A 285,990-nucleotide genomic window follows, 5' to 3' on the forward strand; every position below is an offset into this window, starting at 1 on the left:
AAAAGTCATTACTATTATTATTATTATTAGTATTATTTCTGGTGTCACAGTAGAGTGAGTCAACCAGACTGTGGATGAAGTTCTGAAGTCCTGAGAGGAGGTTAAAAATGAAATGGTAACACTGTGCGGAGCCTTTGTGTCTCTGAACATCTTAAACTATTTTGGCACAGTGTTTGAAAGGTGTCAATTCTGTGGTAATATTTGTAGCATTCTGTTGTTGTTGTTGCTGCTGTTGTTGGATTGCATCATATCGTAAGACAAAACATTAGCTAAAGGTGTCGTGTTTTGCCCTGACGGATGTTTAAGGTTTGGACTTTTTAAATTAGTCTTGATTATCTTTTATCCCCGTTTTATTAGGAAGTTACTTCCTTGTGTGCCTCTTCCTGTCTTTGTCCTGTTTCCCTCCAGTTAGTTATGTTACACTTTCACAGTGTTTTATTTGAAGTGTTGATATCAAGAATAAGATATATTTGCAGTTTTAAGACCCTCTGTTGTAAGACCCTCCACTCTCAGGCTTCTCGCTGGAGCTCTAGTGTCAACAGGTCATTGAGCCAATCAGAAGAGAGTCTCTGAGCCTCTCTTCTGATTGGCTGACTGTTTACCTAAGTGATTGAATAAAATATAGCAAATTTCAGGTAAACAGTTAGGGAAACTAAATCCTACGAGGTTGGATTATGGGTCCAGGTGGGCAGGGCTTGGTGCATGGCTGAAGGCGGTGTGTTGTAGTGACATCACAAAGTTACAGAAGTCCTGATGGCTGGTTTTAAGGCTCAGTTTCTGAATACAGGCTGTGTGCATTTCTCTGTTGACTGAGGCTTTGATACTTTCTCAGTATGAATATTGAATCTAGATCTGCTTTATAATCAAAAACACATGGACATCTACCTTTATAAAATATGAGACCTTTAACATTTAAATAAAATGGAGTCCAATACAACATATACAGCACAAAAAAACACACACACACACACATTACTAATAGCTGCTTTTCTATAGACTTCTTTATTTGTCCGTGTTTAAAACAAAACACAGCAGGCATCAACAATCACACAAAAACTCCTTTCACTCACTTAACATATTCATAGAGTTTCTAGCAATTATGTCTAGACCAAAAATGAGCCAAGCTGTGAAGTGTTGTATGATGTCCACCAACGGGACTTTTCCTTTTCTTAAATGTGAGGCCAATCTTTGTGTTTCTCCCTGTTGTTACTCCTTCTATTGTTCCTGAAATGCTTTGGAGCTGAGAACAAAGTCGCCACCACTTTAGCAGACCCATGCTGCGATCAAAATGTGAAGGGTTTTTACTGAGGTATTTCATGAGGAGAGAAGAGTGAGAAATGGCTCATTTGTTTTGAGATTTAAAGTCTCTGTTTTCTGGAGAACAGACTCCTGTCGGTAGATAGACGAGGATGACCTGCAGCTATGATGAGCACAATACCATTTTTTGTTAAGAAGCAACCAAATCAAAGATTCAGAGTTTCTGCAGCTTCCACCTTGGTCTTTTTTTCCCTCCATTGACAGTATCATTTTGAACAGTTTTTGCCGTCACTCTGGCCCAAATACACTCACATGATGACACATAAAACTCCAACTGTGACAAAACTCCACTTTGCAAACAGTTTCACTCACTCCAATATTTCTTGATGCATAAATTCTACGCTGCCAAAAACAGTGACTAGTGAAGAAAAATCAATTCTGCTGTGTCCAGAAATTTGATAAAGTGCAGTCACACGGTAGCCACACCCTGTTTTATCATATATTTTCCTCTAGATGGGACAATAATTTATAAAATGAACATCATGTTGTGTTGAAGAAGACTGGGAAAACTAGTGACTGAGACCATAAACTCATCAGGAAAACGTTTACTGGGGTAATAAATCAAGTGAGAAGTGAGAACATTTTCACATAGACTTCAATACAATGGCATTTCTTTTTGCAACAGGTGGAGTCGCCCCCTGATGGTCATTAGATAGGACGCAGGTTGAAGGCTCTTCAGCATTTGCTTCACTTTTCAGACCAGGAGTCTACGTCCATTTTTATTTACAGTTTATGTTCTACACAAGTAATTTATAACGTAGCCCAGAGCTCTCTGTGCTGTCAGTCTGGACTTTATTTTGAAAACCATCAGGTTTCTCTTAGCTTAGCTTTTTAGCTTAATGCTGATGATCACTTATAGCTGTCATTCTTTTGTTCATGTTCATTCCCACATTAAACATCCATTAGCTATAACACTTATCCTTATAGGCTCGCGGGTGGGTTGGGTTGGAGCCAATCCCAGCTGACATTGGGCGACGCGGGGCCAACATGTAGAGACAAACAACCATTCACTCTCACATTCACACCCATGGGCAATTTTTTATAATCTCCAGTTAACCAAACGTGCATGTCTTTGGACTGGGGGAGGAAGCTCGAGTACCGGGAGACACAGGGGGAGACCATGCAAACCACACACAGAAAGACCCTAGGCTCCATATTTGAATCCAGAACCTTCTAGCTGTGAGGCGACATTGGTAACAACTGCTCCACTGTGCTGCCCTCCCACACCGAACAAGAAGACTATTTATCTGTGAGTGCATTCTGTTGGGTCTGTTCAGATAGCAACGACCCTGCACCCAATACAATACCTCAGTACTTTGGAGTTGTGTTGACTATATCTTCTTTTAGCTTTCTATTGGTGTCAACACCATCTTCAGAGCAGTAAAAGAAATTGTTATACAGATGAGTTAAGTCCTCAGTCACATACACGTTGCAAAACTAATTCCTTTTCCAGTTAATTCCTAACCGGAAAAGAGCGATAACTTTCTGCACAGATTTCAGTCTAATTCCAATCAGAGCCTGATCTGACGTAACAGATTTCCATATTACAGTGTCATCTAGAGATTAGAGCCAGCATGTTGATGTGTCAACAGTCTAATAAATCTTACAATGTGAAGGCAGGAGACCAGGAAGCCTGAAGATGAATTTAGATCGATTTCACTCCATCCCTCACTGTCTCACATGGGAACTTGTTGAATATGATTCATGATGTTTCCATTCCCAACGCATCGTAGCCAAGGAAACAAGGGACAAACAGCATGAGTGAAAGGGGCAGATGAATAGAGTGTGTGAGGGTGAAAAAGATCCACGGATGTGTGCAGATATGATACAACAGCGGCTGAGTGCTTTATTTTAACCTCACACTTGTCAGATCAAGAAGTCACATACTGAGAAATGTTCTTGCTCCTCTTGTATATTATACTGGTATCTATTATATTTTCCAATTACCCTTTTAATTTTCCTTTGAGCACTTCCAGTAATGCATGGCTGTCATATGATACAATCAAGTTTTCTCTATTTCAGCAGACACAGTTCACTTAAATTCAATGTGATTTTTTTTTTCCCCCTTTAGAGAAATGAAAAACAAAATGTGTGCCTGTCGTACGTGTAGAGTGTGACAGCTCATGTTGAAAGAGATTTCCTCATTGACTGAATATGGAGTCGTGCCACCACTAAATTTCATTTTTAATTGCCAAGTCAAGGTCAAGTCAGGAGGTTGATTCAGATTATCAGCTACTCGTGTGTTGTCGTGTCAGGGCTGCCAGCAGGAATCTAACAGCCAGTGATCATTGATTTTAACCATCATACATGCTTGTTGCAGACTCTCCCTAGTCCGTGTCTAAGTCTATTTTCTATTTACTCAGCAGTGTTGTACGATGGGAACAAGCTGCCTGTGTTGTGAGCTACTGCCAGCTCGAGCTTTCTACATGGAGTTTGCCTTGGAAAATGGCCATCAGCAGACTGCTCAAATGTTGGATTTCTTTTCATTATAAATAAATTTCTGATTTATTTTTGAATTTCTGAAAACATTAACAATGTTATTTTGCCATGCATTCTGTAGTTTTTTGTATCTTCAACGTGGATCATGCATAAAATTAGGCTATGCTGATGTATAATTCATGCATGATGGTGATTAATGATAAGGGACTCGATCCCTTGCAGGCAGCCTGGCGTGCTTTGTTTCTGATGTAATGCTCATACATTTGTGCGTCGGCTATTTTGCTATTTCTGTGCCAATAAAATACATACATATATATATTTCTCAGATGTGCTGGCATAAAGCACATAGGCCTAAATGCTTGCAGCTGTAAAGGTACTTTTGCAAGAGTTATAGTAAGTCCTCTCTTTGAGGCACATGCAAGACAACTGGACGACTGTACCAGCATCATCACACTCTGGTTCCCAATTAAAATTCACAAGAAATGGTGTTATTTTTACTCTTCTATCTTCAGTGTGAATATTCCATATCTTAGGGCTGTGTCTGACCTTTGTTTTAATGAAGTTGAATATTTCAGATGTGAAATAATAAACATGAGAGCAGAGTAACAGCCTGTCTTAAAATAAAGTCCACTCTCCAGTCTCGGGGCACTTTCCTTCTCCACCTTCCCTCAACAAGCACTGGTCTATCTGTGATTTAGCCACAGCCAAGGAATCAGCACACAGTCTCTGTATCTGTAACACATATTGCGCGCAGTGTGTGACAGCGTCGATGAAGCTGCGTGTCTGTCTCGCTGGCAAACAAAAGTTATCAATCTTGTTTTCCTCTCGCAGCGCCTGCGGCTCGGAGAATTAACTCACTCACACAGAGATATGTAAACAGAGAATGAGATGGATTTCAGCCGGGGAGGAGATTTGCACACCGGCCAAAATCAATACAGAATACGGCTGCAAAAGATGTTATGGAAGCTGGAAAAACAGCCTGTTCACGAGGCCACATTGACAACATCATCATAATTTCAAATGACCAATTATGCAGTGAAACACAAAGATGAGGTTCTGGAGCATCTATAGCTAGTTATTGATGCAGCTTTTATTTTTTATGTTCATTTTCCTGTCTATAAATATAAATGTACAGAGCGCGTATATGTGTATATGTGTTTGTGTTTGTGTGTATCATATTCAGACAAACATAATGCAACACTCGACAGCATCATTGAGGTTGTATGTCTCTCTCACTCACAAATAAAACTGAATGCACACTCAATCTTTCCCGTTTACAGCAGGCAGCATCCAGGGGAATTAACACACACACTCAACCCAACACTCGAGTCGGCCTCACTAACATGGTAACCAAACGGCTCCTTTTCACCACTCGGGAGATGGGATATCACTCCGAGCCTGAATACAAGATTTCATGGTTTAATTCATTGCTGCTGCTTCAGATGTTTGTTTTTTTTTCCCTCTTTAGAGCATCAGCGTCACAGCGGCTCGCTCGCCACACGCTCAGCTCACATGATACACATGTACAGCCTTGTTTTAAGCAGCAATCTTTCAGAGGCAATTGGCCCTATCCAGCGAGCCACCACATCGTATGCCACCCGGTAACAGCTTTCCCAGGCTTCTGATAGGCTCAGATGCCAGATGGTTAACGATGATGGATAGTTTATTTACTGAGCAGAAACGAGGTTGTGGATAGATGTGGAGGAAAAAAAACTATTCTCCAGGCAAGGCTGGTGCTGTCTTTAGTTTTTGTTGTTTTTTGTGTCCTTGTTTAATTCATTTGCTCAGTAATTTCTTTGTTCTTTTCTCTTGGTTGCTTTTCTGAAGGCTGTTCAGCTTGTTTGACACCTTTGCTGGCATGCATGCTTGCACCTGTATGTCTTTTCTTTCTAGTGACTAGTTTGACCTTTGACTCCTAAAATATCCACAGTCCTCCTGTTGATATTTTCTATCTAATGATAGAACTTAGATTATTTGGGATGACAGTGAGGCAGAGCAATTGGGGATGGTCATTTATTTTTATTATTGTTGTTCCTCGAAGGCTATATGGAAGTACACGCATCATTTGGCATTCAGTTTATTTTGTTTTTGATGGTGTTATTGTTCGTATCCTTAATTCAAATCTAGAGACGAACCTCAACATTAGACTGAGATGTGTTTTTATATGTTAGAGTGTAAAAGAGAGTGAACAAACAAGATCAATTAAAGTCCCACTTAAAATGAAACTGAACAGAAGTAGCTTATACATCTGAAGAAGCTGGTCTCCACAGTGATTTGCTTGACTGTTTTTAAAATTCAGACACATTTTAGAAAAACTCTCACTATAGAATTCTGACATCCGTAATAACTACACTTAAAATAAGTTCCAAAATAAGACGTAAATGAGTACTCTAATAATTACTAGTAATTGTAACAGATGATGTAAGACGATGTAAGCACTCCCAACCATCTTTTAAAGGACCTCTTGGTAAGTTTTGCTGTCACTACATTGCCAGCATTAGCATTAGCAGCTGTTTTACTAACCTATCTGAAGAAACATTATGAGTTCAGCATCAAACTTTACTCTTTTACTCACCAGGAGCTGTCTCCGGGGATTGAAAGCAACACCAATGTTTTTTCTATAACTTCTTTTCTTCCAATGAAGTTAGCAGGCTAAACAGCTAGCCCTGGTCTGGCCGACCCATCTCGTCACTTTCCGATACCGAGTCACTGTGGTGTCCAGTCTGCCCTGGAGCAGCAGCGCATCTCAGAGGACGCATTATAACCTTTCGTATTGTAAACAGTGGCTGAAGCTCTTGTTAAGAATGGTAAGTAAACAGCTGTTTATGCTAATACTGGCTATGTAGCAATGGCATCACTTACAAATAGCTCCTTTAATGCTGTAGGTTGTTGAGTTAGGGCTAATTTAACTCTACATCGTATTTGAATGCACATACTGTATGTGTTGGAGCTGTCCAGCCTTTCTTCATATCACTCTGGTCTGCCATCTTGGAAATGTTTTCTAATATCTGTCTATCTATATCTATCTATATTCAATTCAGTTTCAATTCAAAATACTATAATTGAAGGGAAGTTAGTCTGCAAGCTAAAGTACACATAGACAATTTATTTACTCATATAAACACAAACACAAATAGCAGCCTGAATATACAAATTAAATATAAACCTTACAGTCAAAGATACAGATAAGTTTGCTCTCGCTGGCCACAGGATGCTGCACAATCAGCACCATTTCAACTGCACTGAATTGTGCGCCTGCATTCACACCTGCACTAACACCTGTTTGTGCTCATCCAGATAAGACATCCAGAGGCAGCTCACATATTAATAAATGGAATAATTGGCATCTCGCTAAAACTGCTGTTTTGGCTGTGATGGGGAGGAGACATAAATAAGGAGGGATGAGAAAGCACAACATAAAAAAGCAAACAGGTGATGAAGAAGAAGAGAGGGAGAGACTGCTGCTGTCCTGCTGCTGCCAAGGTAGGGGGTAAAAAAACACAGTGAACACTGATTACCACTCACACACACACACACACACACACACACACACACGAACACTAAGGGCCTCAGATGGTGACAAGACACCACTACAAATCTGCTTACATTCTGCTGGGAGCAATATGAAAGCTCTATCATGTCAACCTAGCTCTCTCTCTCCCTATCTCTCTCTCTCTTGCACACACACACACACACACACACACACCCACACACACACAAGCTTGCCCGCTCATCCACTCACAGACACCAGTCTGTGGGATTTAATTGGGTCCTTTCAGTTTACCACTGAGTTGACGGCTCAAAGCAATTACAGACACAGACAGTTCCCGGCACACCACTGAGGAGCGCTTGATTTTCAGACAGCCATACCTGAGGGGCACTTGTCATCTATAACCTCAGCAGCAGAGGGGTGCTTGTTTTGTTGACAAGCACCACTGTTGAGCGCTTGTTTCACAAAACACTCTGTGAAGGGTGCTTGTTTTCTTACGTACCAGGTACACGTGAAAACCATTTGTTCTCTGTTGCTGCACCGCCACCGCAGGACAGTTCGACCAGAGCGTCAGCGTGAGGAGGCGTTTAATGACCAGCTGACAGGGGTGGGAAAAAAAAATTTTTGATTCTTCACTGCATTGAAATTTTTTTCAATTGACTCATCTTGTCACACAAATGGATTGAGTAAAATTAAAAAGTCTTAATTTAGCATCATTGACCCTTTCCAAACTTTTATATTTATATAATATTTTTATTATTTCTGACTCATTAACAATAGCCAGTTACAGTCAGGTACAGTGGAACTAATTTTAATTTTTTTCTACAGTTGGGTATGTTTTTTTTTGTTTGTTTTACGATTATTTAATCAGACATAATAATTATAATACATTTTATCTATAAGTGGCTTTCAAAGCACACATGGACACTCCACACTTTACTTTTGAATAAAACATTCACGCACATAGACACATAGATGAGGGAACATAATGATTGAGTAGATTTATAGGGGTTTATAGATTTATAGAGACAAGGAGAGGTATTTTAAAATGAATACAACATAATACATAATACAAACAAATATATTTAATATTTAATAATGATTTTCTGTCAATACTTGACAAACATTAAATAAAGTATTTTCTCCTGACTTTTTAAAATGTTGTTAAAAACACATAAAAATGCTACGATTGTGTGGTTCAGCCTTTATCAAATCAAGGGCTGTTTTTAGAGGCTGAAGGCACCAAGATCCTCTGCAAACAAACAAGCTGGTGGCTGCGGAGTAAAAAGTGTGTGCAATGTACTGAAATATTTTGAAGTAGAAGTAAAGCTGAAATTTCTCTAGAAGTAAAAGTACCTTTTCCATCGCTGCTGGTTGATCAACAGATTTAGCAGGAGACGAATCCTGAATGTCAGCGCTGACGGTGGATCCCAGGAGTAAGAGCTGGAGGCATTTTGTGTCTGAATTACTGCTGAGGTGTGAGCACAGTAGCAACAACAACAAAACAAGAGGAAAGAAAGAAACTGCGCATATTAAAGTGAAATATCACCGTGATCGTTGGACAGGTGGGACAGCAGGGAGCGCTTGATGTATAGAATCAGGAGGAAGAAAAGGCCACTTGTGCAGACAGAGCCGACAGACAGGCACTTGTTCTGTAACATCACAACCACTGAGAGGCATTTAATTTTTATACAAGGACAGCTGAGGGGTGATTTTTGGGCACAATCATCGGTGAGGGACATTTGATTTATATACCCACACCACTGAGGGACACTTATTTTGTATCTGCGGTGCGTAGGCCTGCTCCTGTGATAAACAGACTCATCCGAACAGGGCTTGATTTTTCATCACCCACCTCTGAGAGCCACTTGTCACCCATAACCTCCGTGCAGCGTGGTGCTTGCTTTGTTGACAGGAACCACTCACGAGCATTTGTTTTATGGAGGACATGTGAGAGGCTCCTGGTTCGGGGCTTGGTGCTGCTGAGGTGCGCTTTTTTACAGCCATGAATGACAAGAGGAAGAAGACTGGCCTCATGAGAATTTCTTAAGAGAATTTGCAAGAAATACACAAAATCTTAATTTTGCATTAAATTGCAGTTTTTTTGTGATTATTACAGCAGAGCGATGGCCTCCATCCAAAAGCACAAATTACTTTAGCTGTGCCATTCACGGTGGTTACGGCTCAGGAAGCCTCGCCATGAGGTCGCCTCCTCCACCACTTTCTGTAACGACTGTGTGAGCAATTTCCCTGGAAGAAAACACACAAACTTTGAACCACAGGGTAATCACACGGGTCTTATCTTCTGCTTTGACACATGGCAGCAGCCAAGAAGCCATCTGGCATCATAGACGTTTTTTTCTTTCATGAAAAAGTAAAAGAAATGAAAAATCATACGCGCTTTGATCGCAAGCTCCTAGACAGTAGTTGCTGTTGTGTTGACTCTTACAAATCAAAACCAAAGTCTCAGCCCCACACGCGCCCGACCTCCTTGCTTCGTTTTGGATTAGCCGAGAGATGCCAAGAGGGCGAATTCACGTCTGCTCTTCAGAAACCTATGGGTGATGTCACAGAGGCTACATCCATCTTTATATAGTCTGTTCAATCCTTTTGTAAATTGTGTGGATCCCAGCTGTGTTGAGAATCAGCCAACATGTTGGTACAGAAAATATCACCCTCATTTCCTTTCTGCTCAGTGACCTTGAAGACCTCAGTTTTGAATGGGTCATAGCTGTGTTCTCTTCAGAAAAACACCTAGTTAGCAGTTTTCCTGGCACCAAGTTGGCACTTGCTGAGTGAAACAACAATGAACACGACTGAGACTTTTTTTTTCCTAACCTGCTAATTGGAACGGGAGCTAAGACGTGAGATCCTGTGGAGGTGTTTACGTGTCTCCTGGTTTTCTTACGCAGCACTGAGAACAGCTCCTCCCCCCTAAATATGAAATCAAATGAAAACACATATGGAGATTTTGTCCAGATCATATCTACTCACAACCAGACACAATGCAAGTCGTGTAGGTTTCCATGGCGATGTTGATAAGACAGGCAGACAAACCAACACAGAACATCTTCACAGGAGAGAAGCTGCTTCAGCAGCCTCTGAAATGACACTTTACTGCCACCACAATATGACTGAGATGAAAGTGTGTGTGTGTGTGTGTGTGTGTGTGTGTGTGTGTGTGTGTGTGTGTGAGGGAGAAAGCGAGATACAGAGCTGTGAGAGGATTTCAAGACACAGATCATTTCACAGTCCTAACACGCCATTAGGTATGTGCAATCAGAACAGACACACACTCACACACACACACACACACCAAAATCGGAGAAACAAATGGAAACAGAGGGGGAGATACAGAGAGACAGGGCGTGATCACTTTACACAGATTAGTGTCTGATTCTGTGTGTGTGAGTCTCTTTACATGACCTACTACTTTTAATACAATATTAATATTAATTATTAATTAATACATCTGAAATCGTGTGGTACAAATGTTATAAAAAATACCAATGTGCCATTAAATACTTTGCATCTGGGACTGTTTGTGTGTCTGGAACAAATCAGCATTTATTTGCAAAAATCAACGCACGAATCTCCAATGACAGAAAACTCTGCCGATGCAGCCCTGCTCATTCATTCTCTCATGGCCTGTGTCAAGACTTCAACAGCTGGTTGTCACTTCCTCTTTACTTGCCGCCCTTCCTTCCTTCACCAGTTCTTTTCTCCTCTCTGCTGTACTTGAAGAGGACTGGCAGTAAATCTTGTCTCACTGTATCCCAACACCTGCAGCACAAATCAAACCAACAAAGAAGAGTACTGCAGCTGAGATGTGTCAATCAGGGGGATGAATTTGTTGAAAGTGGTTTCACACACACACACACAGTCATAGATTCAGATTAGATGTGCAACAGGACAGACAGTAGATGCATTCATCAAGGATTTTAAATACTGTGAAACAGAATTTTAAATGTTTTTAATCAATATTTATCCCTGAAGAAATAACTCATGATGTTCACACACACTGTCGTTGTTTTTGAGAAAATAACCTGAGCCTCAGGATGTTGATGTAATTAACATCACAATCAACATTTTGCTTTTTTGTTCATTCCCGTTACAGGTATGAAAGTACAGGGAAAGGTTTCAGAGCCTGCTTTATGTATTTATTCCCACAACTGCAGCGCTTTTCAGCCATACAGTACATTCAGACAGCAGACTGTCATTTTCACTGGCTTCTCACTGGCTCACGAAGCCTTTGTCCCAGAGATAATGGCTGTTACACGCAGCACCAAGGGCGCCACTGCGGCACAAAGACTTATTGACAAAGCTGAGTGTGGGCTCGGCCCCTGAAATGAAAAGCCTAATGTAAAAGGATTACCATCTAATATTATTAATACAGCGGACAGTAGCCATGCATCAATGAAAGGGCTCTTGTATCCAAACTGTGCACCTCTGACCTACAGTGCAATGCTGGGAATAATTTGATGCTCTAAACAGGTTTATGACTGTTGGTGGAAACAATGATGGCAGTGGAAAACAAACCAGTGACCTCACAGCAACAACCATTATCTTACCACAGTCTGTTTAATTCCCAGGGGAGATTTTGTATCCTGATGTCTTAAGATATGCTGCACAAACACACACACACACACACACCATGAGCACCATGAGCTCTTCCCTACATGTCAGTGCTCTTTGTGGGTTGAGGATCTCTGTGTGGCACACACCATGTACTCTGACTTCCTCTGTGCAGATGGTGGTCACAGAGTGGTCTCTCTAGCCCCTTTTTCCACTGGTCAAAACACCCACTAAGAACCACTAACATTGGGCCTTTGTTGGCGGTGGAAAGGGGAACAATCAGCATTCAGACTCAGGTCAAATGATTCTGCATTAGTATTTATCGTCTACGATGGGCATTGATTTAAACAGAACACACTAATTTTTGCCCCTTTTCAGAGCTGTGACATCTTTCAGAGCACAGGCACTGTAAACAGGCCTGTCACCTGTCCAGCATGATGCCATTACAACAGAAACACAGTGGATACACTGCGCTCGGAGATGGAAGAGCAAGCTGCAGCCCCAAAATAAGTTTCAAAAACACACAATCACCATTTGAAACATCTCACACGGAGGCTCCGACACTGACAGGAGCCCCGACCTCAGGGATGAGACGCTACAGATCTGTTTTACCAGTCTCCGCAGCAGCTAGCAGCTCAGTTCCCCTGTGTGGTCTGTACCTGCATGTGAGGACTTTGCTTACTGCAGTTGTGCGTGTCCTCTTACACACGTTAAAAAACAAAACGCTTATACCTGCTAATTTGGTGTGAAAAGGGTTTCTTTCTCTCTCTGGGACCAAACTTAACAGATATTTACATACAAACACACAGACACTGGACATGTAGGAGAAAGGGGAGGAATGCAGACAGAAAAATTGATTAAAAAGGGAAAAGCAATGACACAAAGGACAAAGAAAGAATTTTGCTGTGTAAGTATTTTAACCTTTAAACAACAAAAACCAATTCAGGAAAAAACTCAGCTTATAAAACAGCTATTAACTGTTTAACTACTGTCCTCCTGAAAAACACTGAGTCCATAAAAACATACCACTAATAACTTTTTGTGATTTTGTCTGAACAGCTAATACATATTTGAACATTATTTGTGTTAAACCACACGGTAAAGTCCCTCTGTGTCAGTTTTAACAGCCAGCTGCCTCTAACTGCACAACTTGAGGAAAGTTGATACACACTGCAATCACTCTGTTTCCACCTCACACTCACAACAGGCTTCACCTAACAGCTGGGAACTCTGTCCTCAGCAGGGAGGTCTATTTGTCTCACTCTTATTCTCTCACTCCTTCTCTCCCCATGATATTTTTTTACTCTTTTTCCCCCCTTTGTCTTCAGGGGTCCGTTTTTTTTCATCTTGACCTCTCAGCCAGTTACTCTCAGGTCATTAGACAGCCATTTGTCAATGCCTGCACATCAAGCAGTGGAAGGTCTGCACTCATCCGCTGGCCTTGCTCTCTCCACTTCAGATTCCTCTCTCCCTTCTCTCCTGTGTCGCCTCTCCACCACTCTGTCGGCAGGCCTCAAGGCCCTGCGCTCGCTTCCTCTCATCTTCCCCCTCTCTGGTTTTCCCTAAAGTGCTGATGGACAGAAAACTACAAGCTAGGCCTGAGGGAAGGCTGTGAGGCAGGAGAGAGCGAGGCAGTCAGGGAGATACAGAGAAAACGAGAGACCAGGCATTGGTGGAAAGACTAAAAAAGATAGAAGAAGGGACAGTGCAAGAGCAGCTGGGAGAGGGAAACAGTGGAGAAGAGAGATGGAAAGATGGTGTGAACAAAGGAGAAAGGGAAATATTGTAGATGAGCATGAGAAAAAACATCATCATACACGTGTTGAAAGCGTTGTGTACTTTTCAAGCTAAATAAATTGAGTCACAATTAATTCCACATTAAATTAGCTATTTGTGAGTTTTGCTGTTGCTACATAGCTAACATTAGCATTAACAGCTGTTTACTTACAAGTCTTTGACAAGAGCTTCCGCCATCATTGCGTTTACAATACAAGAGGCTCTAATACGTCCTCTGAGCAGCGCTACTTCTTCAGGGCAGACTGGACACATCAGTGACTCGGTATCGGAAAGTGACAAGTTGGGCCAACCAGGCCGGAGCTAGCTGGTTAGCATGCTAACTTCATTAGAAGAAAAGGAGTGATAGAAACAGAAGGAAAAGTTAACACGAGTTAACATCGCGGTTGTTGGAGACTCTTCTCTTCTAAAGGAATGAAGTTTAACACTGAGCTTGCAGCATTTTCTCTAAACTGGTAAATAAACAGCTGTTAATGCTAAAGTTAGGAATGTGGCAACAGCAAAACTCACAAGTAGGTGCTTTCAAAGATAAAGCTAAACATACAGCTCGTCTATCTCTTTGCAACTTTATGCGGAACTCAGCCCCAGGCCAATTTATTCACATTAAATGTGAAATGGCTTAAAAGTTCTTCTGAAAGCACCTTGTGAAGCACATTGTGCAGAAGTGCGGATACTACCTCATCCCTGTGGCCATTTTACAGCAGCCATTACTGTCTGACTGTGTAATCAATGGATTTAATTTCATCTGCAATGTGGAATGTAGAAAATTTCAGTTTAGGTGATATTCGCTCACAATATTATATCTATCTATCTATCTATCTATCTGATCAAAAAGTTATGTCCAAACAACTCCATTCTTCCTCTGTCTCGATAGATAAAAGCTTTCCCCACAAGATCTACAAACACATGAAGGTGATTTCTTTTCAGGTTGCCACTGCTGCTTTAACCGTAGAGTGCTGAGTCAGTGTGTATACTAAGGAGAAATGCTGAGCCATTGAGTATGCTGCACTTTGTTTCAGATGGGTCTGGGTTTCTGGTAGGAACTAAACGTTGCACAAAAGCAAAAAAGTTGATGTCACTAAGTTAAACGATGGTTCTCGCACTTGTTAAGGAAGAGTGTGATCCAGTTATTGCAGGAGGATGAGGTCTTACTCGACATAATTGTAATAATTCTGGTCTTTTGTACTTTAACCGTTTTCACCCCAGGTAAAATTGTCTCTTTTTTCTCTTCCTCTTTTCTCTTAATTAGCTATTAATTCTTCCCTTTACTGCATTTTCATCCCGCCAACCCTCCTTCCTTCTCTCCATCACTTCTTTCATCAATCTGTCCCACCAACATTCACCCCACTTCCTGATTCTCCCTGCTCCAATTGTTCCGTCTCTTTGTCTTTCTCTTAGGATGGAGTAGTGTGTGTTTGAGGGAGTTAAATGTCCACCCAAGTAATAAATTCTGGAGCAGCCAACTAATAAATTATTCAATTGGAGGAGCAAAGGAGAAACAGAGGGAATGAAAGGAGAGTTGAATATTTACATATTTATGTTTGCACGATTATCATTTACATATTGTTAAATATTTGCATCTGCATCTTTTAAAACAGTTGTAGTAACCTCCTGAATCCTCCTACTTACCTTAGTCTAAGTCCTTCTAGCCTCTGATTGGTCAGTTTAGTGACATGTGGTGGCCCTGAGAGCTCAACTCACTGCACCTTCAGAAAACACAATAGAAAACATCTTCATCAATTTGACAGCATGTGTGCTGCAAGTAGACACAACACAACCAAATACAACTATGGTGGCCCAGACAGGTCAACACAAGCAGAAGCCACAACACAAATGCAAAAACTAAACAACTTAGAGACAGGAAGTGTTGCTGTGAAGTGGACTTTAATGAAGACAAGTAAAGGTGCTGCTTGAGGTTGATGTCTTCATGATCGTGATCCAAACCAGCACATATTAAACCCTCACGCTACAGTCTCAATGTGCCTGAGCCAGATATACACTGCTACATGCAATACACGTTTCCAGATTCCCTCTAAAAACAAACACAATCTCTGTTCTGTACTGTGGCTGAGATTAAAACCCATGATTACACGCTGAGACACAAAATGGCAGCAGGGAAAATTGCCACAGGGATGAAGACGGGTTACACACACGGCCACACCAGGTGCTTCGAAATGACTTATGAGCTTCAGAAAAACCTTTAAGTCATCTCACACCTTCAGATGTGTTTCTTCCCTGTCAAGCTGCTGTCAGCTCCTCATCCCCACCTCCTCGCTGCCCTCATTCCACCTCGACTATCACAAACAAACACACAAATATTAGACACACACGTCCCACAACACCACAACCTGTGCTCTTACACACACTCGCACACTCACAAATGGAGGATATTGCGATGATGGACACCAAAGCTAGAGGGTGAAAATTGAGGCCCAACGTCACGTCAAACCAAGGACTCATAACAGCTCGATACATCAGCCTGTGTATGTGTGTGTGTGTGTGTGTGTGTGTGTGTGTATGTTCCACACACAGCTGCTCTCCCCATCATAGTCTCCTACCCATCCGCACACACAAACACGTGAACACACGATCAACCACACACTCCATCACAGGTTGTAACTGACAGATGAGTCGCTCCAGACATCCCACTGAATCCTGGAGAGACAGTGTGATAGCTGTCGCACTCATTTACTGATACGTCTCCACCCATCTCAGAGCCCGTGTCCATCTTCACAGAGATGAAGGGAGAGAGGGAGGTGTGACCTCTCGCTGATTTTCCGGACCCGCCCCTCTGTGCAATCTCTCAGTCATACTACCTCTGTTTTTTGTCCTTCTGCACTCTCTCTTCGACTTCTTCCTCTTCTACTTTTCCTTTTTTTTCTTCCTCCTACATCTCTGTCGCTTTTTTCCCCCCATCTCCCTTCTGATGCCACACTTCTAAGAGGAGCGACAGCCTTTCTGTACTTGGCTTCGCTGTGCAGGGAAACGCAGGGCCTCTAACGACCTGAGCGTGATACACAATGCAGAGGCTCCTGCGTCACTTTGAGCTATAGTGAACAAATAACCTGGAGAACCCATCGCAGCTGGAGAGATCTTAAGCAGCGCAGTGTGATCTCATGGTAATTTCTAGAAATTTATACAAAAAGCTGCACAGGCCTGTTTTGTTAGCACTGCATGAAAAATTGAAAAGGAGCTGCAGGAGCGGCTGCAGAATGTCATCGCGTGAGGCGCCTGTGGGGCTGGTTGGAAGGTTAATAAACAAAGCACAAGGCACTGCAAAGGGTACTAAAAATTGCTCTTGCAATACTATACTTGTCGTGGTTCCACTGGGATATACCACAACGCAGCTTAAATGTGGTTTGAAGATCATCTAAGCTTAGTCTTGGCTGTATATGGTACAAACGGAGGTACAGTCACTGGGATTTAACCACATTTCACAGGGTTCTTTACAGGACAGTGGTAAGGACATTGGGGTCATGGTCTTTGTACTGCGACATTCAGAGCATTCTCAGCAGACTATTTTGTGCCTAACTAACCAAAACAAATGTGTTTTTCCAATAATGATGGTTTTGGACAAACAATGCGCTTATCCATCTCACCAGATGTAGTACTTAGGTATAAACCTGCTATTCGGCGCCTATTTCAGGCGGCAGCCACCTCTGAGCTGAAAATGACAGGTTTTGATGAATGTGGATCATGCGATCACATGATCATTGTAAGTCTTTGCTGTTTTAGAGGCTTTTTCTTTGTGTTGAATTTGCCATCTTAATGAGAGTGGCTCCCAAGCGGAAACCAAAACAAGTCCTACGCCTGACACTATTTTGCAGTGGCACCATCATCACTGCATCCTGGGCTCAGATCTCAAATCTCTTTGAGCATAAATAAGATTGGAAGTTTTGGGGAATTTACTGCAACAACTAATGCTGTTCTTTAGTTTAGTTTGTTTTTTATTTTATTTTTTTGAAGGGAGGTCAGTCTCAGAACCTCTCCAGTATCACTACCAACCAAGTACTCACCTGTGACCAACACCAACACTCTTTTGTGTAACCGCTTTTGCAAAATGGCAGCCACGACGCAGCAGATGCAGAGAAGCTGACTGTGCTCCACGCTGCTCGGTGCCTCGCTCTGCTCTTCAGCTTGGCCTCCTGCTCGACTGTGGCAGCCTTGTGCACAGACATGAAAGCATACGCCTGCACACCTGCCACATTTCCATTGTAAGAAGGTGTTAAATCAATGCAAACAGACAGAACTTGTTGAATTTACATAGTGGGGCCGAGCACAGGATGCGGTTTGACTCGCAGAGAATCTGGATGTGTGTGTGTGTGTGTACACATGAGATTTAGAGAGAGAGATCTGACTGGGGAATATTTGCAGTTTGTGTTGAGCTCATATCTTTCAGTCACTTTTCTTATGAAGCAAACCTGACGCAAGAGTATACCACCTACAAATCCAGCTATTGTTGCACATGATCAAAAAGCCCGGCCCGCTCTCTTTCCTTTTAACTATCTCTTTCTTTTTTCCCCTCCTTCTCCTCTCCCTCTGTCTCTCTCCATTCAATTCCTCTTCTTCTATTTCGCTCTCATTGATTCAGTTTATCCCTTTTTACTCTTCTCTCTCCTGCCCTGTCTTCCCTAAACCCTCCCACTGCCACCACCTCCCTCAGTGATGGTAATCTCCATGTAATATAGCATTGTCAGACTTTGATCAAAAGCCAGCCGCCCTCATTCGCTCTGCTTCTCTCAGACCTCTCCGCACTTTCACGAATACTCAGTAGACTTAATGAGTACTACGGGCCTCGTGTAATAGACGGCCACGCACACATCTCTCAGACATACTGCCCTCTCACACATTCATAAGCAACATGATCGCACTTGGAGGAAGTGATGCAAGATAAAATGCTGACTTTACTTTCAAAGGGAATGAGGCAACAATTAGAGTTCACTTGCAGCGTAGATGAAAGATGATGTAGCCGAGCATCATTGTCCTCTGCTGTCCTCCAGGAGCCTCATCCCGCTGGTAAGACAGTCCCATCACATCCAAGTTAATAGCTGCACTTGATTTAGAAGGAAAGTCTAACTTGTGTACATATATATATTCTGCCATTAGAACAGTGGAAATCTTATTACGACGGGAGAAACTGCACTGTTTGTCGTGTCTCAGCTTATTCCGCAGGTGTCTGGGGTCTTTCAAGTAATTGCAAAGTGTAATTTAATTCTCCATGAGGGTTCTCGTGCATTGGTGGTAGCTCATGAATTCTCATCCAAACTGGCACGTCGGTATGGATCAGGAAACCTGCCACATCGCACACAAATGTGAAATGACTGGAGACCAGGCTCACTGACATGCTCAGGCACAGACTCGCTAACAGAACATGTATTTTTTTTTAACGTTTAATAAATATCCTCGAGGAACTGAGATTGAGATATATGAATCTTCTCTGATTGGCTTTGAACAATGATTTATCAGAGTAGATTTCTTGTCAAGTACAAGATGTAAACTGATATTTGCAAACTTCAAAAGGGAACAAATTAGTTTAATGCCCTTCGAGGGGCTGCTTGTGTCTTGTATTTCTCAGAGATGCCCTCACCGTGTCCGTCACCTGACCCTGCTGACACACCTGTCCCTCATCCCCCTCATTAAGACCAGTATGCTTACCTGCCACTTGTCTCCCCCTCTGGTTGTCTCTGCTGTCCTGTGGTTGCCTGTGGTTAGTAAGATTTCAGAGACTCTGAACTGTTACCCTCATCGGTTTAGGATCCCATTATGAGGACCAAGAGATACAAGTTTTACTTTGTACCTGCTGCTGCACAGTTGCTAAATAACAGATAGCATTTTACTGTCAGGAGATCACTTATTTGTCCAGCTGCCTGCTTGACTTTTGCACCTTGATGAATGCATATCACTCTGGCCATTAGTCTACTCTACTCTACCTAAAGTCTTACTCTGGATATGTCTCATCATCCAAGTGATGGTTAACTATAGCTAAGCTTTATTTTTTTCAGGATTAAAAACAGCAAATCCATTTGTGTTTCTAATTATACTCTCTCCAGGATACAATATACTGTATCTGGAAATGAGCTGGTCAGTAGTTTAGCGGTTTGATCAGGTGGTCATCAGTTAGTGGCAAATACGTCACATGAACTGAACCAAATATAAACCATGTTGGACATGTTAATATCATGTTGCCTGGAGTCATTTACAGGCATCATGATTAAAAAGAAATGGAAATTACACTCGTATTTATTTATAATTAACCCTTTTCATTGTGCACCATCTTTGAGTCTGCTACTGACAACTGAATGCACCATTAGTCTTTGTTTTTTTGAGGACTGTGGTGCATTCACACACCTTAAACAGTTAACACAGTTAAATCAGATATAAACCACTGTGGAGGCACTTGATTCTTTTTGAATGGCTGATTCACTTCTATATGGTTAGTAATAGATTACATTACAGCACCAGTATTGTTCATATATAACATGAAACTCAGCTGTTTATGTTTCCAGGATGTTGCTGGGATTTGGGAAAACATAAATGAAAACTGTGTTCTTTCATTCTTCATATGGTTCATGTACACGTGTGTATGTTTAAGTCTCAAATTAATGAATGATGTGTGTTTGTGTGTGACTCCATATTACTGTGTCTGTGTGTTTTAGAAATACTGTGTGTTGAAGTAAATCATCATATTTCAATTACCCCTGCCCGCAGGATTCACTCTCTACCTTATCAGTATCGCTCAGACCCCAAACTATTACTTTTCATCAATCTATCCCTCAGTGTGTAAGTGTGTATTGATTTGCCAGAGGTGTCTGACCCATTGATTGCTGGTCAGACACACACACGCTCTATATTCAATTTCCAGCTGTGATTTGTGCAGGATTTTGAGACCACCAGCCGTCTTTCAGGATTCTTCAAGAAATTGAGTTTCTTTCTTTCTTTGTTTCCTGCTTCTTTTACCCCAGTCCTGTGCCGGTGTGTGTCTCTTTTCAGTGAGAGAAGTCAATTACAGTTGACACGGAGCAGACAAGACAAACAAAACCCTGAACCGGTGTTTGTTTTCTTTATCTTTCTCCGAGAGTCTTTTACCAGCCAGTTTCTTGCTCTGAGACGGTGATGCTCCTCTCTATGCCAACTGGAAAATGATTCACATTATGAACTAGCTGTGTGTGTGGAGGGGTGGGTGTACGGGGGTGTTACAGGGCATACAGTGTGCCTGCCACTGAAATGACACACCGAAGCCTGGTAAATTACATTAGCAATTCTCTATCTTTTGTCTTCTATTTTTTCACTTTCAGGAAAAAGATCTGAAAACACAGAAGTTTGGTGAATAAAACATTAGTTTGCCAGTGAAGATGCTCGTGCTGTCACCATCTAGAGCCAAATTAGGAGGCCTCTTCTTGACATCCTGTGTGAGCGTTTTAATTTAAGCTATATTTCACGTCATGCATGTGATTTGTGTTGTATTTGTGTCACCTCGACGCCGAGCCTCCAGAAGCTGCCAGGCAGCCTGTTTCTTCAACAATGCCACAAAATCAAGTCAATAAAATGAAGGAAATCTCAGGCAGAATGAGGCAGGATGTGTTTGTCTCAGGGATGAGACGGAGACAGTGAGCAGAGTGTGAGAGAAAACTTCCTGTGTGGAAATGTGAGTCTTTTTACACTCTTTTGACACCTCAGGAAACTGGCTTAGTCACAAATTCACAAACTCACAAACTATTTACAGTGATGCAGATTCTTGACAAGTTTTCTTTGCATTCACCTTCAGTGAGGGTAATTTCACCAACAACCCAGTTAGCTCGTTTAGAATGACAGACCTCGTATTATCACTATGACGGGAACTAAAAAGTGAAATCCCCAACATCCTTAAATGAATATTTTAAGATTTCAGGACATACACTTTAAGCACAGAGCTGACGATGGGACATGGTGAGATTAGATTACCACAAAAACAAGAATCAAGGGGGAACAGCTACCCTGCCTCTGTCGAAAGTGATTAAAATGACTCATTCAAATATGTTATTTATTCAGATTAGTTTTTTATTGCTTTTAATGTTGTATTTTTTATTTATTTACATGCCTCTGTAAACCACTTTGAATTGCCTTGTGTCTGAATGGTTCCATGTAAATGAACTTGCCTTGCCTTTTTAAAAATGCCTTCCAACACCTGCAAAGCTCACTAATTAACACAGTAGCTCTTGTTTGTTTAATCCAAACACAAACAGAAATGTAAAAATGGGCGTTAAGCTGTTTGGTGAGCAAAGGTTTAGGTATCAGAGCCTGTGTCAGCACCACAGTATCAAACCTGAAGCTGTGAACAGAAACTGTGCCCGGCTCTTCTTCACCAGGGAATAGTTAGAGCCTGCTTAAAGGTCCCATATTATATAAAGTGAAAGTCTTTTTTTATTATAAAGCAGGTCTAGGTTCTATATTAATACTGTGAAAGTATCAAAGCCTCAGTCCACAGAGAAATGCACACAGCCTGTATTCAGACACTGAGCCTTAAAACAAGCCGTCAGGACTTCTGGAACTTTGTGATGTCACAACTATACAGTCACTGCTCTCAGCCATGCTCCAAGCCCCGCCCACCTGGATCCACCAACCTTGCAGGATTTGGTTTCTCTGAGTGTTTACCTGAAATCTGCTATATTTTTATTGGGTCACTCAGAAAACAGTCAGCCAATCAGAAGAGACCTGGCTGACTTGTTGTTACTAGAGCTCCAGAGAAAACTGGAGCCAGGAGATGTAAAACTACACTGAGATGGTTTTTGGTTCTTAAAACCACAAATATATCTTCTGATGGATAAAAACACTTCAAATAAAACACGGGAAAGCGTAAAATATGGGACCTTTAGATGTTGAACTATTCCTTTAGTACCAACATCACTGGTTAAATGGGTTTTTTTTAAAAAGAAATAGACGTTGCCGTGTGCCTGTATTTACATATAACATTGACTTTAACTTGATAGGAGAGAGGACTGTTTGCACCGTCACACACACAATTGTGCAGCTTGTTAGGACATTGCTTTGACTTCCATTCATTGTGGTCAGCCAAACCCCACAACCCTAACCCTGACCTCAACCCACCCTGAATTCACACCTCAGCTCTAACCTCGCAGGACCTCGGAAATGACATTTTGCCTCATTAGGACCAGGCTTTGGTCCATGAGGACTACGGGTCCTGACAAGGTCAGTGTTTATTCCCAAGGACCCAAAGAGGTAACAAAATATGTGCACACGCAGACACACACACACACACACACACACATACACACACGAACAGAGCAGGCCTTCAGCTGCTGGCTGTCAAATGAGTTAGAGAGGAAAAGTTAAAGACTGTTGGCATTAAGCACAGCGTGTCCTTTGGTACTTACACACACAAACTCACGTGCGCACATGGAAACACACACAGAGTTGGCATCTGGTTGGAGGCTGTCATGTGACATAAGGATGAAGAGTTAAAGCTATAGCTCTCCTGGTCGTCTAACACACAAAGAAGCTAACAATACACACTGATGACTGCGCGCATACACACACACACACACACACACACACAAAGCAGTCTTTGATTCATTAGAGATCTGCTGACAGGTCTCATGCAAAATAAGAAAGACGACTGCAGGCAGTGGCATCCTAAACAGCCACACACACACACACACACACACACACACACACACACACGCTTTGTATACCCTACTTAGGCTGACTCATGCACACAATAAAGTCTGTTAGATTGCTGTCAAAAATAGAGGCGATGCATACACACACACACACACACACAGACGCTGACAGAGATTGATTGGAGAAGAGGAGGAAGGCTGTAAGTGTGTGTGACACTAGAGATCACCTAGGAGATGGTGTGACCGCACACACACACACACACACACACACACACACACACACACACACACAGATCGACAAGAACCAGAGCAGAGCCATGCCAAAGCAAATGAACCCATCTGAAATGCAATCCCCATGGTCGTATAAACACACACATACACAAACAGGCCAGCTGAGTAGTCCCTGCTTTCTCATTACTGCAGATGGATAGATAGATAGATGGAGGAAGGGGGGAGGGGAGGAGGAGTGAAAGTGATGGGGTAGGAACTAAAGACAAAGAGGGAAAAGATGAAAGGAAAGAAGAGACAGAGGAGAAGAAATGGATGAGGAAGGAGGAAAGGGAGGTGGTAAGGTAGTGAGACGAGAGCGAAGGGGGGGGGGCCGGATGGGATCTGATGATAGATGATAGAGAGAGGGAGGGATGAAAAGATGATGTGAGATTGTGTTGAGAGCTATATTAGACAGAGCAGGGTGGCTGGCTATATGGCAGAGAAAATTGGTGTGCGTGCGTGTGTGTGTGTGCGTGTGTGTGTGTGTGTGTGTGTGTCGCTCTGATGGTGGAAATTGGTGTCGGCAGGACCCCAAATGGCTGTTTTCCTGCCTGACAGAAGATAAGAGACAGAAAAAAAATATAAACAAGGTAGCACGATCACATGAGAGAGAGAGAGAGAGGTAAATAGCAGAAGATGAAGAAAAGGAGAGCAAGGGAGGAAGTGGAGGTGAAAAAGATGAGGTTATCAAAGGAGAGATGAGCAGAGAGAAGAGACGTGAAGAGGAAAGGAGGAGAGAGAGACAAGAGGAGATAAGAGAAGACGAGTAAAAGAAGAGGAGCAGAGAGGAGGAGGGAGGCGGTGAAGTGGAAGAGAAGAGGAGAATTTCCCCTTCCTGGGGATACAGCACAGGGGCAGAGATATGTGCTAAATTCTGCAAACAAGAACACTCCTGTATTAACATTAACACACTATCCCACCAATAAGAATCAACCAGGTGTACAGAGCTCCACTGGATCCACTGCCTGGTAATACAGTGCTGCAGGGATGAGGTATTTATACAGGCTAACCCAGGTGTTAGCATCACCCTGGTTCCCTCAACAAAAAGCCTAAATACAGTCACCAGAAATAAAAAGCTAATGTTCGACTGAAGTTTAAAGAAGTTATGACTGGAGGATTTACTGATGTATTTCATCTTGTAGAAAAAAGGGAAAATGTCTTTATTTCAGCCATCTAACCAAAAAACCCAGAGGCTTCAGGACGGGAGAACCGGAAGTGCTAAAATGCCAACAAATTTCCAGGTTTAAGGACTAAATCCTGCAGCACTTTATGGGCATGTTCCACCCTGAGGTGAGCTGCCACCAGGCCTGAAAACCCCCTCTAAAGCATGTCTGCTTGAAAGCCTTCCTCCACACAGATTTCACCTTGTCTAAGCTGATTGATCAACCACTCATCATCCCACTGGTCAGACTGAGTACTCCTCTCTTCCACAGCTCTCAGGGGCCCAGCCAGGGATGCACAGACCCACTCCACAGTGTTGTTAAGTGGCTTGCTGAACCTGATGTTGGCCATTTCCTAAAGGTCAGCTGGTGATGACTTGTCCTAGACCATACAAAGGGGATGGAGTCCAAAAGCTCTCAAAAACCTGCAAACAGCTGAGCCACAGAGTGGTGTCAGCCCCATCATGTCCACCTGCTGAAAATGTAGCTGGAAGATTTTGTTCAACATGTTTGGTGTATAACGCAGCCATCAAACCTTCCATAGCATCTTTCTCCTGTCAGCCTTTGCCACAGGAGACTAAGTTATATGCAAAGAAAACCGGAACCCTATACAACAGCGGGGGTAACAGCCATTTCCATTTAGACAACATTGCACACACTGTCTCAACTGCACACCCCCAAGTTTTGTTTCTGGTATTCATGAGTCATAGTCATCCCCATGTATATATACTTCCCTCCTCACATGATTGTCTTTGCTCCCTCGTGTGTTCACTGCTTCCAAGCATTCCTGATGTTTGCCTCTGTGGTTTTTTGACTTTGCTTGTTTCCCAGGTTTATGGATTTTTTCCAACTCCCTGCCTGCTTTGTTTGCCTTTTTTGGACTGCCTACCTGTGTATGACCTTTTGGGCCGTCAGTAAAGACTTTGCCTCTCTGAACTCAACCGTTTCTCTGCATCTGAGTGTTTGTTCCTACCAGAGCTGTTACAAGGAGAGGCGGAAAGAGGGGTGGAAAGGAGGAAACAGGAGACTCCACGGTATCAGAAATTAAATTTACATGTTGCTAATGACTCAACCAGATGTGCCTGTACCTCACAATTTTAGTTTGTCACAATAGCCAACCAACTCTATTAGTCTGACTGCACAGAGCATGGCTTAGTTTTCCTCCAGTCTGTGTCACTTGTAAGTGTTGCAATTGAGATTGCCTGAAAGCAAGTCAGAAAAAAGCCGACGTAAAGCTTACGAGTGATAGGTAAACAGCCGAATCGCCCAATAACTGCTTCTCTAAATTATAGTAGAGCAAATGCAAAATTGACTGGCTGCTGAAAAAGCAGAAAAGCGAGGTAAAAGGCCATCAAACAATCCATGAAGTCAGCAATAGTGACAGCCTGAGCTTTTAAACGTATCGAATACTGACACAAAAACCACCTGCACCTTAAACGCTAAGATGTGTATGTGTGTAGCCCACATGTGAGCACCCAGGCCGCACTGCCTCTCTGCTTCAGTGTACCGTTGAGACGTACAAAATCTTCCCCCGTCACAGTCGTCAGGGGTCAGATCCAATCCCAAGATGCTTTGTGGCACAAGCCACAAGGAAAGGTGCACTGTGTTTCTCTCTGTCAGCCTCTCACCAGATTCAGTCTCACCTTACAAGTTGACCCCTGTCTGAGTGCGGTGAAGACACACAGTCACAGACACACAAATGGAGTGGACGTCCAGTGAAAAGTGTGTTAAGGTGCAGCTTCTCACACAATAAGATGTGCTGTCATATCTACTTCTCTTTATTGTGTATTTAAGTGTAAACGCTTTTGTCACATAATGTTTCACTGTGGAGTTTATTTCACTTTGGTCACACACATATTTAACACCGACACAGCTGAGAGGTTGGCAAACAGTCGGTAAATCAGAGAGACTGAAGGGCCGACTCTGCTGCACCTGAAATACACTAGAGTGCAACTTTTTCAACACATTTATTTCCAAAGTGTCACAAAGTAAAAAGCACTAAATTTTAATTTTGTAGTTCTTTAAATCTCTTGGCTTTTTTTGGTCTTTTGTTTATTGAGTATTCACTTCACCCTCATGGAGAAAACAACCTGACCAGTGTTGCCCATAGAAAAGTATTGTTTCAGACCTCTGATGTATAATTGTATAAATCAATTGCCAATGTAAAATCAATAACACAACAAGTCATCTAAATTAAACCAAGCACATCATGCCCTTGTCCATGCTCTGTATAACAACACAGAAAGGTGTTTTCTGATCTGGAGACTCGAACACTGTCACTTTACCTCCCATTATAATTGCTACTGGAAATACAGATCAATGTAAGCATATGTTGTTGTTGGACCACAGCCTCCCTGACGTCATCCACAGGTTTCTAATGAGCAGTTCTGAAGCTCAGAGTGAGCTGCTCCGTCATCACCATCATCTTGGAAGTGCCTGACTTCGCCTAATTCCAAAAATTGGCAAAGAAGTTGGAGGCTTTGGTGCATCAAATTTAAATTAGTGAGATATAAAAAAAGTTCACCCCCATACAGTTGTCATGAAGGAGGAAAGTAAACATATTGCTGCTGTAAAGTTGGACAGTCTAACATGGGGGTCTATGCGGATTGACCAACCCACCATGACGTCACCCACTGGGTTGTGAGCTGCTGTTCTAAGGCCTGGAGTTTGTAATTTGGCCGTCACCATCTTGGTTTTTTGAAACCCGATGAAACCATATATTTGCAACCAGTGGAGTCGCCCCCTGATGGTCGTTAGACAGAATGCAGCTTTAAGGTTCTTCAGCACTGATTTCACTTTTCAGACCTGGAGGCTGCAGCTTGTTTGGACACTCGATGCTGCTGATTTTTCAGTCTCCAATAATACAATGACAAACAGATATACAATTACCCAGCTCAGTCTGTGTTCATACCCATGTGACCTTGAATAACTTGTTAAAGGAAATTAACCAATAAATATTTTAAAAGCACCATGCAGGCGTCTGCCTTCTGCAAAGCACTGAGGAGCAGAGAACGAGAGGTAAACATAACACCTGAGACAATCCAGCTGGTTAATTCAGCAGCAGCTACACTCCCAGCAGTATTTTTCTTGTCACTTTTGTTCCTTTTAACGCTTAAGCCATGTTATCCAAATCGATTTTGTCCCAGCTACCTTTCTCTCTGCCTCTGCTGAAGGCAACACAGCCCACCTTTAAAAACAGACTTCCATATGGTGTGGCTGTAAGGCAGAATCGGAGAGGAGGAAAAATTGGTGCTTTCCCTCTCTTTCCGCGGTGGGTAGATTGCCCTTCACAGTCTAATGAGTTCTGAAGGAGTTGAGCATAAAATGGAGGGAGAGACATTCACAGGCCAGCAGGCTGACTCATAAATAACACACCTGAGAGCAGAGGAGGGGAGGACGAGAGATGGAGGAAGGGAGGGGGGTGTTGGCCAGAGATAGGGAACCTTTAAAAGTATTGAAATATATACATCAATGCACACAAAAGTGACATCCTGCTGCAGAGTGCAAAATAAGAGGTTGAGGAAAAACACTCTTAGCAAATGGAGAGAAAGAAAGAGAAGCAGCTTTAAAAAATGTGAGTCACTTCTATACAAATACACACAAATGTCAGGTACCAAGGGGCCCTCATTCATGTCATACAGCCCTTTTGTGCTGATGCAGGGAGAGGAAAAGAAAAATGGACCAAGAAGAGGTTGTGGCTCAGGAGGCAGAGCGGGTCGTCCACCAATCAGAAGGGTGGTGGCTCGATTTGGCTCCTACAGTCCACATGTCGAAGTGACCCTGGGTAAGACACTGAACCCCAAATTGCCCCTGATCTAACATCTGTGTGAGTGTGTATGGTAGGAAACTCTGTAGGAAGTGGGAAGTGGAGTCAGGCACCGCCAAGGAGAGCCCTCTCCATCTTTATTCACAGTCTATGGTGTCCGTGGGTGTAGTGTAAAACACTTTGAATGGACTATAAGACTAGTGCATATAAGTGCAGCCCATTTACCACGTAACAGTTTGTGTGAAAGATTTACAGAGTGAGATTAGTTTAAAAATATTTTCACGTCACTGTAGAGATGAGTATAAATGTGTTTTTGTTGTCTCATCAGTAAACCACATGATGATGGGAACCCATTTTTGGCCACTAGAGGAGGCAGAGGAACTGAGCGAAAAGCTGACAGATCCACAACTGTGACATGTTTTCATCTTATATGGTTGTTACTGCTGTAATTAGCATTAATTTATCTCCACCTAATGAATGTAATTTCAATATTCACTCTTCTTTTATTTCTGTCTGTGTTTCCACCGACTCCTCAGAGAAAATAGGCGCCAATGAATTAGCTGGTTGCTAACTTTGTCTGTCATTTGTTGCTGAGCAGATAGAGCTCAATGATTTTTCTTTTTCGGACAGAAGGTTTTTCATGAGAAAACAGAGAACTGAACAGTAAATGTTTTGTAAAGACAAAATAATTATCTGAATTATTCGGTGCTTAAATCTGCATAAAACTGCTTTTAAAAAGCTGACAGCTTAATCTGAATCTGCCTCACAAGGGCACAGGGGTTAAAACTAAAATAAAGGTAGTTTTACATATATCCTGACATACAGAGCTCTTACTATGGACAGTATTGATATTCAGGTAGGTGTAATAATGTGGAGTGGAGGAAGACAGAAAGGTGGAAGCATGTACAGTGTGTGAAAGCACACATGATGCATTCAGTGCATTCAGAAGGAAAAACTTGTGTGAGAACAAGACACAGGGAGCAGTGGTGTCTCCATAAGTAGTACATCAACACGGATGCACACAAATGCATGTTCATCTGCATGAACACAGACAGCCAGGCAGGGCTGGAGCGTGGAAACGGCCCGGCATATGCTGGGTAGTTTACATATAGCCAGGAGGAGTGAGAGTCACTGAGGCAGACAGCACAGCAGACAGCAGGACAGACTGGGGAGGAGCATGATGCTGCATACAAACACTCAGCAAGAAAGGAGGGCACAGGCTGGTTTCATTTTAAAGGTGGGCAGATTTAGCTTTAAGTCACATGATATACACATTATACACATTTATATATGAATACAGTGAACAGTTCAAAGCCCACAGCATTGAGGCGGTGCAGCATCAATCAGCGTGCTGCTGTTTGACTTTCAGTTCAGGGGATTGAAACTGAAGCACAGCTTGTGTTTCAAATGCCTGTCACTTTGTTTTCTCCTTAAACACTGTCACAGTCGCTCCGGCTTTGTTAGCATACAAATCAACTGAGTCCAATCAATTTTTCATCGGGTGTATTGTTTTGATCTTCTTGACAGTTTACATTCACTAAACAGGTTTGAAGGCATGTTGAAGCTTCAGGAGAGCGTGTATATATATACAGTACTGTTTGTAAACAGATTTAATTCAGTGTTAAATGAGACTGTGATTAGTTTTATTTTTTAATAAAAACAAGAGCTCAGCCGTGTGTCTGCGCTGTATTTCTGCTCACGCTAACTGCCCAGGTCTTTTTCTCCGCTGCCAGAAGAGTAGAACGGATCACTTCCTGCGCACTGGGTGTTTTGCTTTAACTTGTGACAGACCAACCAATGCATAAAATATTAAAGTAGCTGAAATAACTTTGTTGTTGTGCCAACATTGAAAGATAGAGCCTTGGAGAAAATGCAAAAAGTCATTTTAATTTCATTTCATGGCATTCAAGAATCAACACAAAATGTTTCTATCTTAAAATCATTTTCCCACACACAAATGCAATATTTGTATGTATATATATTGAATTTCCATATATGAAATATATGTAATGTACATATAAAATAAAATATATTGAAAAATTGTATATGAAACCTATTGGAAATGAGAAAAAAATCATATATTGACATACGTCTAGCCCATACAAATATGTATGTATGCTTATATAAATGTATTTCCATCCCAAAGCCTATTAAAATATATGGCAAAAGTCAGTCCTGATATGGGGACATATATGTTGTATATAATATTTCCAACTTCTATCTATCTGTAAACTTTTTAATCTGACAAACAGACAGAGGCTGGGGAGATGTACTCACACGTACATGGCAGACAGATGACTGATAGGAAGTATGTGCTGTTGCATGCACATGGGGTTGATGGCGTCAGAGCGATGTGGCAGCTGGGGGAGAAGACAGCAGCGGAAATACATCAAAAATACTTTTTCTCATGCTGATTTTTAGGAAAGAAAATACGCCTGTAGTGAGAAGCTTGAAAATGTCAGTTTAAGTTAAACCTTGAACTTTTTTTCACTTCTTCAGTTCTTCATTTTTAACCCATCTTCTAATGGTAGTTACAATATTATATCAGCACCTGGTCTTACAAACATAAGAGTTTTTCAAAATGTTTGTATTTGTGTCAGTACACCTAAATGACTGAAGTAAAAAAAAAAAAATCATCATCATCCTCTCCCCCTTTCCATTCCTCTTGAGTGAAAGAAAGCAGCTAATGACCTCTCCGGCTCCCCTCCATCTTTTTCTTTTTCTTTTTCTTTTTCTCTGCCTTCACGGTCACACAAAAGGCCAGATGAAAGGAGAGAATCAGCACTCAAATACGTTTCTATTTTTCCTCTCCCTACACCAGCACAAATGGGCTGCATGACATGAATGAAGGCCTGAATTGAGTGGGAAAGGTTGAAATGGCTCGAGAGAAAGGGAGAAACTCGAAGCGAATAACAGACCGGCGGTGAAAAAGGCATCGCTGGCTCTCAGCAGCTGGCTAGTGGCTAGGTGCTTTTGCCAGGTCCTTTTTTCAGGTTTGCTCATGAAAAGGCTGCAATAGGTGCACAGCAATATTTGGAACTTGTGTAGACATACCTCAGTGCTATTTTTTTGTAGAATTGTGTGAATTCATAGAACAGGATAAGCAAAGTAAGACTTTTTTTTACACTTGTATCTGATGTTTTATATGTAACTTTTCCACATTAAAATGTCTAAAAATGTTTGAGTTGTGTTCTTACATTATCCCAAATGTTTCCATCAATCCTCAAACCTGGAGAAATACGTGATTTCAATCATGGCCTGTCAATGGCGTCATACTCCCTATGGGCAATCATCAGGGTTCTAGTTGCCTTCCAGAAGCTCAAACTTGACTTTTTATTCAGTATGAAGCCACATTTGTGTTTTACAAAATGTATTTTAACCAGATGATCATCGGACATCTGGAAATTAAGTTGTCAGAGAGAAAAGCCAAGCAAACATTAGGTAGCTCAGAGACGTCCTGTGTCCGCCAAAGAGTGTCAGTGAATCACTGATTTTTAATGTGAAGCTCCTTTATTCGTTGTTTCGACATAAAACCGACAGTAAAAACCTCATAGAAACAATCGAAACAAAAGTTAGCAGCAGTCTCAGCTCCCAAGCCATATGTCAGTAAAACACAAACTTTTAATGTGAAACTACTTTATTCAGTGCTTTTACTGGTTGTAATCACAGGGTCTGTTAGTTTTGGAGAGGAGAAGACCTCTGGGGATAATTCAGCTCCAGGTAAAAACCTCCTGAAGGACTGAAGCTGACGGCAACGGTGGTGAAAACAACAACTCCCAGTTCACGAAATCACCAGACACCATCTTTTGTTCTTGTTTGAATTGAGAGACCTTTAGTAGCAGAGGTTACGTACTGTATGTTTAAGAGACTGTCATCATTAGACAAATGACAGCTTTGGTTGTTTACATTGATCTATGTTAACATTTTTGTGACAGGTGACCTCTTGTGCTTGAGAAAGTAGTTGTGAACTTCAGTACTAAGCACCTTGCCAGTCCTGTCCACCAGAACTGTCCCAGTCCCCTCATCTCCACACCCACCTGCACACCACGCCAACTCTGTCCGTCCCTCATCTGACCTACACCTGGTCACAACATGCTACTGCCAGCTCATCTAATTCATCGGCACAGCTGAAGTGTCCAACCTTGGTTTTTGTTTGGCGTTCTGCTGATCTGTGATTCCTGCCCGGTTTTGGTTTTTGTCGTGCTGACATTCAGCTCAGCAACAGTCTGAACAACAGTGGACATGGTCAGCTTTTTTATTAGTTATGTACCTGTACAGAAATACAGGTATATAACGGGGGGAGCATCATACATTTGGGATAAATGCCACTGTGGCATGTAGGGAAGCACCAATCCATGCAAAGTGTGCAGCATCATGTACTAACAAACCATTGGTGGTGTCAGGGTGGGGCTACACAGGGGTATCTCTATGTTGGGGGCAGAGAATCGGCCGATTGATTCAGCTGCTGTTTCTCATAGTTAGAGTCCCCAGTTGCTATAATAACCATCTACGCAGTTCACAATGCTCTTGTCATGCAAGATGTATTCACTTCAGTGAACTGTTCAGGTCCGTTTGCTTTAGTATGCTAACAGTGTGATAAAATGCACCATTTCATCTTCAAATGACCTTCACAAGAGGAACCGGGAAATAATGAAGTGCTTTCTCCTGGCAGTGCTGTTAGCAATATTAGCCAGCCGGCAGCCAGAAGAAGGTCTCTGGCACCCCTGCAAAAATTTCAAAAGCAGCAAAGGAGCCTCATTCAGAGCCGCTGTGAGCCAGAATAATTTACCACTGAAGATGCACCTCTTTGTTGGAACGTGTTGCAGTTGTTGGTGCACTCATCTATTTCTACATCTGCCTGTCGTCTGACTGCTGCTCTATATTATTAAAGTTTCTGTCTTTCAACTGTTGCACATCTAAGCCTAACATTTGGTATTCCTCCCCCTACAAATAAATAATTAAGCCCCTGACTTGCCCCAGTAAGTGTTGCCAACCAAGTAGTAACTAAACTCACCAGCTGGTAGAGTCAACTGTCAAACTTAACCAGTGGCTTATAAGAGAAAAAGGTTAAGACACAGTGGTGGAAGTAGGTCAGGCAGACTGACAGGTGTGTGTGTGTGTGTGTGTGTGTGTGTGTGTGTGTGTGTGTGTGTGTGTGTGTGTGTGTGACAGTACATGCTGGCTGACTAGCTGACTGAAGAAGAGGGAGGAGAGAGAGAGGAATGATTGAAGATGGCGAGATGAGGAAGGTTTGCAGGACTGAGTGTAAGTGGGTCATGTAAGGAGGTGGATTGACAGGAGAAAGTGGACGTGGGGAGGGGGCAGAAAAAAGAGAGCGGGGAGGGAAGGTGAAGTGACAGGCAGGGGGTTTTCATGGCTTTAAGAGAGGGGTTATAAGAAGGAGAGGGAGGGGGTGATAGAAAAGGACTCGAGGGGTGACAGCAGTAAGGGAGGAGAGGAGACGGAAAGGTGACAGGAATACTTGGGGTGACAAGAGTGGATGAGGGTGAGGGAGGGAGGAAATGACAGAAAGGGGCTGCAGGGGGTGTAGCTGCGAGAGAGAGAGACAGAGGAGGGAGCTGAAGGGAAGGAGGCGGAGAGGGAAGGAGTAGCAGGTGGGAGGATTACAGGAGGTCAGGCGAAAAGGTCACAGGAAAAGGTCGGGATGGAGGGAAAGAGGGAGAGAGGGGAACAACGTAATGACACCAAGAGTGATGGAGAGAGAAAAAAAAGACGGAGAGGAAGAAGGATGTTCCAGCTCCAGCTGTGACGCCACTCACCTCCTGTGATCTCTGTTGCTCCCTCAGCTACCAGGTAGGTTTGTGTGCACGTGTGTGTTGCGCTTTTGGGTTGTGTTCAGGAGCAGCGAGGGAGCAAGAGAGAGGAGGGAAGGTCTCCCGGGACTCTTGCCCTATTGTAGCGCTGGTGGTTTTCAGGCGGTGCGGAGCTCGGAGGCCTCTCCCAGGGTGATGGGCCTCCAAAGCAACCTTTCCACCGGGCCGCCTGTCAGTCAGCGGTATCTCCACCAACAGTGAGCTCATTTCAGGATGCAAGTGTGATAGCTGTGAAGAATGTTTTCTGTTTCTGATCTCTGCAGCTCCACAGAGTATTTCAAGTAGTAGTAGTAGTAGTAGTATCCTATTTGTTTCTGTTTTCTCAGAGTGATTTAGATACATTATGGAATTAGCTTAATATGAAAGTGAGTCATAATAATTTTCTTTTTTGTTCATTTTTCTCTCATCTTTAAATTAAAAAAATAATAAATAAAAACTTTAATTTTAAGTTACCTACTTTATCATTATCATAAAGTGTCAGGGACAATGTAATGTCTCATTTTTTTCTTTTAGTTACGTGTGTTTTGCAGAAAATTGTAATAATGAATAAAATCTCTTATTTTGCTGGGATGTCTGTGTATTTATTGACTACTTTAACTGATGCACAGTTGTTACTGTTGCTTATCAAATGACTTTTTGTATACAAAGAGGAAGAATTCATGTGTTTCTTTTGAGACTTTGCACAGATCTTTGCAGGGTTGAAATTGTTCTGTTGTAGCTGTGAAAGTATTGAATCACTGCTGGGGAAGAACTACACACTAAATATACACATGAATTCAGTGGTCGGGTCTGCTGCGTTTTTCATCATCAGATAGTTCCCTTTTTTTCTGTTTTACCATCATTAACATGTAACACAGGGTTCTGATAAAGAAAAGGGCAACACAGTCTCAGTGTGTCTTTCCTCAGCTTGGCTCACTCCAGATAAACATCATTCCTCTCACCCTGCTTGTCTCCCTTTATATCTTTTCTTTATTTCTGCTGCTTCCCTTCTTCCCCTGTGACCTCTCTCATCCATCTCTCCTCAACTTCACTCCTCCCTCGTGCTTCATCCTTTTCTTTTCTTCCACTTTGTCTTTCAGTATGGTATGTATGTGTGGGTGGGTGTATGTCTAGATAACATGCGTGAGGTCTCATGTATGCACATGCTTGATACAGGGATCTCTCTTTGCAGCTGTATGTTAAGTATTATGCATTAAGTGTTATGCAGATGTGGGAGCTTATGTGGGTGTGTACAGGTGTATAAAATGTGTGCAAATACATGTTTGCACCTGTGATCTCTGCATTTGCATATTCATATGTGCTGCAGGTGCAAGTGTGTGTGTGTGTGTGTGTGTGTGTGTGTGTGTGTGTGAGGGGTTTTGTGTGTGACCTATTATATCCACAGCTGTCTCTGTGAGCAGAGAGCTGACTGCTGCATACAAATGATGTCAAAGGGCACAGAACATGCCAAGCAATGTTGATTAAAGCTGACGTGACGAAGATAAACTTGATTAATTCCGCCACCTACTACAGGTTGACAGCCGAACAAATACTGCTGGTTCATTATGAAACGCTGCCAAGAGGGAGAACTCTCCACCACCGACCCATGTTTGATTAATTCTGCTCAGAAAAATGGATTCCTAATTTTGTTCCATGTTTGCTTTGCCGGGGTACATTCCTGATAAAAAAAAAAAAAAGAACCACTTCATAAAGCATCACATTTATCATTTGAACTTTGGACATGGCCACTACATGAGAAATACTTCACTGTTTACTTTCTTAATAAGTAACTAATAAAAAACTTGCAGAGCTCCTTAGGTAACGTGTTAATGAAATAAATCTATTTAATCATTTGAGATGTGAAAATTTACCTTAAAGGAAAATGCTGGTATTATGCAGCTTGTAGTTCTGGCCATCATTCCTGCAGGTTATAACATTATAGCTGCTGAGATGTGGGAATGCTGCAACATCAAAAGAAATTTCCTCCAAAACAAAGAAAAACACAAGCAGTCAGGTGATTCAACAAACCCCAAGGTTGCCCAAAATTATTTTAAGTGAAAATACGATAAAAATTATAATTTAATCTGTCAGTTGTAAATATCCTTCTGAATTTACAGACTGACTTCCTGGTCATTTTAGATGCACCCACATTCAGTTTTACCTCCATATGAAGTGGTTTAAATATTCCAAATGTTTAAGTGGTGTTAAGTTCTTGTACTGCACAGACTTGTGTTGTCACGAAGATGGACAAAGCTCTGAACTTTCACATCCTGCTTGTCGCATGTGTTTCGATTAAGCAAGTCTGTCTCATAACAGCTCACACAGCTGTCTGTCTAAATCAATTTGAGTGGGGGGGTATTATAAGATATTGTGCGAATACTTCATTTTCAAAGTTAACTTTGGTTTAAAAAAAAAATCACTTAAAAAAGCTGTTAAATTTTTTTATGCTTTTGTTTTGTTTTGTTAAATCACATGACATATTTCAATAAACTGTTTATAACAAACAGTATCTCAAGGAATTCATTTTTATATAACTCAAGGATTATAGATTTTGGCATAACTGAGAGCATGTCACTTTGAGTGACAGGTGGGTGAGCATACGCCTGCCACAAACTTGCATTCACTGAAGTCTGGGCTCCACACATGCCCCACCTCTTTGCCTATTTTTGGATTATGTTGGAGTTAGGCGACGGACTACGTCACGGAGGCCACATCCATCTATATACAAGCCATGGTTGCAAGATGATGACTTTATGAACTATTCATAAAGTCAGTCTGACATTTGATTGTGTGGTCAGTTTTATTGATTAATGTATGTAGGAACAGCGGTTACATAACCATAGAAAAGTAGATACTTCAGAGTCACAGCTGACCTCCTGTGCTCACACACGCCTCAATAGCAAATCTTTATGAGACAGGATGTTTGTTACCCTGTGATGTCAGTGATGTCACATTCCCAGTTACTGACTGTCAAAACCAATAGGCATAATGACAAAAACACTGAAAGGAAAGACTCAAGTTGTAATAAAATGGAATTTTCTTTTAATAACTTGGAACAGAACTCATAAAAAAGGCTTGAAGTGCCACTGCAGCAGAGGCCCTCGGGTAAACCAGTAATGAAATCCCTCTCCTCTCACAACTTGTTTTTTTCTTTTTTCTCTGAAACGGACTCAAACTCTCAACCTGAACACAGAGCGCACCGTAACCTGAAGTGAACTCTTCTCCAGCATGGTGTAGATTTCAAATAAACCAGTGTTATAGCACCACAGATACCAGAAGCCCATGGGCACACACCAACTCAGAGGACTCAAACCCACAGCGCCTAGTGCACCCTTACCTGCTGAGCCCCTGTGTTCATCACCGTCAATTCTAGGATTATAAATAAAGCATGCTCATAGAGCTGCAGATATCACTGGTGCAAAGGTGCACAGCCACTCCGAGGACTCAAACCCATGGCCAGATGCACAGGGTGAACCTTAACCCGCTGAGCCACTGGGCTCCTCTGCAGCTGAATGTGGGCCTTGTATTTCTTTTTTTTTTTTTTTTTAATAAAGCAGCCTTATAGCACCACAGGTACCACAGGCCCTCAGGTAAACAGCTAATGAAATCCCTCTCTCCCTCTCGGACTAAATCATCCAAATAGCAAGCGGCACCTCAGGCACAGAGGCAGACGGATGGCAAAGAACCAGGGAGAGACAGAGGGAGAGAGGCGGAGAGAGATGTGGAATGAAAGGAGAGAGGAGTGGAGGGGTGAGAGTGATGGAGGGAGATAATAGGAGGAGGTGGGGAGGTGGGATACAGAAAGAGAGGGAGAGAAATTGAAAGATATGGTTGAGAAACTTGTGTTTGTGTTTGTGCAGTGTTATAAGGTATTGTAGGGCACCATGGAACAGTTACATAATATTGTATACCTTAAACATCTGAAGCACCATAAATCACCGCGTTAACAAACCTGAGTCAGGAGAAAGCAGCAGGTGTGTGACTGCTGATATGAATAGAGCCTTTAAGGTGCATTAGATTTTCTTCCACTATATTGTAACTAGAGTCTGAGCCACTTACTGCAGCTTCTACTTTGTGTTTGTATTTCTAAGTCAGTATCTTAAGTTCTTGTTGTTTATATATAATATATAAATATAGTTATACAGTTAAAATTTATATATATATAAATTTAGCCTTTATACATTTGCCGAAACATCTCAACACTGCAGAGTATCATAATTGTGATTGGCCCTGGTGCAGATATTTTCCTTGTGATCTGATCCAGCTCCATAAAGTGAGAAACCTGTACTCAGCCATCAGAAGTTCATCCATCGGGCCTTGCACTCAGCAAAGTCATTAACAACACTGCTCAAGTCTAAATTCCTTTTCTCTTGAGAGTACAGCCAATCCAGCTAACGTTAGCCTCCAGCTGCACGTCAACAATGATAGCATTCGATGAATTTGAAGCATGCTGAGTGAAAACGGATCTAATTTCATCAGGTTAGCAGTAAACTCATCCTGTTCTTTTTTATCCTTCCTCTTCTGAGCGCCACTTCTTTGTTTGTGCTTGTTAAACATCGGTTCAATGTTGAGAAAAAAAACTGACATCCACTGACGAGAGTTTTCACAAATAGGTGCAGCAGAAATATAAAAAACTATGACTCAAAACTATAAGTGTGATGGGACCGTTACAGCTACTTGGCCCCAGCACGGTGCAACTTCTGCACCTTTGATGGTTAAGCCATTTTCTCTTCATCCACTGCATGGATTACCACAATATTTCATATAATCACAGCCACAGCACCAGCAGGTCGACATTTTTGGGTTTTCCTGAAATATGTTGACAGCTATAACATGAAATGTTGGTACAGCCACATCATGGTGGATCCAGAGGATGAACACTGAATTTGGTGATCCTTGATTCTTCCTCCAGCACCACCATGAGGTTTGCATGTGTCAGCCATTGGATGGATTACCATGAGCTTTGGTTCAGACATTCATGCCCCCCTCAGGATGAACCGTAATCTCTTCTGCAATCCTCTGACTTTCCATCTGGCACCATTATCAGGTCAAAATTTCAATTTGCCCAGTGCTCAGCTCTATCCCCAGATACCAACAAAAGTAATGTCATTCCCGTCAGCCATTTAACAAAAGGCAAGCGTTTTATTTCCATCTGTGGTGCTGAATCCAAAACTGTCCCACACATCACTTCAGATCTTGTGTCACGAATAGTTACTCCAGCATGAAAGGAATTGTTTGACATTTTGAAATATACGCTTTTTCGCTTGCAAAGTTTGATTTCCACTCTCATATTTTTCTTGCCGGGTAATGGTTATTGTCAAACATAGACCTGTCCACCACGCCAAAATGACAAGCAACTGTCATCCCAGACAAAAACCTCTAAATGCATCAAGTCCTCCAACTGGAACCAACCATATAGGTCTTATTTTTCAACCCTCTGACCCATAGCATTGTCTCCTGAAATAGCACCCCTACGGTAGCAGGCGTACCGTACCTTGGTTGTCATGGTTTCATACAACATAACAATGGGTCATAATAACCTGCTGCACAAACATATGGGCTTGTTGTTTACAGGAGGACAGTCTCAAACAGTATGAATGAGGAGCTGTGGCCAAACAGCAACAACACGCAGCAAACTGGCTGCACACCAGAAACTTGTGTTTCCAAAGTAGATGCCAGACTCACTGCTCACTGCAGCTTAGTGCCGTCTACCTCTTGTACTGCAGGTTGGGGGTAATTTTGGTTTTAATTCCACATAACTTTCTACTTTGCTCCCAGTTGATTCAATCGCAGAATGCTCCAATTACCGCCTCTGATTTCTGACCTTTTGATTTGGAGTTGCTTTTGTTTTGAATTAGATATAATGTCTTTTCATTTGGCTTCAGCAGGAGCAGCAGTTTTCTTGCTGTGGTTTCCCATCACCGATGAATGAACGCAGTTAAAACCCATCAGAGCTGCATAGTTCAACAGTTAAAGGTTCAATGAAGTAGAACAAAATCCTGGCAGGAGTTGGAGTTCAGGGAGCTGAGAGCTGGAAAGGAACCAGAGACCAGCAGTTAATTTGATGAGGCTTTATTCAATCTCTTACCTCTAGGTACTGTTTTCCCGCCCAGCAAATCCTTTTCCAAGATATGACCTGACCTTTTTGTGTGAATAGTTTCATCATGTTTGTTCAAGTTTGTGTTGTACTCTAGTTGTTTAACTGGATTGATCACAGCATACACAGTCTGCTAGGTGGGAGAAACTAGGCAAACACAGCATATTGTTTCATTTTGTTTGTTATTTCAAAAACTTGTCAACAGACTTCATTTAATGGTGGTGGAAACTTAGAATAAATGATTAGTTATTGATGTGGATCCAGGATTTCTAAACATTAAGAAAGAACATTTTTGAACATGAACTATAGCTTTCTACATAAAAACACTGAACATCATTATGTGAACCCATACAGAAATGTAACATTTATGCCCCTATAGTGTTACCTATAAGGGGATATTTTATAACATATATACATTGTCTTTGGCATATGATGATATAAGTTTATAACCTATATAAAATACCCATAGTAAAATATTTATATGATGAATTTGCATATGTTAGCAACTTTTTTTATAAATGATATATATTTAACTTATATGTGCAAGTTTATTTAAATTACAATGTGTATATGTGTATTTGTACAATGTTTTTCTTATCAAATTTTTATCAATTTCAAATATACATGTCTATCTTTTATGTTTACATATAGGCTATAATATCAACACATACTGACAGGCTTTGGGATGGAGTTATATATGTCTTCATTATAAGCACACATACATAAACATACATTGTATGAGCAACACATATATGTCAATATATGAAATTGTTCCAATTTGTAACAGGTTGCACATGTCATTTTTACATATGTACATATATGTTTTTACTTCTGTATACATGTATTTCATATATAGGAATTCAGTATGTGTATATATATTGCATTTGCTTATGGTATTTTGATACAGATTTTAAGAAAATAAAACTTATGTCATACATAAAATTAAAGAAATGTAGAATATTGTCCAGCATCTCTCTTCTTCTCTTCTAATTAACCTAATTTGATTTGTCTTAAGCTCATACATATACAACATGATAACAATCACATCAAAAATTACTGCAGTGTTTATCCACATTAGTCCAGGATCAGGTCTTTCCTCTCGTTCTCTGTCCCGGAAAAGACAGAAAACATCATCACATTAGTGTCAGTCTCCCTGCAAATTCATCCATCAATTATAACAAGACCTTAAATGCTCAACAATATATCACAGTTCGACTTTACAACATAAATCTGCTCAGGCCTGAACTTACTTGCTGTGGGATTAGTTTTCATTCAACACGTCAGGTGAAACAGCGGGAGGCAGCAGGGCCCCTCCCTCCTGAATGAGCTTCCTGCCGGTACCTGTCTGGGTCAAGACCGAGGACCAGTTTTTAGATAGAGTTGGTCCCACTTTACTGCTCATTTCTTCTTCCCCTGCTGTTCCACTGAATTAGACTCTGACTCACTGCTGCTGCAGACGCACAAAAATCATGTCTTTGTCACTCCAGAGAATATTGCATTAACTAATTCATTCCTTGTGTATTTACCCAATAACATTAAGCATAACTAACCCCAACACTTAGCAAATAAATACTGCAAAAATGTGACAGTTTACCAGCTTTTTGTCCCTGAATAGAAGCTCAATGTCATTTTTTCCTTATAACATGATTAAAATAATACAAATACATAAAAATAAATAATTTTTGTATACATTTTAAAGGAATATTTTTGCTTTTTTACTACTTGGCTTTCTTGTTTGTAGCTGCAGCCTTCAGTTCTATCAGTTATTGTACTAACAAAAGTAATTATAATGATCCAGGAAAGCAGTGAACTCATACAAATTAAGTCTAATGGGGCAACAAACATGAAAGGTCAGGTAACTAACCAGGTTATTTAGAGGTGAAATTATTATTCAAACTGTCCAATACTTTCATTTTGTTTGTGGACCTGTTTTCATAGTGAGGGTTCAGAGATCTGAGCAGTTACTTTACAGCAACAAATATAAAACCCAAATAATGAAAAACACACACTTCAGATTTAGCAGAAGTGAGCAGTTAAAACTGACTCGATGTTGCTGACTCACAAGGTCTCACTGAGTTTCTGTTCTTGAGCTTTCATCATCATGTCACATAGTCTTCTTCACTTAATGTGACTTCACATTGGCTGCAAGTTGAATTAAAGGCCCCCACATTGTTTAAAGTGAGATTCCCATGTGTTTTTTGATTATAAAGCAGGTCTAGGTTCTATATTAATACTGTGAAAGTACCAAAGCCTCAGTTCACAGAGAAATGCACACAGCCTGTATTCAGAAACTGAGCCTTAAAACCAGCTGTCAGGACTTCTGGGACTTTGTGATGTCACAACAAAGTAGTCATCGCTCTCAGCCATGTCCCAAACCCCGCCCACCTGGACCCACCACCCAACCTGAGGAGTGTTTACCTAACATCTGAGTGTTTTGAGTGATCGAATAAAAACATAGCAGAGGCTCAGAGCCTCTCTTGTGATTGGCTGACCGATCTGTTGTTGCTACAGCTCCCGAGAGAAGCCGGAGAGCGGAGATGTAAAACTACAATGAAATGGTTTTTGGTTCTTAAAACAACAAATATATCTTCTTATAGAGATCAACACTTCAAATAAAACACTGAAAACATGTAAGATATGGGACCTTTAAGACCTGTGATTTGGATTTTACACAACTTGTGATTCTATATTGTGGTGAGGGAGCAACTTGATTTCTCAAATAAAAAGGTAAAAAGTTTTCCAAACCTTTTCTGTTTAGCATCAGTACTTTCAAAACTCAGCAGCTAAATGAGAAGTGCAACATTTTTTTCTCTGACACACACAGCAATTTGTGGAAAAAAATAGTCCCACTCCTGCTATGTAGGGACCATTTATTAGCCCACAACCCATTTTGTTTACTGACCCATAGTATAAGGACCCTTTTAGCAGAGAGCAGAGAAAACAGACAGGACCTTGGACTGTGTGGGAGCACAATGTTGGCTGCAAACCAGGAGTGAAGGCTTCACTTTATGTCACTTTTTATTGCTTACTTTGTCTACTTTGTTCATCAGAAGAGCCACAGCTCTTCAAAGGCTCTCAGCTTTCAACCAGGCCTGCACAAACTTTATCCATTTGACTTTTATTTGAGTGCAAACAGATAACATCTGCAAGCATAAATCCACCAGTAAAGAGGTGGAAAAAAACTCAAGCGGCCTTGTGGGGAGGATGCAGACTCAGACAGAAAATTGTCTTCACAGAGAAGTGCATTAAACAAACGGTAATGGCTTTCTCTGAATGCCGACATTTCATTATTAATGGGTATATAAAAGTGTCTAAAAGTTGGGGACACTTCTTCTCTTTTTAATGAATCGCTCATAAGAAATGACGTTTGGTTGACTTTGTCCTTGACCAAATAACCAATCAGAGTTCATTGTTCTTTTTGATCACTATTCAATCTATATTTATTTACTTTGCAATATATGCACAATGTATGCATATGTACTTTAAACTGATGCAGGGTGATTATGAGCTAGATTTGGCTAAAAATCTATTCTGTTGAAAAAAATAAGATTCTTAAATATAAGGAAAACTTCAACCTTGGGAAAAATATGTTTAACAAAATAATCTGATCTCAAATGTCCATTTACTGGTTTCACTGCTGCCTTTAATGACGCGCATCTCACTCTCTTCTTCAGCAAATGAAACTGGTTCAGGATCAGGTTATTATGGTGGTTGAAGGATGGTCTGTGGCGTCAGCTGTGAATGGCACCTTGATTTTTCCCTGGCCATTAACTGACCTCTGTTTGATGACAGTCGACGTGGTGACTCACATAAACACACGTTAACACCTGACTTCACTCCATTTTACTCATCAGCTAAGGCCAACAACATTGATCATCAATTCATCGTATCTGTGTTAAAATGTCATCACCCATCCTGCTCATATTATACTGGTCCTGTCACCATTTTTATGTCTCACCCTGAAACTTATGTACATTTTTACTTGGTAGAACTTTTATAATGAAAACAGACACAACACTGTGACGACACTGTTCATTCATTGCACATTTCCAAACTCACTGCACTCTACTGTAATTGTACGACAAAGTAGTTTGTGTCAAGTTCCAGTTAAGTCTCAAGTTTTAATAAATATAATAAGTGTTGTAATGAGTCATGCAGCTGCATTGAGGCAAGTACAGTATTAACTTTGCTTAAAACCTTGCAGATAAAGGTGAACTAAAGATATAAAGATATGATGCTCCATGCTTTTTTTTTTATGTTTTTGAATTTTTGCCTGACTTGAGACCATGTTTCAAGTCTACAGCTGTTTGTCAGCTCAGTATCATAACATGGAGAATGTATCCTCAGACTGTAAATGTGACTTTTTGTGTGTATCAGCCCAATGTGCAATATGCATGGATGTAATAATGGTGTATTGAATAAAAGAAAATACAGAGTTCAGCAGATGCTAATAGTTGAAATAATGTCCTGGTTTATAGATGAGGTTGTGTAGATGCTCAGCATGAGATAACCTTGCAGCAGGTTTCATCAGAAAAATCAGACACAGAGCAGCCACCTTGTTTTCACAGTTTGAACGAGGATCCAGGGGCGCTGGAGGAAGGGGTTTGTTTTTCAAGGCCTTGTTTGCCATCACACTGGAGATGTAAACCAGTGTCCATTGTGAACGCTGCGTGGGTGTGACACAGGAAAGATGCAACCCAGATAGCAAGTTGTGGCCTTTATTTGGGCCAAATACATGTGTTTCTTCTGGCCCGGTATACGCCCCAGTTCCACGGCCCATGTCTGGACCATATACAGTATGATTGACAGATGTTACTTCCACATCTGGACTTAGTCAGTCAACACCAGAAGGTAGCAGCTGAATTCTACCCAGATGTGGAAGTATATTGGCCAGACTCAGGCCTTGGAACCGGGATGTATACTGAGCCAGAAGTTTCATTTTGCCAGTAACTGAAGAAAAACTACAGTAAACTGATATAATAAGTATCGTCTTGTCATGATGTTGTTAGGCAACCTAGCAGCCTTAATAATTATGGTGCTGACAAAGAAGGAAGTCAGGTGTTGTGTCTTGGAGGCATCATTTATCATCCTGCAACCTTCACTGTGTTTTATTATTGTTACCATGACAACTAGGGTGTGGTATGCCTGCCGCCAGTATGCTCCTATGGGTCGTATCCATGGGCAGGGACAAGTTACCTATATGGCCGTTTCAGTCGGAGAACTTGTTGTGATTAACACACGTCAGAGGACGGGAAATTAAATATAAATGAGTATAATAAAACACAGCAAACCGAAAAGGAAGCAGCAGGCTCCACTTTGAGTTTTGACAGGAAATCAGAAACTGCTATAGCTTATTCCAATTTCTGGTGCCTGCTGCCTTGTTTTGTTTACACACCATGTCCAATCACATAAAGCAGGCACATTCTGACCTCGCTCGCAGTGTGTGGTTTTGTTCCTACCTTCACTTTAACTTGCTCTCTAGTTTATGTAAACAGACAGAAAACAAATGCCTAAACCTGTGGAAGAAAAAAAAAAACCCTGAGTGGCCTCGGAGAGGAAGTAACACAAACACTCTGCTGTACTTCATGCAGAGACAGATGACTGCTGTGTTCATGACAGGGACAGAATTAACACGACTGCCTGTCAGCCCTGACTAGTCTTTATTGAAGAGACATGTGTTTTTTTTTAGGATTTTTTTTACCTACATTACAGAAAACTTTACTGTCTTTTTGCCACTTATTTACTACTCTTTGTTTTGATGTTACAGCACATTTACTGTAATCATTCAGTCTCCTCATTTCCATCTGCAGCAGGCAGCTGCTTTCTGCAGCAAGCTCTGATAAACCCACTGTTCACCACCATGCCCAGAAACACACACACAGACAATGACAGTTGCTAGCTGGTGAAGAAAGTGGAACATTTAGCAGGTAAAAAGCCACAGTTTTCCTCAGAAACACAGCTAAGAGAGTGAATACTGGGTTTCCTTTCTGTTGACTCCAAATGAATGATAATGTTACTCTGTGAATGGTGGGTGTATAATTAAGTGCTCACACATTAACAAGAACTAGTGTTGGCCAAAAATGAACCAGTTTTCTGTATTTTTGATATTTTAATCTGAATCAAGTTTACACTGGTATGAACTGTCTCCAGGAAACAGCTGCACTCTGGCAAAAGCTTTCACCTTCGGCCACGTACTCCTTTATATGTTACCAAACTAACTGCTGGCCATGTAAATAAAAGCAAAAGTAGTGTTAGAAGCTCATTTGACTACTGTGTGAGAAAGTTTAGCTTGCAGACGACTGACACATTTTCCCCGCGGGGCTTAATGTGAAAACCTGTATGAAAACCTGGACTCAAGTTGACGCAGCTGTTGCTTGTACCAGCTCTGGTCCATACTCTCTGCCCCTGACACTTCCTGTGCATGCCAACAGCCTGTACTCCAAAGAGTTCATGGAGGAAAATCAGACTTAGTCTTAGTGCCTGCTAGCCTGTGGATATTACTCCTGATTCCTGTGGATTTTAATGTAACCCCCTGCCGCAGTTTAGTGAAGTTACACAACTTTATATTCCTGTTAATGTTAATATTTGTTTTGCATTTTGATTTAAGTACTTCTATCCGCTGCTGTCAAGATGCAACATAAATACGAGTTGGTAGAGTTTTGTCTATTTACCGGAAAAAGTACACATGTAGCATCAACACAGTTATCACACTCAGATAACTAAACACACATTATATATCCTGCAGCCTAATGTTTTGAGAGAATAATGAAGCATGAAAGCTTCTTGCCTGTACCACTGCATTACAATATGATGGAATACAAAAAAGTCACACAATAATAATAATAATCTGATAAACAGTCTGACATCCCTGAAATGTTTCTCGCAACACCTCAAGGGGTTTCTTCGCACTTGAAAACAAACAGTGACAAGCACAGAACTTGATTTAAACATTCAGAAACTAAATCTACACATATTTACCAAAGCTTGGTAAATAAGGTAGACCTATATAAGAGCAGCATTTCATTAAAACCCAAGACACCGACGATTTTCATTGCAGCCAAACTAAAGTAGGTGATTTCACGCTTTGCTTGCTCCTCTGGTTTGAGGTGTACTAATCAGAGAAATCAGCTGCTGCAGTTGTTGCTTGGAATGAAGGCCGGTGCGTTCTTGGGCCCAGATGACACATGGTTGAGAACGAGTAATACAGAGGATATAACAGCCTCGGAAAGCACATAACAGCAAACAAGCCTACAAAACCTCCTTTGTGTAGAGAGGAGGCTGTTTTGGCTGAGCAGGAGCAAGCAACACACTGTTAATAACAGAAACAGATCAGAGCAGCTACATTTCAGCCCACTCCTGCTTTCTGCTCTGTGTAGCACCACATGATTTCACTAATGAATGTGAGGACAGAGCCGAACGAAAAAGACCAGAGCAGAAGAGAACGACGGAACCTGGCATCCAGGAAAAAGCCCATTCCTGGAAACTTTGCCTGGAGTATGGAAATGCAGAAGCCTGCGAAAGCTGCCCTGCAGCACTGCTTTCCAAATGCCAGCTAGTAATGTGCCACCTGTTTAAAGCTGCAAATTCGACATCCACAAAGCAGAGCGCTATGCTTCCCTGCTCCAGCCAAAGCCTTTATCCACAGGAAACCACTAGCTTAGCGGAAAGGACTGACCGCCGAGGACAAGCACCCAGGCCTCACATGCAACAGACACAGATTGTACTCCTCTTCTTCTTCTTCTTCTTCTTGTGTCTCCTAACTGGAAGCTTCTTTCTGTTTTTTTACTTCGCTCTTCAATGACGTGCCAACCAGCTGTGCACAAAGAAGTGCACAGCTGGTTGGTCGAGGCTTAAGGAATTACTCATGTCACCTTGCCAGGTGGAGTCCAGCCCACTGAAGGGAGAGAGGCATTACATCTTTGTTTAGCTCTCTAAATCTCACTGTCGTTCCAACTTATGTCCTCCGTCTCTATTATCTCAGAGAGTAACGCTCTGTTTTTGTGCTTTGCTCCATCACACACGTAAAATGAGAATTAAAAGCTGAATTCCCTTCAAACTGGTGTAGTTTCCTCCATCCTGCTTTCTTTCTCTCTTCTCTGCCAAATTGAAATAAGCATTACTGCACTACATAATTCCAGCATAGTAAAATATTGAATAAAAATACTGTCTCCATCTTCTCTATTCTCTCCTCACTCTGATCTCTTTCCTTCATACTCCCTGCCTTCCCTCATCTCTACTTTCATCTCCTCTTTTCTCCTCCTCCTTTGCCTCCCTCCCTTCCACCTTTTCTCTCAGCAGGAAGCCCATTGGCAAATCGAGCGAGGCAGGATTAATTGTAATTCAATGTCTATTACTGCCAGTGCTGTTTAGTTCAAGCCAGTGCTGTAGGTGAGGAGGAGAGAGATAGAGGGAGGGAGGGGGGAGAAAAGGGAAGGAAGGAAGTAGAGGTGCAGGTGATTGAGTGAGGATGGGAATTCGAATTGGATGATAGAGGGGAGGGAAAGAAACAAGGAGAGGAGAGGATAAAGAGAGAGCGAGAGAGAGAGATACTTTGACAAGCAGCAAAAACAGACTGCACCCTGCTGTCAGCCAGGATGTCCAGACTGTCTGTGCCCCTGACATTTCCCCCTTGTGTCAGCACAATCTCAGGCCTCCTGCTGAACAACAGCCCCACCTCCCCATCACACACACAAACACACACACAAATAAACACATTCCCACAACAGCACGAGGAGGACTTACACACCAAGGGTGAAACATCTAAATATAAGAGCCTCTAGAGGCAGATCGAGACAAGCCATCAACTGCTTAAAACGCCCACCTGAAGTGTTTGTGTGGACAGCTACAGCTACAGCTTTGGAGCACATCACACACCCTTCATCCACAGTTTGCTCAGTTGCACATAGAACTAAATGAACTGTCAAACTCAATTTTTAAGGCAACTTGGGGGGAGAGGTCCTAAAAGTGCTCAGAATATAATTGAAAGTTTGAACGTCTACTGTTACAAGACAACTGAGCCAACTGTGTGTGTTTCGACAGTGCGAGGGAGTGGACTTTTAGCATCGACAATGACATCTGAAAAATGTGTATTTCCATGTGAAATATTTCTCCATGTGATAAATTCTTCTGTGTAATAAAAAGCCAGACAAATAAGTGAATATTCACACTGTACAATGTTAAAGAAAATCAAATAAAAACAACATAAATAACACCTAAACATTCAGGCTCTTGATGACAATGACAGGTAATAGTAAAAATATTTAATTCTTTAATCCACCTTCAGTAATCTTCCTGCACAGCACTGAAGTTTGGAGCCCTGACAGCTAGAAATCATGTGATAACAGCTGCACCTTCAGCTGCGTTACCTCCTCCCAGCATCCTCAGACAATGCTGACAGATTCTCCTCTTGCTGCAGTCGAGGAAAGAGCTCGCAGGTTGCGGCGTCACCTGGCGCCGTCAGGAGCAAAACGCTCACACCACAGAGCACTGCTGAGTAATGACTGCTACCCAGAGAGTGACCCCCCACCATTGGATTCCCTTAAAGATTAATGTGGGCGTAAACTGCATGCAAAGCAATAAAAAATAGGGAAAACAGTTGGAAACAGAAAACTAAACTGACCATTTGTGTGGAAGAGGACTGCAGCTCCGACTGATCAGAGGCTTCAAAATATGACCCAAATAATGAAGTAAAGGTGAAGAAAAGATTCTTCTTTACGTGTCACTCTTTGCATTTGATTTTGTTGGTGTGTCTCATTAATGTAACTGACAAGGCAACAACTGCTGACCAGCTTGACTAGGAAACTCTCTGGCTGGCTGCAAAACCTTCGTTGGTTGTGGGTGAGAAAAATGGATCAGAAAACAACTGAGAGCACAGCCTGAAGCTGAGGGAAATGTTGGCACCACACAGCCAGCAGAGGCTGAGCTCAAACAAACCACTGTGTCAACAAAAAATACATCAACAAATACTGTTTAAAATTTTAAAAAAGCTCAGTCAAGTGGTGGAAGAAGGACTGGCGACGCAGGGGAAAACAGCTCCTTCCTTTAAGGGCCACTGTGGAGCAGAGAGAGCAGGAGTGACTAAGCAGAAAGAGAGAGCGAATGAATGAACATGTGGGGAAGTGACTTTATGAATTGTTGAGATGCTTTGCAGCTTTAAAAAATTAAAATTCCATCAGAAATTATGGAAAATGTTGCTGCAGTACAACCACATTAGTGTTTTACTGAGCTGCACAAAGTAAAATATGGTCACAATTCAAGAATAAAACTCACAAAATGTCAAATTATACCATTAACAGGCTTCTTTGCTATTTAGTAGGCAGCTGGTATCCTGAAATAGTTATAAGAAGATGATTCATCTCAAGAGGTGTGAATTTTGTTGACTAGTTATTCTGAATATATAGTCTGTATTTCTACAGCTGTCATACAGTAATACAGTAGTAATACAGAGGTACTATAGGAATATACTCATATACTGCATTTCATTTCTCACGGAAATATCTTATTTTGTTCATTTTTTTAAAGATGAAGCCAATCAGAAGTTACTTACTTAATTAGCCCTTCTGCCCTCTACAGTACAACACATTTCTCCGTCCGTAATAAGTAGAAATACTAAAGAACTTTTTTATTATTTCTGTCTTTTATTTTTGTGAAGCACGTTGGTGTTCAAGAAACTATTCCGTCAAAGAGTTAACGTGGGGAACTGTAAAATCTGAATCCCAATATTCCTGCATCTATATGTAACTTGCCTGCATGTTCAGCCTGTGTATTGATGTCAGTAACTGTATTATCATGAACTTAATGAGATGCATGCATTGCTATTGGTAATGTTTGTTCTGAATACATTATGCATCTGCAGCCACTTCATGATGCGCAGCATTACATACAGGAATATTAGAAAACATGGGTTTCTTTGTTCTCAGGGCCACAGATTAAAATTGACTGAATTGACAGAGAGAGAGTGACACAGAGAAAAACAGGAGAAGGGGGGTGAAAAATGGTGTAGAGCGAGCAGAGAGGGAGATAGAGAAAGAAAAGAGTACAAAACACAAAAAGAGAAATCAAGAATTAGAGAAGAGGTGGTGGGGAGAAGAGAGGTGGGAAAAGAAGGGGAGACAGAAAGAGAAAGAGAGAGTTGAGGGGTAGAGAGAGATCGGAAAATAAAGGCGTAGTGGAGGCATTGCAGGCACGGCTGCCCGGGTCTGCGGTTTGTTAAATAGCTTTTTGATGGAATTGGTAAAGCAGTGAAGCCTGTGACACTGTTGGCTGGCACACCACAGAGAGGAAGAGAGAGGGAGAGAAATGGAGAGGTCAACAGCAAGAAAGAGAGAAAGAAAAAGAAGAACAGATGCAGGTTGAAGGTAGGGAATGAAAAGAAGGAATCAGGTGGAATGAAAGTGAAGGAGAAAAAGACCAAAATGTTGATTATTTTCATTCTAACATGGAGTCATTCTGCCCCCAAGAGGTGATGAGTGTAACTGCAGCTCTGCAACAGCAGAACCACAGTGTGTGTTACTGGGCTGACTGCCCCTGGTTGTTCAAGTCACTGAGAACTGGTTTGGGATGTGGGATAGGCTGTCCAGGTCCAGGTCCAGGTCCAGGTCCAGGTCCAGGTCCAGGTCCAGGTCCAGGTCCAGGTCCAGGTTTATTGTCAATTCTACACATATGTATGGCATACTGTACATACAAGGAAACAACATGGTGTTTCTTGTGGACCACAGTGCAACAAGTGCAAAAAACTATGGACTAAAACCAACATCTGTAAAGTGAAACTGAACACATACAAAGACCTCTAGGTGATTAACCACCTAAAGGACCCCTAAAATCCTCTTAAGACCCACTAGAAACCTCCCGAAGGATGAAGAGGACCTGTTAAAGGACCAATAAAACCTCCAAACTCTAGACACTCCTAGGACCTGTAGAATATCCTCAATGGCCTTTAGTCATTGACCACTAAAACTTCCAAAACTATACATAGAACCTTCAGTGACCAACAGAACCTCCAAAACCTACTCAAAAAACTCCTATAGGACCCTTCCTCACAGACCAGTACAAACTCTTAAAGAACTTCTTTAACCATTTGAAGGACCACTAGCAACCTTCCTAATGACTAAAACCTCCTAAACCATGGAACTCTTAAACCCTCCAATCAACCCCCAGAACAACCTGAAACACCTCTAGAACCTGTCATTGACCACTAAAACTTCCAAAACTACATGTAGAACCTTCTCAATGACCAATAGAACTTCCAACAGACCCCTAGAAACTCCTCACTGACCACTAGAACCTCTTAATGACTTCAAAAAGCCTTAACCTTAGATTCTTGAAATAATGTACTGACATGGTGAATGAAATGAAAGTAAAAGCCAACATAAAGTTTGTTAGTGAGCCCCAAGCCAAATTTTTCGTTGGTCATCTGTCTGCAGATGCAAATCGTATCATTATTTAAGACATTTTGATGTGAATAAACATCAGCTGATTAATATAAAACACTGTCTGAAACCACTTTTTGCTAAAACATATCATCTGCTGTATTGTAATAAACACACAGCAAAATTATATGTTTTACTTTTCTGGAACAAGCAGGTTTGGAATAAACGGAGAGAGAAGTGATAACCATTGCAGCTTAACAGAGAAAGAAGAGAGCGCCATCTTCATACACTCAAACTTCATTTACAGAAAACAAAATACAGATAAATATCACAGTTATAGACACAAAAATGACATGTGATGTCTTAGAAGAGTTATGAAAAAATACCACAGGTACCACAGATGTACAGAACATAATGTGAGCATAATTACTGTCACACTTTACCTTTACCTCATCTACATTTATCTCCATGGAACCGAGTGGATATGAAACCTAATGTGCAGAGACATTTGTTAGAGACAACCTTATTTGTTAGGTTGTCAAACATAAATTAATTGCTTCCAAGAAAATACTTGGCATGAATTTGCTGGGTCCAAGCAGTTTACTTTATAAAAAAAAAAAAAAAGTACTGTGCTGTCATTCATACAGAGCACTGAAAGAAGCCTTAAAATAATTAGTGTGTGAAAATTGTGTGAAAAACAGTCATGAAATAAAATAGAAGTCCATGTTAACACAGAAAATTGGGGTGAACTTTGCAAAATGTCTTTTCAGCCTGTTTCTGCTGCTTAACAGTTGAATGGATAAAATATTTGACAGAAATATTAGCTTTTTTCTGAATTGATTTTAAAGGTCCCACATTTGACACTTTTCCTGTGTTTTATTTGAAGTGTTGATCTCTCTTGTGATTTTAAGAACCAAAAACCATCTCAGTGTAGTTTTACATCTCCACCCTCAGGCTTCTCTCTGGAGCTCTAGTAACAACAGGTCAGTCAGCCAATCAGAAGAGACGCTCTGAGCTTCCCTTCTGATTGGCTGACTGTTTTCTGTGTGATCCAATAAAAAAATAGCAGATTTCAGGTAAACACCCAAAGAAACCAAATCCTCAGGTTGGACAGTGGGTCCAGGTGGGCCGGGCTCAGGGCATGACGGAGGGCAGTGACTGCTTTGTTGTGACATCACAAAGCCACAGAAGTCCTGACGGCTCGTTTCTCTGTGGACTGAGCACTTTGATGTTTTCACAGTATTACTATAGAACCTAGACCTGCTTTATAATCAAAAAACAGATGGACATATACTTTTTTACAATATGGGACCTTTAAGCTTTGTAAAAGGGACCCTGAATGCAGCACTGCTCTTGTAACTAATACCTCCCATGCTGCTGCTTACCCACCATGATACGAACACACCAACCCAACATGACTCACGAACACACACCTTTAAAAATTCATATAACATAAGCTTCTGCTCCTTTCTGCTCCAAAGGGTAACCTTTGATTTCACTGTACGAATTGCACCTGACAAAATAACACATCACAGCATCAAAACACTATAAAGAAAGTCTATTTTTGTGATTTTTCCCATTCTCCCTACTTCTCTGTTCCAGATCGATTGGTTTCTTTGAAGACGGATTGTGAGAAGAAAACAGAACGGCTCAATCCATCATTCTGTCTGCCTGAGGCTCCCGTGCCATAAACAATACATTACTGGTGGTATCTGAAAGCGCCTGTAGGAGCCCGGCACAGTTCAAAGCTCTACCCACAAACAAACAGAATGGAACCACACACGTTATTTCAGATAATTCATACTGTTATCCGCCTGTGTGCGCACTTCCTTTGCGTCACACCACTTAGGATCACACAGGAGAAGCGTTTAACGCATGCATTTATCTGACACTCTTAATGCGGAGCAAGAAGAGACTTAGTCAGCATTCATGATTCACTGTGCCGCCGAAACAAGCAGCCGCACCTCTGCTTCATCACAGGAGGAATGAGGGAAGCCTGCAGAACAAAAGGGTGGAAGATTACAGCTTTGCAGATTTTAACACTGATGTAAAAGACAGGGAAACCGGAGGAATCTAAGGAGTGAGATGTCTGATATTTTTGAGACTTAAAAATGTTTCATGCTATTATCTGCTTCTTTGTGATATTAAGTTGAAGAATCATCTTTGTGCTCTTTTGCTTCAAAAATCCTTCTGCAGCGTCTCTCTTAATCTGCACTTTTAGTTGTTCCTGCTGTGATAGTTTTAGTTCATGGTAAACCACTGAGGTATACAACATAATGACCTTTATCCTTTAAATGATATGAAAATAATCGATATTTTCATTTTTCTTTTAAAAACAAGATTAAACTGTGCATTTGTTTGGGACTATTTTAAGCAGCGGATTAATCCACATTTGGTGCACGAGTGAGTATTTCTTGCAGCGGGATGGTGTGTGTGTCTAACTGAGTCAAAACAAACAATGTGTGTGTTCATGGTAATGATGCAACATGTCACCCAGTGCAATAGTGGGGCTCATTCATGTGTTTCTTAATAGTTTTTGGAAACAACGGAGCTCTATGGCACTGTGGAATAAGACAGATAAAGCTCAATAACTGTTACAACGATCAGTTCATTGGTTGTAGCTTAAGACTTATCATTTAATACTGTGTAGTTCAGCGTGGTTCAAAGCCTTAAGTTTACAAAGTTCAATATATTAAGGAAAGGGAGACAGTAAAGAGGTCATGACCTCATTACCACCCACTATACACATATTCCTCCCTTATTACACTTGGTTGGTGCTTTACTTATTTTCATAATACATATCATTATATTTTGAATCTTTCCCATTTTTATTTAAAGTCATTATTATATCATTATTATAAGCCTGCATGCATTTGCAAATTATGTGTTCAAGTGGGTTTTAAATTAACTCTGACAAACTTACCCAGATTTTTTTTTTTCCTTCAAGAAACACCCACTGGAGCACATGAAATGAGACACTCGATAGACCCAGATGCCACTTCAAGTTCACTCCTGATCTTTTGAAATTCAACTGTGAACTGAAGTGGCAGGTTTCAAAACCTCAGCAGTGAGCTGGGAGAAATTATGGGATTTATAAGCTCTGCTGGGTACAACACAATATAAAAGTCCCGACAGAGCTCTACCTTTAAGTGCATCTTTTAATGGGTTTGTGGATTAAATGCTACTTTTAACACTCAAGGGAGTAACCATGAAATTCCCGGCTGACAAAGTGTGGCATGTAAAAAGCAAAAATTGACTGTGTTCTTACCTGATAACTGATGATTTTACAGCTCTTATATTTCAGGTGTGATTGTGGCTTCAATAGCTGTACAAATAATGTATTTTTGCATATTTCACATTAATTCCTACACTGTTTAAGCAGCTAAAGTGCACACAACAGACAAAGTGCCAAAGTTAATAAAACAAGACAGGCGCCTAGTCACCTAACTTATACAGGCTGCATTTCAATACTTATTCATATTTTAAGACCACAGAGGTAAAGTTTTTGAGGGCGAACAAGTTCAAAAAATTATAAAATTTCAAAACAAAGAAACTTTACACAGAGGGAAAAAGTCCTCAAGGACAAATGGAGCGTAAACAGAAAACAATTCCAACTCTTTCTGATGCACAACATATTTAAAAAAAACAATGCATTTTAGAAATATTTCTCCATTTGTCCTTCAGCAGTGTTTTCTCAAACACAAAGGCCGTGTCCTGAAACAAATATTTCTATGACTCACTGGAAAAACACAATGAAACCTGTGAGTATAAAGGCTGTTTTCATGGCACAGCTGTCTGCTTCAAGTCATAATTCTGATATCATCATCAGATAAAAAGCTTCTGCTAATGATACATGTTTATGACGTTAATACCAGGACGTACCCCTGCTGTAGAGATATGAGATATCTTTTTTAGAACAAAATACATGATGTAAACATTTAGCAGAAATGCTAATTTACATCCATTGTCCCTAGGCAGGTAACATTAAACAAAAAACAAGTCACAATGCACTACTTCAAATAACAAGTACAGAAGTAAAAATAGACACATTTGCTGCATAGTGAGTTAAAATGATCACAGATTTGGTTGATTGAAGCCAATGTCTGAGATGTGTCTGAAGGGTGGGATATGTGGGATGTGACACCCCCTTATTGTAAGTGGTAGGCCTTTCCAATATTCACTTCCCATTGCTGATATAATCTCCAGCATTATTAGTCATAAAAAACATTATTTGCCAATTGAAAGTTGAGGAAACTTCATCATTGCGGCCTCACACATTAAATAAGTCAGATTAACATTAAATACTCATCTAAAATAAAACTGCACAATAAATGTGGCAATTTATGGTATCTCCATAGCATGTTCCCAAACTAATAGCTTCTGCTTTAAGTGAAATCTGTGCCACGATGTCAGTTTCCTCAACAGTTAGCATTGATGAAAACAAAGGGTTCTCTGGGTAAAGGCCGGTGATCTACGCCTGTCCAAGGGCTCATTAACCAGCATCTATCCTGCCCTATTAGCTGTAATGGAAAAGGTCCCTGAAGGTGGCAGTGCTGTTACTCTCTAGTCCCAGGGACAAAAAGGCAACCATTTTCACACTTGCACACACACTGATCCCCTGTGGGCTTCCTGGCCAGGTTAGCTGGCACAGATGGGGGCTATTAGTGGCTAGTGTTTTTAATGGAAACAGGGGTAGTTGATTCAGTGACACTCACTGATTGTGACAGTGCTGGTGCCTGCCACTTCCCCAGACAAAATAGATGTCTGCTTCTCTGTTGCCAAGACGAAAAAAGGCCCAGCGCAGAGAAATCAGCTATTTGTTCCTTGTGCAAAACACCCACAATGTGTTTACCTTCAACTACCAGGCAGCACGGGTTCCAGACATAGAAATAGTTCACAGTTGGTGTTTGTTTTAGCAAAGACTTTCATCGCCAAAGTGCAGGCGCTGACAAGTTTAGACCGTCAAGAGGGAGACAAGAGAGAGCTTCTAGAACTCACGACGCAAATACACACACACAGACACTCACACACACACACACTCTCACACACACACACACACACACACACTCACAGAGTATATTTTTTCACTCCTGTAGACACAGAAGCAGCCCCTTCTCAGTTTTCTCTGTAATAAACCAGATCATGATCTTTCCATAAGCTTACTGAGAGTCTAAACATCATCCAGCCTAGGAGCGGTCGAGCAGGCTGAAGAGATCACGCGCTGAGTGAGGAGATGTGACTGAACTGGTCATGTGGTAAAGGTTGTGAGGTCTCACTGATGGACTGTGGCTGCAGTATGAGACTGGATGAACATTTCACTCCTCCTGTGTGGACGACTTCTGTATCAAACCGTCATCTCACTGCCTACATTTTCTCCACGTTTTCAAACAGACATTGTGGTTTGTTGTGTGTTATTTTGGTCCTGGTGACATACTTTCAGTCTCAGTTCATTGGCCTTTTGTTCCATGTTGAAACATGACTTGGAACAGCATCTACTAACACTCTACACACACACACTCACTGCTGTCTTGTGACAGCAATATATATACTTAGTCATTCATCTATTCCCAGGAGGCTTTTCCTAATCTAACCTCTACTCATAAACTTTTGCCTTAACCATTTACAACTTGTTTTTGGGGTTAATTAAAGGTCCCATATTGTATAAAGTAAGATTTCTACGTCTTTTTTGATCATAAAGCAGGTCTAGGTTCTATAATAATACTGTGAAAGTATCAAAGCCTCAGTCCACAGAGAAATGCACACAGCCTGTATTCAGAAACTGAGTCTTAAAGCATGATGTCAGCACTTCTGTAACTTTGTGATGTCACAACAAAGCAGTCACTGCTCTCAGCCATGCCCCAAGTCCCGCCCACCTGTCCCCACCATCCATCCTTGCTAGATTTGGTCTGAGCTCCAGAGAGAAGCCTGAGAGAGGAGATGTAAAACTATATCAAGATTGGTTTTTGGTTCTTAAAACCACAAATATATCTTCTAATGGATATCGACACTTTAAATAAAACACTGGAGAAGTGTAAAATATTGGACCTTGAACCCAAATGACAACCTGGCTGTCACAGTCTTCGTGTAGGATCACGTTCGCCTGAAGAAACAGTCCTTATAAAATAAATGTTGTCAGGAGAAACTGTCAAATGTCATTTTTTCATTGCCTTGATTAACACAAACATAATTTTATTCATTTAACATAAACAATCCAATTACATTTAGCTTTTTGCCTCTCATCATTCATGTTATAATTATAGGTTAATTCTGACTAAACTGGTGTTTTAATTAGTGAAATAGCAGCTTAGCACTAATTAGAAAATGCAATTAACATTATTTGATGACAATTTATGTAATGATTTTTTTACCGTGCAGCCCTTTGAGAAGATTTGGGCTGTGACCTGAGAGGAAAACACTTTTTTTGTTTTATTACATTTTATTTACTCTTTTTCAACATTTGGCTTGATGTGTGATGTCAGATTTGTTGCCTCTTTCTTCCTGCTGTTGTCTGTGCATGTAGAGAAATCAAGATTAATTTCTTCATTTCATCTAGCCTCAGATGAAAGTCATTTATTCTAGTAAACGTGTGAAAAACATCCTCCACAGATTGAAAACTGCCTCGATAATCCATCACACCAAACATGAAGTGCTAATTTATTTTTTGTCATAGTTTCTGTTGCATTATTATTTCATTATGTCCATGTTGAACATTTTCATATCCGTGTGTGGATTAAGTAACACTCTGCTTTGCGTCAATCACCTGACACCCACAGGGGGGAAATGAAAGGAAATAATCCCTCAAAACCGTACAAACTTTGTCACATCCATGCTCACAATGAGCTCAGAGAAAGACAGAGAGAGCAAGAGATTTATCTTCAAAACGAGGGTCCTCTTGTTAAAACTCTCGCTGTCATTTCTTCACTTCACATGCTTTTATTTAACCCTTTACATCCAGTAAACCTTTTAAGGTGCTTTAAGACAATAAAAGGTTGCCCCTGACTCCCTTAAACATACTCTCCACAGCGCAGTAGGGTAAAAATGATGGCTATCGGCAGCTGTCGTCACAGTGTAACCACAGCAACCAGCCAAGCAACACAAAGGTAAATATTACATTACCTAATTTCTTTTTGTCTCTGGGTTTGCTGAATTATACACCTCTTCATCAGCATCAGACAGTCATGTAGCAACATCACCTTCAAACTTTGACCCTTTGGTCCAGGCAGGTTATTATGACCCATAGTTGTGTTTTGTTGCTAGGCGACATCTAGTGGTCGTAGTAATGATGACAGGAGCAAAGGGAAAAGTGCGGTGACGTAGTTTATAGAGCGACAAAGTCCACGTCAGGAGGAGGTTGGGGTGGATGGATGGGTCAACAAAACACAGGAATATGACACAGGAGAGCGGTGTTCGATTCCCAAGTGAAAGTGACAGTTTATGTTGTGTCTTTTATCCATCACAGTTCGACAACGTTGTTGGAACATTATGTTGTTATTATTGTAACCATGACAACAAATGCCCTCTAATGTTTAGGAATTACTTATTTTAACCCAAATCACCATCTTTTCCTAAATCTAACTGAGTTATTATACCAACCAATGGTCAGGTACGTCTGTCGCTATTTCAGGAGACACTCCCATGGGTCATGTCGGAGGGTTGAAAAAAAAAGACCTGTATGGTTGTTCAGGTTGGAGGAAAACCTGTGTTTATCTCTTCTGTCTGGCAACCATGACATAAATTGTAATTTTTTCATTTCTGATTGTGAACAGATCAAAGTGTTAATTTCTGAACTTTCCAAACTTTGGAGAGAACAGAAGCAGCTGTTGTTTGTTTTCCCCATGTTCCAGTCCTCATAGGCTCACAAAGACATGAGAGCAGTACTGATATTCTAATCTAACTCTGAAGGTAGTAAGTAATCTTATTTGCTTTCTTTCCCAGTTTACCTCTTGCATGCTCATCATCACATAACAAAAGAGGGAATGCGTTTAGCTTCTCCTCAGCTAACATTCTCAAGTGAAGCTGCTTTTCCAGACAAAGCTTTCATCAAAGTGGAATCATTAAAGAATATCTAACTAATTATCTGGTGACGATGTTTACTTTTTCCTCCAAAATCTGTACAGTGTAGTCCTAGTTGAACATCTCACTCTAGCTGCAGTTGTAGTCTGGGTCTTGTGTGGTGGCACTTGTTGTGAGCTAATTGTCGCCTCTCGGGAAACATAAAAATCTGATTGAATGAGTTTTGCAAGAACATTCCGTTTATTCACTTAAAACTAATCTATCCTCACCGCTTGAAACTGAAGATTTGAAAGAAACTCTTTTGCTAAGTTGACATACACATACACACACACACACACACAGACACACTATAACTACTGTGACTTAATATGTGTGTGTGTGTTTGCATGTGTGTGATTCATAATAGTCCATTAGTGTGCAGTAAAAACACAAATTAGTTGAGATGAAGAAACAGACCTACTGGGGTTCAGAGCTAATAGCCTACACAGTCATAAAACACACCCCAACACACACACACACACACACACACACTCGTACAGTGTGTCAATAAAGACATTTAACTGAACTATCACAGAGAATTCACACAGCGATGTTAAACATTAAATTTTCTTTCAAAAGCTCTTTTGTGTATGTGTGTGTGTGTGTGTGTGTGTGTGTGTTATTTTGGTAGAGGTACTGTACATTTTACATGTGTTCAAGTGTGTGAATTTGTAAAGTTTGCTTTGTGTGTGTAACTGTGTGGCACAGTATGGTGAAAGGAAAATTTAAAATAAGAGCTGTCAGATATTTTTCAGGGTTTTGCATCAGTGAGAGACAGAAAGAGAGACAGCAGGAGGCGAGAGGTCACAGAGGTCATCCATGGGTCTGTTCTGGAGAAATTATGGTGCAGCTCTTCTTTAAACACAGCCATTAAGAGAGAAGCAGAGAGTCTGATGAGTAACTTTGTGTTCAAATTGCACAGGGCTGAAGGGAAAGAACAAAAAAAACACTAGTTTGTACAATCCTTGACATTCCCACCAGAGTGAAGCTAAGAAAAGAACCCGCAGCTCGGAGAGGCCTTGAGAGGCTGGTCTCAGTTTCTGTGCTTCGAAGTCACTGCTGGTGTCTTCATGCATATGTTACTCTCAGATAACAGCTGAAACGCCTCCATCTGTAATTGTAGTCTGGTGGCCTGCAGAGAAGACAGAAATGTCAGCAGGGCTCGACGGCAAATTGCCAGAGCAGCTTTTTCCAGAGTGTGTGTGGGTTGGCTTGGTATTTTTACTCTTGTGTGTGCTTGCAGAGTGTGTGTGTCTGTGTGTGTATTTGTGCTGCATAGCTGTGTAGCATGGACTCACTTTTTCTGTTGATTCGGGACAGCTGTCTAACTGGGGACAAAATTGTTATCCTAATTTTTTTTTCAATGGACTGCAGTTGCCTTCATCATCACCATTTGATTGGGATGGTATAGAGCGCCGCAGGGATGACATATTTTTTGGGCTAACCCTGATGTTAGCATCTACCTGGTCCTTTGACAAGAGGCCAATGGGATTTTTACATGGGTTTTTGGATTACTGCAGAAAATAAAGACTGTGATAAACAAAAGTTTAGCAGGATTATCTTCACTAATGAAAACCACTTTATGATTTTGAAGCATAAATACAATCACCAGAAATAAAAAGCTAATATTAGGCTACAAACAAGCTACACCGTGGTCACATGACTTCAAAGTCACCACCACTAAACTTCCAACTTGTAGTTTGATTCAGCTCTGAGCTCTTCTAAAAAAGCCTTTCCTCTGACAGTTTGTAGTAGTAGAGCTCAATTGTGTCTAGGAGAAATGAACTTGACAAAGAAGAGGTCTTACTTTTGAATTTTCCTTATAAACACAACAAGGCTGTGAAGGTGGACTAGTGAGTAGATATGTTTTCATTGTCGGTGTGATGACATTTAATGTCCCTGTCAACCTCTGTAGTTTAATTTAGCTGCTTATTAACAACTGGCCCTTTTTTAACAGACATAAAAGCAACTGGGGACATAAAATACTGATGTATTTTATGTCACAGAACAAATCTCAAAAAAGTCTTGAGCTTGTGTTAACCACAAATCTTATTTCAGCCATCTAACCAAAATCCATAGACTTCTGAGCAAGGAAATCGGAAGTGCTAAAATGCAAACTAATTTCCAAGTTTTCGGACTCATTCCTGCAGCGCTCTATTAATAAAACAATCTGATAGATTGGGGAACGCACTTCTTTGATGTTTTTGAGGGTGATATACGTCCAATGCAGAGGTTCGTCCAGCGCCTAGACTGCAACAAGACAAATCTGCTGGCTTAGTTCTATCAAAAGAAATGTGGTGTCTTGCTTCTTTACGTCATCCTACCACAGAGTCAATACTTGTAGGTTTCCTCTCGGTATGTTTCCATATATGGTGCTTGCCACAGAGAATGATGTTGGAAACAATGAAGAAAAAGGTCTGAGGGCTCAATTTCTCTTTGCAGCAAACACGGTGACGGCCACCTGCCTGCACCTATCGACCTATGCTGGTATCATGGAGCCACGATTGATCACTGTTAAATGCAAGACTTGCGGGGAGCCATCTCGTTCCTATTGCAAGGACATTACTGGATATTACTGTATTCTCCACATATAATACCCCACAGGTGACCAGTTATGAGCTAACACCAATACAGAAACAACTGAAGGTCTGTTCAAGAAAAAATAGCAACAGAAACTGAGAGTTAATCAGTCAAAAGAACAAGACAATACAGTACACAACATTATTAAGTATTGTACACGATCACATGATACTTAAGTATAGATTTAGTATTTAATATTTACATGATTCATTTCTACTTTCTTTGCCAATTTTCACACCTTTTTCCATTAGTTTTTTCTGCTGCGATCATGGTCTATATAAAAGACATATAAAACCTCTGTTGCATTAAGTTGTGAGAGGCATAAGAACTGAGGCGACACTTCAACACTGATCTGCTGCTGATGCCTGCAGACATAACGAGACTGAATATCTGATATAGATTATTACCCTATAAATCAATGGGGGTATCATATGAGGAAACTAGAATCACCACCTCGTGGTTGTATTCCTCCTCCAACCAGCCAAGTTCCAGGAAATATGGTCACAATTTCCCCTTCCTGAGTTACAGCACTGAATAACAGCCAGAAGTGTTTTTGCAGAACATTATGATGTCATAGTGAAGTTGACATTCAACCATTTGGATATGAAATGTCATCACTTAATTTTATCCTTATGGGCATTTGAGTTAAATTGAGTCATAAATAGCGTATGAATTCATGAGTTATGGCCAAAAATGTGTTCTGTGAGGTCACAGTGACCTTGACCTTTGACCTTTGACCACCAAATTCTAATCAGTTCCTCCCTGAGCCCGAGTGAATGTTTGAACCTAATTTGAAGAAGAAGAACATCTCAGGAAGAAGGTCTTCCTGAGATGTTCACGAGAATGGGACAGACATATGGATGGGCAGAAATAATGCGGAGGAATAAGAAAACTAATTTATGGTCACTCTGTGGAACAGCACTGTGACAAACTCCAGGGCAGAAACTGATCTCCAGTCAGTTCAGGAAAGTAGCTGAGCAGAAGATCACTGATGTTAAACTACCTCTGTTTGACTTGATACCAACTTAACCCCTTCTTAACACAAACACAAGTACTAATCAAGTCTCTCACCCTGACACCAGGACTCCTTTAAAACATACTCTCATCGTGTCACAACTGAGCGGCGGTGACTCACCACCTATATTTAACTTTGGGGTCTCGAAATCTGGCGGAAAAACAAACCGTGTCGAGAAATGAAAAAATTCAATTTTGTGAGACATTTGCTGTTAATTAATCAATCACCTTGCTCCCGATCATCTTTACATCCATCTCTCTGCGGAGATGGTTAGATAGCACTTCAGTTTCTACATCTCTCTCCACTCAGCACAGCAGGTGTGTGAATAGATGACTCAGGACACACACACACACACACACACACACACACACACAATAAGTGATATTATTTCATCTCTCAGTGTTATAACGATAATGATAAGGTTGAATTAGGAGCCAGTATTTCTCACTCTATCTTTATTACTTTGTCTTCTTGCCATAGAAGAGCTGTTTTTGACCTTAGCAACAACCTGTTTCACTATCTGTCTTCCTTTTCTTGTGTGTATGTGTGTGTGTATGTGTGTGTCCGTGTGTATGCACATCCATCCCTCTCAGCCCTCTGCGATTACCACTAACTACTCCAGGCCACAGTAGTTCAGGTATTGATTTTCCTCCTTGTTTGTTCTGTCTTTCTGTCCCCTCCAAGCCACTCCCTCGAGAGCGTGTGTGAGCGTGTTTGCTCTCAAGCATTTATCTTTGTGGTCCAATTTCAGTTCAGAAAATGTTTGTACCTTCTGGTTAGATGCTAAACTGCATCTTGTTTTACGGGCCACCTATTGTACTTGGTGCAATGATAATAAAATTAATCTCGAATCTATTTATGTGAATGATGGTCCTTGTTCTCCCTGCAACCCTGGACAGTGTGAGGTTGTGTGTTTTTGTGCGCACTGGCTCACAAACACAGATAAATGACTCCCCACCATTCATAAACAAGAGCGAAAGCTGCAGATTCAAGAGCAGTCTTTTTGGTTATTTTGTCTTTTTGTGGTTGTTTTGTGTGTTTTTTTAGTCATCTTGTGTCTCTTTGTGCTTTGTCAGGGGTCATGGTGCCCCTGTGTCCAATAAACCCTTTCAGTAATCCATTCATGCTCACATGCATGTGTGTATTTATGTGCATGTGTGAATACATGTGAAGTCTTGTAGTCACTAATCTTAATCTTACTTTTGTTAAGTGTTTGTGTCAATACAGAATTCAACTCCATAATATATATTTTAAAGCTTCTATTGTAATGACACAAAATGTCCAGAAGAGAGCGACAGAGGGCTGTTTTCTGTAAGGGTCATTATATGGCAAAATCACAGCAAATCTGCTTTAAATAATCCTTTAAATTGGGTTATATCTGTCATAGCTGCTTTCAAAGACTCCCGTCCTCTTACTCAAAGTTCTTCTACTCAACATCATAATAGTCTGTTCCGATATAGTGATGAGTCAAATGATGCAAAGGTAATTTTAATGATTTTGATTATCCGATGTGGATGATATTTAACAGTGGGTGATATCTGGTCTTTAGTTGTAAATATAATACAAAATATATCATACAAATACAAATAGTACAACTAAAGCTGTTAATCTGACTTCATATGTGAATCTATGACATTTTGAATAAATAAATAAAAATGCCCACAAAAACCTACAGAAAAACACAGGAGATTATGAACTTAATTCAGAGTATTGGCCCCATTGCCAGCCGGTGTTTGTATCTGCAGTACCTGTGGTGGCCTCCGGGGGCAGTACAACGCCTGAGAGCGCAATCTGCTGCAATTAAAAGCAGAAGAAGAAGTTTCAGCGCCAATGGAGGGAACTTTGACGTTAGTGTAAACATCAGCGTGTCAGTTCTCAGAACCGGTTTAATTTCAGTCAATTTAGCAAACTTGTGAGTTTCTGTCATCGTCAAACTATTTCACTTGAGGCAAAGCGAAAGGTTCGTATCACACTTTTACAGCGTTTTACCGGAACAAGTCATAAAATCTAATCGGTGACAGATAACAGTTTAGCTAGGATGATGTTGACGCTAAAATAAACGTTGTTAACGTTAAAGTAGGTTTTAATTCGAAAAATTATTTAACACATTTTACAGCGTGTTTGCGGTGGTAAAATTTGACATTAACTTAGTACACCACGTTGATTTTTTTCAAGTGTTTGTTCCCATTTAATGGGAAGTTGTGAAAGCTATGATCGAGCCTTACTAGCTAGTACACGTCTAAATAAATATGATTATATTTTACCGCAATAGACGATTACAGAAACTTAATAGCTGGTTTGTACCCAGGTAGTTTGGCTTTGTTAAACGTGTTCTCTAAAGAGTGTCATTTGGTCTGCACGAAGTGGACATGTTTTGCTGTTAAGAAAGGTGACACTAAATTACTAGTTTTTTTAATGGAGTTCTGTGAGAACAGAGAACACAGCAGTTTATTTTGGGCAGTAAGTAAATTAGAGTGAACAGGGAAACGTGAGAGTTTTTAAAACACTCTTAAATGTTAGAAGCATATATTAAACATTAAAATAAGCTATTATAGTACCGCACATGTTACACTTACCTAAGACAGTTTTCTTTTAATTTACACAGGTGAGATTTTCTCATTCTTATTTTGGCATTCATTCATTGAACATGCATGCTGGTGGCACCTGTCCCTGGATGTGGAAATAAATATATGTCACCAACCAAATTATGTAGCAGATAACTTCTAGGATGATGGTGTGGTTGGAGCCTGATCACTGCCTGTGGTTGTGATGTAGCTGAATGATTGACTTGCTTTTTTCCTCACTGTCGCTCTCACTGCTTCTTGCTCTGTTTCTCCTTCCTGCTTTATCTTAGGAAAACAATGACTGGGGAGGAATCCAGGAGAGGCTCATGGAGGGGTGGGAGTGGAGGATGGAGAGGAAGAGGAGGAGGAGGAGGAGGAGGAGGAGGAGGAGGGGGAGGTCGTGGTGGTGGTGGTGGTGGATGGAGAGGAGGTGGGGGAGGATGGAGAGGTGGAGGTAGCGGGTGGAGAGGAGGTGGGGGAGGATGGAGAGGTGGAGGATGGAGGAGTAGACCATGGAGAGGCGGATCAGGAGGAGGAAGGGGTTCAGGAGGAGGAGGGTGGAGAGGTGGAGGTGGTCTTGGGTCAGGAGGATCGGGTAATACCTTCAGCACTCAGAGAGGTGAGCTCCATTTTCTTGCACATTACATAAATCCAGTAAATCTGCATGTGCTTTGTTTGGCACAGAAAGGGGAGTGTGGGAGGGGGGGGGATTATTTTACATGAGCTGAAAGAAATTTACAACATTTACACTGCTGACTGACTGCTCTCTGTCTCCAGCTGTTTGTCAGACTACCCTAGATGCATTGTGTCCGTACAAAGGATGGGCACACTATTTCACAGAAGGTACATGTGCAGCTCTGTTTTCACATGATGATGCGGGTTGCATAATGGTCATGATCATGTGACTTTCTTTGCGTCTTTGATCTGTGTGTGTCTTAATGTGTCATTTTATGTGCAGGCTTCATAAAGAGCGCCCCTAGTGTGGAGAAGATCAAAGTGTTTGAGAAATATTTCACTTCTAAGATTCACTTGTATGACAAGGTCAGTCTGTCTGACTGTTGGACACTATTTATCTAGGTATTAATGACAGGGGAAGGGTCATTTTCCATACCAGTCAGAAGGAGTATTCTCTTGTGTACAGGATGAGATTGAGCGTCAGGGCAGTGTTCTGGTGGATTATGCAGACTTGACCGGAGACAAGCATGTGCGTAAAGCACTTCCTGACCTAACCACAGAGCTGAAGGAACAGCCAGAGTTGATACTCAGCTGTTTGGGAGTGGCCATTCACCAGGTACATGCATGAAGTTGCTGTTACACACATGTTGTGATCTGCAAGTTAGAACCTTTCAGAACAAATACACACCATGAATGTCTCTAGTTTATAAAATACTCACGAGCCTTTTGGTAAATGAATATTTAATGTGACAATTAACACTAAAAATTCATTCTTTACATTTCTTCATTATTAGCAATTGTCTCTCTCCCTCTCTCTCTCTGAAACTGAAACTTTTATCTGTTAGGTGTGTTAAGAGCTGTGCTGAGAGATCAAGTCCCAGTCTGATTGTGTGTGTGTGTGTGTGTGTGCGTGTGCGTGTGCGTTTCAGGTGTTGACTATAGATTTGGAGAAACAAGCTGCTGAGTTGCAAGGGGAAGAGCTTCCTGTTACCACACCAATCATCAACATCCCTCACATTAGCGCGAGGTGATGCACACAGTGATACGCAATCAGTTTCTAGCCTGACACCTGTGCCACTGCAGACCATGAATGAAGATGACTTTGTTTGTGTAAATTATCCACAGGCTGTATAACTATGAACCGCTGACTCCTCTGCGGACATTGCGTGCCAGTGTGTTTGGGCGGCTGGTTTGTGTGAAGGGAACTGTGGTCAGAGTTAGCAACATCAGACCTTTCTGTACCCGGATGGCCTTCAGATGCCTGGGCTGCTCACACACACAGTCTCTGCCACTGCAGCATGGGAAATACGCAACACCTACTAAGGTATGCATACCCACACACACACACACAAAATCTTTTCTGTATTCTAATGTAGCCATGATTTATTATACACAAGTAATATGAAGTAATACAGTGTCCTTTGTCACTTTGACAGCACTTTATTATTAAGATTTACATTTGTGTGTTTGTACCTGTGTCTTTTATCACCTAGTGTATCCAGCCTGACTGTCGCAGTCGTTCCTTCACCCCCAGCCGCAGTTCTCCTCTTACACACACTGTAGACTGGCAGATTATCAAGTAAGTATATCATGTGCATGTGTACGCAATTGAACAAACAACAGTGAAAAACTATGGTGAGATGTGGCCAACTAAAAGTTAGTTGAGGGCTTTATTGGTTCCAGCAGTGGTCTGTGACAGACGGTTTAAAGTTGTTCTTTCTGATCATAAGAAAGAGGAGACACCATTTAAAGTTGGGCACTAGAAAAGCTGCTGTCATGAAAACAACAACAATATGAATCAGAACAGAGGGAATGTGTTCAAGTCCTGTTTCTCTGATCGAAAAGAGTGAGTAGGGACTGGGAGGGCATTGGGGGAATTACAGGAGACGCAGGATTTTGAGAGATATCCTGTGTATCAGAGTGGCAGCTACTGCAGCTGCTCATCGTGCCAAGTGCACTTTGCACAACATGCTTTATCAGAGGATGCACGAAATGTTGCCACAAGTTACCTCTAATAAAAAGTGAATAATGTGAACAAGTCCCAGCTTTTCTCAGAGCATATTCAGATTTTATTTTTGTGCTACTTCAGGGTGCAGGAGCTGATGGGTGGAGAACAGAGGGAGACTGGCCGAATCCCGCGCACTGTGGAGTGTCACCTGACCTCTGACCTCTGTGACAGCTGCGTCCCTGGAGACACTGTTACTGTGACAGGGATAGTTAGAGTTACCAACGATGGTAAAAAAAAAACGCACTCACAACACAAATAGGGTAGGAGGTTAAATATATACTGTATATATGTGAGGAGTCCACTGTAAATATATATAAACTATCAAACTATATTAAGTATGAAATTAATATGTATTGGTCTCTTGCTTTTACAACCACTGTCACAGGTAGTTACCGAGGGAATAAGGATCAGTGTATGTTCCTCCTCTACCTTGAAGCCACGTCAGTGAGTAATACTAAAGGTACTGCAGCTTGTGTGTTGTAATTTATTTTTGAGTTGGTCTTCAATTGTGTGTGTGTGTGTGTGTGTGTGTGTGTGTGTATATATATATATATATATATATATATATATATATATATATGTATAAACAGTGCAGAAAGGTGTTATTTCTTCTTAATGTGTAGGACAGCAATCCAAGTCAGGTCAGGGGTCAGGAGGGTCACTTGAAGATCACTCTGGAGGGGAGGAGTTCAGTCTGAAGGAGCTGTATGCCGTCCAGGAGATCCAGTCTCAGCCTGACTTACTGAGACTCATAGTACAGTAAGATAGTTCTACCTACAGTGTTACATGTAGCTTTAATATGACCTGAACCACAGAGTTTGAATAATGGGTCATTTCAATCCTTTTTAGTGCTATTTTAACACTGTGCTGTTAACTTAAATTAAGACCAAACACTCTTTCTCTGTGTCCCTCTTTCAGCTCCTTGTGTCCTGTCATCTACGGCCATCTCGTGAGTTGTGCAATGCACTGCACTTTTAACAAAATTAAGATCACCAACAGCATTTTCATCACAAAGGGACAGTTATGATTTTGTTGAACACAGTAAGACCATGGACTCCTGATAAACAGGGATTTCGGATCTGTTTTCTTGTGTGTCCCTAGCTGGTGAAGGCTGCTCTGGCATTGGCGCTGTTTGGAGGGAGACAGAAACACACAGACAAGAACAGTGTTCCAGTCAGAGGAGACCCACACATCCTGATGGTGGGAGACCCAGGACTGGGAAAGAGTCAGATGTTACAGGTAACACAGTGTGTAACAAAACACTCTGAACATCTGGCAGAGATTTCAACAATGCCACTTTGTTACTCCATAACATGTGTGTGTGTTTGTGTTTTTCTCTGTGTAGGCAGTGTGTAATGTTGCTCCCAGAGGAATTTATGTGTGTGGCAACAGTACCAGCACCACAGGTAAATTATCAGTACTAGTCCCCCGATATTATGTTATATTGGGCTAACTCTGAACAGCTATTCAGATCTGTTACAACATAACCAAACAGGGAATGTAATATTAATTTATTTTAATTAATTTTTTTTATTTATTTATTTATTTTAGGACTAACAGTGAGTTTATCCCGAGACACAGGAACAGGGGATTATGCTTTGGAGGCTGGAGCCTTGGTGCTGGCTGACCAAGGTGGGAAAGAGAGTGTGTGTGTGTGTCTGTCTGTCTGTCTGTCTGTCTGTCTGTCTGTCTGGCGGCCCACTATTGCAATGTTCTTGCTGCCTCTGCAATGACATGAAGACGCAATTACACAGCTCTATGTAGGGCTTTTAATTTGAAACGAAGGATACAAGAAGTGGAAGTAACTAGTTATCATTACAACAAAACCCTTCATAGTCAGACTGGCCATCAGGTGCACCGGGACGAATGCTGGTGGATCGTCATGTTCCAGGTGTGTGCGTGTACCCTGACTGGGCTCACTTCACCGACCCAAGCAACCTTTTATTCCTTCTCTGCCTGTTCTCTTTAGGTCTGTGCTGCATTGACGAGTTTGATAAGTTAGGCAACCAGCAGCAGGCTCTGCTGGAGGCCATGGAGCAGCAGTCTGTGAGCCTGGCTAAAGCTGGAATAGTTTCCTCTCTGCCTGCCAGGACGTCAGTCGTAGCTGCTGCGAACCCAGTTGGAGGACATTACAACAGAGGCAAGACTGTCTCTGAGAATCTGAAGTACGTTAACTCAGCAGTCGTTCAGTAAATGAAATGCATTTTTTTGCTACTGCTGGAGGATATAACTGTCTGTAAATTGACTTGAAGTTGTGTATTCATGTTTTTAGAATGGGCTCAGCTCTCCTCTCTCGCTTTGACGTTGTCTTCCTCCTCCTGGACATCCCAGATGAGTCACATGACCGCCGACTGTCAGAGCACGTCATGGCAAATAGGGCAGGAGGAGGCAGAACCAGCAGTGCTGTAGTCACCAGAGCCCACAGAGAAATGGACACCTCCATCCTGCTGGAACACTCAGACATGCCGCTGTCTGAACGTTTGCAGGTAAACACAGACCAGCGCTGTGCACACAAAAAGGAAATTCATATCTGTCAAAAAATCTTTGTATTTATGTATCACATGTGTTCGTTTGAAGATCCCTGCAGGTGAAACTCTAGACCCCATTCCAGCCTGCTTGTTAAGGAAGTACATCAGCTATGCTCGTCAGTACGTCCATCCCTCGCTCTCTCCTGAAGCAGCACAAACACTTCAGGACTTCTACCTGTCACTAAGATCTCAGGCGCACTCTGCTGACTCCACACCCATCACCACACGACAACTGGAGTCCTTAATTAGACTGACTGAGGTAGGTTTCTGTCTCTGTGGCTGTCAGTGTATTTACCCATCACACCTTGCAGCATGCGATGAATAAAGACATCTGCTTTTTATGCTAGAGCTTGAGGCTAATACAAGGAATCATTTTCCCATTAATGTACCACTAAGTGACTGTATGTGGTTGTGTGTTTTTGTGCAGGCAAGAGCCAGGTTGGACCTCAGAGAGACGGCTACCAAGAGTGATGCTGAGGATGTGGTGGAGATCATGAAGCACAGGTGACACTACAGGAGTTTTTGTGTGTACTAGGGCTGCAACTGACAATTATGGTCTCTATTGAATAATCTGCTGACTCTTTTTCTTAATTAACCTATTAATCCTTTGGTCTTCAATCAACTAATCCATTAATTAACCAGCTGTTTTATTATCAGTGTGTATGTGTCACCTCAGATAGTTAATTGAAGAGATTTAGGGAGAGGAAGCTTAGATTTGCAGAGGTAACAGTTGTCCGCATGTTGCTCTTGCATGTAGCATCTCAATTTGTCTGATCAGTTCCATTTAGTCCTCTGAAAGATAAAAAAGTCTTAATTCATTACAGCATAAAATGTAGAATTTAAAATAAAATATCTCACATAGTAATACACTCATACAAAACCATTACAGAACTGGTAAGTGTGAAGGCATCTAGAAAGAACATTAAGGTTTTGTCTTACAGTACATATACAGCCCAGGATTTAAAAATTGTATTTGTGTTGTGTTCGTGTGTTGTGTTGTGTTTGGCAGTCTGGCTGATACATATTCAGATGGTCTGGGCAATCTGGACTTTGAACGCTCTCAGCTGGGGTCAGGCATGAGTCAGCGCAGTGCTGCAAAACGGCTGATCAACGCGCTGCACTCTCACGCACAGAGGACCAATCAGAAGCAGTTTGACCTACAGATGCTTCGAAGTATCGCCGACCGAATGAACATCAAGGTGAAAGCACGCTGACATTTTCACTCACCCTCTGTGAGAAATTAGCTTCTTATCCAACTGGTGGCTGGTTCTGTCATCAAGGCAAAGTTGTCACCTTTTGTCTACAGAGATTTCTGTAGCGTTTCACCACAAACTTGCTTATTAATTCAGGTCTTGATTTGGTCTCCATGCTGGTGCTACACTAAAAACACTATTATCACACTGTATTCTTGCTTATTTATTTTTTTACTCAAACATCTATACCTCGCAGGTGATGGACTTTGAAGGTCTGGTGAGTTCTCTGAATGATCAGGGTTTCCTGCTGAAGAAAGGAGCCAAGCTGTACCAGCTGCAGACAGTCTGATCACTGGCAGCTGTAACAGACTCAGAATATGTGCCTGCTCCTGCCTGCAAACCTCACTACAAGGTCAGTGTCTGGGATTAATGAAAAGGGTATCTCTCTATAGAAAAGAAAAAAAAAAAACTACTTGATATCCAGACCGCTTTCACCAACCAGCAGACTACAGTATGACCTTTCTTAACAACCACAACTGACAAAGACAGGAGAGATCATCTCACTGCTGAGAAAGCATTGCTCTGCAGCACCTCACAAAAACCAGTTTCCTGAATGAGTACAAACTTCCTGCTAAAAAAAAAAAGGAACTAAGCTGGTCTGACTCCTGTGCACACTCTCTGCTGAAATGGTCTGCATTTCTTTACACATGAAAACTTCAAACTGAACAAATGTATGACTTGATTTGGATTTAATTGCATTAGACACCACAGACATTACTCAAGATCCACCATCAATGATGTGATGTGTCACAGATACTATTATCTAAATAATAATAATAATAATGTTATATGAATAACTTTTTATATTATTATTATTATTATTATTATTATTATTATTTAAAAAAATAAAATCATATCTGGGTTTAGACTGGTTTATGTTAACAGTCATGTGCTTTTGTGTTGTTTTAACAGTAGATGGTGACTGTTTCAAACAACAGCTGTCACTGAACCTTGTTTTTCCAATATTTTCAAAGTAAGGTCTCTGATGATGCACTGAGCATCTGGAGGAAATGATGTACTTATATGTGATAAATATTTAAGAGGTCATTATACACTTTATATGATTTGTTTTCCACACAGATAACTTGGTACTAGAAACACTTTTGAAAATGTACTATATTTATTCACTGTTATATTTATGTACATAAAATGACATATGTATTTATGCGTAAATGTTTGGTGTTAAGTAGCTTGGTAAAAACCAATTTAATTGAAACAGTTGCTTCCAGTGATGCAGCTTGTCCTCGGTCTGTAGAGCAGTTTCTGCTGTGCTCAGTACGACCAGTAGCTGCTTGATACCAGTTGACACAGTGAACATTCATCCACTGTGGTTGTTTTTCATTCAGCTCAAACACTGAACCATCACAGAATTTTTTTTTTTTTTCACTTGTCTTGATTTAAGTATCCAAAACTGTGGTATCTGCTTTTTATGGTTACTCTGTGTATGGTATGCAATTTGTAAGCTAACACAAAACATTCAGTTAATAAATAATTTTATTTTTCTGGAAATAAGAGCATTTTTTGTTTCGTTTTCACATTCACACATTACAAAATGGGTTTGACAAAGTGCTTTTGGAATACAATTACCACAAAACATTAAATATTTAGATAACCTATTGCTTTATTTCACCAGTCTGTATTTTCCTAATAATGTTCCAATAACTCACTTGGTCACTTACCTGGTTACAAAAAAAAAACATGATACAAATTATAGGGGAAATAGGAATTTTCTTGAAAGAACTGTTCCATTTAAATAATATATATAAAAATGAATGAATGTTTGGATGTTTGGATGTAAGCAAATTTAACATTTTTGTGTTATTAGCTGACCTGCTGCACACTGACTAAAAGACTCTAGTAATTCAAATTAATTAATTGAACACTGCATCTGTCTTCCCTTTTCTTTGTACAACCAGAAAATAATAATGGCAAGTATTGGAGAATTATTAGGAAAACAAAGATGCATAAAATAAAGCTTTGCCCATTTTTTTTTTTTGTTGTTTGTTTGTGGAGCAGTTCTTGAAGCTCAGCAATGACCTTTAAACTCATATCAAATAACTACACTTAAATTATTGTCTGAGATCTTTGCCTCTTTTTCCTCTATAACTGTGCCAAATTTCATAGTTCCTCCAAGGACTTCTCTAATAAATGATTAAACAAATTGTTACTAATATTTACTATTTTTATGAACAGCAAACCTCTAAAACTCGTGGTTGAATTTTTACAATATTCATTTCAGAGGTATTTTAAAAACTTTCCTTTCTCTTACTCGTAGTTCTAATTCTAAATTTCAAAATAAAAGCCTCGTCGAGGAAAGTCTCACTGGCGATTTTACGACGGTCGTGTGCCGTATCGGTTTACGGCAACATGGCAGCCTGCTGGCCTCAGCTGTGACTCTTCGCTCCGACCGTCAGACTCCTGAGCTCCACCATGCAGCCGGACACCGACAGTACGTGACCAGCGGGTCGGTAACGGAGGGGTCGGGAAGGTGGTGGTGATGATGATGATGAAGATGATTTGTCTTCGGAGGATCGCACATGTTCGCTGTCTGCTGTCCGCGCGGTGTACGAGTGTGTGCTGGCTCGAGCCCGCGTCATGGCGCCACGCACCTGTCGCCGAGCTCGCGGGGCGGAGGCGGGCTCAGGTGAGCGGGTCGCGGCCCCTCGGGCTCGGAGGGACCCGGGGCGGGATCCTCCAGCAGGTGAGACCGGCGGCCTGGTTAGAGCAAAGCACCGTGCTCCGGTACCGGGGAGGTCACGAGAGGTCGGCGGCCAGCTTCCGGTCTCTGCTGTCACCCACAGCTCGAGCGCTCTGCAGTGGGAAGACGGAGGAAACGAAGCACGGCCCCGCGGACCGGGCCGAGGCCGGGGCGGTACCGGGACACGGACTGTTCAAGTTCAAAGAGCTGGTGAGTCCAGAGCTGTCAGTCTGTTGCCTGTAGCAACGTGAAGTAAGTGTGTGTGTGTGTGTGTGTGTGTGTGTGTGTGTGTGTGTGTGTGTGTGTGTGTGTGTGTGTGCGCGCGCGCGTGCGCAGCAGGTAGGGGTAATGCAACCGGGAAGACACCTGTTTAAAGTGTGCACAGGTGTAAACACAGCGTCAGTGAAGGAGGGAGTTTTCAGACCTTTAGCAGAACAACAAATTAAAAGTGCTCCGGTACCAGTTCAAGCCTTAAATTGTGAATTTTACTGTAAGTTATCAGCCTAACGTGCTAAAGTAGAAATGCTCGTCCTGCAGCAGAAAGTCCTGTTAATGGTGTAATGTTATATTGTCAGATTATTGCTGCTGCCAGGCTGCATGTTGCTGGTAGAGGCTCAGCTAGAAACATTTGCACTTTTCTCATACAGTCTTGAATTTAATTTACAAAGTTCTAATATTTTTGAGCATGTTGTTGGCAGTAGTAAAACTTATTTGAGGAGCTTTAAATACGTGAGTTTTTTTTCCGCCCATCCTCTGCTGCATGTCCAGGTCTTGTTTAATGATTAATTAATGATAATTATAATATATTACTTTGGGAGAGTACTAACAAAAATGTGAAAATGTTGATAAATTAATGTATTTAATAATTTATTTTCATTTCTATTTATCCTACTTTGTTAAGTGAGTATTAGATTATGTTCTGTGTCTCTAATCTGGTGAACACTGCAGAAACCCTGAACAATGCATTTGTATATAAACTCAGATATAAGTTGCTGCCAAAGAAACTAGAGCAGAAAGTTCCCTGCACCAAAGAAATTAGGAAATGTTGCTGGAATATTTTTAGGCTGATTTACTTGCTGTGCTGTTACATGTCACTGACTTGTTGACCTATGGAGTAACGCATATATCTAATCTGTTTTTCTGCAGTATGAGAACCCATGGACAATCCCCAACCTGTTGTGTGTTTGTCGGATTTTGCTCGCTCCATTCCTGGGTCACCTGATCATCCAGCAGCACTTTCACCTCAGTCTGGCTTTGTTTACACTGGCTGGAGCTACTGACCTGGTAAAATAGATACACATGCTAAAACAGTTCTTGAGCAGTTGGTCAAGCTTAGAGTTACATGTCTGTACACAGTTACAGATGCTGTAGTGCTGTTCAGTCTATTTTCACCTGTTCAGGATTGTACATTTGTTGAGGATTCATATAGTTTATGCCTTGAGATATTTACACATGGAAACTAAAGTCTATAAACCTATAATAGGAGAATTATTGTTTTGAAAAAGGATGGACTTATTTTGTCCTGATCTATTTAGACTCTCTTCTGTCTGATTTGTAGATTTGACTTGAACTCAGCCGCTCTGTGACAATGCCTTCATCTCTGTCTCTTTCTCTCTGACTCAGTTGGATGGCTACATTGCCAGAACATGGCCCACTCAGAAGTCTGCACTGGGCAGTGCTCTTGACCCACTGGCTGACAAAATTCTCGTCAGTATTTTATACATCAGTCTCACCTATGCTGATCTCATACCAGGTACTGGACTCTGTGTATATGTTGTTTTTCGCTCCCTACTTGTGTGCTATTAATTTCATGAGGCAAAGAGGTAAAAGTAATGATCAATAACAATGGAAGACCAATTAAAGAGCTGTGTGTTTTTCCATCTTTTTGCATTTTGTTGAAAGTTGTATTGATGATAACACAAGATTATTTATTGTTTTCCTCTGTTTTAGCACCACTGACGGCTCTGGTGATTTTCAGAGACATCGGTTTGATAGCTGCTGTGTTCTGGGTCAGATACAAGACCGTACCTCCACCGGTGAGACACGTTAAATCCCACTCTCCGTTTTTGTGTCTGTTCAATATAATTTGAACACTGAAGGTATTTTGTAGAAGACCTGCCTAAAGTAATAAGAGATGTCAGTGTGGTCCGGGTTACAATGACATTACACCTCAAAGAGGAAATTCATTTACATTTCAACCTCTCTTTTTTTCAGGTGACACTCAGTAAATTTTTTAACCCCTGCTACACCACAGCGCAGCTCAAACCCACACTTTTCAGCAAGGTGAGACACACATGCACGCACAGAACCACCCACTCTCTCAGTGCTGTGGACTTCAAACATTTTGTACGTTGCAGCACTAAAGTGGAGATTTGGCAACACTAGAGCCTCACAGAATATGATAGGAGAGTGTAATTATTTTATTATTAGATTTTCCTCATTAGTTACTCCTTATAATTTGTGCATGACAGTTACCGATAGAGAGGCTGATAATCTGACACAGTTTATTACAGAATTTTTACTCAGCAATGGGTTTGTTGTCATTTTGATGAGGAGTTGATGGATATGCAGGTAGAACACTGATTATTATTAAAGTTTGTGCATCCCATTATTGCAGAGTTTTCAAAGGATGCAAATGTCATAATCTTATTAAATTTACAATTTGAACTTATTCAAACCAGCCCTGTGCTGCAGGACTGAGCGGTTCAGGAAATCCTTTGTCCCCACTGCCATCAGGCTGTATAACACCTCATGACTCATGACCTGGACTATAAATCTAAACTGCATATATGTACGAGCTGCTGGACAATTGAATTTCCCCAAGGGGGTAAATAAAGTATCATCTATCTACCTACCTATCTATCTATCTACTCAGTAAACCAAGTATTGTTGCAAATAAAGATATATGAAAATATACTGGCTTGTAAGCTTCAGTCAGGAAAGAGACCAAACTAATAGATCTGACAGGACTGGTGGAAATTAGCATCCCATTGGCGTAAAATAATTTATTAAGATGTTGAATCTGCAAGTATATAACAGTATATCCTTTATACTGAATTATTAGCACCATGGATGCTAATCTAGCATGAATAAATTGCTTATTAAAATTCACTGTGAAAATGTTCCTTTAAGGTTCCACCACAATTTCTGAATAATTCATTTTGATACATTTGACTGTGTAGAATACAGTTCTTTCCTTTTAGTTTTAGCTGCACAAAAATAATTAACCAAACTTTATTATTTTATTAGAGAAATAGTTAGTCTGTAAATGTGAAAGGGTCTTGTGCTGTCATATTGTTTTTATTCTGACTTACGGGGTCTTTGTGTGTTTTATGTTTGTGTTAGGTGAACACAGCCATCCAGCTCTTCCTGGTTGCAGCTTCTCTGGCTGCTCCAGTCTTCCATTATACAGACAGTGTCCTGCTGCAGTGCATATGGTAAACCGCAGTCTATTACATACACATACACACACCGGTGCCATTCATCTGACCTCAATATCCACGATGTCCTTTACTTTTCGTCATGGTGGTTACAACAAAGAAAAAATGTTATTGTGCAGAGGGTTTTTGAATGCAAATGGTTTCATCCCAGTCAAGTACATAAATGCTGTTTGTTCCAGCAGAGTGTTCAGGTTAAGTGGCCTGACTCATTTCAATCTACAACTCAGAGTGAGATGGAGTAGAAATCAGACTCAGGACAAACACTTTACCGTGTCATGGTAACCTACATTTACATGAGAATCTACTACGGACTCATGGACTGACTGACATAACAACTGACGTTATTTTAATTTGTTAAAATTTACACATAGAATTTAATTGACCCATTTTAATTCAAGTTTCAAGTTTAATAATTCACTATATTGTTTTTCAATGTAACAGTTAATTAACCAACTATAACCAGCCACTGGAGGATGATTAATAATTCTTCAAATAACACAGTATTAACTTACTACAATGGAGAATGATGCTGTTAGAAGTATTTAAAAAAAATAAAAATCTGACCAATCAGATAGCTTCATTAAAAGTGTTTTTTAAAGTGCCGTATATGTCATGAGTTGTATTCTACTGCAGGTATGTAACAGCGGTGACAACAGCAGCGTCAGGCTATAGCTACTGGCACTACGGCCGCAAGACTGTCCAGGTGCTGAACACCAGATCACCATGACAACCACACCAGGAAACACCCAGAGGGCAGAACAAAAGCAGGGAACAGCCGCTGCACAGCCTCTGATCGGCCGTGGCAAAAGTCGGACAGACAGATGGACGATCGCCAGGAGCATTGAAACCAAGTAGCTGTGACAACCATTTGTGAGTCACCATGGCAATGACACATGGAAACCAACCAAGGCCGCAGACGGTTCGCTGAAAAAACACTACAGAGACGCCTAACAGCAGCTCTGCTGACTGGCTGTGAACAACATACACAGGCAAACACAAATATAGACCACACACACACACACACACACACAGACTGTATTATACACACCTGTACTCACATGTCAAGTATATGTCAAGTGATCTGGCAAGAGCTTCTATTTTTTTTCTTAGTTTTTCAATCAAGAGGTTGTGATGTCGACCTAATCAGTGTCACATGAGTGTCAGTTTTGTAAACCAATGATTTATGATTAAAAAAAAAAAAAAGGAAAATCTGCTTTGGTTTGTCTCTGTGTTTGTATGCTAATGTGCAAGTGACTGTTCCTGGATGCAGGGCTCGTTTTTCTTAGAGAAAAAAGACAAATGTTTAATCTTATGAGACATAAATTTGACAGTTGATCCATCTGAAATCAAGAGTCAGAGGACTAAAAAAGCAGTACCAAAAAAAGCTGACATGCAACCATGGCTGCAAGGGACAAGCACATCCTCTTGGTCCTGATCTGTTAGGTGGTCCTGAGTCCACAACAAATGTAATCTTAATGCTAGATCTTTAAACTAATACCCTCATTCAGTAGAGTGGGGACAGTTACTTTATTATTGATAAGTTACAGTAATTTCCCAAGCAAAAGCATATTTGTTCCAGCTCCTTCGGTGTGAGGATTTGCTGCTTTTCAGTTTTATATCACTGTAAAAATTGAACATCTTTGTATTTTGGACATTTGAAGACCTCACCGTGGGGTCTGGGAAACTGAGGATCATTCTTCATTATTTTCTTACACTTCATGGACAAAATCAGTTTAATCAATTATAAACAGAATTGTTAGTTGTAGCATTATATTGATGAATCTGTTGTTAAATACATTAATCAAAAATGCCCACCACGTGGCTGCAGATAAAAATGATCCTTTTGACTAAATCTAGCACATTTACATGACACAATAATGTTAAACAGCATGTGCTCTTCTTCAGTTCTTATGTGAAATCACTTTTATTTTTTTATTTTTTTTGCACCAACAGTCCAAAACCTAAAGATGTTCCATTTGAAATGATATGAAATTAAAAAAAAACAACAAAGCATCACACTTGAGAGGCTGAAACTGCAAATGTTCGATAATTGAAAAAACAATGAATGAACTGTCAGTTAATTTTCTATCAATTGATTAATCAGCTGACTGTTTCAGCAATGCTTCATTTTTCTTACTCAGGTAAGATTTAAGAGAATCCTCTGCTTATTTCCCTGCTTATGACTATAAAAGAACCAAAGACACTGCAATGCTCCTTTCAAGTTCCTCCAGTCTCAGGATCAATAAGCTCAGTAAGCTGGAGGTTGTTTGGAGACTCTGAGAGAACATGAACTACTACCGGACCTTTTTTTTTTGTTGTTGTTTTTTTGCTGAGTGATTCTGGCAGTTTTATCTAACTCCACTGCTTATTTTACCCTCAAGAAGACTTGTAATGAAGCTGTGCAACCTTTTCAACTCCTCCACTCATTTCCCAGCAATTTTCTGCACCACTTGGGTGATGCTGTTTTCATTACCAACTGTGCACCGATGACTGCCGGGCTAGTGCGAGTTGTTTTCGTGGCCCTGTGTGGGATGTCTGCTCATTATCTCTTCGCTGAATAATTTAAAGAGTCTCATTTTTAAAGTGAGATATCCATCACTGGGAACAAATTGATACCTACTCATTAAACAACTGTTTTAAGAAGTTCCGGTGTTTTTTTGTCAGAGTATAGTAACTTAAGTTCATATTTGAAAAATAAATCAGAAGTGTATGATTTGGAAGTGCTGGATGATGCCTCACAGGCTTCTCATGTCGCTCCTTAATTAGTAGTGCCTCTGAGATGAACCCTGATGATGAAAAAGCTAACCTCTGTCTTCTTTTCAAACTCTCAGAGGTGAACTTTTACTCTACTGGGGTTCATCTGGTCATGATTGACAGATATTGACAGCGTTTATTGTATAGTTTTGCCTCAGTGACTCAGTTTAAACCACAAAGAACTGATATATAAATTGAAGCCGAAAACTATCTCTCAGTTGTTTTGCAGACTCATTCATGGCTGTACCAGTTTTAGTAAGATTCAGTCATTATTATTACAAAATTTTGATACAAAAAAATTAAACTATTTGCCGGTACAAAGTGACCGTAAACCGTAAACCATAAACCAAACTGGATGCAGTTTTAATCTGTAACTAGTTTTTTGGTTCTTATGGCCACTTTAGAAAAAGTCATCATACTAAGAAATTTATATATATATACTAAAGTCATATTGGGCTGGAGTAGTAAAAAAACCATTAACACCATGTTAATGTTCTTCTGTGGTCAGAGTCTATGCTCTCATGTAGTAGTTACAGGTCACTAGAAGGCCACAAAGACTGTTGCATATATAGGACATAGCAAGGGCTCCTCAGTATAGAAAAGAGAAGAAATGATGTACAATGAAGTAAAATACAGCTTAACAGTGATTTGATTAATTATGCAACATGGACAATAGCAAACCTGTAGTTTCTTTAGAACCACTGAAAAGTAAAGTAAAATAGTTTCAGATGACTAAATGACAATAAAACGAACAACAATCAGTTATTCGTAGTGGCCGTGTGTTTAGTGCAGCTGAAGCATCAGAACTCTAAACTCTAGAACTTGTTCCATCTCATTTCCCATTCACTCTCCTGAGAACATTTAAGTCACTGTAAATCCTTTCTCAACCACTAGATGGAAGAACCAGAAAGAAACTCAGCTGATGGTTTTACAGCAGTTGTAGTTGAGGCTTTGTTCACCCTCATCGTTGTTTTCAGTGCGGAGGAAGGATGCAGAGACAGTCCGAGCATCTCAAATGGTTTATCCTGTTATAATAAATATGAATAATCATGGCATGAAATCACTTGTAATGTCATATTGATGCATATTAGAGAGATATTTGCTGTTGGATTAACTCATGTATTCTATTACCAGTATTAAGGTTTGTTGCTGTTCAGGAGGATTAAAGAAACCCTTATTGTTTTGCGGTTCTGAAAACTCTCGTACTCAAAGGCATTGATTAAATTATCAGCTCCTCTCAGCGGCGCAGTAACAGATGTGGTGTCGCTCTATAGTGCACAATGTTTTATTATCCTGAAACGCCTCAAATCAGACGCAGTATCTCATTAACGCCTTCAGGGAATTTCTTCAAATTTGGCGCAAATGTTCACTTGGACTCAAGGATGTACTGATTAGAGTTTGGTGTTTAAAGGTCAAAGGTCAAAGTCCCAGTGACCTCACTAAACACAGTTTTGGGCTCGTGAATTTGTTTAGATTTGGCACAAACATTGACTTGGACATTCAGATGAACTGGTTAGATTTTGTTGGTCAAACTTCAAGGTCACTGTGACCTCACATTCTTGTGAATGGAATGTATCAGAAATGCTGAGAGGGAATTTCATTAGATCTGGCACAAACATTCACTTGGACTCAAAGATGAAATAATAAGAATTTGGTGGTTAAAGGTCACTACAACACAAGACAGTGGAGTTTATCAGTAAGACAAAAATTGAGACAGAGACAAAATATGAACTAAGAAAAACAAAGGGGGGGGTGGGTGGGGGGCAGAGAGAGACACAGGGGTTGGGATATGCACAACTTGACAACCAATTGCTGTGATTTCAGTTAGGTTAGTGTTAGAGGGGGAGTTATGGTATATTATATATTGATTGGATTGTTTCAATCCTTTATCTTCATCTCTCAGTGAGCGTTGTTTCTGTGTTGGTATCGCGTAACATAACCGAGCTTCCACTTTCAACAAGATGCACTTGGAAAAAAAAAACATTAAGATCTCAAGAGACCCTCCTGGTTTTCAGAACTTGTGCAGAGTTTTTAAAGCTGCAGCAACAAACCGGTGAAAGAATCTGTCTAACACTGATACAGATGATTTAGTGATAGAGGCGAGAGCAGCCAAATGTGCCTTCACACTTCACAGCCCAGCTCTCCAGAACCCACAGACAGGCTGAATCACACTAACAAGGACAAACTTTGGATCTGTATGCTTATGTCAGCACAGCCCTCCGGCTACCGTTCACTGTTTCAGTCAGTCCTGCATTAACTGAGAGATCCTTTCTCCTCCAGAGCAAAGCAAAGCTTATCTCTGCCTTGCAATATGTTGGGGGAGACTCTTTGCTATCCTTTTTATTTTACTGAGCAGGAAATAAGATTAATTTGATGTTGTCTGTATTTTTTTTGTTGTTTTTTTTGCCCTTTCTTGTGTGATTTGAAGGCTATGACTTGCTATGTGATCCCTTTGATGTTGTAGCTGTTTACATTCCTGATCCTCTACTTCCAGAACATGTAATGCAGCAAGGTCACTGGGATATATCCTCTGTAGGACATGACTATTTGGCAATCCATCCAATATTTGATGAGTTATTACAGTCTGGACCAAAGTGGTGGACAAACTCACTCCTGTTGCATGCATGGCTAAAAAGAGATATTTTCTCTCTGAGATTTCTGCCTTACCCTCAGAGTTGAGAATCCCAGAGTGTTCACAGCTGTTACGACCCCAAGCTGGTCTAGTAGGAAAGGGGGAGTACCATAAGACTCGATGAGGAACTCAAGGAGTCTTACTGCTCAGAATCTCAAAGATTTATTGCCAACACATGAAGCACAGTTTAACTTCAGGGAGAGCCGAGGCCAAAATAACAAACATAACAACCCTAACCCTACTGAAGAAGTTCAAAACGCAGCCGCTATGTGTCTTTTCAGACTTTGTGTCCCCCTTTTAGTCTATATGATCCACATTACATGCTGTTGGCAGGTGTTGGCAGGCAGACACTATCTCTTCAGTAGGAAGAAGTGAGCCAGCCCTTTAAAATGTTTGCCTGAGATCACAGGAAATGTGTGAGGCTTTTTTTGGGAGAAGACTGCAATTAAAAGAAGGCTTTTGGAAAGGCTCTCATCAGAGCGGGTAGGGGAAGGGTGCTGCTGCCACAACATCCGGGTGCATTTGACACGTCTGTAGTTACAAGTAAACATGTAGGCTTTTTCCAGTTGCTACACAGCTCTGAGGGACGGCTGCCTTTTAAAGTGTGTGTGTGTGTGTGTGTGTGTGTGTGTGTGTGCGTGTGTGCATGCAGGCAGCTCAGGGGTGTGACTGAACGCATCGTAGGCACAGAGACTCTCTGAACTACCAGAGGTTCTGAGCCAAACTTCACTTCAAACTTGACTGGTTACGAAACCCACTGAATCAGAGTCCTTATAGTCCTTACAGCAGGCCTACACACCCGGCAGCACCAATACAAATCCATATGGGTAGTGTAGCCATGCACACACACACACGCACAGTTACGTCTTTTCTGGTCCTGAAATAGCTCTCAGCCTCCCACTCTCCCTTATATAAGCTCCCAGCACGGAGATCTGCTGGTGAAGACTGGGGTGTGTGCAAATGTGTGTGTGAGTGTGTTCATGTGTGTTAGTGCATGTGCCTCTTTATGTGTGTGCACGTGTGCGCCTCTGTCTGTGTGAGTGCCAGTGTGTGGGCAGTAGGAGTGTCTTGAGTTGTATGTGTGGAAACATTTGTATGTGTTTGTGTCAGTGGGCTCCAGCTGGTAATTCAGGGTGTGGCAAATTAAAAAGAAATGCTTCTTGAAGGAAAAATGTGGTTTTTATTTAAGTCTTATTTCTGTAGGGTTTTTTTTTGTTTTGGTTTTTTTTTTTTTGGGGGGGGGGGGGGGGGGGGGGGGGGGTTTGTAGCTGTTGTCTGTTTGGATCCTGCTGAGATCTGGTGACATCATTAGTGTGGAGCTTAGCAGGGAGCAACACAGTCAGTCAGACGATGAGTTTGTAAACAAACCCAAAGAATAAGACGGTTATCTAACAGAATTTTACCCAGAATCGAAGGAAGATTAACACCCCCAAATTATACAACTATATTTATCATAGTATTTATTATTATAATTGTCACTTGCAATGAAAAATTATATCAAAACACAATATACAGGAGGTGCCACTGGTCAACAAACCTCTGTACGAATAAATCTAAAACCTAATTTTGACATTTTGTATAAAGATTTTTACATTTACTTCATTATTTTTTGGCTTTTATTTCAGAAAAGATCTGACAATTTAAATGCATTTTTAACTGATAAAAATGTATTTAAAAAAACAAGTGGAAATTGCATACAAATAAAACTCTACATCATAAATCCAGATACATATTTGTTAAAAAAAAATACTATTTGTAATGCAACCACTTTGTATTTTTCTTGTTTATTTTGCTTCCATAGAGGGAATGCAATTAGCAGCTTCTTTGCATTTTCTCCTCATTTGTCACTTTATATTACCAGAAGCATATTCTGAGCTGTGTGTGTTGCAAAATGCAAACAAAAATCAGTTTTAATGGATCTGCTGACAAATGCTTACAAATGTTTTCAGTTAAAAAAGACAAAAAGTGAAAGCACTGAGTCTTAGTTATATGATTAAGATGAGTATTTGGTTTTTCTTCATTTGTGCAACCTGTCTGATGGTCTGAATCCTCATGTTAATCTTTGTAATAATCCCAAAATTATTAACATGAGGCACTTGAAGACCCAAGTCGTAATCATGATGTTCAGTCTTAAATTATTCATATAGAACAGAAATCCATAGGAGGAATCTCTGCCTCAGAACTGCCATAAACAGACAGCAATTAAATGCTGATGGTACTGTGTGTTTACCCCGTCCACTGGACTCTCTCATGCAAATTCAGAGGAAGATCCTGAACTGAATCCATCTGAGACCAAACCTCCCACCCCTGCTGTGGGAGCTCCTCAATGCCTCCGACTCATCTCGCTGAGCTGCAGCACAGAGCACCTTAACTGCTCTTTTGTGCTGACAGCCATGGAGCCGTTCAGTGCTTCCCCAGTGTTTGCTGAGGCAAAGCACCTGCTGTGTTTATGTGAACTATCCCAAAGTCATATCTAAATTAAACAGCATTTGCTGTAAAACTCAAAATCCCTTTTCATATTTGTCCGTTATTATGATCTGATGATGACTGAAAACTACCCTCATGTACCCCCGTTATTTATAACCATCCAGCTTTTGGTTTAGCGCCACATTTGAATTAAACATTAGGTTAATTTTGGACATTTGGCAGTATTTGTATATTTGATAAATTTGGCTCTGGCACTGACTAACAGTATCAGGTACGAACTCACAGTATCATGGCAACATGAGTCTGCACGTGTCTTTTCATGCACTAAAGTGTGAGTGCGTAGGAGGCTGCAGGCTGGTAAAGTGGGCCTCAAAAGAGTGTGTATCAAGTAAGTGATGTGTTATATCTGTGTGTAGGGCAGTGTGAAGGTCACAGGGTCATGCTGTGGCATTGGCAGAATGCTGTATGCTCTTGTGTCTTAAAAAGTCTATGTGTTGAAATCAATATCTCCCTGCACGCAAGTGCAAAGGCACATGTGCTAAGGCAAAGAGTTGTGTTGTTGGTAATGAGGGTTGTGTGGTTTTGTGTCTTATTGCAAAAGCCCTGAAAGAAAAAGAAGAGTAGATTTCATCATAGGTGTTTGTGCTTTTTGAACTGTAGAATGAGATAGTAGTGAAACGACATAAGCAGCTGACAGGAAATTCACTTTTGAGAAAAGATTAAGTTAATATTATGACATAGATAAAAGTATGTGGTTGTAAGTCTAAATTTGGACTTGCAAAGTCGGATTCGTGAGATATTAAAAAAAAGATTTGGGCTTACTATCTCAAAATTTTAGTTGTTTTACATGACTTTACAACTGGTTTTCATTTTTATTATTCCTACCTCTGGATTTTTACTTTTTCTGGCAGAAATGGCCTTTAAGAAGGGACATTGTCTGTGCTCTGGATAATCCACAGACCTCACTGTGAACACTTTTTATTTCTATAAAAACTAGAATTACCCCCCTGTGGGTTTATTCCTCCACCAACCAGCCAAGTTGCAGAAAATAATGTCACAATCTCCCCTTCCTGAGTTACAACATTGAATAATATTATTTTAGTAGAAAGCGTTTTTTTGCAGAACATTATGATGTCACAGTGAAGTTGACCTTTGACCATTTGGATATAAAATGTCATCACTTCGTTTTATCCTTATAGACATTTGAATTAAATTGTGTCATAATTAGCGTGTGTTTTGACAACCAAATTGTAATCAGATCATCGCTGAGTCCAAGTGAATGTTTGTGCCTGAAGTAATGAAATTCCCTCTGGGTGTTCTTGATATATTGCATTCACGAGAACATGAGGTCACCGTGACCTTGACCTTTGACCACCAAAATCTAATCAACTCATTCTTGATGAATGTTTGTGCCAAATTTGAAGAAGTTCTGTCGAGACGTAACTGAGATATCATGTTCACACAAACGGAGCAGACGGACGGACAACCTGAAAACATAGTGCCTCTGGCTCTTTGTTGTCTGCTGCTCTGCAGACACTTCACAAGTTTCACACACATTGTTTAACAGAAAACACAACTGGGTTTGAATCCACTGATTATTTGTTAAACACAACACACAGGGGCAGATATTACAGACAACCACAGGGTCATGTCCTTAAATGTCCTTATCCGCATCTCGCTCCTCTGAATCATGACACACAGACTCACGCTCTTAATCATGTTCTCTTATTGACTGGACTCTTCACACACCATAGAGAGAGACACTGTTCACTGTTTGTCCTTCACCGTATTTGTTTTACAATATCGTTCCAATATTCAATTATTCAATCTCCAATGTCTCGCCCACTCTCTTCCTTCCGCTGTTATAATCAGTTGTTTGTCAACATAAAAACCTAATGCCAGCCTGTGTATTTTAATTACATCATCTACGGCCAAAAGTATGTGGACACTCCTGTACATATTTATGGTTTTGGCTGAGAGTCTATGCTTCTACTTCAGGGGAAATCTTCATGCTGCAGCAAACAATGACATTATACACAATAGTGCTTTTCTTACTTTGTAGCAACAGCTTGGAGGAGGCTCTCTTCAACGTGACAATTCCCGCGTGCACAAAGCCAGGCCCCTGAAGGTAGAGGGTTGGTGATACAACTAAATTTGGTTCCAATGCAACACCTATGAAAACCAGGGCCAGAATCCAAGTTATCAACACCACATCCAATATGTTTTATTGTGTCTAATATTTGATTATGCAGAGGAGAGCAGCTTGTCGTTAATTATGTGGGCTAAACATATATGTCAATATGTAATTTTTACATATTTGTTTTTATTTTATATGTACTTATATTTCATACATGGGAATTAAATATATGTACATATATTTGCATATGGGTAGACTGTAAATCACTCAGATGTGTGTTAAAACGCAACTTGTTTATTAGTAAATTTTCTGAATGCGCACATGCCACAGCAACAAGTGCATGCACTATGAAGAATGTTCACGTGACCAGAATGCGATTTAACATGTGATGGATCATATTGATGCTAATATTAATGTGATAAATCAATCAAAACAAGACTTAGTATCATCCCCTGTGTGGAAGAACTTGACTGGCCTGCACAGAACCCTGACCTCAACCCCATCCAACACTAACACTGACTGCAGGCCAGGCCTCATTGTCGAATCACTGCTCATCTTGTCTGACCAGGAGCGAATCCCAGCAAACAGGTTCTAAAATCTGATGGAGAGTCTGAAACTTGCTCTGTACCAGAGGAGTAGAGGCTGTTACAGCAGCACATTAATGCAGATTAGGAATGAAGAGTCGCATATTCATGTAATGTTTGGCGTCCACATACTTTTGTCAACGTAGTGTAAATTCTAAAGTGGCCTTATTTGACCGTAATCCTGATTCCTCTTCACTAAATCACCCACTCCCTTTCCCTTTTCTCCCACTTGCTCTTACTCTCTCTCTCTGTCTCTCTCTCTCTCTCTCTCCCTCTCCCTCCTTCCTCTTCTTCACTTCTCATTTCTCTCCATCTCTCCCACTCTCTTTTTCGTTCTCTCTGTCTCTCCCTGTCGCTCCTGCTCTCCCTCTCTTATCCCTCCCCCATCTGTGGGAAGCTGCCATTGTGCGCATGTCGCCGATGAGTCAATTTGTGGAGGCAGTGCACGCGCACAGACACAAATGCACACGCTAACACGCGCACACACTAACACACACACATATCCTGTCTCCCACGAAGGCATCTGTTTTAGTCTGTCTCTCTGTGAGATGCAGCACCAACAGAGGAGAGAGGGGGAGATGAGCAGAGGGAGGGAGGGATAAGAAAAGAGAGGAGAAAGGAAGGAGACGTAGCAGAGAGAAAGAGGAGGGAGAAGGAGAAGGACTGAGATTAGAAAGAGTGAACAGAGAGGAAGACAACACAAGTGCAGCCAAAAGAGGAGGAGGGGATGGTGCTGCAGCTGAGCATCTCCGCCTGACTTCTGTGGAGTTTGGACTCGGACATGGCAGAGATGCAGCATCCAAGTGTCTGAGCCTGAGCATCCCCAGTTTGTGTGTGAGAGAGAGCGTGTGTTAATGTGTGTGAAGCCATGGCGAGCGCTCAGCCGGGGGTCCATGCACTGAAACTCCAGACTCCCTCCGTCTCTCACACACTGAGGAACGGAAGCAACTTCATTAAATGGGACGAGGTAAGGACACAGATTTTCCTTAAGTATTTAATTAAAAAAAAAAAAACATTTTTATTATTTTTCACTTTTTAATTTCATTTATTATTTTTGTTTGACTTATTTTTGCAATATTTATATATGTTTTGGTGATCTAAGAAAATTATCATCATCATGCTTAATTGAATCGAATCCAGTTGGAGTGAGAGATGAAGAGGAGGAGGAGGAGGAGGAAATGTGCCATGTTGTCAGATGTGTTTACTATTCATTTGTTGATTGAGCTTTGGCAGTAAGTACCTGTGGATTAGACGCCAGCAAGGCAGAGAGGAGAGTGACTGTGTGTGTGTGTGTGTGTGTGTGTGTGTGTGTGTGTGTGTGTGTGTGTGTGTGTGTGTGTGTGTGTGTGTGTGTGTGTGTGTGTGTGTGTGAGAGAGTGTGAGAGAGTGTGTGAGTGAGTGAGTGTGTGCATGTGAGACGCAATTGTGGTCAGTTTCTCTGTTGCCACCTGTTGGAATCTGTTAGTATGCATTTACTGTGCTCTGTGTGTGTGTGTGTGTGTGTGTGTGTGTGTGTGTGCGTGTGCGCACGCTTTTAAATGTGTATAAAAGACACATGAACAACTCCTCCTGTGCCTTTATGTGTCACAATGAAATGCATAATTGTAGGTATTTGCAGAGCTTTGTGTGTGTGTGTGTGTAAGTAAGTGTGTGTTAGAGAGAGAGAGAGAGTGTTTGAGTGTGTGTGTCTGTGCATGTGTGTGTTGGTATGCTAACAAGTACAGAGCAATGAGACAATGAGAAAACGTGCTGTCCGGTTGCCATGGTAACTGGCATGGTTACCACCACCTAAACAGATCTGATGTGTGTGAGAAAGAATGGATGTTTGTTTGGCTGTGTGTGTGTGTGTGTGTGTGTGTGTGTGTGTGTGTGTGTGTGTGTGTGTGTGTGTGTGTGTGTGTGTGTGTGTGTGTGTGTGTGTGTGTGTGTGTGTGTGTGAATCAATGCATTGAGCCATATAATATCATGAATCATACTTATAGAAGAACTAATCCAATATACTGTTGAATCCATTCACTGTGTGTGTGTGTGTGTGTGTGTGCGTGCGTTTTGATATTTGAATAACATGTAGAGCTGAGCTGTATGAAAAATAGAATCGGTTGCCATGCCAACGGGTGACAACCAGAGATCTAGTTAACCATCTTCTGAGCTCTTCCTTCTAGTTTTTATTCTTCTGAATGTAAGTTGTGAGTCAAGCATCTCAGACAGCAGAATCCATGACCTTTTCAAATCTATGCAGAGAAATGTACAGATCTTTATAAGTGCTGACATTTTTATAAATATTAGAACAAACTGTTTTCCCACAGGAGATGATGTGCCACTACGAAAAAACAGCTGGGTTCTTAAAGCAGGTCACCAAATGTGCTTTTTACAGTCTGTGACCTTTCATAGAAACTGCAGATCTGTTTCTAAATGACCCCAAACTCAATGGAAAAACTCAAGGCTGGATAAACTGAGCATTGCAGCCAACTGCCCCCCAGGGGCCACGAAGGCTCAAGCTCAAAGGCTACATATTATTTGGGTCTACATAATCTAAATAATTAGAAATTTAACTGAAAGTTGCACCACTGAAGTATAATATCTACACAGTTGAGTCCTCCACTCTCTATCTTGTGGCCTGGTCTTGTTGAGGGACCCAATGATTCAAGACTTAAACTCTTTTAGTTTTCATTGAGCTCATTTATTGTAAAGTTGTGTTTTATGAAAATCTTCCGTTTCTCTGTCCACAGAAAACCTATGGCGAGGTAGCTGCAACCAACAATTACCTTCATTATCAATTGTTCTGACAATTTTCTTTGATAATGAATTAATTGTTCAGTGTATAAAATGTCATAAAATAGTCAAAAACAACACATTAACATTTACCATCATAGATAACGGGGAAAACAAGCAAATCTTCACATTTCAGAAGCTGGCACATGTTAACTTTTTACATTTTTGCTTGAAAAAATGACTTAAACAATTCATCAATTATCATCATTTATTCAGTTAGTCAAGAAACATTTCAGCTTTAGAGTACTGGTTCATTTCTGGGTACCTAAGGGAATAATGAAACTGTCATGTACAGTGGTGGTCTGTAGGGGCCCAGCAACATTTTCAATTCTCTGCTGTATATGACTCAAGCAGTTTTGCTGTAATCTAGAAAACATCATATACTACAACCCCCCTGGCTGCTGTAATCAAGACCGTGTCATTTTATTTTAGGAATCTGATGTTTTAATCACAGTTTATTTGAGATAAACTAATTTGTCTACTGTGTGTGCTTAATAGCCAATAGTATTGCATGTTAAAACAAAGAGTAAATATATACACATATATAGTTTATACTGGCTTTTGTTTTGTTTAGTTTTTTAGCAGCAGTCGACAGCTGCTCGCACATGAACTCGTCCTCTGAAACACACATTTCATATAAAGTGCAAAGACTTTTCAAACAGACAACAAAACATGAAGACAGCTGCACTGCTTGATTCCACCTGGAGCCAATTAGAAACTGTCATGGTGGGTTACTATGGCAACAGGGACAATAGGAAAGATGTCGTGACAACTTAATAGAACTTTATTCTGAAACATGGAGGAGTTATTTTGTGTCCAGGGTGTTAGTGAGCACATTCAAAAGTGTCTACTCTAGTGAATGGTAAAATGAGATTGTGGACACTTACAACAGCTGAAACATGTAGCATTGAGTAAAAGTAGTTTTTATATAAAGCTACTAAAATTGATATTTTAATCATAACCAAAAGACGATGTGAAAACTGTGTCACTCGTAGTCATGAACCCACAGAGAATCATCACCTGAATCCACAGCTCCCCTCGGCTTTACAGAGCTTTACAGTGAGTTTCAGCTCATTATTTAGCCGTCTGGCTCTCGACTTTACTGCTCTGGTTCACTCTCACCACTCTCACTCGTTGTGTTCAGTCCTTTCAGCTAAAAACTCACTGCAGACAGTACTAGCTGGTGAACATACGGGAGCATTTAGCAGCTGAAGAGCCACATACATTTCCCTCAGCAGTTAGTAGGGACCAAAAAGAGAGTGAACACTGGACTTACATTGATCAGTTCACTTACATTGAACATTTGAGAGTTTCTGGATCCCTGGGGTCTCTCGTCTTTACCTCTCCCCTTTTTGCTGTTGTACTCCACGGTAGAAGGGCTACCTTACATGATCGCAACGACTGCAGGATTTTGCTATTGACCTCTTCTGTCAGAATAAACGGAGATGGCCTCCTACAAATATCCTGGTCTTGGCCTCTTCATCCAAACACAACGCACACAATGCTAGACGCTATCCGGTTACACAGGTTATGTTGATAAGTTCTGTCCGCTGCCCCCAAGTGGACCAAAAGGGATTTTTACTTTCCATGAAGGACACTGCGTTTTTGTTTATATGGAGTAGAAAACGTTTGTTTTTGTTTTCACTGGTTCCACTTGTCTTCCTCCTCAGGATCTGTCTACTGTGACTCCACTGACTCTGTATGTGGATCCACATGGATTTTACCTCTACTGGACTGAACAAAACAAGGTTGACATATACACCACACATACACTCACTGTCTTGAATTGCCTACATTGTTGAGTGGCCAGAGGATGAACAAAATTAGCTGCATGCTAATTTAAAAAGGTCAAGTGAATTTATAAAGTCCCAATTTGAGTCATGAGTGTGCAGATTTAAGTATCAAGTCTTCATTATTTCATGCACTTCTTGCCTGAATAACTGACACCTGAGAAGTGCAGGATATTATTTCAGTGGAATATTCACTGGGGGTAAATACTCTCTGAATATGTTTCAATTTTCATATATCAGCCATTAACATATTAGTTGAAATACACCAGAGCCATGGTCAGCTCCCATTAAATAAACAAGCACGAAAACAAGTGTCATCGTGACTTATTTCATACATTTCATTACATGAAGTTCACCAACGCTGTCTTTTAAGGCCAGTTTTTAAATCCCTAGTTTTAATCTAAAAACTGTTTTCTACTGAGCTGACTGCAACCCCTCAACTCACTCATGGACTCACCAAGGTGTTTAGCCCGTAAACGTCTAGGGTTTGTGGGATATGTGGTTTGTTATAGACCACTTGAAAACATATATAACATTAGATTATTTGAAAAAAGAAAATACCCTTCAAATCTAAACCTGACACATGAAGCAATCCATATGATTTACTTTTGAGAGAGGCAGTTCCAAGGTTGGATTTTTAGTTATTAGTGTAATTACAAATGTCAGTGGGATGTTGAATGACAAAGTCCTAGGTTTCACTTAGGCTGTGTGTGTCGGTCACCTTGTTGTCTATTATTTCTGAGTAAACTGTAAAAATGCATTACATATTAAATATGTTATTTTTGTTTATTATTTCATTTATTATTTTTATTCTTTTCACATGATAGCGTCATAATGATTATAATGTTTTATTTTTTTATTTACGTTTGAATACAGCCAAACAAGCATACAGTATATGGATAAGACATGTAATAGATGTGAGCTCTGTAAATGTAAAAGGCTGCAGGAACAACTTTGAATTGCGCAGAGAGGCATATAGACAGCATGTAATCATTGATTGTCACAAACCCACATGCTCACTCTCTCTTTCTGTCCGGGTGGGCTTAAATCCCCAGCAGGAAACAGGATGAAGCACTTACCTGCCAGATAACAACTGACTGTGTGTGTGTGTGTGTGTGTGTGTGTGTGTGTGTGTGTGTGTGTGTGTGTGTGTGTGTGTGTGTGTGTTGTTTGTGTGGGTGTGTTTCCATTAGGACACAGAGTTGTTGGACCTGACCCTTGTAAAAGATGTCAGAACGGGTAGAAGCACCAAGACGCCCAAGGTACCGTCACCTCTCTGCATCCGTTCACCTCTGCTTCACCTTTATGTATCAGGTCTACACTCTCTCCTTCCTGAATTACCGCTCGCTCTCCTTAGAGACGCCTGCTGCATCTCACTGACCTCTCATTGACCTGTCACTGAACACTTGCTCCTCCTATCATTCACTTCTCAGTATTGTTTTACTTTGTGCTCATATTTTCTCTTGTAGCTTTTTTTATTCTGAGTTTGGCTTTTTTCAACTCATCCCTTTCTTATCTATCTCTGCCTCATTTTTTAACATGGGATTTCTATTGTATTTAATGCTTTGAGGCTGCTCTTGTCCTGTCATTGAGGGGGGTTGTGTATCTGACTTTGTCTATGTTGCTGGAAAATCACTCTATGAATAACCAAGAGTGTGATATATATTAACGCTGCTGTCCACCTGACTGGGGTTCTCCAGTGATTTTAAATCATGATCATCAAGGCTGCTTCACAACTGTCCAATAATCTTCTTCTTACCCGTGCATTTATTTTGTCAACCAGAAATTGATGTTCATATCATTGTGTGAGGAGGAAATTAAAAGTATTGTGATCACAAATTCTTAAAAAAAAAAATAAAATACATTAAAAAACTTGACAGAGCGTAAAACATGAGACAGCAATAGATGATCAAACTGAATGTCCACTGAGAGGGATCTGTTTTAACTCCAATAAGGGAAGACTCACAGTAAGATTCATTTATGACTGAGTTAACACAACATTGGCTTTAATCCATTGCTATTTCAAACATTGCCAGCAATTTCTAGCACTTATTGCTGTGCTAACACTTCTTATCGCACTTAACCTTAATTGTTCCCCTTTCTGTAAGTCGCTTTGGATAAAAGCGTCTGCTAAATGACTAAATGTAAATGTAAATGTAAATTTCCATATGAAATGGCATGCACCACTTGTGTCAGTTTACACCGACGGCCTCTTCAGTCCAGAAAGAAAACGCCACATGTACCATTAACATGATGAACCATGTGGTTACCATATATAGTTCCCATGGCTTATCATGGCTGTGTTTCAAGACAAAAAACTACTGTAGTTTCTTGACTAACACTTCCAAGCTGTTAAAGTTTGGTCTAGGTGATGGTTCTGTAGATTTCTAATGGTTGAGAACAACCCATTCTCAATAAAAAATGTTTTACTGAGTTTTGACCACATTACTTGACTCTTTTTGATCAGCTCATCAGCTGATATTTTCTCCTGTTCCATCTGCACTAAGCAGGTTTTCCCACCTTTTCCACTGCACAATAACATGCAGCACAGTGACATGGCATGTAACAAATACAACATTTCACACTGGATAGACATATTATCTTCCCTAACACCATGAGAGCACCATTTTATTTTTGGTAGGTGACAAATAAACTCCATCCCCGTCTGCCCTCACCTCATCTGTCTCCTCTCTGCAAGCCTGCAGCGTGGCTTTGTCTCAGCCGACAGATTTCATTCTGTGTCCTCCAATAGGAGGCCAAACTGCGGGAGCTGCTGGATGTGGGAAACCTGGTTGGTCGTCTGGAGAACCGCGTGGTTACTGTGGTTACAGCTTCAGACCTTGTAAACGTCAACCAGCTCAACTTCATCGCTACACAGGAGGACGAGGCCAAGGTACTGAACTCAGCAGAGTGACGATGGCAGTGATGATGATTAAGATAATAAAATTTATTTATATAACACTTTTCTTAACAAAGTCACAGACTACTTTACACAAGAAGTAAAACCAGACAAGACAGATGATGATGATGATGATGATGATGATGATGATGATGATGATGATGATGATGATGATGATAACAATGATAATCTGATTTCACTAGGTGTGGTGTGAGGAACTGTTTTCTTTGTCTTCTAACCTGCTGAGCCACAATCTCAACAGAGACCGCAGTCTGCTGAAAGCGTGAGTACACACACACACACACACACACACACACACACACACACAAATCCCCAAAAAAAGACCAAAAATGAGGATCATGGTTTAGGATTAAGAGACTATAAATCCACTGTGAGTTTGCATCAGATTACAGGTTAAGTGTCACAGAACACTGCTGCTGTGGCGTCTACTTTCTGTCAACTAGCTGTGTGTGAAATGAGAAGGAAGTCATATGTGGCTCTTCAATGCTGGTGGTTTCAAGGTTAAAAAATTGTTGAAAAGAAGCATGAAATTATATAAAGCTCCCATTCGCTTATGCAAAGAGTACTAATGGTGGTGAAATCCAGGATTCAGCATGTGTGGCACTGATCATGCTGTTCCCATCTGCTTTATAGCTCTTTTCCAGATCTGCGACCAGAATAATTCAGGTCTGTTTGTGACCTCCATCAAAAGATAACACAACACTGAAAGGATCATTTTCTACCAAATTTCTGCCTTGAAATATTATTTCAAAGGTCAGAAATGTTTTTGCAGCTAGGATACCCAAAGGATGGCTTTTCCCACACACCTTCATTTTTTGCTCAAAAGAACAAATGTGCTGTCTGTCTCAGCTGTAAACTGAAGTCTATGACCCAATAACTACTCTCATATTCACTGATAGGTAATATAATAGACTCTTTCTCGTTTTGCTGGTTAGGCCCTTCAGATCTCACGTTGTGATATACATCTCTCAGATTTTTGTATCTCTGTGTTTCAGGTATGTCAGGTTGACTCTCCAGCCAAACGCAGAGGGGAGAATCCCTGTCAAGAAGTGAGTTACCAATCATTAGCATTACTTTCCTAATCTTTAATCAATGGCTCTGTCTGAAAGTTAACTTTGAGGCACATGTTAGAGTCGATGGCTGAGGATGTGCGAAAATAGCCTGATGAAATCTGCAGAGACGCGCAGAAACTTAAACTTTGCTCTTTCCTGTCCCTCGCTTCCAAAAATAAACTCAATTCCATGTGCACTTGGGAAAGCAAAAACAGGGACAGGATTCATGAAGGTGCTTAATTCAGCTCTGACCTGGTAATCAACCACTGCCAGAGCATGAGACGGATAATACAGTTATGATGGAAAGCTGTATCTTAGAGGCAAACCAGGAGCAGAATTAAGGTCAGTTGATATATCTTGGAAGTCAAAGGAAAGGGTTTGTGGTTGGTGTTGAGAAACACACTGGGGATATTCATATTGTTGGAGTGAAATTACTTAAAGGTCCCATATTGTATAAAGATAGATGTTAATGTGTTTTTATTTTAAAGCAGGTCTAGGTTCTATATTAATACTGTGAAAGTATCAAAGCCTCAGTCCACAGAGAAATGCACACAGCCTGTATTCAGAAACTGAGCCTTAAAACCAGCCGTCAGGACTTCTGTAACTTTGTGATGTCACAACAAAGCAGTTACTGCCCTCAGCCAGTCCCCAAGCCCAGCCCATCTGGACCCACCATCCAACCTTGCAGGATTTGGTTTCTTTAAGTGTTGACCTGAAATCTGCTACATTTTTATTTGATCACTCAGAAAACTGTCAGCCAATCAGAAGAGAGGTTCAGATCCTCTCCTCTGATTGGCTGACTGACCTGTTGTTACTACAGCTCCAGAGAGAAGCCTGAGAGAGGAGATGTAAAACTACACTGAGATGATTTTTGGTTCTTAAAACCACACATATATTTTCTTATTGATATCAACACTTCAAATAAAACAGTAAAATATACATTTTTTATGTTTTATTTGAAGTGTTGATATCCATAAGATCCATATGGGACCTTTAAGATCTGGTTTCGGGATTGTGAAAAGGGAAGTATTGTGGAGTCAGAGGACAGACACATTTGGGGGAGTTATAAGGGTAAATTTGGGGTGTTTAATTAGGGGGGAGATATTTTAAGAAGTAAAAATGTAGGTTTGGGGTTGGTGACATGTTGTGGTTAAGGATGAGCTGTTAATGGTGTGATTTCATTGTCTGTTGCAGCATCGTCCGACTGTTTTCATCAGACAGAAAGAAAGTAGAGAATGCCTTGGAGAACTGCAGACTTCCCTATGGACGGGTAAACACAGTTTGTTTTATCATTAGTAGCAGTAAACAGTAGATGCACATAAATATGCCAATGATGCGTACTTTGAAAATTGTAGATTTTCCTGTGGATAAACAAATATAAGACACACAGTCTTTTTCAATTTTATCCTTCTTTTTTCTTCCTCTTATCTGTCTTATTTGGCATTGAGGCTTTTATCTGGTGCTATTTGTCCAGAATGATTCATAGTGCACGGAGGGGTGAAATTAGCTCAAATATCTGGGTCATCAATTTTATTTGAAGCAACCAGTAAAAAGCAACAAGACTCAGATTCACTTTTTTACAGAAAAGCTTTAAGGTTTTTCAAACTTTTTTTACAGCAAGTAGGAAGAGTATAAAACAGGAGATGCTGAAGGCTGGAGGCTAACAGACCACCTTTGTCCCTGGCTCTTTCAGTTCAGGTCTCTATCAGTTAATGTCTATGTCCTGGATATTCGACAGGGTGACAGCATCAAACTGGAGGACTTCACACTTGAAGTTTACAGAAGCTTTTTGGAAAGCCTGTGTCCTCGACCTGAGCTCAGCAACATCTTTAAACTGCAGTAAGTGAAAATCCTTCACCTGATTTACAGTCGCTGAGCTCCGATAAGCTCAAAGACTTATTAATGTTGAAGCAGCTGCTCTACAAAATGAGATTTTTAACTGTGTTGTTATTTGCTTCAGGCCAAATTCTTTGATATGGGAAGAATGATGAATAATGATTCATCTTGTGTCCCACTTGTGCACAGAGGAAGATTAAAGAGAGGGGATGTTAGTGTGTTAACCAAAGTCTTAAATCTATTATGTTCAGCAAATTCAAAGTCGGGGTGTGAGTAATGATTGTTTTCATTATTGATCAGTCAGTCAATCAATCAACAACAAATAAAAATCACCTCACATTAAAGAACCTCCAACTGTTTCACTTAAAATGATTCATTCATTGTCATCTAAATGATCAGTCATTTCAGCTCCGATTTTAAAAGAACAGATTTTTGCACTATAATAATTCATTAAATCAATGTATTTGTCAAAAAAAAAAAAAGTTTTTTTTTTTTACTTTGGACAACAGCAGGTCTGTCTTACTTAACTTGTACGACAGGTCAGGACCATTGTTAGCATTGTTACTATGCCTCCATGCCGGCGACAGCCAGCGGCGAGGGCGTTGAGTTTTTAGGTTGTCCATCCGTCCATATATACGTTCATCTGCCCCATTTTCGTGAACAGAATATCTCAGTAACACCCTGAGATAACTTTTTCAAATTTGGTATAAATGTTCATTTGGTCTCGAGGATAAACTGATTAGAATTTGGAGGTCAAAGGTCAAAGGTCACTTACCTCACAAAACATAGTTTTGGGATCTTAAATGTGGTATCTCAAGACCACCTTGAGGGAACTTGTTTAGATTTGGCACAAACATGGACTTGGATTCAAGGATAAACTGATTAGATTTTGGTGGTCAAAGGTCAAGGCCACTGTGACCTCACAAAACACATTGCACTAATTATGACACAATTTAACTCAAATGTCTATAAGGATAAAATGAAGTGATGCAATTTTATATTCATATGATCAAAGGTTAGCTTCAGTGTGACACCATCATGTGCTGTAACTCAGGAACAGGAGATTGTGACCATATTTCCTGCAGCTTGGCTGGTTGGTGGATGGATACAACCAGGAGGTGCTGATTCTAGTTTTATCTGAGAGAACTCACGTTTGGACAAAACCGTCAGGCTCATGCAGCAAGTTGAATCACTGATGTGAGGCATTGTAGGTACATTTGTTCCCGCAGTTGTGTCACCAGCCTGTTTCTGAATTGGCAGACACAAAGAAAGCAGTGGAAATCAGGGGAAAAATTATTTATGACATTTAACTTTTCTATACTTAAAGGCCTTAAATGTGGATCCTTTATAAGGATCTGTGCAGATCCTGCAGTTCCCTCCCTCTAACCTGAGCCCTGACCCTACTCTGCTCTGCAGAGGAGGGAAGGACGGGTCGATGTCTGTGGATCAGATGACAGAGTTCATCAACAACAAACAGAGAGACCCGAGGCTGAACGAAATCCTCTACCCGCCTCTTCGTCCTGCACAGACACACACTCTGATGGAGAGGTACCAACATGACCAGGCACAGCTGAAGCAAGGTGCGCACATTTTTACTATTTTCCCAACATATTACTACACAAGTAGAAATGCCATGCTACATTTGTTACTAACATGTGCGTTTGTATGTGCACATGGGCTGATATCAAAATACTCTTCTAACCCTCCCACATACCCACAGAGAGTAAACTGCTAAAATAAGCACTTTAGGTCCTCACATTTGTGTTGGATCCTGCCAGAAAAAAACTTGGCAGTTACTTTAAATCCAATACCAACTCTTGCAGGAACCTTTTTTTTTCCATCTGTGATACAATCATGCAAACCAGTAACCTAAATAAGACCAAGACTTCTGTCTTTTTGCTTCTGGTTTCTCTTTGAAACTTAACTGGCTCATATCTACATGAATAACCATTTGGTCATTGTATTAATAAATTACTGTTACTTGTTGGCAGGATGGAGAAAACATTAAATATTATAATATTCAAAAGACCTTTTTAGGATGTCAGTATGTTTTTACTATAATATATAGGAAGTCAAACTAAAACTGTTCAGGTTGACATTTTCAGACCCTTTTTCTTTTTCACTAACTCTCTTTCGTCGTGTGAATTTAGACAATTTAATTTGTGTGTTAACATTCACTGTATTCAAAAACAAATTGTCACAATATCATTACAGTTTTAAACAAACCCTTACCTCATTATGTTTACAAGAGTGATTAGGAGATTATCCTCTCAGAATTACACCACTTTTTGTTTGTTTAATTCTTTAAAAATGACCTATATTTATATTCAGGAGCAAAGCAGGAAGTAATGTGACAATGTAATTCTTAACCTAAGTCAAGTGGTTAACTTGGTGTAGTTTATTTGACTAGTTACTTGAACTAATCTGTCATGTGTCAAGTCAAGTGAATATTTGTATTTTGTGTTTTTAATAGTTGTAAATTATTAAGATATTAAGTAGGAGTCCAAAGGGCATTTTAGGATTCATACATTATTTAAACATAGAAGAGACATTTCAGTCTGCAGATTTAGACTTTATTAAAGACAAATGTTCTCACCTTGTGCCTTTAACTCATTTTATTGTAATGTGTTTCTTTCTTGTATCTCTGTATAATGTGTGTGTGTTTGTGTTATGGATGTTGTGTAGGCATGATTTCTGTCCAGGCGTTCTCCAGTTATCTGTCCAGTGATGAGAACGGAGTCATTCCACCAGAAAAACTGGACCAGTCCGAAGACATGAGCTTCCCGCTGTCTCACTACTTCGTCAACTCATCACATAACACATACCTGACAGGTACGCACATACAGGACGTGCACACAACTCTGATTCTCAATTTAACTACCAACACTGGATGCATTACTTTGCATCAGCTGATTGATGGTGTCAGGTAGGGTTATAGGTGGCAGTTTGTGATGAAAGACTTTTAAGCACGGCTTCCTGCAGGAAACGGCAACAGCCCCGAGGATTTTTAAGCTGTGAGGGGGTGGTTGTTGAGTTATTTCGACTTGTGTAAGAAAATGAACCACAGTCTGGACTGATGCTGGTGCTGAGCTGTTTGTTCATTCACTTCATAGCCGGTATGAACAGCAGAGAAATTACAATGAGATGACAGTTTAATTCTGTGAACAAAGCAGAACGTCAGGGGAACACAAAGCTCCGCTCTGTGAGCCATTACAGCTTCAGAGTGACACACACTCAGCATCTCAGAAAATCACCTCCACCAAAACATCAGACATGTGCTTTTCACTGGTGTCAAAATTAGTAGCTGAACTAAAAATACCCAGAACTGTGTTACCAGAACCAACCATTAAAAATTCCCTCACGCAAATGTAATATATGTACATATATTGAATTTCCATATATGGCATTTATTAAATTATTACATTTATATCTGCAATAACATTACATATATAAATTAACTATACAAATTGTTGACATATATGCTTGCGACATGTTATACCATATAAAAATTCATCATATAGATATTTTTAATATATGTACATATACAAATCTATCTTCATATATGTAGAGGATGTATGTATGTAATAATGGCAGCATCAATCTTGATATAGGGCCATATATGTCATATATGACATGTCTGCATGGGTAAAAACACACTGATCCAAGAGCTGCTGAACCTGAGCCTGAGACACAAAAAGACTCAACATTTTTGGGTTCAGTCAAAATAATGAACTGACCCAAGAAGTGAACCTGAGTCTAAAACGAGATGGCCTAGAAAGCGAGGTTTGGGTCGTGTTCTGGGTGGGCTCACCCTAAAATACAGCTGCAATATTGTGGTGATCTATTTTCTTTACGACCTTTCATTAAGCACAAAGTCATTATAATCATCGTCAGTATAGACAGGTTGTTGCTTTGTGTTTTAATCAGTCATAATGTCTCGTGTGCGTCTCAGCGGGCCAGCTGGCAGGGAGCTCCTCAGTGGAGATGTACAGGCAGGTTCTCCTGGCAGGATGCCGCTGCGTGGAACTGGATGTGTGGAAAGGACGGACCGCTGAGGAGGAACCTGTCATCACACACGGGTTCACCATGACATCAGAGATCTCTTTTAAGGTGATTCACATACCTGAGCATCACAAGTCTCTTATACTTGTAGTAAATGTGTAGTTATTGTGCGAGCTCTCAGATTTATCCTCATTGTCTTCTGGACAGTTTTGCACTTGTTTACAAAATTTTACTTCTTGCCTGTAAAGCCCTACATGACCTTGCTCCTCTGTTCGTCTCTGACCTGCTTATAAAATATGAACCTTTTCTCAAAAGCACAAGCCATCTGGTTGCCTCAAGAGCTAAAATCAAAATTTGGTGAAACTGTTTTTATGTTTTTATGATTCCAGCTGCTGCAGTACTTTACCAGGTTGCATTAGTTGTCATCTACTGAAAACTCTCCTTATTCACTCCATTCTTTGTTCATTTTTTTACTTGAGACTTACTTATAGAGCCTGTAGATAAAAAGCTTGTAGAATATGCTACAGACCCAATGAAAATGGCCACAAGTCAGCTGACCAACCATCACATAAAAATGGTAATTAAAACAATCACTAAACTACTGTTGCACTACTACTACAATCTGTCTGTTTAGAAGATTATCTGGAGTTAAACATGTTACCCTAACATTGAAGTTGGGCAGCAATTTTTTGTGATGAAGTTTGGTCACAGCAAACTTTTAAAACAAAAAAAGTTTTAGTTTATTTCTAAAAGATTCAAACATGGCCTAAAGATGAAGAGATCTGGTGGAGAATCCTCATCTTTATCTAACGCAGCATCATTTGGACACTGACAGATTCATAAACGCAGCATCACAACACGACCGACCGTGGAGGAGTTGCCTGCGATTTTTTCTCCTGTGACGGACACAGCATATAGTGTGTCACATTTTCAAAAAAAAGAAAGTTTATTCCACTGACTAAAAGCTCTGTTTCCCAAAAAAAACTACAGATACTCAAAAAATATACTTAAGTACAGTACTCAAGTAAATATACTTTGTTACTGTCCACCCCTGTATATCATTGACAGTCTGATCTGCTTTTACTGACTTTCTAGTGTTCTCAGTATTGTTGTCATGTTGTGTCTTATTTTCCAGGAAGTGATTGAAGCCATCGCAGAGTGCGCCTTCAAGACGTCACCTTTTCCTGTCATACTCTCCTTTGAAAACCATGTGGACTCGTGAGAATCTCTGTCATTATTTACATGTTTATTGAGCTTTATGAATGATATGATGTTTATCTAACTCCTTTTTTATTTTCCTGACCGTCCAATTTTCTCTTTGTCCACCTGTCAGTTTGAAGCAGCAGGCTAAAATGGCCGAATATTGTCGATCCATTTTTGGAGATGCGTTGTTGATTGACCCTCTGGACAAATACCCTGTAAGAATGCACACACACACACATTGGACAAATCTTAAATAAACACTGTACTATTGCAAACTGTGTGTTGTCCGCTGACTACATCAAATGTACCAGTTATATTGTCATGTCCTTTGTGTGTTTGTGTGTTTGTGTGTGTGTGTGTGTGTGTGTGTTTGTGTGTGTGTGTGTGTGTTTGTGTAGCTGGAGTCAGGCGTCCCCCTGCCCAGTCCTCAGGAGCTGATGGGCAAAATTCTCATCAAGAACAAGAAATCACACAAACCCTCCAACATCACAGACACCAAGAGACTGACGGACCAACCTGCCAATCAGAGCAATGAGCTGGTGTCTCCTAGCAACAACACAGGAGGTAAGACACAAAGACAAAAGCACTTTTTTTTTTCAGAAATCCATGTGAAATGTTTTCATCTGTGACACACCGACGGTCTTTGTATCAAAACACAAGACAGGACAATAAATCGTTCTGTCACCTTTCAGGCTTGGAGAGCTTCACGTGGCTGGAAAATATTAATGCTACACACTATTCAGCCTCTAATCACAGTGGGTTTTTGTATGAGTCTTTCAAACTGTTTTCACATAAAGCAGACTGGGAGAAAGAGGGCAAAATGTGAAAAATATCATAGCCTGAGTCTCATTTATTTTTTTATTTTACTTAAAAATCACAAGTGTGGTATCTAGAGGGTTTATCTTACTTTAGCTCAACATTGGTAGGAACCCAACAGCCACCACTCCATCAACACAAAGAGGGTTTTTTTATGCTGTCAACCAAATGTTTTATTAACATATAATATGATATTTGCACTGAAATAAAACCTATTCATTGTAACAGATCAAAGACTAAAAGAAATTACTTGTTAATGGAAAAGAGAAAAAAAACAAACAATATTTTAGCGTTTTTGCATCCAACTTTAACAGCATTATATTCAGAGGTTCTACCAGTGTTGTTTTCCTTTTTCCCTTCATTTCACATTTAGATCCAGCTCCACCTTGACCTGCTTCAGTATCAACAATCTAATAATGTAAGGCTGGTGACGTTAGGTACTATAGCAGGTATTCATTTTAAATCACCGGGGCTGCTGGCTGTTGGTATACTCCCTGTTACTGATGCTCTGGATGGTGAAAAAGTTCTATCCCCCCAAAATATTGCTAGGGACATGTCCCTACTGTCCATATGCAAACCTACGCCCATGGTTTAATCATATCCTGTACGCAGGTCTCATCAGAAGATACCTCACATTACTCAGTGATAGTTTCCATCATGACTCTGGCCACAGTAACAGATCTGCTCAGGCTGGTGTCTCTGACTTTCCGCTGCAATCCTCATCAGGGATGTCTCAGTAATGAGCAGGACATCCCAGAAGAGGCCGGCAGCTCAGAGCAGCAATTAAACAGCAGTGCAGGGGGACATGAGGGATCCCCACTGACACACCTGATGTGCAGAACCTGAAAACAGGTCTGGGACTGAGAGCCCGGCCGTGCAGTGCAGACAAGTAGCTGCACTGAAGCACACACTCACACACACTCGGACATGCTGACTGTAACCGTGTGGTCAGTGGATGCTTGAGTGGACTGAATAATCACCAGCACAGAGGTTAACGCAGTGGGTTGTTTACAAAACCACAGGCTTCTGTTTGGTTATTATTCTGATCTTTTGTGTGTTTTGTACAGTCGCTGCACAGATCTGAGTTCGTCATGTGTTACTACTGTGAATGAATGTGTACTGTTGGTTCATTTGTGTTGATAAACCAGAGATCTCTCAGTTTGATAAATGTCTACAGATTTGATCAGCTGTTTTACCTGCAGCTACATTTACTGAGGTGTTTATGTGCAAACCCACAGTAACTGATAAAAAGCCTGCCTTGGTATTGACTGGTTAGACTTGTTATCTTGTTATACACAGTCACAAGTTTTATTCTGATCTTTGATATTTGGGGGAAAAAAAGAAGAAGGGATGAAGAGCTGATGAGGATGAAGACTTGTTTAACTTTAATTTTAACAGAGATGGAGGCTGAGAGTGAGGAAGATGATGATGATGACGATGATGATGGTAAAAAGGTCAGTGGTGACGTGGGTCAGTCACTCTCACCGCTGTCACCATTTGTTAATGTTTATTTATGAAGTCATTGTGTTGTCATTTATTCTTTTGTGCCATTGTGTTGTTGTTGATGTTGTTATTGACTCTAAATGTTACTGATGGTTTTTGTTGTTGTCAACACTCGTTGCTTTTCGTTGTCATGTGAGCTTTTATTTTCTCGGTTTTCTCTGCTGTTTGGTTTCATGACTGCTGTTGTTTATTCTGAATGTGCACAGTTGTTGCTGTCCTGTTTAGTGGAGTGTTCGCCGTCGACCACAGATTCAGGCGTACAAGCTGCGTTTGAGTGTTTCACAGAGTTTTTTACGAAGTTTATCTTCACACACAGATGAGATGAATCTTGGGAAAATGTGGAGGAGGGGTGGCTCCAGGCCCAGCTCTAGGCTCTCTCTCTCTCTCTCTCTCTCTCTCTCTCTCTCTCTCTTTCTCTCTTTCTCTCTCTCTCTCTCTCTCTCTCTCTCTCTTTCTCTCTCTCTCTCTCTCTCTCTCTCTCTGTCACTGTCACATGCACCAATTTCTGGTTGTTAAACCTCATGACGCCACTGATATGCAGTCTCATGGTACTACTCCTCAGTTTAACCCGACCCTTGATCCTTGACCCTTGACCCCCGATCCCCAACCCAGCTGCACTAGCAGTGCATCCCCAGTTTTAAAATTCAGAAACTGACATTCCCAATTACATTGCAGTTTCCCTTTTAAACAGAAAATACACTAGTAGACTAGAAAAACTACTGGATTAAGGCAGATACTTATTTTTAATATACAAGTCACTGACTGTAAGAATAGATAATTAGATATAATGAAGTTGTCCGTCTATGAGGGGGAGTGGAGGTGGGTTTAAAATTAAATACTTTATGGGTTTATGTATTATTAGATTCTATGGTTTTAGTTTTAGATAACATAAAACAGTGTATGTTATAGCTTATAGTCCTAAAGAAAACTCATAGAGTACCCCAGTAACAAGTCCCAAAGTCTGGCAGCTAATGACCAGTCAATCTCTTAATGCCCCCCCATACCCCCCTCCCAATCAAAGCAGTCTAGCTCAGGGCGTGGGTCGCACAATCTGGTAAAACAAAAAACACCCAAACTGCTGATGAAATTGTCTCTATTAACATCAAGAAGAGAAAAACTGATCAGGACGAAAAAAAACAAATTCATCATAGAAAAGAGAAGAACAGGACACAAACAAACACAAACGATATCAACTAAAGCAAAATAGTCCTGGTGTGAGTCTAAGTTTGCACAAGTGTGCGTGTATTTGTGCTATAAAAGTGTTTGTGGATGTCTTGCTCTAGATGCTGTTTAGTCTTGTCATTACTTTGTTATTTCTGTTTACTGTTTGTCAGATGGTGTTTCTGCTGTTGTTGGAAATGATGCATCCATGACACCATTAAACCCAGCACTGATCTGAGTGGGGACGTGTTGACACTCAGACTTTGTTCCTGTTGTCGTCTATTTCAGGGCTCAGCAGAGCGGGAGGCGGTGGCTACTGAGGAAATGTCAACTCTGGTAAACTACGTCCAACCGACCAAGTTCAACTCCTTCGAGGCATCCAAGAGTAAGAAGAGCAGATCAGGACCTGACAGTCTGACACACTGACACACACTCTGACACACCGACACACACTCTGACACACCGACACACACTCTGACACGCCGATACACACTCTGACACAACAATACACACTCTGACACAACAATACACACTCTGACATGCCGATACACACTCTGACACACCGACACACACTCTGACACGCCGATACACACTCTGACACAACAATACACACTCTGACATGCCGATACACACTCTGACACGCCGATACACACTCTGACACAACAATACACACCATCACTGTTTGAACACTTTGTTACCATCTATATTTTCAAACAAGAAATTTATTGAAAGTTCTTTTGTGTGTGTGTGTGTGTGTGTGTGTGTGTGTGTGTGTGTGTGTGTGTGTGTGTGTGTGTGTGTGTGTGTGTGTGTGTGTGTGTGTGTGTGTGTGTGCAGAAGCAGCCCGCTGTTACCACATGTCGTCTTTTGTGGAGACCAAAGCTTTGGAGCATCTCACAAAGTCACCAGTGGAGTTTGTAGAGTATCCTTGGCAACGGTTACCACAGCTACTCCGTACCATGGCAACAGTTTCTAGTTCTTCTTTCTCTTTTGATTTCTTTTTTCTTTTTTTCTTTATTTTTGTACAAACCTTAAAAAAAATCTCAGTCACTAAGCAACTTTTAATGTTCATTTTAATTCATATAGCAGCAGTGTTGTCTCTCAGAGTCTCCACACCAGCCTGTGGCAAGTTTATTTATATATCACCATTCAGACACAAGGCACACTAGAACATTAAAAACAATAAAAACAAATTTGATTATATAAAATAAAAATATCTGAATAAGTCATGTGTTGCAGTGATAAAAGGCATCAAAAACAGCGAATAATGTGATTTATTGGGGAGCTGCAGCAAACATCTTACCTGAAGATATATGATGATGTAATAGGTGGAGAAATAAGCATTCATAGACATCTCTATACATAAACATATGTCACCTGAAATTAAATACAATTCTGGTTTTGTGCATGTGAGACTGGACGATGTCTTGCTGTATTTTTGATCTTTGAAATACAGCAGTGGGATGGGAGAGTGTTTGTCACGACATCAGCGTAAAAAAGAAGTAACTCTGTCCTTAACCTCACTTCAACCAGATACAATAAATCCCAGCTGAGTCGTATCTACCCAAAAGGAACCAGAGTCGACTCGTCAAACTTTATGCCTCAACTCTTCTGGAACGCTGGATGTCAACTGGTGGCTCTCAACTACCAAACCATTGGTAAAATGGAGTGTATTTATTGTATTCAAATATCTTCACTTACTTGGATAATTTAGTGATACTGACAGTTTATGTTGAGATCAGTGGTTCTAAATATTAAACTTTGAGAAACCATGTTATTTTTTATTAGTCTAGTTCGACAAATACCTTTAAATGCTACAGTATGTAGTACAGACCTAAAATTGATTCAAAATGCAAAAATTGATTTAAGCTCCTTATTGTATTTAAAGCTCAGTATTTTTCATCCAGCTCCTCTTCAGGCCATCATTAGTGTTAATGTGGCAAACTAATTTTAATCCCTGTGAGTGGATGTTTCTTAATGCATATCTTGTTCTTTCAGCTTCCTATTCAAGCCTTGGACATGCTCCAATTTCAAGTCACTTAACACTTTCTAGAGCAAAATGAATAGAAATCTACATGCCCTAAATAACCACTTCCACTTTGCTACTCTATAGAAACTGTTACAAGTAGAGTGCAGTAGCTTTAACTCCAGACTGTAGCTTTGAGCCTTTATATTCACAAGTGTCACAACATCACCTCTCTGTTCCAGATTTGTCCATGCAGCTGAACCTCTTCATGTTTGAGTACAACGGTCGCAGCGGCTACAGACTGAAGCCGGAGTTCATGAGGCGGCCAGACAAACATTTTGACCCCTTTGCAGAAAACACAGTGGACGGCATCGTAGCTAACACGCTCTCTGTGAAGGTACAGCTGCAGTGGTTTCCTTTTGTTAAAGCCTCACATGTTGAAGCATCCTACAGTGAACGATGGTGTAAAAACAAGCCAATCCTGGTTTAAACTGATGTGTTGTCATTATTAGAAGTCGTAAATGTAAAAAAAACCTACATATAGAGGCTTTAAGGCTTTGAACATATCCGTGCATATCCGTCCCAGGTGATTTCAGGCCAGTTCCTGACTGAACGGCGGGTGGGTGTGTACGTGGAGGTGGAGATGTTTGGACTTCCTGCAGACACCAGGAGGAAGGCGCTGAAGACCAAAACCTCTCAGAACAACAACGCCATCAACCCAGTGTGGGACGAAGAGCCGATCGTCTTCAAGAAGGTGAGATGTGACAGAGACGCTGCAGGGGAGAGCTGGGCAGAATCACATCTCACATTAATACAGTTTACTCTGTCTGTTGACTCTCTAACAGGTGATTCTTCCCACTCTGGCCTCTCTGAGAATCGCGGCTTTTGAGGAAGGAGGAAAGTTTATCGGTCATCGCATTATTCCAGTGTCTGCAATTAGACCAGGTACTGAGTCAGCCATATTTATTTTATCAGCATTTTAACTTTCTCTCTGGCTCTTAGTTAATTTTAAAGTGGTTATCTACTGTATCTAGTTTTTTTTCCACTGCTCTATGTTTCAGTTTTTCTTCTGTTTATCTATGTTTTCCTTGTGTAAATTCAGCACAATGGCAGAAAACATTTACACTGTGAAAACTTTCCTGAATTGGGATCAGGATGAATTAAGTAGAATAAAGTAGCAAAATGGACGTTTCTTAAATGTTACACATTTTTACTTTAATCCCTAAATTGAAAGATTGATGTGTACACATTTCTTTTCCTGCTGCAGGCTGTGAATCCGCTGATGTGTTTGTCACATTATTGTAGAAATTAAAGGTCTTTTCCTCTTACCTGAGACACATCCTGTCTCCCGCTGTTTTCACAAACCCATTTCAAACCTCTTGCAGAGACGTGCTGCTGCTTCGGAAAATGTCATTCACCACTTCGAATAAAATAACTGTAATTTTTTTTGTCCTCACGTCATGTTTGTGGCTGATGTTTGGTGTGAACACAACTGCATCTCACTCACCTGGAATAATCCCAGCGCGTTACATCAGCCTGTTTGTGGTTTCCTGTAGGTTATCGTTACATCGGCCTGAGGAATGAGAAGAATCAGTCTCTGATTCTACCGGCTGTGTTCGTCTACATCGAGGTCAAAGACTACGTCCCGGACACCTTTGCAGGTACAAACCTCTGTAACTTTGGTCCGTGACAGAGAAACAAGTGGCCGCTGTTCGGCTGGTGAAGTAGCAACAAGTTTCCTGAGTTCGTTCATGATTTCAACAGAACTTACCTTTTTGATGGCCCTGTGGCCTTTTCTTTATCCAAGTTGTTTAAGCAAAACACAACATGAATACTTGAGTATTATGGGGTCAAATGAACACTGCAGCATCTGGGGAGGCTGTAGACTTTATGCTTCCACTCTTGTTCCAGTTCCAGACTGTTTGCAACTGTTTTTAAAATGTGCTGAGGTGGTGTCTTAAACAAGTGGAGTTTTATTTATTTCATTAATATACTGTGCAGGTCTGGAAAACTCTTTAAAAAAAAACGCTGAGTTTAGTTTCCTAAAGGAAAAAAGACCTCAACAGATATTAAAGATTTAATTTACAAAAGTCTTGAAACTTGTCTTACTCCTGCTGTAGACAGAAATGTTGGCGACAAAATGTTTTGTGTGGGGTTAAAGGCTGTTGGGAGACACTGACTACTGAACAAAAATATAAATGCAACACTTTTGTTTTTACTCACATCTTTCATGAGTTGAAATAAAAGAAGTCGCCTTTTGTGTGCTCAGATAAAGTCTTAGATGAAGGTGTTTTGACAGCGGATTGTGCTGCAGGAGGCTGCTCAGTCTATGTTTGTGGACCTCAGTCCTGTGGTGAACTCAGTCAGTCCTGTTCGCCACAGGAGAAAGATGGACAAACACCTACATGGACTTTGTCGTTTTAAGTTCCTCTGTTAATTTTAATGCTGCTTTTTAATTTATTTAATTAGTGATATTATTAGAAATTATTGGTATATAATGCTGGGTAGTACTGACAAATATGTGATATAATAAGAAATAATTTGGACCAATTGCTTTCTATGCCTCTGCCTCGGTGACGGCCAGATCCGTCCGTCCGTACATACATCTGTATCTCAGTAACACCTGGACAGAACTTCTTCAAATCTGGCACAAATGTTCACTTGAACTCAAGGTTTACTGTGTTTGTCCATGATATTATCTACGGTGGGACTTTACTTTAAAGCACAACTCCTCACCCTGTATTTATGAGGTTCTTCATATTCCTTCTCCAGATGTGATCGAGGCTCTGTCCAACCCCATTCGATATGTCAACCTGCTGGAACAGAGGTCCAAACAGCTGGCGGCTCTGACTCTGGAGGACGGCGAGGAGGACACACAGACTGAGGTCGGTCCTGTTTCCACTGTTTCTGGTCTCGGTCCTGAAAGCAGAACACGTGGCTCATGTTGCCGTTGTTACTCAGGATGAAGTCGACAGCTGTGCAGAGCGGAAGAACGACCTGAAATCAGCTCCACTAGAAAACGGACTCAGCCCCGCCCCTGGTCCCACAGGACACACCCCCATCGCCACCACGCCCAAAGCTTCAGCAGCCAATCACCAAGCAGCTACGACAGGTAGCATCCACCTGCAAACAAGGACACCCACATTCACCTGCATTCAAAGATGTTTTGACATAACGAAATTGATGCAGTTATAATAATGATAGTATCAATAATTAAATAAATAAATAAAGGTTTTCATTAATGTTAAGGAATACTGATGTTGATTCTCTCCTCTCTGTGTTGTAGAAGCGCCCAAACCAGCAGCAAAGACTGAAGACCTGGTTTTAAGTGTTTTGATAGGTCAGTAATCACCATAATGCCTTTAAATAATTTCCTAATATGAAGTCAATCAGTCTGTTCCAGTTACAAAATAATGTCACTTCACTTGTGTTTTCCTCTTCTGTGTCTAAGATGAAAACTGAAACTAAAGAGCAGCTAAATTCAAATAAGATGTAACTTAATCGTGATCTTGGTAAAGTTTAAATCACTTTTTTAAGGATTTAAAGTACAGTACAGTAAAAAAAAATAGTTACAAGAGTACGGTGTATAGCCAATTAATCTAGAGTATATTAACGTGAGTGTGTGACTGTGCATATGGTTGTGTTTGTGTGAAGTGCTGGGGTTAATTGATGCTGCTGTTTTAATCCATTCATATAATTAAAGATCCAAGTTCTGTTTTTCTCTTTGTTGACTTCATAAAACTTAAACAGCTGAATTTTCAGTGGTGATTGACTAAAATTAACATTAATAATGTAAAATAAATAACAGTATGAAACCTTTCACCAAAACACAAAACACCAAAGAGTCAGAGTTTAAATTAATCCTTATCGAGGTCTATTAATACCCTGCATGCTGTGTGATCAGATGTCCCAGTGTGCACCATCGAGAGTCTGCAGCAGTCCAAGGTTTACCAGAAGGAGCAGAGACGTCAGTTCAAAGAGCTGAAGGAGTTGGTACGAAGACACCAGAAGAAAACGTCAGAGCTGCTGCGAGAGTTCAACAACAAGTACAAGAAAACAGCCAGACAGTGCAGCAAGAGCCGGTACACACACCTAACTATCGGCTTTTCTCCCTCTTTTACTTTGAAATCAAGTCCACAGGAAACATATCATCTCATTGTGACTTATTCTAAAATAAAAGTCAGGAGAAAATGTCATTTTGTGTTTCAGTTTGTGTGTCATGTGTATTTATCTGTGTGTGTGTGTGTGTGTTCATCAGGGGTTCGTGTTCGGACAGTGAGAAAGAGGAGCGCCTCCAGCAGCTGAAAGACGAGCAGCAGCAGCAGCTTCTGGCTCTGAGGCAGGAGCAGTACTACAGTCAGAAATATCTACAGAGAGAACATATAAAAACGGTAAAGTCGCACCGAACCACCAGCAGCACCTCTGACCCGGACCTGAGCCTTAGAACCAGTTCAAAATAATGTCCCCCAAACAGACTAAATGCTAAATAAGTGTCATTGGATGATTGACCTAACAATATAATGACATTAAATTGTTAGCAGAGCCTAGAAATAGTTCACCCAAAATAAAAAATATTACTGTTCTTCAACCTTCTTGATTACAGTCATAACTCTTCGTCATAACCTTTGAAAGATAATTCTGCAACAACAGAGAATGAGTAAACGAGAAAAGAGACACAAACATGGTAAAAATGTAAGTTTTTCTGGCTCATCATTTTTTGGGGTTTTTTTGGCATAAAAAGGGAGTGTAAGGCCTGTAGTGGGACCTTTTGTGTGTAAAACACTTTGGATCCAACTCTGTGTCAACAGCTGCTGCAGCGACATGTGGATCCTAAAATGCTGTGGAGACTGAGAGCTTTCAAACTGTGTTTATTTGTCGAGGTGTGAAGGCTGAGCGTTGATTGAGGTGTGACAGTGTGTTTTTAGAAGGTTAACAAAAACAAGAATTCAATAAAAAATTCTGTGCTGTTTTATTAAAATATGTTTAATATTTATGATTTAAAGTAAAGTCCCACACCAATGGTCCTGGTTCTACACTAATTCATCTTAAACTGTGTTAAAATGTGAGTGTGAAGCAGAGTTTCTGTTTCCTCCAGCTCACAGAGCGGCTCAGCAGTCTGGCTGAGGAGAGTCACAACATCCAGATGAAGAAACTCAAAGACATCTGTGACAAGTAAGATAACAATGTGTCACCTGAGTGCCCAGGTTTCTGCTTTAGCTTCTGTAATACTGTGGGATCGCACACTGAGCTGCACTGTGAAGAGCAGCGGCATCTTGTGATCAGAGATGCAAAGTAACTAAGTGCGTTTACTCAAGTGTTGTATTTAAGGACAGTTTTGGGGTATTTGTACTTTACTTGAATATTTCCAATTTAAGCTACTTTATACTTCTGATGCAGTTCAGAGGGAAATAAAATAAAACACTGTACTTTTTACTCAGCTACATTCATTTGAAAGCTGTCGTTAGTTTTCAGATTAAGATTTTACATCAAGAATGATATGATAAATGTGTAAAATACAACACATATTTAAAAGTTACAACGGTGGTTTCCAGCCTGTTTGACTTGCTGTCTCTCATCAGATCTCAGTGTTACCTCTTCAGTTCCACCAAACAGTGATTACCACAGATTTCTGGATCAAAACCCTCAGATTTATCTTGTGACTCTTTGGAGGAGCCACTAGATTAAACTAGTATCAGTACTTCTGTACTTTTACTTTTCACAAAGGACTTTTAATTGTAATGGAGTATTTTTACATTGCTGTATCGGTACTTTTACTTAAGTAAAGGAATGTATGGTATGTCCAAGTAGAAATTCAGATACCATGAAAGTTACACTTCCGATTTACTGAGCAGTTACCACCACTACCAACTCAACCAACTAATGTTTTTCCTGTTGCAGGGAGAAAAAAGAGCTGAAGAGGCAGATGGATCGAAGGAGAACAGAGAAGATCAACCAAGCGAAGACCAAAGAGAAGCATCTGGCCGAGGAGTACGATCCATAAACACACACACACACACACACACACACACACTGGTATTTATCTACCGCACCCCCCCCCACCCCAGATATCTGCTGTAGCTCCTTTATCTCCTTCATGCACAGATTCATCCGGCAAGTTTTGTCAGATTTAGCCCAAACTCAACCGAGCTCAACCCATCTGTCTGTGTGTTCCCAGGGAGAAGATTGAGATCAATAAGTCCTACGTCAATGAAGTCGTCCAGAACATAAAACGGGTGAGCGCAGGATGATGAATCTGGGTTAGAGGAGTTTTTCACAGGCTTTTCTATAGACTGAATCCTACAGAGACAATGATGAAAATTTTATGGCTGCAGCGCTGTCTCTCTGTCTGGCTGTAGCTGCAGTCATAAAACGCTCCGTAAGTCTCTTTGACTGTCTGTCTGTCTTTTCTGTCTCCAGCTCGAGGAGACTCAGACGAAGCGCCACGAACAGCTGGTGGAGCAACACAACGGGCTCCTGCAGGAGATACAAGACCAGAAACCAAAGGTAAAACACAAGTGGAAACCCTGTCCCTAGCTTCACAGTCATTGGCCGATTATGAATTTATTTATTTCTTCTCTGGCCTTGGTGAAACGCACCACCTACCGCTTTGTATATTTCACGCTCCAATGTGCTACACAGCAAGAAATATCTTATACACGGGCGTCCAAGCTCCTGCTGCTGCTGCTGCTGTCTGCGGCTCCACACCCCCACAGTTCAGGATCAGTGCTGACGTCAGCACAGGCCGTTTGAGTGATGTAATGCACCCTCTGGCAGCCATATTGGAGCCGTTCAAATGTTGGCAGTAATGGCCAAGAACAGCTGGTTGAATATCTGAATGTACAGTCCCTCTGTCTCAACAGTAGGAAAAACAACAAGCAAATTTCTGTGTTGTTTTTGACTGGGAACTGAGTCACTAACGAATAACATTTAGTGTAACAAAGTTGTTTTTTTGTGTACTTTTCTGTGTATTTCTTAACTCAAGTATTTTACTTCACTCATTTAAAGTCCAAATCGTTACAGAGTAAAAACAAAACTCACATGAGAGAACGCGACAAATGAAAAGAGTGGAATCAGCAGCTGCAGCACAGAAGAAGCTGCATCAGAACGTAGCATTTCATCGGCGAGTTTATGTTGTTTATACATCTCTGCGTCTGCTGCTTTGTTCTGCTGTTAATTCAACAAGAAGCAGCAGCTGCTGGGTCCTGGTGTTTCTTCTCTTTTGTCCCGTTTACAGCAGGCAGGCTACATAACAGAAACACCTCTCTGTATAATTTAATACAGCTCAACAGCGCCACACACTACATCCTCCAAAATGATCTCTACAGCAATTAATGTTATTAAAACTGCAGAACTGTCGTATGCCACTGTTTTCATTTTAGCTAGGTGTTCCTAATAAACTGCCAACTGAGTGTATGTGTAATAATTAGTTTTGTGCACAGCCTGACTGTAATCTATTGGTTGCTTTTTATTTCTCACATGGGAATTGTATATATATGCAATGAAATACCAATTTATATCAGCCTAATGTTCTTTAATGTAATAGTTTTATCATATATCATTGTTATCACCATATTTTTAACCTCCTCTTCCCCCTTTAAAAATGTAACGCAGTCATGTTAATATTTTAACTGACACACTTTGTGCTTGTATCCGAGTAATTTTTGTACCCGAAAAATTATTTTTAAGGTGCAATGCTATATAATGTCATGTCTTGTTTGCTTCTAAATGTAATTAACACTCATTCACTGTTTTCTTGTCCTGCTCCAGCTGCAGGGGGCCGTGGAGGCAGAGTTTCAGGAGAAGTTCCAGTGTTTGCCTGGAGAGATTCAAGACTTCCTGCAGGACAGGAAGACAGAGGTCAGAGGTCACAGCAAGTCCCGATCATCAACCCCTCACGAAACCCTGTCAGAGGAGGACTGAGGAGACCAAAAAATGTGTGGAGGAGAGAGAGAGCGTGAGGAGGAGAAGCAGAGTGGAATAAATCAAGAAAGAACAAAGGATCAAAAGACAAAGGACATAAGAAAGGTAGTGAGGGAGTAAAGAAAAGAAGATGATAAAGACTGTTCTTTTTAATGGACGAATGCTTTAACAGTTTTTTAAATTCCATTCTAGCATGCACTTTGCTGTACTTCAGCGTTTAATCAGAACCCATTTAGTCTTGCATTTAGTCTTAATTTCTGTTATTCTGACGGACAACTGAAATCCAATGGTTTGTACTGCATGACAACCCTATCTATCTATCTATCTATCTATCTATCTATCTATCTATCTATCTATCTATCTATCTATCTATCTATCTATCTGTCAATCAATCAATCTATCTATCTGTCAATCAATCTATCTATCTATCTGACAGTTTGTGCAATTTATTTCTCTTCATACATCAGACTCGAGGCCTGTCTCAATTTTATACACACATGGACATTAAACAGTCGCTACGAATCCAAACCACAGGTTTTTTATCTTCTTATTAGTCAGTAAGTCAACATGGTCGCCACAGCAACCTGGTCTACAGAGGTCAGAATCAAAAACCACAATGCTAATACGCTTAGAGAGGAAACAGTATCACAGTTGTATTTTATTATTCATTATTAGCAGCGCTCTCTTTTTCACACTCACACAGCTGCACACATTCCCATTCAGAAGCTGCCCCAGTACACCCACAGCCTGATCTGTTGGCCTCTGAGCACTTTTACTGGAGCAGCTGGAGGTTAATGGCTTTGCTCAAGGGCACCTCAGCTTTGATGACGAGGGAGGGGCGCAAGCTGCTCCCCACCCACATTTATCCCCCACATCCTGCTGCTTTGACTAAAACTGAGAACGTCAGGTACAATTACAAACTATAACAATGTAACACATATACCATGGTGTATAAATACTTATACTTTAATATGAATTGTGTATATTTTTAAGTACATGGGAAAGCGCACACACACGTTTCTATACTTGTGGGGACCTCCACTGACATAATGAGTTCCATAAACTAACCGTAACCTAAGCCTAACTCTAACTTTTACCTTTAAACCAAGTCTTTTGTTTTTGTTTTTTTTTTTTGTGATATTTATTCATTCATTTATTTATTTATTTTATTTTCATGGTTTCACATTGTACATCAGTGCAGCTAATGCCATGTTATATTTCAAGACTGTATTATCGAACCCTGTGTATTATTTTTTTTTTTTTAACCATACCTCAGGGTGGTCGTTCATTTCGAAGCTTATCAGTCAATCGTGTAAGACCTTAACAGAGATGACTCAGTAAAGGACTTTCTGTACTTTGTATTTGACAGGATTTATGCCAGACCACCCCTGGATCATTTATAGATTCCTCACCAGTTTCATTATGCATTTATTTATTTATTTATTTATTTATTTATTTATGGAATTTGGGGAAAATGGCTCAAGGTCAGATGCTGCTAAGATATTGAAATTAATACAGTAAATCACAGCATGACAGTTAACACTTTTATGGATTTATGGATCGTCGGACTTTCATTTCCGTAATGTTTAAAGGAAAGGGAGAGATTACAGGACTAAGTACATTTTTTTTGCAAATTAACCCATTTTTGATTTGTTTTCCAAATTCTATGTTTTCTGATCAGTAGCAGCGACAAACCAAGAGCTGCAACAACTCGGCTGCTACACGGTCGGTCGGACAGTTAGACGTGGAGGAGCCACAGACTCTGCTGTCACTGCATGATTTATCTGTCTTAGATGTGAAGGTTGTTTTAACACAGTTATCACCCTGATGAATATTTATTCATTGTTATTTTGATGATAATTAAGTAAGAAGAGCATCATTTATAAAACAGTCAACTTTTTTTGTAAAATTGTAAAATGAATGGGGCTTGTGACTCTTTGTACAGTGACCTTCCAGAAAATGATTTGTTGGAACATTTTCCATGTTTTGTTTTTCCTCTGGACTTCTACAACTGAGGCTTAAGCTGCGTTCAACGACCTTTTCTCAGAGAATCTTTTCTTTAAATTTAAGCCGCCGTTGATCGAGTTGACCTGTACCTGACCTCGTAATGACAGCCTGCACTGCATTTTGCTCAGATTCAGCTGCTAACACTTCATGCTAACATTAGTACATCACTAAATTATCTGTTCAAACATGTTCATGTCTGCAGAGCGACTGAGGTTCTCCAGCAAAATGATTTGTTGAACGCACCTTAGCTTTAGTGATTAAACTGAGCATGCTTTATTGTCTTGGATTTCTCCACCAGTTAAATTGTTTCCTGGTTTTACTGAATGCAATTTTAAGACCAACTGAACGACTATTAAACAATTTGATCTAAAACCGAAGTGTAATCAGTTTATATTTCTGTTAAAGTCCGAGATCAGAGCTGCGTTAACTTTCCAGAGCTCACTGTGTTGTGTGGAGATGCTGTATATGAGCTGTGTGAAAGGAGGAAGAGTACAATAGGTAATTACTGCTGTCAACCAACGTCATGACAAACCCACCATGTTCGTGTTTGTTCACAAAACTTTGCCGTTGCTGTGACTTTGTGTACGAGCAGGATAATGTGGGTTTTCACAGAGAGGCGGTGCACTGTTGTCATGGAGGAGGAAGACGGAGGAGGCTTTTCAAGCTGGGAGGCGGTCTGGCATGTTTTCTTATTGCTGTGCATTTGTTGGATGAACTTCATCTGCCTGTAGATATCACTAACAGCTCCGACATTCAGTAACTAAATGTACAGGCCACTAAACATCACATACATATTGTCTGAATGTTACTGTTGACTTTGTGAGCGGCCCTTTAATTCATTCACCTGTCAGAAGAATTTCAGCTCATTTCCACAATGTGTTTCTAGTGTTGTAGTGTTTGTTGTGTTATTACTTGAATTGTTTTTGCATCATCCATTTGTGCCTTGTCAAGATCCCACAGTTTCCAAACTCCTCTTTTATTTATTTATTTTTTCAATCAAATGCATCAGTGATTTTTGAGATTACATCTGCGTGAATCAATATTTATATAATACTGATGGTTTAACTCACTACATGTAAAGTGAAAGAGGTGGTTTTTAGTGATGAATCCAGCCTTTTAGCTTCTTTTAGCTCATTGTTTTGGTTCTTTTTGGCACATTTACTGTTTGGTTTGGTCTCAAAACTCTCATCAGCTTTGTTTCCAGCAACAGGCAGGAAAAAAAACCTACCTACTGTTTCGAGTAGCAAACAGCAGGTAAAGATGGCGGCTGTCTGGTGAGGTGATCGTGAAGCTTGCAGCAGTCTCATGATAGAAAAAGGGACAAAAGAAATAAAAGAAACTGCAGATATGAACTCAAACTGTTCATGAGAAACAAAATGCAAATTTTCAAACAGATGGCTTGGTCCTGCACAGCCAGTGTAAACATTCTGCCTGAGAACTCTCACATTTACAACTTCTAGACAGAAGAAATAGTCCCTGTGCAGCATGTTGACACCGAGGTTTGTGGATTATCAGAGAAAAAGGAAGATTTTGACTTTTTTGGAAAGTGATGCTAAAAAAAATCTGTCAATACCTCAAATAAAATCCAATTCATCACATCTGTATTGTCGGTGGCAGAAGTCTGGGCACAAAAAATGAAAAGTGATCTGGGTGGCTTTACGTGAGAGGATCATTTGCAGTGGTCAGTAGTCTTTCCTATTCTTTCCAGCAGATGGTGGCGATGAGCCGCAAATGATCTTCCTCTCTCGCCGTAGAAGAAGAGCCGCAGCCTCAGCATCAGCACCAGCAGAGACAGCCCCCTCCTCTCCTCCGCTCTCCTCTGCTCCTCTCCGTCCACTGCGGAACATCGGCCTGCTTCCTCCCATCCCTCCGCCAGCGGCAGACCCCGCTCGCCATGGACAACTCCGGCAAAGAGAAGGAGGCCATGCAGCTGATGGCTGAAGCCGACAAGAAGGTCAAAGCGTCCGGCTCCTTCCTGGGAGGGATGTTCGGGTAAAGGATGCTTTCATTCTCCTCTCTGTCTCTGTTTACCTCTCTCTCTCTCTCTCTCTCTCTCTGGTGTGGGGGAGGGATCCATGCACACAGGGCCCATCACTGTTTCTGCTTTTCTTCGCTATAAAATCCTTAAAATATTCCTAAAACATCCACGGAGCGTGTCTCTTATACCCAGTCATGATCTCTACAGGCCTGATCAGATCTTACAGCAGATCTTGATCAATTTTGTTATTGATCGTCATAATGATCATATGATCTATACATCCCTGTAACTTTCACTGTGACATTGTGTCCCTCTGAGAGATCCATCCCAGGGTCACAGCGCCTTACAGCGTCGGCCCAGCGCCAGAAACAAATCTGAGTTGTCATCGCAGATAATGTGGCCTGCGTGTCGTGGCCTGTCACGCAAGAGGAATGTAAATGTGGTACATGGTCTCCTCCTCCTCCTCCTCCTCCTCCTCCTCCTCCTCCTCCTCCTGCTGCTGCTGCTGCTGCGGGATGGGAGCGGGCTCGGATGGAGCATGAGGCCGAGCCAGGGATGCAGGGAGGCGGGGAGAGCAGCGCAGTCAGGACGGTGTGATGTGGTGATGCGGGGGCTGTGTGTGTGTGTGTGTGTGTGTGTGTGTGTGTGTGTGTGTGTGTGTGTGTGTGTGAACGGATGGGAGTGGGCTGGTGGCCGTCATGTGTTTAAGGAGGGGTGGATGTTTACAAGTAAAATGGAAACAGTGGAATATGAATTTGATATGATGTAACCTGGATCGGTAGATAACTGGCCTCTTATTGTGATTCATTATTGAACTGTATGATTTTATTACTCAGGAGAAATAACCAACAGATTAATCCATAACGGAAACAAAATCATTAGTTGCAATGTTAATGCAATGTTCCTAATATTTACCAGTTCTAATCACAAAGATATATGTTATATATATGATATATGATGATATATATGTTAGAAATAACCTGCAGGGAAACTTAAAATATGATCTATTTCACAAAAGAATCAACAATGCAGTGACAATAAAGTTCAATCTGATCTGTGGTCGCCATGTTTAAAGACCAGAAGTAAAGTTGTCATCTGTTACTTTTCAGCTTGACTGATGCCTGAGTCACTGTTTCATCTGAGGGATATAGGAGCAGGAAGTGCAGACACACTCTGAAGTGTCAGACCTTTATCAGGAAGGTCACGAAAAATTATCTTTATTTCTAGTTGCTGCATAATGTTCCTCTTTTCTTTCCTCTGCCACCACGCACCATGCTGTCTGTCACCTTTAAAAAGTCTTTGTCCACATTTTACACCTTAATCATATGAAATTCACTGCTATAGATAAATAACATGAACGTGCATTCTTTAATCAGACAGTGTCCTCGGACCTGAGAACTGAAATGGGTCACGTCGGTTTTCCTCACATGGGCACCAGCACGTTTTTGTGTTGTTTTTTTTTTGCTTTTTTTTAATGAGCCTCAGCCCCAAGTTAAGAGATGAACTAAATTCATTTGGGGTCATTTAGTGGCAGGGTAGGTTGTAGATGCCACAGTCCAGTGTATCTCAGTAGCCACGTGCAGATGCATGAAATCAAAGCTACGTTTCATTTCATGTGTAGAAATGCACCTTTCCTCCTGTCAGTGTGACTCCTGGTGCAGATTCAGACGTTGTCACTGGACATTACACTGTTTCCACACACCTGCAGTCTCTGCAGCAGATAATGATAATGATAGCAAATAATAAACAACTAAATGGAGGAAATCAGTTCACAGTATCTCAGAATGTATCTCTGTGTGTTTCCTCTCCATCAAACCGACACAGAGCTGCAGAGCCGGTGTTCTGTCACATGGAGAGCGATGCAAACGCTGCGTGAACTAGTTCATGCTGCAGTCACATGGGTTCAGATCTGACATCTAGCTGGATGGGAATCAGATGCACAAATTAACATGAGTCAATTATGACACAGAAATTGCATTTGAGTTTTACAGTGTATTTGTTCACGCAGTAAAAAAAAACACAAAAAAAAAAGCCTCATATGAGCAGATTTTAGAGAGTCTAGCTGCAGGGCGTCTGTACCCTCATGGTGACGTCCTTCAGCTGGACACTGCTGCTCGCTAATTTAAAACCCCCTTTAGTTTCAGACTGAGCTCATGACAGTTTAAACATGAAAGCGTCTGCTCTGGAAAATGAGGCATTTCGTCTGTTTTAAAAATGCGTCACAAATTCATGAAATCAACAAGCTGGAAATGATTCGTTTTGTTTGTCTCTGCCTCTGTTTGTGTGTGTGTGTGTGTGTCATAGGGGGAACCATAAGGTGGAGGATGCCTGTGAAATGTACGCCAGAGCAGCCAACATGTTTAAGATGGCGAAGAACTGGAGTGGTAGGTGACACACACACACACACACACACACGCACACGCACACGCACACACACACACACACAGTATATATCACATTCATACTGCATACTCAACAGAAAAAAACGCACATAAACTGTGCACAGATAAACATACAAACACACACACACACACATTAAATGCTTTCTTCCATCCACATTTTAACAGGATACAGATGCAGCCTGCAGAGACTATTATATCACCAGCTTTACACACACACACACACACACACACGCATATATACAGTGGATTTATTTGTGAACCTGAAGATCAGTATGGAGCTGCAGAAACCAGCGTGTGCTCTAGTGAGGGCAGATGTGCCGATAATAGCTCACGCTGAGCAGAATTTAGCTGTTTAGGTGTGTGTTTTGATGATTCGGCTGTCTGATGTTTGTGTGTGTGTGTGTGTGTGTGTGTGTGTGTGTGTGTGTGTGTGTGTGAGTATAGCTGCGGGGAACGCATTCTGTCAGGCCGCTCGGCTCCACATGCAGCTTCAGAACAAACTGGACTCTGCCACAAGCTTTGTCGATGCCGGCAACGCCTACAAGAAGGCCGACCCACAGGGTGAGTGAGCACTGCTGTCCTCCACACACACACACACACACATACACACACACACACACACACACACACTTATTGATCCAGTAACTAATCGACTGCAGCTCAATTTCCCTCTACAAAGATCATTAAATGTGAGCCACATTTTCCAAAACGATGTAAACACTGGTAATAGACACATTCATCAGACAGACCTCAGCTACACGAGGAAAGACTTCTGACACTGATGTTTGCTAAAAGCTCACAAACAACACACAGACACACAGACACACAGACACACAAACACACAAACACACAGACACACAAACACACAGACACACAAACACACAGACACACAGACACACTGAAGCATTTTGACGTCACAGCTCATCAGACCAGGATGGACTGAGTGAGAACCAGTCTGCTGTCGACCTGCTGTCAGGAGATACACATCATCCTTTTATCTCAGCCCCAGATAAAAACATGTGTGTGTGTGTGTGTGTGTGTGCGTGTGTGTGTGTGCGTCACTGTCTCCATCTTCTCCACTGTTTCACTGAGATTGTTTATTGATTCATGTCCGTATCTGTGTTGTGCAGGCACAGCTGTGATGTTGCTCCACGTGTGTTGCTCTGTTCTTCTTCTGTATTTCCTGAACTGTCAGGTTGATTAGACTAAGAAAGATCTGTGCAGAAATCAGTCTCTGTGTGCGCTCTGTACATTTAAACTGTCTTCAGGTGTGTTCCTGATATTAATGCACAGTACATTACCACCCTGCTTTAAATTGTCCTTCTCATTTTCCTCAGTTGTCTATTCCATCCCTCCATCCCATCCTGTTCTCATGGTTGAAGGAATATGAGAGGTTTGACGTTTGCAGTCTCGGCTTGTTGTGAGTGAGCTGGTCCTTTATGCCGGGTTGTGTTAGAGATGCTGGAGGTGGTCGCTGCTGCTTTTATATCCTTCACTTCATCTAAGACTGCAAACAAGTGCACTGAGACGGGTAGAGAGAGGCTGAAGTTATAATGTGGGACCTCAGAGGTCAAAGGTGAGCTGCTGTTTGTTTACAGCACTCAGACAGGTGTCATCGCAGACAGTTAATGTTTGTGATTAAGCTTCATCCAAATCCACAGGATGTGCGACTCCGGCTGATTTAAAGCCGCAGCTTCTCTCTGGAAAAACAAAGTCAATCATTTTGAAACAATTTCACTTCTTCTAAATAGGACTGGAAAATATGGATAACGTCTCGTAATGCTGGACATGTTTTTTTTTTTCACAACATTATCACAGCATCGATCATAAGTCTGAGCTGAAGGACAAAGGAAAGAAACAAACAACCTTAAAAAAATAAAATAAAAATATCTAAAAATATAAAAAGAGACATTGTTCTTTGACACTGCAAAAAGTTTAGGGCACATTTAACGCACATGTAGACTCACTATCCTACAGTTACTGTTGTGTATAAGCAAATCCACTAATGAGAGGAGCCCTGCTGCTGTCATTTCCAGTTATTTTGGGACTAAGACTTTCTTTTGAAAAAACTCTGGAAGTGTAAAATAGCAGAAAATAGAAATACTCTCATTCGTACTTAAGTACAGGACTTGATTAAATGTAAATAGTTTTGTTTCTGTTTTTAAGGCTTTACACCAGCTCCTCCTGGATGTCCCTCGTCGAGGCTAAGGGGCTGCGCCAAAACTAATTAAGCGCGGACATTTTTCAGGCTAAATTTAAAACCCATGTTTTCTCTGGTTTTTCTGTTTCCCTAATGTTTTATTTTTCACTTTTATCGTCTGTGTTTTTATTTCTCGTCTGTCTCTGACTGTGGGATGGTTAAGTCATCAGAAACATTATCTCCTTGCTTCTGTTTCCTTTTAGCTGTTCCCATGTTTTGTCTTTGTATTTTATTGTACAGCTCTTTGGTTTTAAATGTGCTTTATAAATAAACTTGATTTGATTTGATTTGATAAATGTACTTAGTTACTTTTCACCACCAAACACAGAATAAAAAGAGCTGGTAAATTTAGATCGATACACAGTTGGTTTGGTCATATTGACCCTCTGATATATGTGCAGTATTGTTTAGCTCATCAACTTCAGTCTCTGCCTGTTGCCGTGGTGATTGCTGCTTCATCCTTCCTCCTCAGCTGTTGGTTCATCCATTAGATTATTGATTTTTTGGACCGAGTTTCCTCCAAGACGTTACCAATCAGTGTCAACCCTGATCAATGCCCTGATGAACGTACAGTCAGATGCTACGTCCTTGTTTTGCAGCTGTGGAAACAGTACAAGTCTGTATAGTACGACACAGCCAGGGCTCACATGGTGTAAGGGGGAAGCCTCTGTATCTCTTCCCTCGACAGTCAGAGTCAGGACCCAGAGGTGGCTTTGTTGGAAGATTAAAATGGGCCGTTTGGTTGCTCTAGGAAAACTGATATCTGGGTTATGTTGCAACAGCTCCCCTTCCTCGCTGCGACGAGCTTAATAAAATACTGTGGGTTAGCAGGTTATTACTCACAGGGGGAGGAAACTGAAAGTGAAGACTTTTAATTTGACATAGTAGACCCAGAAGGCTTCAGCAGATGCTTTTCATCTTCAGTTTCCCTCATAATTGTAACGTCTTTCCTTTACCTTCTGATCTGTTTCCAGAGGCCATCAATTGTCTAAATCAGGCCATCGACATCTACACCGACATGGTAAGCTCTGCCTCAGACGTCCAACCGCTGCCTCTCACAGTCACACTTGTCTTTGAGTAAAACCCAGCGTGTGTTTGTGTGTCGACTACAGGGCCGTTTTACCATCGCAGCCAAACATCACATCACTATAGCAGAGATTTATGAAGCTGAGCTGGTTGATATTGAGAAGGTAAAGTGAGATTTACGTCATGTCTTTTTTTTTTCTCAGTATGAATTGCACATAAATTTGATTTGGAATGCAGTTCATTACACTCTAGTGTGTGTGTGTGTGTGTGTGTGTGTGTGTGTGTGTGTGTGTGTGTGTGTGTGTGTGTGTGTGTGTGTGTGTGTGTGTGTGTGTGTGTGTGTTTTCAGGCCATTGCCCACTATGAGCAGGCAGCAGATTACTACAAGGGAGAAGAATCTAACAGGTAAATGTGCTGTTTCAGTTTTAATTCAAAATACACACATTCATAAACAGAGCTGGAAAACAGTCAATTAATTAAGCAGCAACTGTTCGCTTTGAAAAATGTCAAACATTTGATGGTTTCAGTTCCTTAAATGTGAGGATTTTTCCCTGCTTTTCCTTTTCTTTCATTTTTATGTGTGTAACCTTTACTTAACCAGGAAGTCTCTTTGAGTAAATGACTTCTATGGCAAATATGGCAGTGGAATTACATCAGAACACACATCATCAAATTAAAACAACTGCATAAAACATACAACAAAATTGGACCTGAGAGGCACTAGAGATAAAACTCAGCTTGGCATGAAGGCAGTGTTTCCAGATGAACTTTATCTTGTAGATTATTCAAACCTGTGTAGTATGAAAATGCAGTTTTCACCAGCAGATCTGGTCTGATAGTTAAAAACAGGAGACGGCATATTAAAGAAGCAAACAGGAAGTTTACTCAGAATGGCTTGAAAGATAAAGATGTCCAGTGTGTAAACCTCTCTCTGTATTTTTAGTGAAGTCCATCCAATTAAGACATAGGCCCATAAATCTTCAGTGATAGGTTCTTGTTTCAACCTTCAAATGATAAAATGCACAGATGAATGATAGACAATCTGATGCCTGCAAACTGTGGGAATGTGGAGCGAATGGAAAGCAGAAATAAGGGGTTTCAGTTTCTTTACAAGATTGTGAATTTATGAAAAGATAATTTGTCCTTCATCTATATTCCAAGATGTTTGTGTGTAGAGACTTTTTCTAATTCAGCCCCTTCTGAAGTTTAAATTTGATTTTATATACCTTTTGTACAGAATGTGCATGATTTATAGATAAAGTTATACATGTTGTTGTTTTTTTTTTTAACTTTTAACAGGTTAATTTAAATGGATAAAATGATAACTTGATTGTGTTTAATGCAGTGTGTAATTGTGTTGGGCTTCACTAGAACAAAAATGTATTGATTTATTAAGAAAATAACTCAATACTGATTGATAATGAAAATGATCATTCGTCCTATACATGACAAATACATACACATACATTCATAAATCTATACTTTTACTATGGAGCTAACAAGTATTGTTGACAGTGGTGCAGTGGGTCACACTCACAGGTTCAACCCTGTAACAATATGATAGTACATCATACAGTCATCTACTCTTCTACTTTCAGGTGTTGAGGGTTGTGACGGAAACAACAGTACTACACCCGTCAGCCCTTCACTCTCCGGTTTCTTTGTTTGTGTGTGTTTCAGCTCGGCCAACAAATGTCTTCTGAAGGTCGGACACTACAGCGCTCAGCTGGAGCAGTACCAGAAAGCTATTGAAATCTACGAACAGGTAACAGCTCGGCACATGCAACCAGCACAGTGTCCCCTCAGTGTTAAATAAATATAACATCAGTTACTGTCGCTGCTGCTGTGTCACAGAGAAGTTGATGCAGCTTTATGGTGATTTTTTTTAGATTGTAGTTTGTGATGTTGATGTTTTTATAGAGCAACTAATGTAAAGGCACAGTTAGTACATGTAAAACAACAACACAAAATTAACACAACAATAAAAGGTGCACACACAGTAGTGTTATAAAAAAAGATCCAGCTCAAACGTGTGACTTGGAGAAGAAATACCGGTGCATCAGGTTTAATCCATTCAGAGAAATGAATGGATTCACAGGAGGAATCCAGAGAACCTCTACTGATTTAATCAGTCTGTGTGTTTCTGCCTTTCCCTTTGTGTGTGTGTGTGTGTGTGTGTGTGTGTGTGTGTGTGTGTGTGTGTGTGTGTGTGTTCCAGGTTGCTATGAGCACCATGGACAACCCTTTGTTGAAGTACAACGCCAAAGAGTATTTCTTCAAGGCCTCACTGTGTCACTTCATAGTGGACGAACTGAACGCAAAGGTAACTAAACGGCATGTACACACACACACACACACACACACACACACACACACACACACACACACTAAGATGGTGAAATACATATTGAAAAGTTGCCTTGTGATACCTGTAAAGTATTGATCGATCTTGTATCCTGACCTCAGTTGTTAATGTTGGGCTTAGCTGTGATTCAGTCGTGATACTTGCACCCCTGTGTGTTTCAGTTGGCCATTGAGAAGTATGAAGAGATGTTTCCCGCCTTCTCAGACTCAAGAGAGCTCAAACTGTTAAAGGTACATTTCTTTTTAGCCATGCTGCTAACGTGGCTCCAGGGATGGCAATGCCAGAAATACCTCAACAATATTAGATGGATTGCCATGACATTTAGCTTTTAGCTCTCAGCACTGTGGAGCTTAGGGACAGCTTCACACAGCTGTTAGCATGGCTGCGTACTTCCTGTGGTGAAGGTAAACACGTTCAGGTTTGCACCTCAGTAAATTCAGAGGTGATACGGCAGATTATGTTTGCTACAGTATTATAAATAATAATAATGTTTGTTTGTATAAAACTGGACATTACAAAGTGCTTTACAAAAAAGAAATCAAAAAGAAAAAAAAAGAAAAACACACATCATATATGTTAAATATGTATTTTATACACACACTAGAAAATATAGTAAACCAGACTTCAGAGGAAAAATTTAAAATTCAAAGTCAATGATCTGCATCTGTTCCAAAATTGATTGGATTCCTCCCTGGTCAACGCCTGATTCCGCCACCAAGGTTGGTGCAGATCGGCTCAGTACAAACAAACAAACCAACAAATAAACAGACACATGTGAAAACATACAGTAACCTGCTGGGTGGAGTAAATAATCCAACCTGCATACACACAGAAACACACACACGCAGAGAAATAAACTCAAACTGAATGATGTTATAAAAGCAGATTACAATAAATATTTCCAGAGGCAAATTAAAAGAGGTTAGAAAAAGAAGTTCATGATCATAAATAAAATCAGGTTTCAGTTATAATAGCAATAATATAAAAATAATGGTCTCACAAAAAGCAAATAATGTCTTTTAACGTATTTTCAACCCTTTTGAAAATGTTTTTCAGTCACACATCAGCGACCTTATCTAGGTCGTGTGCCTCTTCTAAGAACTTTAATATGTTCAGATTTTTATTCACTCTTCCTCTGTGGCAGTAAAGTCATCTTGACATTTTGTTGCAACAGAAACTCCTAGAAGCTCACGAGGAGCAGAACAGCGAGGCGTTCACGGAGGCCGTCAAGGAGTTCGACTCGGTGTCTCGCCTGGACCAGTGGTTGACCACGATGCTGCTCCGCATCAAAAAGACCATCCAGGGAGACGCCGGGGACCTGAAATAGACACATTTGGAAAGAGGGGAGAAAGGGGGGGAGACAGGAGGATGGTGGGAAAGACAGATGAAAGATCAGGGTGCAGATGGGAGGGGTGGTAATTAAATCCAGGGAAAGGGGGGTGATGGGTATGGAAACATGTTTTAGTGGGAAAGGAGATAGAAAAAGAGGCAGAAAAATATAAAGGGGGGGGGGGGGGACAGAGGCAGTTTACAGTTGTAGATATCAGACTGCATGTGACCCCCAACAAGCTAAGCATCACCTTTAAACCACCTGTAGATGACCCCGTGTCCCCCGTCCTACAGTATTGCTCTCGTAACACTGGACAGAAATGTTGTTAAAGAGAAAGAGCGGAGAGAAAAATGTGTGTGTGTGTGTGTGTGTGTGTGTGTGTGTGTGTGTGTGTGTGTGTGTGTGTGTGTGTGTGTGTGTGTGTGTGTGTGAGTGTGAGAGAGTGTGTGTGTGTGTGTGAGTGTGAGAGAGTGTGTGTGTGTGTGTGTGTGTGAGCACTGCAGTAAGGTGAATTATACTATTTGATGGGAAAGTGTGCAACTTATATGAGATTTAAAGATATATGTTATTGAAAAGGGATAATAATGTTATTTATGAGATTCTTGGTATTTATTGTCAATACTGAAAATATTATTTATTGTTTATTATGGTGCTCAGTGTTACAGTTTGTCTTAATATTTTAGGTATTAGCCCCTCTACTCTCCTCTTTTTCCCCCCTTTACTTCCTCTCCTCGTCTGTTCCTCCTCCTCCTCCTCTTCCTCTGTCTCCCCTTGTCCTCTCTTCACCCCCCACACCCCGTCAAGTCAGTGAAATCACCCATGGTTGGTTCTTTGTGTTCAGGCCAATGGTTGGTCGGTGCAGTCTGCGACCAGAGCTAACTCCCCTGTCACTGCCTTGTTTGTGCATGTCTGTTGTCATGTTGATGTAAGTGTTCTCCGTGTCGTGCTAACGTGTAAAGAACATACATGTAGCCTGGTATCATTTGTGTGAAATCAGTAAATATGTACCTCAGATACCGAGTTGAAATAAAAACACCATCGCTCCAGAAATCTGACTGATCTTTGGTGTTTTCAGGCACAGAACATGGAAATACACACATTAAAAGTATTTACTTACTGAACATAATTTACAGTTTTCAAACTTGTCATGTCTTACTCTGTTAAACAAACTATGTAATGGAGATACTATTTCTAACTATAGTCTCCATCATTACTGTGCCGCAGTGTCTTTAGATTTAGCAGCCAACATCAATTGGGAAAATAATCAACATCTTAATTTAGCAATACTGACTTACAGAGGATCATGTTTATTTAATCATTTGCAGCTTAAAAAAAGGCTCAAACATCTCTTTAAAGTATATATTTTAATTATCCCATAATGTATTCATCAATATAAATCAAAGGTCTCTTCATGTCATGCTTTAATTTTATTTACTTTAAAAGCTAAGGGGACAAGCTACTTAAATATGCCCTAAATTCAAGGCTGATGTGTGTAAACAACATTTAAAGCTCATCTTTTTCCTCAAAGGATCCCACTCAGTTGTTTTATCCTTTAAAATGAATTAATCATGCACATTTAATATGCTGTCTCAGGGTCTTTGGGTAATGGAAGTCGGGCTGAAGGAGTCCTCTCGTGCCTGGTGGTGAGCTTTTGACCTTGCCAGAGACACAGCAGGTAAAGAGGCTGAAAGCAACAGCAAACTAGAATCACGGTAAAATAAAAACTGTGATTGCTTAAGTATGTTTTGCTCCTGAGCTCCTGACAGCAGGTGGAGTCAGCTGGAATAAAATCCTGAAGTCTCAGCTCTTCAAGTCAAATAGCCCGTCCCTGCTCTTAATGTCCTGTCCTGTACCCCTGAGATTTATTGGATTGCGCAATTGCATTAACAATGAGTTTGAATAACAACAATAGAGGCGCCCTGATGAGTGAATATTACATAATACTGCAACTACATAAGCAACATGAAAAATGACCTGTTTGACCTGTGTGATCTGTGTTCTGTATGTTATTCCTAATATATCAACAACCACAATGAAAAGCTAATGTAGTGAAGTAACTATAATACATGAAGTATGACAGCTGGTTGTGAAGGCTTGTCTTTCGATCACTAGCATATTACAGTGTTAAATGATAACCTATTCATGTTGTGTTATTTCTTTTGATTTTATCATCATGTGTGCATTCATTTCATTTTATTTCATTTACCTTGTCAAAATTGAGTGAACACCAAACGGCAGGAACATTTAGATTCTTCTTTGTTGGCAAATGTACTGTATACTGTATCTGTATTTAAAAAAAGACTGAAAACAAAGCATTCATTGAGGATTTAATGTGTACAGGTGTTACGTAGAAAGTCGTTATATATAGTGTCCCATGAACCGCTGCCCTCTGCGGCTGGATTCACGGTTTAGAGTAGTTTATGTTTCGGCATCGGAGCTAACTAGTTGGATTAAGTTTAAAAACGACTAGTTGGACATCAGGATAAAATTAGGCTACTGATGGAGTACCGAGGAAACACTAATCGACGGGGGGGACATATTTCGTCATAACGCCCGTCGCACAATACCCACAATGCACTTCGGCAGACCCGTTGAATTCTGCGACGCAAGTTTCCGGCGGAGCGCACGTTCGTTGGTCCGTCGCAGTCGTCGTTGTTGAAGTTTTTGTTTGTTTCAGTGAAAGTGTGTAACGGCCCCTGTGTCCAGCTCAGGCCGAGAGTCCGCTGTAGCACTTCTGCCGAAGGGAGAGAGCGCAACCCGCCGCCAAGATGCCGCGTATCATGATAAAAGGAGGCGTCTGGCGCAACACTGAGGTACGTGTTTACATGGCTAGCAGCGTTAGCTCGATGCTAACAAGCTATAGTAAACCTACTGGTGTTTGTTAGCATGAAGCTAGCTGCTAACTTAGCTCGCTTAGCAAGTTCGGTTCATTGGTGTTCCTGCAGACTGTGTCAGAACAGTGTAGTTCATGTTGCTGTGAAGTTGTGTCCGCCGTAGTTAAGACAGTCACAGAAGTATCTGTGATTAATTATCTGTGTTCATGATGTTTGAGTCAGAGCTTGATTGCCAACCTGGCGAAGCGGGTAAATGTTCAGGCCCCCAGAAACCACACGATTGCTGCATTGGCTCTATAGAATTTGATTGATTGCAAATGTATCGGACATCTGAGCATGCAGCCTTAGATGGATTCATTCTCAAAAATTAACTTTAAGTTATTAACTGTTTTAATTTATATCAAGTTCATTTGTTGTAAATTCAAAGACTTTAATGTCATGTGCAGAAATAAACCAGTTGTCGATGCAATGAAATTTTTAGTTAATTCTTAGTAGCTGTCTCCCTATCCCGAGGCCATAAATTATTATTGTAAATATACATAAATCCAATCATATATACATGCATACTGGGGTAGACATTGTACAAGAATAGGAATTATGCCAAGCACAATGAAAAAGTTTGTGCAGTATGACAAAAAAAAAAAATTTGGTGTGCACACTGAGCAGGGAAAGTTGAGGTTTATCAGATTTCTTTCATTTTCTCCATGTTTTCATGTGTTATTAACACAGAAAACTCGAGGCAAGGTAGACTTGTTTAATCATTGGAGAACTGTATGACTGCAAGCAATACTTATTTTCATTATCAACTGTTTTCACAGTTTTCTTTAGTAGTCAGTTGATGTTCAGTGGGTAAAATGTTAGAAAATGGTGAAGAATTCCCATCATTATTCCCTGAAGCCCCAGTTAACATATTGTAATTGCTTTTATTGGCTGACCAGCTGTCAAAAATATAAAAATGTAAAGTCTACCATCACAGAAAACTAGACAACTGGAAAATATTCACAGTTTAAAAGCTGGTAACAGTAAATTTATGACATTATTCTTAAAAAAAATCCATTAAAAAATGTTTGAGCAACTGTTAATTTCAGATCAGCCACAGCACTGGTGGATTTTTGGGTACGTGGAGAAATGTTGAAAGTAACATGTATAGTGGGGGCCAATAGGGGCTCAGCAACAAATTATTGTGGTTGGATCAAAGGCTTGGAAATATTAACACTCCTAATTATTTTGTCTCCCTTTCCTTATCTGTCCATTTATTCAGGATGAGATCCTCAAGGCAGCGGTGATGAAATATGGGAAAAACCAGTGGTCTCGTATCGCCTCCCTGCTGCACCGCAAGTCTGCCAAACAGTGTAAAGCCAGATGGTGAGTCTGATACAGAGACATGAAATGGCTTACAACCAACTGTGAAACTCATTTGGATGAATTTAATTTTTTTTTTTTTAGAAATGTCTCTGATTGTTCCTGAAGTTGTTGATCTTCTCACTGTACATATTTGTTCTGCTGTGCAGGAGTGTCTCTTGAAAAAGAGATCAATCAGTTTACCTGATTAATTAAAGGTGATATGCCTTGGATTTGTGTCTGTCTGCAGGTACGAGTGGTTGGACCCCAGCATCAAGAAGACAGAATGGTCCAGAGAAGAGGAGGAGAAGCTGCTTCATCTGGCCAAGCTGATGCCCACACAGTGGAGGACCATCGCTCCGATCATAGGACGCACTGCTGCCCAGTGTCTGGAGCACTACGAATACCTGCTGTACGGTCCAATGACATAACACTATGCTAAATGAACCAGATTTTTTGATATATTACACCCACACAATCCACCTGTAGTTGAGAAGGAGAATTTGCTGTGCAATGTCTGAAGCACTTTGAATTTTCTGTTAAAACCATTAAGTAGTTTCAGATATTTGGAAATGTTGTTGCTTCATAATTTATATGTATTATCATGTCTGTGTGCGCGTTTAGAGACAAGGCAGCACAAAGAGACAATGAGGAGGAAGTGGGAGATGACCCCAGGAAGTTAAAACCAGGAGAGATCGACCCTAATCCTGAAACTAAACCTGCCAGACCCGACCCTGTGGATATGGACGAAGGTACAATACTCAATACTGTCACAGACAATCATAGAGAGGTTAACTTTTCCAGACATTTTTGTTTTAATGTTATCTGATTCAAGAGACAGAATTTTCCTCCTGGTCCATAGAATATTTACTTATCTGTTCTTATTGCATTTTTTAATTTCTAGTAGTGATCGTTAGTTTTCATTTGCTCTTGAGAAGAACATAGTGTGCAGCAATCATCTGGAAGGTCTTATTGGTTCTTCAATGTTTGTGGCTGTTGCAGACAGCTTTTTAAACCTAACACCCATTTGTGTCTCAACAAACTAAATTAATTGTTTATTAATTGTATCTGTGTGTGTGTCTTTGTCTGTCTGTCTCACTGTCTGTAGATGAGCTGGAGATGCTGTCAGAGGCCAGGGCTCGACTGGCCAACACCCAGGGCAAGAAAGCCAAGAGGAAGGCCAGAGAGAAACAGCTGGAGGAAGCCAGGTCAGACCGAGTTCATACACACGCAAACACACACAGACTTTGACAGGACTTTTTTGTTTGTTGTAAGATATTTTGTCAGGTTTCTAGCTTATTAGCTGCTAACATACTGTAAAAGTAGTTATACTGGACTTAATGTAACTTGCATCTTGCTGCAGACGGCTGGCTGCTCTGCAGAAGCGCAGGGAGCTGAGAGCAGCAGGAATCGATGTTCAGAAGAAGAGGAAGAAGAAGAGAGGAGTGGACTACAACGCTGAGATCCCCTTTGAAAAGAAACCTGCACAGGTAACTAGAGCTGGGCAATAGTACAATATTATCAAGTATTACTAATTGTTTAAATGAACAGAATCCACAACATCAACTAAAGCTCCACGTTACTGTTGTAAACTACAGTATTAATTGTTGACTTTTAACTTGCAGGGTTTCTATGACACTAGCATGGAGCAATACAACGCTCTGGAGCCAAACTTCAAACGACTCAGACAGCAGCACTTGGATGGAGAACTACGCAAGTCAGTAACTTAATTTACTATGTTTTATACTTGCACACAGTTTGGGTAACATGGGAGCACATGCAAAAGGGTTTGATACAAAAGAACACAACAGTCACTACTACACGACTTCATATACACAAATACAACGTTAAACGAGAAACACAAATACCTAATGAGCATGAGACTGGACGCTGTAATGCTATAATGTTATGGTTTTCATTCATAATCTGTGTGTGTGTGTGTGTGTGTGTGTGTGTGCGCGCGTAGTGAGCGTGAGGAGAGGGAGAGAAAGAAAGATAAACAGAAGATAAAGAAGAAGAAAGAGAGCGATCTGCCGTCTGCCATCCTCCAAACCAGCGGGGTGGCCGAGTTCACCAAAAAACGTTCCAAGCTGGTTTTACCTGCGCCACAGGTTACCAATCTTTATGCTTTAATTTTAATGTTTGATCAACCATATTTTTAATTGGTCCTTTTTATTTTTACCAGACTCTGTATTTATTTCCATTTTCTCACAGATCAGTGACGCTGAGCTGGAGGAAGTCGTCAAATTAGGTGTCGCCAGTGAGGTCGCCCGTCAAGCAGCTGAGGAGAGCGAAAGCGGCAACTCAGCCTCGTCCACCCTCCTGTCAGAGTACAGCGTGACCAACACCATGACAACAGGACTGCGCACCCCTCGCACCCCTGCTGTCCAGGACAGGATACTACAGGTACAAAGATACACACAACACCTGGACGCTGTAAACACACGCTCTGGATGTGTTAGCACAGGCTAATCTTTAGTTTTTTTGTTTGGCTTCTCTATCACATACTCACTGTTTGTGTGTGTCTGTGTTTTCAGGAAGCCCAGAACCTGATGGCTCTGACAAACATCGACACCCCTCTGAAGGGAGGCCTGAACACTCCGCTGCACGAGAGCGACTTCAGTGGAGTGACGCCTCAGCGCCAGCAGATACAGACACCCAACACTGTTCTCAGCACACCCTTCAGGTTAATGACGCTTTCAGCTCTGCTCTGATAGAACACCATACACTGACTTAACAAACCAGCTGATTCTGTACATGCTAACATTCATGGTCACGTCATCTCTAACAGAACTCCTGGACCAGGTCAGGGGTCAGAGAGCATGACTCCTCAAGCTGGAGGAGGGATGACACCACGTGGGGCTGTGACCCCAGGTTTGACCCCTGGCCGTACACCCCTGAGAGACAAACTGAATATTAACAGTGAGGAGCAGCTGGCTGACCCTGCATACGCTAAACACATGGTAAACACACTCATCATACACATGTAGGACTGTAGAGACACAGTATTAAAGAAGAGGCCACTGTCAAATTACAGGTTTTGTATTTTATACCTATAATGATGATAAATTAGTCAATGAATCAACTGCAAATTTACCGTTGTCTCTCTCCTCCACAAACAGCAAAGAGAGAGCCTGCAGCAGCTGAGGCAGGGCCTGCTGTCACTTCCTGTTCCCAAGAACGACTTTGAGATCGTTCTTCCAGAAAACGCAGAGAAAGAGCTGGAAGAAACAGAAATGGACACCGGGTTTGTTGAGGACTCAGCTGATATAGAAGCACGCAAGCAGGTATGCACACAAATTCTCTCACACAAATGCACAAACAGCATCATAGCACTTCAGATCTCTGTGACATAAAGCCAAATTTATGCTCATTTGTGCCTCTGTTGTTAAAATAATGCTTGCGTGTGTGTGTGTGTGTGTCAGGCTGTACGGGAGGCTGAAAGAGAGAAGGAGCTGAAGCTGCGACACACTGCTGTTCAGAGGAATCTCCCCAGACCTACTGAGGTAACACACACACACTCCCTTCCTATAGTTAACACCAGACATTTTGACAAAATATAACAGGACAGTGTGTGTTTCTCTGAAGGTTTTTGTGCCCAGTCACAGTATAATAAAACAATCTTTCACTTCACACAAAATTTTAAATTCTTTACCATAAAATTTAGGACACCCTATCTTTCAGCACAGTCACATTACATTTCCATTCAGTGAGATTTGTCTGTGTTCTGCCCTGGAACTACATGTTGTGATAAAACCTAAAATTTTTCTTTATTTATTCTTGAGGTTGTTATATAAGTTTCCTTTTGTACTTTTTATTTAATTATATTAGATATTACAAATAATGAATGTTCATATTAATAATCATGATTTGTCTTGGTATAGTGTTGAGTCTTTTCCTCCAGGTGGATGATAAATGTTTGTGTCAGCACGATGATTCAGTTCGTCAACATCTGTCTCTGCAGGTAAACGAGTCCGTCCTCCGTCCCGCCTCCATAGAGCCGCTCCCTGACCTCCAGTTGGCCGAGGAGCTCATCAAACAGGAAATGATCACCATGCTGCACCACGACTGCTTGCACCATCCATCGGCCAACGCAGCCAATCAACTGCAGCGTGGCAAAAACAGAGGCCCCACCTCCACATCTAACAACGCATCACATATAGCTTACCTGGAAACACACTCCTACAAGCCAGTCAGCACAGAGGAGATGGAGCAGGTAACACACACACAAACATCATTGTTACTCACATGGAAAATTATTCAAACAATTCATTGATTAGCAGAATTGTTGTGGAGTATTTGGTTAATCAACTGATTGCTTTAATCATAAAAACATGGTTTGCATGTGTGTGAATGAGAAACTGAGCAGTGTAACCAGTTGTGTACCTGTGTGGCATGTTAATGAACAGGCTAAAGCAATACTGGCAGCAGAAATGGAGGTGGTGAAGACAGGGATGGGCCACGGTGATCTCAGCATGGAGGCCTACAGCCAGGTGTGGGAGGAATGCTACGGACAGGTAAGCATCCCTTTGTCCCACAAAACAAAGTCGGAGGCTGAATCCAAATGTTAAGACTTAACTGTACTTGCAGACTTTTCCAGGGAAGTCCTTGAAGGCATCACACACACTTTCACAGTCAGAGTTTGAAGGCATTTGCTCTTTGTTTTATAGGTTTATTGATGTAGAAAGATTTCATATTTACAGAATATGAACAGGCTGATTAAATTGGATTTGTAATAACCTGTAAATTGATATAATATTGTGTTTGGCAGCTCATGCAAAAGGAATATATACTGCACATTCCAGATCAGTTAAGGTTACTATGTAAATTTCAATGCCGTGCATTTTAGAACCATCCAGAAAAATACTTTGAAATGATTGACAGGGTCAGGGTACATATGACAAAAGTCAGCAAGGGCTCAGTCTGCAAGTCCAGAAGGTGGACACTTGGATTCAGCCAAAGAGGACCATTTGGCCCTAGGGGTAGGCTGCCTTCAACTACCCTCCTCCTCACATTAAACCAGCCTTTGTTCTGTACCTGTTTATTCATCTGTCTCTCTCTTTCTGCAGGTGTTATATCTACCTGGTCAGAACAGATACACCAGAGCTAACCTGGCATCAAAGAAGGACCGTATTGAAAGCTTTGAGAAAAAACTAGATGTGAGAAACTACAGAAATGCATAAAAAGTTAATTGCCTTTTTTGAAAAGGCTACACCTGTAAAAACCCATCCTGTAATCACTCAAGAGCTCTGTGTATCCATCTCCCTGCAGGTGAACCGTGGTCACATGACAGCAGAGGCCAGGAGAGCAGCTAAGCTGGAGAAGAAACTCAAAATCCTGCTGGGAGGGTTTCAGTCCAGAGCGCTGGGGCTCCTGAAGCAGCACAACGAACTCTGGGAACAGGTACTGAACACTGCAGAGATTCACTTCAACAACAAGGACGTTTCCTTATTTAATCTTCACTCTGAGCATAAATTTAGTTTGCATCCGTACGTTTTCTGAATTTTGTTAAATCCTTCTCAGTTTCTTACTCCTGAAGATTTTGCTGAAAGATGCAGAGAAACTGACTGAAAATTGAGTTGATGAATAATCAGTATTTGACTAGATGGTAGAAGGTTTCCCCGCAGGCTGTAAATTAATGTGGTGAACGTCATCCTGTAATGAAAACTGCTGTTATGCTTGTGTGCACTAGGTGGAGCAGGCAGCCACAGAGCTCCAGACCTTCACTCAGCTGAAGAAACAAGAAGACACCGCCATTCCCAGGAGACAAGCGGTAAAACACACACGCACACGCGCACCCACACACCCACACCCCAACACGCACACACGCACGCACACACACACACACCAACACGCACGCACCAACACTAACCAACCAACCACTGAACAGGTGTATAATCAGTTGGTCTCATTTCCAACAACTTCTACTCTCATCACACCGATATATTGACCAAAAGGTTTATTCACTTCTAAAGTCAGTTAATCAATTAGTTGATATATTAAATGATCGATCATTACAGCTGTTGGCTCTAACTTATTGAACAATTTCATTTTTTTCTTTTGTTCACCTTGGGCTCTGAACTTGTGATGATCAGTTTCCAAAATTTTCTGACCTGATGATCATATGCTCAGTTCTCATTTTATTAGGTACTAACTAGCTGACAGCATTGTCACTGTACTGCATTATATTTAGAGCAGGTCTTAAAAAGCCTTCAGTGTAATTTAAAAAGGTCTTATGTATTTCTTCCACCCCACCACAATGTTTTTCTATATATTTTCTTTTTTTTTTTTTAACTGTTCTGAAAAATTCACAGGTAGCTTGGTGGGGTTACATGTGTACACTGATACACAATCTAATTATCACCATCTCTGGATGATGCTGTCAGATTATCTTTTTGCGTGACCACAGACTGTCTGAGACACAATGTGTGTGTGTGTGTTTTAGGCTCTGCGGGAGGACGTGGAGAGACAGATGGAGAGAGAGAGAGAACTCCAGCAGAGATATGGAGAGCTGCTGATGGAGAGGGAGTCACTGCTCAACAGTGCTCAGAAATACTGAGCAACACACGCTAATCACACATTCATACACACACGCTGCACAAATACTCATCATGGAGACGCTGGTGTCAAGTGAACAGCCGCTCCGAGTCGTCGTACTAAACCTTTGTCATTTTTCAATTGTTGCGGCAATTCCAGAGATTAGCCCCGCCTCCATGTGCTCATGTTGCTATGATGTCACAAGCTGAGTTTTGAGCATGCTCAGTAGTTCCTTGTGTTTCTGTATTAGTGACCAATAAAGTTTCTTTTCAACAATGACGATCTTGCAGTAAGCGTTTCCTGGAGTAGATATTACACAAGTGTAACCTGATATTTTAACAAAGCTGAGTCCAACCTGCAAAATTTATAAACTGAAAACCTTTTATTACAACAATGGAGCAAAAAAAATACATATTCAGATGTGTGCAAGAATGTGTCTGATACTGTAATAGTCCTCAGCAGGCGAGGAAGGCCATCCCACTCCTCCAATAAGCACTCTGAGAGAAAGAGAGCAGGGATTCACACTGAATTACTGCAATAACAGTAGAGAGAACTGTATCTTGAAACTATTAAAGCCTATACTTAAAGAAGAGGATATAGTGTGATATCTATTGTTTAGTGTGCCTGTGCAAAAATGTGTCAAGTAGCTTTTGAATGTAGCCTGATCAGTGTAATGCTTAAGGCTGTGTGTACTTACTGTGTGTCTGTAGTTGTATCTTCTAATGGCCTCTCTGATGTGACAGGGCTGGATGGCTCCACTGGGAGGTTCCACTGTAGCCGGACAGCTCTGAAACACAAAATACTGTGTTAATGCAGGACAGGACACCAACATCCTGTCGCTTCCTCTGTGAACAAACAGTAGACATCCACCTAAAGTTTAACACAAACTACACATGATGGGGATTTGTTATCTTTCCAGCAGACAGATATTATTGGTGGTGTGAGGAAGGCTTTGCAGCAACATTTCTATCATCGTGTAGAGACATAAAATATACCTGAATAAGAGCTTGTGAATATATTTAAAACTAGAATTGCTGCCTCACAGTTGTCTGCCCCCACCACTCAGATTCAGATAACATCCCTGTTTATCCAGAGTCATATAAAATATTATCCATTTGTGTGAAACCTTGTCATAATTGCTGTGTGAAGTTTTGAGTTATGGCTAAAAAGTGTTTCGTGAGGTCACCCTGACTTTGACCTTTAACCTTTAGCCATCCACACCTAATCAGTCCATCTTAGAGTTCAGTTTTTTCAATTTTTTACGAAATTTGAAGAACTTTTGTCAACACATTACTGAGACATCGTGTTCACGACAATGGGACAGACTGACAACCTGAAAACAATCAGCCTCTGGCTCTGACTGTTGCCGGCATGGAGAGACAAAACCCTGAACACTGACGAACCCCTGTTTCCATCCCTGAACAAGACTGAAAACTACACTGTTACATTTGGTGTTGTGTCATGATCTCTCTGTGATTATCTTCTGTGCTGATTAAAGACAATCGAACCTAAAAACAACCAGTTTGAGGACTGCAGCCAGCACACACACCTTTTTGCGTTTCCTCTGTCTCGCTCGGCCGTCCAAACTGCCGTTACCCTGTGGGAGGGGCTTGGATGGGTGGGAGGAGCCTGGGGTGGAGGGGGGAGTGGCCTCAGGTGAGTCTGGATCCTTCTTTACCTGATGGAGAGAAAAACGGGGGTATAAGGTATATAACCCTGGTATAAGTGAAAAGGACATGCTATACAGGAGAGTGTGTGTGTGTACCTCAGTGTGTGTGTTGTAGTGAATGTAACTGGCAGAGATCACATGACTGATGGGATTGGTCTTGGCTGTCATTTCCTGCTTTACCAACAGAGACAAGTCCACGATCTGAGGGAGAGCGACAAAGAAACAGGAGACGCTGAAGAGTTTTTAACACAGACAGAGACATGACACCATAACAGGACACCATGAGTGAACACGTTACCTGGGCGACCGTCTCATAGGCCAGGTATGACAGGATCTCCATGGTGATGCTGTTGGGTTTCAGCTCCAAACTGCTGCAGTCCAGCCAGTCCCGAAACTTTGACGCTTTCTTAGCTGGAATCACAGACACACACAGCAAATACACAACAGTCTGCATTTATACGGCACTTTTCTAGTCTGAACAACCGCTTATCACAACATTCACCCATTCACACACACATTCATAATTAGCTCTGTGTAGTTTTGGTACTATTTTTAAAATGCCCCCCCACGGGCTGGGTCATGGGACTTCATGGCTCCTTCAGGGTCTTCATGTGAAATAAAGAATCATAAATGTACAGCAAACGTGACATTTCACACTACATGAAGTTCATGTAGTGGGTTTAGTGCTGAAACCGTTATCAATTACAATGAATCAATTAGTCAAATAGTGAGCGTGAGCTGCTTTCTCTGATTTATTTATCACTGGAACCTGAATATCTTTGGGGGTTTTGGTTGGATAAAAGTGACTCAAAGATGATTTGGATTCTGGGAAACTGTGACGGGTATTTAACACAATTTTCTGACATTTTCTAAACTGAACAATCAATCAATTCATCAATAAATAATTAGACTACAGAAGAAAATTAAATAAATAAATACAAATAAATAAGATTATAAAACAGATTACAGTGATAATAAAAATGCTGCTCTAAAGAGCTCTAGCATTTAGAATTTTCCACTGAAAACAGAAATCCTTTGGTTTCTTACCGAAGCTGAGCTGTCGACTCTCACAGAACTCCGAGTACTGAGCCTGGTCCATAGTCCGAGTCTGACGCTCTAAACGCTGAAGATACAAAGACGAAGAACACATACACAGTAAACAATCATCATCATCATCATCATCATCAGGTGTGAATTTACCGTTGTCTCCAGAACAACGTGATCACCACACTCTGACCTCCATCCTCTCCTGTTTGACGGGGTCGACTTCTTGTCGCTCGGCTAATGACAGGAGTTCTCCGGTCTGATCCATCCACACCAGGAAATCCTGGGCCAATCGCTGCCTCCGCTGGTTACCACCGGCAACGCCACCCGCGGCAGCTGAAGCACCTGAAGCACCCCACCTGTCTGCAAACACACGGGACAAATAAAACCACTGCAACTGTTTTTAAATTGTCTTTTTAGTAAAACTGATCCCAGGTTCGTACACCATGTGTCAGAGTGTCTGTACCTGTTTCCTGTGGCGCCTCTTCGTCCTCAAGAGATTTGAGTAGCTTTGATTTATAATCTCTGAACTGGAGATATTTTAATAACCTCGCCACCTTCCTCTGGAGGCAGACACACAGAGAGAGAAAGAGATTCTTTCTGTCAAAGCTACGACTCAAATATTTTGAATATTTTAATCGATACGTGACGTTTTGTGTATTTAGTGAGTTTTTTTCTGCGTGTTCTGCTCACCTTGTCCCTCCTCATCAGGAACAGGATGTCCTCAGCAGAAATGACCCTCGAACCACGGAGAGCGGCCCCCTCGCAGGCCTGATGCAGCTGATGAATAAACCAATCACATCAGACGAATTAGCATCCCTCAGTTGCATTAATGTTTGTGTCAGTCAAAGGTTCAGAGAGAAGAGGATAATGTGGCTGTTATCAGACGTTTACTGCTTTCATGCTTCTAAAGTTTATCACAATGACAACAAAATGAATATTTTGTCTTATATATTTTGTTCTAATTTTGTATTTTTTGGCATAAAGTAAATCACAAAAATCTGTCAAAGTACAGAACCTTTTAAAAAGCAGGAATGTTTTATGATCTACAAAATAAAATGTATAATGTGTTTGTGGGTAATTCACAAATGCATTGTCCAATCCACAAATAAATACAAAACAGTTGGAACAAATGTGACACAATGTTCAGTATTTTAAACATATATAGACAACTTTACCTTCAGAAATTTGATCAAATTTGTTTTTGAGAGCCAAAGCTTCCTGTGCAGATAAATATTTAAAATTATCATGATATTCTATCATATGTGCACAGATTGATGTATTTAATCCATTAAGATTAAACAGATTGTTATGATTAAACAATAATTACCATATTTCGTTTTACATGGAATATTCCAGGGTCATGTGGCTTTGACTCTGGATTGGACGATGCCTTTGTCACAAATTACAGACACATTTGTAAATCTTGTTTTTATTTGTAGATCATGAAATATAGATTCATCACAGTTATTAAGTCTAATTTCTCTCCATGGAGACAGCTCATTATCCCCATTACGACTGTGTACAAGCGTGTGTTACCATAGTGATGAGCTGCGTGTGTACAATGTCCTCCACCAGAGCTGCTGTCTCGTGCAGAGGCCTGCGAGCGTCTCCCAGAGCGAACCTGGAAAACACACAGACACAAAACGTTCACGTGTTAAGAATAAAGCAGAGAGAAGCAGATTTTCATCCTCTGAAACAGTGAAGTCTGCAGGTGATAATCAGTCACAGCTTTTTAACGCCTCTAAGTGTTTATATTAAAAGGTTTTTGCCTTTGTTTTGTCAGCGTCAGTGGTGCTCACTGCTCACTTTATACTTTATATTCTCGCTCTATTCTTTTCTTCTATTTAACAGTAAAAGCAGGGCTCACAAACATCTCTCTCTCTCTGTCTCCATCTGCCTCACGCACACACACACACACACTCGAACACACTGAAGTCGACAGGCCACATACTTTGACCAAGGTCTGGTCAAACCTCAATTTGCATCCAGACAAGCCACTTCCACGATGGCAGTCGAAGCTAAAGCCACATCCTGAAGCTCTTTCCTTTTCTCATTTCTTCTCATCCCCTCCGTCTCTCCACCTGTTCTCTGCCTGTCACATACAAACACCTGACGCCCCCCCCACCCCCTTGTCACTGCTGTGTGCCCACCCTTATTGGGAGCAGCTGATTGGCTGTCTGCAGCTGTCAGTCACACAGGTGAGCGGGGCTTTGGTTTGGGGATGTGGGCAGGTTGGCCTCAGGCTGAGCGTTGGTTTTAGGTTTTAGGGTTTGGGGTTTAGTTGGGTTTCAGCCTCTCTGACCACCAACAACACATCTCTGCAGCCCGCACACAACCCAAGGTGAGTACCACAAAACACACACACTCACACTGAGGGGAGGTCGCAGCATTTAGGCACCGTCTTTTGAAAAATTATGGAATTTGTGGCAGAAAAGCAATTACATGCATTTCTTTCTTGTGCAGATAGAAAAAGTCAAATCTTAGCAACAGTGTAAATTAAGTGCAAAATTTATGTAATGTTATTGTTTCATTTACAGTTACTGAAACCGTACAACTACCTTTTTCTTCAATGTCTATTCATGGCTCCAGAAGATTATTTCCTAATCGATTTCTTCTTTTGATAAACATGTTTGAACCTAAAGCCTCAAAAATCAGTTAATTTATTCATTCATTAAATTATACAATAGTTTTTGTGTTTCTCCTGCTGCAAATGACCATCAGTCCAAAACCCAAAGATATTCATTTCACTGTCACATCAGACAAAGAAAAGCAGAAAATCCTCCTAACTGAGAATCCGGGACGAGGTCAAATTAGCTCAACTTTACCTCAAAAGGTCGTAAATGATGCAGATTAATTTTCTGTCTTACAACTGATCGATTAATGGATAAATTGTTTCAGCTCTACTGTCAAGACAGATAAAAATGTGGCCATTAATTTCAGATTGACTTTGTGTTTATTACCTTTAATGCGACAGAGAGCGACTGCCTGCTGCTTAAGTATGTTTGGAACATTATTGAGGATTTTTAATCAACTGGTCGTCAGTTTTGGAGCCAAAAATGTTTAGTGAACTGAAAATCTAGTGACATTACCTGAAATGGGGGATGATGCTACTGTAATATTTCTTTCATGCACTTCTGTTTCTGCTCTTTCTACGGCACTAAGCATTTTAGATTTCTTGTTATGTTATTATGTTTTACATTACACCAAAAACAACATTCTTACTTAAACTTATATTTTGTCAGATAAACGGCTTTTTACTATTATTCTGAGTATGATTTTAGTGAATTACTGTAGAGAAATAAAGGGTTGTGGGTTGTTTTATCACACCTGTGTTTCAGTTTTATGGTTTGGTTTTGGAAAAGTGTCATTAGCCAAAACACCTCTCAGTCTGGTTATTGTGGCTCTGTCATTTGTTAAACAGGTTTCTATGGCTTCAAACAGTCTGTTCAGCAGCACCAGCCCGATGCTGTACTGGGGTGAGTTTGGTGTGTGTCTGTGTGTTTGTGTGTCTCACATCATGCTCTGTAGTTCTGGGATGAAACTGGTCCTGGAAGCCGGACGGTCTTTAGAGCTGGAGGCGGTGGAGCCAGCCATGGGACTGCTCATAACCACATCCAACCTGATGACATGAGCAAAACAAAGACACAGAGCTGCATTAAACCAGGAATCAAAACTAACTGAAGAATTATTTTACCTCACCATCGCACCACATGTATATAATCTGCATTTCCAGACATTATGTGTTGTATATCAGTAAATGAATCATGCTCAATATCAATATTTGATCTCTAGAGACACCTTTCTTGCAGCAACATGCCTAATATATATATATATATATATATATATATATATATATATATATTCTCACTTGTAACAATCATTATTTGGTGCTTTATTAATGCACCAAAATAGTATCATCATTATTAGCATCATCATTTATTAATATGCCAATTATTTTTTGACTAAATCAATTCATCATTTGGTTTAGAAAATGACAGACAGTGGTGAAAAATGTTTCCAACCATCAGTGCAAAACCCAGAGATATTCATTTTACTGTCACATAAGACAAAGAAAAATCAGCAAATCCTCATAACTGAGAAGCTAGAACAAAAGTAAAATAACATGCAAAATAAAACTTGTGTGAAATCCAAACAAAAAGTGTTCCTGTGCATACTGATGGTGAATGGTCAGTGTCAACAAAAGGTATTCTTGGATGATTTATCTAAAACAATACAACAACAAAAAAATCAGTCAGCCTAAAATAACAAGATAGCAGAACAGACCTGAGGCAAATCAACACACACACACACACACACACACACACACACACACACACACACACACACACACACACACACACACACACACACAGGTGGTGTGACCGCAGTAACTTCCGTTCCGGCAGTAAAATGTGAATGATAACACAGAGCAGTTCCCTCCTATTCAAACACTGTGGTGAATAAAACACAATGCAGAAAACAGAGAGGAGACAGGAGGAGGAGGAGGTGGAGGAAAAGGCGGTGGAGGTGGAGGTGGAGGAGGAGGAGGAGGGGGAGGAGGAGGAGGAGAGCCGAAGACACGGAGAAAGCGTTAAAATGAGTCTAAACTCTCACCAAAGTCGTTCAGAAAAGACGCTGCCACCGCTGATACTTTTGTTTGTTAGATTTACGGCGCGGTCTGATGACGTATGTGAATATCGGACGCGCGGGTTTGTGGTACTTTGAGTTTTCTATCATTTCTGGTCAAAAACAGCCTCTCGCCCATTGTTAAAATATTTCACGTTTTATTCCGGTGAAAAATATCGAGTAAAAGAGGGATGAAGGTAAACAGCATCCTCTGTACAAGTAACCAGTAAGTAATCACTTTAACACTTTTCTAACACTTTTTATTTACTCGTTAATAATTGTTTAGCTGCCAGTTCAGTGCAATTTAATTAATTTAAATACGTCATGTTTCAGTTTCACACGTTTAAAACGTCAAACTTTAAGGCAAAATTCAGGACATCTTTCAGAAATGATCATTTTACAATCCAGTATTTTAAGGTTTGCGAGTCTTGAGAGTTTAATCACACCAGAGTGAACAGTTCTTTCTTTGTACAGTTCTGTTCCAGTTCCTGCAGGAAATCATAATGTGCATGTTTTAGGCACTAAAAGCAAAGTGAGGCTGCTTTAAAAATAATGAGTAGTTTTAAGAGATTATTTTTGACAGATAACTTCATATGAAGTTCAGTGACCAAAAAAAAATAAATAAATAAAAACCCCAAAACAATTAAATCAGTATTTGCTGTGAGTCCTCTTTGCCTTCAAAACAACTCCAGTCATCCTCACTTGCTAACATATGTTTAAAGTGTAAATGTGGATGTGCTCTTTAATCATTTTCAGTGAAATCCAATGTGTAAAGAGTTAGAATACTAAGGAATTAAATAAAGACTGATGTGGTCGACATTTCAGAGGAAATAAATATAGAGAAAGTGAGAAAGGTTTAAAAAAAAAAGTCGTTCCCCTTATTTTTCCCCCATCAGATCCTGTGGTGAAGCGTCGACCAGCACCATCGCCCACTGACCTCCAGCTGGACAACCAGGAGGTCCGACCCCTCCACCAGCGCAGCACAGATCCCCCCAGAGGCCTGGTACAGACTGACAGCCCAAACTTCCTCTGCAGCAGCCTGCCGCAGCACTGGAGGTGTAACAAGACCCTGCCGAGAGCCTTCACTGTAATCAGTCAATTTATCTATCTATCTATGGGACGTTTTGCTCTGACTTTATCCTTCCAGGCTCTGCACAGATCTCTTTTGCTAGGAACTGACACTAAAGTTTCTCCATCCTCCAGGTGGTTGCCCTGGGCAATGACGTGCCAGACGGCGTGGTCGTCACAGTGATGGCTGGCAACGACGACAACGCCAGCGCTGAGCTGCGCAACGCCACAGCGACCATGAAGCAAGGTTATGCCCAGTTCAACGACCTCCGCTTCATAGGCCGCAGCGGGAGAGGTGGGTGGACAGATACAGTCCTGATAACAGTCTTCATACACATAAATGTGTGGAACGTTTTAAAGTGGTTCATCAGCAGTTCAGCATGTGAAGACAGGACGGCGCCATATCATCCTCATTTTTTCTCCTCTATTGGTTTTCATACTTTCAATACCGTTCAAAGCCATTCTCTTCATTTTGTCTCGTCAGCTGCCCTCCAGTATGGGGGGCTTTGCCTTGTAACTTACTTGTCAATAAGCTATCATGGACTTTTTGTTTATTTATAAAACACAAAAAACCACAGTTCTTGAGGGAATGATGAGTAAAGGTAACATAGCGATGCTGTACAGATTTAAAATAGTATCTGACTGTAAACAACCTGTTAAAGCCACTAAACCATGTCATCCTGTATAACTAAGATTTGTTGTTTACCTTTAATAGCTTTTATTAAACCTACTATAATTTTGCTCTGAATGTGTGTGTGTGTGTGTGTGTCTGTGTTTTTTTAGGTAAGAGTTTCACTCTCTCTATCAATGTGCTGACCTCGCCCCCTCAGATCGCCACCCTTCACAGAGCCATCAAGATTACTGTGGATGGGCCGCGACTGCCACGACGTAAGTGCACACCGGCGGTGGCGATGTGATGGTTTTTTCCAAGCTTTCAGTCAGACTCATTTTCTTCTTCTCTCTCTCAGGACAGAGGCAGAAGGAGGTGAAGTCAGGGGTGTTCAGGGCTTCCAGCAGCAGCACTCCATCATCAGGTATGAAAGCAGGGATGAAATTCAAATACCTGTTCTTTTTTAAATCAGGTCAAACTTGAACTGGTGTATTTTACGCTGATTATTAATGATCTAGTTACTTCTTACAGTACTTTACACAAGTGTATAGTTTTAGTAATAATAATGCATCATATTTATGGGTAAAATCTAAATGTACAAATTAAAACAAAGGAATAGGCAAAATCCATCTCCCGAGGAAGAACATGGTGACATACGGTCGAAAGTTCTGGCAGGAACCTGAGGCAGACATGATTTCTTTCTCTCTCCAGACTGTCGATCCTTCTCCTCCTCTCTGTGGACCAGTGAGCCGTCATTCTTCGGCCACGTGACCTCTCTGACTTCCTCTTTCACTCCAAATCCCAGAATGCACCACCTACCTGCCCTCCCCTACTCCACCCAGCCTCCTCCTTACAGCTCCTACCTGTCTTCTCCCCCTCCCCCTCCACTGAGCCACAGTGGTGCGTTCCAGCCTGGCAGCTTTTATTACGGACCCAACCAACCGCTCCAAACCACAGGGGAGGACAGAAACGTCGTCACAGCACTGACCAATTATATTGAGGGGGCGTGTCTTTCTGTACGAGGGGATGAGCCTGTCTGGAGACCTTACTGATCATTTAATCTGTTGTTTTATTCTTCATGTTAAAATTATTTAATTGATTTGGCAAGTTTTACTGTGTTTTTTTATCCTCTCACCCACCTGTTACAATAAAATCTGTAATCTCGTGGTCTTCGGACTGTGGTTTGTCAACAAAGGCAACATCTGTGTGCTGAAGTGATTATGCTGTTTTTACTTATTTAATTGTTATGCAAATATGCATTTACTGTTTATAATTATTATCTTATATTTCAGTGTATAATTTGTTAAACAATGAAAAAATAATATGATGAAATTCATATTAAAGTTTCCCCTTTTGCAATAAATCTGTTGACCTCAGGTGAAGGAGCAGGTTCGCTTCCTCCAGACAGAGGTGAGGCTGGACTTTTGCAAACTTGATTCCCTTTTAATTAGTTTGTGAACTGTGAGTTTCATAATCTATAAGCTCAGATAACATCTTATAAACGTGTTTGAAAAATCCCAGTTACCTCCCAAACTCCACGGCAAGTTATTCCACAAATGTAACACTAATATATGAAATGGTTCTGCCTCGGCTGTTGAAGCCTGTCTCCGCTGAGCTGAACAGTGGCTTCTGGGAAAATGAATCACTGCACAATCAACAAAAATCAAACTGGCAACATAACTTTAATACATTACTAACATTATTATCACCATCAGAATAAACATACAAGTGTAGACGCATTAGATTGTTATGTTTATTGTTGGATAATATATATATCTCCTATTTTTTATATTTTATACACATTTTTTTTAACCTCCTAATAAATAATTATCACCACTATGACGACATCTCATTGATTTTTTTATTGGTGAAATATCCTCAGAATGACATTTAGGTTTTATTTATCTCACCAGCACAATCCTTTATTATATTTTATGTTTTCTTACCTTCAATTCAGTTCAATTCAATTTTATTTTTATAGCGCCAAATAAAAACATTATCTCAGGGAACTTTGCAGGATAAACTTACAATGTTATAGAGAGAAACCCACACCTCCCACAGTTCCCGGGGGGGTGAGGCAAATAAAATAAAGAAATTAATTTTAACAAACTGAAAGAATCTGATGCTTTGCATATGTTTTGGTTTCTTTTCCCATAAGTCAAGAAGAATTCAGTTCAGTGATCAGTAAAGATTCAGAATTTAATAAGAACCACAAACAGGATCAATTATCTAAACAATACAAAACTTCATCTACATGATACGTTAACTCGCCTTTGTGAGAAGCCTCCATTTCTGTTTAAAGGCTCGGTTTTGATGAAAAGTTCACGTGTTTGAAAGCGTAAACCATAAAAGCAGTTATCTCTCTGCTTTACAGTGATTCATTCCCCTTGTTTAACCCACTTGTTTCGCTCAGTTCACACAAACAACGTTCAGTAACAAAATAAAGATTTTCTTATAATTGGCAGAAACTAAAGAGCCTCTGTTTATGTCGTGCTGTTCACCATCATGTTTTTAAGCATCACATGTTGTGACCACTGTCACAGATAAATCAGGGGGGGGGCTCCTGCTTCCTCATAACAGCACACATTTATAATGGCCTGAAGGAAATCAGTGTGCACTTGACACTATCACAAGGTCTCCAGAAAAAAAGACACAGCCTCTAAAAAACTGAACAAAAGAAGGCTCGAGTATATTCTGTCAAAAAGACATCCTGCAGCCACAAACTGCTGAGGAAAATTACTCTAACACTGTTTCATTACTTTTACAAAAGAAATGTCACTTAATTGATCTTAAATTTCAAATGAACTGAATTGAATTGATCCTGATTAAAGTTTGAATAATTTGAATTGAGCTCACTGGCTTCCCACTCACCTCCCACCCTCCCACCCATTTATGATGAGGAAGCTTTTGAATTGAACTTATCTCTGATAAACAGTCTAGCAAACAAGAATGAAAGCTGTAATTTACTCATGAAAAGTTACTGTTGCTCTTTAATTCTGCAGTTTTTACATTAAACACTGGTTAGAAAAAAAACAACAAATTTATAATTTTGTCCTAAGACTCGTGGAAATTTGTTCAAAATTGAAGCAGAATTCGGATGGAGATGAGCAGCTATTCTCTGGCACACAGTGGGTTCAAGCCGCTCAGTGTTCATTGCATGATGTAAACAGCTGTTTGTGGGTTTATATTTTTAAGTTTGTTCTCAGTCACAGGAGTTAAGTGGCTGAATAGAGAGCGAGAGAGACAAAGAGAGACGTGTAGACAAGAATGGAGCGACATGAAGGAATGCAGGACTGGGACCTGCAGCCATTGTGTCCTAATACAATATCTGACTTCCTTCAGATGCCAGACACCACAAACACACACACATGCACATACATAGGAGTTGAATAGCAGGCAGCAAGGCACCAGGCCCATTTCCTCTGGAGATGTAGATGATGGGGACAAAGAGGGAGAGAGGGAGAGAGGGAGAGAGGGGGAGAGAGAGAGAGAGAGAGAGAGAGAGAGCGAGAGAGAGAGAAGGAGGCTCATACAAACCACAGCCTCTCAGACATTTCTCTTCAGGCTGTCTCTCTATCAGTTCAACTGAATGAAGCCACCCTTCTCATCTGTCTGTGTCTCTCTGGCTGTCTGACTCCGTCTCGAGCTCATTTACACATTCAGCATCATAAGTTGCAGCAGCATCTCACAAACCGGCAGCTTGGGGAACACAGCACAGCCTAAACAACTGGAAGACATCTGGGCCTTTGAAACCAGCTCACTCACTAACATCTGCTGCTGCTGACCATCAGTGGAGGGGGAAGAACTTCCTTGCTCAGCAGCACTTCAGCAACAGCTGCTGAAGAACACGAGAGCGGCCACTTTATCAGCTTTGTCAAGATTTTCTCAGGCCCCAACATCTGAACTTCCCTGCTTCTGTATCCTCACAAAGGTAAAGTGTGTGCATGCGTCCATCAGGGGGAGTCTACTCACATCTTCAGACTTTGATGCTTTCATTTGAAGCTAAAGTCACTGAATATTTATTTGCATGTCCATTGATTTTTTCCCTGGGCAGTTTTAGACCTCTGTGGGACTCTCAACTCTGTTCGTGAAATTTCTCCAGTGCATCTTTCAGTGCTAAACGATAAAGTGTTAGGTGAACAAATTTAAGTTTTTACCCCCCGAAATTCTTGCAGAATAGAAAACCACTCCAGGTTTAAAAGTCCAAGTGCGCCTCCAATATCTGAAAACCAGATTCTTTTCCTTCGGGACAGTGATGGACAAGTAGACTGATGGATTTTCACAAGATCTAAAATGTTTACTAAAGGCTCAGCTCTGGCAAATGATGTTTAAAGGTCACATGTTGAGGTTTTTTCCTAAACAGCATCATGCCTTTCAGTTTCCACAGCCTCCCCATCTCTCTATCAAATGGTCAAAAAAAAAGAAGCTTAGTTTTTGAAAAAAAACAAAACAAAATTAATTGGAAATTTTGCCTACAAACTGTTTTAGTCTTGTTTTATTTCTTGGTTTTATTTCTAAATGAACCCCCCTGCTTTTTAATCCACATCTCACATTTCTGTCATGTTGACCGATTAATCCTCTGAATTGTAAAATATTAATAGTAAGTTATAAATAAAGTTTATTATTGGGTTAAAAACATCCTCATGCCCGAGCGATGTCAACGGTTCATCATCAATTATTTTAAATGAACAGAGGAAAGAGAGAAGAGGTCGCGTGTGTGTGTGTGTGTACATGCATACGCGTGCATGTGTGTGCCCATTCACCAGCACTCAGTATTGTTCTCCATCCTGTCTTGATAAGAGACACACACACACACACACACAGTCTCACATGCACGCACACACGCACGCAGAGGTCAAGTGAAAGTCTATACAAGGAAGTAATATTGTTATTAATGATGCTGGGAGCACTTGTGAAAGACATAAATACACATACACATATACTCTCACACAAACACACACAAATACACACAAAACACACACGGTTTGTTCAAAGTCTTTGTGTTCCACAAAAACAGGATGGGAGGGGCATCTAAGGGGCATTTAAATGAAAATGGACGAAAGAAAAAAAGTGGCATCTGATATTAAACTTTTAATCTCTCTGAAAACGTGGTTTAATGGATTTTTTCATTTTATCTTTGTGTATTATCTTCAGGCTTTCACCACATCACAACAAAAGAGTGTCTTTGTCTGTCTGATGTGGATTTTTAGGTTTAGTTCCAACTTGTTTTTCTTAATTTAGTAGCCCTTGACATCATATGTACAGGTTCATACATTTGACTTATTATCAAGGAACCAGATCTCTTCTAATGATTCAACCAGGAGAGTTTCCAGCTGATCAAAGCCATAGAAGTTCTCCAGTTGGGAGTCACCTAACACTGTTTATGGTAAAAACTGATGGGACTTCTGCTTCAGGAACCACTGGCTCCTAAAATATCCCCTCCACTGCAGTCTAAACGAAGCCCTCACATTATAAACACTCACTGTTATTGGAAAAAAGACAGAGGCCAACATTGCATTTTGCATGTTGAAGTTTCCCTAAAGAAACAAACTGCTGAAAGTACTTGCTGCAAGTGCAACTTGGAGCAGTTAGTAAAAGAAACTTAAAGCTCAGAGAAGTGCGATAACTCTCTAATAAAGGCTGCAGGTTTATCTACACGTCATGTTGAAGAACAAGAAACAAGTTGATAAAAGTAAATTCAATTCTGTGGAGCAGATTTTTATAAACGTAACAAATCTATAAAAAGGTTGATAAAATTTCCCCTTACAAAGTTGTAAATACCAAATCAGTGTGTCATTCAATTCCAGGACTTTACTGAGCACAAACATGTTCCCAAAAGAGATGAACTATTTTAATCTTAATAATTCTTGACTTTACTTTTTTAACTGTGATCTAAGAGGACAAAAATTGTCACTATGTTTTTTTTCTGACCAAAGATTCACATAGTTGAGAGTAAACACACTAACCCAGCTGCAGACCTCTGTGTGTGTGTGTGTGTGTGTGTCTGTGTGTGTGTGTGTGTGTGTGTGTGTGTGTGTGTGTGTGTGTGTGTGTGTGTGTGGTAGGTGGTGGCAGTGTTTACAGTAAATGTCTAGTTTTTCCTTCCCCAGAGACAGACAGAGGGGGAGTGTGGGAACTGAGACTGATGCTAAACAAAGACATGGGCACAGACAGTTTTATTAATGGGGTCAAGGCCGGGGTGGAGAGAGGGTTACTGATAATAGACAAAATACACACACACACACACACACACACACACACTTACTGACCAGTATCACACAGGGAGCTGTCAGGTTACAGTAACAACCAGCACAAACCGTGTTCATCATTTCTCATGTTTCCATCCACTACTGTTATCCAGATCTGAGGAGTTGGGTGCAGAAAAAGATGCAGAAAACAAAATGAAAACAGAACCAGTCGGAGCTCAAACTCATGAAAACGATAAGGAAAACTTGATGGAAACATGGCATTTAAATGTTTTTCATGTAATAATTTAAGGAACGTTACAGTCTGTTCATCGGCTCCAGCAGTTAAGACTGTTTTCTATGAGCATTTCTACTCACGTTCGTCAAAGCAGCACTTGAGAGTGAGCACACGTCAGTAAAACCTTATTAACACTGGCTGTCTGGTGCTGAAAATAATGCTGAATACACATTAAATTAAAGTTGCGTAAGTTGCAAATGATGAACTGATTCCTATGAGCATCTTCAGTTGTGATGCTTTTGGGAAACAACTCATAAATTTATTTCTAAGACAGATTTTAAGATCATCTTAGCCTTAAGACGCTTTGGGGAAACAAGGCCCTGATGGTTTTGTCTTTGCCATGAGTGAAAAGTTAAGATATTGCAATTTTTTTCTCTAATTTTCCTGCATTTCCACAGAGTTTTTTTTTAAATATACAAACTAGAAATGCACATAAAAACCAGCCTGAAACCTGTGTGCTCTCTGTTCCTCAGGTGAACCTTGTCGCTGCAGAGTGACTGCTGAGAGATCGTCAGCTGGGCGAGCTGAAAAATCTGTGCTGAGCTGTAATTGGACATGGCAGACTGGAGCCTGCTGGGAAACTTCCTGGAGGAAGTACAGGAGCACTCTACCTCTGTTGGCAAGGTAACACACACACACACACACACACACACACACACGTTGGAAGAAGCAGACATACACACACGGTCACTATAAATAAAACATTCATATATTTCCAAATCATCTTGTTTATTTTGGGGAAACCAGCTCCTGCTTTCTGAGTCTGCTTATAATAAACACATTAAAGTTTATATTAGTGCTGAGCATTTTTGTTAAAAAATCTTAAAAATAAACTCTGTAAGTCTTAATAAAATCATCTCGGTAAACATGAGAATATAAAACAAAGAAGAGGTAGAGACATGATGTCCTCTCTTAAAGACAGGCAGTTACTGTGCTGTCACCTACAGATTTTTCAGAGTCTTATTCAAAACATCCTGCATCAAGCTGATAATTAATCCTGCATTCTTTGATCCGAGGGTTTGATATAGGTTCCCGTGGTTTCTGCTCCACAGGTGTGGCTGACCATCCTGTTTATCTTTCGGATCCTGGTACTCGGGACGGCAGCTGAGTCATCCTGGGGAGACGAGCAGGAAGATTTTAACTGCGACACTGAACAGCCCGGCTGTGAGAACGTCTGTTATGACCGGGCATTCCCTATAGCACATATACGATACTGGGTAAAACACTATCTGATGTGACGTGATGTGATGAAGACAGTAATGAAACCTGATGATAGCTACCTGCAGGGATACTGTGACTGAGACACTGGATTAAAATGATCCGACTTTATCAAAATGAAAAGAGTACACCATTCTTTATTCACCAAACTTTTTTTTAAATATCCGGCCTTCAACGGGGTGGAAAGTGTGGTGCAACATGTTTAATTTTGATTTTGATTTAAAACACCACAAGTTTTAAGATTAATTTGCTGTCTTCCTTGCAGCCATTGATTTCCATTCGTTTCAGGTCAGGGTGAGCTTGCAGAGACTTGAAATTGTAGTCCTCAGTATTAAACACACTTACATTACATACTAATTCAGGACTGTTCAAACTCCAAAACCCAAAATCTGAGAGCAGAAACCTTCTTAATCCACTAAGAACCCAACCAAGTTCAGGTTTCATTTCATTCAAAGAACAATTGTCGTAACAATTCCTGCAAACACCTTCACTGTGATGAGTTAGCATCATGAAGCGAATCTCTTAAAGCACTGGTCTCTATTGCACTGGTTTTAGCTAAACCTCATTGGTGCCTGGAAAAATTAATAATGTGAACTATATGAGGACTGTGGTTAATATCCTACATCATGCAAAATAGTTGGGTTATTCCTTTTAGTGTCACTGACCTTTAATCAAGCAGCTTTTAATCATAAATCTGGCTGGTCTCCTCCCAGGTGCTCCAGATCGTGTTTGTGTCCACCCCCAGCCTGATCTACATGGGCCACGCCATGCACACTGTTCGCATGGAGGAGAAAAGGAGGAACAGAGAGGAAGAGCAGGGTGAGGGAGGTGGGAGAGAGGAGGATCCAGGAGGAGGTGAAGGGGGAGGAGAGAAACGGGGGGGCCAGGGAGAGAAGGACGGAGACAAAAGCGAGGGTCCGTCAGCAGGTCGAGTTCGTCTGAGGGGAGCGCTGCTGCAGACATACGTCCTGAGCATTCTGATACGAAGCATCATGGAGGTAAATGCTACTTCTACTATCATCTCTGAGGAGCTGTTCACCTCTTTTAGGTTATTGTTTTGGTTTTACACTATTCCCATATGAGTCTCACAGTTCAGTTCCTTGGACAGCCACTTGAGGCTGGCTCCAAAAGTGAGTCAATCCCCATAGACTCTAATGTTAAAATGTCCAATCTGTATTGAACTCCATACAGGTGGTGTTCCTGTGTCTCCAGTACTTCCTGTATGGAATCTTCCTCCATCCTCTGTATGTCTGCAAGGTAAAAACACAAACTTAAATTAGTCTGAGTTATTTCGATAAAACACATTCAAGCCTAGAGTCATTCTCTCTCTCTCTCTCAGGCCTGGCCATGTCCACATCCCGTCAACTGTTACGTCTCCAGACCAACGGAGAAGAATGTCTTCATAGTGTTCATGTTGGCTGTGTCGGCCGTCTCTCTGGTCCTCAGTGTGCTTGAGCTGCATCACCTGGCCTGGAGACACTGCTGCAGGTAGGACCTCTGGGTATTCTTGGACACATTTGTGGGACAAGCTTGAGTTTAAAAGACCGTAATGGACTGAATAGCAGTTACTTATTTGTATGAGTTTTGCATCTCTTGTGTCATTGTGGTCATTTTGAGTCTCGTCGTGCTCGTCTCATTTTACGTATAAAATTTTATTTGCTCATCATGAGGAGCGCTATTAAAACTGTGTGGCTCTGGCAGAGCTTTGTAAAGTCTTGGCTTGGAGACTTTAAATTTATAACAGAAAGCCTGTGTTACAAGGCAAGAGCACAGAGGTGGACAGACATGGACATTTACTATACTGTTGGATGCATTATGGGGAATGTAGGATGCTGCTTAAACCATTGACCATTCTTTAAGGGTCCCCTACCTGTACACAAGTACAAAACTAAATTGTTGGCATATCCCTTTAATAAGATAGAGAGAGGGCATTTTAATCAAGAGGAAATTCTGACCTGTTACTTGCTTCCTCACCAGTTTGACGTCGGGCATAAGTTTATTTTGAGGTGTTGTGTGTGTGAGTTATTGGTCAAAGGTGAAACGGTATTCATGTGGATTGAAAAACAGGGATTTGTGTGACTCTGGGTAGAAAGTCTCTTGATGATCTTTTAAAATTGGATGCACACAAAGATCTAAAGTACCTTTCCCACACTGCAGGCGGTTCCTCTTCCAAAAGAAGGCCGTCGCTTCTGCTAAAACCTCTCTGGCACGGCAGCTCTCTCACTCTCCTCCACCGCCACCATCCCCGCTTCCAGACTTCGCCCAGTGTATGATCAGCTCATCACACTTCCTGCCCCTGCCCTTCCCAGCCCACCGCCTGGCTAACCAACAAAACTCAGAGAACATGGTCACTGAAAAGAACAAAATAGCCGCCGCAGTAGAGGAGGAAAACATCCTGCAGATGAGCTGCTACTCGCACGGGTGGCAGAGGGCCAGTAAAAATCAGATCCAAGATGGTGGATATCTGAGGACCGACCCTAACTGCTACAGCCCTGGGAGCAGGGACATTAGCTGCCCTCAGCCTGAAAATTATGGACCAGACGGGCTGCTGCTCTGCCAGAATGGAGGGCTCTGTCAGAAGGACAAACGGAGATTCAGCAAAACCAGCGGAACAAGCAGCCGAACGAGAGCAGACGATCTCTCTGTTTAGACAGAAAACAGACAGATTCAACTTCTCACACGCCAGATATATTTCACCCTGTCACACCTGCGCACATTCACATACATATACTGTACAAACAATACACCCTATCCCTACCCTAACCCTAACCCTGCCAGTAAAGCTTGGGACAAACCTTAAAACTGACTCGAACCTACAAAGACTTAACAAACCACACATTAAGATTGTTACCACCAACTTGCACCAGGTTTGTAGTCTTTGACGGTCAGGATGGAGCAGGAACTTAATGACTGAGTGACTGCACTGTAACACACTGAACCACTGGACTTCTAGCGGTTGATGAGCCTGCAGATCTTGCAAGAACGCCAACTGTCGCGTGTTCTTGTACCAAAGCATGGACGGCACAAAGCAGCTCGCACTGTTTATTATGCTGTGACGTTTGCACTGAAAAGGTTCAGCAACTACAAAAATCCCCCGTCTAGCTGCAGCTGCAAGATGAAATTCTTCAAAGCCGTGAGATTCGAGACGAAGATTGTTCTCTAATCCCAATGGTGCAGCAGTTGCCAGATATTTCACTTAAGCTGATGGCAAGCCTCCACAAAGTTCACACTTACACAATATGTCATTTACACAGCTGCAGAAGCCCATTTTTGCAGAAAATCTGATGTTTATTTATATTTTACTCAGGGCTGGTGTTAGTCTACAACTTGTACCTTCTGTCAATGTAAAGCAAGCTCTTCTAACATTTAAAAGACAGACAGGATTTATATTTAAGATATCTGCAATGCATTTATGACTTTCATTCAAGACACAGTGTCTTTAATTACATTTTGACCAATAAGAATTAACCATTGAGTTGTATGGATAGTCTAATTAGAGATATCTACAATTAGAAATTTGTGGTCAAAAGTCAAATTCAAGGTTTCTTAAATGCAGATTTGACTCATCATAATTTCAATTAAAGAAGATATAGATATCTTAATGTTCTTTTTGGATATTTCAAACTAAATATCGCTGGTCAAAATGCGATTCAATGTCTGAAACTGGAGTTAAGACTTTTAAAAACTACAGTGGAGATATCATTATTACTAATCACAATACAGCCTGTATTAAATGTTAAAAGGGTTTTTATTGCTGTTCCATATTTCACAAGCTGGTGGTGTTAAGCAAACTGTTATTTAGAGGCTACTCTGTTAGATCTGATTCATTTACAGCCCTTGGATCCACTCAGGAAATTAATGACTGAGCCTTACATCTGTGGAAGTCACGACACTGAGGGTGTTGGGAACTTTTTGACCCCTCAAGCAAGCAAAGATTTACCTGAGGACTGAGCCTAACGCACTGATTTACTGGCTGAAATTGGGCTGTCATCGGACAGCATTAACCTTGTGAACATTTCCCAGTGAAATAACAGGAACCAAGTGATTGTTGTTAAGCTGTGATTGTTATTAGTGTGAGTTTTCATCATTTTCACTACGGAGGTGCCTTTGGATCAGTGGACATGGATATGAAGAATATCAAGCAAATGCTGATTGCATCGTCACTCCAGCACTTTTTTTTTTTTTTTTAACCATTTCTTAACTCTTTAGTTGTTCAAATTTCTTTAGTGTGTGTTAAATTGTCATGTTTGGATCACTAATAGTGAGTTTCTACTGCACTGTATTATGGTCATTTCTTATTATGGCAATGAACACATCTGGACTTAAGCACAATGGACTCTTATATGTATGTTATGTGTTTTGTTTTCATTAGACCAGTGTAATGGTTAAACAACAGCACAACAAATTACACTTTTCCAAATATGATGAGGTGATTATTGCTATAAATGTCAAATTAAATTGTTGGATATTTCCTATATTGTATTTTTATATTTATTATTCCGCTTGATTTAATGTAAATGGTGTATATGGTTATAAAGCTTTGCAGATAAAACCATGCAAAACCTTTTAAAGTCTATTCTGTCTCTGAAATTTGATAACATAACATTTTTTTCTATGTCTGCATTTGTTTACATTTAGGAAAAATTAAATGTGCCGAATTTGCTATTAGCAGTTCCTGTTTACAGTGCACTACTGGAGGTACAGACAACTATCACTGGATCACTGTGACAATGAAGAAAACTTAAAAATCTGATGATTCACAGGCACGTTCTGGAGGTATAATGGATTTTCTTTCCTATGATTTCTAAGCAGCTTTACAGATATTTAATTCACTGTGGACATCTGAGATAATAACATGTACATCACGTCAAATCTAGTGTAGATTTGACTGAGATATGACTGAATTGAATTGAAGAAATCTAACTTAAAATAGCTTAAAGAAGTACCTATACTTGAGTAAATGTACAGCCTGTTACTTCAGTTATTGCTCCTACAGTGATTGGACACTAATTTGAGGCAACAGCTAAGTGGTTTATGAAGTTTGTGCATACATATAATTTGTGCAAACACATTATTAAAACATTTGGCCGACCTGTAATATTCCTGCAGTTTAGACATGCCCAGCCACTGTTACTGAGAACCACCATTGTGGCCACTAAACACTGCATTGCATCACCTCATAATTTCTAACCGACTGTTTCTGTCAGGAAAGAACAGACAGACTTCAAGACAGTTGAGCTGAGAAATGCTGAATAGTTTACCAAAGGGGCACTCTGGGATAAAAAAGAAAAATCTTGCCTGGTTCCCATGGCAAATGGCCAGTTTGGAAGAGGGGCTGATGGGAGAATTCCCTGTGAGGTCATCTGAATATATCAGGAATGTTTGGGAACTGCAACACTGCAGATATTGTTTTCTTTCCCTCTTTTCCATCCTCAGCCATGTTTACACCACCTTCCTGTTGTACGCCTCAACCAGCTGCAGAATACATCAAAAATTAATCAACTCACTCCATTTTCAAATGTCAAAAAGACATTGAAATAGCAGATTGATATTTCACTGAAATGTCAAAATGTAACATGGAATATGGTGAATCTGAAATTTTAAATTGGCCGTAGAAATGGAAAATGAAAACACAACTTAAGCTTTGAAAAGCTTAAAGATTCCCTCCAGTGGCCAAATATATAACTGCAGCACACAACAAAACACCGTTAGGCATGATGTGTTTGATAATAACACATCATGCAGAACTCAAGCTGCTGTCTTTGACGTGAGGAGCAACTTTATTCATTTTATTCATAGAATTATTGATGAAAAAAGGATTGAAGGGGACTGGATAAAGTTTTCAAGAACAGCCCATACTGTCATTTAAGTTCCCACGTTAGTGTTTAAAACTCTATTCTTTCCGTCTCAGTGTTACCTCACCACTGATACATTTGTTCAGATTTTAATCACTTTTTTTTAGAAATATAAATCTCCTCTACACAAGCAAAATTCCTTCTCATACACAAATTAGAATTACTCGTGCAGATTTATTTTACAGGTTTACAAATGTTGATTTACAACTACATTTGGAATTATTTGTGAATATCACTTTACAAGTTCACCATCCTTTTGACTCTAACTTGAGCCCACATATGTATGAGGGGTGGTCATGACTTACTATTTCATGCTGGTTGTGCTCCATCATTTTAAAAAGAGGGGTCACGCACCGCTCCAACTGCAGATACTGGTGACAGAAATCCTGGACTGATATATAATGTTAAGTTTAAGTGAAAAGATGATTTTCAAATGTTCTGACGACTTAAAGTGAAATTATTCTGTCCACGAAAAGAACATAAAAGATTGATCATCCATTTAAAACTTAAGTCTGTTAAGAACTGTTAAACTAACATTCACACCACATTGCTTGGTGGTGGTTTATACTGGTGCCAATGAAAATGAGAGCCAGCTTCACCATATGGCCAATTCTAGCTGGCACTGTTTAGTAGCAAATACGACCCCATTGCAATAGTTAATTTAACAGTAGTTTCAAGCTGTTTAATCCAGCCCCAGAATCCAACATGTCCCCCACCAAACTGTGTAAAGTGATTCTTACAAATATCACTGGACGGTCTGTTTGTCTTCACTGTTCAACAGCCAGCCAGCTACCTGCAGGAAATGGACCAGAGAAATTATTTTAAAAAACATTGTTTTGAAAATCCAGACCGGAAAGAGATGTAACCAGTTTTATTTTGAAAGGGTTGACCGGATGTGTCGCTGTTATTGATGTGGCTAACTCGGGCTAGCTTACCGTTGGGTCCTCTGATGAATGAATGACATCATGCGGGCTCCTGTCCGTGTCCATCTGCGACATGACGCCTTCAGACACTGACACATGTCCACATCGAGACGCGTATTCACCGCCTGCCGTGGAACCACTCTCGGTAAGAGCTGCACGGTGCATCCACTTCATGCTCGGTAATGATTCAGCGGTTGTTTCTCCGAAGCTAACCGTCGTTAGCCTGTGCTGCCCGTGGGGAGCGGAGCTAACGGAGGAGTTGGCTAATGATGCTAAAGACTGTGGGAGGAATTGACCTGTTACGCGGATATTTAGACAAAAATGAAATGAAAAAGAAAAATGTCCTGTTAGTTTTGTTTGTGTCTGGGGAGCAGAGCCGCGGTTCACCTGCTCAGGTCACCTGCCGTCTTCCAGTCTGTCTCCCTGGCTTTAATCCAGGCTGAAAATCACTCACTGTGGTGTCATGCTGCAACAAATAGGAATTACACAACTCATTTACACATGGAAATATATGGGTGGGACTATGAAGAATGATTGCAATGAGCAATATAAAATCATGATTTAATCATACAAGTTATTGTCTCTGTTGATGGTAAATTATTTGACTTGAAAGATCAGACCCAGGTACAGATTTAGAAACTTTTCTGTAGGGCTCTGGTAGAGCAGTAAACTGTATTTACTAATAGTTAAATTGGTTATTCGGTGTAATAAATTAATGCTAAATGAGCAAGTTAAAGCAATCCTTTTTATGAAGTTTGTAATTTCAAATATCCCACAGGCATGGACAGATTAGGAGACACAGACGTGTAAGAGGCCTCACCCCTCCCACATAACTTAGTCAGGCTACTGTTTATCATGTGTATAATAATTACATCTTCATTACATCGTCCCGTCTTCTGTCTAGTGCAGCACAGAGCGTGCATCTGCATATATAAGTTAATATCATTTTTGCCTTCAGTTATTAACAATAAAATATTCCTTCTGCAGCTTTTGTGCATAAATCAACTCAAAGAAATAAACAAAATACTACTGTGCTTGGTTCTGTTTACTGTGTAGTTCAACAGCTTTTTCCATTATGCATCAATTTTCGTATTATTTTTCCACTTTCATAAATTAATCATTTAGATTGTAAAATGTCAGAATATGTGAAAAATGTTGTTAGAAATATGAGAAAATTTAACTTTAGAGAGAACTTTAAAGATTTTTGGTTGATGGTGACGTAAAGGTCCCATATTTTACACTTTTCTTGTGTTTTATTTGAAGTGTTGATTTCCATAAGAAGATATATTTGTGGTTTTAAGAACCAAAAACCATCTCAATGTAGTTTTCCATCTGCTCTCTCAGGCTTCTCTCTGGAGCTGTAATAACAACAGCTCAGTCAGCCAATCAGAAGAGAGGATCTGAGCCTCTCTGAGGCTGATTGGTTTCTGAGTGATCCAATAAAAATATAGCAGATTTCAGGTAAACACTTAGAGAAACCAAATCCTGCAAGGTTGGATGGTGGGTCCCGGTGGGCGGGGCTTGGAGCATGGCTGAGGGTGGTGACTGCTTTGTTGTGACATCACAAAGTTCCAGAAGTCCTGACGGCTGGTTTTAAGGCTCAGTGTCTGAATACAGGCTGTGTGCATTTCTCTGTGGACTGAGGCTTTGATACTTTCACAGTATTAATATAGAACCTAGACCTGCTTTATAATCTAAACAGACATGGAAATCTCACTTTATACAATATGGGACCTTTAAATGATTGATCGATTATCTAGACAGTTGCCAAGTATCTCTTTTAATCTACAAACTGATTAATCTGCCATGTTTCAACTCTAGATGTGTTTAATATTTTTCTTTCACGATTAATCAGTTAATCATTTAGTCTAAAAATTGCAGAAAAATGTCATTTTCCAGAGTTCAAGACGACATCTTTATGTGCCCAAGATATTCAGTTTATAGAACAAAACAGAAATAAGCAGCAAATGAGATGATCTAATTAATTAACAGTTTTAACACTAATTACTTAAGGCTTCTTTCACTGTATTCCAGGTGTAGAGTGATGCAGCAGAAGTTGTGCTCCAGAGGTTCTGGCTCTTTCCTCTTAGAGAGGAATGGCCAGGCCTGTGGTGCCGTCACTGACTCTGTCACCTCCTGCGACCTCCCCTTCCGCTGCCCCCGCTGTGGAGAGCAGGAGCGTTTCCACAGCCTGGCCTCACTGCGTGCCCACCTGGAGTACCGCCACTCGTACCGCTCGCCGGATGTGGTCACCGGTGGCTTCAGCATCACCGGCAAACTCCCAGACCCTCTGACGGCGGCGATCCCCTGGCAGGACATGAGCCTCCCGACCCGCAGGGGGCAGCAGAGCGCAACGCGGCCTCCTCACGCACGCTCCCTCAGCGACAGCAGGGACAGCGGATACCTCCATTCCTATAGTTCTGTGAGGAGGCGCACGCAGAGCGTTGGGGTGGGGACGCAGGCCGAGGAAGAGGAGGAGGAGGAAGAGGAAGAGGAAGGGTGCACTGAAGATGAAGATGTAGGAGAAGAGGATGAGGAGGAAGACAATGGTGAAGAGAGAGATGGAGGTAGAACTGAGGAGGATGTCAAAATGTCCATTAAGAAGTCAGAAGCAGGCCACCATCACCTCAACCACTATCACTTCCCGTTCCCGCCTCTGGCTTCTCTTGGCCCCCCGCCAGACCCGGACCCAGACCTGGATCTGGACCTGGACCTGGTCGGTGCGTTCAGATTTACATACTTGCTCATGCTTATTCATAGATGTAGGTTTTCAGGAAGTTCCAGACATATACAAGACTGTTTCAGAGTCACTGTAGCGAAGTGAGGAAACCTCAGATGTTCAGGATGGTTCACTGATCAATAATCTTGATTACAATATCAAACAGCACAGTCATGGTTACATCTGCAGTGACTCTCATTTCCCTTGCTGTAACCACCAGAGCAGAACTCCTACTCTGGCCTGGAGACAGCAGCGGCCTCAGCTGCCGTGCGCCGGCGACTGGCCAGCATCCTGCGGGCGGCCGACAGCACCATGCAGCGCCGGCTGGCCAAGGTGAGCACGGAGCTGGCCCAGACCGACACGGAGCTCCTGTGTGAGCGCGCTCACTCGCAGCACCTGGCCCAGGAGAGGCAGGAGGTCGCAGAGCGGGAGAGGTCGCTGAGCCGGCAGGTGGACGTGGCTGTCATGGTGATCGCCGCGCTGAGGGAGCAGCTCAACGCCTCGGAGAATGAACTGGAACGACGAGAGAGGTAAACGGGCGTCACACGCTATGGTTTGTGCCGTTGGATCCACAGCAGCTGGTAAATTGACTTTTCCCTTTTAACCTTTAATCTGTGCTTGCACTCGCAGGGGCCCACTGGAATGATGGGTCCTTTGGCGTGCACCCAGGACGCCCTGACAGTAGATCTGGTCATGCATGGACCACCTTTGTATTCAAATGTCAAAATTCAGTCTTCAAACATCTTAACATGACCTGGACTTCTGACAGACCCAGGAAAAGTTGCTCACAGCTGTGCTCATAATGAAACTCCGTTAGCAACGACAAGGCCGACTTAATGCCGACTTAATGCCGACTTAATGCCGACTTAATGCCAGGGTAGATTTAGTTATTGGTCCTTTCCCTTGTTGAGGTGTTGAGGGGTATTATTGTTATTGTTATTATTGGCAGATTATCAGTATTGAGTGGGTTAGTGGTTCTTTTTTTGCAGTGACCTTGTTTTTCTTCTCTGACATGAAGTGCTCAAGGTGTTCAGGTGTTGTACTTGAAAATCATCTTTGTTTTCCAGAGAGGTGATCACCATACAGAAGTTTCTGGAAGCCGCGGCTCGACAAGAGACCTCCGGCAAAGTTCGGATCCAGCGCTTCATCGAGAACCTGCTGAGGCGCATCGCTCTGGCCGAGAGACTGGTAGAGTATTACCAGGTGAACAGCAGTCCGCCTCAGTGCAGCCACTACAAGGTACAGCAACACACACACACACACACACACACACACACTGTGTTAATCAGAGTTTAACGACTGTTTTCTGCTCTGATTTTGAGTGCTGGAGTGAAAACTTGAACTCTGACCTTTTCTGTCTCCTCAGCAGCACCAGCAGCCAACTAATAATGGACCTCACAGAATTACTAAAAGCAGGTGAGTCACACCAGGATTCATGACAACTGATATTCAGACTAGAATCATTTCAGTAGAATCACCACAGTCAGTGGAGTCTTTCAGGAGGCAAATTATGACGGGCAAAAAACCTGAGCAAAGAGTCCAGCTTCTCAGAGCATTTGCACCCACATGGCATTCACCCTAACCATCGGATCGCTCTGAGGATGGACTTTTAATAAATGGTTTGTTATGACCTCATGTATCCTTCAAAGGTGGCATTTAAAAGTTGGTAGTTTTTCAGTTTGAATCCATGTCATAAAAAACAGTGTCTATTTAGGATTTAAAATCTATTTGAGTTCTCTAGGGAGTTTCTTTCAGATTCATGTGTCACCATTAGTTTCTTCACATGAGACTTTTCTCCTCAGGATGTTTGTTGGCAATCACTTCGGTTTTAGAGGTGACCGGCTGACAGACGTCACCTCATGAACTAATCAGATTCAGCTGTAAAAGGCTTATTGCTCAACAGGAGTCGGCCTCTAGCAGGTGTAACAAGTAAACTGCTGCTGCTGGTCTGAGTCAAAGCCAGAAGGTAACAGGTGTGTGTGTGTGTGTGTGTGTGTGTGTGTGTGTGTGTGTGCGTGCGTGTGTGTGTGTGTGCGTGCGTGCGTGCGTGCGTGCGTGCGTGCGTGTGCGCGTGCGTGTGCGCGCGTGTGTGTGTGTGTGTGTGTAGTCTGATTATTCACCTGTGCATCATGATCGCCGAGCGATTTTGGCTGGAGTTCTGTATATTACATGGTATTGGTGCACCTTCTTCTTCTGCAGTGATTTTATGGCACAGACTGGAGAATTAGTGCCTCCAACTAAAATAAACACAAAAATAACAAAATAAGAAGACGTGCATTAAGCTCCTTTGATTAAAAAGCTGTTGCTGTGTTCATGTTTTTGTGTCGTTACCAGGTCAGCTGGAGGTCAGCTGTCCTCGTCTGGTCTCCATGACAGTAGGACCCACTCTTCCTCGCAGTTCAGCAGCCGTCCTTCGTTCTCCAAACCAGGCGGGGAGCGAGACCGGGAGCGGGAGCACCGGGAGCGGCTGGCCCAGTCGTCCAGGCTGTTCTGCCGACCCGAACACAGAGACGACATCTGGAACCACCAGCGCCGCCGGTCCGCCGGGTATGAGGCCTAGAACTGTAGGGACACACCAGGGAGAGGGGACGTCAGCGGGTAAAACCTCATTACACAGTGACTTTATTCCAGTGTGATAACCTGTGGAAAAGTAAGGCAAGGTCACAGTCACATCAAGCTTCTATGGAGTAGTTAATATTAACCAATTCCTCTTAAGTATAATAACCCATTTAAAACAATTCACTCTGCTAAATGAATAGAGTCCTTTATGACAAACTCACAGAGCTGGAATCAGATTTATTTTGACCACATTTCCTGCAAATTAATATTCTTGAAGCAGGTAAAGATCAAAAAGTCAAGTTTATAACGTCTGTCTTTAACATGGAAACATTTGCAAATCTGCAAATTTAGTCAAAATGTCAGTGACACGTTGTACAAGATCTTAAAAACTGAACTTTTAAATATCACAACTCATTTGAAATTAAAAAGAGACCACTCCCAAAAAAATATTCACATAAGAATTCTGTTAAATCATTTTTACAAATGTTACATTAAACGTTTGTACAGTTCCCTGGCAGTTTATGTTCAGTTATTTATATAAATCAAACCAGAGCTGCAACGATAGGATTAATCGACTGACAGAAAATTAATCTGCAACCATTTTGATCATCAGCTTAGCCAAATGTGAAGGTTTGATGCTTTTCTTTGTCACTTATGATTTTAATCTGAATATCTTTAGGTTTTGCTCTGTCGGTTCATTAAAACACGACAGGAGATCTGTGGGGAAATACAGTGAGGGTTTTGTCATTTTACAAAGAAAACAATTAATTAAGCCCCAAATGAATAATGAAGAAAACTATAGACGGTTAAGCTCAATAAAAATATAAATTATAATAAGTGACTGCTGACTAGTGTGGGGCCAACTGATCCCTGATGAGAGAATAAACACAAAAACAGAACAAAACTATCTTAACACATCACAGTATCTAATAAAGCGGAACAGGGTTTAGGAACATTATGCAATAATAAATATTACTGCGTGATCATTTTTTTATTGCCAATTCTGTGTTATTGTGTATTTTGTACTTTTCCACTGATTATTTCGCTGAAATAAACCACCGCTGCACTGGCTGCTTCTCAGCAGGATGTTGATAAAGTTTTACTATTCAAACACAGAAATGAACGACAGCTTCGTCTTTTGTCTGATTTGACGGCACAAATCTTAATATTTAGTGCAGTATAATAAATAAACTCAGTCTTCAGTGATACTTCTGTTCTGGATTCTTTCCTTTGTGTTTTAGAGAAACTTCAGGTAAAATGTGTTTTTTTTTTTTTTTTTTTTTTTTTATTCATTCACTGATTTAAGATTTAATGACAGTTGAGTTCTGATCGTGGAAACCAGTTGTTTTCTTCCTGATCAGATGGACTGAGTGTAAATAGTTCCCAGTGATGCTGAAGACATGTCCTCTCCTCTGGTCCAACCTTCACCTCTCGGCCTGGTTCCCCAAAAAATCCCGATCAGTCCAGTTGTCTTCTCTCTGTCTGTGCTTTTAAGGCCAAATGGCAGCGATTACTGATTGATCAACTTGATAGTTGACAAAGTTCATTATTTGACCTTCAGCTTGGCATCCAGAACTATGTGCAGCAGGTCGGTCAAGCTTTGGGTTTCTGCCCATGTTGAAGTTGTGTGCGTGGAGCTGTAGTAAGAGAGATGCTTGCTATGCATTTAAAGAGTTTGAATGGTGGTGGTGTTTTTTTTTTGTTTGTTTTTTTTAATACCTTCTCTTACACCAAAAACACAGGTTTCAAAAGTGTAAGGAATAGATTGAACTGTGTGTTTGTCAACTCTAAAGCCGGGCAGACGCTGCATGGTGAACTGGGCCAAAATTCTACCAGATCAGTTGTTGTTTGAAGACACGACACAAGATTTATCACCTGAACAATTATCCATCAGGCCCCTGGACGTTCTGCTAGGTCAGGAAGTTTGCTCGGCTGTGCAGTTTGGTCAGTTCCACAGTCAGAATTTCTCACCTGACTGCTGACCAAAGATCTGTCATGAACTGTAATAAGCTTGATTTTATTTACTGCAGTAATAGTTTACATGTTCTGGGTAAAACTGCAGAACGGACAAATCATATTGTCTTCATCTTCCAGACGTCTGCAGCTCCATATTTTTCTTTCTTTCCTCTTACCTTTTGTTTATTATCGAATTGCACAAAAGTAACGTGGCCTTTCTGTCTTTCTGTCAACACTGAGGACGCAGCCGTCTTGTCTGAATGAAGTTTACTGGGATTGTCACTGGACTAAACCGACCCTGGCCGATCAGTTTATGTGTCCAGTGTGAGCATGAATGTTGCAGGTTGTGTTCTTGCAGAAAGGCCATTTAAAATGGAAAAATGCTGCGTGAGTTAATGCAACATGCAAGATTAATAAAAACATCCAGTATCTGCCTGGCTTAATGTGAGCTGCAAACATTAGCATGTCTGGCTAACTACCTTTTAACCTACATTAGTATCCCAGCATTACTTCCAAGGCCAAGGGGCATTTCATGCTATATTAGTGTTTGAAAACATAAACATGTATGTAAGCTAAGCATCTGGACACAGGGTTGTTAACCAGCTCATGAAGCTAATATTAGCATTATTAGCTTGCGAGCTACAGAAGATAAAAATCTGCCGGCTAGAAATTAGGAGTCTGCTTTCGTCTACCTCTGACTGAAATCTCAGATCCATTGTTTGACAGACAAAGTGAACAGTCTGCACCAGTTGTGTGCTGTTTCCATCAAACCTGCACCATCTGCACAACCAGCATCAGAACTCCCTCCAGAATCAGAGTAATAACGGTCGAACTGGGGGTTTAGATTGTTGAAAGATTACTGGTTCATCCACTGGAGGGATTGTGCCAAAAATATAATCTACATTTTATCAGCAGCACTGAAATATTGTTTAAATTGGAGCTTCCTCCTAAAAACGGCCTTTTCTTAGAGGGTCAGACAGATAATTCAGGAGCCACTGGAGCTTACCAGTGGCTGAAATGGATTCAAATGTGGTGTCGGGGGGGGGGCCTGTGGACGTCTTCTGTCACCATCAGAAATGAATTATCTGGTTGATGAGGCAGTTTAAAAAAAACTATTATTTATTTAGTTTTGAGTGTGTGTTTGTCTTTTTCAGAAAATGTTTAAAGTTATAAAGTTTTATTGTCACATCTTTGGTGGATTTTAGAAACTTGGCCCTCATTGTTAGCTGTATACATATATAATGATAATAAATAATCTAAACTATAGAGAAACATGTATTTGTAACGGAGATGTTGTTATGCCCTGGCAGAGCTGATTTGGTTTGTAAAGCACAGACAGGACTTTGATGACACCAGACCTGGGTCAGATCAGTTTTGCATATAATTCTTGGCTTCTCTTTTTTTCTGGCTTCAGGTGCCAGATGGGTGGGGTTCACTACTTTAGGACCAATCCTGACACTGCCTGGTATCTGTATATAGAGAGAAATGTTAGCTATGTTGACTTATGTATGTTGAAAATACTTTATTGTGGTTTTTGTTTTTCCGATGGGAGCGGTCCTACTGTCCCCCACCGGTCTGCTGCCAAACCAGAGGAGTAGTGGAGGGTGAACCCAGACATACACAAGTTTACCCACCTCTTGTTTTGTACAATATTCCACCTTTCTTTAAGGGAGCAATACAACATTTTCGGGAGCGTTTGTTTTCCATTTTAGCCAGAGTTCGATGAGAAGATAAATCAGTTTGAGATTGAGGATGTGTTAGCCTAGCTTAGCACAAACACAGGATGCAGGGGAAATCTGCAAGCTTAGGTAAAAAGATACACCTTCAAACTGCTGCAAAGCTCTCTGATAGAGCCACCATGTAACTGCAGGGTCAGTTTTGTTGCAAACACACGCACACATTTCCACATATTAAAGGATAAATCTGGTGATGTTCTGTATTTTTATTCTCAACAAATCCCCAGATGAATGTATCCTACTAACAAGTTACCGTGTGTGTCTGCTAAATCCTTTGGAAAACTGCAGGAATATAATGTTTTTACCCTCCACTACACTGCCAGAAGAAACGAGCCACATACGTGCAGGAGCAGCTTGGCCCAGCTCTGGAGGACACCACACATGTATAACGAATGTACTCTGAGTTAACATATAGCTCATACTGAAGAGGTGCCGCGTTTTAACACCTGACTTTTGTCGGGTCTTAAACTGGCGCTCATTCACACAGAAACGGGTGGAGATTCTCCGATCACAAACACGAATGAAGTCGTATCAGTGCTCTCATCCAAAGTGACTTACAGTGCTGTGAACGCTTACAGTACATTTGCAGTATACTAAACAAACTCATGACGGCTTGTTTAATAGAATCATTCCTCTCTCTGTATCGTTCAGTACGATCTGTTTACACATCATTTTTGCACTCATCAAGTCATAAGAATGTACATGTAAAGAAGGTATTTGGTGTAAAATGTATCCTTGCTGTCATTGGTTTAGATTTTCTTGACAATGTTAATAGATATTTTGTATACAAAGCTATTATGTGTCGTCAAGTGGAAGTAGTAGTCCGACAGTACAAACACAAATCATGTCTTCTTTTCTTTTTTTTTTTTTTCTACAGGGTGTCTGCAGGTCCTGGAAAAGTCTTAAAATTCCTTAAATTATGTTGACTAAATTCAAGGCTCTCAAGTATTTGTCTTGAATACAGTTACATAATATAGAAATCGGTTTCAAAAAGCATACATCTTGGTGTATTATTCCTCTGCTGAGAGGTTGTGCCATGTAGACCCTCTTCTGATGCTTCCAGTGGCGATCCTAGACTCTGGGGGTGCCTAAGGCAAAGAAGCCCATCAAAGAGTCCCCCCCCACCCATATGCAAACTATTGATAGATGCTACAATTTACAGCATGTACCCTAAATGTCTCACATGCAGACATTTGCGTAGACACTAGCTGCAGCACTCATCATCAGGGGCCCCACTTAGGGGGGTTATGGGGCAGAGCACTGTATTGTGTCTTTATGGGAGGTTTAAGAAGGATTATACTTGTCATTGCAAAATGTGCCAACATGAGGGGCCATCGGGGCCCTTTTTTCCCCTTGAGGGCCTCGACATTTGGTTTGCCTCTGCTGATGGTGCACCTCTGGATGCTTCACCATGATGTTTTTTAATTTATGTTCAAGTTGTTTCAACTTACTTGATCTTATTTAAATCTCTAATTGATCTTATTTACATTTCTAATTGGCACTAATCATAGAGAGTGTTAAATGTAAGTGAATGGAGTTTGCAGGCACCCTATCCAAGACTGACCAGCCGTGGTGTCAGCCATGATTTGTTCCAGATTTATTGGAAGTTGCCAATATTTTTAAACCAGATGGTGTGTTGTGTTTTTTTTTAATCAGTTGAACAAACCAAGTCAGATTGAAATATTAGATTTTCAGTAATATCTGATACTACATGTTTAATGGGATATATATTGAATATGAAGCTAAAAAAAAAAGCATTAGGCATCAGTTTTTAATGGCTTCATGGGCCAAGAGTAAACTCTGCTTCTCACCACATGGAAACCTGATCCATATCAATTTGGACAAATTTCCCACTGAGTTTCCCAGAGAGCTGTGTGATGAGACGAATGAATGCACTTTGTGAATTTAGACACTAAAACCGAGTGTTACTGCTGCTGTCGACTAAAAACTCCCTTTCTCTTTGCTCCTCAACAACCGAAAGAACCGAGAGCTGGTGCACAAATATTTATCACCTGTGTGAAGGCAGGTTTTGGTTTTTCAGGTTGAATGAGCTAAATGGGTCACAAAGCTTGGTCAATGATACAAATCGAGTTTCAGGTCCTGTGTTTTTTAGTTACTTTGCTGTCTGCAGTCTTTTGTCCTGCACGTGCACATGGAAAAAGATTAGAACCAAGCTGCGCTGCCAAGATGGCGACAGCAGAGCAGCCCACTCTGAGGCTACGTCCATCTTTATTTAGAGTCTATCATTAGAACATGGAGAAAACTGCCGTGGTTTCCCCCAGGATTCTCTCTCCCACCTCGTTTACGGAAACCAGGCGTCTCATTTGCATAACTGAAGGAAGCCGACTGTAACCTGGTCGCTTCAGTGCATGAATTTGCTTGTTTTTAGTGGTTCTGTCGGGTCTCTGTCGCTTCACCTCTCTAAACAGCAAACATGTTAAAATGACCTGATCGCAGTCTTGGTGTTTGCTCTGGTAAAAGTCGCTTAAAGGCAAATTGTTGGGGTTTTTATAAACAGCAGCGTAACTCTGGGAAGGTGTGTGTGAGGAGGAGTGTGTGCAGTGCTTCAGGTTTGCATCTGGTGAAACTGCTTCCTGTCATGAGTTCCTGGTGCTCAGATACTGGATGGTGGTAGAAGATGCATGATGCAGACCTACTACTACTACTACTACTACATATGTAGCTGTTGTGTTACTGTGAAAGCATGCTTCATATGTAGCCAAAAAAGCAAAGTACTTATGAAATACTGTTATCTTGTACTACTATGTGTACCTTTGTAGCAGAGCGAGGTCTATTTTAATGGTATCTGAAGGAGAGTTGCACTAAACCAACTGAGAGCACTTAGCTTGGAGCTGTTGGATTTCATATGGAGGGAGTGTTGTGTACCGGACAATCAGCAGGGTTCATGCACAGGTTTGGAAAAGTCTGTAAAATCAATTTTATTACTTCTGTGTTTTGAAACGTTTTGGGGGAAATGTGCAAGAGCTCTGAAACAGAGAGAGAGAGAGAGAGAGAGAGAGAGAGAGAAGAAGGTTGAGGAGTGGGTGAAAACATCACCAAACACGTATCCTAACCGGAGTTAATGTTAGTTTGATTATTATGACACTACTATCTTTCTTGCCGTGACCGGGTAGAGATGAAGTTAGTTTTATGTTGTGTGAAACTGTTTCCGCGGCCAGGTTTAATACCCCTGAGTTCGTCATGTTCGTCTGTAGGGATTTCGTTTGCAGAAGTAATCTCTAGTTTTGTGCCTTCACTCCAAAACTCTGTAGTCTGTATAACACTGTGCAAAATGCAATACTGTGAAGACCTGGAATACTTTTTATGTTGAAACTTGTTGGTCTGTGATAACCATTGAAGATTAAAGAACAAACATGACACGGAGATGAGCACCATGTTTTGTTGTTATTCAGAGCTTGTGGATTTCATCACTGGTCTCCAGATGAAACTGTAACATGACACTGCTGGGACTGTTTTATCCACAGGAGCACCACCTTGGCAGATTCAGACCCACCACATTTATCCTCAAACTTTAGTCATTAGTTAGTTTGCAGATTTATTTTACCAACTCCAAATATAATTGGACTGCACAGCAAGACGGTTCCCCTGGCTTCCTCCCACAGTCCATGGACGTGCAGGTTAACTGGCGACTCTAAATTGCCCGTAGGTGTGAATGGTTGTTTGTTGCTAGATGTCGGCAACCTGTCCGGGGTGTACCCCTCTATCACCCTACATCACCTGAGATTGGCTCCAGCATCCCTGTGGATGAATGAAAAGCTAATGGCTAATGAATGAATGGATGAATGAAAATTATAATCAACAAATAAAGTTTGATGAATCATCAAATTAAATTATCAGCAGCACATAAGGCAGCCCAAAACAACCCCAGCTTTACCAGCTGGGACACGAAAGTGATGCTTTATTCATTGTAATCCAATAATAAACTACATATTATTCTGAAATGGGCCATTCTACATTATGAATGATTTTGCTTTTGCTATGCTTAAGTATATTTTGATGCTCATATTTTACTTGTACTTTTACTTAACAGCTTTTCTTATTTATGTAACTCAGGTTTAACATTGTTATTAGTTAGGCTGGGGGAGGAGATGGGCTATAATATTTTAAGTTTCAGGTGTTTTTCATACTGTTATTTTATTATTGTATTATATGTTTCAGCTATAAGAACAGTAAACAGCAGTTCAAATGATCACTGAGTGTTTGCCACATGCTAAGGTTCACTGCACAGTAAGCAAAGCAGTGAATGGGAGTCAACACGGCAGCAGGGCAGAAAAAACAAACAAAAAATGTTTTCATTGTTATAAAAAATATCACATATGGCAGGAAATATCGTGATATTTAATGTTATCAGATCTCGGCCCGAGCCCATTATTTGTTGATTCTGTAAAGTGCTTGAATTGGTTTTGTAGTAGACTGTGCTGAGCGCAGTGTTGAACTTGACCTTTCAGGTGTTCGCACTTCACCTCCACATAAGAGAGTTTAGATCCCACCTGTCTGACATTAACCTGTTGTTGTTACTGACAGAAATGACGGACAGAATTACATCAAAAAAGGCCCAAGGTAAAAGTAAACAGGGATAAAAAATTTGAAAAAATATATACATACAGCTGATTAAGCCACCATTGACTTGTGTGTGTTTTTTTAATGAACACAGTAAATTTTACATAATTGAATATTAATAAACTTATGTGTTAAAATTGAGTGTAATTCTATATTTTTATTTTTCTATTTACAGCTTAAATCTGTGATGATTTTAACTGTGATTTTGAGAGTAAAATGACTTTTAAAAGCATCGTTTTGATCTTGAAAAATGAAAAACTCGCTGTATTTTGTTGCAGGGCTCACAAACGACCACCTGGTGTCCCTGTTCTCCCATGAATACTTGCGTGTCCTGTTCATGGAGAGGCTGCATGGGCTCTTATGATGAACATAGTTCAACTTCTTGTTCTTTAGTAACTAATTTCCAACATTTCCCAGAATTCCTCCTGTGAACGTGCATTACTTTCTGCCACAGTGTCTTTAGCTGTTACCACCTGCAGTCACCAACATCAGTAAATTAAAGTTATAATATGTCACTTTTCCACATTAAAATGTCTAAAAATGACTAAACTTAATCTAGAGAAATGCATCATTTTTATCTTGGTTGGTGTCACTTATGTCACATATCCTCTCTGCTCATGCGTTGGTCACAGTTTCAGTTGAAATTGTCATTTTTACATTTTATTTTAATAAAGATGATGATGATGTGATTTTTGTTGAGGCTTGTACCAAAGAAGCATGTCCCCTTATATCTGGAGAATGATTTGTTGGCCCGGGCATCACTTATGGCGCCAACAATGCACAACAATGTTGTGACACATTTTACCTTTATCAAAATTGCAGCTCCTGCGATTTTATTTTTTGATTTGGATATTGCACTTGGCCATTTCGTGATTTCGATTATATTTCCATTAATTGTGCAGACCTAGTAATAACACTGTTTATTATTAATATTACTGCGTGGCATATTCTCAACTAAATTTGTAGTTAATCAAAATATCCCATAATTAACAAACAGCAAACCTGGGGGCACGATTCATGTCAGTCTTAGAGAGCTGGTTGGTTTCTGAGGCTGCTACAAGCAAAATCAGCAAAAGCTGCTGCGTGTGCGCTTTGCATGATGGGTACTTGAAGGCGACTGGATACATGTACGATGTACAGAGGAAGGTGGAAGGAAGAGAGCCTCAGAGTTAATCTGACCGTATGTGTGTGTGTGTGTGTGAGAGAGAGAGAGAGAGAGAGAGAGAACAAGGAAGTGATTACCATGACAACACGGTTTTTTCCTTTCTGTCTTTCTTCCCAGACGTTGGTGATCATTTCTCATGCACAAATTCTCCTAAAGCCTAAAAGCCCGAGGGAAAATACAAACCTACGTTATTGTGGTAAAACTCTACATCCTCAGTTTTTCTTTTCCTCTCGTTTACAGTTTTCTGAAAAAGCTTCTTTTTCTCCGGGTTGGGGTCGTCTGTCCACCACAGGCCAGTGTTTTATACCTCTTTAAAAAATCTTATCCCATATTTTACACTTTTGCTGTGTTTTATGTCAAAGTGTTCATGTCCTTAAGAAGACGAAAACCATCTCACTGTAGTTTTACATCTCTTCTGGAGCTCTAGTAACAACAGGGTGTTGCTGAGTGATCCAATAGAAATATAGCAGAGTTCAGGTAAACACTCGGAGAAACCAAATCCTGCGAGGCTGGATGGTGGGTCCAGGTGGGCGGGGCTTGGAGCAGCGACTGCTTTGTTGTGACATCACAAAGTTCCAGAAGTCCTGACGGCTGGTTTTAAGGCTCAGTGTCTGAATACAGGCTGTGTGCATTTCTCTGTGGACTGAGGCTTTGATACTTTCACAGTATTAATATAGAACCTAGACCTGCTTTATAATCAGAAAAACAGACATGGAAGTCTCACTTTATACAATATAGGACCTTTAGAAAAACTGTGAATAATTAGTAATACAGAGGTGATGACCCTTACTGAACAATCAGCTCCAGCTGGAAGTTTAAAATTGAATTCTTGATTTGATGAGTTTCGCCCACAGTTTTGCCATCTTGTCTATTTCAAAATAAAATGATCTGTGGCAAACATGTTGTTTTTTTTCTTGTTTCTTTTTTTGACCCTAATTCAATAAACCATCTGTTCATTGGGAGAAATATCTGGGAGCTGAACTGTGAAGCCCCAGCACAATATTAAATGGTTTGTTATGTTATGGTCCCTAACTGCATCCCAGCGTGTCAATAAACACTGCAGGCTAGGTGTTGATCTTTCATAGAGAGAGTAAACACTGCAACATGACCCTTTGACGTCACGGCGGAGGCTCACACGACGCTGACGGTCCACACGCCCGGCCGTGAAGTCGCCGCTTTGACGTTGGACGATCTGTGGGGGGGGGGGGAGTGTTTTCTGAAACCGTCAAGCAGCCTTATCAGTGTGAGCATCTGCAGACTGTCAGCCTGCAGTCTGAGGCCGGGTGGGCAACAGAGAGACACAGAGCTGAGCTGTTGCTTCACAGATTACAGAACTATTTTACCCAAAAAGGCGCTGGGAGAGCAGGGGAGAAGATTGTAGATGCATCTGACAACTAAAACATAAGTTATTGTTCTGTTCACAGGATTTATTGCAGGATTTCTACTCGTTTGTGCACAGATCACACAGTAAAGCCACTGATGCTGATGCACGTCTGCGCCTTGTTCCGCAGTAAAACTCAGGGTTACATGTGGTGTCAGTGGCTGCATGTGAAGGTTCCCTGTGAGAGTCTTTAGCCTCCAAGATCCAGTTTCCTGTCTATACCCTGTGGACCAAAGCCTCTGTCACAAAACACATTTGGATCCACTCAAGTTGAAGTGTCTGAGGGACAACGGCACGCAAACCTCATATTAGTCTGGTTTAGCTTTTGTGATCCTGGCACAGCGCCACGGTTATCAGGAGAAACACAGCAGATGACCCGAATGAGACACAAAGCAAAGGCTGAGCCTCTCAAACCGACCACAAAGAGACAGAATGACTACGAGAACACACAAAACAGGTACAAAGAGACAAAACTACACAGACACACAAAACAACTACAGAAGACAACACAACCACTGGGAGACTCAAACTGACCAAAGAGTCACCACAATTGAATTAAGAGCCACAAAAATGACCACAAAGAAACTCAAAAAGAGGCAAAATAACACCAGTTAGACTCAAATGACCACAAAGAGACACAAAAACTACAAAGAGACAAATTAAACTCAGACCCACCACAAAATGAAAGCTGCGTGTTCGAGGCTCGTTTGTTTTTGCTTTCGGTTTGAGACACAGTTTTATATTTTTGGCTTTTTAATCAAAGAGCCAGATATTCTGTAACAGGGTTGTTCATCTCTCCACCAAGAGTTTCAGCTCCTCCAGCTTCACGACTCAGTGACAGGGACACGACTTACATGACGACAAACACACAACAACATACAGTGTTTCTGCTGTTTACTGTTGTGTTATAAATATACAAGGCTCTGTGTTTGTGTGTGTGTGTGTAGTTTTTCTGGACAGCGACAGCCTGTTGCAGAATAATAATTCATCCTGTTTATTTGATTTGGAGGACGACCTACACAGGGCTTCCACAGTTTGGCTCAGCATCAGGGCTAAAAGCGTTCGAGCTCTGAATCACGCCGGCTATTTTCAGCCTGCCCTCACTTCCTACTAATAAAAACAACGTGTTGCTTCAGGAGAAGTGCGACGTCACGCTACTGCAAACACGCTGGGGAGTGTTTCTGGTCTGCAAACCAGGCCTCCGTGTCACATTTTGAGTAGGTGGGTGTCAAACCAATTCCACAAGATGGTGGAACTGAAGGGAAGCGAGGAGGTGACACCTCCGTGGTCAGGGCTGTTTGTGTCCTCGCCATCACCACGAGTGGGTATTAAAAGTCTCAGTGGACGGGAGGAAGTATCACTCAGGCTACACTACAACATGTAAAAAAATCAAACTTAATAAACAAAACTTTAAATATAAGTTGTGATTATAGACAATGCAAGTACGTTGAGTAATGTGCACGAGTAAAATATATCAATCGCCACCATCAACAGTGTGTGAAGGAGCCTCAGTGATGATGTCATACCTACTGAAATTAGCATGCTAACCAGCTAGCTCGGTCCCACCCCGTCTTGTAATACCACTTTGTGACACTATGCTATGTGAGTCAGTGAAGCGTCTCGTCTGTCCTCAGCCCCTCAGCCCCCGACTGTCCCCAGCGGCAGCGTTTGACGAGTAAGGAGATCCTGGAGGTGCAGTGTTTGCAGTTCTTATCGTGAAGTGGGTGATTCTCACCAACAGTGTCAGCATGCAACAAACTCCCTTGTTAGGCCTCATGCTAACGGCTAGCAACTCAATGTCCCTACTGCAGATACTTTAATTATAAGATGTCCTATAGTAAAGTTTTTCCTGTTTCAAAGGTTCCTTCAAATGCAGCCATCTTTTTCTGGGCAACGAAGGATCCAACAGGTGGATCCTCTGTGGCCCAACCCGGCTGAATCAGTCGAGAAGAGGGACGTAAAATCTGATCAGAAGTGGTCACTTAGATGTGGAAACAAAACACGAGGTCCAAACCGTCCGCCCCCTCCCACTGCTTCCTGTTTCTCTCTGCTTCGACCTCAGCAATAAACACCAATAAATCTGTTAATAGTCCGACAAACAAACGTCTCCATCAGGGTGGATTTCCATAAAGTAGGCTGTCATCTCTCTTTTTGTGAGAGCGTGTGTGTGTGGGTGGGTGTTCCCCAGCAGAAAGACAGTCCAAATTAACTGCCTACATCTTGATAATGAAATGCCAAACACAGATGCCACAACAAGTGAGTCACACACATGAGTCACTGTTGATATTGTGCAGGCTTCGGTGTGTTTCTCCCTCACAATGAAGCAAAAAATCACGGTTTTGTGTTTTATGAGTGTTTTATTTTAGTGACCCTGCAGCTGGATCAGTGTGATGGAAAAGCCGTCACATGACCTTCTGACAGCAGAACAGATAAGATAAGATAAGATCGCCTTTATTAGTCCCACAGTGGCGAAATTCACAGTGTTACAGCAGCAAAGCGGCAAAGAAACTGCAACAACGGATAAACAGCTGAGTTTCATTTCAAGATGTGATGGATAAAGATATCAGCCGCCTCTGGGTGGGATTGTTTTAGGGGTCTGGTGCGCTGCAGAGATGATCCTGGAGGCTTTTCAAAGGCATGAAGCCATGTGTCCATGCTGACATTAGGAGAAGTGTCCCAGAGCTGTAAGAGCCGTCCAGTAAGAGGCCTTCAGGATCTGCTGTTAGTGATTTGTTAACAGATTTGTTGGATAAATTCAGCTTGAATCGCTTTACTTGTGGCGGCTAGCAGCTTCAGTGACAATGTGTTGTCTTGAGCTGCTGTGGTTCATGGGTACTGTAGTTTTTAGAGCTGTTTGTGTATCAAATTAAGGAAAAACAAGACTGAGGCTTAGGCTATGTCTGAAATATCACATTTTTGCTATATATTAGAGGTGGAAATTACAAGTGTGAAAGATTTGCAGTTGCTGACAATGTAGTTCATGCATTTATTTTTTCAAAGTCATCATTGTTTATTACATCACGACACGTGATTGTAACTTCATGACACATACTCTTTATATTATGAATTTGCATTTCCTGTAGGTTTTGTGTTTATAAAACTTTTTCAGCCTTTTTTTAAGACTTAAATCCAGGTATGTTTTTCAAATATTGAATGGATTTGAATTTAAAATAGAACATCGAATGTACATTACACAGAGTACATGTGTTTCTGGTCTGTTTTCATTATTATTATCATTTTATCGCTGTTTGAGTAATAACTGGGGTCAAACATCATTCAAAGTTAAATATTCTGTGGCATGCTGGGAATTGTAGTGCGACTTCTTGGCGGTTAGTTTAAGTTGAAATGAATGCGTCGTTTCAGAATAAGAGCATAGTGATTCTATGAAGCAACGTGACAACAATAACAACGATATTTTGTAAGAGTTTGAATTCGGCTTTGTTTTGTGCGACTGAACGCATCAGTGATGGCCGCGCTGACTACATATCCCACAATGCAGGAGGTGTAAACTGCAAAGCGCCGTGCGGTGCGGACGTGTTTGACAGTTAATCAGAAATGGGGTAGTGAGGTGGAGAAGCCTGACCGCGGCGGATCCTGACAGGAAATCAGCTCCTCAGATCCGCGCCGTTGTTTATTTGTTTTGTTATTATTTACACACAAATCCCCACGTGCTCGTTATCAAAAAACAAACAAACAAACAAACAAACAAACAAACACGAATGACCGAGCACGTGAAGGAGCCGAAAACAAACGGCCAATGAACGCGGTGTTAGGCTGACCGAAGAGAGGCAGAAAGAGAAGAAGTCCCACTCTGTCCTCATCTAGGGCGACCGCGATGTCAGGAAAACGCTAGATAACTTCACCTCAAATTTGTCACATAGGCGCTTTTTTATTTATTTATTTATTTCTATTTAAATATTTTTCATTATTCATTCCCATCATTCATGGATGGATTATGAGACCACAGGCCACTATATACACCTGACAATAAAAAGCAAGATTTACATCTCATCTTGTGTACCAAGAATAACACAGACCAGGATATATTTACCCAAAACAACCCCGCATTGTTTAAAATCTGATTTAAATCATCAGTGGGCCGACGTTTGTGTTTATTTTCGTACATATTTCTTGTGAAATCAGCCTCAAAGAGTTCATGCTACAACCATCCTAAAACCCGATGGGGAAGAATGTGCGCAGAGTGAGTCATCACGCTAACAGACGACCTTCGGCGCTAGCGCACTAGCCACCGCCGCGGAGCGACGCGCGGAGCCCGGCAGCGCCGTCCCGCCTCGGTATGAAGCCAGGTGACGGCAACATGACCTCCATCGTTCAGAGGATAGCTCGGCAGGCTGTGGTCACCTTCAGGAGCCCGCCTCGGGTCGGCGAGGACGCTGGTAAATCTTTCCTGGAGAATCACAGCAAACTAAAGAGCCTGATGACGGAAGTGCGGGCGGCGGACTTGAAGCTCGTCCCGCGGAGAGCCGAGGACAGCTCGCCCGGCGTGCCGCCTCCTGTCCCGTACCACCACGGCGCGCCCCCGGTCACCTACATGCACATCTGCGAGACCGAGCAGTTCAGCATGGGGGTGTTTCTGCTGAAAAGCGGCGCCTCCATCCCTCTGCACGACCACCCGGGGATGCACGGCGTGCTCAAAGTCATGTACGGCAAGGTCAGGATCAGCTGCTTCGACAGGCTGGAGCGGCCGGCGGGCGGCACGCAGGCGGCGCCTCCGCTCCCGGCGGCCCAGATGGGCGCTCTGCGGCGCTCCGTGCTCCGCTCCACCGGGGAGTACACGGAGGAGAGCGGCCCCTGCGTCCTCTCGCCTGACCGGGACAACCTCCACCAGATCGACGCCGTGGACGGCCCGACGGCGTTCATGGACATCCTGGCCCCGCCGTACGACCCGGACGACGGCAGAGACTGTCACTATTACAGGGTCCTGACAGACGCGGAGGTTCAGGAGGAGCAGGAGGAGCAGGAGGAGAAGGAGGCCTGGCTCATGGAGATCTCACAGCCTCCGGATTTCTGGTGCGGAGGGGAGCCGTACCCGGGCCCGGAGGTCTCCCTCTGATCCCCCTGACTGACCTGCAGCCGCTAAATGTCTTCTTCTCCCGGCTGGTCTGAGGTTTATGGAGCCCGTGGAGCCACAGGGCCGGGGCTTGGACATGGTTGGGTCACTACATCTTTAATCCGTTCATCAGGGGTGTGTGAAGCCAGGGTCAACTCTGGGCTTTATTCATGACCAAGATTGTACCTTTGCAGAACAGGTGTTCCTGTGCAGAGGCGGAACCATTGGGTGACGTCACTGCCAGGCGCCGTTAATGGTGCCGCAAAGGTGAAACAACAACTCAAGTTTCCATTTCACTAGAGCGAAAAAAATGGTGCCCCAGGCAGCATTTAACATCCTGTTTGTGATCCCTCTCAGTTTCTACAGGCAGGGAAACAGATCATTGACTAATTCTCCCACATCATGCTGCTCTCACTGGTGCTCTTAGTCTCTCTTGTTTGTGTAAAGGAATTTAATCACATTTCCATGAATTCATACTTGTTCCTTAATTCTACATTTTCTCATGTTGCTGGTGAGGGCAGCGATTTCTAAAATGTCTCAGACCATGTGGGAGAATCTTTTCATCAATCAGCTCAAAGGGTTAAAAAATTAAAATCACCAAAATTGGAGTTAGGAGTGATGTGAGCAGGAGGCTAAAATAAGACCCGGAAAGGTATTTTGTGCAGGAGTAGTGCCAAGAAATGACAAATTGATGATGTGCAGGGGGCTAATGCTGCATTCGCGAAAAGTCGGGAAGTCTGAATTTGTTGCTTTGCCTCTTCGTCTAAGTCGTTGCTTCAAGTTTAGATATCAAAAACAGAAATTTGGGCAAGATTTCTAAACCTCAACAGCAAAACTTTAATGGCCTTTAAACAAGATACACTAAACACTAAATATCAGCTTTTAACATTGCATTACCTTCAGTCTAAAGAAGGGACTTGTCAGTGGTAAACAGCTCATGATATTTATTTAAAATTAGCATATTTATTTGACTGATCAGCTGCACGAAGGCTGCACTGCATGAAAACACTGAAACATAAAGTCTGGAGTTCTAATCTGCTTGCTGCAGACCCCCGACTGCATCTTGAATGCAACATTAGAAGCAAATCTGTCAAAGCCGAGTTGACCCGAGCTGAGCTGCCTCTGTGGAAGTCGCCCGGGACCACGGAGGGACCGTGTCCATGTCTTTTAAATCGTCTTCCTGCTTCAGGCTTTGTGGTATTTGCTTGTCAGATGGAGAAACTGTGCGACTCTTCAGGTCTCTTTTGAAGACTGAGAAATATCTACAAACTGCAGGTTTTCTGGCATCGTGACGAGGACTCTACAAACCGTACGCAGCCTTCTTCTTGTCTGAGAAAAGTCTGATCCTCAGGACTGTGTTTGTGATTTAAATTGCTGACTGAATGTTTGAAAGGTGCACTACATTCAGCCTCTTAGCACAGAGTTGTTCTTTTCACCAATCAATCAGGGTACAGTGTCCAAAACGTCAGTGTGATTACATTATAAGAATCATGAGGATGTTTCTGTGACAGTTGTAGGTTTGATTTAATCAGAAATGAAAGGTGAATGTGATGTTTAGGTTTATAATAAAGTTTATACAAACGAAACAAACTGCTGAACAAATACTTAAAATCAGCACCTGACTGTAAAGTAACACTGCGCTTCATGATGTAGGGTTCATTCAAACATTTATTTATGCACTACTGACAAATGATGCTTTCTCTGAAACTAGTGGTGGCATGAACATTAAGCTACTTAGTGTGACAGAATCAGATGCATTTCAGATAACTTTTATATCACAAATTAGGAAAAAAATAACTTGTCCAGAGTCGCTCCAAAATTTCCATCTCTGAGCAGTGATGATCACACATCACTGTGGGGATGTAGACGGTACAGGTCTGGGTCTGGAATCAGATTCTCCCAATCCGTGTTAGATGAACATCCAAAGGGCAACTATGTCCATGTGTCCACGTGTTTTGCCTGTAATGAAGATTTTGTTCATATAAAACATGCTGTTTATTTTTGCCTAAACTCGTCTGTTTCTTTTGCTTCAAACTGTGATGAGCTGTCTGTGAAATTACAAAAAAAAAAAAAAAAAAAGTTCAGGAAAGCAGCTTAATCCCTTTGATGTGATACGACCCATGGGACTGTCTCCTTAAATAGCGCCCCTATGATACAGCAGGTGCACCAGACCTTTGTTGTCAATGTTACAAAAATAAACACACGGACTGTACTGAGAGCAGCATCTACCTCAGTCGCCATGGTTACTATAATAACATTATTGTTATTATATCAATTACTTTGCACCACTGCTCATACAATTACTGAGCTTTGAGCGCACATAGATTTTACTGCATATGACTGAGCACAAGTGTTTATGACATTTTGTATTGGTAATGAAACGACAAGCTAACACTGGAGATGAAAGGGCGTGCTATCAGCCAGCTAACGTTAGTTAGCTAAACTGTAACTTAAGGCTAAAGTTAGAAACTAGCTAACATTAGTTAGCTAAACTGTAACTTAAGGCTAAAGTTAGAAAGTAGCTAACATTAGTCAGCTTAACTGTAACTTAAGGCTAAAGTTAGAAACTAGCTAACATTAGTTAGCTTAACTGTAACTTAAGGCTAAAGTTAGAAACTAGCTAACGTTAGTCAGCTAAACTGTAACTTAAGGCTAAAGTTAGAAACTAGCTAACACTAGTTAGCTTAACTGTAACTTAAGGCTAAAGTTAGAAACTAGCTAACACTAGTCAGCTTAACTGTAACTTAAGGCTAAAGTTAGAAACTAGCTAACATTAGTTAGCTTAACTGTAACTTAAGGCTAAAGTTAGAAACTAGCTAACGTTAGTCAGCTAAACTGTAACTTAAGGCTAAAGTTAGAAACTAGCTAACACTAGTTAGCTTAACTGTAACTTAAGGCTAAAGTTAGAAACTAGCTAACATTAGTTAGCTTAACTGTAACTTAAGGCTAAAGTTAGAAACTAGCTAACGTTAGTCAGCTAAACTGTAACTTAAGGCTAAAGTTAGAAACTAGCTAACACTAGTTAGCTTAACTGTAACTTAAGGCTAAAGTTAGAAACTAGCTAACACTAGTTAGCTTAACTGTAACTTAAGGCTAAAGTTAGAAACTAGCTAACACTAGTTAGCTTAACTGTAACTTAAGGCTAAAGTAGCTAACATTCATCTGTAGATACTTGCCACAGTCTAATTCAGAAACTGTGAAGCAAAGAAAGTAAATTGTATTAAACAAGCTAGATAGTTAGCGACTGCTACTTGCTTTGACCTACTTTACGACATAAGGACTGAGCTAGCAATGGGAGCGAGGCAGGCATCATGGTTCAGAAATGGCATGGTCCACTTTAGGGGTTTCTGAAATCACAGTGCAAAAGCCACGTATGAATATGGGGAAATATATTGTAATATCTACAATTAAAGTTCAGAAGGATATAGCTATTGTTTTGACCTCTTTTCGGGAGGTACAAGTCAAGCCCCCATAGTTTCAACCCTGAATGCAGATGTTCAAGCTTCAAAGTTCATTTTTTTTAAAAAGCTCAACCTCATGGTCCATTTAGTAGCTTTTCTTGTGCTTTTGATGATATCACATGATCTGCATCAGCAGATTTCATGGACAAGAAGAGCTCCTTCTTGTCCTTAAAGAGCTCATAAAAAGAGGGAATAATGAGATTAGATGGAAATTTGAACATTTAAAATTCCAGGACAACTGTGCAAACTCCATCTGCTGTTGAAGATCATTTGATGTGATCAAAAGAATATAATAAAAATGTATTTGCAATGGTTTTGTCAACAACTTAACGTGTCCTAAACTGACCTGAAATAAAGAGCAGCAACAGCAGACAGCCAACTGTTCAAAACATTTATTTGCATCAACAAGAAGCATCAGTCCAGCAGAATAAAAGCTTCAGTGCTCGACTTGTTTGCATAAAAATTATAAAACACAAAACCAGAACTTTTGTTTGTCCAGTGACTCTCTCTCTCTCTCTTCATCGCACATTCATCAGGTAGAAATGCTGGTCAGATCTTTACAAGTATCATCAGGTCTGTGCGAACACCTGCAAACATCCAAAAATAAAAAAATCTATCCACACGTTAACAGATTATCAGGCTACAGTCTCATAAAACCCCAAACAAGTACCGTCAGGTGTGGAAATACAATCCTAATATGATACAAAACCAGGTTTAAAAAAGGCTTCATTTTGCTGCATCTAAAGCCAATGAAGTTTTCACTGAGTTTCCCCACCTTAGCTCCGCCCAAATTTGTGATGTCACAGCATGGCTTGGGGCCACTGTGACATCATTTTGGCATCAAACAGACAACCCTCCCTCCTGTCCTTAAAGGTATTATTTAAATATTGTGTCGCAGGCAGAGACGCGTGTGTTTATGTTCATATCAACCTTTTACGCCTGCAGTGTGAAAATAAACTTCATTAGTGAGATTCAGTCCTCGCAGCCGCACAAAATACTGAACCTGCAAAAGGTCTTTTAACTTTAATGAGTTCATACTTAGAAAATCAGCTGGCAATGATGAATAAATTAGACTTTACAGTATATTGATGGTCAAAGATGCTAAATCACATTTTCCTCACTGCAAAACCAAAAGAGATAAATTATTGTGTCTGCATTTGAAATTGTTTTGAAATGATGCGTTTGGAGGAAAAAAAGAAACTGAGAGCACAGTGAGGGTCCGAAAATCCCCCCAGATACCAGTGTAACTTAGTGTGTGTGTTTTTCTTTTAACTGCAGCTGAAACCAACCCGCCCACAGCTGGAGGCAGAGCAGCAGCAGCAGCAGCAGCAGCAGCAGCAGTGAGCCCTCCTGCATCATTCTGCAGAAGTTTGGTCTCATCTTTGCAGCCTGTATAGTGATTGAATCCCTGAGAGCATGAAGCACAGACTGCAGACACACAATGCCTTGCCACAGAGCACTAAAGTAAGCTGCAGCAGTTGGGCATATTCTGTTTTAAAGAGCACTGGCACACTGACACCATCTGCGTCATATTCAGTCATTCAAAAAAAAAAAAAAAATCCCTTTACATTTCGCTGAATTTAACACCTAAACTTCCAGTTTTGATTGTGTGGGAGACACTTCTCTAAAACTGTGGACCACTGACGCATGAGTGAGGAATTATGTTAATTAATGTGATAAATAATGAAGGTCTGACCAAAAACAATACGGGGTTCTGCTCCTCCCTGATTTTGAAGATATGGCTTCCAAACACATTTCTTCCACTTTTCTGAGAACAGTGATCTATGGGATAAAGTCTGGGCCCTGTTGGTTGGCAGGGGCCCATACAGCTCATGTTCAGACTGAGAAAGTTTACATTCAGTGGCATCGGGTCGTGCGCGGTGCAGGATTAGGACGCGGAGGACTTTTTCTCCTTCTGCCGCAGGTGGATCTTCATGTGCCGCCTCCTCTCGTCGCTCCGGGCGAACTTCCTCCCGCACTGGTCGCAGGAGAAGGGTTTCTCCCCGGTGTGCGTACGGATGTGGGTGGTGAGATGGTCACTGCGGCTGAAGTTCCTCATGCAGATGCGGCACTGGAAGGGTTTGTGGCCTGTGTGGATGCGCAGGTGCCGGCTCAGCTCGTCAGACCGGGAGAACCTCCGGTCGCAGCTCTCTGCCGGGCACGGGTACGGCCTCTGGTGGACGGGCGTCTTGCTCGGCCGGTTCGGGTACTTCCTGGGTCTCAAGATGGGCCTGAGAGGCAGGTTCTGGTGGCTGGGGAAGGCGGCGGCCATCGGACCTTCAGAGGCCGGCGAGGGCGCACCAAGCGTAAAGTTCCTGATGGTGTTGAGAGGTGTGAGAGGCGGGGGCACCCTGAGGGAGTCCAGCGGATACGGGAGGGATTTCCTCTCCGGGAAAGCCGTCGGGATCTCTCTCTGGCAGCTCTGCTGGTAGAAGCCTCCGTAGTCAGGCATGATGGAGAGCAGCGCGGCGCCGTCAGGAGTCGGTTTGGGCGCAGTGCTGTAGGACGGAGGCGGGTGGTAGGACACGGCGCAGGTAGACGTGGCCAGGTAGCCCCCTGCCGACTGGTCTTGGTACATGTCCCCGCTGCAGGAGTAGGAAGGAGCCGGGTGTGGGTGGGGGTGAGGGTGCGGGGGCGCGTACATGTGGCTGATGTCCGGCTGGCCGTGCGCCATGGTGCCGTCCCCCGCGTCCGCCGCGTCTCCTCCTGCGTAGATACCTGGAGATGCTGGACGCGATCTAGACACGGTGGCCGGGTCCGGGGTGGCGATGTCAGCGCTGACCACGTTGATGACGTCCCCCGGTGTCCACGGCCCCCCTGCACCTCTGGAGTCCACCGAGAACTTGCCGGTAAACGCCACGGGGTGCGTGCGTAAAGTTGCCACGTACTGCGCCAAGTCGCCGTGGAGAGGCAGCTCAGGTGCGCTCTTCTCGTCAAACAGAAGATTACCTGAAACACGTAGACAGGTGCAGTCGGTTAAATATACTGACCTTTACCTTCTGAGCTTACACAGAAAAATCAAACCTTTATCATCGTGGTGCAATCGCATTTTTCACTTTCACCCAAACCGCTTCAGATTCTTACCGACTTCATTGTCATCAGGTTTCCCTTCAGGCTCTTCCTCCCCTACAGCCTCTTCTTTAAAAACAACCGACGTGTGTGCACACAGCCCCCCCCCCGCCGCGTACACATCTTTAGGAACATTATCTCCAGCCCCGCCGAGAGACGCAGAAACCTCATCAACTATTTTCGCGGTCATTCTGTCTTTTGAGATGCAGGCGATTTAAACTAATTACACATCTACGTCTAATCTGCTGCCTGCCTCTGACTGAGTCTCACACATGATGAATATTTCCCCTCATTTTCTGTTCCGCCTCTCATCTCTTGTAAATAGCTCCTGGATGGTGCAGAATGGTTATAAAGGGAATCTCTGGGTGTCCCGTTACGTCATTTACCAAATATGGAGTTGGGTTTTAAGAAAAAAGAAAAAAGAGGGAACTCCAGAAATAGGTCTGATGGAGCTGGTCGTGACGACATGTGGAAATGATGAACAGTAAAAGTTAAATTGAATATAAAACTCTCAGCTGGTCGATTAATCTGTTTGTGGTGATTTCACTTTAATGTCCATCACAAACACCAGCGCTTGCTGCTTCCCGCCTCATGTAAAGAAAGAAAAGACAAAACTCCATCATTCGGAATTCCGGTCACACCGGAAAGCTTTCTTCTCCATAAATGGGTCCTCCGGTGAGGATCTGTCTGCTTATATGGCTGGTATCCGGGCAAATTGTGTTACATTGTGTTGTCTTTGTGCCAGATGAGCCCACACACTGACTCCGCAGACCCATTTGTTTTCTCTCTTGCCTTGTCAGGCGCAGATTATGGCTCCTTGCTATTGTTGGCCCGTTGAGATAGATGAGGCTGATTAAGTGAGAGAATAATCATTTCATTCATTTCATGCTGGGATCAGAGAAATTTAAAATGCATTTATGCGTTTAGGCTCTGATGAAGATGTAAGACTTACATGCAGAGAGAAACATGCAGCTGCTGATGCTTCAGGATTTCATACATGTGCATCCTGACACAAACATGTAACTTCTTTGAAAAGATACAGATCTAGATTTAAAAACTTTTTTTTTCAGTTTGTATCCATCACAGTTATTATTCTGTTGTCTTGCGTCCCCCTGATTTTATTACAGCAGCAACTGAGCTCTTTAACATCATCAATAATCGGATTTAAAACAAAGTGGAAAACCTCCACATTTTAACAGAGTTTAGTAGAGTGGTGTGATCTGATGTTTGAGGTCTAAATTTCTCATTAATTCTATTTTCTATGGATCTAAAAAAAAATAAACAAATAAATATTTTTTGCATTTTCTTTTATGATGAATAAAGATCTTTACAACCAACCAGGTAACAGCTAAAGTTCCTCAGAGCCATCACACCACAGGGATCAGTCTTAGAGGTTAGTTATTAAAAGTTTTCTTCTGTCTTCAGATGTGTGGATGTGGTTTGTTTTGATGTTGACAACGAGAGCTAACAACTCAAAAACTGTGAAGACACTTGGATCCATATGTTGAAGAACACACGTGGGTTCATGGTCCTCGCTCTCAGTAGCTGATGGGGAGAAGCGCAAAAAGCCAAACTGTGCTGTGAGAACTGGCCTCACTACACTGAACCAACTGTGGCAGGATTTTCTTCCTAAACCACAGAAAATACAAACGTGTGTCACAACAGTAGAGGGGCTCATCTGCTTTTCTTCGTGATTTAACAGGAAAGACTGAATGCTTCCAGATATGTGGAGTGTAAACAGAGCATATTCAAACAGTGATACTGCGTCTGTTTGAGTCATTAATGTGCTGATTAGAAAGTTGATGAAGCTGAAGCCTTCTGCTGGATCACAGCGCAGCGAGCAGGAGGACTGCAGCTCTCCGAGTCTTTTGAACGCCCACAGCTACAAAAATGTTGGTGTGTATTGTCGTTGTGTGGCGAACCGCCCACCCTGTGGCAGATGGGGGTTTGGTTGGTCCATGCACACACACACACACACACACACACACACACACGCTTGCAGTGAACAGACTCAGAAAACACACACACACTAAGGAAACACACACTCATTCTGGCGCTTTAACACACAAACACTCCCACACACACATGCATGCACACACACAAGTACGCAATTTTACTTTCTCTCAGTGTAACTCTCTCTCTCTCTCTCTCTCACACACACACACACACACACAGACTAACACTCTTAGTGAGTCTATGTAACAAACATACACACGAGCACAGACACTTTCTCTGTCAGAATCTGTCGAACAAACATACACAAACCCACACAAACCCACGCACACAATCTTTCTTTTTACTCACACACACACACACACACACACACACACACACACACACACACACACACACTGCCCCATGGGGACGTTGCCCTGCTTCCACCCTTCGCCCACGCTCCTCCGGGCTGCTGAGGCTCTGGGGGTTTTTTGGTTTTGTGTTTGGTGGCTCGAAGTGTCAGCCGGGGGTCCGGTGGCTCAGCAGACCCCACCACGCCGATTAATCATCTGTCATCTGCGGTTTTTGTTAATATGGATCTTTGTCTTCGTCCTCAAACGATGCTCGGGTCGGGCCGCCGGCCCGCTTACCGCCTGCCGCCCTCGTTTCCATTTTTGCAACCAAACGTCACCGAAAAACAACAAAAACAACCAAACTGCCTCTTTCTGTGTTTCTGTGTTTCTTTCTCCGAGTCAAAGGTTTTATGAGGTCATCATCTGCTGTTCGAGTAAATGTTGTCACCTTTGAACCCTCGTATTGATACCTCACTTTTGTATCACCAGAATTACAGCAGCAGTATCTAAACAATAGGAAGCATTTCTTTGGTAACGATAAAGAAATTTGAGCATTTACACCTCAATTTTCTTTAACACTGCATTTTTTATTTTACATTTATCTAATGCTAACTGCTGCTAGCTGCTTCATACAGTAAACCTCTCTTTGCAAACACTTCCCTGGAAATTAATAAAAGCAGTTTAGTCATATAAAATCAGCACAGCTGTCTCTTCAGTCCTCAACAAACACGGTTGACATTTACCTCAATTTTGCTGTTATTTTATTTTCCATTTGTAGATTTTTTACTTTCCATTTGTACATATTTTACTTTCCATTTGTATGTTTTTAACTTTACATTTGTGCATTTTCTACTCAAACCTAATTTCATCCAGATTTCTTTCATCATGTCTTCTTTGCTGCTGTATCATCCCAGTTCCTCTGCATGTATCAGTATATTTTTATGTTTATTTCAATTTTTATGAATTTTTATGTGTTTTATTGAATGACAATTGCAAAGAGTTTCATCTGTAAGTTTGGGTGTTCTCTGAAGATTCACTGACTCTATCTCTGAAAAAGAAATCCCTGTCCCCTGAAAGATACAACCCCAGACTCTAAATAAACACCATAAATCATCTGAATTTTCTGCCTCTATTCATGTCAGAGTGGTAGGTGTTTTTTAAATGCCTGATGACTCATTTAGGATGGAAAAGCATCTCCTGGTTCATCCTGCAGCACACGACGGAAATCTGGGTTAAATTTCAAGAGTTAGATGATGTAATAGCACAAATAAATGCTTGATTACTTCTTCACCAGGGCCATAAAGTACCTAATACTCTTGTGTGAAAGTACCTTGAGATTGGATTCATGTTAAACCAGTAGGCGTTCATTTGGTGAAGGGAAATTCCAGGCCTGGTTTAGACAAACAAAGCGCCATAACCAATTCTGATATGATCGTCTGCTTCATATTCAAGCAGCAGGTTTCTCTTCTCATTTTGAAATAAAATTCTCGATCAGCCTGCAGATGAGTCAGAGTTTGGGAGGTTTGGGCGATGAACCCACTAACCGAAGCCGTCAATAGAGGGGATTGCATATTCATGGGAAATGTATTGACTGCTGAGTGTCAGATAATAGACAGGCACGTCAATGACCGTGGAGCTGCAGTGAATGGCTTCAACATTATCTCTCGGACCCAGAATGTGTCGTCCGCTACTCTCAGAGCCCGTCGGCTGATATCAAATGAGGATAATTAGCTCTATGGGGGATCAGGTTTATAATATTTATGAAGACAAAGAACCACAGGTGGAGTACGCCGTGTTGTCCTGAGGTATATCAATTGTAGCTGACATTCTTGTTCATACAAACTATGAACAACTAGGTTGCGATTGCAAAAATACTGCAGATCAGCATCCAGATGTTACAGTCACCGTGTTTTTAAAGCCTTTTCTATATTGCACCATAGTTTCAACACATTTCTAATCAAAGTTGCTTTTACCAACTGAATCCTCAGCTTTGTTCCTCTTTGCAGAAATAAACTGCAACCACAGCATTTCACTGCAAATGCACTGAATTTAAACAATTTATACACATTCATGAAATTTCCAAATAAAAATCCCATTATGGCTGCAACGAACAACTATTTTTATCAGATTCATCTGCTGATTATTTCTCCATTAATCAGTTACATTTTTTCTCCATATTCTACCAGAAAGTATCTTAAAATGTCTTGTTTTAACCTACAAACAGTCCAAAACCAAAGATATTTAGTTTTACTAAGAAAAGACAAAGAAAAGCAGAAAATCTTCACAAGTAAAAAGCTGCAACCAGGGAATGTTCTGCAGCTTTGCTGAAAAATTGACTGAAATAATGAAGCAGTTATCAGAATAATTGCCTAATTTCCTGTGGAATTGGCTAATTAATTAATTGACTAAAATGGGTGCAGCTCTACAGTAAATCAAATATCTGTAATTTTCCATAAAAAAAATCACATCTAACAGCTAATTTGAGGCCTCTTGCCGACTCCTGCTATCTTCATAGTTTAGAAATCTTAGAGTTGGCATGAAGCTTCAACACTAAAAACAGGGACGTGTGGAAATAATCAAACTCCAGAAAACAAACTGCAGCTACACAAATATATTATATAAAGACTGAATGTAAAAGCTGATGAACAGAGATGAAAACCTTCTCAAATAACTTTGATTATCACTATATTTTTGGATTAAATGCCTCTTTAAAATACTGGTTAAATATAATATCATAAAGCCGTGTGAAACAATTTCCAGGTATTTCAGCAGTTATCTGGATATCTTTTATCTTTTCCTCTACAAACGCAAACACATATATACTAATACCACACATTAAATTGATTATTGTTAATAAAACACATGTAAAGGTTGATTATCAGAGGACACAGAGCCACCAATATGAACAGAAATCAACAATTTTTTTCACATGTATAGCTCCATTTTCCTCACTGTTCAATAAATTAATCACATGAAACTTTCTATCAGCAAAAATCACAATTTTTCCTTGTAAAATTAAAGTTGAAGTTGGTCTGAAGGTTCACCCTCTAAGACCTTCCAGCTTATACACAAGTAAAGTGGAAGTATCAAGGATCAAAAATCACCTTCAATCAGCAGTGAAGACAAATCCTCCTTCTCCTCCGTCAGGGGTCCCACCAAGACGGCGTCCACCGGGCCTCCTCCTCGTTCTCCGGGCAGATGGAGAGATGGATGGAGAGAGAGAAAGAGAAGATGGAGAAGGATCTGAGAAGCTTCCTGAGGTGAACGCAGCCCAACGTTTGTCTGTCCGACCACAAAGTTACCCGCTCTTCTCTCTGGGTTTCTGGCTTGCCCCCAGAAAGGGTCATCGTCACCCGGGGTCTGAGTGGGCTGCCAATGACAAAGAGAGAGAGAGAGAGAGAGCGAGAGAGACAGGGAGGGAGAGAGAGAGAGAGAGAGTGTAGGGGGAAGAAACAATACAATTGTTCCCACCTCACTTTGCTTCAACCCTCGCAGTTAAAATTGTTATGGTAATGAAGGGGATTTTTTGCTGGACAGCAGATTGTAACAGAGAGATGTTTCTTTGACTGGACGTGGAGGCCGGAGATGTTCGGGTCAGTCCTGCCTCGCCCTGGAGCAAGGCAGCTGCTGCTCTGGACACAAGATGATGATGACAATGATGACATGTACAAAAACTTTAAATATTAAGGTAGAAGTTTTGCTGAAGTGGAGAAAATTTAGGTCCTTAACATCCAGTTTGGTGACGTGAAAGGTTTGACCTGCAGGTGGCGACAGACCCACACTGTCATTCATATCAAGTGACAGAGTGAAGTCTGGAGTCTGTGGTATTTTTTCATCAGCTGAATCTGCAGCTCTCCTCATGGTCACGGAGCTTTAAAGTGAGTTTCAGCTCATTGGTTTATCTGTCAAGAGCATCTTCACTGTTCTGGTTCACAGCAGCAAACAGCAGACAGACTCAGCCAGAGAGCAGCTAATGAACACAGTGGAGCAGATGTTTCCCTCAGGAGCTGGTGGAGACCAAACACAGAGCTAAAAGAGAGGGAACACTTTCATCAGGTGCCACAAACACCACAACACATGAATCATCATATTGATCTGTAGCTCCTGGGTGTGGAAATAAGAAGCTGTTTTTATGTCTGCAGCCACCATGATTTGCGAGCTCCTCCAGCTCACTAAACAAACAGTTATTATTTGTGGTGGGTTTAGCAGTGTGGCCTGTAATAGTTTGAGAGGATGACAAATTATAGTTTCATCTGAATAGCAGCATATGGTCGGCCTAGTTACTTCTGCAAGTCACAGCAACAGTCTCATAATGTGTATTTGGAAGTTTCCAACCAAATTTAATGCAAATTTTAACAGAAATTTTCTGAAAACCAGCGAACTATGTAAATATTATAGGAGTTAAGTGCATTGAGATAAACAGCCAATAAACCATTGCAAAAGAAAAGGACACAATGAGATGAGGTCATTAAAAGAGCTGTTTCATGTAATAATATAATGAAGGTTTAAGTCTCCTCATCGGTCCACATGGATCTATTTGTATCGCACTTTGTTGCATTTTGTTTTTATCAATACAGCAACTTTTCCACCTCAGCAAAGCAATATTTCAACAAAAATGTGCATGAAAAGAGGAGGATGGAAATGCACTTAGTGTGAGAGTAAATTGTCAGATCTCTTCTTCAGGATTTGTATCTGCTCCCAAACGTTTGACCTGAGTTTGAAAAGAGTCTCAGTGAACCTGGTGGATTAGTTGAAGAGCTAACTCATTTAGAAACTAAACCCAAATGTGGAAAACTGTTGTATTTTAGCTTAACTGAACGTAAACAGATATAAGGCGTGTGTGCGCGTGTGCCTGTGTGTGTGTGTGTGTGATTAAGGGGTTGCCTCCTCATCCTCTTCAGGGGGCTGAGTGGGCGGACGGTCCAGATGGATTGCTGCTCGACACTGGTCACTTCATAAACCTGAAACAGACAGAGCGTATGAATGTAGGAGATACTCTTAATATTTTGTTGTCATTTGTTTATTATTTGATTTGACTGGATTGATTACAGCATTTGCAAAGTGTTACTGTGTTTGTTTTGGAGAGAGAGAGAGATGGTATAACTGAAATTTCTCTGTGTTCATCTACACTTTGTGCGTCTCTGTGATTGCACACGTGCTATACGAACATCAAACAGAAAATCAGCTCTTACTGAAATGAATTTCATGCCATTGCAATTGTATTTAGAAACGTATTAATTTATGCATTGGATCCCCATCCCTCTAAATGTGAGTGTAAATGGTGGGAACTGTTTTTATGATATTTTCATATGAAGAAGTTTCCAGTTCAGTTGGTTGAATAAAGATCCTCCTGTATCACTTCATCCTGTTTAGTCTAATGTTTGGGTAATAACATGGCTGTGTGTTTCTATTCAGTGATAATGCAGTTGTAAATGTTAACATGACATGGATAAAGGATGACGGATGGTCCAGGTCTGCAGCTGTAAATATTAATACACTGTTTATGAATGGGTTTTAGTCCAGCTGTCAGACAGTCCACTGGAGATTTTTCCAAAATGACTTAAACTGTCTGCAGGAGGAGGATTTCCCACAACCTGGCAACACAAAAGCTGTTCTTATAAATGTCTTATAACTGCTCTATTAAACATTAGTATATGGTGTGTTAACCATAGATAAATCCATTCCTTACAGCTTTAAATCCTTTATAAACGATGCCCTATCAGAAAAAACAAGCATGGAACGACTACAGCTCCCATGAGGCTTCACCAGAATGCAGTCTCTGCAATGGGCTGGATTTATTTAGCTTATTTAGCATTTAATTGCTTTGTTACTTTTGTACTTTTACTTAAGTAAAAGCTGTGAGTACTTTTTAGCCACCACTGTTGACAAACACCGTAGTAAACAGTATGTAATTTCAGCCACTTTGAACACCTCAGGTAGGAATAATTACATTAAAGCATGAATAAAGAAGATAATGGACGCAATAAGGCTCCAGTTGACTTCTGAAACACGCTGTTGCTTTACATTAAAACGTCGACACTTCTCCCACCGCTGATTTACTGTATGAATGAAGGTATTTCATAATTACTGAGTAGCTGTTGTTACCTGTTCGTCGGCACTAAGCGGAATAATTTGCTCTTAATCGTTTACGGAACAATGTCTCCACCTGCAGCAAAATGTTCGCTATTTATACCATTTTGACTTCCCGTGATGCCCCGCGCTACTGCGTCACATGCGCACTCTGAACCAATGGGGTCGTTTGTTTGGCCGTTACTCTCCTGCTATTGGCTCGTCAAAATTTAAAAGTACTGTTTCAAATGTTTCAGGTCGGTGGCTGAAGAGCGCCAGAGGAGTCGAGGCTGAGCTGCTGCTGGAGGCATAAGACGAGAATTATACAACTTATATACCATTTTATTGGCGGAAACTATAAGCGGATAAACTATAAAGGAGAGGAGCACAAGTCTACGCCGTCATTCCGTGAGTTATTTTGGATTAACGCCAATTCTAACATCGCTAGCTAAAGCTCTGAAGCTAATTTGACGTTAGTTCACAACGGAGACGTGAATCTGTCTCTCGGTCACAGACCACAGTCGGTGTTTCTGTCAGCAGCTGTGAACCGGAATATCTGGCTTCATGTTGGGAAATATCGTCTGAGGACTGTTGCTGCGATTAGGTGCCGATCTGAAGTGTGTAGCTTTGTGTGTTTGCAGACTCACTCGGCAGAGAACATCTCTCTGCAAACATGTCCTCGCACAACATGAGCGGAGCGAAACGGGACGAAAAGGGGAGAAACATCCAGGTCGTTGTCAGATGCAGGTAATGTGCACAAAACCGATTCTCATTCATGTGTAAAACTGCTGTTGTCGGTGGTTAAGGTTTTAACAACACTATCTAATCCCCCCGTCCTGAGAGGCAGACAATAAATCTGTAACATGACAAATGATATGTGTTTCTGGACCCCACCTTTTATGTTTATTTCGTCCTGAGTGACCTACTGTCAAATAGATAAATACCTCTTCTCAAAGTGGCACATGGTGGTTACTTTAAAAGGTTTTTAAAAGTCTGGAATAATTTGTTTCCGTTTCCTCTAAAAAGGAATAAAACTGCTAAATTTTATGCTCTTAAATAAGTCAAGGTCTAATTGTCCATACTGGTATTTTTCATGCTTTGGCTCATGGCTGTGAAACCTGTATTAAATTGCATTATATGTGGTACTGAGGTCTTTTTAAAGTTCTTTTTAAAGCCTCAAATTTGTCTCTGTCAATGCACAGAAACCCTGTGAATAACCACCATGTTCTGCATATTGTTCGTAGTCCGTCTAATCCTCTTTAATGGGAAGAAGAATAATGAACCTGCAGCACTCAACATACTTCCCATTTAGCATGTGTCACGTGTTGTAGTTACACCAGCATCACAATCAAAGCATCTGTGTGGTCAAAGATAAAGTCGTGATGATCGTTTAAAAACCCAGAAGGTCATTTAACAACATCCACCGCTGTTGTGAATGTTTTTTTCATTTCCACAAAGACGCCTTTGTGCAGCAAGGGAAGTTGTTTGTTTTATTGTTTGTAAAGATTTGCTTACTTTTTCTGTGAACGTAAACCATAAATATTTTCAACATCTAAGACATTTAAATTTTGAGTTCCCTGACCTGTGGATGATGATCTTCAAATAAGTCAAACAAGCCTCTACTCTGTTTTGCTTCCAGACCTTTTAACACAGTGGAGCGGAAGTCGTCCTATGGGGTCATCGACTGCGAACCGAACAGGAGGGAGGTGGTTGTGAGAACGGGAGGCATGAACGACAAGGCGTCACGGAAGACCTACACGTTCGACATGGTGAGAGGATGCAGAAAAGTTGTTTTTTTTTACATAACGAACAGCCTCTAAGCTGTTCTACAAATATTGAGGCAAAAGTGGGGATTTATTTATCTTTTTAAAAAGAGAGGGAGAGTGAGAGATACACACAGGCTGGATTTGAGCCCAGGCTGCTGCGGTTAGGACTTGTTTGGTTTAGGGGTGTAAATACATTTGTCACAATTAAATTGTATATAAAATGTAAGAAACCAGTGAAAGATGCCTGTTGTAACTTTCCTGCAGCCCAAGGTATCGTCTACAGATGTTTTGTTTTTGTCTGATCAACAGTCCAAAATACTCCCTTTACTATTATCTACGACAAAGCTGAAGCTGAAACCAGCAAATGCTTGGTATTGTGCTTCAAAAATAAAATGAGTATTTGATTATCAAAATAATTGCAGTTGATTGATTTCCTGTGGATTGATTAACTAATTGTAGCAGCTCTAGTGTAGTTTGTGACATAAACCAGTTGACAGGGTTGGTATCCAGATAATAGAAGTCCACTGGAGGCTAATTGGATCCATTATCTTAATTATTCTGTCCTCAGGTGTTCGGTCCAGCTGCTAAGCAGATCGACGTGTACAGGAGCGTAGTTTGTCCCATTCTGGATGAAGTCATCATGGGATACAACTGCACTGTTTTTGCGTAAGTGCCCTGCAGCATTTTAATCAGACTTTATTTGTGTTGAAACAAAGACTTTATTTTGTTACATGTGACCGTCCCCGTCTCTGTACTATTCAGCTACGGTCAGACTGGAACAGGAAAGACCTTCACTATGGAGGGAGAGAGGAGTCCAGATGAGCAGTTCACCTGGGAGGAGGTGAGTTCAGTCTGTTTACAGGGAACTTTGATGGGTTCTCATAAATCGGTTGTATTTAGATGCATGGATGGAGATATTAATCAAACACATGTATGTACTGTATACAGCACACAGTCAGCTTTATTGGCCAAGGATGTGTTCACGATTGATTTTCAGATCAATAGAAAAAGAGAAACAGCTAAAAACAAGCAGAATAAGGCTAAATAAAGATGGAGCAACAGCTGATGTCTGTATACAAGAAAACTAACTCCTAATCCTTTGCGTTGTTAGGACCCTCTGGCCGGCATCATCCCCAGAACGCTGCACCAGATCTTCGAGAAGCTTTCTGAGAACGGCACCGAGTTCTCCGTCAAAGTCTCCCTGCTGGAGATCTATAATGAGGAGCTGTTCGACCTGCTTAGTCCCAGTGAGGACGTCAACGAGCGGCTGCAGCTTTTCGACGACCCGCGCAACAAGGTTACTGTCAGGCTGAGTTTAGAGAGAGAGAGAGAGAGATATAACTAAAAATCTGCTGTTGTGATCCCAAGATGCTGCGACGGTGCAGTGTTTAAAATGGTCCCTATTCAGTTCCAGTGACGATCCTGCAGAACAAATGGGGATGTTGTCATCTTCTCTCCTGACTGCTGTGTTGTGTGTTGCAGCGTGGTGTGGTGGTGAAGGGTCTGGAGGAGGTGACGGTTCACAACAAAGATGAAGTTTATCAGATCCTGGAGAGAGGATCAGCCAAGAGGAGGACGGCCTCCACGCTGATGAACGCCTACTCCAGGTACACACCCAGAGAAAACTGCTTTTGTCACATTCATTTTATTTTAATTTCACCCGTGCTCATGTTTTGTTCATCGATTCCCTCTGTGTGTGCGCAGTCGCTCCCACTCTGTGTTCTCGGTCACCATTCACATGAAGGAGATCACTCTGGATGGAGAGGAGCTGGTGAAGATCGGCAAACTCAACCTGGTAACAATCTGTCAAGTTTAAACAGGAGAGATTTTCTATTGGAAGACTCGACACCTGTTAATAGCTGCAGCCCTAGAGTAGCGTGTTTATAATGTTATATTCCAAAGTAGACACACCATCTTCGAAACTGGTTCACCAGCTACAGACCTCACTGCAGTGAAACGGTCTGAAAACATCCCTTCCTCTTCAGGTGGATCTCGCCGGCAGTGAGAACATCGGGCGCTCGGGTGCGGTGGACAAGCGAGCTCGCGAGGCGGGAAACATCAATCAGTCTCTGCTGACGCTGGGCAGAGTGATCACTGCTCTGGTGGAGAAGAGGCCCCACGTCCCGTACAGGTGGAGTTTACAGACACGATTCAGTATTAAGACCAAATCCAGAAATTACATTGCAGGCTGGTTGTATTCAACCTGAACTCACATGCATAGAAGCCTCAAACAATCCTGGATGTATTATGGTGCAAAGAACGTTTATTTTTGTCAAATAATTGGCTGATTATTTTCTTGATTAATTGTTTGGTCAGGAAATGGTGTGGATTGTTCATTACAGCTCCTTAAAGCTCAAGGCAACATCTTCAGATACCAACTCTCTGAAACCCAGAGATGCTCATTTTACATTAGACAACAAAAAGCCAAAGATCTTCACATTTGAGAGAATGTAGACAATTTTATGGCTTTTTTACTTAAACTGATCTTGATGATTGATCAATCATTAAAATATTTATTTATTTTTTTACATTAAATAGATTTACCATTTACCCAATTGTTTTAGCTGTAGATGAATTAAAGGAATATTTCGACATTTTGGGAAATGGGTCTTGCAGAGAGCTACATGGGAAGATCAGTATCACTCTTATGTCTCTGTAAAGTATGAAGGCACAGCCAACAGCTGGTTAGCTTAGCATAAAGACTGGAAACAGGTGGAAACTGCCAGTGGCTCTGTCCAGAGAAAATGAAGTGTTAAACGTTTTACACTTTGGATTTTGTTTCTCTGGCTTCGTTTTATTCTCTGTAGCTCTGCTGCTTAAAGCATTTAACACAAATATGTGGACATATTCCTGTGGTTTACAGCTCAACACTTCACAACTTAAGTCCATTAAGTTGTGAATTTGCGTCACCAGTACAGCCTGACTGCCACTGAGACATCAGCTGATAGTAATTTTAGATTAGAAAGTCTTAAATGTCCCTGAGGGGCAATTTGGTTTGCTACAGTAGTCACCACAACCAATACACGTCATAAGATAACACAATAAAGAGATACATCCATTTAACATACATTAGATTACAACATCAGCCAATAAATGAGCCTGTCCCAGTTGTCCATCTAGAGTAATTATGTGTCTTCTTCCCACAGAGAGTCCAAGCTGACCAGGATCCTGCAAGACTCACTGGGAGGACGAACAAAGACGTCCATCATTGCCACCGTGTCGCCGTCATCCAGCAACCTGGAGGTACGTTCTACATGCTGTTGCTGCTCTCACAGATGAAACATGTCTGTTTTTAACACAGCTTGTTTATTATCTTTATTGTGATGTTGTTTGTGTCTGTGCAGGAGACTCTGAGCACGCTGGAGTACGCGAGCAGAGCCAAGAACATCATGAACAAACCAGAGGTCAACCAGAAACTCACCAAAAGGACGCTCATCAAGGTAGACGAGTCTGATCAGAGAACAGCTTTGTTTCCCTTCCTCTTCAGGATGATTATGTTTTGTGATATGTCAGGCTCAAATGGAAATCCAGCTGTGACAGGAAATGTCTCAGATTCAAACAGTGACTTCAAACGTCACATTTCAACATCCTGAAGGAAAGATAACTCGGGTGTTTCTGTGTGTTCAGGAGTACACAGAGGAGATTGAGCGTCTGAAACGAGACCTGGCCGCCACGCGAGACAAGAACGGAGTTTACCTCTCTGCAGAAAACTACGAGTAGGTCTCCCCTTAACTATTTAACGACTGATACATCACCAAAACAATGTAAAAAGTGTAGAACTTGACTCTGTTTCAAGTGAATATTTAAACCTAACAACAACTAAAAGAGATGGAAAAGTAGAAAATTGCCACATCTGAGAAGTTGCAGACAGAATTTTTGCCATTTTTATTTTGTTTGTTTGTTTCCTGAGGATTAACTGGGGAAAAAAAGTCTTCTAAAGAGTTTTAAATTCTTAAAACTCCATTAAGGAATTAGTTTCAGCCTTCATGCATCAATCAGACAAACCTTTCGTATTGTGATTTTTTTTTTTTTTTTTTTTTTTTTTTTTCCCTTTTTTCCCCCCATCATCACAGTGAGATGTAGATTCTCCCTTTAGCGGTGTTTGATGTGTGTTCTGCTCTGCAGCATCAGAAATGAACTGAGTCTGTCTCTCTGTCTGTCTCAGGGGTATGATGAGTCAGATCACCACTCACGAGGAGCAGATAGTAGAGTACACTGACCGGATCGCTGTCATGGAGGAGGAGCTGAAGAAGGTATGAGAGTCTGACTTTTATTACCCAGGAGCTTTAATTTGAAATCGATCTTGCAGGATGTCGCAGTAGCTGTATATGAGTTCAAAAGTGGTTTGAACATAATGTTGGAGGCACACTGTACCATTCAGGTTAGTTACAATGTAGAATTAAGATATAACTAAATTTACACGAGAGCTGCAGCGATTCGTCGTTTAATGGATTAGTCAGGAGACTAAAAATGAAATGGAAATTATTTAGATAATTGACTCGTTTCTCTGGCTCCAGCTTCTCGTCTGTGAGGATTTAGTGTTTCTCTTTGTCAGGTGCCAGTAAACTGAGTATTTTAAGGCTTTACACACAGTCAAGAGTCTGGCTCCACCAGTGAGTCAGTCCCCATAGACTCATGTTAAAATATCCAACTTTACAGCAGAAATAAACATGTTTACAGTCTGGTACAAAAAAAAAACACTTTTGGTCTCTAGAGCTAATTTCATTCTTCATGACAACTGCACAGGGGGTGAATTTTTATATAACTGACCTGTTTACATTTTATTAAGGCTTTAAGTTTTGCATGATTTAGGGTGTGGCCTCTTTGAGTGACAGGTGGGTGAAGGTATGTGTGCTGTGACTCCACATGCCCCATCTCGTTGTCCATTGTGGATTAGTGAGGAGTTAGGTGGAGTTGGGCTCTGCCAAGATGGTGATGGCAGAGCTGCAACATAAAAGTTCCTATCATTGTGATCAGGTCTCAATAAGAGAAGAAAAAACAGTGAAAGAAGTTTTTAAAAAACATTTTTAATGTTTTTATAGATCATTTTGTTTTGAAACATTTAAAACATTGTTTATATTTTTATGTTTTTGTAGCCACAAAAAACATCAGGGAAAGAAGCCGTCCTCACACTTTCCTCCTCTCTGCAGGTGACTGAGCTGTTTGTCGACAGTAAAACCAGACTGGAGCAGTGCACTGTGGACCTGGATGAGAAGCAGCACAGGTGAGGCCTTGACTGTCTTAAACTGTGGCTCCAGTTAAAGACATAATATAGGTGACTAATGAAGTGTGTGTGTGTGTGTGTGTGTGTTGATTTCAGGCTGGAGGAGACGAGTCGAGACCTGCAGCAGACCAAAGAGAAGCTGAGTCAGGAGGAATTCATCTGCTCAGAGCTCACCTCCGTCCAGGAAACCCTCTACGACACCGCCGGGCAGGTACAGACACACTTCACTGATGCTGCCTTTACTGTCACATTAATGCTTTAATACACATGAATGGATCTTGTGTTTTAGATCGTAGAATTAGTGTGGTAAGTGTGTTCATGCTCTGATGTGTGAACTATATTTAGATCTTTTCAAATTTGGTTTTCATTTGCTTCCTGTCCTTTGTTCCTCTTCTCTGTTCCTGTACTTTCCATTCTATTAATAATGTTCACAAATCTTGTAATGTTGTTTGCAACTTCCTCTTTTGCTTGTGTCTTTGACCAAACGTCCTGTACTGAGAGATTTTTACCCTGTTTGGATTCAGCCGTTTGAAAATAAGTGGAATTGCTGTTACTGTTGCCAGTCGAATCAACTAGCAACAGTAACATTAGTTTTAAGATGCTAACTGGTGTCTGAACTGATGATTTAAACACTTTGTTGTGTTTCCCCTTTTTTAGCTGCTGACCACAGTGGATGCCAGCACCAGTGATGTGTCAGGTCTCCATGACAAGCTGGACAGAAAGAAAAAGGTCATAGACTACTCAGATAGCTTACACTGCATGATTGGCGTCTGTAGCTGGTAACACCATGTCACATAACCTCATGTCCTAGTGCACCAGGGGTAATGTTACCCAGGGGATTTATTCTGACATGAAGAAACACAATACACACAGTGTTACATATAATTGATGCAAGTGATGCATGACACAGGGGTCAAAACACTGACTGTTTTTGGAATAAAAACGTAAATTAAAATGAAAGACAAAAGGGAACAAGAAAATAACAGCATAAACAGAAAAAATATTAATAGCAATAATAACAAGAATGGCAAGAACCCACGCTATATCAAAACAGTCAGTAAATCATTTAATACAGCTGAGAAAACAGTAATACCACTAAAAACAGGAGATACAGTGCCTGAAGAAACATGAAAATGACTAAAGTAACTTATTTCCACAGTGGTAATATCCTTCACCAGACCATGATAACAACACAGGCAGCTGCTACAATACAGACCAGCATTACATTTTGCAAGACTTGTTGTCTCTTCATTAATGTTTTTAATGTGGATGAATCTGATCATTATTTGAGCTTTTAACCTGGAAAAAGGTTCTAATTTAAGTTTAAAGAGCCAAAAGTACTTCAGTTCAAAGATACTCACTTTACAGGGATTAATGAAACAGGAGAACAAGCAGTGAAGTCACGCAAAGAGAATGCAGAAATGTTGCAGCTGGCTGGGCGGGGCAGGGATAAGCTCATCAAGTCCTCGAATGCTCTTCTCCTCATGACGGGTTTCATCCATCAAATGACCTTATGTACACAGTGATGGCAGTTGGATCTCTGTTAAACTATTTTCTCCAGAATCATCAGAACCAATTGAAATGTGCAGCATCGTGTCTGTTTGTCTACACATGGTAGACAAACTCTACACATGGTAGACAAACTCTAGAAACACTGCTGATTCTGACGCACTTAAATGCTTCCTCATGTTGAGTTGTTCTGTAGCTTCAACAGTTTAGTACCACTTGTACCACATCTTGTTTTTATATATAGAATTTGACTTACACGTTTTACAAAAATACAACATGCATGACTCATGATGATTATTTGTTTCTTTTTTTACCTCACTCCTATTTGTCTAGTTGTAAGTACTAACCAGACTTAAAAACAAGGATGAGCTAAGAGAAGCTAAAGATACAACAGTAAAATCTGAAAAACAGTCATCTTCAAGGGTCACCAACTTCCTTTATTTGTTTAACCATTAAATGAAATTTTTACATTTACTGGGAGAAGTTTGTGTCAGATTAAAAGCTCCACACTATTTATGGCCCCAGAAGAATCAGAAATCACATGAGACATTGAACCTGTGTCTATGGTGTGGGTCCTAAGAGCAGAAGTGAATCATGTGACTTAATATTTGGGCTCTTAGCAGAAAATAATGAATGTGGAGCTTTTTATGATTTTATTTTTATGATTGGTTAAGTGACTAATCATTTTGGCTCCAAAACAGAATCTAATCTAACACTTGATCTATGTTTTGATTGAGTTTGTAAAATGATTGTGTTTATTTGTAGACCTGCATCAACATCAATGTTTATGATGAAAGAACAAGAGTAGTGTTAGTGAAGCAGATGATGATGATGATGGTGGTGGTGATGTCTGGGTATTCATAATATTTGATGTTTATTTTTAAAGATGTGTTAAGGTTTCACATATAAAAGAACTTCTATTAACAAAAAGTACATGATTATAATTTTCAGTGTGTCTTTGTGCGTTTTTACTTCACAGCACGTTTGCACATCATGGTTTTGTGACTTGTTCACTAACAAACACGCACTTGATTGACATCACAGGTGGAGCAGCACAACAGTGAGATGCAGCAGAGTTTTGCTCAGCGTATGGAAGGAGCGTTCAGCAACATGCAGCGCTGCGTTCAGCGGCAAGGAACTAAACACCGCGACATGCTGAGCAGCTACTCACAGGCCATCGGTAAAGTGCTGGACTGAACACACCACACACTGATGATTGAGCTTTTCTGAGTCTTCACAGCTGTCGAGGTCCCGAGGGGGGCACTGAAGTCTGAAGGGTTTAGCCTCTGAGGAGCAGGAATGTGCAATTTCATAGATGGAAATCTGTCCATTGTTTTTAGATGGTTCCTACATACAAGTGCAGAAGTCGGGGGTCGTCAAAATGATTAGGATTCAGTTCCTGGGGTCCATGAATCTCCACAAATATTTACTGGCACTCTGGTCTATAAATGACACAGTAATGGCCGAATTGCTGTGGCCATCCTCATAAAATAAAAAGATTTGGGACCAGAGATCCTCCACCAGGTCAGCTTGACTGAGGCTGCTGGGCATCATATCATGAAAACTGAAAGTGCGTTTCTGCCTCTCTGCTCTTGCACAGACGGTTTGCTGGTGATGAATGAGGCGGCGCTGAAGGGAGCTCTGACCACTGTGGAGTCCTTCGTGGGTGGAGTCGGGCGGCTGGTGGCCGAGGGCGTATCTCGCTGTCAGGAGAAAGTGCAGCAACAGGAGGGTCTGTGTCTGCAGGACAAAGAGAGTCTGCTGCAGCTGCTGGTGAGGACCAGGCAACCTATGCAGTCACTGTGAAATAGAAACAGTCTATTAATGTAGCCATAATGATCCTGACATTAGTTTCCCTCTGACTTTTATTTGCTTTCCTTTATTTGAGTTTTGTGACTGTTTTTGTCTCTGTGTAGGAGGAGCATCAGCAGGACATGGAGGAGGTCTTAAACGTTCAGACTCTGATGGGTTTATCAGCTGTCAAGGAGCTCAATGACACGCTGAGAGCCTCAGTGGAGACGCAGCGAGCTCTGGCCAACAAGGTTACAACATAACTGTGTTTTATATATATATGTACCATTAAGATTTGTTTTGTTTTTTGTAATGCATCTCCTCCAGAAATTAGATGTCTCCAGTTTGTTGTGTAACTGTGATTAAAGCTGTTTATTTGACAGTAAAAACATATTTTTTAATCATGCGTGGAGGTGTCTAACATCCTCCTCATCATTTTCATTATCTTTCTCCTCTCAGGTGGAGGCAATGAAGGAGATGGGCGTGTTTTTCAGCAGCTTGGTTCAGGAGCTGGCGGGTCTGCGGGAGGCCGCCGTGCAGGGCCTGAGCGCCCTGCATGCTGAACATGACAAGCTGGAAGACGACATCCGACAGGCACAGGAGAGACATCAGACGGTAACACGCAGCATGCAGACTGATTTCCTCTGGTTTTGAATGAATTTTTGTAATGTAAGTATAGCAAACATTGTTACTGTGCTTCCTGCTGTCAGGGTATGAAGCAGACCATCCAGTGCCTGCAGGACCAGCTCAACTTGCTGACCATGGAGACACAGAGGGACTACACTGATCTCTGCTCATCCTCCAGAGCTCTGCAGAAACCTCTCCAGAGCCTCCAGGACAACATCAGCAGGTGAGTCACAGATGGACAAACAGTCGCCTGCACATGAAGAAGTGATGGAAGGTTTTTGATTTTATTCAAGAACTGCAAACAGAATTTTGAATTGTTTTGAATTGTGTTTTATCCATTTGTTTCACATTGCCACCACCCCCTGTGTGCAGTGGTTTCAGGGCAGTAGAGCATCAGGCTTCGACCCAGGCAGACCTGCTCTCCACCACCTCCTCCTCCCTCGCCTCTTCGTTGCGTCTGAACGCCGACGAGAGCTGGCAGACGCTGGAGGAGTTGACGGGCTGCTGCTCCCACCTGCACCGATCCGTGTCTGGTACCGAACCGATCAGTTTTTCACTTATCGTTCAGAGCTTAAACTCACATCTGCAGCACATTCAGGGTAAATCGGTTTTAACGCTGTTGGTGTGCGGCTGCAGGTCTGGTGGAACGTGACCTCCAGTGGAGCTCCAGAGCCAGGGAGCACGCAGAGACTCGAGTCCATGAACAGCTCTCTCTGATGAGGACGATTTCCACTGAAGCTCAGACCCTGCATAAGGTTAAAAAAAAAAAAAAAAAAAAAAGGCTTCTGAACTCTGCATTTTTCTGTCTCTTATAGTTTGATTTGATATAACGTACAATAATCATTACAATAGATGTTTAATATTTTTGATAGTCTTCCACTGAGATTTAAAAACATTGATGCCAATATTGGACAAAGCATGTTGTTTACTGTCACCGAGGGTAGCTTAAGAAATGTGCTGTAGAAGAGGCTGTTTCTTTAGTTGTGAAAGTGTCATGTTTCTTAAGATGAGGTCATGAGATGTCAGTGTAGATTAACTACACTTTAGAAAAACTTGTTGACACTGAAGGTGGAGCCAATTCTGCTTTTCAGCTGCTCCACATAACATCCGGCTGTTGAAAACCCACTGAACTCATAAACTTGTACCTACGGGTCTTCAGTCTTATTTATTCTGATATTGAAGATTCACTATAAAACCAATTCTTCACCTGAGAGATACAACTTGTCATAACTCGATTGCACTACAATCCAACATCTCTCTTCCAGAGTGTCGAGACGCACTGCACTGACCAGCTCCACAAAGCCAAAGAGGAGCTGTCGTGCCGGCAGGAGGAGGTGAAGCGAGCTCTGACAGCCGTGCAAAACCAGACCTCCCTAGACCGGACTGTCCTGGACCAACAGCGGGCTGAGATACAGGACCACGTGGAGACGAGTCACCAGCTGGTCTACAGCTTCCTGCAGGATGATCTGCAGCAGGACATTCCCACTGGTAAACGATTTCACTCACGTTTCTTTCTCTGTTTATTATTGGGTGAAAATTTTTATATGTATCATTTAATACAAGAAATTATCAGGTCTTAATCTTGAGTAACAAGCCAGTTCTGCTGTCGCCTTCAGGTGCCACCCCGCAGCGTCGGGAGTTTGTGTACCCCAGGGAGCTGATGAAGTCACGTACCCGCGACGAGCTGCTGGAGAGCCTGAGGAGGCAGCAGGCGGAGCTGCAAGCTGCCATGGAGGAGGAGGAGGAGGAGGAGGAGCTGGAGGAGGAGGACAAACACAGCCAGGTTGACCATGTACGTACAAAAAAATCAGGTTCACATAACCTCATTTAATGTGATTTGTTGTTTTCACCTTGGTTTGGTTATAGGTTAGTTCTCACATTGTTTCTCTTCATTGTGTAGGACTCTTTAGAAGACGAGCTGAGTACTTGTAATGAAAGCTTGGCCACAGAGCCGTCCTTCATTGACGAGAACCTCGTCTTCAACGAGAGCAAACGAGTTCCCTTCTTCAAGGTGAGCAGCAAGTTTTCAAACACTTGATGAGATGTTAAAATGTATAGATAGAAATATCTGGCATTTGATGTTCTGTCCTTTCAGATGAATTCAGAAAAATTAAATGAAGCTTTGAAATTTTATTCTACAAATGACAAAAATTATAATTGTCTATAATCTTGTCTTTTCCTTTTTCCAGCAGAAGAAGGGTGGTAAGAAGGAGACAAAGATCCCCACCAGGCCAAAGGGGTTGGAAAATGAAGCTGCATCAACACCTCAGAAATCCAGACTGCCACTCCGCTGTCAGAACTAAAGGAGTTATATTCTCTTAAAACAGTGTTAATACTGCTCACCTTTCTAATATTGTCAATCTTTTAAAAGTTAGGATGCTGTCTCATGAACTGTCACATGTTTTAATAATGTAATTGTCTCGACAATTTCAAGTTGTTTGTAATATTAAAGAGATTTTTACTTGTTTGATTCTTTTGTGTTTTAATTCCAGAAGATAAAATTAGAGTAGAAAACAGTGATACACACTTTATCTATTCTAAGATCAGAACAGGATTTATCATGTTTGTCCAAACTGAGACTTGATGAAACCCTCAAAGAAAGCAACGGCAAGAAACTAACTGCTTAGAAACTTGTAACAGTAGTTTAAAAAATCATGCTCATTTTCTTCTGCACCAATATATGCTCAGTTCGATGACCTGAATCTGGCTCACATACAGCATGATTGTCAGAGGCTACTTCCAACATCTGGACCATTTCTGGTGCACACAGAAAATCTTCCAGCTGCCAACCATACCAGAGGACAACAGCCAGAATCTGCCCAGATGTGGAAGTATATGGGCCAGACTCGGACCAAGGACACGGGCATGTTGGGCTAGAAGTTTCATTCTGCCAACCTTCAGGGGGTCACAATGTAAATCATAAGGATCATGACAGTGACTAATGGGAGACTAATTTTTCCTCTCATCTGTGAATGCTTTTCCTGACAATAACTGGATAATTTTACTTTGTTTGGGCCTAAAATTGTTATTTGAATAAATGCAACTGAGAAGTTTAGAGGGGAAATATTAACAACTCAGACACATTCAATTCAATGTTATTTGTATAGCGCCAAATCATAATCTACATTATCTCAAGGCTCTTTACAGGGTCAGGTCAAGACCTTACTTTGTTACTGAGAAAAACCCAACAGTTCCCACAAAGAGCAAGCGCTTGGCGACAGAGGGGAGGAAAAACTCCCTTTTAACAGGAAGAAACCTCCAACAGAACCGGGCTCAGGGTGGGGGGGTCTGCCTCGACCGGTTGGGTTTAGGAGAAGATAAAAAAGAGGGGGAGGGGGAGGAGAGGGGAGAGAAGAGAGAGAGAGAGAGACCAGGAACAGCTGTGTAGGTAATGGTGTTATCAATAATAATGACAGGTAACAGTGGTTAATAGTAAAGATGAGTAGTGGTGGATCTGGATCCTGCTGCTCCAGAGGCAGAGAGACCTGCAGAATGAGAGAGAGAGAGAGAGAGAGAGAGCGCCCAGTGAATCATGGGAATCCCCCAGCAGTCCAGCTTTATAGCAGCATAACTAAGGGATGGGTCAGGACACACCCGAGCCAGCCCTAACTATCAGCTTTACTACACAGGACAGTTTGAAGCCTGATCTTAAAGGGAGAGAGGGGGTCTGCCTCCTGAACCAGTGAGACACATGAGACAAGGGTCACAAAATCTAGTCTGAACTTTAGTGATGTCCCTCACTTATTTATTCACTTTGATAAAATTGTCTGCCAAATTAGTAAATGTTCTTTTAAGGCAAAACGTTGTAAAACACTGGTTTAAAGTTTATCAGTGCTTTGTACTGTATAATCTTAGTGAAAATAACTATTTCCCTTCAAAATGTGGTGGAGTACAGCATGAAATCGAAATACTAATACCTACAAAATGTACTAAAGTACAAGACTTATTAGTCACATTTGACCACTGCTTGTATTAAAGTCAATATGACTGATATTACTTAGTCTTCTCTGAATTGATCCATGCAGTGTTGTATTTATTCTCCCCTGAACGTTAATTTCATTCATTCATTTTTAACACTGGACCATAACTGTGCCTGTTGTATGAGTGTTGGCACCATGCTGGGCTGCAGCCTCTTCTGCGCATGTCAAAAACAATGTGATCTTTTTACTTTCGGTTTCTATGAGGCTGTCCGGAAACTGCCTGTCAGCATCTATTTCTAAACGATCAAAATTAGTACCAAACAGTAAACGCCAGCGAGAATATTTAGCGTCCTTGTGTTTTTTTTGTTTTTTTATTAATATTGTCTCTATTTCTCGTTTTCAAACACAGCGGCTAACTGCGGGAAGTTATTCCGGGTAGCTAAGTAGCTAAGTAGCTAAGCTAACTTGACACAACCGGATGTGCCTTTATACTTAATATCAAAAGAATAAAGTTATAATCGCTATAGCATACACGCCGATTAAATGGCAGCTATTATAGTGGGTAAATATTTTTTATGCTATGAGATGTTGATTGAAATAAAATAAAATAAAATAAAAATCAATTTTAAGGTGGCACTGACACGAATACCTAAACGTTTTTTTTCAGCGCAGGCGCAGAGTCATACGCAGAAGGAGGAAGTAAGGGTGTGGACGCGCGCTCGACCGCCTGGAAAATCGTCGAGTTTTTGCTGTAAATACTGGATTGATCTGTGAACATGGGGAAATATATTTTATTTTTTCGGCTCCTGGCAGTGCTGCTTTCGACGGCGCTGAACTCTGCTCTAGCCCAAAATAAAGACGCATACTCGGAGGTTGGCGGTACCCTGGTCTTGACGCCCTTTTCCTCTGGAAGTATTAAAAACATCCTGTGGAAACATGAAGCTAACCTTGCGGCTGAGTGGTTGAATGGTGAGTTGGATTACTACGGCATATTTCGAGGCCGCACAACCCTGGACACCACCACTGGACAACTGGAAATTAAAAACATGACTGAAAGTTACGCGGGGTTGTACACAGTGGAGGTCAACAACAAGCTGCAGAGTCAGGGTTATAATGTTGAAGTAATCAACAGACTGTCCAAACCTGAGGTGGTGCAAAGACCACTGTCATGTTCCACTGCCTCGGACAGCTGCACCCTGTCCTGTGATGGAAACACCACAGGGGCCGGACCTGTCACCTACAGCTGGAAGAAGGACGGACAGTCGGTGCAGGAGGGAAAGGTCAAGACCATCATGAACAATGAGGAGACCAAAAGGGTCAAAACCTTCTCCTGCCAGATGAAGAATCCAGTCAGTGTGAACGAAAGTGACCCCCACCAGAATCCATTCTTCCAAGAGGAACCACCATCACCTGTAGGTGGTGTGGTTGGGGGTATCTTCGGGTTCTTAGCTTTGGCTGGTGTGTTAGGTGGTGTTGCTTATTGGAAGCGAGACTCAATCCGTAAGCTTCTAACTGGAGGCAGCAGTCAGGCTGCTTCTGCCCCCCAAAATGGGAATGTCCAAGAGTCAACTCCAGGTGAGGGACAGCCACTCACATCAGCAGAGTCAAAGGACCCCCCCCCCTCGGAATCATAGAGGAGCTCTACATCCACGGAAACAGGATCAGATCTGGATTCCGTCGCCTCTGTCTTCAGATCGCTGTCACTGCATACATATTAAAAAAAACATAATTTCTGTTCATGTTTGGTTTTGTAGCATTGAGCTCTGTAAAGCATTGACACGGACTGCAGCGGATTTACTTCCACACATTCCTCCCTTAACAGTGGGGTTCGGGGAGGGAGGGGTCATGTCATAGTATTACAGTGGTGGAAGAAGTACTTAGATCTTTTATTTAAGTAAATATACATTCATAAGTCAAAGCAAGTTACATTGGATTATAATTATTGATGTGTCAATGTGCACATCACTATAATGTTGCAAAGGTGAGGAAAATGTTGGATTGGATTTCTGAAGTTATCAAATAACAAGTAGAGTAAAAAGTACAATATTTGCTTCTTTATTGTTGTGTGGCAGAAGACATTGGAAATACACACAGTATTTCAGTGAATGCACTTAATTACCTTCCACCACTGCAGAATAACATGAGCCCATGCAATATACAAAATGTGTAATTAGTGCCTAGCTCATAATATGCAATGCTTTGTTTTAATTCCTGTTGATGAAAGACTTTCATTAATAAGTCAGTGCTGACAGTGCTCTTTGATGATGATCAGTGAGTTTGATGATGAGCTGGTCACTTTATGTATATAAGAAGGTGCATGATTTCGACTCAAAGAGTTGGTGGGCTCTGAATGATGGACTAAGACTTGCTTTAAACAGTGGTTGTCAAATGTTTTAAAATCAAGGACCCTAAACAGACACGAATTAAACCACGGACCCCCATCTAATAAGATTTTCTTTCTCCACCATGTGATAAGAATTTTTCTTTAAGATTTTTTATTCAGTGTGTTTGAAACCCATGACTAAAATAGTCAGACATTCTGTCATTGTGTTGCTTATAGACGTAAATATAGTGAAAATAAATTATTATTCTTTTTACATGGGAACAATTTCCTGTTAAAGGGAGTTTTTCCTCCCTCCTGTCGCCAAGCGCTGCTCTTTGTGGGAACTTGGGTTTTTCTCTGTAACAAAGTAAGGTCTTGACATTACCCTGTAAAGTGCCTTGAGATGAAGAAGATGTATACTATGATTTGGCGTTAAACAAATAAAATTGAACTGAACTTCACCTTGAGGGTCCCAGGACCCCACTTTGAGAGCCAATGGCGTGTAAGACAATATTCAGACATCGTTCTAACTTATGTGCTCTGCTGTGGCTGTTTTTATCTGTTTCATCCAATAGTTGAAGAAGAGACAGAAACATAGAATGTGTGTACAGACCTCCTATCCTACATGTTTTTATGATTTTTTTTTTTTCATTGGATTGTGCATGTTATTGCTATTGTCAAGCGTTTGGACTATCAGTTTTATGTATGTGATAAACTTCAGTAAAAATCTTTATTAATTCAACTCCAAGTGAAAAGGCCATTATCTTTTTCATGTACAGTGCCTTGTGTTTTAGCTTTTACTATTACCCCTTCTTAAATCTAGTCTGTGAAGTCCGTCCCTGCTTGACAAACTAGATCAAATAGAAACATTTTTTTAAAAAGCCACTACTTTCTTTTATTTTAAGTTATTGTTACCATTCTGGATTTTTTTTTTTTCGTGGTTGCTGTTTTGTGACATATGTATTCAGAATAAAATGCTCACATTGTAATATAGACAGTAGGTTTGTCGTTATTTCCACAAAACTCATGAGTAGAAGAAATGGATGCGGGACAGAAGCGAACCCGGAAGTGAAGGCCAGTGACTCACACATTTCTTCTTCGGTGGTGATGCTAAACTAGATCTCCTACCTGGGATGGATTTAGAGGACGCGTTTCAAGTTGTCGGCGAGTTTGGACCCTACCAGAAGCGGGCGGTGGCAGTTCTGGTTCTGACACAGGTCAGTAAACGCTAGAGTAGGTGCTGTCTGAGTCAGAGCCAAAACCCCCGGGAGGAGTCCCTACATTACCGCCACACTGGAGCTCCAGGGCAGCGGCGTCGCTACGTGGCTGCCCAGGCTCTGCCGGAAGGCTTTTTTTTAAAAAACATTTGGCTGTGATAAAATAAAATATGCTCATATTTTAACTTTTGAGTTGCCACCGATTGCTCACATTTTAGCTAGCGTAGCAAGTGTGTCTTTCTGGGGTTGAGAGCTTTCCACCAGACTTCCCTCAGAAACCGATGACAACAGAGTCGCTTTGTTATTTGAAGGCTTAAAAACACACCAGCACACAACTCGGTGCACTTTACTTATCTGTATGAGCTACTCTTCATTTCGGCGCACAATACAAAGCCGTTTGAACGTTAATGAATCACATCGAAACTCTTATTCAGGCATCGCCCACCGGCTGTAGTGACTCCACCGCGCCGGATACCTGCACTGACAGTCAGCACGAAACGTGACAATTTTCACATTTATTTAAAGGAAATGGCTCACAGCCATGTCAAAGCTTTGCCGAATTCTTCGCAGCAGCCACCATATACCTACACGTTTTTCAGCATTTTCCTATTTGGCCTGTATTCGCACCAATATCAAGTTTAATCACAACGTCCACGTCTTTAAATGAAGTTTGTCAAAGCGTCCTGTATGTGTAAGCTAATCCTCCTGCTAGCGGGCTGGCTAGCAGTAGTCGTAAAACGTCAGAAAGATAAGACAATAAAAATGTCCACGATGACATCATTAACAGGAGGAGGTTGAGATACCTTGGAAATGTATTTGCATTTTTTTCTTTTCGACCACTTCTCGATTTGTTGTGGTGAGAGCACTGATTATCCTGTCATAGGGAAACCCAGTGGGAAACCCAGTGGGAAACAGTGCAACGTCTCATTTAAAGCTGAATGTCCTCCATATTTGTTTGTCCTTTAATTGTTTCTTCAACATGTTTTACAGACTTTTAAATTGAATCACAGGATTAAAAGACTTGTTGAGCCAGACCTCATGGCTGATACAGATCTTACTTATTTAATATCTAGGGCAGAATAATGTGTAAATTTGGTATTGACCTTGTAATAACCAAACTTTGATGAAAGCTCAGCCAGTAGTTGATTCTGTGAAACCCAGCTGGGCATTAAGGAGCTGCGAACTCTGCTGAATCTGCTTTGATTGGTGGTTTTCGTTGGCCTAAATTGATCTAAATCCTGATTAAAGGTCTTTTCACTGCGACAAGGACATAGATTTTAGAGCAGTCACAGAACTTAGAGTTTGAATAGTTTTGAAAATCAGTACAGGGTCAAATCCTTTTTATGAACTGTGTGTACACGTGTTGTTGGACCATGCTGACAGTTGCATTGGTCCTGAGTGGCAGTGGTCTTGGCAGATTGGTACAGCTGTGATCTGTGTGTTTCAGGTCTACATGGCCTGTCAGTCCATGCTGATTGTTCTGGTTGGATCTACACCAGAGTACCGGATCGAGCAGCAGAAGAGCGGCGTCCCGTCCAGCCAGCAGGAGCTCCTCCAACACGTCACCTTTACAGAGGACATCGACTCCATAGTGACCGAGGTGAAGGAGCCGGAGTCGAGGCCTCAGTTTCAGCTTACGTACTCATTTGCGTCACTGCACCTTTAAAAAACACACATTAGGCTTAGAAAGACTGTAAGTGGTCTCTGCTTGTCTCTGTTGTTCCTCAGTGGTTTCTCATCAAGCAGCAGGCCTATAAGGTCAGTCTAGCCGGATCGCTGTTCTTTGCCGGGCTTCTAATTGGGAATATCGTCTTCGGGCCGCTCTCTGACAGGATCGGCAGGAGACCTGTCTACTTGACAGGTGAGGGAGACCACAGACCATTATTGGACAGGTTTTTCTCGGTAAAGTGAAGCAGGACATTATTTACAAATTTAAAACATTTAAGCAACATTTCAAGATAATCTGCAGGTCTTGAAACACCTCACCACCTCTCACGTGTTTCTCCCCTTTTTCTCTCGCTCTCTCCCTCCCAGGTCTGTTTTTTGAGGTGATCTTTGGTTATGTGACCGCGTTAGCGCCCAACTACGAGGTGTTCGCCGTGTCTCGCCTCCTGGTGGGGCTGATGAACGGCGGCATCGGCCTGGTCTGCTTCGTCCTCACCCAGGAGTACGTGGGCAAGTCCTACTGGGCCATGACGGGTAAAAAAAATCACCAAAACAGTCTCATACATCAATTTATATGATGTCTTGGTTTTTACCTGCTGTCAGATTATTGATTTGTTTTATTAAAGTGCTGAATATTTTCTGGTTGTAGCTTCTAAAATGAGATGATTTGCTGATTCCACTGCTCTAACCACTAGATGAACCTGCACTGACGGATGGAGTTTTTAATTTCCTTCTTTCCTCTTCAGGGACGTTGACCAGTATGACTTTTGCGGTCGGCATAGCCCTGTTTGGGGCTCTGGGCTACTTTATCCGGCCATGGAGGAGCCTGGCCACGGTCGCCAACTCGTCCGGCGTCCTGTTCTTCCTGCTCTCAGTGTGAGTGAGTCACTGCCTGCATCCACACAAAACCAAAACAAATAAAAATGTACTGCTGGTGGTTTTTTTGAACGCGTATCTTATCAGAGGAGGTTCCTGAAACACCCAGGACAAACTGAATGAATGAGTTATTCATATAAAACGGTTCTTTGTACGTTTGTAATTTCGCTGTCACTGTCACAGATGCCACAGATGTTTTTTCATTTTGGTTGAAGATGATGTTTTAGCTACTGGCTAATGCTTGAAAGCTAACCTGCTACCCTTAGTTACAGCTCATTCTAATGTTTGTTAGAAAGAATCAATGAGAGTTAGTGTTAGGGCCACAGAGTTTAGTGATGACAGCAGTTGTGGTCAGAGGGGTTTTGTTTCAGCCTTTTCTTGGAGCGACTTGCTATTGCTAATCACCGTGGCTTGTAACTAGATGTGTCTGTTTTGCCTCTAACCTGTTCACTTCAGCAAACATAAACTGAGGACAGGGATGACAGTCAGAGCCCAGACTTTGACAGCGATAGATCCAGCTTGTCTAAGCAGCAGAAAGAAAGAAACAAACAAACAGCAGAAAGAAAGAAAGAAAGCAGGAAACAGAAAACAAATGTAAGACAAAGTGAAGGCATCAGCAGAAATTCATAGAGAAACTTATTTAATTCTTTAAAATTGCATTTTTAGTGAAAACTTTATCATTTTAATTCTGTAAAAAAAAAAAAGATTTGAGGTTTTCATGTCTAAATTAATTAGTATTACAACATCGCCATCATAACTTTATTCAGTAATAAATACAGTGGGTTTGTGTATTAAGGAGCTCTCAGTATCTGCAAAACACCTCCCATTTTACACGTGACAGAATTTTGACTTTGAATTTAGAATGACTTTGTAGTGCTTTTATCTTATCTGTGTTATCTTGCTTATGATATTTTGTTCCCTTTTGTTTCCTCTCCTCTCCTCGCTTCCTCTCCTCCAGCACTCTCCCAGAGTCTCCTCGTTGGCTGTATTCTCAGGGTCAGACAGAGCGAGCTGAAGAGGTAAATATGTTCATACAAAGCTTCTGCTTTAGTGTCTGCTCAGTGCTGAAATCTGTAGCTGTATCTTACTGTACCGAAGTTAAAGCTAATTTACGTCTGCAGCCTCTTTGCAGGTCACATTCAAACCATTTGCACAATGGCAGAGCACCACTAAACAAATAAGACATATGAGACAAATTCAAGGTGAGGAGTTGTTGTAGTTCTCTGAATGAAGGTAAACAAATCCACGTTAACAGAGGAGGAGCCAAGATGTTAAAAATTTTATAAACAAATCTGAAAATGTAAAATTCTCAGAAGATAATGTTTCTCCAGTATCCTGCAATGATGATATTTAATTTGATTTTTTTAAATTTTTTTATCCATAACTGCTAGCTGAGCTGAGGTAGGAGTTCACCTGCAGAGAGCTGTGGCGGCCACCTCCTGGTATTAAACACTGTGAAGCTGTCAGAAGGAAGTAGAGAAATGTTTGCTTTTATGTCTTTTAATGCAACTCTCCGATAACAAAAAAGTTAATCTGCTGAATAAACCTAAGGTGTGGTTTGTGGTTGAAGCCGCAGCTTGCAGATGTTGTAAAGATGCCTCTGAGTTCAGATCAGATATTATAAGACAGCTGGTATTAGTCTGAGAGAAGGCACTGGTGATATGTTTACAAAACACAGGATCATTTTTGTCTTCAGCACTGTTAGCATTTAATAAACCAATGTTATATGGCTGCACATTTTTCTTCTAATCAAGTGAGAAGTGAGCCCTGTGTTTTTCGCAGTGCGCTACTTTTTTTGGCTTTGCAACATCTTCCAGGAAAGGAGTCGTGGCCTTGTAATCAAAGGGTTTCTGTTTTTTTTTTATCTGCACTTCCTCCTGCACCAGGATGGATGTGGGCAGATGATTTAAAAAAAAGAAATTCCCCTGTGTCGTCTCTGACTCTTTTTCTGATCTCAGTGGAGAATATCATGACCTCAGAAAAAGATATGAATGAGTGTTGAGAGGTTCCCTCCGGTCACTGTTCACTGTTCACTCTAAATGGCTTGTAGGTGTGAACGTGAGCGTGTCCAGTTGCTTGTTTCTATATGTCAGCCCTGTGATAGACTGGACTGAAACAACTTCGTTAGCGTCTACAGAATTTAATTTAACCAGCCTGTTGCCATGGTTACCAGGTAACAGCTTGTCAGTAGGTTAACTTAGTTAGGAGCTGTCCTAAAATTGAATTCCTCACCTGTATCAGTGACTGTGCTGCTGTGCTCTGATTGGAGGTCCTACGTTACATGGCGCTGAGAAACGGCAAAACTGCCAACCACCTGATGCTGCAGAGAGTCGGTGCTGCTAAAGTCCGTAACCACGACAACCGGGGCGCCGGCGTCCTGCAGCTAGTCATCCATCCGGTCCTCCGGCTGAGGACCATGGTGCTCATGTATGTCTGGTGAGTGTCCCACCACAGAAGAAGAGCAAAACAAAACAATAAGCTGCTGTAGCCGAGAACTGCCAAAAAAAAAAAAAAATTATGAACACAGGGTTGCTGGTTCAAATCCAGCTACTAACACAGACTCAAATCAGTCATTACTGCGACTACTAATCCTGCTACTGATTCACGGTATTTTCTTATTAAAACCAAATGTAGTTGTGTTTTCAGAAATGTGCACAGTTTGAGGTTGTTTGACTCCTTTAAAGGTCCCATATTGTAAAAAGTGAGAATGCACAGCCTGTATTCAGAAACTGAGCCTGAAAACGAACCGTCAGGACTTCTGTAACTTTGTGATGTCACAACAAAGCAGTCACTGCTCTCAGCCATGTCCCAAGAGTGTTTATCTTAAATCTGATCCTCTCTTCTGATTGGCTCACTGACCTGTTGTTACCAGAGCTCCAGAGAGAAGCCTGAGAGAGGAGATGTAAAACAACACTGAGATGGTTTTTGGTTCTTAAAACCACAAATATATCTTCTGATGGAGATCAACACTTGAAAATAAAACACAGGAGAATTGTAAAGTAAACACTGCTGTGTTTTCTGTGTTTTATTCCATTATGTGATTCTGTTTCTCTTATAAAACGTCGCCTGAGACCTTAGTGACTGCAGCGTGTGGTTTGTGGTCGGCGCCATGTTGTACTGAACAGACAACATGAACACTGCTGAGAAAACAGAGTATTTTAAGACTGTGAGAAAGAAACTGCTGATGATTGACGATTTTTAGTTTCACTACATTTCTTCTTGCACCAGAAAAGTATGTAATCCTGCCACACACACTGACATGGCCACAACATGACAAAACCGTTTTAATGTAGGTTAGTGTGTCGCCACCCTCTGGCAAGTTTTCCACTTCCTTTATCACAGCTGCAAATCAAACACACACTTTAGACCTAAACTTCTGTCTATTTAACAGCCTTTTACTTTCTCCTGTTTGTTTTTGTTATAGAGGAGTATATCAGTCCAGTCTGATCAGATTGCACTCACAACATTCAGAGTTGTTTCCTGTTGCCAGAGGACAGAGCTGAGCACAGTTTACATTCAACACACTGCAAAACATGCCGCCCTACAGGAGATGACGGTGCAGGGTGTGACTCTGAAAACAGAGTGGGGGGGGGGGGAATGAAGAAGAATGTGAAATAAATCGTTCGTGTGTGTCTGTGTGCGTGTGTGTGTGTGTGTGTGTGTGTAGGTATGCATGCAGCCTGGTGTACTACGGTCTGACTCTGGGAGCCACTGAGACCTCTGGCAGTCGTTATGTTAATGTTGCCATGTACGGCCTGGTGGAGCTGCCCGCCTACCCGCTCTGCATATACTTCATCAACAAACACTGGTGAGACACACGCACAGACACACACACCTTACAACTGCTCATTCCTCCATGTTTGATCTTCCTGCCTGGAAAAGATGCATGAAAAGTATTAAAATCCATTATAAATCCATTTATAGAAGCTTTTCTTCTGTGGCTGTGGAGTCACAGGTTTCTCTGCTTCCTCAGACTTTCTGCAGTTCTTTTCCTACTAATTTACACATGTAGATATTTTCATTATCTGTGTTTTATTGCTGTCTTTTTTGTTTCTTGTTTGACTTCAAAACAGTTTATTGTTGTGTCTTGGTTGAAGCCTCCACAGCTGAGTTGTCGTGTGTGTTTTGCTGTGCAGGGCTGGGAGGAGGAAAAGCATGGCCAGCTTCCTGTGTCTTGCTGGCTCCGCCTGCCTCTGCACAATGTTCATCCCCGAAAACACGGGTAAGAGACCAGCGCGGTAGCAGGAAACAACACCGACCCAGACAAACGTTAAAATCTCCAGAGTGTGAAGGAAGGAAGTGGAGTGAAAGGGGGGCAGAGCTGATCTCTGTCGATTCCTTATCATTTCACAGAGAAGACATTTTAAAGCTACAGTGGTCCGACCACAAGTGATCAGCTCGAAGTACGTCAGTTCACACCTGGTTTAAAATGCCACCCCACATGTGTCTGAAATGATCGTTTGTGACTGGATCTCACTTCCATGCTTCGTATGCAAATAAACAGGTATGTGGACAGATGGGTCTGTCGTCAGAGAGAGAGAGAGAGAGTGGTGTGGTGGTGGCGGTGGTAATGGTGGTGAAGACGGTGAAATAAGGTTTCATTGAACTGGCTTATGCCACCCAGTGTGATGTATTACTGGGATAAGAATTTCCCCAATTACCACACATACGAAAGGTGGCTTGTAAAGCTGCTGCAGCTCTGATGTGCTGTCAGAGCTGTTAGGAAAGGATTTTCTCCAGTTTAGTGTTTAAAATTAATTCTGCAAAAAATGGCCCAAAATGTACAGATACTGATGAAGCAGTGATGAAAAACTAAGGAGGTCTAATTTATTAATTTAACCTTCAACCTGCTCCTCCTGATCTAACAACATGAGAGGAAGGGGAGGTGAAGGAGGAGGAGGATGAGGTCATATCATGTGGCATTTTTCTCGCCCACATTTTTTGTTTCACTCTCACAAAACCGGAGCTATAAATTTATGCTTCACTGTGACTGTGAAACCTGTCGTCTGTTTTTTTTGTTTCTGCAGGGACCTTGCTCAGCGTCACGTCGTTGGCGCTTCTGGGGAAGCTGATGGTGAGCGCAGCGTTCAACATCGCCTACGTTTACACCTCTGAACTCTACCCCACAGTTATCAGGTGAACTCACCACAGTCTGCATGTTAAGGAACTCACACACATTAACCTGTCTGAAGTCGTGTTTCTTGCAGGTGTTTGATAGAGTGATGAAACTTTCAGTGTTGCGTGTCCTGAAGGCGTCGGTTATTTCAACAGTGGTTTGTGTTAAGTGGTAAATGAACTGAGCTTAACAATAGAGCCACATTCACCCATTCTCACACACATTCACACAGCGCCTTTCCCTGCACATAAAAGCACATTCACAGTTCAGTATCTTGCCCAAGGACACTTTGAAATGCGGACTGGAGGAGCCGGGAATCAAACCACCGACCCTCTGACTAGTGGACGACCAGCAGAGTCATAGCCGCCCTGTTTCATGTCGTGTTGGTGTCGTTCTGTTTCAGGAACGCTGGTCTGGGGGTGTGTTCCATGTCGTGCAGAGTTGGAGGAATCCTTGCACCATTTGTTCCCTCCATGGTAAGAGTGTGTGTGTGTGTCTCTGTGTGTGTTTGTTGCTTAACAATAGGACACATTCTTCTTGTGTTAAAGCATGAGTAAAAAACAGAAAGTGATTTATCGGTGTAACTGACTTTAAAGGGACTTCCTCCAGAACCTCCATTGACCTTTACCAGGAGCCGGAAGGAATCAGTGGTGAATTCTTTTAAACTCTGCTGAACTCTGGGCTTTAAAAGCCTTTTGTTGCTCCCTCCATTATCAGAGTGGAGCTGAACATGTTCACACTGCAGGCGTTTGGGTTAAACCCTCTGACAGATGAAGATAGTCTGTGTGAATGTGGACATCTCAGAGCACTGCTGAGAAACAGGCTATGACACAAACTTTGGCAAAAACTAACATGAACACACCCTTGGATACAGAGTAAGTATATGAAAGTGCTTTGTGGAGAAGCTACGTTTCAGAGCTCTACACGGTCAGACCTCAGAATATACCACACTACAAACTGAGCTCTTTGGTCCTCTACCCTGGGTCAGAGCGCACCACAAACACACTTCAGGACCTGGTTGATCTTCAGGTCTTCCAGCCGACAGCTCCTTAGCTCTGGAGTAGTTGTCTGTTAAATTCGAGTCCTGACTGTTTTAGAAAGCAACTAAAACCCCATCTGTTCAGACAGGGTTTCAAATAGAATGTGGTATTTATAGTTTTACCTTTTATCTGTTTTCCTCTTGTATATTTTCTCTGGTGTGTCATCTTTGCTTTTATTTGCTGTGTTTTGATTTTTTGTTTGAAGCACTTTGTGACTATGTGCTGTATGAATAAACTTTGCTTGCTAATCAAACCTCAGCACTAATTACTGTTAGATTATTTAAATCATCAGGCTCCATGATTTCTAACACACTAAGGAGATTTATTCTGTTATCATTTAATAAAAAACCTGAAACATATGATGTTGTAAAAGTGGAATTTCCACCAAAACATGTAGCAACAAAGCTACATCATTAACCTTTAAACCCAGATTTAACTTTAGCTGCCCCACGTTGCTCCTATATCAGCAAACAGGCCTGAACATGAAATAAAAATGACATTAACATGCATAACACATTTTAAATTAAGTACACAATACTATAATTGTTTCACTTTGAGCAACAACTTTTTAACAGCATATGTGGTTAAAGATATTAAAATGAGAGCAGTGGGAATCTCCCTGTGAAATACCGTTCACATCAGTTGACCTCATTGAGCAGAAGGTGAAACTTGCACCTTAACATATAGTGACACCTAGTGGTGGTTTAGCCGACTCTCACAAGATTAAGTGAGAAAACCACAGGCTCAGTTTGAGCAGCAGCATCTGAACAGAAGAGGACGCAGCAGCCATTTAACTCTTTTGTATTATTCTGTTTATTTATAGAGTCTCCCAGCACCTTAATTAATAGTACATATTGTATATTTTGTGAAGTGAAGTTTGAAATTTAAACCAGTTAAACTTTTATACGCTACTCATGTGTAGACAGAGCTTTGGGAGAGTTAGATGTGCAACACCTGCTTAATTAGATTACTACAAATCTGCTGTAGGTAGTTTGCAAGAACATTATTTCCATAAAATTGAAACTCTAGACAGATAGAATAAGTTTTTCTGATGCCGCTGTCTGTGTGTTTGTGTGCGTTGCAGAGGGCCCTCCACACCTCCATGCCCTTCACTGTGTTCTGTCTGAGCGGTCTGTCTGCAGGCTGCCTGGGCCTCCTGCTGCCCGAGACCCTCAACGGACCAACAGCAGAGACTCTGGAGGAGCTCAGCAGCCCGAGCCGTGGCCGAGTGCTGGAGAGCAAGGTGATTCAACACCGCGCTGCTAGAGAGGCTTGATATCTGTGATACATCTGTGAACAGAGTGTAGGGGTGATGGAGGCACATGAAAAAGAACCATCTTCCCCAAGTCCAAACAGCCACATTTATGTCAGGGTAGGAAAAGTCCAACACAACAAACAAAACATAGGAGAGTAAGACAAATAGAAGAGTAGAATTAAGCAACAAAATCAAAGAAAACATAAAAAAGATAAATTATGTTAATTATCATTATCAAAGTCACTACAAAATCAGCTTGGTCTTAAAAGTCATAAGAAAGAGCTCCTTCGTCAGCAGCTGTGGTTTGTTGTCAGGATCACTTCGTCTGAACTGAATTTCTTGTTGTCTTTTTGACCCCAGGCTCTTTTGTATGAAGACAACAAATGGAAATCAAACAACAAATGAAGCCGGCAGCCTCGTCCTCATCACCGGAGCAGCTCAGAGCAGAAGCGAGACACACTGTCTCACACACCTCATTCCTCTTGGACCTGCTGCCTTAAAGCGGTGAACTGTCCCTTTAATTAACTTGAAGGACCAATTACCAAGTTTACATGCCGTTTCAAACAGGGCATGGGCGCAGATGCTGCCCTCGGGAAGAGGGTATGAAGGTTCCTCCTCTATCTAATACTACAGAAAAGCTGGAGAGTTGATCCTCTGCCTTTAATTATTATTCCTGAATATTGTCATGGTGCTCGTGCCTTATTGGGTGGCAGACAGGCAGGAGAGACAGGACCGATGTGTGACTTAAATTACATTCAGGAGATGCTGGTTGTTTGAAAATCCAACTTTCTGCCTACAGAGGTGGAACAGAATTGATTTTAAAGGTTGGCTTTTCCAGTAACAAATCAAAGTACAGGTAATTTCTTGGACCACAGTGATTTTTTTTCAGGAGGAAATGTGTTCGATCCTCAATTTTAAAGTCTCTGCGACACAGATCACGGTCTCTGTTAGATACAGTGCCCTGATTAACCAGAGACAAAACCAGCGTTGTAGACATGGGAACAATCCTCATGAGCAGGACTTAATGTTGGGTGATTACAATCTTAACAGATCACTAGAACATGTAGAGGTCAGACTTTTTGGGTGGGACTGCTACACGTTCAGACCTGTGACACTGAAGCTAGAGGCCATACGCCTCAACTTAAAGGCAAGTGGTTTGATAGGATGTGCAGAAATGTGGGGTGGTTGAAAGCATTTGTGATGACTTCACTGGTTTTTAATCACAGTGCTTGTGCAAGATAAAGGTACGTTCCACTCGCTTCAGTGGGATCTTGTATCACAGATGAATCAGGGTATGCATCTGCTGTTTCAGTTTGGTCTCCTGCCGGACTCACAGGTCAGAGTTCAGGTGGACTCTCACTGAACCAGTGATCCACTACGTTTGAGAACGTGTTATTTTAGTGGTCCCACATCGCCAACATTGAAATCATGACATCCCATCCTTTTCCGGGGCAGAGTGCTGGTTAGTCTCGTCAAGGGGGAAAGCTAATGTGACTGCCCCAGGAAGATGCACTTTTTTGGGAAGCTGAGATGTCCATTTTATGTTGTCTTTAATGCAGAGACAGTGAAAACAGGAAGAGGTTTTGCAAGCGGTTGTGGGAACTGAGCATTTGTGGTCACGGTTGCACAGAAAAGCAGATGATCAGTGATGTTGGCAAATTTTTGCTGAGAACATCAAGAAAATCAGTTTACACACTAATAAATATGCATGTGTGTCAATAGAAATAGTAATTGTGAATCAGTAATCAATGAAAGCATCACTCTGGAGCAAAGGGACTTGGCTTGAACTTAAATGGCTGTAACACTGCCCCACCCCACCCCCCCCACCCCACCCCACACACACAGTTTTAATGACTGAAACTTCATTCTGCCTTCTGTGCCTTTAACACTGATGAATTGTTATGAAAAATATCATTACACATTATTGGTGTAGACTTTGCCTAAGATGTTTTTTATGCTGTCATTTTGTATCGTGTGTACAATCATACTATTACAATGTGTATTATGTAGCTAAACTGAACTGTAATCTGAGTCATTTAAACTGTAATATTATCTATTTGCTAAAGGCAGTAAACAGTTGAGAACTTTCTCATACCCTCTTAAAGTCGTCTCATTTTCTTCACTGTGTGATGAAGCAGAAAAGATGTAGTGGTAATGAATTTCTGCTTTTGGCTTAACAGAGTGTTCTTTAACAAAAGTTAATTTCCCCGTGTAATTTTTCTCATCACCATTCAACCACACATCAGCCAGCAGAAGTAGCCTGGTTTTGTGTCTTTGTGTTGGGTTTGAAACTCATTAAAATTAACTCATGATTTAATACACAAATTTTAAAGTTCAAAATTGAGCACTGAAATTGTATTCCTACTGTTAATAGAAGTGCAGATATTAGTCAATATTTTGTGGCTGTTGCACACTGGCAAAATATCTGCTCAGAAACATTGAGACCCCTGAGCTCTTTAAAGGCCCCATACTGTATAAAGTGACATTTCCGTGTCTGTTTTGATAATAAAGCAGGTCTAGGATCTTGATAGGAAAGTATCAAAGTCCACAGAAATGCACACAGCCTGTATTCAGAAACTGAGCCTTAAAACCAGCCGTCTGGACTTCTGGAACTTTGTGGTGTCACAACTTTACGATTGCCGCTCTCATCCACTCTCCAAAGCCTTTCAAACTGAGCATTAAGCAGGTAAATAGAAGCACACTTAGTGATTCATACCTTTTTAATTCTGAACCTAAAATCACCCCTTCCTCTTTTACACTTTCAGGAATTGACACTCTATCTGATCGAAGGACACGAATGTCTCAATATGGAAACAATTGCACCACTGAAAAGGGGAAGAACAACTGATGAACTGTTATGTTATGAACATATGATGATTTACAAAGAACTGACTTTTCATTTTTTGCTGATGTGTTGTTCTGCCAGTCCTGTACGGACCTGTGGACATGGAGGGACAGGATGTGAACACTCATACTCGGAGGTTGGCGGTACCCTGGTCCTGACGCCTCCTTTCTCTGGACGTATTAACCACATCCTTTGGAAACATGGAGCTAACCTTGCGGCTGAGTGGTTGAATGGTGAGTTGGATTACTACGGCATGTTTCGAGGCTGCACAACCCTGGACACCACCACTGGACAACTGGAAATTAAAGACATGACTGAAAGTTACGCGGGGTTGTACACAGTGGAGATCAACAACAAGCTGCAGAGTCAGGGTTATAATGTTGAAGTAATCAAGAGATTGTCCAAACCTGAGGTGGTGCAAAGACCACTGACATGTTCCACTGTCTCGGACAGCTGCACCCTGTCCTGTGATGGAGACACCACAGGGGCCGGACCTGTCACCTACAGCTGGAACAAGGACGACGGACAGTGGGTGCAGGAGGAAAAGGACAAGACCATTATGAACAATGAGGAGACCAAAAGCATCAAAACCTTCTCCTGCCAGATGAAGAACCCAGTCATTGTGAAAGAAAGTGACCCCCACCAGAATCCATTCTTCCCAGGTAAATCCAATGGTTGGTGCTAGATTTATAAAAAAAAAAAAATCTAGTGTCTTTTTGGACAAACATTAGCTACTTTTCATAGAAGAAAGTTGCCAGTGCTGCCCTATGAGTAAGAGGCACTCCTCTCTGTGTCCACTCTGAAACCAGCTGGCAGTAGGCAAAATACAATTAGGACACAATGATGTCAGTTGTTTACACTGGTTCCACAACAGTTTTCAATAGTTTTCACATTATGTAAATTAGGCTTTGACTTGGTCTTGTTTATGATCATTGTGTGTCTCTACATGGCTGTTTTACCTGATATTAGCATTATCTTTGTTTCTTGGTGGTCATCTTGTTTTGCAACTGTTTTTACTTGTTTTGTGTGTCTTCTTGGTTGTTTCTCCACAGTACCAGGCTCTGTTTCAACTGAACATTACCACATATACTCGGAGGTTGGCGGTACCCTGGTCTTGACGCCTCCTTCCTCTGGACATATTAACCACATCCTTTGGAAACATGGAGCTAACCTTGCGGCTGAGTGGTATATTGGTGAGTTGGATTACTACGGCATGTTTCGAGGCTGCACAACCCTGGACACAACTACTGGAGGCTTGGAAATTAAAGACATGACTGAAAGTTACGCGGGGTTGTACACAGTGGAGATCAACAACCGGCCTCAGAGTCAGGGTTATAATGTTGAAGTAATCAACAGACTGTCCAAACCTGAGGTGGTGCAAAGACCACTGTCATGTTCCACTGCCTCGGACAGCTGCACCCTGTCCTGTGATGGAGACACCACAGGGGCCGGACCTGTCACCTACAGCTGGAAGAAGGACGGACAGTGGGTGCAGGAGGAAAAGGACAAGACCATCATGAACAATGAGGAGACCAAAAGGATCAAAACCTTCTCCTGCCAGATGAAGAACCCAGTCAGTGTGGAAGAAAGTGACCCCCACCAGAATCCATTCTTCCAAGAAGAAAGTCTTGGGCCTTAAAGGAGCTATTTGTAAGTCTTGCTATTGCTACATAACCAATGTTATCATTAGCAGCTTTTTACTTGCCAGTCTAACAGAACAGTTCAGCATCAAACTTCATTCCTTTATTCACCAACAGCTTTCTCCAGAGGTGGAAATAAAAGCCAATGTGAGGTCTTGTCTGTATCACACCTTTTCTTGTACTGAAGTTAGCATGCTAACCAGCTAGCTCCCATGACACGATGACACACCAACTGTGCTACTTATTAATGAAAGACCCACCTCATACTCACTTTATGAAAATGTTATTCATCAGGCTTTTTATCTTGCTCTCATCTCAGCTGCTTGTTACTGTTGTGATTGAAAGACATTAGTCATTTATTTGATAGTATTGATCATAACTAATCAGTTATACCCTGCAATGTATCACAGAGGGTCATGTTTTTCTTGCTCACAAAGATGTATTTGTTCTGTTATTTTTGTCCACTATCCATTCAACTTGTTATAGCTGCCATCAGCAGCTAGTACCAGTTAAACATGATTTTGATATCATTTTCATTGAGTGCTCAATAAAAAACAAAAATGGAATATGTCTCATTGTGGTTTCTCTTTGCATTGCATTGTGTTATAGTCAGTTTACATCACTTTGTACTAATTTTATTGACTTTCTAACAAATAATGTCACGGTTACTTTAGTTTCACAGTTGAATACAGTTCAGCAGAACAAAGATACTGTCACTTTGCCAAAAAGCTAAACTGAAAGGACTCAGTAAAAAGCAGAGTAAAGAGGAAATACTGCACCACAAAAACCAAACCACCCTCAGACCAGAAGAAGAAGGGCAGCAGAGCTGTGACGTGGATGTTTTTGCTGATATGAAGGTTGATAATCTGTCAAACCTGCACTGATCTGTGGACATGGAGAGACAGATGTGTCGTTTGCTCCTGACAGTGCTGGTTTTGCTGGTGCTGAACTCTGCTCTAGCCCAAAATATAAACTCATACTCGGAGGTTGGCGGTACCCTGGTCCTGACGCCTCCTTTCTCTGGACATATTAACCACATCCTTTGGAAACATGGAGCTAACCTTGCGGCTGAGTGGTATATTGGTGAGTTGGATTACTACGGCATGTTTCGAGGCCGCACAACCCTGAACACAACTACTGGATGCTTGGAAATTAAAGACATGACTGAAAGTTACGCGGGGTTGTACACAGTGGAGATCAACAACCGGCCTCAGAGTCAGGGTTATAATGTTGAAGTAATCAACAGACTGTCCAAACCTGAGGTGGTGCGAAGACCACTGACATGTTCCACTGCCTCGGACAGCTGCACCCTGTCCTGTGATGGAAACACCTCAGGGGCCGGACCTGTCACCTACAGCTGGAAGAAGGACGGACAGTCGGTGCAGGAGGGAAAGGTCAAGACCATCATGAACAATGTGGAGACCAAAAGCATCAAAACCTTCTCCTGCCAGATGAAGAACCCAGTCAGTGTGAAAGAAAGTGACCCCCACCAGAATCCATTCTTCCAAGAGGAACCACCACCGTCACCTGTAGTTGTTCTGGTTCTGCGTGTCCTTGCGTTCTTAGGTGCACTTGCAGCGGCAGGTGTTCTTTATTGGAAGCGAGAATCAATCTTTTAGTCTCAACGTGGAGGTGAGAATGAGACTGCTCCTGCACCGAAAATCTGAAGCCTGGAGATTCAGCTCCAGGTGAGGGACATCCACTCACGTCAACAGCGTCAAATGACCCCCCCCCTCGGAATCATTGAGGAGCTCTACATCCGATCTGGATTATGTCTTCTCTGTCTTCAGATCGCTGTCACTGCATACATATTAAGAAACCTTCATTTCTGTTCATTATGTTTGGTTTTGTAGCATTGAGCTCTGTAAAGCATTGACATGGACTGCAGCGGATGCACTTTCATACTTTTGTCACATAACAGTGGTCAATGTGAGGTCTTGTCTGTATCACAACTTTTCTTGTACTGAAGTTAGCATGCTAACCAGCTAGCTCTCATGACACGATGACACACCAACTGTGCTACTTATTAATGAAAGACCCACCTCATACTCACTTTATGAAAATGTTATTCATCAGGCTTTTTATCTTGCTCTCATCTCAGCTGCTTGTTACTGTTGTGATTGAAAGACATTAGTCATTTATTTGATAGTATTGATCATAACTAATCAGTTATACCCTGCAATGTATCACAGAGGGTCATGTTTTTCTTGCTCACAAAGATGTATTTGTTCTGTTATTTTTGTCCACTATCCATTCAACTTGTTATAGCTGCCATCAGCAGCTAGTACCAGTTAAACATGATTTTGATATCATTTTCATTGAGTGCTCAATAAAAAACAAAAATGGAATATGTCTCATTGTGGTTTCTCTTTGCATTGCATTGTGTTATAGTCAGTTTACATCACTTTGTACTAATTTTATTGACTTTCTAACAAATAATGTCACGGTTACTTTAGTTTCACAGTTGAATACAGTTCAGCAGAACAAAGATACTGTCACTTTGCCAAAAAGCTAAACTGAAAGGACTCAGTAAAAAGCAGAGTAAAGAGGAAATACTGCACCACAAAAACCAAACCACCCTCAGACCAGAAGAAGAAGGGCAGCAGAGCTGTGACGTGGATGTTTTTGCTGATATGAAGGTTGACAATCTGTCAAACCTGCACTGATCTGTGGACATGGAGAGACAGATGTGTCGTTTGCTCCTGACAGTGCTGGTTTTGCTGGTGCTGAACTCTGCTCTAGCCCAAAAACACTCATACTCGGAGGTTGGCGGTACCCTGGTCTTGACGCCTCTTGTCTCTGCTCCCATCACCAGCATCCTGTGGAAACATGAAGGTATCCTGGTGGCTGAGTGGATGAATGCTGATGTGAATTACCACGGCATGTCTCGAGGCCGCACAACCCTGAACACAACTACTGGACGCTTGGAAATTAAAAACATGACTGAAAGTTACGCGGGGTTGTACACAGTGGAGATCAATAACAAGGTGCAGAGTCAGGGTTATAATGTTGAAGTAATCAAGAGACTGTCCAAACCTGAGGTGGTGCAAAGACCACTGTCATGTTCCACTGCCTCGGACAGCTGCACCCTGTCCTGTGGAAATGGAGACAGCTCAGGGGCCGGACCTGTCACCTACAGCTGGAAGAAGGACGACGGACAGTGGGTGCAGGAGGGAAAGAACAAGTCCATCATCTATAATGAGGAGACCAAAAGGATCAAAACCTTCTCCTGCCAGATGAAGAACCCAGTAAGTGTGGAGCAAAGTGACCCCCACCAGAATCCATTCTTCCAAGGAAAACCTCCAATCTGGGAGGTCCTCATATTAATGGCGTTCCTGGGGGTTTGTGGGTACTTAGTGTGGCGAAAACAAGGGACTCCACGGTAACTGATCTGTCCATGTTCGGACAGAAATGATGCTGTACCACGGTGCTGAACCTGTTGAAGAGCAACTCCAGTCAAAAAAGGGTAAAAAATGAAAGATTTTGCTTTATTGCATTTAAAACAGCTGTGTCTATAATTAGCCACTAATTAAAAAGTACTTACTTCACCAGGCCTTCTTCAGTTATTGTTATTTTTTGACAACTTGATGTCTAATCACATTAAACTGCATCCTGGGTAGTTGTATATACAGATTACAAAGCCTTTATTAATGGTACCTTGAGAGAAAGTGGTATCATATGCATTTTTATATCGTCAGAGATTTTTGCTCTGCATCAGACAGCAGTTTATTCTTTGTAAGTCGTATGAACACACGATCACACACGTCTCTTTGTGGTTGGTTTGCGTCTCTTTTTAATCATTTTGTGTCACTTTGTGGTTGTTGTGCATCTGTTTTTACTGACTGCCACACAAACCCAAAGCAGAATATTTCCACCACATTGCTGACAGGTGGCAAAGTGTGAGTTACTGAGTGGGCCACTGACTAAGTAGGATGCTCTTTTGCATATGGCACAATTACAGTTCCTACTTCACGCATTTCATTTTTTAAAAATAAAATGTAAAACCTTTTGCGGGACTTCTTTTTCTTTATGACTGGCTGTGTGTTTGGACTCCTTGTCCTACTGCAGAATGAATTTGGGACCAGTCAGACACCTTCCTGACAACTCTGCACATAATTCTGGAGTAAAAAAAGTCATCATTGCTATAACAAACCTTGAAGGAAAAAAAGTCCACGGCAACATGTGGAATGACATTGATGAGGAACACCTGGATGCCTACATTGGTGTTCTTCTCCTTGCTGGAGTGTACAGATCCAGCAATGAGGCCACTGATAGTCTCTGGGACGCGTCGACAGGCAGGAATATTTTAGACACCAGAGCAAAATCTGACAAGCTTGCTCCCATCAGGGATGTCTGGGAGAGATGGGTGCAGCTCCTACCACTGATGTTCAACCCAGGGCCAGAGGTGACAGTAGATGAACATTTTCCCCCTTTCTGTGGAAAATGCCCCTTCCTGCAATACATGCCCAGTAAGCCAGACAAATACGGCATAAAAATCTGAGCAGCCTGTGATGCAAAAACCAGCTATGCATGGAATCTACAGATTTACACAGGCAAATCTGCAAGCGGCATCCCTGAAAAAAACCAAGGAAAATGTGTAGTCCTCGATATGACTACTGCACTGCAGGGTCACAACATCACTTGTGACAACTTTTTTAACCAGCTATGACCTTGGACAAGAACTTCTCAGGAGGAAGCTCACCATGGTGGGCACAGTAAAAAAAATAAACCTGAGCTGCCCGCTGAACTGTTGCAGGTGAAGGACAGGGCTCCACTTTCTGCAAAGTTTGTTTTTACAGACACCACCACTGCTGTTTCATACTGTCCAAAAAAACACAGAATGTGATACTGATGTCCACTCTTCACAAAGATGCAGCTGTGTCATCAGGAAGTGACAAAAAGCCCATAATCATCCTGGACTCTAACAAAAACAAAGGAGGAGTGGACAACCTGGACAAGCTGCCTGCCACCTACACTTGCCAGCGAATGACCAGGAGACGGCCAATGGATGCATTTGTGTTGTGGACCCACATTCACCAAGGGTGGAACTCAACCAAAAAAAACAAGCAGAGAATGTTTCTTGAGGAGCTAGGAAGTTCCCTTGTCAAGGCGCACATTGAGCAAAGGGAACGGTGCCCTGGGACCCAGCCGCTGCAGCCTTGGTCAGACAGCTGCAGAGCTCACCAAGCACTCCAGGCCCACAGCAACAGGAAGCGCATCAGCGCCAGCATCCTCCTCAGCCAGCCCTGCCTGAGCATCAACCACAACAGCCACAGCCACGACCGCAGTGAGACCACCTGATTCTAAAGAAAGAGGTGTCAGGTCTGCCTGAGCAATAAGGACAGAAAGACCAACACATTGTGCTTCACCTGCAAAAAATATCTCTGCAAAGAGCGCACTAAAAGCATCACTTTTTGCCACACATGCATCTAAACACACTCACATACGCGTGTGTTCTTGCACAGAGAGACTTTTTATGGACCTAGTACAAACGTATTGTGCCTCTACTGCAAAAAATAGCTCTGCAAAGAACACACTAGTGTCACTTTTTGCCACGCATGCATCTAAAAATACACAAATACACAAGCATGTTCTTGCACACAGAGTTTTTATGGAACTAGTACTTGATTTCTGTTGGTTTGATTTGCTTGATTGGTTGTTGTTTGTTTGACCTTGCAAATCTACATCTTATTATTATTATTTTTTTAAATGATTTATTACTAGTTCTGCTTTTCATTTTGTATTGTATTAAAGCTCTATTTTTGGAAAAAAAAGACTTGTTTTTTGTAAATATATATGGGTCGAAATTGACCCGTAAAACCATAGATAGTTAATAATATTAAAACTAAAAAAACATTTTTTTGAACATTTAAGAGATGTGTTCTAATACCCCTCAGTAATAGTCAGGTAACATAACAACCTTTTATTTATTTATATTATTCTCTTGAGGTTCATTTGACATTTTTATTATATCGAAAACGAGGGGTATGCTTTCAAAAGAAAGAACAAAAATATTAAAACCAATCTTTTCATGGATAAGGAAGCCTAACAAGAGGTAAGAAACAAATTGGATGATAAATCATTGTTTTTCATGGGTCGAAATCGACCCGTTAACATAAGAGATAGTAACAGAAAGCTAACACAAGAGGAAGGTTAATGTTTCTCTGCCATGTTTACTGTGGAGGGTCAGCGGGGTCAGGAGTCCCTGCTGCAGCTGCGCGGAGTGGCCGGCAGGGGTCACTGCGAGCCCTTCAGCCAACCAAAACACAGGCAGCCGAGGGTGGTGGAGTGACGTCATTGTTGGGGTATTTTCAAGATGGCGCCGGACTGTGGCCGGAGCGCCGCCGCCGCAGCTGAGCGTTGAGGGATTTAATTAATCTTCTGCCCGGCGGCGACGTTAAGTTCGGCGGACAGAGGAGACATCGTCGTTTTCAAGGCACCAGAAATCACCATGCCACACGCGGTGCCGGTCAGGTAACGCTGAAGTACCCCTGGCTAAAATGGTAGCCCCTTCCTCCCAGAACAACAAAACCTGCTGCTGCGGAGCTCGGCCGACGGGGCAGGGGCGCTCGTCGCAGGATTTCACACCCGGGGCCGAGGCTCGCTCGGCGGACTGAGCGGCCATGGAAAAGGGGAACGGAGGGGAGTCGTTTTCCGTCGACTTAAACGAGAACGAAGAAGGAGGTGAAGGAGGAGGGAAAGCGGGTCACGGATCTTACATCGCTCTCAAAGACCGCAGCATAGCGCTGCTAGCCGGTGTCAGCGGGGGTCCGGAGGCCGGGAAGGGTCATATTTACGTGACCGGTAACGGGAGGAATGTAAACAGAGACGCCTCGGTACAACCGCACACACACGGGAGGGAGATGATGTTGGGTTTAGTGGAGAGGAGCCTCCCCGACCGGTCGACTGACAGGTGTGTGATTTCCGAGGTCCGGGGCGACCACAGTGGCCTGAACGGATTTACTGAGTCACCCGGTCAGGAGGAGCCCACAGCGGTCGGGCTGGAGGAGGAAGGAGGAGGAGGAGGAGGAGGAGGAGGAGGAGGAGGGCTCGTCTTCACAACCGCTTCCTGTCCAGCTGTGCTCCGGGGTCGGGTTTCAGCAGAGACCGGCCGACAGATGCGGCAGCATCCTGCGGAGGAAAGCGAAGGGGAAACCCCGGACTTTCCCGTGGGTGAGGAGGCGACCGGCGGTGGCTGTAACAGGGCTTCTCCCCCCGTGGATCCGCTGCCGTGCACAGGGGAGCACCAGCAGAACTGCGCCGGCACCGCTGCGGATCTCTGCTGTCCGTGCGTGAACATGCCCAACGGGGTTGTTGCCGGCGCCGAAGGGGCTCTCCCTTATTATAAACCGGCAGGGGGGTTTCCCCGCCCGGTGCTGGGCCAGAGACCCGGTGTATGCGACCTGGACTGTGAGGAGGTGACAGTGGCCAACGGTGGTTTGCACATCGTGAACACAGCCAGAGCAACACGTGACTGTCTCGATTTGAACTGTCCCCCCGAAAACAACACAGACATTCATTTCGACCTGGGGGCTGGTCCAGAAAACGGGCCCGGGTCGGGTTTGTGTCTGAGGAGCGGGAGGTTGGTCTCACGGTGCCCCGGGGAGGATGCGCCGGCTGCGGCTGAGCCCGGGCCTCCTCCCTCCCCCGTTCCCTCCGCCGCAGGCACCTCCAAGGACTCCCCCACCCCGGGATCAAGTGCCAAAGTCCCCTCACCCTGCCCGTCAACCCTCTGCAACCTGAACGGTGAGAGCCCGCTCTCTGAGCCCTGCACCAGGGGGGACGAGGAGGACTTCAGTGACCTCAGTTTACCCGTCAGGCCGCAGAGTTTGAGGACTAACCCCAACCACACGGTTTCCCTCAGCTGTGATGCCACCCCCTTGTCCCCGGACGAGGACGGGGGCTTTTATTTTGGAAATGAGGGGTATGAGGAGGACTTTCGCAACGTTTTGGAGGCGGGTCGCAGGCAGAGCGCCCCGGACAAGCTGCCGGACCTGACCGAGCAGACCGACGGCCCGGACTCCAAGCTGATGCCAAAGAGGTTCGGCATCGCTGATTTCTTCACCAGGTAAAATGAAAAAAAAAAACCAAACTGTAATCCTCACTCCTCAGCTGTTTGTAAAGACTTCACTGTTTTGCAAAATATCAAAAAACAGAAGCACAGTTAAAAGTTTGAATCAGTAGTTTCCAGTCCTCTGCATCCATCTTCGTTAACCTTCTATCTGGAAATATCTAACACCTGCACATCACACTGAAGCTGCACAGCATCTTATCTTCTTCAACATGTAATCAGTAAGTTTATATTCTTACATTTAGACCTCTATTAAGATCCCAAAACAGCTCTTTGATCAACAGTCAAAACACAGAAGTTATCAGTTTAATAAAGATGTTCAACAGAGAAAAGGAGCAGTAGAGTTTTACTTGTTATTTTGGTAGGTGTTTGCAGTTCAAGAGATGTGCTTGGTTGTGTGTCTGTGTGTGTGTATGTGTGTGTTTCTTGTCCTGCTGAAAGCTGTGGTCAGACCTGAACTGATGGAGAAATGTTACTGGGATGCTGTGACGAAAAGCAGGGGGGTGGTGGACATGACATGAGAGAAGCTACAGGCCTGACCTGAAGTTAACTCATAACAGCATTCAACAAACAGAAACCTGAACATTTTTATACCAAATGTTGAATTTCAAAATGTTATTGTTGTGACTGTCTGTCAATGCCACCAATGCAGCATCCACTGTAAACAGGGGAAACAGTCAGTGCTCTGTGAAGGACAGGTCAGTCCCACCCTCTGTAAAACTGGCTGGACATTGGAATAGGACAACTATTAATGATTTTATTCCTCAATGAATCTGTCAGTTATTTTCTCAGTCAATCAATTAATCTGTAAAACATCAGAAAACATTGATAAATGCCTGTCATAGTATCCCAGAGCACAAGGCGACATCCTTAAATGTCTTGTTTTGTCTGTCTTACGAGGGCTGAAAGTAACTATTATTTTTGTTATCTGCTAATCAGCCAGATATTTTCCCCTGTAACCAATTTACCAAATTCCCAGAGCTTGAGGTGTCATCTTCAGATAATAAATACGTAATAATAATGCATTTTATTTATAGGCACCTTTCAAGGCACCAAAGGACGCCTTACAACACACAGAAAAACATAACATTGAAGTACGTGGCATAAATCTGGTGCCAGCAAATGTGGGCATATTTGCTTAAAAAATATTGCTCGATTATAAAAATGCTGCCACTCGCAAATTATCTGGAGATCAAGTTTGTTCTTCGGCCTGCAACTTGCCCTCAGCCCCGACTGGTCAGCAGTAGGCTTGAGACTGGTTGACCTGCCCTCCCACCTCAGCTCGTTACCCCCTCCGTCTGGTCCGGAGGTCATTAAATGAACAGAGTCGAGTTGAAGTGAGGATCTGGCATTTGCTCAACAACTGGACTGGACAGCTTTTGCAAACGTGATAAATTGATTTTAATTGGACATATTTGTGGTTTAACTCAAACTTTGCTTGTGAATGGGCCTGTTGTTCGGTCAGTGTTGCCGCAGGTCAACTGTGAGCAAGAGCAGCACCCATGGGAAGCAGGTCGGGGTTCAGGCTGTTCGTGGATATTTTGACGCAGTGAGCGTAATGCAGTTTAGGTGACGTCTTCAGATGCCTGTCCACAGCTATAAACCGTCATTTCTTCACCATTTTAAAACAATCTCCATGCATTTCTGTGCCTATGAAGAATTACAGTACTTTAAACACAATTTGGTTAATGCAAGAAATTCACATATTGTTTTGGTTGCTCTAAAACAGGTGCTCCCAGCCTTTAGTGCATGTGATTCTCTAATACAAAGCAGCGTCTGCTTATGGTAAAAACTCAGGGAGTTCAGAGGAAGTGTGCGTTTTCCATGTCATACTGTTTTACGTGAATGGAACGGTTTTACCTCTGCAGGTATTGAGCGATGTGGAGAGTTAAAACAATCCAGTACTTCAGAAGAAAACTTCAGAGAATATTAAAAAAGAAACAGAGTCAACAGCGTGTAGCAGAATATAGATTTTTCTTAGTTAAACCTTGGTTTTTATCTTGTGGCTTCTGGAGTCCTGACCATGTGGTTGAGAACCACATGGCGGTGAACCACTGGAAATTTAATTTGTGCTCATCAGAAGCCTCAATAGATATTTTTGCTTTTTGCAAACATGGACACCTGCAGCTGTTTACATGTCATTTGACATTTAGCAGCTAATCAGAAATCCATTTTCATTATTCCGAATCCTCCACTCTGGAAATGTATAGAGGTTTCTCCAGCGTTGGGAATCATCAGATTATTGATGGACTGAATGTAATATGAACGTGTGTCCTTTTGTCTGTATGAACCTGTGACACTTTGCTTCCACAGCAAAGCCCTTTTTCCAACTAGAGAGGGACAGAGATACGTGCGGTTAATTCCATATTTGATATCAGTTTCTGTTATTATTGAGGGGTTAAAGAGGATGTTAGCCGGGCGACTTGATAATTTGACATATATCTGTCTTTTCATAGAGCCTCGGAGCTTCCGTCTGGGGCCTATCGCTGTGTCAAAGCCTGCATGTTAATCATGCCCCAGTTAAGTATATGTGCAGTTAGTGATACAGCAGGGCTCAGTGAGCACTGACTCGGTGCAGCCTCTTTCCTCAGGGCTTAGCCCACATTAACTGCTCCCTCTGCTCTTCTGCTTTCTATTTCTGAAGCCGATTCAACCACGGCGCCGATTCACACCGTTTAACCTCCGCACAGCTGCCACGGCGCAGCAGAGATGTTGTGACTGTCCGCGTGTCATGTGTGAAAAAAAACATTGTATTCTCAGTTCCTGAATAGTTGGTGTTTTAGAGATGTCAGGTTGTCGCATGATCTTTTTGTGAGTCGGTTTAGAGCTACCACACCCGCAGGTGCAAACATGATGCTGCGCTTACAGTATTTGATGTTACACTGTGGACAGAGAGGAGTCAACAGCACTGTTACAGAAATGCACAGACGGTGGCATCAGACCTGTGTCTCGAACAGAAACAAACTGCTTGTGTGGTGCAAAACCTCCAGAGCTCAGACTGACACCAGGATGCGCCTGCAGCCTTCTCAGGAATCAGAGGAGAGCCGAGCAGGTTGGTTGAGGAGAGCAAAGCGCTGCTGGTGGCGGCCTTGAGGCACAGTTCAGCTGATCACTGATAACTGTTTGTTCAAACCGTAGAAGCTGCAGGAGGGAGGGAGAGAAATAATGTGTCGTGACAGACATGAGCTGCTCCTGACATCAGCTGCTGCAGCTCTGTGTTGACTGGAAATGATGAAGATGAGACGGATGTGTCAGTCGCTACTGATTAGCAAAACAACCCCCAAACCCCATCTTCTCTGAATTATATAGATATTCATTACATAAGCCCAAATTAAACCTACACTACATTAGAAAACCACTTTAGATCCTGCATGTTTTACAGCTGAAAGAAAGAAAATTTGTCAGCATCAGAATTTGTATTGTGCACGAGAGGAGGCTTCAGCTTCTGTGACGTAGACTGAGTTCAACAGCTGGAAAACAGTTTACTACAGAGTGAAGTGAGTGGAGCTGCAGCCTGACAGCATTCCTGTACAAGGAAGTGAAAAAGGCTAAATAGAGGTAAAACTTTTTTCCCCTGGTAAATATTTAAGAATGCAGTGGAGACACCAGTGCAGCTCAGAGCCAGAGGGCTAGATCACTTCTGTTTGGTTACCGAAGCAGTAAAATCCTGTCTGACTGGCAGGTGTAGGAAAATTTCTGTTTGTTAAATCTCCGTCTGTGTCAGGCCTGGTTTTGGTTTGGACTCGCGCCTCGGCAGCTGGCCCGAATGTCATGGCGTCTCAGAGGAAAATCCAGACAGACGGAGAGGAACTCTGAGGAGAAAACAGCCCCGCTGGAAAACCTCCACGCTGGCTGTTTGGTTCACAGCGCCGAGGGCAGGACGGGGAGGGTCAGTGGCAAAGGAGTTCAAATCCACACAGAGCAAACACAAGCAGGAATGCGACTTTATTTTAACCTCCAACTCTCAACCTAGAGCAAGTTTACAAAAAACAACTTCTGAGTTTTCATCGCCAGAGTTTTGCTCCTGTTGCAGTAACATTTAGTGACCTGTTTGTTTCAAGATTCAGTGTATCCACCTGTGAAATCATGGAAATCACAGCGCTGCATCCTAATGGACCAACTCCTGTCCTATTTCTAATCAACCAAGTTCAATACAACTGTTAAATTAAAACTTGTGTTGAAGAAACACTTAATTATTTAAGGATAAAAAATAAAAAACCCTGAACAGTTTCTGCTGCATCTGTGTTGAGATTCTTACAGAATGTATGTTGGTGTCAGGTGTTATCTTTAGTTAATATTGCCCTGTTGGACACGTTGGTACACAATATACATGTTATAGTTACCAGTTTGAAAAACTATGGCACAACACAACAGTATGACACTGCTGAGCATTACCTAACCATAGTCTTATATTATTGTGTTTTATTTTTCAGGTATAAACTAGTGTTGTATAAATGACGATATTTGGCTTGTTTTCCCATTAATGCATTAACTTATTATTATCATGATTCTATAACCACTGATGCGTGCAACAACAACAACAACACACACACACACACACACACACACACACACACACACACACACACACACACACACACACTTGCTCTCTCGCTCACAGTTGATATCGCTGAAATAATTTGAATGATTATCAAGTATCAGTAACAGCAGAGTCTGGCCACTAAATTAGATTTTGGCTTCAATATAACTTTTTTTTTTTTTAAATGTGAAACTGATATGGTATCATGGGAAACAGCTAAACTGTTACCAGAACAATTCACCCAAAAATACAATTAAAGTTGTTTTTGTGTAACTGAGGGAGAGAGTTATCCATCTGAGATAAGAGAAAATCACACTTTATTGATCCCCAGGGGGAAACGAGGTGTCACAGCTGCACTGTTCAAAAACAGGCCACATCCTGTGTAGTAGCTATAAAAAGGATCAAGCATAGAAATAAAAATTGTATAACTACCCATAAATGAGAATTAAATGAAATCTCTGTACATCTAGAAAGCTTAAGTACGACAGCTGAGGCTGTCGGCAGTCACTTGGTCCGGGTTCAACATCGATGTCTGTTTCCAGCTGTGACGTCACAAACCTGTTCTGCTTTGGCCTAATTATTCTCTGTTCATGTCTGTTAGCTTACACAGACGAGGGGAATTAAATTAGCCCTGATCACCTCCTGTGCTTAATTATTCACACACACACACACACACACACACACACACACACACACACACACACACACACACACACACACACACACATCCTGTCCACTGCACTTTGGGAATTAGCTTAGATCCTATCACACATAACCCTGCACACACACACACACCCACACACACATACACACATGCCCCCTGTTGCGCAAACAAGAGACACAGTGTGTTGCCTTTTAGGTTTGCAGCTACAGGTGTGCTGCTGTTCAGGTGTGAGAACAAGGCTGCGTCTGATCTGAGGAGCAGTTTGATGTAACCAACACAAAGTGAAGCAGTGCATCTTGTTCCTCTCACGCTGGAGAATGAATAGTGACAACCTAAGCCTGTTACATCTGACCTACCAACACTGATAGCAGCTCGTTGTCTTCTCTCCAAAGGGAAGATATGTGTATTTACTGTGTCTGAGTATTCCAGCTGTGTCTGTTACCCACATTTGTTTGGAGTGATCAGTGGGTTGAAGAAGCTGAATCCAGGAAGTGATACTGTAGTGAGTTCAGTGTTTGATCCTCTATGGGTTTCAGGTTTCTAAACTACCCACAATTCCACCAAAACATCCAACATAATGTAGACTGTGATTAATGTGAGTGAAAGAGAAGCAGCCTCCAGACTAAACTGACTTAACTTTAACTTCCTCTTTTCTATTCCTGGTGCGTTTCACTTGTTGAGCTGTGGCCACAAGTGGGAAAGCAGATAAACATGTAGTTGACGTTTTTCACCCAGTGTCTGTCACAACTTATCAGTCTGTGTTCAGTTATATAACTTAGACCAGCACGACTCTGCTCATACAGCAGTCAGATTATCACCGAGACACGAGTGCAACTAATAAAGTCTGTTATGCTCTGGAGTTGGAATTAAATAAAGGCTGAACTACTGTGGATCTCTGTGTGAGAGACAAAATAATAAAAATGGTCTTGAGTTTGGCCTGAGGCCCTTTGCTGCGTGTCATTCTCTCTCTCTCTCTCTCTCTCTCTCTCTTTCTCTTTCTCTCTCTCTCTCTCTCTCTCTCTCTCTCTCTCTCTCTCTCTCTCTCTCTCTCTCTCTCTCTCTCTCTCTCTCTCTCTCTCTCTCTCTCTCTCTCTCTCTCTCCAATTTTCCTGTCTCTCTCTCTCACTATGACTGTAATAAAAGCAAAAACCTTACAACATAACTTTAAAAAAATGTGTCTCTCATAAGTTTCTCTCTGAGTGATCTTTTTATAAGTAAATACAGCTGAAATCACAGCACAGTCTTTCGTTTGTGTTTGGTGATTTTGTCAGACAGCGTTGTGGTTACAAAATCAGGATTTGACTGTAGGCGGTCCAGCCACATACTAGGCTTTGACCTAGTCTTGTTTATATTTCACTTATCTTTTGTAAATTTTTTTTAAATATTTAATATTTTCATTTGCATTTCTTTTGTACTGTCAGCTTTGCTGCTCTAACACTTTTGGACCAATAAAGCCTTATCTTATCTTATCTTATCTTATCTTATCTTATCTTATCTTATCTTATCTTATCTTGTCTTGTCTTGTCTTGTCTTGTCTTGTCTTGTCTTGTCTTGTCTTGTCTTGTCTTGTCTTGTCTTGTCTTGTCTTGTCTTGTCTTGTCTTGTCTTATCTTATTGACAGAAAATTCATTAACAACTGTTTTGATTGTCAGTTCTTAGATTTAGTAATTTGAAGGTTTGCTGGTTAAAGCTTCTCAAATATGATGATTTGATGTTTTTCTGATTGATAACTGATTGTAACGTTCTGGGAGTTTGGGCTGTTTAAAAAAAACAAAAACAAACAGTTTGAATCATGGCTTTTCATTAATGTCTGTCAATAATCAATAAGGAAAATGATTAGTAGTTGGTCTGACATTAGACTGGACACGCTCTCTCTCTCTCACTCACACACACACACACACACACACACACACACACACACACACACACACACACACACACACTTCGGAGTGAAGAAACTTGAGCCTGCAGAGAGCGGAGGAATAATATTTGCTTGGCTGTCTACTTGGCCCACAGTGTTTTGTGTGTGTGTGTGTGTTTGTGTGTGTGTGTGTGTTTTCTTGCGCTTGTTCTCCTTCGCAGCTCCACTTCCTTTTCATAATTCCTGCAGTTCCTCTCCCCTCTTCCCTCTTTCTCTTCCCACCAGACTTGTCCACTGACACGAACATGAAACTGTTGATCTGGCAGCTTTTTTTTTTCCCTCCATCATTTGAAAGAAACTGCTGCAGCTGCATGACTGTGGTCAGAATGATGATGAGGATTCATTCACTGCATTACATCTTCACTGTTTGTTACTGGATTTCTTCATACATTTGTTTGAGGAACTGAATTATTTTCTGCAGTTTCTGACAAATTTCAGTTTTCCACACAGAAGAGTCTCAGTATCATCAACTGGAAAAATAGAAAATAATTGTCGTGCACTCTTCTAAGTCAGGACTCAGGAACATCCAGACCTCAGACTTGAACATCACTGAAAATCTGTGGGTAGATCTTAAACATGTTCTTGCAGTGCAGCCTAAAAATATCTAGATTTGTCAATCAACAACACAAAGACTCTCAGCTGCTACAAAAAGTGATTGCAAGCTGTCATATCGGTAACAAACTTTTGTGCATGGCAATTACTTTAACAGCTGGTGTCAGTCATATATGTGAGTGTGTCTGTCAGTGATAAAAGCCCACAAACAATGAGACGTGAAGATGTCAGGTTTAGAGTTTGAGTCCTGGCTGCAGCATGTGGAAAGTTTTCTGGAGGAAAGTTTTCAGTTGTTGCTGTAGAGGAGACTTGTTTGGAGTTTTGCTTTTGTTTTGAAGTGTGTCCTCCTGTGTGGAGACTGTGTCCTACAGTGATCACATCATCAACACCAGAATGTCATCTGCACAGAAAGGGAGAGCTTGCTGCTTCTAGTTTCATGTGAATTTCTATATAAACACCAAGAAAGAGTTTTTTCTTCTCTGTTTACATCAGATATTTAATTTCACCCATTCCACTGGTTTTAGATTTAAAGACTTCATATCATTGAGGTTCAGTATGAGCGCTGATGCTGAGCCTTTCTTTCTGTCTCTCTTCCAGGAGCCTATTTTCTAGGAAATCCAAAGAGCCCAAGGCACCATCCCACAATGCAACAGGGTGGCGACTGTTTGGCAAGACAGCAGCCAGAGAGGTTGATCCAATGAAAGACCCCACCTCCTCACTGTCCACAGATCAGGTTGGCTCCTTAAACACACACACTCACATCATCTTCTTTTCCAGGGTGGTGTCAGGTGTCATTGTCAGTCTTAGTTGTATCTGGTTTTGGAGTCGTAAAGTTGGAGTTTTTTCTGGTTTCTTTTCTGCATCAACAGTGTCGATCCGAAAGATGAACTGTGATAAAATGTAGAAGTCTGTGCTCTGATTCACACCTCTGAAGGGCTTCTTTGGCACAGCACTGGGTGCTGAGGCACATGGGTATTGTAGTATTTAGCCTAACTGAAAAAAAAGTCTCAAATAAAACTGAAAATAAACAATCATCAGTTTGTTTATTTTCAGTTTTATTTATGAGACTTTTTTTTTTTTTTAAACCTGTGGTGGCGTTCAATCACTCAGCACACTTTGCATGTTGATGAACACTGAGGAGACCATTTAAAGAAGAACTAAATATTCTTCCACAACCAGAGGCTCGGCCCTGTGAGAGCTTGACAGCAAAGGTTGAACAGGATGACAGTACATCCTTCCCACACACAGAGCATGGTTACACTAACATGATCAGTCACCATGATCAATAATTGAACACGGATCAGATAAGAATCAGGGAGGTTTCACAGTAACCAGGTTATTGCAGAGGACGTTGAAGTGGTCTCTGATTTCCTGGGTGTACCTGGTTTCTCTCAGCATAGTTTCTTTTGTGCTGTACATGTAAACACAGCGAGTAAATACATACCAAACTGATAATTTTTGAATAATCAATCATTTAAAGGTCCCATATTGTATAAAGTGAGATGTCCACTTCTTTTTTGATTATAAAGCAGGTCTAGGTTCTATTAATACTGTGAAAGTATCAAAGCCTCAGTCCACAGAGAAATGCACACAGCCTGTATTCAGAAACTGAGCCTTAAAATGAGCTGTCAGGACTTCTGTAACTTTGTGATGTCACAACAAAGCAGTCACTGCTCTCAGCCATGCCCCAAGCCCCGCCCACCTGGACCCACCATCCAACCTTGCAGGATTTGGTTTCTCTGAGTGTTTACCTGAAATCTCCGGAGAGAAGATGTAAAACTACACTGAGATGGTTTTTGGCTCTTAAAACCACAAATGTATCTTCTTATGGATATCAACACTTCAAATAAAACACTGGAGAAGTTAAAATATGGGACCTTTAAAATGTGTCAAAAAAGTGATAATGATTTGCTGCCTTTCTGCAGTTTCTGTAACAATAAACTGAATAATTTTATGTTTTGAACTGTTGGTCAGACAAAACAAGACACTGGAAGATGTCAGCCTGGATTCTGTGATGTTTTTCCTGATTTTCTGAGCAGTAAATCACATCAAAGAACATGTTCAGTATGTGTGGTATTTCCGTCTGAGTCCGGTTTTTATAAACAGCTGGTTATAGAGTCCAGATGCTGCTTTGTGTCTCTGCAGGAACTTGTTGCTGTTCACCGTAGAAGTTAAAGCCTAAAACTCAGTGCAGTGTGTCATCAGCCCTGTGAGATGTTTGATTGGTCGGCCTGATGAGTTGTGTTTGCTCCACAGGGTACTGCTGTTAGTCAGCATCTGTTTACATACAACATGGTGGATGGACTGAGGCTGTAAAATGGATTTACTCTGTGTATGTGGTCGCTAGGCAACTTCCACACTGCCTGCAGCTGAGGAGGCAGATGATGACACACACACACACACACACACACACACACACACACACACACACGCATAATTCACCCCTCTATGCCCCACTTGCTGCTTTGTATAAGGCCCTGCCAGCAATGACACACACATACACACTCAGCTCAGACACACACAGCTGTTCCTCTCTTGCCATGTAGAGCAGGTGGTATCCTGGACACACACACACACACACACACACACACACACACACACACACACACACACACACACACACTGCTTCCTTCTCTCTGGTTGAGTTTAATTAGATGAGGTTAGATTTTCACATCAGTCAAACAGTGAAAACTGTCAGGCAGCAGCAGCTGTCTCACACACAGAACAGCCGTCTGTTTAATCACCCCTCTGCTGGAGGCCTTGATGGATCCCATCTTGCTAAATTACCCCTGAGCAAGATGCCAAATCTATACCGTCCTTATTCCAGCTCCAGGGTTGCTGCTGCTGTGACTTCTGACCTTTCCGCGTAGTGTAAATCCAGAGGACGTGGGCCGAGAGCTGACATTGCTAACAGCAAACTGTCTGACTGCTGCTGGCCTCTGCGCTCACTCCGCTCACATGATGGCAGCCAGAGTCAGATGATTCATCAGGAAAGGAGCCGGCCAGATGTGGTTTGGCTTCAGCTGGTTGACACGTCAGACACAGAACTGTGGAGGAGACGAAGGAGGAGGGGGAGGAGAAGAGGGAGGAGAAGGGCTGACTCCACTCTAACGGCGTCCTTTAAATTCAGCTTGTGCAGCAATGCAGCAGTTAGCTCATCTGCTCAGAGGCACAACCAGGGATTACTGCCCCAGTGATGATCCTGACTCTGCCTGTGATCATGTGTGGTGTGGGGACTCTTATTGCTGCATCATACAGTGATATTTTAAACAGTCTGCCTTTATCTTGGTGGCAGCAGTTTGGCCTCTTCCTCTTTCAACATGACAATGCCCCTGTGCACAAAGCCAGCACCATGGTGTGGAAGAACTTGCATAACCTGCACATCTTGCAGCTCCTTATCACCCAGCATCAATGCTGGACCTCACTAATGCTCCTGTGTGTGAATGAGAGCAAAATCCCTGCAGCAGGTTCAACCTCTGGTGGAGAGACTGAGACCAGGAGGGTGGAGGCTGTTAGAGCAGCAGATTAACGCCCTTAGTTCATCTTCTGTTTTTGTTTGTCAGTCAATATTAGAGTTTAATCAGGTCTGACAGGAAAATATCTGCAGGTCCTGAAAGTTAAATTTAGTTTCCTCTAAAACTGTTTTTGGAGACAGTTGTTGGAATCTTGTCAACTCATACTGGACGGAAGTTGATTTAAGCAAAAGTTTGAAAAATTAATTTATTATTTACTTTTTTACCTGGTTAATCCATCCTTCACTCTTCTGCCACTTATCTGGGTCTAGACATGGATGCATTATAGGACAACGCGCCCCTTGGTATAGACAGGTAAAAGCCCCCCCAACCCTCCTGTACAGGACCCCAGAGTGTGTCTTTGTAGTCTTTTAAATTGAGCTCTGTTACTTTCAAACTAGAAATATTACCAGTCATTTTCCAAAGGCTTCAGAATAAGGTTCTGGCCCAGAGGCCTGAGGTGTCGGGGCCCCTGTTCAGACGTCCATACAAGGCTACAGGTCATGTTAATCCATTAAAAATCTCACTAAAAATTATTGTTATATACAGCTGGGGGGGAGAAAAATGAATTCATGCACCTAGTAAATAACTACAGACCTCAGTTTTTGTTTCCCATCATCCTTTGAATCACAGTCCATGTGGACTAAAAAAATCTTTCTTTAATTTAATTTAACACAGAAATCCAGATTTAAACGTGGCGCAGTAACTTGTCAGTTAAAGTCTAAGCTCAGTGGGCTTGTGCAGACCACAAGCACAGAAAATAATGAGTCATCCAATATAAGCATTAACTTCTGGCTGAAGATCCAAAATGTTATATAAACTCATTTGTTCCATCTTCCATTTTGAAGACTTTACAAGGTCTCAGAGCTTTTTATAGTACATATAGTGACATGTAGAAATCCTACTTGTTGGCTTTAGTGTTGAATGTGCAGTATTCCAGCACAGTTGAATTGGTTTTATTGGGTTTATTGTTAAATGTACTTTGGCTTTTTAAGGTCAGCGATCGTAAATAACACAGAGCAGCTGTCACGGTGCAGTTTACTTGGAAATCACTGGATCAGTCACATGATTTCATACATATGACTCTCACTTCACAGTGAAGCTGATGCCAGAGCAGCAGAGGAAACTGTCTCCCTCTGCTGGTGATGCTCAGAAATCCCTTTATAAAAGGGTCTGTTGTCCTGTTGACCCGCAGCTGCCCTGTTCCTGTGAATGAACTGTTTATTGTGCAGACTATACACACACACACACACACACACAACATCACTTTGACCGTTAAACCTCACATTCACAAGTACACACATTCATTAAGAAGCCTAGACAGGCTTCATGTAGATGCGCGCACACACACACACACACACACACACACACACACACACACACACACACACACACACACAATCGGAAACAAAGCGCACACCACATATTTGTCAGCTTTGATGTTGCATGTGCAAGTTTGAGCGCACATACACACGTGCACAGTCACACACAGATGCAGGTTTATTCAGACTCTGATTCTTTCTGCAGAACAAACCAACATCTTCTCTCTGAACAATCGCTCTGTGTGTTTGTGTGTGTGTGTTTGCGTGTGTGTGTAGGCCTGTTGTATAGCCATGCAGGTTGTGGTTTGGTTTATAACATCGATCTATTTAAAGATATTTTTATTGATAAATTTTATCAACAAAGACGGCAGTAACAGGAGAAGATAACAGAACATTGTGAAGAATTAATGTAATTGAATTTTAAATTATTTTAACAGCACTGGACAAACTCTCATGACAAGGCTCATTCAGTAGCTGTTGGTGCTCTCCATCATAGCACATGATCTCCCTCTGAAGATGGACTTTGCCCAGTTGTCATGGAATTGTGGATGTTTAAATTTCCATGTTTCTGAGAACTCGTCCATGTTGGCTTAAAAGTCGAGACTCAGATTTCATTCTTGAACCTCAACAGCTTTCAAAACAGTCTCACAGCGAAATTCAAACGTCTACATTTCCATGACAACAAGGCAAACACAGTCGGCAGAGGAAGATCATGTGATGAAGAATGAGCCTTTTGGTAAGATGTTTTTATCTGTATGTAATATTAATTAAAGTCTAATATCCATGTAAAATCTGACAATGAAACATTTATTGCTGCAGTTATTTTTGTAAATCTGCCAGTGATCACGCTGTCAGACTCCAGTATGTTGTTGATTGTTCATTGAGATATTTAAGATCCCTCTGATAGGACAGATTAGGTACTTATCATTTTAATGAAGGAAACAGTTGCATTGTAAACAGCTAATTGGGAGGCTTTGATTGCTGCTAATGGCCCTGGGAGCTATTAGCTGTTGGATGCTTTTTCTTAATGAAGTGTTCACAGTTCACAGCAGTCGATACTCATTTATCTTTGGATGTGTGCAGAAAGCTTGAGGATCATGTTTGAGCTTTTCAGAAAGAAACACCCGATGAAGCCAGTGGAGCGCAGCTCAGCAAAGAGAAGGGCAGGATTTCAGCCATCTGTAACAAACTCTGCTTTTATTCAGTGTCCACAGGAGGAGCAGGTGAAGGACTCAGGTTTGTCCCCATGTCCTCTTCGCCCCCCGGCTGCAGGGAGGAGGAAGAACCTGGAGTTTGAACCTCTTTCCACCACGGCTCTCATCCTGGAGGACCGGCCATCGTGAGTCAAACACACATGTGGACCCAAAATATCATCTGTCGTTGGTTCAGACTGAGGAAACATGATTTATAGTGGTTTCATTTTCATGTTAGATTTTATTGGCACTTTGATACTCACTAACTGCTGCAGGAGTTTTAATTAGGATGCAAACTAATATCAACAAATATGTATCTCCCTGGTATTAGCTCTAGTCATTATTAGTGTTAATGTCAATGTCTGTTATTATTGAAGATATTCCCATCACAGTCTACAAGATCTTTCTTATACTTTCACACCACGACTACATTAGAACAGATTAATGGACACACTGCTGAAAAAAAAACGTATTGTTGGATAAATAAAAAACTTAAGGGCAAAAGTGTGAAGTCTGTCCTGAGGGAGGACCCAGAGGAAAGGACACTGTTGGTAGATATTTTAAAGCTAATGCACAAAGTTGGCATTTCAAGATGTGACTGACAGTTTTGACAGTTTTCTGCCATTTTATAGCTCAAACAAATAAATGAATAATCCTGAAATATAACAGATTAATCAAAAAGGGAAATAATTGTTAGATGCAGTAAGCATTTAGTTTTGTCCCATCATATTGAAAGTTTTGCAGTCAGAAAACTGCTGGATGTTTGTAAAACACATTTTTAGATCCAAACAAATCAGCTGCCAGTCTCAGGTATAAATAGATGGATGGATGGATGGATGGATGGATAGATAGATAGCAGTGCTGCAGCATTCACTCCACATAAATCACTAAAATAATGAGGTAAATAACAAACAATGCAATTAAAAGCTTCTGTACAATAACTAAACAGACAATAAAAAATAAATATATTTTTTTAAAAAAGAAAATAGATCCAGAGAATAAACTGCGTCCTGAGTATCGTCTGTGCTACAGATTTAGACTATTACAGATTTTACTGAAAGAGTCGTGATCTTCACATAGGTTCTCAGTAGTTGCTTAGCAACAGTGAGCATCTGGTGAGAGATGCAGGATGGAGACGCAGAGAGACGGAGTTACTGTGGCTGCACACCTGACAGGTGACTGTCTGTCTGTCTGTCCCTCAGGAACCTACCTGCCAAATCTGAGGAGGAAACTCAGAGACACAAACTAGAGTACGAGGAGATGGTGGCAGGAGCCAAGAGGAGAGGTACACACACACACACACACACACACACACACACACTCATTTGTCTTTTGATACTTCAGTCATCACAACTAAATCCTTCACCCAATCTAAACTTAATTCTGAGCTTAAGCTTCAAGCTGCAGTGAGTATCGGTGCAGAAACGTCCTCACTACAGTGGTTTCTAACTGAAACTGGTCCTCACAAGCACAGTAATACAGGCTCACACCCACACCCACTCACACACTCAGTGGAAATCTGAAGAGCTAATTGTAACGTGTCTAAAATTATCTCTCCAACTCAGAGATTTTCTTGGCACGAAGTGTTTCTCCTGGTGGAAACATTTTTCACATTCTGTTACGGAGCCATTGTTCTGCTTTGATTTGATTGGCTGCGGCTGAGACAGGTGTTCATTGGCCAGCAGGGACAAAGTTGTTCAGTGTCAGTGTGTATCTCTTGTTTTCCCTCAGAGATGAAGGAAGCACAGAAGAAGAAGCGTCAGATGAAGGAGAGACACAGACAGGAGGACAGCATCTCCAACGCCATGGTTGTCTGGAACAACGAGATCCTGCCGCACTGGGACACCATGTACGTCTCCACAGCTCTGTGTGTGTGTGTGTGTGTGTGTGTGTGTGTGTGTGAGAGCTTGTTCTCACAGCATGTGTATTTAGCTCATTGTAATTGTGTGTGTGTGTAGGAAGGGAACAAGGCGGGTCAGGGAGCTGTGGTGGCAGGGACTTCCTCCCAGTGTCAGAGGAAGAGTGTGGAGCCTCGCCATTGGCAACGAGCTCAACATCACACCAGGTACAAACACACATCAGTGAACCACACCCCTTCTTCACCATGAACACACACTGTAGTTTATTCACACACACACAGTCCTGCTGCTGCAAACACTCCCTAGAACGCCAAATGCAGATTAATACACTGCTGAAAATAGTTCCAACAAATGCACAAATGCAATTTCATAAAAACTACAGTGACCAGCTGTTTTAGGAAATTACTGAGCCTATTTAAATGAAACTGTATATTTGTGAAGTGATTTTAAAGATTTATGAAACAGAGGAGGGATTGCTGCTCTTACTTTAAAATCCTGTGTTTAAGATCATCAGCTAAGGGTAAACTGTTTTAATATATTTGTCTGTCAGAGGAAGAATTACTGACATTTCTGATCTTTTCTTTGTCAAAGTTAAAACTCTCTATATAGTTGTGTTTTCTTTCTAAGTTACCAACTTCAGTGTTGATGTGTTTGTCTGTTTGTGCAGAGCTGTATGAGATCTTCTTGTCCAGAGCCAAAGAGAAGTGGAGGAGTTACAGTGAAACCAGTTCAGTCAACGACAGTGAGAGCGGTACGACTCAGCACCAGTGTGAATTCTGTTACACTCAGTTTTTAGGGATGAACGTTCAGCTCAGACTGTCGGCTCAAGATTTACCTCGAAATAAAACATGTTGAAACCTTCCTTCTCGTGTGTCTCCTGTTAGATGGAGGAGCGTCTCTGGCCGACAGAGAGTCCAGTCTGGACCTCATCAAACTGGACATTTCCAGAACCTTCCCCTCTCTCTTCATCTTCCAGAAGGTAACAGATGTGTGTGTATGTATATCTGTATGTCTGTCACTGTGAGAACAGTTTGACTGGTTCCAACTTCCTCCAAGGTCAAGACTTGATGTTCAAGTTAGGTTTAGAATTTAGTTTCAGGTTAAGATCGGGGTTATACGGGGAGCAGGTCATCTTTCCTGATGCCTTTCTTTTCTCTTTCTGTTAAGGTTTGTCTCATTTTATCCACAGCACCTCCAGCTTTGCTCTTTCTCTGTATGAATCTGTGCTCCCTCTCTTCCTCCTCCTCCTCCCTGTCTCTGTATTAATCTCAACACCTTTTCTCTTTTCTCTGCAGGGTGGTCCTTACCATGACCTCCTCCACAGCGTACTGGGGGCTTACACCTGCTACAGACCTGACATTGGCTATGTAAGTTTGCTTTTTCCACTAGCAGAGTGATAATAGTTGATATTAGATTTAATATTCTGTATTAGATTTTATCCAGCAGGGTTTTAAATGTTTGTTTCTTCAAACACTAATGTTTGAATTAGGGCTGAGCATCGATGCAAAACCTTTGCTTTGGTACTTTGCTTAAATTAAAAAAAGTCTAAAAATTGCAAAGTTATGATTTAATTCAGCAGCTTCGGATTAATAAAGAAGTTTATGAATCTGACCAGACATTTGATGCTGACTTTTGGAAAGAGTGTTTAGGTTTGATACAAAGGCCGAACCATCTTAGCTGATCTGGTGTCTGTGTTTGTGCTCCCTCAGGTCCAGGGAATGTCGTTCATTGCTGCTGTGCTGATCCTCAACCTGGAGGAGGCCGAGGCCTTCATCACCTTCGCCAACCTGCTCAATAAACCCTGTCAGATGGCCTTCTTCAGAGTCGACCACGAACTGGTAAACATACACAGACACAACGACTGTTACTCACGTTGCTCAACCTGCTGTGTTTACTCTGATCTTTACCATCTGATCTTTACTTCTCACCCCCCCCCCCACCCCCCTCCCCCCCTCCTCATCCTCTCTTTACTCTGTCTGTGTCAGATGTTGAAGTATTTTGCAGCCTTTGAGGTTTTCTTTGAGGAGAATCTGCCTCGACTCTTCAGCCACTTCCAGACCAACAGCCTGACCCCTGACCTCTATCTGATCGACTGGTGAGTCATCAGAGACTCCACTGTCTCTCCAGTACCACACTGATGTTATCAGATGGAGTCATCAAATATCCTTGTGGATTCATATCAGCGCTATGATGCATGAAATTAGATTTTTTTTAATCAAAGTTCTTAAACCATAAAGATGAGAACCAACAAATCACTGTGCATGAAGAAATGGAAAGATGCAAAATAAAGCAAATATTAGAGGTGGAATAAATTCACACAGAGTCGACTGTAAATATGTAAATAGAGGCAAACAGGTGCAGATTTAGTTTTGTTGGCAGTAAAAATAACAATATCATTGTGTCCAAATACTGTAAAAGTAAAAGCCCTGCATTCAAAAATTAACCAGAAGTAAAAGTCCAAAAGTATCATCATGAAAATATCGTTAAAGTACCAAAAGTAAAAGTACGCGTTACACAGAGTGGTTCATTTCAGAATAATCACTTTATATGCTGCTAGGAAGCTTGAGAAGTTCTCCCAAAAGATCAGTGGAGTTTTCTCTTATTGTATAATAATACATTATAATTTATCTAAAACATATTTTGTAGCATTAATCCGAGTCTGTGAAGAATAGACCTGTCCAGAAATATCTTTCTGCAGCGGGTTCACGTCTCTGATGCCTGAAATTCACTTATGAAATGTATATAAATGGCTGTATTTATAGGCAAATTATGGTTTACTGATGCTTTTAATGTATTTCTGACTGAGAATCCGCATTGAAAGTGAGATGTGAGTGGAACGTAAATGCTACTGAAGCATTAGGTCTTTTCAGTCAACACAGATTCTGAGCAGCTCTTTGTCTGACTGGACAAAAATAGCATTGTTTTTATATATTTTTTGATTTTGGATCCCACAGCTACACCTGAACCCCATTATCAATAAGTTCAGGACCTATAAACAGCAGGAGGTTTGTGTGATATACAAAGCATTCATCCTCAGGCAAAATCCCAGAGAGCAGCTCGTTAACACCTGAGAGATCAAACTCATGTGAATGCACCTTGAAATGAAGCTTTTCATTCAGTTATTTGGACATGTTGTAGAGTAAAAGTGTGTTTTTGCTCGTCTGTCCAGGATCTTCACTCTGTACAGTAAGTCCCTCCCCCTGGACGTGGCGTGTCGGGTGTGGGATGTCTTCTGTCGGGACGGCGAGGAGAGCTTGTTTCGGACGGGGCTGGGTATCCTGCGTCTGTACGAGGACGTCCTGCTGCAGATGGACTTCATCCACATCGCTCAGTTCCTCACCCGCCTGCCGGAGGACCTGCAGTCACACACGCTCTTCACCGCCATGGCCAACACGCACATGATCAGCAGAAACCGCCGCTGGGCTCAGGTCAGTGCCACGCCCAGCGCTCAGAGCAGAGTCAGTCAGTGGTGATCCTAGACTCTAAAGGGCCCGAGGCAAAGACGCCCATACCAGCTCAGCATGCAGACTATTGGCAGACGCTACAATTTACAGATGTTCCCTGAATCCCTCACATGCAGGCAAGGTAGAGGCTAGGTACAGCACACACCATCAGGGGCCCCACTTAGAGGGGCCTGGGGCAGAAAGTATAGTGTATTTATGTGAGGGTTTATAAATGTGCCAATATGATCTGCCATTGGGGGCCCATTTTTCTCTTCAGGGGGCCCCAAACATTTGCGTGGTTTGCCTCTCCTTGGGGCCTCTGGAGATTTTCTGAATCATTTAAGACTTAAAATGATTGAATGAAAGTCTTAATAGTTTATTTCCTGTTTCCTTTCAGGTGTTTTCTGCTTTGATGAAGGATGGAAATAAAGAGACGGACAAAAACGCCAGCCCAGCTTTGAGAAGTTAACACTAGCTAACATCGACGCTAACGCCATCTTTCTTCAAACGTTAGCTGTGAAGGTTGAAGCTCGCGCCATCCGGCCATGAACTCCAGAGGTGAACGCTAGCTCGCCCTGTCAGCGCTGACGCTAACATCAGAGGCTAAATGTGGGGCTTGAAGCTACGTAGCCTGAAGCTAAACTCTCGCTCCAGTGGCTTCGCTACGAAGCTTGAAGCGAACACGAGCCAGACGTTAAGGTGGAGGCTGACGTCAGAGCCTCAAACTGCACGAGTGGAGCGGAGAGGAGCCGTTAGCCTGCGCGTCCAGGAAGAACCGACTTCCGGCGTTGCCAGGAAATTGTGCTGGGACCAGTGAGAGCGGGAAACCAAAGTGGTCGGTCAATTCTAAACCTCTACAGCCACCGTCAGTGTTTCATCTGACAGAGTTTGTTTTGGAGAAGAGCAGCAGTGTCACTGTTAAACAGGTGGAGAATTAAATCAGACTGAGTGTGACGTGTTACTCCCCCTGCCGGCTGGGAGGAAAACTCAGCGTTTGGCTGGTGGTAATTCTGTCCCCGTGCTGGGACATAAACACCACTAACACCGAGTGTTGACGCCCTGTGTAATTCTCAAAGACTCCAGTTCTAATTTTCGGTGCTAATAATTTTCTAAAGGCTTCAAAAAGAAAAGAAAAAACCTCCTCTGTGGTTGAATTATTAACATAGACCCTCGTGGTTTTGATCTCACACTATGATTCATTTGCTGCAGCTGGATCTAAAAAGATGGGAACCTGCAGTAGCATGGCTGATGCTGATATATTGGTTGTAGATGGTTAATTAACCTCATAGTTTTTTTCAAATTTTCATCTGTTGGGAAAAAAAAAAAAAAAACAAAACTCTGGACATGGGAAGTTTGGGTTGTAACAAAGCTTTTCTGATAAAATTACAGGTCTCATCAATGGTCCTAATCAAACTATGACTAAATATTTTGTGACTTATGTTTTTAAGTCTTTTCCTCTTTTGTTAAATCATTCAAAATATTCTGAATATAAAAATCAAACTGTCTAGGTGGGACACAGTCACTGCCATTAATTTGTCAACAGTCAAATGTTGATTTTATTTTAAAAAAGCTAAAAAAAAAAAAAAAGAAATTAGGTCAAAATGATCCATTAAGATGTTGTGGAACCACGTTGAAGCACAGTGTGCCAACAGGAAATGAAGACGTGTTTTTGTACTGTAGATGTCAGTGTGGGGCCGTCGCAGTGTTTCAAGGATCCAGATTCACCCTCAGAGCACTTTATATCTGCAGCATCATCAGGACCTCTGAAAAAACACTCAGCACAGAGCGAGTTCATTAATGGGGCATTAAGTGACTCATTGTTTTCTCTGTCAGTCGTTAGAGGGGTTTAAACCAGGCGATTGCTAATTAGAGCAGATTAGATAGAAACTCTTAGGCAGCATCATGCAGACACTGGAACAACAATCCCGGCTTTGCATTTAGCTTTTACTAGTTTTGGCTTGAGAATGAGGCTTTTTAGTCTAGTTGAACTTTTCTTGCTTGCTGCATAGTCTGTGAAAATGCAAGTAAAGATTTTAGTATTTTTTAAAATTAATTTCCCCCATCAGAGTTTTTATATGCTTGACTTTAAGAGCACCTCTGTGTCGAAACTCCAGGAAGTGTCTAAAATGTTTGACATGACAACAGACGACATTTTTCTTCTGTTGTTGTGGTTCGTAGAGTCTGCTGTAACCTCACATTACGTCCTGATGGACTGAACCCACTGTTCATGTCGTTAATTATATCGTGTAGACTGAAACAGCTAGTCAATGAAACAGTTAGCTGATTGACAGAAAACGAATCAGCAATTATTTTCATAATCAAATAAACAATTGAGTCACTTTTACAACTAAAGTGCCAAATATTCTGATTCCAGCCTCTTCAATGTGAAGATTTACTGCTGTTGGACCGCTGGTTATTTTATAGATTAAACAATTAGGACTGCATCTAATTATAACTGTCCTTACTGATTAATCTGCTGATTATGTTCCAAAAAATGTCAGAATCAGTTTCCCAGAGCTGTAACCATAACTTGATAAATCTATCACTGGATTAATAATAATAATCAGTAACCATTTTAATGATCGATCGATTGTTCGAGTCGTTTTTTAAGCAAAAATGTCAAGAAAAAGAACATTTTCAGCTTTTGTCTATTTTATATCTTTGCAAACTGAAAATTTTCTGGCATTTTATTGACTGAATGATAAATTGAGAAAATGATTGACAGATGAATTGATAATAGTTGGTTGCAGCCCTGTTTCAAATTACCTGTTTTGTTCAGTCAACAATCCAAAATGCAACGATACTCAGCTCCCTATTATAGAAAAAGAAAAACCAACAAAACTGCAGCAACTATTCACATTTAATGGTTTGGAATCAGCTTTTTTTTTTTTTTTTTTTTTCCTTAGAAACAATGAATTGTTTATAAAAAAGTCTTTTTTAGAAATGAAACAAACAACATAAGATGAGAATTGGATGATGAAAATAATCATTAGTTGCAGCCCTACACTGAGTGGGTGTACACCAAAGGTGTAGCAGGGCTCTGAAACACTGATACACAAGTTTGTCTCCATGTGTCCTGAACACGTTTCCTAAATCTGGATCATAACCTCAGACACAGGACTTGGACACCTCTGTCACTTTGTGTTTAACACTCCTTTGATTCAGACACACTATCAATGTAACCTTCACCTCCATTTCATCCCTACCTCTCATCCACACCACACACACACACACACACACACACACACAACTGATGATGAATACTTTCCAGCCCTTAGAAATGTGGACCAAGCTGCCGCTCTGTCGTCTTCTCTCTGAGCTGCAGCTTCTGTCGGTCGTTAAAGCAGGAAACTCACCAGACGTTGAGCAGCCAGGAGGAGGAAGAGAGAGGAAGATGAAGTGGGAGAGAGGAAGGAGAGACGGGTTAGAAGAGGCAGTGGAAACGAGTCAGGATTTTCTTTATGTAATATATTTTTTTTTAAGTTCTACCACTAGATTTTCTATTAATGAAAGTTATTGTTGCTCCTTTTGTTTTCTGTTCAAGAAGGAACGACCAAGTTCCTCTTTATCTTTTAAATTTCCAATAAGACAGCGAGCGGCTGCAGCAGCAAATGGAAAATCTGCAGTGAACCAAGGACAGATTGTGTCCCTGCTGTTGTGTAGAACAATGAAATGGGAATAAACGACAGCAGGGTGTCAGGCAGTGTTGAGATAAACCTTCTCCAGACCTCCAGGTTGCTCCTTCTCTGCTGAGTTTTCCTGCATCACACCAGTGTTACAGCAAATGACCAGAAGCCAGAGCAGGAGCCCAAGTTGACAAACCAGTAGATGTCAGTGTTTTAGGGGGAAAACTCACCATCCAGCTGCACTGCTGTCAAGCAGCGTGAAAACTACAGAAACTCTCACTTTACACTAAGGCACAGCCACAGAACCACTCTCAGCTAGTCAGGAAGTTAACGGAGGAGGTGTGTTTTCAAAATAAAACTTGACCAAAGTGTTAATGAAGCACTTGACAATAATGGAGACTTGAAGTTAAGTCAGATGCTAAATTAATGTCCCTCAGACTTCAAAGATGAAAATCGCAGCTGCTAACAGCACTTTCTGATTTATTTCAGCTCTCATTTTTTCAGAGTGTTACTGACTCACAAAAACCGGCCGTCATTATGTTTCAGCAGGAACCCAACACTCTGCTCGTGCTCCTCTAAGCTCCAGTGCATCCACACACTCCTGTTGATAATGAATCAGAGTAGGTGAGATAAAGAGAAAGCACTTTGTTAACATGAGCTGCTGTTTTACAGGTACACTAATTACACTCATTAGCAAACTGGCAGTAATGAAGGAAAACAGGTTTTTTGTTTGTCAATGAAATCATTTCCAGTTAATGAAAAGACAGTTGGCAGGTAATAGTCCTCACATGAACAGAAACAGGTTTCTACTGATTAAATCTTTTTTTGCCTCAGTAGCAGAAATCTTGTCTCCTAACACAAACCAGAGGAACGAACACGACTTTGCTCTGTTCTGGACTTGAGGATGGAAATGTTGATTTTTGTAACAAAACTTTATTTTCAACACATCTGTGAGTTTGGAGTAAACTCAAGTTCAACATGTTAATTTCAACCCTTAACGCTGAAGATGAAAACCATCAGAATTAAAGAAACATGGTTCTTTGACAGCAATGACGTCCATTTTGCCAAACATAAAAATGATCGTGTTTGACAGCAGCTCCCTGTTTTAATAGAAACCAGTAATCAAAATCAAACTTAGTGTCTGATTAACCAAAATGAAAAATATTTTAAATTGTAGATTTAATACACAGTTCTTCATGTGCTCCATAACATGGTTTGTTCAGCTTGTTTAATTTTTAGTTGTTTTTTTTTTTGTAGAACAATCTATATTTAAGGAAAATTTTAGATTTATTCTGCAGATTTTTAAGGTTTTGTTCCAGTATTAATATTAACAATATTTACAATATTAACATTTATCTGGATGTTTGTTTTCATGTCAATGAATTTTCTGTTTTCCCTGATACTGTTTAATGTCATAGGAGGGATGCAGCTGTTAAACATCTGACAAAAAGATGATTTACAAAAAACACAACTGACCAAATTATAAATTGAATACGCAAAAGTCCCAGTGTTTTTTAGTATCCATGGTCAGTGATGTTCCTCACTCATTCTGATTGGACAAAATTACATTAAACATCAGCTGCTGTCTCCGTCTGGTTTGGGATTGTAACATGTAACTTATGCACAGATGTGTTGAAGATGAAGGAGGCATGTTTGTGCTCGTGCTCACTTGTCTACACCTCTTCCTCAGTTTGGAAAATTAAAGTGCAATATGGCCTCGGTTTTGACAGGAGATGCATCAACAGTAATTCTGTATAATTACCCAGAAACCTCAGCAGGTTGCTTTAACGTTCCCTCGTCTCACATCACTCCAGATTATCGGTAGAAATATTCAAACGGCTGCAGAAGTAAGACGAGATTAATGTGACATTTCCTCCCATGTGTTTTATTTAAGTTTTATCATGTTTGGTTGTGTTTTATACTTACATGTAAATTCATTTATCTGTTACCATTTTGTGTATTGTTATTTTTCCTGTTTTAAATTCAATTTCAATGGATTTTTTTTTTTTTTTAATAATGCCTTACAGGTGATGTAAATAAACTGTAAAAATGTTATTTCTTTACATATAATGGCCACTAGCTAAATGTGTAAATAAATATCTCAGCAAACTGAATTTTGTGTTTCCTTTCAATTTTGAATTTAACATTTAACGTCAGGATAAGAGAGAGACATGTACTGACGTCTACGTCAAATTACAAATTTTAATTATTTTTCAGGAAAATAAGAGTTCATTCTTGAACCTGGAAATATAAATTTGACAAAGGAGTATTAACATATGGGCCACGAATGGATTTTCCTCTTGTACATGAGTGTTACATAAATTAAGATGACCTTTAAATTGAAAATATCAGTTCATGTTGTTGCCAAAAATGTTTTCAAAAGTAAGTGCAACACACAACAAAAGAATTACAGAGATATTTAAATGAATGAAAAACTATTTTATTAAAATAACGTGATTATATTAATTCACAAAATATTAACTGAAGATCTGCTTACTAGTTTCTTTTAGTGCTTTTGACTGAAGTGAACCCTGAATTAGGATCAGTTTGTTAAACTATTTTCAGGGTCAGACCTTCATACCCAATATTACAAGTAATCACAATCATTGCGTTGGTGTTGGTTGTGTACAGTTCAGACCACTAGATGGCGTCTGACGACCAGCTTTAACCTGACAGCTTCATCCTTGGGGTCATCAGTAGACCCTGATGGGCCATCATCAGCTGATCATCAGTTAGTTGGAAGCAGTTTTTATTTTAATTTTCATTGAACAGCTACACATGGAAGAGGATGTGTAAACCCATACATATGCAAAAACTAGTCGGTGCTTTGAGAACAGATTTCAGCTCAATGTTGATGCAGTGCTTTATAATCTAATAATGTTCTTTTAGAATAATAATTGAATTTTTACTCTTATCTTCTGGAGTATTCATGTTAATATTTAGCATTATTTGTATTATTTGTGAGCAAATAGCAACAACACAACCCTTGAGCTTCACTGCAGCAGTAGATGCTTGTTTAAGAATATTGACAGAAAAGCATCAACTCTCAGTGGAACCCATTCATTTTTACTTTATTCTGTTTCAGCAGGAAAACCACTTCAAACACTTTGTTACACTCCCTTGTGCTCTTACATCCCACAACAGATTAAATTAGTATCTAAAAAGGTCTGGTTTAAACAGGGTGTGAAGATCCTGGCAGTGAATTTCGCTGAAAGCCGAGCAGATCAGCAGCGACCACCACAGTCAGGGATCTCAGGTATTTCCGAGGCCTGCGGTGGAAGAGAGGTGAAGCCGCGAGGGGCCTCCTGCTGCATCTGAGCGAAGGGGAGGAATCTGTGGAGGCATTTGGCGGCAGTCTGGGGGCTTTCCTGTGGAGGTGGATCTGGAGGGGAAGAAGGAGCCTGCTGCCCCGGGGGCCTCTGGGATACCACAGCAGGAGGTGGGGAGGCCTAGGTCAGGGCAAAGGAGGCTGCGTGGAGGAGAATGGATGAGTGTTCAAAGAGCAGAAAAAAACAGCAGCAGCAATAGAGGATAAATACCGTTAAAAAATATACACTCAAAATGACACCAAACATCAATCAGCTGCAGCGTTGATGTCCCATAATGACTCAAAGTTAAGCATCAAATCTGTGGGAAAACATTTCACATTTTAAGTTTCCAGTTTTTTTACACAGTCTGATTGACATTTGTTTGCACAATATATTGCAGTATCTGTATTCATTTCTTGTACAACCCCTATAAAAAAAGAATATGATGAATATTGTAATACAGCGTGTACTATTAGGCCTAATATTAAGATACAGTATAAAGTGGCAATGACACAGCTCAAGCCTTTTAAAAGCTGGAAACTGACCAGCTGAGATGCATCACCTGCATCTGATCCAAAACTTTCAATAGATAAAAAAAAGTGCAATTCTAACTAACAGTTAATTTTAAAAACAAAAAACAAACTCTTGTTATTGCTGACCTCCTTTTCCTCTCACCTTGCTGTAGAAGTGTACTCCAGGGTGTGTCAGTGCACTGTGACATCACTGATGGGTGTGGTCACAGGTGCAAGGTGTTTTTTTTTTTCTCCTGCTTCACACAAGCTTCGATTACCATTGGATATGGGACCTTTAAACCAAAATAAATAAATGATTAAATAAAGGTCTCATTTGAGCGCTATGGTGTTTGGTTTTCAGATTTTGCAAAAAAGAAAAGAAAAAAGTGAGACTACTATTTTCTGATCATTTTTTAAAAGTTTCCAGGACAGAACCAAATACCAGAGTTTCCTACTACTTACAGAAATACTGGAGACAAACTTATGACTTCCAGATGAATTTCCACATAATAAATTGCTCAATTTAAACCCTAGTGAATATTAATTACTTATTCATTTATTATTGGAAACTTTGTTTATAATAAACTGTATGTTCGTCACTCAACTGTTACCACCTCAGTAATAGTCTCAAGGTTGTGGTAGTTTCCAACCAATCAGTCTCTCTTTTACATTCAATTATTGGACCAGACTAAATGATAGTTAAAGGATATTTTTTAGGATTATTTCACATTATATTTGGAATTTATGTAGATTTATTTATGTAAAATAAAGCATGAACAAAAACAATGTAAAAAAAACTTTTTCTAGCTCCATATAAACTGATAACTTACAGACCTTGATGTAAATAGTTTCACAGTACTTCCTACCAAAGTCAGCCTAAAAAACAGCAAACAAGTTGGGTTAATTATCAGGAGTAACATAAATAAAAGTTAATGATTCTGAGTTTTAACCATTGTGTCCTAACAGACCCACAATTTAGCACATAAAAAGTTTCCCCCTGTTCTTCTACTCTTTTTGGCAGTTCCATTTCCTGACCCATCATGATCATTGATAAGAAATCAGAATAATAAAAATATTTTTAACTGTTTTTTTCAGTTTTTACTGAAATTTCAGCAGCTCAAGTTCAGTGAAAACCCTTAAACTGTCACCAAAAACTGAAAACTGTACATTTCAGGGATTAATAAATGAGTTTGCTTCCAGCTTTCCTGCAGCAAAGGAAGTAAATGAAGCCCTGGAAGTTAATGCGAATGACTTACAAACCCTGCACAGACCGGTACAGTCTCCGGACTTCAACCCCATCGAGCTGGTTTGGGATGAACTGGACAGAACCAGCAAGTGACACACATTACTTCTGAAACAGTGTTGGGAGCAACTTTCTGAATGTTTGATTTCCATGGTAGAGAGAAGAAGAGTGTGTTCAGCTGCTGGACCCTTTGTTTTTTAAAATCTCCAATTATTTATGTGTTCTATGTTTTCATTTCAGAAACACTGAGACATTAAATTATATACATTTACTGAACAGCAGTGTGACACTTTTTTTTTTTTTTTTTTTTTTTTTTTACACGCAGCAGAGGAGGAACAGAAAAGTAGGAGTAAAAAGACAAAACAGGAGGAAGGGGGGTGTAGATGGTGGGTCAACACGGTGTTTCCTGTCCTCTGGGACGTCTGGTAGCTCTGGATGACTGGATCACTCATCTCACCTCCTGCACTCTTTCATCTCTCCCTTCGCTCTCTCCCTCTTCCTCCTCTCATCACTCCCTCACCACAGGCTGTTTGGTTTCAGTCCACATTAACCTCTGCAGGCGACTGTCCAGTGATCCGACCACCGTTGCAACAACTACCACATACTATTTGACTGACAGGTAAAAAAAAATCGGGAAGTCATCAGTTACACTGTTTTCATTATGAAAACTACCGTGACGAGTTTGCATCACGTTTTCTTTAAATATACAAACTCTGGAATAATGCATGCTGGGAATCCTACTAACATGTTTCTTTAGAAACTCAACTTTTAATATTAATATTTTCATTTATAGTCATTTCATCATGTATCAAACATTTTTTGATATCTATCTTTCCTTTTCTTATTTCCATCAAGCTTTAGGTGGTGAAAACAGGTTTTCAGTGTGACCTGCAGTGATTCTAGCTGTTTGATACTAGTTTGATAAATAAATAAATTCCACATCATAACTCAGCAATAACATTTTCAAATGCAAAGTAAGTGGGAAAACTACTAAGTAACATAAATTTAATTTGTAGGAAACAGGTTTGGAAAAAGTTGTCCGGAGGGTCCATAATGGCGTGACGACTCCATCCAAACTGCCATCATGCAGACAAACCGACAAACCGTGGACCACAGAGATGACAGAAACCTAAACATCAGATTTGAATTTTCAAAGACCAGACCAGTGAATTTCCTGTTGTTTTTTCTTTTAACCCAGTTTAATCTGATCTACTATTATATAACATAAACATACGATCTAATAGTCAACTTCAACTTTCCATATGACCTCTCGCTCTCTTTACAAAAGGAAGATATAATCCTCCGGGCACACGGCACTTAACTGTGCTGCTTTTATCATGAAGAGAGGGGTTTTGCATGAGTAATACACTCTGGCCGACAGCTCATTCATGTGTGCGCTGGCTTCCCTGTTTTCCCAGTGTCATACATGTCACCGTCCTCCGGCACAAACACGCAGGGGATTAATTGAAAATCCTGGTGCTTTGTGACTGACATGTTCCCTGAGAGTGACGCAAAGCAGAAAGGAAGCAATATAAAGGTTGAATTTTACATTACACATAAGGTACTAAGCTCATGGTCTTATCACGGCCATTACTGATGAACAATAAGATTTCTTCTCATAACTTGTCGGTGGTTCAGTGTGTTCATCATGTAAAATTATGAGGGGAAACATTCTGGTAATTAACCTCAGCTGGACTTTGTGTTTAGTCCTAGCAACATGCTAGTATGCTAACTCACTAATATGGTGAAAATGGTAAACATAATACCTGCTAAACATCAGCATGTTAGCATTGTCATTTACTGTGTTTACATGCACAAAGTACTCCGGTTTTTGCCCTTATGAACATGAATATTCCACTAACATTCCCATTGACATGCAGCTGTGCAGACTCAGATCAACTCGGATTAAAAGGTGGGCGTTGTCACATATCCAAAAACCTGCTGATATCCAAGGCTTTCAAGATGTTTAAAAATCCGTCTAGAAATGTGGGCTTGCATCTCGACCCTCGGTTTGCGTACAGCACACAGAGGTGAGCAGTGCTGTAAAAACCCCAACTGAGACACATTTAGCTAAAGCGCTGCATGTCCAAAGAATGTTCCTACAACTCGAATAATATCAGCATATCCCATGTCTCAATCAGAAAATGCTAAATTTGGAATATCCACACAGAATCTGCTGTTTACATGACCCTTAGCAAATTCAGATTTGGAATGATAGTGGAATATCAGTGTACATGTAAACGTACTGAGATAGCAGGCTGATAGCATTGAGCTTGAAGCTTGAGCTGCTAGCATCACTGTAGAATCAGTCTTGATTGATCCTACTCACCTGTCAATGAGATTTTAGGTGTGCAATAACTTTAAACCCGTTGAAATTTTCAAAAGGAGCTAAGTTTTGCAATAGCAACATTAGCATTAACAGCTGTTAACTTACAGGTCTAGAAGAAAGGTTACATCAAAGTTCAGCATCAAACTTCATTCCTTTACTCACTGTCAGCTGTCTTCAGAGGTGGAAAGCAATGCCAATGCTAACTCGTCTCCATTTCGTCTTTTCTTATACTGAAGTTCGCACACTAACCAGCTAGCCCCGTCCTGTCTCGTCACTTTCCAATAGCGAACTAAAGACAGAGCGTATTAAAACCTCTTGTCTTGTAAATACAAAGATGGCAGAAATGCTTGTTAAGCGACAATCACCACCACCTGCTCCTGGCAAGAAAACCATGTTTGACGGCAAACAAAAAATTTAGAACTAGCCTGTTAAAGGTGGATGAACTCATCTTATGGAAATGACTTTTTTCAGATTCACTTTAAAGTTTGGAAATTGTAGTAAAGATCTTGTTTGCCACCTCAAAATTAGAGCAGTAAAAAACAAAGTGGTAGTGTTGTTTAAAATCTTAAGGTTTAAAAAGTGCAGGAGTTGCAACCCGAGGTGTCCCACCTGTGGAAAGCCTCAGACCTCCAGCAGGGGCAGAAACACATCCGAGCCGGTTTCCCATTAGGTCAGTGGTCGCCCGAGAGGCCAATTCTCTTTAGCTCCCCTTTCACTCCTCACACACCAAATACCGCCGGGTCAGACAGAGGGAAAGCCGCTAGGCGCCGAGTTGCAATTAGATGCCCCATTATATAAAGGCATATTCAGATAACAGGGGCACCAATGAGGTCAGTACGTGCCTTTTGTTGTGGGATTAATGAGATTTTTAATAAAACAAAAAAATGCCTCCTTCCTTATTGTAATGACCTAATGAGTGTGCCGGTGGCGCTGGGCCATGTTGGTGGGAAAGTCCCGCAACCCATCTCTCGGTGGCCCCCCTTTACTTCATCCCTTCATCCCTCCGTCCTTTCCTTGCACCTGCATCCCCCCAATGCTGCCCCGTGCTTTCCGGACCCCCTCCTCCAGTGTTTGTATTCAAAGCTAGGAACCAAACGAGTGTTTAATTACCATAAAATGCTATCGGCATTAAGCCCTCTGACACAATGAATGGCAACATAGAGCTCATTGAGGTTATCAACAAGGGGACCACTGGTCAATTGGGTCATTGATTTGGATTGTTTGACAGACCCGGAGCCAAGGCCGCAGAAGCAAGCAAAGTTCAAAAATCCCCCTCAGTTGAATCGAGAAGTTTGTCACAGAATCTGTTGGAAGGGGCTGTCAGGAGTGATTAGGGGGCATGAAAGGCCTCAGCGATCAAACGAGGCCTGTCCCAACGCTGCACATTTAATTAGAATTTGCATGTCTTTGTCCCTGACCCTTCAGCAGGCATGATCTGATTACAAGGGTGAACAGTTACCACCAGGGGAAATGGGAACTCACAGTGTGCAACCGCGCTTATTTGTCTAACAAAACTAAATCAGATTTTTAAAATGAAGAGAAATTCTCTGCCTCACGACGTCTCCACAGGAAACTGGAGGGTCAACAACGCCAAAGCGCACAGGTGGAGGGACGTTCAGGTTCAGGTGCTGCTGCGAAGATTTCCTTTTGCTCCTGCTTAATTTCTGTCTCCCACTGAATTGTGGGAGTTTGTGTAGGAGGGCGGGGGGGCAGGCTGAGGCGCTCGCTGGCTCATTAATTGGGAGGCATAGCGCCCTTTGACCCCAATGATGCAGGGTGACAGGGCAAACGAGGAGAGGCGATTGGCTAGCAGCTTCAGCGGTTGAATGTGCCACCAGTGGTGTTTCAGAGTGGAAAAGGGCAGCGTGGAACAAAACACTGCTCCCTTCTTTCTTCTCTCTTCTTTGTTCTTTTTGGTTTTATTCTACCTTTTTATTTTTTTCCCCCCTGTGCTCCTCATTTTCCTTTTTCCTTTCATTTCACAACCAAATGCTAAAAACGTAATTATGAAATTATGATTTTTTAAAAAACTTCTTCACCTATTACATGATGGTCTATCCTGGGAGAGGGATTCATTCTTTTTAAATTTTTTTTTGTTTGTTTTTTTTGTTGTGTGTGTGTGTGTGTGTGTGTGTGTGTGTGTGTGTGTGTGTGTGTGTGTGTTTACTCATTTTAAATAACAAATGAAGTATAGAGGGCGTCTCAGAACCCTGTGAAACTAATTTGTATTTTCTGGCTATATAAATGAAATTAATTAGACAATGATATTAAGTTTTAAATTTTAAACTGAACACTGATTACTATGAAAAAATATTATTATTATTTGCTAAACATAGAAAAAAAAAACACATCAAAGAGCAGCATGGTGAGCAGATCTGAATCTGATATCCACTAACGAATGATACCAACTCTGGCTTTAATGATACACATGTTTTCAGATCTAAAGTATCAAGAAAAATTCTGTTTTTCATGTTGTTTTACTGGAACAAAATTGTGATGTTCATTTGACTACTGTATTTAAACAACACAATTTTTTATCTAATGATCAAATGATCCAATCCTGAAACCTATTTGTCCTTTTTTATTAAGGACTTTGTGACTTTTGTTTTGAAAAGTGCTTATAAATAAATCTGGACTTACTTATCTAAGTCTCCCTGTCATGTTGTCGTTTTGTTCACTTGAATAAAAAACTGAAAACAAAACTGTAAAGATGAGGCTTCCTGTTTTTCAAATGGTAGACATCAACAGTTGTTTTGAAACTAAACTTATTTGTCTTAGTTGTTTACTGTTCAGCTAAACATCGGGATGTATGCAGGTGTTTCTGAATCAAACTTTAAGTGTAAAATGACACTTTTACATTCATGTGTCCTATTTTTCTGTATCAAAACAAACATACATTTGGATTAAATAATTTGTCATTTAATTTGAATTATGAATGAGAGTTGTATTTGTTTCAATACAATTAATAGGCCTTATCATTACTATTATTATTATTATTATTGGTAGTAGTGTTTATCATTTTTCTGCTTGTTAACGTACATTTATTTTTTATGTTTCTCTCTTTTTTTTAATTAACTTTTTTCTTTTACCAAACATCTTGATATCTTTTCTTTTTCACAAGCCCCAAATCTTTTCATAGTCCTGTTTGTAATGTTCCTCGACTTACAGATACGTGTAACCACAGTCCCGTTCTGTATCAGTACAATGTGATATGATGTGATCTGAAGGATCCATGTGTTTGGGTGGAAACAGGCCTGTTTTGTGTGTGATGGAGGTCATTAGTGTGTTTGCATGACGTCTCCTCTCCTGTCTTTGTTAAAGTGTCTCCAGTGTGTCTGGTATGGAGGCACGCACCCTGTCCTGCTCCCACATGTCTCTTTACCTCCAAAATATCACCTCCATTTTCTCTTTATCAGTCTTTTTTCTATACCTTTACACCTCTCCCTCCAGATTCTATAATTGTTTCCTCTCTCTCTTTATTCTTCTAATTTATTTTCTTCTCTTCCAATCTCTCCTCCACTTCCAACTTGATATTCGAGTCCTCTTCTTTCTAGTTTCCCTTCATCACCACATCTTTAGTCCTCTTCTTGTTCCACCTTTTACTCGTTCTGATAATCAGATTGAATTGATAAATTCATTATTCAGTCTGCTTCATGTTTATGTAGCTGTTTTCCATTGGGAGGGGATGGGTATTTTGCTCTAACCAATCAGAAGTCATGTACTGGTGAAGTATTCAGTCGTCGCAGACATTGTGTAATGATTTTCTGATGATTTTTTATTGGACTGAATAAACATGTCGATCCAAATCAACTTACAGCTGCATGGATGCTTTTATTTTCTTTTTTCTATCTCAGAGGACGGTGTCCCCAAGCCCTGATTGCTCAGTTTTTTCTACAACTGGGGGAACAATCGATCCTCCTCTTCTACCTCTTTCTTCATCTGTTTATCATCAAGCTATGAATCTTGTCCTTTAACTCCTTTCTTTACTTCTACTCCATCTTTACCTCCATGTTCATCTGCTTCATTAGTCTCCACATTGTTCTCCTTACTCATTCGTTACTGTCCCTTCCTTCTCCTCAAGTGGCAACTCATACTCTCCTGTCTTTAATCAATTAAATGAACTTAAAGCTCTGGAGAGTATTTCTGGTGCAATTTAAAGAGTTGCCAACGTGAGCTTAGATAGTAATTTATGTTAACTGTAACTGATTATTTCCTGGTTTTTGGGAATGCAGTTATGGGAACTGCCACAAAAAAAAAAAAAAAAAAAAAAATGAATGAAGATAATGCACTAATTTATTATCTTTTTCACGCCAAACATTGCCACAACTTGCCATCTGTTCGAGCTGGCAGCCTACCATTGTATCCAGATAGTTTCGGTCCACTCTTCTTCTTGTACTTGTGAAAATGTAACTTGTCAAAAAATGATGCGCACATTTGAATCTGCCTTACTTCGTCACGACTTGCCATCTGTTGGAGTTGGCACTCCGCTGCTATATTCAGAAGGTCCCGGTCCAATGTACGTCTTGTACTTTTGACTACCTTCTTTGTTTTATAAATGTCTCAAAAACAGAACGTCCTGGGAATCACTTTATAGCAGGTCATTTTCCAAATGACAAGGGCTGACGTTGGAATGACGAAAGTTGAAATGATATGATGTTGCTCGCCGAGCTTGGTGCATCGAGGCGGAAAACGGGCTCCTTGTGCTTGGCCGTGGTTTCTGTACTCCCTGAACCCTGAAATAATGACCCTTCCTTGTTCATTAGTGTCTACTTGGTCAATCATAACACATCAGAAATGAGTTTAGCATTCAGGCGCAGGACAATTGACCTTGTGTGTGCCCTTCCTCACCAGCGAGCTGTCACAGGGCTTCATCCAAATTGAGGCAATTAGCTACGATGCGTCTCCCCCATTAAGTTGAGTGTTTCCACTGTGTCCTAATGACAGCAGCAGGACATGGCCTAATCAGCCCCAGCGTTTCCCCAGAGTTCACATCCACTCTTAGCTGGCACACCCAGGGTGAGTGGAAGGCTGAGAGGGTACCAGCCAAAAACCATCTGCAACCAGACAGCATCAGGAAAACGTCCAGAAAAACAGCAGCAGTGAATCTACAAGAGGGTTCAAGTTCAGGGACCAGGGTTCAGGTAATACAAGAGAAAACAGGAAAACAAGCCTCAGTAGCCTCAGCAGTCCAATGTATGGGAGTAAAGTCGACCCACACTCTTCAGTGGTTCTGTTAAATTCTGAACCCCTTGATTTTCTTTGTGCAATGAAAACACAGGAATTCACAGGTGCTCTGGTGCCACACTGCTAGTGAAGCAAGGAGAAGTTTGTGGATATGGACCTAACAAGTAAACAAATCAGACAATGAACCGAGAGTAGTTATATGCAACACATGTGGGATCTATGTATGACAAAAAGATCAATATCCACATCCAAGTGATGGAACAACTGGAACAGACGTGAAAGTTTAAGTCCAAAGTAATAGGTGCATTAGGGTTTGGGCTCTCCCAAAGTAGGAGAGCACTTTTTTTTTTTTTACTCCAAATGTTGTAAAAGCAGAACTAATTCAGCAGTTACTTGTGACAACAACCACATACAATGGTAAACTGGACCAGGATGTTCAAAGACACCTTATAGATCAGCAGAAATGCATTATCCAGATTCTTTGTACCAAATGGGGGGGATTTGAACTGGCAATGTTCCAGTCACAAACCCACTTCTGTAGCCTTGAGGCCACTGCCTGAGCGCCTACATGGGATCTGCACTGAAGAGATTCCTGTCCAGTTGACCTCCCCTTGTCCTCGTGCAGTTGAAACATCCCATAATACACTTCTTTTTGTCCTGACCTCACATGGTCCGAGGTTGTTGGGTTATGTAAGCTCTCTGGACTGGATTCACATAAACAGATTCTTCACTGGGCAGCGGCGGATTCAGAACCTTTTACCTCAGTTGAAGTTAAGATGAAAAGATGTCACAACATAGCCAAAATAAGGACTGACAGATATGTTGTTGAGCATTTATTTTCTATTGTTTATCATTATGTTTAAATATATGAATGTGTAATTGTGTGGGCCTAAGTGTGTACCAGCAACAGTAGTAGCTGCAAAAGTGTAAAACTACTCAAGTACAATAACTTAATTTCCCCCATTGTACTTACATAAAAGTAAACCCATTTAGTGGTAATATGTAATCATTTATTTAAAACAAGCACTGATTGTGATGATTTGTTTTTTCGGGTGAAAATACTGTTTTAGATTTGTGATTATTTTTCAAATCAGCTGAAGGTGAAGAGAAGTTTCCATCTAAATCCAGCACAAATTGAAAAAAATAATAAAATAAATAAATCAGCAAAAACAAGTTCACTATCAATTCATGTGTTGCATATCAGTTTTTACTAACATTTAATTTGTTATATGGCATAAGCTGCAACTGTTAGTTCCTGTCCACATAGTGTGACTGAAATTAATTAGAAAAGTTATTTATTAGCAGTAACTCTGATAATAAGTAACACAAATACTGGAAACGGCAATCAAAGAGTTCTTTAAACACTCTGAGCAATAAAATACACCACATCAAAACAACTTCCCGACTCAGGATATGGGGCCATCCAAGGAGCATGTGAATGCAGCATAATTAAAAGAGCACCAGTCAGAGGTCAAACACAAAGAAATTATTAAAAACATGAAGGAAATATGCAGTTTCTGCTTGGGGTGCAAATTAGATGATATCAAACCGTATTTGTAAACCTCTGCCATTGTTAAAAAAGGGTCACGTTACAGCCTACTTGGGTGGGCTGCATGAGTGAAGCCTATTTGTGGGGAAAATTGAAGCTCCTAGATCAATTATTCTTGAACAGCTGTTGATCACACAGGAATTCATCATCATGACAAGCTTTGTGTCCGACCCACCTCCTGCTCTTTCCAATCTAGTCCTGGAGTTTGACAACGAATACAACAAACAGCACAACCTGTAAAATGAAAAATTAGAAAAATTAAACACTGACAGGATCATTAGCCGCTAACTGGATTTTCACAAGGATATCTTAAATGGTTAAACTAAAAAATAATCAATTACCTTTGCTGCTAACTTCATTTGGTAACTTAATGGCTAAAGCTAAGGTAAAAGTACTGTAGTGTTATTTGTTACTGACTTGAGTGATAAATGATAAAAAAAACAAAACATATTTACAGTTAAAACTTCCTTAAAATACAACAAAGGTCAGGTTAAAGTGACTAAAAGTCAGTTAAATCAGCAGATAACTTTGGCCATGGTTAGCTTAAATAATGTTAGTAACATCACCACAAATTATACAATGTTTGTAACATTAGCTTCTAATTTGGTTCATCACAATGTTTATGCAAATGTAGCATTAGCTGCTAAGTAAGGTCATCATAACAGCAAGGTAAGGTCAAAGGTGACAATTGTAACCAATTTTAGCTAATATTTTCCTTAGACTTACCATCACATGCTTCACTGAAGAAACTGAGCTCCTATAGGAAGACTTTCCTGTGCAGAACGAGCTCCAAGATCCCATCAAATACAAAACAGGTTGTTAACCTCACGATAGGCCTCATGTGAGGCAGATCTATGTTCTAGTTCCTCACCCTTATCCGATTCTTCAGTGCAACACAACTTGTGTTATCACTCAAGAGGCCATAAATTCATCCAGGTTTTAGTTACTCAGGGAACCATCGACCTGCTAACTCAAGATTTTAGTTTTGACTCTTTAGTGATACCTGCAGCTCACCTGAATTAACAGAAGGCAAATCTGCAGGGAAGCACTCAGGAGAGTAATCTCAAGCAAACCACAGACACTTTGCATTTATTGCATCAGGTCAACATCAGGTAAAGTTAAAGAGCAGCCTAGCTACTGCTGTAGTTCATATCTGCACTCTGTAGCTCACTGTGCATCCAGCAAACCAAATCATGTAGTTACGTAAACTGCTAAAAACATAAAATGCAAGTAACATTAAATTTTCTAAATGTTGCTAAGTGGTCAAACCTATCACAAAACTAACATTAACCAAAAATATGAATAAAGACTGGTTACATTTGCAGCAGACTTTTCCGATTACAAGGACAATATAAATCCAATGTTGACCTTAGCTGCTAACTGAGGCCTTAATAAAGGCAATGTTAAACTAATATATAATGTTAATATTAGCTGCCACTTTAGCCATAACAAGGTTAATGTTAACATTAACTGGCCATTTTAAGGCTCGGGTTATATTAAATAACACAGTGTAACAGTAGCAGCTAAGGCTAAGTTAAAGGTAGAAGATATAAATGTTTAAATCTACATAACATTAGCTGTTGAACCTTAAGAAAAAAAAAGCTGGTAAAATTAGCAGCTAACTTTGGCTGCAGTTTAGCTTGGATTATGTGATTAGCATCTACCTACGGTCACATAAATGCTAAGGCAAAGGCAAACTAATACAAGGTCAGAAATATTAGCTGCTATCTTCAGCTAATCGAGCTATCTTCTGGGGCCTGACCACATGTTTGATCCTCTTCCAGGTCAGCGGAAGAGGAAACCGCAGACAGGTAGTTATCATGATGCTAACCACCTGCCTGCTTACCACAAGCCACACAGAGAACATTACTTTGAAATAAAAGGGACAAAAAGAAGAACTGAAATGTAATGAACTGAGCAAGTTGAAGACTTACCCACACAGGTGTTCCACACCCAGAGGACCGCGCTCAAAGAGGGTCGTCAGAAGAAGCTCCAGGCTGCAAGGATGAGATGCTAACTTCAATTAGTACCTAACACAACAATCAAGCAAAGAAAAAACATTGGAAAAGCTGTATTCAGTATGTCCATTTAATCCACTGCTTTTAAATTACCCAACAGCAGGTATTTATTCCTACAAACAGCCACATCATTCATGGTTTAAAAAGTTTTATTTTTAATTCAAATTAGCTTGTACCATATATCAACTGAAAGTATGAATCATACCCCTTATTTCATACACAGCACCTCCAGGATATCTCCCTCCAGAATATAGTTATTAAGCAAATTGCATTACCCATGATCCTTTGCAGTCATTAGAGCATTTTAACTCTCTGTAACTGTAACTCGGTTAAGATCCTACCAAACAGAAAGGTCCAGGTATTCACACATTGTCTGGAGGTAAGAAGAGGAAATGATTGGACAGTAAAAGGAAAAAAAGGATGATCTAAAAAATGAAATACAGTAAAAAACACAAACAACAAAACATCAAAGTGAGCTACAGAGCTTGTTGGTGCACATGTGTTTGTGCCTGCCCGGTTTGTGTGCATGTGTCCGTCTCTTTCTGTGAATGAAATAAAAGCTTGTCTTGTTTGGCGGGGCAGCTAACAGTGAAAAAGGCTAATAGGGCTGACCTGCCGCTCACCCCGCAGCAGCAGAAACAGAATGAGAAAGAAAAACAGAGGGAAGAGGAGCCGGTATTCTTCTTGTGCATGAACGAGAAGGGTGAACGGGAGAACAAACCAGCGCCGGGTGGCAGATTAGTGCAGGTTGTGCCCCTCCGAAGAATGGACGGAGGGACGGAGGAGGGAGGAGAGATGAAGGGATGGAGGGACGGGAGGCGCCTGTCAATAGAGCTGCTGATGAGAACAGAGAAGAACAGACGGGAGAATGGAGGCAGAGAAAATGTCTGCCCGTGTTTCTGTGTGATGAGGAGAAAGAAGCTTTTTGAAGATAAGCGGTAGCAGCAATTTAAAGGTCCAATATTGTATAAAGTGAAGTGTCCATGTCTTTTTTGATTATAAAGTAGGTCTAGGTTCTATATTAATACTGTGAAAGTATCAAAGCCTCAGTCCACAGAGAAATGCACAAAGCCTGTATTCAGACACTGAGCCTTAAAACCAGCCGTCAGGACTTCTGCAACTTTGTGATGTCAGTCATGCTCCAAGCCGGGATCATCGGGACCCACCATTCAACCTCTCTCCTTCTTTGGCTTATTTACCTGAAATCTGCGATAGTTTTATTTGATCACTCAGAAAACAGTCAGCCAATCAGAAGAGAGGTTGAGTCGACCTGTTGATATTAGGGCTCCTGATTTCAAGAGCAAATCTGTAACAAATACCATATCGACCGAAATACTGGACAATATTTCTGTGTGGAAATTAAATTTGAAGTGTGAGTTGTTAAATAGGTGAGAACTGAACAATAATGCAGTCGGGGGGGGGGGGGGGGGGGGGGCGCGTAGGAATAGTCAACAACAACAACAATAAAACAACAACACAATTACAAATTGCAATAGCTTTGCAAAGAAAATACAGGAAGAAACACAGGAATACAGAGGTAAACCGGTCCTAACTGCCTCAGCATAGTCATCACAATAAATAAATAAATAAATAAATTAATTAATTAATATTGAGCAGGAGGCAGACACAATTAAAAGGCTAAAGAAAAGAGTTGAGTTTAAACTAACGATGCAGTATTCATAACATCATTAACACTTATTGTCCTGCTTTTCCAGGTAATTTTCCTGGAAATTTTCCAGGTAATTTTCCTGATTTCATGATATCCTAAAAACTATTAGGTTTTCAGCTGTAAAGTACTAAAATATTTCCTTGAAAACTTGCAGTAGCAATTTGGCACTAATTATAGGGGAAAGTGATAAAGTGTGAGTTGATACAGTTATTAAGTATAAGAAATTTTGAAAGTGAAAAATATTTTATAAACTGTTGTCAACATCGCTCTTGGTTTCCTGGACAGACTAACAAAAATACACACACACACACACACACACACACACACACACACACACCTGGCCAGGTGCTGGTGATGTGAAGTTTGGTTAGTTTGGATTTCAGCCTTACTCTCTCTCTCTCTCTCTCTCTCTTTAAAGAGCAGATTGACAACAGCTGAGCGAAGTGGACCAGCTGATGAGGACAGTGTGATATGGTTGAAAGCTCCACAATAATCTTTGTTCGACTGCAGAATCAGCCTTCAAAATCTACCAGCGACCTGCCAACGACGTAATGTTGTGTCTTCTGGCTTCATGTTGTGTTATTGAAGATGATAACACAGGAAATATGAAGCATCTGTAAGTGAAAGTTGTGTGAGGATCAGGTGTTTGTGGTGAGGAGAAGTGGTGGATTGTATAACAGGAGGTTCAAATCTAAACTCCAGACAAGGCCGACAAGACTTCCTGCAGCCGTTGTGTACTTGTTGTTCTAAACTTGTCATCTCACCGCACCTTGGAGGTGATTGGCGCCCGACTGGCCCGTCCTCTTTAATAGTTTGGTTACTGTGGGAATGCCAAACCAGGAAGTGACACCTTATAATAATCACCGATGTTGTTGTTGTGGAAACAAGCTGTAGCACTTAATGACGGCTTCTCCCGCTCGCCACAGTCACGCCAACCGCCTCGCTGCTGTCATCAGCTTCAAGACGGAGGGAGAGACGGGCTGCCAGTTACTGACAGAGCAGGGACAGCTGAGAGTGTGTGTGGCTGTGTGTGTGTGTGTGGACAGAGCTGATCACAGACACACACACACACAGAGTCCGGAAACAGCCAGCAGTACTTTAGGTGTTGATGTCTTAACAAGACAAACACACAGGTCAGCGATGAGGCTGACGGAGTCTCTGCTGTCAGACACTGAAGCTCTTTGTTGGACGCTGTTCATACGTCTGATCAAATGAAAATCTGCAAAAAGATGTTGCACAAAAATTCACCATTCATTACATAATATTTCATTTCGTTGTTGAAATTTTAAGTGTCATAGTGATGAAGCTTCACTGAGCTGGACTGGAGAGAATATGTCACGGCTCAAGGTTATATGGATTTGTTCAGCTTTCTAAAGGAAGAGTTTAAAGGGTTAAACTGAATTTTATTTAGGTGAAAAAACTCCTTTTGAAACTATTAAATCACCTAAAGGGGCGACTTCATGCCTGCAGAGTGATTTCTGACATGCAAAAACTCACTTTCTGGACTAGATCAAGATTCTTTGAGGGGCTTCATCCAAGAGTAAAACAGATTTTGCATCATTCCCATTGTTTTCACCACCAGCTGAGCCTGTTGCTAAATCAAACTCAAACACTTTCCATGGAGAAAGGTCTTCAGTCTTGTTCTCTGATCTTCTTTAAATGAAGAAATACTCTACACTTCTGATAACCTCTTTAGGAGATGCTGTTAACCAACAGTCGCGTCTCACTGTCATTACACCAGCAGCTGCTTCTAGCTCCTCCCTCATAGGACGATGATTGGCCTGAAGCACTGTGGGTCCGCCACGAGACGATAATGTGGATTCTCGGTGGAGAGAAATCCAGCTGCATCACAAGGTGAACTGTTTGAGTTATTTTTTAATAAAGAATTAACAGGTGTCAGCTTCTTAAATGTGAATATTTATCAGTCTTAGTCGTAGGGTTTTATGGGCGGCTGTGGCTCAGGAGGTAGAGCAGGTCGTTCCCAGCTCCTCCTGCACTTCAAAGTGTTGTTGGGCAAGATACTGAACCCCAAATTACCCCTGAGGTATCATGTGTGTGGGTGAATGTGGCTTCCATTGTAAAGCAATTGATTA

At 41.3% G+C, this 285,990-nt stretch overlaps 17 protein-coding genes, 3 long non-coding RNA genes and 1 pseudogene across 34 annotated transcripts; 16 read left to right on the plus strand and 5 right to left on the minus strand.

Annotated features, from left to right (window-relative positions):
• Positions 1-990: 990 nt before the first annotated feature.
• On the minus strand, positions 991-17,847 carry LOC139622535 (uncharacterized). 2 transcript variants are annotated; one of them, XR_011691303.1, is made up of 4 exons: positions 17,632-17,847; positions 15,245-15,321; positions 8,603-11,029; positions 991-7,844 (listed from the first exon to the last, which is right to left on the minus strand). It is a non-coding gene; the product is annotated as an uncharacterized lncRNA (long non-coding RNA). The 2 variants fall into 2 exon arrangements; XR_011691302.1 differs by lacking the exon at positions 17,632-17,847 and adding an exon at positions 16,432-17,018.
• Positions 17,848-66,162: 48,315 nt separating this feature from the next.
• On the plus strand, positions 66,163-74,898 carry mcm8 (minichromosome maintenance 8 homologous recombination repair factor). The gene is made up of 21 exons (XM_071479897.1): positions 66,163-66,313; positions 67,208-67,536; positions 67,695-67,760; positions 67,876-67,958; positions 68,059-68,208; positions 68,522-68,619; positions 68,718-68,916; positions 69,086-69,171; positions 69,682-69,827; positions 69,986-70,060; positions 70,224-70,359; positions 70,519-70,549; positions 70,702-70,839; positions 70,946-71,006; positions 71,152-71,232; positions 71,570-71,765; positions 71,873-72,086; positions 72,178-72,387; positions 72,556-72,632; positions 73,138-73,327; positions 73,578-74,898. Exons 2-21 carry the CDS (start codon positions 67,215-67,217, stop codon positions 73,668-73,670), a joined length of 2,652 nt encoding a protein of 883 aa, XP_071335998.1. The 5' UTR covers positions 66,163-66,313; positions 67,208-67,214; the 3' UTR covers positions 73,671-74,898.
• Positions 74,899-75,737: 839 nt separating this feature from the next.
• On the plus strand, positions 75,738-82,239 carry crls1 (cardiolipin synthase 1). Its single transcript, XM_071479898.1, has 7 exons — positions 75,738-76,289; positions 77,226-77,363; positions 77,703-77,832; positions 78,030-78,115; positions 78,294-78,362; positions 79,425-79,516; positions 80,153-82,239. Exons 1-7 carry the CDS (start codon positions 75,879-75,881, stop codon positions 80,244-80,246), a joined length of 1,020 nt encoding a protein of 339 aa, XP_071335999.1. The 5' UTR covers positions 75,738-75,878; the 3' UTR covers positions 80,247-82,239.
• A 7,860-nt stretch (positions 82,240-90,099) lies between these two features.
• plcb1 (phospholipase C beta 1) lies at positions 90,100-121,373 on the plus strand. Its single transcript, XM_071479899.1, has 32 exons — positions 90,100-91,020; positions 94,496-94,573; positions 95,809-95,877; positions 97,368-97,508; positions 97,718-97,797; positions 98,531-98,584; positions 99,782-99,857; positions 100,326-100,426; positions 101,840-102,003; positions 103,109-103,255; positions 104,376-104,533; positions 105,561-105,643; positions 105,759-105,843; positions 106,027-106,192; positions 107,843-107,898; positions 109,397-109,493; positions 109,946-110,030; positions 110,642-110,766; positions 111,317-111,471; positions 111,661-111,828; positions 111,920-112,019; positions 112,631-112,735; positions 113,847-113,959; positions 114,036-114,186; positions 114,361-114,414; positions 114,979-115,156; positions 115,333-115,465; positions 116,170-116,246; positions 116,973-117,062; positions 117,250-117,307; positions 117,492-117,578; positions 118,842-121,373. The coding sequence occupies exons 1-32, from the start codon at positions 90,922-90,924 to the stop codon at positions 118,992-118,994; spliced, it is 3,486 nt and encodes a 1,161-aa protein (XP_071336000.1). The 5' UTR covers positions 90,100-90,921; the 3' UTR covers positions 118,995-121,373.
• A 1,387-nt stretch (positions 121,374-122,760) lies between these two features.
• napba (N-ethylmaleimide-sensitive factor attachment protein, beta a) lies at positions 122,761-133,352 on the plus strand. The gene is made up of 10 exons (XM_071479906.1): positions 122,761-122,993; positions 125,284-125,363; positions 125,826-125,942; positions 128,556-128,602; positions 128,694-128,771; positions 128,957-129,012; positions 130,288-130,372; positions 130,826-130,930; positions 131,134-131,202; positions 132,147-133,352. The coding sequence occupies exons 1-10, from the start codon at positions 122,896-122,898 to the stop codon at positions 132,297-132,299; spliced, it is 888 nt and encodes a 295-aa protein (XP_071336007.1). The 5' UTR covers positions 122,761-122,895; the 3' UTR covers positions 132,300-133,352.
• A 1,535-nt stretch (positions 133,353-134,887) lies between these two features.
• Positions 134,888-143,293, plus strand: cdc5l (CDC5 cell division cycle 5-like (S. pombe)). Its single transcript, XM_071479900.1, has 19 exons — positions 134,888-135,115; positions 136,398-136,501; positions 136,728-136,889; positions 137,102-137,229; positions 137,586-137,685; positions 137,841-137,967; positions 138,103-138,194; positions 138,444-138,588; positions 138,692-138,883; positions 139,015-139,163; positions 139,269-139,440; positions 139,600-139,764; positions 139,903-139,983; positions 140,442-140,693; positions 140,887-140,994; positions 141,547-141,636; positions 141,749-141,880; positions 142,170-142,250; positions 142,923-143,293. The coding sequence occupies exons 1-19, from the start codon at positions 135,071-135,073 to the stop codon at positions 143,034-143,036; spliced, it is 2,439 nt and encodes an 812-aa protein (XP_071336001.1). The 5' UTR covers positions 134,888-135,070; the 3' UTR covers positions 143,037-143,293.
• An 84-nt stretch (positions 143,294-143,377) lies between these two features.
• Positions 143,378-150,456, minus strand: supt3h (SPT3 homolog, SAGA and STAGA complex component). Its single transcript, XM_071479905.1, has 12 exons — positions 150,345-150,456; positions 149,245-149,349; positions 147,267-147,351; positions 146,421-146,507; positions 146,194-146,290; positions 145,921-146,090; positions 145,731-145,806; positions 144,982-145,094; positions 144,780-144,884; positions 144,564-144,692; positions 143,712-143,801; positions 143,378-143,511 (listed from the first exon to the last, which is right to left on the minus strand). The coding sequence occupies exons 2-12, from the start codon at positions 149,334-149,336 to the stop codon at positions 143,470-143,472; spliced, it is 1,086 nt and encodes a 361-aa protein (XP_071336006.1). The 5' UTR covers positions 149,337-149,349; positions 150,345-150,456; the 3' UTR covers positions 143,378-143,469.
• On the plus strand, positions 150,431-154,157 carry runx2a (RUNX family transcription factor 2a). Its single transcript, XM_071479907.1, has 6 exons — positions 150,431-150,582; positions 151,253-151,443; positions 151,560-151,719; positions 152,208-152,312; positions 152,393-152,458; positions 152,746-154,157. Exons 3-6 carry the CDS (start codon positions 151,608-151,610, stop codon positions 153,084-153,086), a joined length of 624 nt encoding a protein of 207 aa, XP_071336008.1. The 5' UTR covers positions 150,431-150,582; positions 151,253-151,443; positions 151,560-151,607; the 3' UTR covers positions 153,087-154,157.
• Positions 154,158-155,209: 1,052 nt separating this feature from the next.
• Positions 155,210-164,210, plus strand: LOC139622541 (gap junction alpha-5 protein-like). Its single transcript, XM_071479904.1, has 7 exons — positions 155,210-155,965; positions 158,991-159,141; positions 159,570-159,734; positions 160,449-160,733; positions 160,927-160,992; positions 161,075-161,223; positions 161,893-164,210. Exons 2-7 carry the CDS (start codon positions 159,073-159,075, stop codon positions 162,383-162,385), a joined length of 1,227 nt encoding a protein of 408 aa, XP_071336005.1. The 5' UTR covers positions 155,210-155,965; positions 158,991-159,072; the 3' UTR covers positions 162,386-164,210.
• Positions 164,211-164,451: 241 nt separating this feature from the next.
• LOC139622545 (uncharacterized) lies at positions 164,452-166,660 on the minus strand. The gene is made up of 4 exons (XR_011691307.1): positions 166,526-166,660; positions 166,331-166,383; positions 165,896-165,981; positions 164,452-165,210 (listed from the first exon to the last, which is right to left on the minus strand). It is a non-coding gene; the product is annotated as an uncharacterized lncRNA (long non-coding RNA).
• On the plus strand, positions 166,519-178,867 carry znf365 (zinc finger protein 365). 3 transcript variants are annotated; one of them, XM_071479902.1, is made up of 7 exons: positions 166,521-166,658; positions 167,858-167,974; positions 168,548-169,233; positions 169,453-169,762; positions 170,300-170,471; positions 170,599-170,648; positions 171,567-178,867. In XM_071479902.1, exons 3-7 carry the CDS (start codon positions 168,558-168,560, stop codon positions 171,790-171,792), a joined length of 1,434 nt encoding a protein of 477 aa, XP_071336003.1. In that variant the 5' UTR covers positions 166,521-166,658; positions 167,858-167,974; positions 168,548-168,557; the 3' UTR covers positions 171,793-178,867. The 3 variants fall into 3 exon arrangements, with proteins under 3 accessions (XP_071336002.1, XP_071336004.1, XP_071336003.1); XM_071479901.1 differs by lacking the exon at positions 167,858-167,974 and having other exon boundaries at positions 166,519-166,658; XM_071479903.1 differs by lacking the exon at positions 167,858-167,974 and having other exon boundaries at positions 166,519-166,658; positions 170,602-170,648.
• Positions 178,868-186,643: 7,776 nt separating this feature from the next.
• adob (2-aminoethanethiol (cysteamine) dioxygenase b) lies at positions 186,644-189,691 on the plus strand. The gene has a single exon (XM_071479919.1). The coding sequence runs from the start codon at positions 186,908-186,910 to the stop codon at positions 187,682-187,684; it is 777 nt and encodes a 258-aa protein (XP_071336020.1). The 5' UTR covers positions 186,644-186,907; the 3' UTR covers positions 187,685-189,691.
• A 1,829-nt stretch (positions 189,692-191,520) lies between these two features.
• On the minus strand, positions 191,521-196,156 carry LOC139622551 (early growth response protein 2b-like). The gene is made up of 2 exons (XM_071479917.1): positions 194,227-196,156; positions 191,521-194,091 (listed from the first exon to the last, which is right to left on the minus strand). Exons 1-2 carry the CDS (start codon positions 194,399-194,401, stop codon positions 193,031-193,033), a joined length of 1,236 nt encoding a protein of 411 aa, XP_071336018.1. The 5' UTR covers positions 194,402-196,156; the 3' UTR covers positions 191,521-193,030.
• Positions 196,157-202,819: 6,663 nt separating this feature from the next.
• Positions 202,820-215,953, plus strand: kif11 (kinesin family member 11). 2 transcript variants are annotated; one of them, XM_071479908.1, is made up of 27 exons: positions 202,820-202,976; positions 203,210-203,315; positions 204,208-204,337; positions 204,903-205,000; positions 205,097-205,175; positions 205,446-205,631; positions 205,817-205,941; positions 206,039-206,129; positions 206,320-206,465; positions 207,481-207,577; positions 207,679-207,774; positions 207,962-208,050; positions 208,500-208,587; positions 209,485-209,558; positions 209,655-209,769; positions 210,216-210,287; positions 212,112-212,247; positions 212,668-212,840; positions 212,984-213,109; positions 213,318-213,473; positions 213,569-213,708; positions 213,858-214,018; positions 214,122-214,240; positions 214,751-214,973; positions 215,102-215,277; positions 215,386-215,496; positions 215,675-215,953. In XM_071479908.1, exons 2-27 carry the CDS (start codon positions 203,242-203,244, stop codon positions 215,786-215,788), a joined length of 3,195 nt encoding a protein of 1,064 aa, XP_071336009.1. In that variant the 5' UTR covers positions 202,820-202,976; positions 203,210-203,241; the 3' UTR covers positions 215,789-215,953. The 2 variants fall into 2 exon arrangements, with proteins under 2 accessions (XP_071336009.1, XP_071336010.1); XM_071479909.1 differs by having other exon boundaries at positions 215,678-215,953.
• A 2,143-nt stretch (positions 215,954-218,096) lies between these two features.
• slc22a15 (solute carrier family 22 member 15) lies at positions 218,097-233,001 on the plus strand. 3 transcript variants are annotated; one of them, XM_071479912.1, is made up of 14 exons: positions 218,097-220,945; positions 222,393-222,545; positions 222,674-222,806; positions 222,980-223,144; positions 223,357-223,486; positions 223,943-224,080; positions 224,445-224,505; positions 225,756-225,922; positions 227,154-227,294; positions 227,623-227,708; positions 228,514-228,622; positions 229,006-229,078; positions 230,727-230,885; positions 231,258-233,001. In XM_071479912.1, exons 1-14 carry the CDS (start codon positions 220,862-220,864, stop codon positions 231,300-231,302), a joined length of 1,644 nt encoding a protein of 547 aa, XP_071336013.1. In that variant the 5' UTR covers positions 218,097-220,861; the 3' UTR covers positions 231,303-233,001. The 3 variants fall into 3 exon arrangements, with proteins under 3 accessions (XP_071336013.1, XP_071336016.1, XP_071336015.1); XM_071479915.1 differs by lacking the exon at positions 223,943-224,080; XM_071479914.1 differs by lacking the exons at positions 230,727-230,885; positions 231,258-233,001 and adding an exon at positions 229,199-230,302.
• A 140-nt stretch (positions 233,002-233,141) lies between these two features.
• On the plus strand, positions 233,142-237,730 carry LOC139622550 (cell adhesion molecule CEACAM1-like). Its single transcript, XM_071479916.1, has 3 exons — positions 233,142-233,583; positions 233,663-234,404; positions 234,795-237,730. The coding sequence occupies exons 2-3, from the start codon at positions 233,705-233,707 to the stop codon at positions 235,379-235,381; spliced, it is 1,287 nt and encodes a 428-aa protein (XP_071336017.1). The 5' UTR covers positions 233,142-233,583; positions 233,663-233,704; the 3' UTR covers positions 235,382-237,730.
• LOC139622554 (lymphocyte function-associated antigen 3-like) lies at positions 236,276-237,730 on the plus strand. Its single transcript, XM_071479920.1, has one exon. It carries the CDS (start codon positions 236,276-236,278, stop codon positions 236,999-237,001), a length of 726 nt encoding a protein of 241 aa, XP_071336021.1. The 3' UTR covers positions 237,002-237,730.
• Positions 237,731-237,831: 101 nt separating this feature from the next.
• On the plus strand, positions 237,832-238,887 carry LOC139622556 (lymphocyte function-associated antigen 3-like). Its single transcript, XM_071479921.1, has one exon. It carries the CDS (start codon positions 238,058-238,060, stop codon positions 238,766-238,768), a length of 711 nt encoding a protein of 236 aa, XP_071336022.1. The 5' UTR covers positions 237,832-238,057; the 3' UTR covers positions 238,769-238,887.
• Positions 238,888-239,416: 529 nt separating this feature from the next.
• On the plus strand, positions 239,417-241,508 carry LOC139622552 (piggyBac transposable element-derived protein 4-like; annotated as a pseudogene).
• A 193-nt stretch (positions 241,509-241,701) lies between these two features.
• On the plus strand, positions 241,702-268,199 carry LOC139622548 (TBC1 domain family member 12-like). 2 transcript variants are annotated; one of them, XM_071479910.1, is made up of 13 exons: positions 241,702-243,450; positions 251,728-251,863; positions 257,170-257,303; positions 258,360-258,442; positions 258,889-259,006; positions 259,116-259,222; positions 259,684-259,767; positions 259,901-259,995; positions 260,312-260,383; positions 260,726-260,854; positions 261,002-261,111; positions 262,186-262,444; positions 262,857-268,199. In XM_071479910.1, the coding sequence occupies exons 1-13, from the start codon at positions 242,006-242,008 to the stop codon at positions 262,926-262,928; spliced, it is 2,844 nt and encodes a 947-aa protein (XP_071336011.1). In that variant the 5' UTR covers positions 241,702-242,005; the 3' UTR covers positions 262,929-268,199. The 2 variants fall into 2 exon arrangements, with proteins under 2 accessions (XP_071336011.1, XP_071336012.1); XM_071479911.1 differs by lacking the exons at positions 241,702-243,450; positions 251,728-251,863 and adding an exon at positions 256,544-256,700.
• A 6-nt stretch (positions 268,200-268,205) lies between these two features.
• On the minus strand, positions 268,206-283,753 carry LOC139622557 (uncharacterized). 8 transcript variants are annotated; one of them, XR_011691314.1, is made up of 6 exons: positions 282,145-283,685; positions 280,937-280,997; positions 280,386-280,444; positions 270,740-270,781; positions 270,069-270,198; positions 268,206-269,554 (listed from the first exon to the last, which is right to left on the minus strand). It is a non-coding gene; the product is annotated as an uncharacterized lncRNA (long non-coding RNA). The 8 variants fall into 8 exon arrangements; XR_011691313.1 differs by having other exon boundaries at positions 280,386-280,997; positions 282,145-283,753; XR_011691310.1 differs by having other exon boundaries at positions 280,937-283,640.
• Between the last annotated feature and the right edge of the window lie 2,237 nt (positions 283,754-285,990).

This window comes from Trachinotus anak, unplaced genomic scaffold (assembly GCF_046630095.1).
Source record: "Trachinotus anak isolate AG129_WGS33_773 ecotype Australia unplaced genomic scaffold, CSIRO_AGI_Tana_v1 ptg000007l, whole genome shotgun sequence".
NCBI lineage: Eukaryota > Metazoa > Chordata > Actinopteri > Carangiformes > Carangidae > Trachinotus > Trachinotus anak.

Coding starts and splice junctions, on each gene's coding strand:
- mcm8 (XM_071479897.1), top strand. CDS start 67,215: ATGACTGGGGAGGAATCCAGGAGAGGCTCATGGAGGGGTGGGAGTGGA. Junction 71,007..71,151: donor CAACAGTACCAGCACCACAG/GTAAATTATCAG, acceptor TATTTATTTTAG/GACTAACAGTGAGTTTATCC. Junction 72,087..72,177: donor CGCTGTCTGAACGTTTGCAG/GTAAACACAGAC, acceptor GTTCGTTTGAAG/ATCCCTGCAGGTGAAACTCT.
- crls1 (XM_071479898.1), top strand. CDS start 75,879: ATGATGATGATGAAGATGATTTGTCTTCGGAGGATCGCACATGTTCGC. Junction 78,116..78,293: donor ACAAGACCGTACCTCCACCG/GTGAGACACGTT, acceptor TCTTTTTTTCAG/GTGACACTCAGTAAATTTTT. Junction 79,517..80,152: donor GTCCTGCTGCAGTGCATATG/GTAAACCGCAGT, acceptor ATTCTACTGCAG/GTATGTAACAGCGGTGACAA.
- plcb1 (XM_071479899.1), top strand. CDS start 90,922: ATGGCGAGCGCTCAGCCGGGGGTCCATGCACTGAAACTCCAGACTCCC. Junction 97,509..97,717: donor CACAGGAGGACGAGGCCAAG/GTACTGAACTCA, acceptor TGATTTCACTAG/GTGTGGTGTGAGGAACTGTT. Junction 115,157..115,332: donor AGACAGTGCAGCAAGAGCCG/GTACACACACCT, acceptor TGTGTTCATCAG/GGGTTCGTGTTCGGACAGTG.
- napba (XM_071479906.1), top strand. CDS start 122,896: ATGGACAACTCCGGCAAAGAGAAGGAGGCCATGCAGCTGATGGCTGAA. Junction 125,364..125,825: donor GATGGCGAAGAACTGGAGTG/GTAGGTGACACA, acceptor GTGTGAGTATAG/CTGCGGGGAACGCATTCTGT. Junction 129,013..130,287: donor AAGGGAGAAGAATCTAACAG/GTAAATGTGCTG, acceptor TGTGTGTTTCAG/CTCGGCCAACAAATGTCTTC.
- cdc5l (XM_071479900.1), top strand. CDS start 135,071: ATGCCGCGTATCATGATAAAAGGAGGCGTCTGGCGCAACACTGAG. Junction 141,881..142,169: donor ACAACGAACTCTGGGAACAG/GTACTGAACACT, acceptor TGTGTGCACTAG/GTGGAGCAGGCAGCCACAGA. Junction 142,251..142,922: donor CCATTCCCAGGAGACAAGCG/GTAAAACACACA, acceptor TGTGTGTTTTAG/GCTCTGCGGGAGGACGTGGA.
- supt3h (XM_071479905.1), bottom strand. CDS start 149,336: ATGAGCAGTCCCATGGCTGGCTCCACCGCCTCCAGCTCTAAAGACCGT. Junction 146,508..147,266: donor ACACGCAGCTCATCACTATG/GTAACACACGCT, acceptor TTTATTCATCAG/CTGCATCAGGCCTGCGAGGG. Junction 144,885..144,981: donor CCTATGAGACGGTCGCCCAG/GTAACGTGTTCA, acceptor GCTCTCCCTCAG/ATCGTGGACTTGTCTCTGTT.
- runx2a (XM_071479907.1), top strand. CDS start 151,608: ATGGCTGGCAACGACGACAACGCCAGCGCTGAGCTGCGCAACGCCACA. Junction 152,313..152,392: donor TGGGCCGCGACTGCCACGAC/GTAAGTGCACAC, acceptor TCTCTCTCTCAG/GACAGAGGCAGAAGGAGGTG. Junction 152,459..152,745: donor CAGCAGCACTCCATCATCAG/GTATGAAAGCAG, acceptor TTCTCTCTCCAG/ACTGTCGATCCTTCTCCTCC.
- LOC139622541 (XM_071479904.1), top strand. CDS start 159,073: ATGGCAGACTGGAGCCTGCTGGGAAACTTCCTGGAGGAAGTACAGGAG. Junction 159,735..160,448: donor TAGCACATATACGATACTGG/GTAAAACACTAT, acceptor GTCTCCTCCCAG/GTGCTCCAGATCGTGTTTGT. Junction 161,224..161,892: donor GCCTGGAGACACTGCTGCAG/GTAGGACCTCTG, acceptor CCCACACTGCAG/GCGGTTCCTCTTCCAAAAGA.
- znf365 (XM_071479901.1), top strand. CDS start 168,558: ATGCAGCAGAAGTTGTGCTCCAGAGGTTCTGGCTCTTTCCTCTTAGAG. Junction 169,763..170,299: donor GAACTGGAACGACGAGAGAG/GTAAACGGGCGT, acceptor TTTGTTTTCCAG/AGAGGTGATCACCATACAGA. Junction 170,472..170,598: donor CTCAGTGCAGCCACTACAAG/GTACAGCAACAC, acceptor CTGTCTCCTCAG/CAGCACCAGCAGCCAACTAA.
- adob (XM_071479919.1), top strand. CDS start 186,908: ATGAAGCCAGGTGACGGCAACATGACCTCCATCGTTCAGAGGATAGCT.
- LOC139622551 (XM_071479917.1), bottom strand. CDS start 194,401: ATGACCGCGAAAATAGTTGATGAGGTTTCTGCGTCTCTCGGCGGGGCT. Junction 194,092..194,226: donor ACCTGATGACAATGAAGTCG/GTAAGAATCTGA, acceptor TACGTGTTTCAG/GTAATCTTCTGTTTGACGAG.
- kif11 (XM_071479908.1), top strand. CDS start 203,242: ATGTCCTCGCACAACATGAGCGGAGCGAAACGGGACGAAAAGGGGAGA. Junction 208,588..209,484: donor TGGAGGAGGAGCTGAAGAAG/GTATGAGAGTCT, acceptor TCCTCTCTGCAG/GTGACTGAGCTGTTTGTCGA. Junction 214,974..215,101: donor GCAGCAGGACATTCCCACTG/GTAAACGATTTC, acceptor TGTCGCCTTCAG/GTGCCACCCCGCAGCGTCGG.
- slc22a15 (XM_071479912.1), top strand. CDS start 220,862: ATGGATTTAGAGGACGCGTTTCAAGTTGTCGGCGAGTTTGGACCCTAC. Junction 224,081..224,444: donor GCAGGAAACAGAAAACAAAT/GTAAGACAAAGT, acceptor CCTCTCCTCCAG/CACTCTCCCAGAGTCTCCTC. Junction 227,709..228,513: donor GTTCATCCCCGAAAACACGG/GTAAGAGACCAG, acceptor TTGTTTCTGCAG/GGACCTTGCTCAGCGTCACG.
- LOC139622550 (XM_071479916.1), top strand. CDS start 233,705: ATGGAAACAATTGCACCACTGAAAAGGGGAAGAACAACTGATGAACTG. Junction 234,405..234,794: donor CCAGAATCCATTCTTCCCAG/GTAAATCCAATG, acceptor GTTTCTCCACAG/TACCAGGCTCTGTTTCAACT.
- LOC139622554 (XM_071479920.1), top strand. CDS start 236,276: ATGGAGAGACAGATGTGTCGTTTGCTCCTGACAGTGCTGGTTTTGCTG.
- LOC139622556 (XM_071479921.1), top strand. CDS start 238,058: ATGGAGAGACAGATGTGTCGTTTGCTCCTGACAGTGCTGGTTTTGCTG.
- LOC139622548 (XM_071479910.1), top strand. CDS start 242,006: ATGGAAAAGGGGAACGGAGGGGAGTCGTTTTCCGTCGACTTAAACGAG. Junction 260,855..261,001: donor TCAGAGTCGACCACGAACTG/GTAAACATACAC, acceptor TGTCTGTGTCAG/ATGTTGAAGTATTTTGCAGC. Junction 262,445..262,856: donor GAAACCGCCGCTGGGCTCAG/GTCAGTGCCACG, acceptor GTTTCCTTTCAG/GTGTTTTCTGCTTTGATGAA.